The sequence below is a fragment of the Sus scrofa genome, chromosome 1 (assembly GCF_000003025.6).
Source record: "Sus scrofa isolate TJ Tabasco breed Duroc chromosome 1, Sscrofa11.1, whole genome shotgun sequence".
Lineage (NCBI taxonomy): Eukaryota > Metazoa > Chordata > Mammalia > Artiodactyla > Suidae > Sus > Sus scrofa.
Window position 1 is genome coordinate 243,213,356 of NC_010443.5, and position 288,358 is coordinate 243,501,713.

The window sequence follows — 288,358 nt, forward strand, 5'->3', positions numbered from 1 at the left end:
AAAAGGCTCTAAGAGTATTCTGAATAGCACTTACATTTTTTCATATAAATTACGATGTATAGATTGCCTTTTAATAAGAGTTAATCTATGTTCAACTCTTTATTGCCCACTTTGAGAGTCTGTCTTTCTTTACATAAATTCTTGATGTTGTTGCATTTGGAAAGGTTTGTCTCATCAACACACAATATTTGATGAGCATTACAACTGATTTCCCTCAAATACTAACTCTGAGCTTAAACAAAACGGAAGATTCTTCATGTTCTGACATCATGACCTTACAGTTCCTAGCCAGTAAGTTACAGACATGTAAACTTAAGCAAGGAAAAAGAATACTGAAGTTTTCTAGTAACCAACACAAGAGAAAACAATGTACTTATTCAGGTTTTATAAACTGTGCTATTAAATACTGAGAGCTGAGTTTCCTTAACACCTTTGGTTTGGAAGACTCCCTGTTCTAGAACAGTTGATTTTTTTGCTCAATAAAATATTCATATCAAGTTAGGCTCTCTGAATTTCCTTTTGACAGAGGCAATGAGTGGGATAGCAAATACTTTATGGCTAGTGTAAATTATTGCTGAGGTCCTAGTTTTGTCTTGAGAAGTTTGGTATCCAGCCCAGTGGCTGCCACATATGTTTCTCAATGTGGCAGACTTGGACTTCTTTTGAAGCTCTCAAATCAATAAACAGGGAGGCCATTAAACAGAGGAGGCTCTAATGCTATGGTGCCTGTATTAGCAAACCAAAATCTAAGACTGTAAATGCCTCAAGGCCACAAAATCAAAACACTAAGAACAACCAAATAGCCAATAGGTTTTAAGCTACAGCCAACAAATAATTTCCTTACTTTGCATCCATCTTTTGTCTATAAAAGTTTATTCATGAGCCCCTTTTGGTGGAGTGCTCCTAATGTTCTGACTAGGCACTGCCCAATTCCAGTCAATTTTTGCTCAAATAAACTCAAAAAAATTTTAATATACCTCAATTTCTTTTCAAAAAGTATAAGCCAAACTCTATTCGGCTTCTCTTTTGTAAGAGGAGGGAACACCTTTTAACAAGGGCAATAATGCCCTCTCTTTAAATAGCTAGGTTTCGGCTTGCTTCTCAATCTATGTTTTAAACACTTTTCATATTTATTCATATGTAAATAGCTGGTAAATTAAAACATTTGATTTAGAAAAAGGAGATGAGGAAGTGGAGACTGAAAGTGGAGACAACTAGTATTAAGTCCTATTTCTTATAAAAAGGAGTGTTACAATTTATTCCTGTAACCTGCTTATTCCATTCATCAATATAGTCTAAGTTTATTCCATCTTAAGAAATACAGCCCTGTATCACAGTTTTAATGACTATACAGAATTCTGTATTATGGATATACCATAGTATTTAGATTAATTCTAAAATTATAAATAATATTATGATAAATATTTTTTAACTTTTTAAAAGTATAGTTGATTTACAATGTTGTGCCAATTTCTGCTGTACAGCAAAGTGATCGTCATTCATATATATATATGAATAATTTATATATATGAACGTTTTCTTATATTATCTTCCATCATGGTCTATCCCAAGAGACTGGATATAGTTCCCTGTGGTGATAAACATTTCTGTATAGTCATATTTAAACAATTATTTTATTTTGTTATTTTATTTAGAATACAGATCTTCCTCAACTTAAAATGGGGTTACAGGAGTTCCTGTCGCACTGCAGTGGCAACAAATGCAACTAGGAACCATGAGGTTGTGGGGTCAATCCCTGGTCTCACTCAGTGGGTTAAGGATCTGGTGTTGCCATGAGCTGTGGTGTAGGTTGCAAACACGGTTAGGATCCTGCATTGCTGAGGGTGTGGTGTAGGCTGGCAGCTGTAGCTTTGATTTGACCCCTAGCCTGGGAACTTCCATATGCTGCAGGGGAAGCCTTAAAAATCAAAATAAATAAATAAATAAAACAGGGTTAGATCTTCATAAACGCATTGTAAGAAAATATCAGAAGTTGAAATTGGGTTGTGATGATCGTTGTACAACTATAAATGTAACAAAATCCATTAAGTAATTTAAAAAATAAATAAATAAAAAAGAAAATATCAGAAGCTGAAAATGCATCATATACTGTAACCTACTAACATCATAGCTTGGCCTCACCTACCTTAAATATGCTCAGAACACTAACATTAGTCTCCAGTTGGAAAAATTATCTAACACAAAGCTTGTTTTATAACAAAGTGTTGAATATCTTATGTAATTTATTGAATGCTATACTGAAAGCAAGAAACAATATTTGGGTACAGAAGGGTTGTAAATGTATTGGGTGTTTACCCTTGTGATCATGTGGCTGACTGGATACTGCAGGTGGCTCCAGCTGCCCAGCAACACAAAAGAATACAGTTAGTTGGCATATCACCAGGCACTTCAAAAGTGACCTTTGCTAGTTACCTGTTAAATTTGCTGGGAACACTGTAACTTGACTCTGGCTGTTCTTTGTTTTTCTTTTTGCCACTTTTGTGGCATGTGGATGTTCTAGGACCAGAGACTAACTGCAGTGACCCAGACCATGGTACTCCTCAAGCTGTTTTTCTAAGGGGATTTATGGCTCCGTAAAGTTCATCTCAGTTATTTAAAGCTATCTAGTTGTATCTGACTTTATGTACATTCTCAAACATGGCATTCCAGTCAAAGCCTTAGAAATACAACCAATGTTTCCATTTATGTTGTTATGAGGAGAAAAGATTTTTATTTAACTTATGCAAATAACTATACTGCCATTAAAATGAGCATACTCACTAAGAGTTCAACTCACTAAGAGTTCCAAATTCTGGAAGAATAAAGTAGAGAGGAAAAGACAAACGTTTTGATCTGCTTACAAAGGTATAATTTACCAAACTGCTACAAGTTATAGCTTAAGAGGAAAGTTTCCTTGTATCTTGAAACTTAAGATTAAAAGACAGTAATATTTCAGACAAAAAGTCATAAAAATTATCATTCAGCTCTACATAAATAATTCTTGCTAATTTTAATCTTCCATCTGCAGTTTACGAAGTCACAAAGTTTTTGATTTAGAGTTCTGGAATTAGAGTTCTGGAATTTCTTACCCAGTTCAGTGATATTGTCAGAAAGTTATCAGAAACTCCTACTTGTCACAAAGTCCTTTCTATTAATCTTGAAGATTTTCATCTTTGTAAAAGCATCAGAGTAAAACAGTAACTGTCTATAAATGACAAAAGACTTTAAATGGCATGGTTACAGATCTGATGATGCAATTGAAAAGGAAAATTTGCTATTTCTGTGGCATACAAAATTTTAAGGTAATAATTAGAATTATGACTGATATCATACCAGGACATATCTGAATTTTAGGAATTTCATATAACTTCCAGAACATTTACATTAATAAATTTGCCCATACAATATAATCTAAGAAGGTTTATCATCACTCTTTTGACAATGCTTCCCATGTAATTTACATATAAAGTAAGACTAATTAGCTTAATATCTCTCTTTGAGATGTTTCAGGGGTCTCTGAAAACCCAAAGTTAGCTAGAGTTCAAAATAACTTCATTTACAATTTTATTTGGGGAGGTTTGTCAAAGATATCAAAAGGTTTTAAAAGGAAACACTTGATCGTAGCCACTGTGGAACCATACTCAGTTAATCATTTAACCAAAGTGACAATAAAAATTTCAAAAGCAAACTACAGAAAGTTATTATAGGGCATTAAAAGGTAAAGAAACTTTACAGTCTATTATCAAAAGCAGATTAATACTCCAAGAAAACTCTGTCCTCGTAACAGAGAGAAAACCAAATTCTGGTTTTGAAAGCGCTTACCTTTAATATTAAAATTTATTCACTCAATTTAATTTATTCCAGTGTTAGCCAGTACTGATTACATACAAAATTCTTTTCTCAGCATTTCTTTTCCATGAACCTTCTGTAATTCCTTTTTTACTTTCACATTTTGTCCCATTCTTTCCCTTTTTCTCTATTTTTTTAACCTCTTAGAACAAAATTACTTTCTTTTCCCTTAACAAAGATGTTTCCCTTATTAATTTTAGTAGTTCCAATTACATATATTAATCAGAATTCTCAATCTTTAAAACCCCTAATTTCTAGAGAAAACCAAGAATGTCTTAGGCTTACATAGCTATAAAACCAAAATGTATTTACAAATTCAATATAAACAAAGTAAAGGGAGTTTCCGTCATGGCTCAGCGGTTAACAAATCTGACCAGTATCCCTGAGAACATGGGCTTGATCCCTGGCCTTGCTCAGTGGGTTAAGGATCAGCTATTGCCGTGAGCTGTGGTGTAGGTCACAGACACGGCTCGGGTCCTGTGTTGCTGTGGTTGTGGCAATTTGACTTCTATCCTGGGAACTTCCATATGCCATGGGTGTGGCCCTAAAAAGAAAAAAAAAAAAAGTAAAAATAAGTCCCATGAACAATATTTGATGTGACACGATGTTGTTTTGCTGAGACCCTACCTGGAATATGACTGCAGCATGAAATAGATTCTTTGGAGTTTAATGATCCATTTCACAACTCTTGACTGCCCCTTAGGGAAGATGCCTGACCTCTATCCATGTGGATTCTCTCAGGACTCCTATAAACTCCAAGGGGAGGGACTGTGCCTGGAAATCTAACTGCCCCAAATTTGTGCTCAGAGGGGTTGAACTGAATTACCCTACCTTGGACAAAATTATATACATATTTTTTGGTAAGTGCATTTAAGTTCTACTCACAGAAAATTTCAAGGATAAATATGGTTTAATTTGTTCATGAAAATGATAGTTACTATTCATATTGTCATGGTGTCTCATGTTAGCACTATAAATTTAGATATATTTTCCATTGTGAAGCTGTACCATTATTTAGCCAGCCCTTCTTGATAAACTATAAAATAACATCAAATCTTACTTGTTTTGATTCCAAAAAATACCCTTCTGGTTATCTATAAATGTAGCTTCATGCCCAGACCATTAAGAAGAAAAATTGATAATCAGAGAATGAAAATTTTCATCTTGTTGAAATAATTAGCAAAAGGACATTTTGGTTAGAAAATTATAAAGTTTGGATAATGAGCGTTTTCTTTACCTCTCACCTCTCAGGGTTGGGGGGGGTGTCCTAAAATGCTAATCAGTTTTGCGTTTGTCCCAGAATAGGAAATAAGGTGACTTCACCTACAGAATACCACCTAGGGAGGCATCTTTATGCTAACCAGTCAGCCTTAAGGGATACTTCTTGCATTGCATTTCAAGTTTTAACACTACTTTGATTCTCAGAATTGGTGCATTTCAGTGGCAAAAACTTGGGACATGACATGGAAAGTCTTAATCAAGGGATAGAATTGGGCCTTAAAAGATAGATACAAGGAGTTTCTGCTGTGGCACAATTGGATCAGGGGCAACTTGGGAGCACTGGGATACAGGTCCCATCCTTGGCCCAGCACAGTGGTTTAAGGATCCGGCATTGCCACAGATGCAGCTTGGGTCACAACTATGGCTCAGATCTGTTCCCTGGCCCAGGAGAACTCCATAGCAGGGTAGCTAAAAAAAAAAAAAAAAAAAAAAAAAAAAAAAAAGATAAATATGATATAGGTGAGTGATCCAGATGGGGCATGGTGATTAATAAATAAGGGTCATATAACACAAGCAAATTCAGCTGTTAACTTCTGCAAGATGGTATGTAAGGTGATTGGCATGGACTGACAATATATGGGGTGGGAAAATATGTGTGGTGGGAAAAATATATGAGATAGGGAATCTTTAGTGTCATCATTCTCTTCAAAATGCAATGGGATAAGAAGAGGCATAAAAGGGGTACACATATTGAAAAAGAAGTAAGAAAACTATTATTATTTGCAGTTGTATGATTGTTTTCCATCCAAAAAAAGAATCCAAAGGAATCAATAAGACAGTTTTGTAAGATAATAAGTCATAAGCAATATATACATATATATAGCACTGTCCTATATAGCATGTTTAACCAACTGAAAAATGTAATTTAAAAAGTCTTATTTTCTGAGTTCCCGTCGTGGCACAGTGATTAATGAATCCGACTAGGAACAATGAGGTTGCAGGTTCAATCCCTGGCCTTGCTCAGTGGGTTGAGGATCCAGTGTTGCCATGAGCTGTGGTGTGGGTTGCAGACTCGGCTCGGATCCCGTATCACTGTGGCTCTGGCGTAGGCCAGCGGCTACAGCTCTGATTGGACCCCTAGCCTGGGAACCTCCATATGCCGCGGGAGCAGCCCAAGAAATGGCAAAAAGACAAAAAAAAAAAAATTATTCTCAATAGCAATAAAACCTATGGATTTTCTAGATATATACTTAGTAACATCAAAGAGTTATAAAAAGAAAACCATGAAGTTTTACTGAAACATAAAGGAAGTCTTAAAAAAAATGAAGAGATAAGATAAATACCTGGTTGAGGAGACCATTTCTCCCTAAATTATTCTGTAAGTGTAACACACTATTATCAAACTCTTAATGGAATTTTGTTTGCAAAGTTTACAGGTGGTTTTGATTCCTCACTCCTACCAAAGGCCCCGTCTCCAAATACCATTACACCAGGGGTCACACATGAGTTTGATGGGGGCACAATTCAGTCCATAGCACTGGGTTATTAGAAGTGTTGGGAATGGTCTCTTCTCCCACTCTTCTCTCTATAGGAATAAAAACAGAGCCATAATTTTAGAGCAAAATGCAATCATCTCCATACAAACTATCATCTGAAAGGATCAAGGGAGTGCCTGTGTGCTAGGGGTAGGACCACTTTTCAGCAAGACTCACACTTTCTTTTGCAGAAGTGAGAGTTCCAGACCTCTGTGTCCTTAGCAAGACTCTAAAGTGACATTTGTGGGAGTTCCCGTCATGGCACAGAGGAAACGAATCCGACTAGTATCCATGAGAATGTGGGTTCGATCTCTGGCCTTGCTCAGTGGGTTAAGGATCCGGCGTTGCCATGAGCTGTGGTGTAGGTCACAGAGGTGGCTCGGATCCCCCATTGCTACGGCTGTGGAGTAGGCTGGCAGCTGTAGCTCTGATCTGACCTCTAGCCCGGGAACTTCCATATGCTGCGGGTGCAGCCCACAACTCTAAAAAAGCAAATAAATAAATAAATAAATAAGGTGACATTCATTCAACTCTCATAGCACCGGCTCTCCCTTTCCCTCTGCTCATCCAGTGAATGCTGTGGTGTGCTGGGAACATCTTACCCACCCCCTTGTAGGACTGAAGAACTTACTTTCCCCAGTTGTGGAGAAAGTTTGACATTGTTAACAGCACTGAGTTGAGTTTCCCTCCAAAGCTTGCTCTTGGGTGATGAAAAGCCACCTGGTTCAAGCTTCTGCCTGCTTCCCCAGGCGAACCAGTATCTACATCCAATGACTGATTAATGCAGGGGTATCAAAGCTGGCCTCCTTGCCTCAATTCAGGGCAATTGCGAAAGGCTTTCTCATTTCTAGAGCTACCCATGATATCAGTAGAGGCCTTCACTGTGACAGCAACATAGTCCAACTTTTCTTTATGCCCTTTCCTGCTTCTTTTACTTCTCTTAGGTATTAAATCTCTTGCACACAAATCTCTATCTCAGAGAATATTTCCTGAAGACTCCAATAAGGAACAGTCTCTTACTCCTATTTGGCTTTGCCTTTGGCCTTTATGTATCCTTCTTCCACACCTCTGCATTCTTTGAAACTCTGTCAAGTGCCTTCCTGATTTCCAGATAAATAGGTAAAAATCTTCATATGAAGGTCTGAGACAGACAGTTTTTTGTCAGTCCTCTGGATGTTTGAACAGTTAGATCTAGTTTACTCTTATGAGGAGGGATCTATAATAGGCACCCAACCTTGATTGTTCCTAGGCTTTGTCTCTTGTTCCCCTTGCCCTTCAAGGCCATGAAAGCCTATCTGCCCAGTTTGGCAAATACTGTACTGCTGAAAATGAAAATTCCATATCTTACATTTGTAATTATGCTCCGTACCCCCACCCTAATGCCTAATGCAAGCACTTCAGTCATGCTGATCTTTCTCCTCCAAGGCCAGGTGAGTTGCCAGTTACTCAGTAGTAGCAACATAAAATAGTGAATCTACCCAATGGGAGGTGAAGCTCTACCCAGCAGGGATGCTACTTTTCAAATTCGTATCCTCTAATGAGAGAGTCATAGCAAGAATAAACGCATAATGAAAATCAAAATTATAAAACTATTTGTAACCTAAACATAGAATTCACAGGTTATAAAAACATAAAAGACCATTTCTCTGACTATAACATAGACACAACATGACTTTTTAGGAGAAGTGGGGCTTTTCTGATAAGTCGTGACTAAATATCAGCTCTTCTGTTTCCATGGACCCTGTTGGGACTCCCTGTCCTCACCCTCTGAGGATGAGAGGCCTGGCTTTGGCTTCCTGGACTAAGCCAGGGATCATGGTTCCCAGAAATCACAAAATAAGAGGGCTGGGCATGGCATAGCATAATGAGCTAGATGATTTAGAGAGAAGGAGGCCGGTTGTGGACAAGGAGACAGATGTGGCAATGGTGAATGGCTATAAGATAGGGGAGGCTGAGGACAAGAGAGGGCTGGTTTCCATAGGACACCCTCAGGCAGAGCTGGATATCATAATTTAGAGGCGTGGCTTCAAACCTGCCCAGAGAGGGGGGCATACTTACAAAAGTAGGAACTTGCATTTTTACAAAGCTTTCTGCTGGTGATTCTGATTCACTCAGTCTAGAGCAGGGGCCATGGTATCTGTGTACTTCTGTTTAACAAGTGATATCATGCTATATAAAATACAACTTGTCTAAAAATAAGGATAAATAAGTGCATAAATAACCCAATCAAGAGTTCAGGGAATATTGGAATGAATGGAAATATAATAATATTACAGCAGAACATTTGCAGGGAGCATAGACAAGATGGTAAACAAAAGTCAAAAATAATTTTGTCCTCTAAAAAAGCATTAAGCTTACCCTAAGTAGGTGTTCAGGTTTCTAAGAATTAAGATATGACCAAAAGTAAGTACATTTCTCTGCAACCAAAGCTTTAGAGGAACTGGGGGTGAAAGGATGTCACCTGCTGCCACCTTGTGGCAGAATCTTATAATTAACAAAGACAGGCAGCAAGTTTGAAGACCTGGCTCCTTAGAGAAATTACTCATTAAGTTAACCCGGAAAAAATCACTTGAAATCGTTATGACTCCATTTGTTACTTTAAAAAAAGTAATATTTACTATATTACTTAAATTACAACATTGTTTATACAAGCAATTAGAACTTTTCAAAGACATGCTATAAAATAATAAATATTCTTTCTTTCTTTCTTTCTTTATTTTTGTCCTTTTGCGGGCTGCTCCCACGGCATGTGGAGGTTCCCAGGCTAGGGGTCTAATTGGAGCTGTAGCCACCGGCCTATGCCAGAGCCACAGCAGCGCAGAATCCAAACCGAGTCTGCAAATTACACCACAGCTCACGGCAATGCCAGATCCCCAACCCACTGAGCAAGGCCAGGGATCGAACCTGCAACCTCATGGTTCCTAGTCAGATTCATTAACCACCAAGCCATGATGGGAACTCCTAAATATTCTCATAGTGTAGCAAACGTTGTTCTGCCATTTAGTGGTGAGGGCCAAACTAATTTTTCCAGGGTTATTCTTTTCTTCTCCTGATTCAAATGGTGACCATGTGGTAACTGATCAGAAATTGGAAACAGGGTCAATGAAAGAGGTCTCTTCCATCCACCCTTTCATCTCTTCCATTTCCCCAATTCTGTAGGGTGAAACTAACTCTTTGGATCAGAATTGGCTACTGAGATGGTGTCAGATGATTGGCATTTTTGGAAAATATAGATCTCACCAGTAGCTGGAGAATCTGGTTATCTATATGGTAAGAACTGAAAGGTTCTATAAAGGTCTGCTTTCTTTTCAACATCTTGTCCAGCACTCTGAAGCATGGGTGGAAGTAGGGGTGTCCAACTTGAGTTGATCTGGAGCCATTTTCCTGTTAAAAAGGAGACCCAGAGACCCTAAATGGAGTCACTTGTGCTAAAATCAAGACTTAATACTTGATCTTATTGAAGTTACAACCTTCCCCAAGAATGTAATCCTAACCGGTCGATGTGGAATTCTCTGGTCAGCACCAATGAGGTAATGACCCCTAAAGGAAGATGAGGTAATCTGGCATACAGATCCTCTTCATCCTCTATAGGTAGGTTACATAAGTCTGAAATAATTTTTTTTTCTTATGACTTGTCTTACCTTTAAAAACCTCTCCCTTTCTATAGCCCTTCAGAGCTTCCCTCTACTTGCTAAATGGGATGCTGCCCAATTCACAAATTGTTCAGGAAAGCCAATTAGATCTTTAACATTTAGCTTGTTGGAGTTTTGTTATTTGACATCTTTGAGATTCTCTTGGTTCTGCCCATCTTCATGATCAAGCCAGGTAGCAAGAAGTCTCCAATAGTTTCAGGCATCACAAAAAAAATTGAGAAGATAAATAAACTGCTTCAGTTCTAGTGTTCCAAGCAATTCACCCTGATTAAACTGTCCATTGTTAAGACTACGACTTTAGCTTGGAGAATAGGATTTATTATTTAAATTAAGACAATCCTTGGAGACAGAAGTGAAGTCAGCTTCCTTCAAGACATATGGAATAAAGGGGTCTAATAGATAGAAATAATCATATGAATAAAATCTTGTTTTATTAAAAACACAAGAAAGGGGAAATGGATGCTGAGTAGGCAACCAACAAAGTTCACTTAGCACCAGGGATTGACTTAGCACAATACTACAGGTGATAATACTCAAACAAAATTCAATTAGTGTCAGAAAATCAATAATGAATACAAGGGATCCTGACAGAGAGTAATAAAGAACTACTCAGCTCTAGGTAATGTGGCCATGTAAGAATATAAACCCAGTGTTGCTAGATCATCAATATTTTCAAGAGAAGTTGGTAATCTGGATTTTTATGTAAAATATCTTATTTTAAATGTTGGCAAATAACTCAATTGTTGTTTTTAACCGAAAAAGTCAGCTAATGCTATCCAAAATAAAGCCTATCTATTGGTCAAACAAAGGCTTGTGAAACTCAAGTTTACAAACTTTGGCTTAGAATCATTGTTTGCCATTCAGAGATTCTGTAGATTAAGGTTTGCCCAGAGTAGAGCAGCCAAACAAAGGAGATAAGAGAGTATCGTTATCTAACACAGTGCTTTTCCGGATGGGTTCCCAAACAGGTTTTCAGGCTTCTGCTTCACCTAACAAAAAGTGAAGTCCATTTGGAGGACTTTTTTCCAGGCTTGGCAAAATGTTCCAGTACCAGGAACGATGAAAGCTTGTTTTTTCCTATTGTTTACCTTGTGATGTTATCTGCAAGGCATTCAGCCTTTTAACTGATAAATTAAAAAAAAAAACTTTTTAAATTAAAAATATGTTAAAAAGTTCGCTCCGTGGTGTAAAGGGTTGGGGGATCCAGCCTTGTCACTGCTTGGGTCGCCGCTGTGCTGAAAGTTGGATCCCTGGCTTGGGAGCTTCTGCATGGCACAAGTGGAGCCAAAACTTTTTAAAAAAACAAATCGATAAACTAGATTGATTACCTTCCTATTATTAAAACACAAACCTTTAGCTTAATTGAATGGGAAATAGCCGGTTCTTATTAACTAAAACAAATAAATGAATAAATTAAAAAAAATCAATCCTTAATTAGCTTAAAATAGACTAGTATTGAGACCAGAAACTACTTATTGATTTATGTTTATCTTTAACCTGGTCAATTTCTTGCTCCAAAGAAGCACAAAAGCAGTACTTGCCAATCCTGTTTGCATGTTAGAATCTCGCTGGGGTGGGGGGAGGGTCGGGAAAATGCTTTTTTAAAAAGCATCAATGCCCAAGCCCTACCCTAAAAGGACCAAAACTCCTTCAGTGGTTGTTTAGACCAAGCTGTTATATGTTATATACATCTCCCTGTAAGAAAAGTCCACAGGCTCCGAAACCCACCGAATCTCTTGGTTTTCTTCAGAACCCCTCATTTCAGCACGATGGGGTTCAGAGCAATATTTTTCCGAGGTGTCCAAAGGCTGGTTTTCCCCCCGGAGATTGACGGGACCTTCAGCCAATGTACAGTCTGACCGAGAAATAGGCAAGCGAGCAACGGGGACTTAAAATAAACAGGGACTTCATCTCAGTAGAAAAAGATTAGGTCTCAATAGCAAGAGCCAACAAGTGGGAAAAAAATCCTGGGCGCTGCCTCCAGCGTCAGCCAGGCCTGGACACAGCCAGAGTTTCTGCCGCTGCCGCCGCCGGGTCCCCAAGTATTGCTAGAGAGACGCGCTTACTTCCGGGAGCACGGCGCCCTCGCGGCGCGTCACTTCCGCCCGGCTGTGTATTAAGGTCCACCTGGCCGGGTTGAAGCGACTTCCTTTTTTCTTTCCCTTTTTCCTCTCCCTGACTCCTCCTCCCGGAAACTTCGCTGGACCTTAGCTTGTGGGTCAGGGGTGAGAGGTTGCGGGGGTGCTACGCGGACCTCGGTGAGTAACTGCCCAGAGTTCTGTTCCCTGGCGGCGCAGGTTGGAAGAACTCAGGTTAGATCTCGGCCAAGGAAGGGACCAGACTGTGCGGGCACCAGGAATCTCCACCTCCTCCCGCTCCAGAGTCTCTCTCTGGGGCCTGCCGTTGGCCTCGTCGGAGGCTGGGATCCTAGGCCCCTCTCGAGTCGGATTGAGGCCCTTGTCCTGCCCCTCTCTCTCCATGCGAGGTCCCATCCAGGTGGCTGCCTTCTCCTGGAGCTTGAATTGGAAACAGAGTTGTGTGTAGTCACGGTGCGGGTGGGGCTGCCTCTTAAAGTAGCAAAGTGCTTTAGCATCCATTCTGCCTCCTTTGAGCTGCAAATCTTGGGAAGCAGGTAGAGCAGACAGAATAAATTGTTCGTGTGCATATGGGGAACTCATACTTTCAGGGCTGCACGGCTCCGTAAGAGTTAGAACTGGGATTCGCCCCCAGGCCCGGTTTCTCTAGGGTTGCACAAATTCATGGGGAGAACGTTTGGAAATAGAGAAGAAACTGCAGATATAACAGAGCTATCCTTTCTGAGTGCATACTTCATGTTAGGCGTTATGCTAAGTTCTTTCTATACTTACTCATTCCTTATAAGGAGTATGGAAAGCATATACCTGTTGTTATTTCTGATTTAGGAAATTGAGGCTCAAAAGTGATAAATGACTTGTCCAGTATTAATAATTAATTACACATCTCCCAGGTATCTTTCAGTGCTCTGCTTCTCCCAACACTATATAATTAACTTCTTTTCTAATAAAACTGTACTTTTTGGATTTTGGTTTGGGAAATGAGAGTCCTGGAATTTTTCTTGGTCTCTGCACCCTTTGCCCATTGTTTCATTTCCAGCAGCATCTTATTTAGAAATTTGTAGTTATGTAAACTACAGCTGTGACTTTTACTCCACAACTTTCTCTTTCCAAGAGGAACTTGAGGATCATGTTGCTGAGTGTGGAATTAATGGATCTAGGTTAAATGATTGGCTGGAAAAATTGGTAGTTTTTACATTATATGTGGACTGTCTTTAGTTGTTCACCTTGTGTATCTTACTTAAATTTCTGTCTTCAGGAAAACAGCTATCATCTTGTGCCAAGATGTCAGGAATTGGAAATAAAAGGGCAGCTGGAGAGCCTGGCACATCTGTGCCTCCGGAGAAGAAGACAGCTGTTGAAGATTCAGGGACTACAGTGGAAACAATTAAGCTCGGGGGTGTCTCTTCAACGGTAAGTGGAAATATTTCTATGAGGGTGTGCTTTTCTTCTGTCAGTTGCAACCTGAATTGATTTATGGAAGCCTTCTGGAGTAACAGGAATTGGTTTGAAAAGGAAAGGGTAATAAAAGTATAAAAGCCAAAAGTAGATAAAATGTTGTGTTGCTCTGTTCTGAGAGAGAAATAAATGGACTTTTGATCTTTACTCTTAAAAGTATGTTTATATTCTTTGAAGAGTCTGGTACCTGAAATAGCATTGTTTATAGGTATTTAGCAATTGAAAGCTATGCATTGATTTTTCATTCACTGAAAACTTAGATGTCAGGCACTAAGAGGCAGTGTAGCAAAATCACCAAATGTGTGCCTCTTGTTTCTTTGTGAAATGTAATTACAGTACCTAACTCATTGGGTTTTTGAGAGGATGAAATGAAAGAATTCCTATTAAAGGTTAAAACAATACCTTTAACATGATAAGTACTCAATATATGTGAGCTCTTAGTAATTTTTATTGGCCTGATAGTGTGACTGTAATGGTGAATAAAATAGATTTTGTCTGTTCTCTTCTGGAGTTGACGATTTTATTAGACTGTTGTACACCAAATGCTTATAGTAATGTTTTATGTCCATTGGACATCAGAAGCTCACTCTAACAGTGATCTATATCTAGATCAGTAGTCTGTATTTTGGAACTCAACCACGGGAATATAGTGTAAAAATGCTTTACATTTTTATAGCTTACAAAGCCGCATCTACTTTTTAAAATTGGGGGTGAGGATCAGTGAGAATAATAGGAACATTCACAGTAAATTGTTGATGAAGTGTCATTTCTGAGGTTGTCTGGAGTTCAGTGGTCTCCTGTTGCCAGGAGGTGATTTCGTCTTGGTACTATCTCCTATCATACATCACAAGGACATATATCCATTCAGTAAATATAAATATTTGCGTAGCATCTGTTATTTGCCGGACATTGTGCTTTTCACTAAGGACAGCCCCTCGACTTCAGCTTATAGGTAGACATTGACAAGGGAACAGACTGTCACGATGGATTGGGAAATGTGTGCTTCATAGATGTAACCACATGTTCTAAGGGAAGCACAGAACACACATCCCAGTTTGTACTTTATCCAGAAGGCAGTGAGGAACCATTGGAAGGTTTTAAGCAGGGGAGTAGTGTGCTCTGACTTAGGTTTGGAGAGCAGATTGTAGGAGAGCAAGGGTTAGAAGCAGGAGTTCAGTTAGCAAAATTATTCACTCATTCCTTCTCCCTCTATTCCCTCCTGTTCTCCCTCTCTAAGGATGTGGTGCTGGGACATGTATCCACTGATTTCTGCCCCACTTGGTTGAAGGTTGTTGAAAGCAATAACTCTTCCTTTGCACTTTGAGGTTGCTGTAGTGAGCCACCTAAGATTGTGGAGCAAAAAAATTTTAGACTGCAAAGTGTGCTTGAAGTAGAAATACTGTTAATGTGACTGGAGCTGTCCACCAGAGGTGTGCTGAAGTCTGGAAGGTTGACAGATCGTGGCATAGGGTGCAAAAGTGTCTGCTACCAGAGGTTGTTGCAGTGATGTTAATGAGAGATCATGGTGGCTTGGACCACTGTGGAGGTAGAGGTAGTGTCGACAAGATTTGCTCGTGGACTGGGTGAAGTATATGAGAGAAAGGAGACAAGATAACCCCAGGATTTTGAAATAATGGCATTTTCACTAACTGAGCTAGGGAGGGGTATGAGAGCATTATGGCGATTTCCACTAACTGAGCTAGGGAGGAGTATGAGAGGAACAGATTTTGAGGAGCTGTGGATGATGAGTCATGAGCTTGCTATTGGACATGTAAGTTTGAGATATTAGACCTGTGAGTGGGTAGGTATTTGGATGTAGTGATCTGCAGTCCAGAGAGAGGCCTGGGCTAAAGTTGGACGTTGAGGAATTTTTTTTTTTTTCTTTTTTGGCTGTGCCATGGCAAATGACATTCCCGGCCAGGGATCAGATCCCTGAGTGGCAGCTGCAGACCTATGTGGCAACTATAGCAATGCCAGATCCTTTAACTCACTGTGCTGGGTGGGGAATTGAACCTGCATTCTGGCGTTGCAGATACGCCAGCGATCCTGTTGCACCACGGTGTGAACTTTGGGAATCTTTTTTTTTTTTTTTTTTTAAGATGATATTTAAATCCATGAGACTAGAGGCTCTCCCATAAGAAATGAGTATAGGTAAAGAAGTATGAGAACAGGGCCCTGGATCACTGCAATGCTTCATGTCAGGAGATGAGAAGAGACTGACCAAGGAGGGGCCATTTAAGGTAGAAGGAGAATAGGACAGAGTGGAACCCCAGAAGCCAAAAGAAGAACGTGTTTCAAGAAGAAGTTGATCAGGTGCTGTTGATGGGTTGAGTAAGGGAATGACTGAGACTTTAGATTTAACAATTGAAAGTTCACTGGAGACTTGACACAAACTATGTTGGTGGTGATGGCAGCCTAATTGTAGTGAGCAAAAGAGAATATGAGAGGAGGGGAATTAGGGAAAAGAGGGTAGAGATCTTGCTTTGGAGAAGTATTGGTGTAATGTGGGCCTTAGCCCAAGGGCAGTGTGGGTAGAGGGAAGATTTTTTTTTAATTTGTTTTTTAAAGTAGAGGTATTACAGCATTTTTAAGTTTTTTTTTTTTTTTTTTTTTTTTTTTTTTGTCTTTCTGCTATTTCTTGGGCCGCTCCCGCGGCATATGGAGGTTCCCAGGCTAGGGGCCGAATCGGAGCTGTAGCACCGGCCTACGCCAGAGCCACAGCAACGCGGGATTCGAGCCGCATCTGCAACCTACACCACAGGTCACGGCAACGCCGGATCGTTTACCCACTGAGCAAGGGCAGGGATCGAACCCGCAACCTCATGGTTCCTAGTCGGATTCGTTAACCACTGTGCCACGACGGGAACTCCAGCATTTTTAAGTATTGATGAAGTGATTTGTTAGAAAGGATATACTTGATGATGTAGCAGAAAAAGAAGACAGTTACTGGTGTAATGTCCTTGAATAAGAGGGAGAACACACTATAATGCACAAGTGAGGGGATGGGTCTTAACTGGGAGAGGGACAGTTTATCAACAGAAAGGAAGGCAGGGAATGTGGATTCAGATCTAAGTAGGTCCGTAGTTGGAGTTGTGGGAGATAGTTGTGGACATGCTCTTCTGGTTGCTTCTGTTTTTTTCAGTGAAATCAGAAGTAAGACTCATCTGAGTGAGGATGGGGAGAAAGTTTTGGAGGTGTGAAGAGACACGAGAAGGTATGCAGCAGTCATCTTGAGGAGAGAATGGACCAGAGAGATGGAGTAGGGTTGCTGGCAGCACTGAGAATCTACTTGAATCTGTGGTCCTGAGTTTAAAGTGAGGCCAGTCAGCATGGTGCTTTATTTTTTCTAGTCACATTCAGCTGGGTGGATGTAGGTGGAGATTTGGATGTTACTAGGATTGGGGTTTTTACCAGGCAAATATCATGAAGGAAGGAAGGAGAAGGTTATAAAACAGCATGATTATAAGACTGGTCATGGAATTTAAGTCTGATAAAGAAGGGAGTAAGGAAATGAGAGGAGTGAAGGACAGAGGTGTTGGATGAAGGTGTAGGACCCAGTGGATTGTAGATCCTGGAGGAGTTAAAGATTTGTTGGCGTCAGGAAGCTGGAGAGAGCTAGGGAAACGGTAATTTTGGAGAATGAGGTGTTTGAAATTGAGTTTATAGAACATCTGGGTACAGTTAGGACTAAGAATAACTGTGGGTATTTGGTGACTGAGGGAAGTAGAGGACAAGATTGTTGGAGGAGAGAAGGTTGAGGTCCAGGATGATCTGAGATACAGGAAAGATTGTCCGTATGAGAACTGAAATCAGTAAGAAGTTCGACATTAGTAGTATTGGAGAAAGTGATAATAAGCTAAGTGCTGAATCTTCAGTAACTGTGGGGAACTGCCCTGGACAATAATAGGTGAGTGCAGCAAGGCAGGGTCACAGGTGGTACAGACCAGTGGCATGAGCTGCAAAGCTAGGAGGTTTTAGGGAGCAAAGTAGATAATGACTTAGAAATGGCAATGGATAACAGGAGGAGCTCTCACCTGCCTCTTATGCCCAGGGCTTCCAAGGGTATGGGAGAGACATAGACACCACTGGAGGAGCCTGCAGGGACAGTGTTTTCCTCCAGGTTTCAGGAGGCACTTCAAGAAGGGGAAGGTGATGTTCAGAAAAGAGGTTAAAGATACAGTTTATTGGTAGTATTCATCAACTGTTACAGTTGGGAAACCGTTGTCTGCTTTGGTGTATCAAGAATGCTTAACCAAATGGAATAGAGAAAATAAAAATGAAATAAGAAATTGGTGCTCTAATGAACAGTTCTTCCTTTAAAATATTCATAATTTCTAGGTAAAGTAAAAACATAATCCCTTGGACCTGCTGTTTCTTTGTCTAAGTTACTCCCTCCCTAACCACCTCCCCCACCTCCCTCTCATTCCTCCACCAGCTTCTCCTAAGAGAGGTTAAAGATAAGGAGAGGGATACATAATTACATCTGGAGTGATGTTTTTGCAGAAACAGCAGAGAATAGGATCCTGAATACAAGTTGAGGATCTAAGAATGTAGGCATAGGTTGATAAGTTGTGACTGGGTCTAGGAGATGAGCAATGAAGAACTTCCATATGATGAATTTTATTTTCTCTTTAAAATAGGAAGCAGAGTCATCTGCTTAGCGCAAGGTGAAAAGAGACAGGGTTCAGTAGTTTGATTTTGCCTTGATATAAAATAGGAGATAGCCCTCTTGTTAAAGAGAGAAACATTTCTGGACAAATTCTGTTCAGGTTAAAATTCATTTTATAGAGGCCCCAGTCTTCCTGGTTTAATGATCTTATCTACAAGTCTCAGCATATTGGGTATAGGAATGGAATAGTAAAATATGTGGGTTAATTCAGATTGGGGTTTGTTCACAGTGGTAGAATAAAAAGATTAAAGGCAGGGAATTTGAGGAGCTGGGTAGGCAGTAGTTTGAAGAAATGTACTGTATAGTATAGTCAGGTACAGAAGACAGTAGAGATAGAGAAGAAAGAAAGTGCAAAATTGGGATATAGATGAAGACTGGTATATTGGGACAAGGGCATGAGATGTCTGGAAAGATGGTTTTATTCAGGACATGGGAAGTTGGAATTTAAGATTTTAGATGTGTATGGCATAGTTCCAGATATTGACAAATAGGACAAAAGGCTAAGATGTGGCTTATGAAATACCTAGCAAAAGCACAGCAAAGGAAATAATCATTGGAGTTGATGAATTCAAAATACTGACAGTGTAGATGCTAGAGATTTAGGTGGTTTGTCTACATGTGTACATGTCCACGTGTATGTTGAAGTCACCAGATGTATTGACAGGGACTGGGATAGAGAAGGACCTGGTTATCAAAGTCCTGAGTGAATGAAGGGGCAGCACTTAGGTGATAGATGACTGTTGATTGGGGTAGATGGTGATCTAGCTGGATGATGGAGCCTCACAGTAGCAGTGTTTTGTGGGTGTACATGTGACTCGAAGAGTGAGCCGGGTGAGGTCAAGATTCCTCCCAGCTTCATGGACCTTTATCACTTCTGCTCTTACTTCTTATCCAATTATTTGCTGTTTTTTTTTTTTTTAATAAATAGGTTTATTCATAGGAAATAACTAATGCACACATTAATCCTTGTTTAGTTAAATAGCTGATTCGTGTAATTTCTTTATGGAAATTAATAAGATTGGTTTCCTGGGGCAGGAGGAGTTAGACATTCGAACACTGCAAACCAAAAATCGCAAACTGGCAGAAATGCTGGATCAACGGCAGGCCATTGAAGATGAACTCCGTGAGCACATTGAAAAACTGGAGCGAAGACAGGCCACCGATGATGCCTCACTGTTGATTGTCAACCGGTATTGGAGTCAGGTAGGTGGCTTGTTTATTTACTCAGGTTTTTATCCAAGCGACTTTAGTTCCCCTTAGCACTGTCTTATTTCCAAAGTTATGTCTTTCTTTATTTTGATAACTATACCTCCTCTCCTCCAGTTTGATGAGAATATCCGTATCATCCTGAAACGTTATGATCTGGAGCAAGGTTTGGGAGACCTACTCACAGAAAGAAAAGCTCTTGTCGTGCCCGAGCCAGAACCAGACTCCGATAGCAATCAGGAACGGAAGGATGAGCGAGAGAGAGGTAAGTGTTTGTGGCGGATTCACCACTGCCTACTTTGTGGGTGTTTGAAATAGAGCTTTGCTTTGAGGCTCTCCATTTGAGGGGAAAAAAAGATTTTGGTATTTCCAGTTTTATAATTTTAGGGGCTTCTTTTTTCCCCCTGTGTCCTCAGGGGAAGGGCAAGAGCCAGCTTTCTCTTTCCTTGCTACTTTGGCCAGCAGTTCCAGTGAAGAGATGGAGTCTCAGCTGCAGGAGCGTGTGGAATCCTCCCGCCGAGCTGTATCCCAGATTGTGACTGTCTATGATAAACTTCAGGAAAAAGTGGAGCTCTTATCACGGAAGCTCAACAGTGGAGGTGAGGTAGAACCCAGGAGCCTGGGGGCAGAGGGACAGGAATGAAAAATCACCTTTGCTATCTTGTGGTTTTCAAGCTTACATAATCTTTTTTTTTTTTTTTTTTTGGTCTTTTTTTTTGCCATTTCTTGGGCCGCTCCCGCGGCATATGGAGGTTCCCAGGCTAGGGGTCTGATCGGAACTATAGCTGCCAGCCTCCGCCAGAGCCACAGCAACGCGGGATCCGAGCCGCGTCTGCAACCTACACCACAGCTTACGGCAACGCCGGATCGTTAACCCACTGAGCAAGGGCAGGGACCGAACCCGCAACCTCATGGTTCCTAGTCGGATTCGTTAACCACTGCGCCACGACGGGAACTCCTACATAATCATTTTTAAATTAAATTTCGTGGAATCCTGATCTCCAACATTGCCAGTAATGTCATTACTGTGGCACGTTAGTATTTTACAAGTGCTTCACATTTTAAACCAGCGGATAGTCCTATAAGCTGGGAAAAGACTATCAGATTCTTTCTGATGCACGATACATTTGACACTTCCGTAAGCAATGGAATTAATTTTATTATTTAAGAAATATGTAGTATTGGCCATTGATTTATTAGTGGTAATAAATGTTTTAACTACTGTAATTATATTTTTAAAATTTTTTCCATATATAGATGTATTTTGGGGTCATGCTCACGGCACATGGAAGTTCCTTTGCCACAACAGCAACTCAAGCCCTTGCAGTGACAATGCCAGATCCTTAACCTTCTGCGCCACAAGGGAACACCTTTTCTTTGCTTATTAGAAACTGAATGTTGACTTCAAAGAGTCAGTTTTAATATGGTTTTGGTTTTTTTTCCATTTAATATTTTCAAAAAGAGTTGGCTTAAATTTTAGTATTGTCAGATCTCAGTGTTTAAAAATCTCAGTGTTGGAAAAGTTTTTATTTGAAATGAAACTCTTATTTGATATAATTATGTTTCTATTTAGTATTGATGCAGAAACTTATATTTGTATAGCATAGTCAGGTATTTGTGTAGCTAAGTTGCATCTTCTTAAATGCCCTTTTAAATAATAATAATGGTCTAGTTGTAACATCTTAATTTCTCTGATTATCATTAAGATGTTTAACCTTTATTTTCCGAAAGAACTATGTTGACTGTAATGGAGCTTGAACCATTGGATGGGCAAATAAAATTTTTCTTACTCTGTAATTTTGTTTTTAAAGGTACTTGGGCTAAATTATCAATAGAATCAAAAGAGGAGGCATGTTAAGGACTTATGAAAACCTTGTGGGCAAAGGTTTCTTTTGCTTTTCAATTTGTGTGTGTGTATTTCTGTGTTTTATTATTTGTATAACAGACTTATTTTAAGGTAGATAAGTCAGAAATCACATAAAGTAGACTTACAAAAGTCCTCCCATCTCACTTTCCAAAGACAGCGACTGTAAACAATATTGTTTGTATCCTCCCAGGCTTTTGTGAACATATATTGTATCTACTTGTGCGTTCCCAGCTAAGCTCTGTCTCTTGGTGCCGTGCCTTGCCTCTCTCATTGTTTTTCTTTTGTCTTGCACTGTTTCTGGTATGGGCACTTACATAATGGAGAATGAATGGTTATAAATCTTCTCTGTCACCTAATGTAAAGTGATCTGTAACTTCCTTCTTCCCTTGGTTCTACTTGAATAGTTAAAAGGTACTTTTAAACACTAGTAACATGCCAAACAGATATATCATATGGATATTATACCAGATAATATGCCATATGCAGAGGCTCTGTCATTGTTAAATTTGATTTTATAAATGAATATCAGGTTTAAGAATTGTTGTGTTTAAAAAGGAACTAACAGTGCTTTAAAATTATTCTTTTTGATGGTATGCGTTTTAACGTAGGGTTTAAATTAACAAATACATTAGCTACAGGAGTTCCCTTCATGGCTCAATGGTTAATGAACCTGACTAGGATCCATGAGCATGTGGATTCGATCCCTGGCCTTGCTCAGTGGATTAAGGATCCAGTGTTGCCTTGAGCTGTGGTGTAGGTTGCAGATGTGGCTTGGATCTCATGTTGCTGTGGCTGTGGCTGGCAGCTATAGTTCTGATTCCACCTCTAACCCAGGAACTTCATATTGCTGTGGGTATGGCTCTAAAAAAAAAAAAAAAAAAAATTACAAACAGCTGATCTATTATTTACAACATAAAAGGCAGTTACCATTGATAAGCTCAACTTTCTAAAAGATAAAGATGTCTATGGTATGCATTGTAGTATCAACTATAACTTAGTGGTTTATTTTTTTCCTTGTGTTTATTTGGTTCTTGATTCAAAAGAATTGCATTTAATAGCTAGTTTATTAATTCACTAAGAATTTGTTGAGCTTTTATTGTATTCTAGGTCTTTTTCTCAATAGCTTAAGCCATTAAGAGGACTAAAATTAACCCTAGTTCTTACCTTGGGTTATGAATTCATGAATTAAAATCACTTTGAGAGTTTTCAGGGGATACTCTTTTTTGGCCCTGCCTATATGTGTTCTTATTTAGTAGGATAGGAAAGGTCCTAAGGGAGTAACTAATTTTAAAGTTTCCACAAGTGATTCTGATGAGCAGTCTTGGTTGAAAACCATGAAAACTACCACATGACCAACCTGTATTGTGTTTCTAAAGAGTGATGACAAATTTACTTCTTGATAACTGCCTCTAACGGGCAGCAAGCATATATCCTGAGAGAACCTGTTTTCATTTACCAACATTTGGATTTCAGCTATAGTATTCGTGACTTTAAATATACTAATTTGGTATGGTAAATTCTATAGATTTACTACTTTGTGAATGGTAGTGTGCGTTTTGGTTTTAGAGCCTTGGGAGTGCCTCTGGCATAGTATTCTAGATTATGGTAAGTATTTCTACGCTCTTGTCTTTATTCTTCATGATTTTATTTTTTTTTATTTATTTATTTTTATTTATTTATTTATTTTTTTATTTTATTTTCCCACTGTACAGCAAGGGGGTCAGGTTATCCTTACATGTATACATTGCAATTACAGTTTTTCCCCCACCCTTTCTTCTGTTGCAACATGAGTATCTAGACATAGTTCTCAATGCTATTCAGCGGGATCTCCTTGTAAATCTATTCTAGGTTGTGTCTGATAAGCCCAAGCTCCCGATCCCTCCCACTCCCTCCCCCTCCCATCAGGCAACCACAAGTCTCTTCTCCAAGTCCATGATTTTCTTTTCTGAGGAGATGTTCATTTGTGCTGGATATTAGATTCCAGTTATAAGTGATATCATATGGTATTTGTCTTTGTCTTTCTGGCTCATTTCACTCAGTATGAGATTCTCTAGTTCCATCCATGTTGCTGCAAATGGCATTATGTCATCCTTTTTTATGGCTGAGTAGTATTCCATTGTGTATATATACCACATCTTCCGAATCCAATCCTCTGTCGATGGACATATGGATTGTTTCCATGTCCTGGCTATTGTGAATAGTGCTGCAATGAACATGCGGGTGCAAGTGTCTCTTTTAAGTAGAGCTTTGTCTGGATAGATGCCCAAGAGTGGGATTGCAGGGTCATGTGGAAGTTCTATGTATAGATTTCTAAGGTATTTCCAAACTGTTCTCCATAGTGGCTGTACCAGTTTACATTCCCACCAGCAATGCAGGAGGGTTCCCTTTTCTCCACAGCCCCTCCAGCACTTGTTATTTGTGGATTTATTAATGATGGCCATTCTGACTGGTGTGAGGTGGTATCTCATGGTAGTTTTGATTTGCATTTCTCTTATAATCAGCGATGTTGAGCATTTTTTCATGTGTTTGCTGGCCATCTGTGTATCTTTTTGGAGAAATGTCTATTCAGGTCTTTTGCCCATTTTTCCATTGATTGATTGGTTTTTTTGCTGTTGAGTTGTATAAGTTGCTTATATATTCTAGAGATTAAGCCCTTGTCAGTTGCATCATTTGAAACTATTTTCTCCCATTCTGTAAGTTGTCTTTTTGTTTTCTTTTTGGTTTCCTTTGCTGTGCAAAAGCTTTTCAGTTTGATGAGGTCCCATGGGTTTATTTTTGCTCTAGTTTCTGTTGCTTTGGGAGACTGACCTGAGAACATATTCATGATGTTGATGTCAGAGAGTGTTTTGCCTATGTTTTCTTCTAGGAGTTTGATGGTGTCCTGTCGTATATTTAAGTCTTTCAGCCATTTGGAGTTTATTTTTGTGCATGGTGTGAGGGTGTGTTCTAGTTTCATTGCTTTGCATGCAGCTGTCCAGGTTTCCCAGCAATGCTTGCTGAATAGACTTTCCTTTTCCCATTTTATGTTCTTGCCTCCCTTGTCAAAGATTAATTGACCATAGGTGTCAGGGTTTATTTCCGGATTCTCTCTTCTGTTCCATTGGTCTGTCTGTCTGTTTTGATACCAGTACCACACTGTTTTGATGGCTGTGGCTTTGTAGTATTTCTTGAAGTCTGGGAGAGTGATGCCTCCTGCTTGGTTTTTGTTTCTCAGGATTGCTTTGGCGATTCTGGGTCTTTTGTGGTTCCATATAAATGTTTGGATGGTTTGTTCTAGTTCTGTGAAAAATGTCATGGGTAATTTGATAGGGATTGCATTGAATCTGTAGATTGCTTTGGGTAGGATGGCCATTTTCACAATATTGATTTTTCCAATCCATGAACATGGAATATCTTTCCATTTCTTTACATCTTCTTTGATTTCTTTGATTAAGGTTTTATAGTTCTCGGCATATAGGTCCTTTACCTCTTTGGTCAGGTGTATTCCGAGGTATTTGATTTTGTGTGGTACAATTTTAAAAGGTATCGTATTTTTGTATTCCTTTTCTAATGTTTCATTGCTGGTATACAGAAATGCAACTGATTTCTGAATGTTAATCTTATATCCTGCCACTTTGCTGAATTTATTAATCAGTTCAAGGAGTTTTTGGGTTGAGTCCTTAGGGTTTTCTAGGTATAGTATCATATCATCTGCATACAGTGACAGTTTGATCTCTTCTCTTCCTATATGGATGCCTTTGATTTCTTTTGTTTGTCTAATTGCTGTGGCTAAGACTTCCAAAACGATGTTGAAGAGCAGTGGTGAGAGTGGGCATCCCTGTCTTGTTCCAGATTTGAGTGAGAAGGCTTTCAGTTTTTCCCCATTGAGTATTATATTTGCTGTGGGTTTATCATAAATGGCTTTGATTATATTCAGGAATGTTCCCTCTATACCCAGTTTGGCGAGGGTCTTGATCATGAATGGATATTGAACTTTGTCAAATGCTTTTTCTGCGTCTATTGAGATGATCATATGATTTTTGACCTTTTTTTTGTTAATGTGGTGTATGATGCTGATTGATTTGCGTATGTTGAACCATCCTTTTGAACCTGGGATGAACCCAACCTGGTCATGGTGTATAATTTTTTTGGTATGTTGTTGGATTCGGTTGGCTAAGATTTTGTTGAGAATTATTCTTGATGATTTTATAGGTGCTTATTTGAACAAGGAAATTGCAGCCCCTGCCCCATCCTTCTCTCTCAGTAGAGAGATATTCATGTTAGTGTTAGTGAATAATAGGAATTTGTGATAGCCTTAGAAAATGGAATTTTATTTCTGTTAAGCTGACACTGATTAGAGATACCTCTGTCTTGTCCACAATTCTAAAATGCAGTTTTTGGGTGATTGTGCCTTATCTGAATCAAGTTATAAAACCTCTCCATTTCTTTTCTCAAGGCATTTTGATTTTATAGAAAGGTATGGATGTTAGGTGACCTTGCCTCAGTGTCTACCTCTGCAGAAGCGCAAGCTTGGCTCATTTCCTTAAGCAGGTCCTCTAATTAAGAACCAAGTCCTCTAAGGTACCTAATATGTCAAGTGAAGATAATAAAAGTCAGCCTCCCTCTTGCAATTTTCGGGATAATAAAGTGAGGTAGCATGTCATTGCTTCGTTGGGTAACATAGTGGTAAAATTTGACATTATAGATGCTAAGCTAAAGTATAGTCCTTCTTCTTCAGATAATCTGATAGTGGAGGAAGCAGTACAAGAGCTGAATTCCTTCCTCGCACAAGAGAACATGAGGCTTCAGGAATTGACAGACCTCCTTCAGGAGAAGCATCGCACCATGTCTCAGGAGGTACTTGACTAGATAGGAGGATGGCGGTTTCCACTGGTCTGTGGGGACATTGATTTGAATACTGAATGCTTTGAAGCTCGTCTTACTGTAGAAATCCAGTTTTTATATTAAGAACATATAGGGCAGGTTAAAGCAGCCAGCTCTGAGAAATCAAAAGCCAAGGAAAGGTTAAAGGAAGGAAATAACTGAATACTTTTCCTTGACTCTGTCTCTGTTTAAACAGACATTTTAGGGTCTCAGTCTTTAGGGAGAAATACGATCATGGAGTTTCATAAAACAACACAGCAAATCCCCAAATAATAAAGTACTCCAGATATAAAAAACCATGTACGGTGTTACTGAACAGTGCATTGGTAGAAACTCACCTGAGAATAGAGCAGTAGGAACTACTGCATTTATAATGACCTATGAACATGAGGAATGTGGGTTTTCAGTCCAGACCTGGACACAAATAGCACCATGATGAAACCTTGTCAAGATTTGGGTTGTTACTTATTTATGTAAAATGATTGAGACAAAGTGATGTTAAGCCTTATAGGACTCTGCTGAAATTTGACCCATTTTGTGCCCCCCAACTCTTTGTGCTTGTTATTAAGTTAATAGTTACATCTACTTAGTGCCTAGCACTTAAGCACTTTATGAATTTTATCTCTAATGGTCAAATAATGCTCATCTTACTGCCAAGGAAACAGATTCAAAGAAATTGGTAACTGGTCAGGACACAGCCAAGAAAGAGATTGAACTGTGCTTTGAATGTAGGTTCATTTAACTTCAAAGCCCACGTTCTTTATTATGCCCTGTTTCCTAAACTTCAGTGCCAAGGTACATGCTGGGCTGGTTGCATGGGAATCATCTGGGAAATTTATTTATTTTTATTTTTTATTTTTTTGTCTTTTTGCTATTTCTTTGGGCCGCTCCCTCGGCATATGGAGGTTCCCAGGATAGGGGTTGAATCAGAGCTGTAGCCACTGGCCTATGCCAGAGCCACAGCAACGCGGGATCCGAGCCGTGTCTGCAACCTACACCACAGCTCACGGCAACGCTGGATCGTTAACCCACTGAGCAAGGGCAGGGACGGAACCCGCAACCTCATGGTTCCTAGTCGGATTCCTTAACCACTGGGCCACGACGGGAACTCCCTGGGAAATTTATTAATACAAGTAAATTCTCATCAGCCTTCAAAGGGGTTAGAGTATAGTGGTGCTTATAAATAAATTGGAGTGTAGTAAAAAAAAAAAAATAGGATAAATTTCTGTCATGTTTTAAGAAATAAACTGGGTGCCACCAAGATGAAAAAGTCTTCCTATACCAGCCTTTTCCTAGATCTCTCTTGGTTAGCATCACTAAGATGGAGAGACACATTGCTTTGCTCAGCTGAGTTGATGTCCAAGATGACTGTTACGGCTGCCTGTTGATGCCACCTGTCAGCTACGAGCTTACCTTAGTTGTCCACTGAAGTGCCTACACATCGTGTTTCCAACATGGCAGTTTCACAGTAATTGGACTTTTTACATGGCTGCTGGTTTCTTCCAGGGAATGAGTGTTTTAAGAACACTGAACGGCCTTTCAGACATAGACTAGAAGTTATGTAGCTTCGTTTCTACTGATCACTAAAGTTGACCCAGATGCAAGAGGTGGGGACAGTGACACCATTTTGATGAGAGGGCTGTCAAAGAATTTGGGGACCATATTTTAAAACTAACACAAGGGATATGTATAGATTAGTGTGAATATGTAACAGTTTTGTAATTAAAGTATTAAATATCATTAGCTGTATATGGCTCCTAAATAAGCAGAGAACAACATAGGTTTTTGTGTCTTTATAACATCTGATTCTAGATTGCCCCTGGCTCAGCTTGAAAAAGAATGGAAGTTTCCCTTTCATTCTCTTTGGATTAATATGTGTGGGAATGTGGGAAGGGGAGGTTGGGGGTAAAGATAGTTGCCATGTGTGAGAGGGAGAGATACATACACATATGTATGTGTGCATATATATTTATATGTATTTGAATTTTTATCTTCTAAAATATTTGGTAAAATCAAAGATATTATCTTTTGTCTCTTAAAAAATAACATTTTCTGATGGGTTTGTGGTCTGTCTAGGGAAATGGCGCTTCTTAGAGGGTGAAAAATTATTGAATCTTAACTCAAACAAAGAAGACTTATCATATAGACTTCTGCAGTTTTCATGATTGTGACTGATCCAATACCGTTAAAAGAACCTGTGATTTCAAGTTTACACTCATGTTAGGAAGAGGATAAAGTTTCTTTTACCTAAATTTTATCTATAATGATGCATGAACAAAAGTTAATCTTGTGGCATTTAGGATATAAGGTATTCCTTTTCTGACTTAGTCTTTTTTTTCCTATATTTTTTTGAACACCTCTCTTTGGGATGTAGTTCTCCAAGTTGCAGAGTAAGGTGGAGACAGCGGAGTCAAGAGTGTCTGTCCTAGAGTCCATGATTGATGACCTGCAATGGGATATTGACAAAATTCGTAAGAGGGAACAGAGACTCAACCGACACTTAGCAGAAGTCCTAGAGCGGGCAAGTGCTGTTTTATTCACAGTTTGGAAACTAGAATTATTTTCAGGCCTCTGCTCAGAGGGGATGGACTGGAGGATATCCCCCAAGTAGTAGTATTTGGGGACAAAACAGACTTCTTTGAAATTACTTTGGTTGTTGGACTAAAATTTTAGGGTCTCTCACTAAACAATCTATGTCTTCTCCGTAGGTGAATTCGAAAGGTTATAAAGTATATGGTGCAGGCAGCAGTCTCTATGGTGGCACAATCACTATCAATGCCCGGAAGGTAAAATCTTGACTCCCTCAGGATGTGTTCTTTGGCCTGGTGTCAGGGTTCTTCTAGGTACTTAGGATTGTGTTCGCAAGAGGCTAGGTGGGGTTTTGCTAGAAGAATGGATCAGTAGAGATGGAGGCTTGGGAGAGGGGATGATTTATTCATTCATTTTCTTTATTCCTATTTTACTATTTCCTCCTTTTCTCCAGTTTGAGGAGATGAATGCGGAGCTTGAGGAGAACAAAGAGTTGGCTCAGAACCGTCACTGTGAACTGGAGAAACTTCGGCAAGACTTTGAAGAAGTCACTGCACAAAATGAAAAGCTGAAGGTAGGAGGCAAAGCTCTGAGGGGCAGTAAAACGAAACTTTTTGCTGATTAGCTCACACACATGTTGTGAACCATTATAACTTATGAGGGGAAAAAAATGTAAGATTTTGTTGCTTTATCTATTTATTTAGTTGTGTATTTACTTAATATTTGTACCCTGCCGTGAAAAGGATTTAAAGCTACCTGCAGAGATACACTGACTGAATCAAAGTGCTCTAACTTAGGAGTTATTGAGAAAAGTGAGGAGTTGGGTAAACTAGGCTGAGGATCCAAAATGTGCTGCATCCTGTGCTGCAGGTCAACGGGAGATCCTGAAAGAGGGATGGCGCAGCATATAAAACATGAAAAGTGGGGGACCAGGAGGCACTCTGTTTCTTTGAACAAAGGCCCCTAGGCTTTAGCCCATAGGGCTTTTATTAGGGAAAGTGACCTGTTGAGGTTAGTGAGCAAAAGCAGGCATAGGGAGTGTCGAAGCTATCTCTTAGTGAGATTTAGGGAGACTACTACCAATAAAAGTCAAAGGTGTATACATCTAGGATATAGTGCAGTTGCTTAAAGACCAACATAGTTAATGTATAAGCCCCTTATTTTATTTTGACAGGAGACCCTGCACTTTAGAACTCCATGTCGGCAAACATGCTTATCTGGCTTTCGCCATCACAAGCATTCCTTGGCTTATCATGCTTTTGCACTACCAAGTTTGCTTTCTGCAGAGTTCAGCAGTTCAGTGGTCTCCAATAAAAATGTATTTTAGAAACAGGGCTTGTATACCATAAATACAAGAAGCACATTCATACAGTAGGTAGGCCACTCCCATGTCAGTAATTGCCAAATGTAGGCCACAGAAATTGGCTTTGCAGTTTCTGCCAAAATAGAGAAAGAAACATGATCAGTGATCTTGTTGGTTTTCAAACCTGCCTATTAGAATTTTCTTTCCTTGGTTCTTGATTCTTGATTAGGGGGGTGGGGAGAAAATGGATTCTGAAGTCTTCCCATCCCTCTTTCAGTCAAAACCACCTGTCTTATATACTTTAATTTGTTTTGGGGTGTGTGTGTATGTGTGGGTGTGTATAAAAGATGTTTGAACCGAAAAAACAAAAAACAAAACCAGAATAACCTGAGTTGAATCAGTTAAAGTGTTTGGGTAAACAGTTGCTTAGGAGAAACTTAAGTATTTTTGATGCCATATCAAAAATATTTTTCTTTGTGACTATCAATAAAGATAACAAGTTAGTGACTGGGGTCCTCAACTATGTTCTTAAACTGTATACTGAGGAATTTCATACTGCTCTTCCTTGTCCCTAGATCTCACAGATTTTATAGGGCTCATCTAGTGTCCTTGGATTTAGGTTAATGCATGATATTAAACACATATCATTTAAAACAATTCTTGAAGGGAAGAATACAGGTACTAGGTACCACCTCTTGGAGGTCTAATTTAGTTTGAGATAGATTTTACAAAACTAAAGGCATAGGTAGATATATTTTGTAAAGCTTGTCTCAATTGCAGAAGATGTCCATGAGCTTAAGATGTTATTTCCTGGCTAGCATCCAGGGCACAGATACTAGATTCTGCTTCTGATTTTTCTTTTCTTTGGGCTCTCCTAAGGTGGAATTGCGAAGCGCAGTGGAGGAAGTGGTCAAGGAGACACCGGAATATCGCTGCATGCAATCACAGTTCTCTGTCCTATACAATGAGAGCCTGCAGTTGAAAGCACACTTGGATGAGGCTCGGACCCTGCTTCATGGCACCAGGGGGACCCACCAGCGCCAAGTTGAGCTCATTGAGGTAATGGCCGAACTTTGGTTTCTGTATATAAGCTTTCTCCCTCATAAATTTTAGAATTTTATACCCTCATGCTCAGTTAATCTTTTATTCATTCAGCAAACATTTATAGAGTGGCTGTAGTTCTTTACTCTGCTACATGGTGGGCATCCTGCCGTCAAGGATAATACAGTCTGGTGGGGAGAATAGTATCCTGTAGAATGCAGTGTGGTATAATGGAGTGCATCCAGAAGGTGCAGTGATAAAGGAGACAGAGTATCTGATATGACTATGAATTCCACCTGCGAAAAGTGAAGTATAAATCTTAAGGATAAATATAAGTTTACTGGTAGATAAAAATGGGAGAAGGTGTTCCAGCAGTGACAATAGCAGATATAGAATAGTTTAGTATGGCTGGAATCTTAGGTGCATGGAGGAGAATAGTGTATAGAAGCTGCAGCACTGCTTACAGTCCATTAGATAGTATATGTAAATAGTTTTTTTAAGGCAGAAACTTTCAATCATGTGTTCACTTCTATATTTTCCATAGCCTCTAAGGTTATGTTTATAGTAGCTGGTCTTTTACTGTGTCTGCCAAATGAATTGAATTTAATATATCTTACTTTATTATTTATATACTGTTTTATTCTTTAGTTTTCCAACTAAATTGTAATATTCCTGGTATTAGGGACCATTTCCTATATTTCTTCAGTCTCCTGCCAGCATTCAAACCAGTGTTTTGTAGCTGTCTGGTGCTGTTAAGTTTTGATTGAAATGAGACTTATAAGAGTAATTGCTCTTTTCTTGAAGTTTTCTTTCATTCTTTTTTTTTTTTTTTAGATCCTTATAGATAAAATTTAGGAAATGTCATCATAGAATATGATACATGAATAGAATATGTTGAGCAGAATAGAGTATGATGACATTTCCACATTAAGAATTGTTGATTGGCTCCTTCTCTGTATGCAGCGGGATGAGGTTAGTCTTCATAAGAAGCTGAGGACTGAAGTGATCCAGCTCGAAGATACACTGGCCCAGGTCCGCAAGGAGTATGAAATGCTGAGGATAGAATTTGAGCAGACCCTTGCTGCCAATGAACAAGCAGGTACAAGTAGTGTAGCTCTACAGTTTGTCTGCTGCACATGCCTTCCTTGAAAGACACAGTGTGGTCACCGTTAGTAGTAACTGGAGTGGAGAAAATCCTAAAAAACCTTAAATCAAATCTTATTCATTTTGGTTTACAGCCTGGGTGTTTGTTTTTCACCTCAGATTGGCCAATTTTGTTTTCATCTTCTGGGAAGGAATCTTCTTTTTGGTAATTGTCCCTGTTTCTCAGAGGTCTCTCATATGCTTTACACTTTGTTTCCTTGTGCCTTTGCCCTTGTCACAACTCTTCATAACTTTACCATTGCTGTATTTAAGGCCCCATAAACCGGGAGATGCGTCACCTCATCAGTAGCCTCCAGAATCACAATCACCAGCTGAAAGGGGAGGTTCTGAGGTATAAGCGGAAACTGAGAGAAGCCCAGTCTGACCTGAACAAGGTAACCAGGAGGAGTGGAATAAGTATTATCTGTTGTTAAGATTGCAAAGCTGTTTTAGAGTGAGAAAAGCAGTGTGGTTGTCATAAGTGTGTGTAATGCTTTCCTTCCTGCCCTCCTAGACTCGATTGCGCAGTGGCAGTGCCCTCTTGCAGTCTCAGTCCAGTACTGAGGACCCCAAAGAAGAGCCTGCAGAGCTAAAACAAGATCCTGAGGACTTACCCGCCCAGTCCGCTACCTCGAAGACATCTCAGGAGGAAGTCAATGAAATTAAGTCCAAAAGGGATGAGGAAGAGCGAGAACGAGAAAGGAGGGAGAAAGAGAGAGAACGGGAAAGAGAGCGGGAGAAGGAAAAGGAGAGAGAACGTGAGAAGCAGAAACTAAAAGAGTCAGAAAAAGAAAGAGATTCTGCTAAGGATAAAGAGAAAGGGAAACATGATGATGGAAGGAAAAAGGAAGCAGAAATTATCAAACAATTGAAGATTGAACTCAAGTAAGAGCAATGTTTAGAGTAACTGTTTCTGACTCAAAAGCTAAGGTTAGGATTTCATGCATCAACTGATTGAATGATGACATAGCTTATTTAAAGTGTAACTAAATGTACAATTAATGTGGTCTTGATTCTTCATCAAATGTACAGCTACAATGGCCTGCATGGCTATCATGTGGTCTGGTTCACTGATCAGGTCTCAGTAAACCCTCTTGCTGTAGCCTTATTCTTTATGAATCCAGATGAAAGGGAGGGGTGTCATGATTAAAGTAACACTCATGAGCATTTTTGGAAATTAACTACTGCTGTTTACTAGATTTGGGCAGATTGTTGGCATTAATTGTAATTTAAATTATAGTAGATGGAATTGTATCACTATAACTTGAACAGTGTTGATTTCATTGCCTGCTAAGTAGTTTGTGTATATATCAGATCATTTTAAGAGATTTCTAGGAGGTTTACTCCCATAGGCACTCAAACAGTAAGACAGGCCTTTAAGTCAATGAAACACTGCCATAATTTGACATCTTTCCCCTTCTCTTCCTGCACAACCAGTAACTTTTCTGATAGAACAGGTTACTTTTTGCTCCCCACTGGTCATGGTTGAGCCTTTATTGGGATTTTGTATGGATTTGAGGGGCCACTGTGCTAAAAACATTTGAACTTCTTTAGCATATAAAAGAATAGTTATGAGGTTTGCAAATTTAGTAAGTTTTAGTCTGTATCTAATGGTTAATCAATCACTCAACTATCAAATCAAGGATTAGCAGTTTATTTTTATTTTTTTGGCTGCACCTACGGCATCTGGAAGTTCCCAGACCAGGTCTTAATCCAAACTGCAGCTGCTGGCCTCTGCCACAGCTGTGGCAATGCCAGACCCCACTGTGCTGGGCAGGGGAATGACCCCATGTTTCTGTAAAGATGATGTTGGATCCTTAACCTGCTGTACCACAGTGGGAACTCCAAGTTCATTTTAAACTGATTTTTTTCCCTTTTTAAATCTCTTCCTCTTCATCTCTTTAAGGTAAAATTGCCCCCCAAAGTGTAGTAGCAGTCATCTAAGTGATTTACTTAAAATACATTCCTGAACCCGATCCCAGACCTAGAGCCTCAGTTTCTAGGAGTGGGGCCCCAGAACCTTGCTTATCTAAGAAGTACCACAAGTATTTTATAACTTTATATTGGAGAACTTGATCTGAAGGGAGAAATGATTCCTTTATACAACTTATTTTCCTATACTTTTTGAGTATATCCAGAAGTCTCTTGATAATCTGTGCAAGTTTTGTCTTTTAGATGTGTGATATAAAGTGTAAAGTAGAACTGTGGTAAAATATTTTGCACAATTCAAAATTCCCTTGCTCTGATGCCCTTTGTTTTCTCATTACACCATTCCCCTCTACCACCCTCATCATAGGAAGGCACAGGAGAGCCAAAAGGAGATGAAACTATTGCTAGATATGTACCGCTCTGCCCCAAAGGAACAGAGAGACAAAGTTCAGCTAATGGCAGCTGAGAAGAAGTCTAAGGCAGAGGTAATCTAGTCTGCCACTACCTATCATTCTGGTCAAAATCTTCATTTGTGGGATTTTCCTTCACACTTCCGAAGGCTGTAGTTTCTTTATTTTTAAAGTTAGTGTTTAAAATTCAACCTTTTCTTCCCTTTCAAAGACCATCTAAAATAGAGATTTCCAGGTTTTCCACTAGGTGGTAAGGTATATCCGAATTACGGGGTAAAGGAGTAGTCTTTTCAAACTTTTTGTTCCCCCATTTGCCATATAAATCATTATCATGATGATTTTCTTTTTCTGACTATGTTTGGGAAGAACGTTGTATTCTTTTAAAACTTAGAGGCCTAGAAAAAAAGCGTGAGATCTACCATTCCAAGGAAAGGTACATGTGCACTCCTCAAAAATGCTGCCTATGGAAGAAGCGTGTAATGTTGAAATGGAGTGATGTTAGAAGATCAAGGGTTGTGATGTGATATGCTAGCATATCATTTATCTCCTTTCATAATTCCATAAAGGTTTCTTTGGTGTTATGGGCCCTCCATCTGTGCACAGTATTAATTAATTTTTGAAATTGTATTACAGCTTTTTTGGTTTTCTTTTTGTATGATTTCTTTGCTCCTATAGTTGGAAGATTTGAGGCAAAGACTTAAGGACCTGGAGGATAAGGAGAAAAAAGAGAATAAGAAAATGGCCGATGAGGATGCCTTGAGGAAGATCCGAGCAGTAGAGGAGCAGATAGAGTACCTGCAGAAGAAGCTGGCCATGGCCAAGCAGGTGGGGATACTTTCTTTTTCAGTAGATGTTCCTTGACAGGTAAGTTATTGACAGTGAAATTTGCCCTATTATCCAAATCTTTTTTTTTTTTCTTTCAGAGTTGGGGGTAATATTTTTTTCTCCTTTTCATTTGTTTTTGCATTGAATTCTCTCATCCTTCAGTTATTTTGTTTTATATTTGTAAGGAAGGAAATTTATTTTTATTTTCAAATGGATAACCAGTGATTGAAATACTGTCTATTAAGAGAGCTTTCTGGAATCAGAGGATATAATGAATATAAAAGTTTATAAAAAGATAAATAAAATTTTATATACATTATGATTATAAATATTTGGAACTAAGATAAACGTGTCCCCCAAATAAATAACCAGTATGTTAACTGTGGTGGTTTCTGGATCATAGAACTATACGGACTTGTCCCCTTCTCATAAGGAACATGTATTTCTTCATTTTTAAGTCCCACTGAATTTTTTAACATCTGATAATAAAGATACAAAAAAATGTATGGAAAAACCATGTATGTTTACTGTTTTAATGGTAAATTGATCATTAAATATTTTGAAAAGAGGAACTTTATTAGAACCTATATACATTTCTTTTGTAAAAAGTGGAGCTTTGAATACAGATCAGTTAATGAGCATCAGACCAAAAATCAAAGCCAGTGACTTCAGATAATAGAGCTTCTTCTGATTTGAGGGCAAACCTAGTGATAAAACTAGGCTTTTTAAAACTAAGTCTCTCCTCACTATGTTAATTTATTTCTTAATGAATAGTGGGAAACTTTAGTTTCCTGTGCACATTTCTTTGGAATTAGAAGGTTCTATTAAAATGAATGTTCCATTCTTGGTGGGAATGTAATTGGTGCAGCCATCATGGAGAATAGTATGGAAGTTCTCAAAAAACTAAAAATTGAGTTGCCATATGATCTAGCAGTCCCACTCCTTGCATGTATCTGAACAAAAGTGTAATTCGAAAAGATGCATGTGCCCCTGTGTTCATAGCAGCACTGTTTACAATAACCAAGACGTGAAAGCAACCTAAATGTTCATCAAAAGAGGAATGGATAAAGATGCGGTGCATATATATAACAATGGAATTTACTCAGCCATACTAAAGTATGAAGTAATGCTGTTTGCAGCTGTGTGGATGGACCTAGGGATTATACTAAGTGAAGTGAGTCAGAAAGAGGAAAACAAATACCATATGATACCACTTATCTGTAGAATCTAAAGTGTGACACTGGAGTTCCTGTCGTGTCACAGCGGAAACGAATCAGACTAGGAACCATGTGGTTGTGGGTTCGACCCCTGGCTTCACTCAGTGGGTTAAGGATCCAGTGTTGCTGTGAGCTGTGGTGTAGGTTGTAGACGCTGCTCAGATCTTATGTTGCTATAGCTGTGGCGTAGGCTGGCAGCTGTAGGTCCGATTCGACCCCCTAGCCTGGGAACCTCCATATGCTGTGGGTTTGACCCTAAAAAGCAAAATAAAATAAATAAGTATGACACTGATGAATTTATCTATGAAACAGAAACAGGCTCACTGATGTAGCGAACAGACTTGTGGTTGCAAGGGGGAGGATTAGAGTAGGAATTTGGGACTAGCAGATGCAAACTATTAAATATAGACTGGATAAACAACAAAGTCCTATGGTATAGCACAAGGAACTATATTCAGTATACTATAATAAACCATATTGGAAAAGAAAAAAAAATAACATGATTCTTATTTTAGGAGGAAGAAGCTCTCCTCTCTGAGATGGATGTCACAGGCCAGGCCTTTGAAGACATGCAGGAGCAGAATATCCGTTTGATGCAGCAGTTGAGGGAGAAAGATGATGCAAACTTCAAGCTCATGTCAGAACGTATCAAATCCAATCAGATCCATAAACTGCTAAAAGAAGAGAAGGAAGAGCTGGCAGACCAGGTTTTGACTCTCAAGACTCAGGTGACTAGAATGAATAAAGCTTTCCAAAATTCTGTTGAAGAGGGCACTTTCTACGTGAAGATAAATGTAAAAGAATGATTATTATGGCATTTTTTGTAAAAAGGAAAAACCCTGAAGCCCTAAAAACTAAACTTACCTGATTAGGGAACTGATAAATAAATTACATATCCCTACTGTGCAGTACAATACATCTGTTTAAATAATTACGGATCTGCTAATATGGAAAATGTTTAAAATATATCATTAAGGGATTTGTTTGTTTAGCTTTTCTATGTTAAAAATGTGTGTGTCTTTGTGTGCATGTGCTGTAGTGTGTTAAAAATTTCTAGATGGCTGCATGAGAAACTGTAAGGGTGGTTTCCTGATTACTTTTGAATGTTGGAATGAAAGAATTATCACAGTCTTGCAAGTAAGTTGAAGGATTCATGGGTAAGATCAGTAATAGTTTGAGATTTCTAACAGATTTTTAGGCCTGTGGATTAACAGAACTGTCAGTGTTTTTGTTTTTTGGGTTTTTTTTCCTTCCTGTTTTTGTTAAGATGTGATTTTCTTTTTCTAAGGTTGATGCCCAGTTACAGGTGGTAAGAAAACTGGAAGAGAAGGAGCACTTGTTACAAAGCAACATTGGCACAGGGGAGAAGGAGCTGGGTCTTAGGACCCAAGCCTTAGAGATGAATAAACGTAAGGTATGATCGATTACTCTGTAGTCTAAAGCGACTGTTCATCTTTGGACAAACAAATAAGTATAGCAGTGATGCAATTATAGGTTCATTTTATTCCCTGGGCTTGGGTTAACCTGTTGTCTTACTGGAAATAAGTGGTGATAAGGAATGTAATCATACATCCCTCATAGGCAATGGAGGCAGCCCAGCTTGCAGATGACCTCAAAGCACAGTTGGAGTTGGCTCAGAAGAAGCTACATGATTTTCAGGATGAGATTGTGGAAAACAGTGTCACCAAAGAAAAAGATATGTTCAATTTCAAACGAGCCCAGGTCAATTGTTTTTTCTTTACTTTTTACCTGTTAGGTGGTTTCTGAACTGTGAAGTGACCTATGTTATGAAAGAGTGATCTTTTGTATGTCATTTCTTACTTAATTATAAGTTCCTTGAGTGAAGATAAGGAGGCTCTTTGATGAAAACATTCCCCAAATCCTGTCATGGTGCGTGCTACCTAATGGACAGGAAAGAAATATTTACTTGAATGGGTTAGTGAAATTGTAAAGAAGTAGCAGCATAAAGACATGAATTTTTCTATTTTTTGCATGCTACCTGTTTCTCACAATGCCTTTCTATCCTTGTCTATAAATCTGTGAATTTTAATCCAGTCTATCCTCAGCTTAAAACTAATTATCTTAAACTAAAGTAGTCTGTCAAGTTTTCATCTTTTTTTTTTTTTCTGCACCTGTGGTATATGGAATTTCTCATGCCGGGGATTGAATCAGCCACAGCTGTGACCTGTGCCACAGCTGTGGTGATATATTCTTAACCCACTGTGTTGGGCTGGGGATTGAACCCTCGCCGCCACTGAGTCAATGCCAGGTCCTTAAACCACTGTGCCACAGTGGGAACTCTTCTTTTTTAAAAATTTCATCCTTTTAGGAGTTCCCGTTGTTGCTCAGCAAAACAAATCTGACTAGGAACCATGAGGTTGCAGGTTACATCCCTGGCCTCGATCAGTGGGTTAAGGATCTAGTGTTGCCATGAGCTGTGGTATAGGTGATGCAGCTCAGATCTGGCGTTGCTGTGGCTCTGGTATAAGCTGGCGGCTGCAGCTCCTATTTGACCCCTAGCCTGGGAACCTCCTTATGTCGTGGGTGTGGCCCTAAAAAGCAAATAAATAAAAATTTAGTCCCTTTAAACTCTTAGATTGTATTTTCATAGAACTGATTGACAGTAGTTAGATGCAGCTGAGTTTGATGGTTTGATTACAACTGCTTGTCTGAAACAAAAGAAAATAGCTTGTCATTTGCAATTACTCTACATTCCTGTAAGATAATTAGACTTGAAAGGACTGAAAGTGCTTTCTTTCTACAACAGAAAGTTTAAGTTGGAGCAATGAATTTTTCCCCAAAATGGCAGGTCTGGGGAAGTGTGTAATGGGTATGCTGTCCCACCACAGGAGGACATCTCTAGACTGCGAAGGAAGCTGGAGACCACAAAGAAGCCAGACAACGTACCCAAATGTGATGAGATTCTGATGGAGGAGATAAAGGATTACAAGGTTAGAAAAACTGCTTTAGTAATTTGTCTCTGTTCTTTGTTTAGGCCCACAGTGGCCCACTAACAGATTAGGAGAGTAAGTACTGAACTTTTTTACATGAAGGTAACTTTCATGAGAAATGGTTTATTCTGGGAGTGGGGTGGGGATGGTGCTATTAGTGCTTAGTGGATTTTCTTGCTCTTTGCTTATATATAAGAGCCTTTTGGGTCATAAATCATTATGGTTGGTCTGACTGATTTTTTTTTTTCCCCAGGCACGTCTGACCTGTCCCTGTTGCAACATGCGTAAAAAGGATGCTGTACTTACCAAGTGTTTTCATGTTTTCTGCTTTGAGTGTGTAAAGACCCGCTATGACACCCGCCAGCGCAAATGTCCCAAGTGCAATGCTGCTTTTGGTGCCAATGATTTCCATCGCATCTACATTGGTTGATCCAAGGCCAGAGAAGACGACGAGCTGGCTAGACAGGCACTTAGTCATTAACCACCAAACCTCTACCTCTTCTCTCCTTGACTGTCACCTGCAAGGCAGTTTGTCTGTCGACTCCCTTTCCTTTGTAGACAGGTTGTCCTGTCTAATAGCTAGATGACTTTGGGGGAAAGGACTGGTAATGCAAGTCTTGGGTTTTAGAATGAATTACAAACAACTTTTATTTGTCTCCTCTACCAGCTTTGTGTATTTCCTGCTTTTAGACTTTTTAGTATCTTCTTCAGGCCCACTGTATAATCTTGGATTGTTCATTCCTCCTGAGGAAGTCAAATTGGTATTTGTGACACAGAGAAAGGAACACATGGAGACACATGGCTACTTGTGGGTGATCTTTTAGAAATAAGCTGTCTACGAGCATAAATAGTACTTGTTTGGGCAGTAAACTTTTTGTACACTTGGGTTATAAAATGGTATCATTGTGCTGCTGTTTCCTGGATGGTTTGAAGCCTTAATGAAATTTATGTCCAGGATGATTCAGTCCATTTCTTATTGACTAGCTAAGTAATTTGTTAAGGTCAGCTGGCTTCCTTGTTATTTAAGTTTTAAATGTTCTGCTCACTGATATCTTTAAATTTTGTGAGGCCAGAATAATTTCAAATACTATATCCCCTTTTATCTTATAATGAACTCACAATTGGAGAGGATGGCATGCAGGACTGAGATGGTAAAGAGATCTTCTGGGTGCTTGGGGAACTTGTTCCAGGGAGGCCTTGGTGAGCTATGAATTACTCTCATCTGCCTGTCCACAGGGGTTGTTGTGGCTCTTGTTTTCCAGAAGATTCTCTGTAATGTTTCTATTGGACTTTATACTCCACAAGCTTCAATTAAAGCAGGATTCAGTTTGCTTTTGTGTTCATGTTATCCTTTGAGATTTTTGTATTTGTCATTATTAGTTGATTTTATACCTGCTGTTTTTGAATTGAATTCTCTTGAACAGAAAAAAATCAACTTAGATTAAGAGGCTAGCAGTATTTATTTCTCTGATTAATTGAAATGCTTTTATGCCAGTTTTATTGAATTTGTTCTGGGGAGAAACCCTGCCTAAAAGATGACAATTTTTTTGACTATGTAGTTCTTTTTCATAGTTCACCAGGGGGATAAGAGATTGTGATTTGTTTTCCAAGGGGTATCAGACTGCTGGGTACTTTAGTTTTGAGAGTTATTGAATTACAAGTTTTACGGCAACTTGAATGACAAATTTTATGGTAACTAGCAAGCCAGACGACTTCCATATCTGTGCTAAAGAGTTGTATGAAATGGATCCCTTCTTGATCACCGCCTTTCTTAGAAGATGGGTAAGTAAGGGCAAATTCCATGTCCTTTGGTGGTCACTGTCTCTAATCAGCATGACTTGCCATGAGTTCCAGAGTCATGTGGTATGGGTTAAGAAACGAGTCAAATTAGGGAATCTTACAGTGTCATCAAAGAAATCACAGGTCTCTTGATCCCCGTACCCCCTCTACCCAACACACATACACATCCATGAGGGGGGTCCAGCCCTGCTCCTAGGTATATAGTGCATCTGCATTCATTAATAGGCACCTTTTCCTTGCTCTTCTCTTATAGGAGAAGCATGGGCTTAAGTTTGTAGATTGGAGCACAAATAGACTGCTTGGGCAGTGGTGGTTTAGGTTTATTAACTGTTGATGATGCTTGACTAAGAAAGCCAGCATCTCAGCACTAAGGGATAAGGGAGCCTGAAAAACACCACTGTCCCATGGGAAGCTGGATTTGGGGGAGGGGAGTTCCTTTAGCTAGAAAGATCCCCTAGTTCCAATTAGTTTGAGGCCCAGGCAACACAAGAGGAACTCTTAAAGTCATTTTTAGATAACGACCAAAACCAGTGGTGATTTGGGGCATTCTGGCTTCCTATTACAGAAGAGGCTAATGAATGGGCTTCAGGAATACCCACAAATAGTATACTAAATTTTGCTGTGTTGTGAGTACATTATTCATAGCTTTTCTTTAGATCTGCAAAAGATCCTTAAAGGATCAAAATTTCTTAAAGGAAGTTTGAATTTTAACAAATACTAAGAAAGTTAATCACTGCTCTTGATCCATAGAGATTTTCAAAAAGAGATTTTCTTGAAAGTAATGCCTATCAATGCCAGTTTTAAAGATGATTGTGGAATTACTAGAGTCCCCCCCCTTCTGTTTTTTAAAACATTTCAGGTGTTGTAGAAATGGTTTCTTACTCTTTTTTCTTTAGTTGTTACTTTGGAAATTGTCTCAGCAATCTGGACCAAGATCAGGGTTGTTGTACCCTAAGGTGTATGCCTTAACTGCATGGCTTGGCTCTTACCTTCTTAATTGCTGCTCTAGAGATCTTTTTCAAATATGTTCAGCTGTTTCTGTTGGCAGTTGCATTCTTACATGAATTTCTACTGGGATTCCTTGTTTTTTTCTTATTCTCTGTCCAGATCCACAGGCATCTTTGTTCTTCAAGGGTAGAAGTTGTGTCCACATAATCCTGTGGATGTGCCACTTGAGTGGTATGGAATGGCTTTAAATTTTGGTCCCTAAGGTTTTTCCCTGAGAACTGTTAATTCACTGATTAAACCCAAATACCAGTGGGTAAGTTATAACTAATTCTTACCGTAAAGTCTAACCTGCCTGACATAAGACAGCTATGCTGAGAGTAGGTAGAACATTGGTGGATTACATCTAAGTTGGATTTGGTTTACACAGTAGGAATCCAGGCATGGAAATAACTCAAAATTTTCCTAGATCTGCAGTTATTCCACCATAAGGAAACATTGGGCTTTACCTTCTGGGGATTTCTGCCCAATTTGGTCTCCTTTGAACATTAGTTATTAAGGTCTTATTTATAGCATACCTCACAATGACTAAAGTCAGGACATGCAAAGGACAGTGTTTTAGCAATCAAATCCCCAGTATCCAGCAGAGGGCCTGGCACATGATCCTCAGCAAAGGTTTGCATGCTTAAGTTAATTCAGCTCCTGCTTCTGCTAACAAATCTACAGAAGTCTGTTTTATTGGACCAATGAGTGAATTCAGATATTCCTTTTTTCTACCCTCTCAGTGGAAACAACCTTTCCTCATACTGAGATACACTCTTTAAATTTGGATTATCCTAAAATACATGACTGCATTTTAAATTTCATTTGTGGCAATAACAAAAGGAATTGAAATGAATTCTGAAACTAACACCACTGTTGGAGGCAACTTGTGATAGCTAGGGCTTCTCTTATTACAGATTTAGCCTTTTTTTTTTTGGAGGGAAATTGTAGACAAAATTGGAACCATAGCATGTTCATGTTAATACAATAGTGACATGCTCTGAGGAGTTCACATTACTGAAATCTGTGGAGTGTAATGGCTTGAAACCTAGAATATAAGAATTGCAAAGGGACTCAAACCATGTCCCTATTTTAGAGATGAGGAAACAGGCTCCAAGGTCATTCAGTTTAAAAGCAGAATCAAATTGTGACAATCTGACCTCCAGTTTTTTCTTTTGCCTTAAGTGGACACCTGTACCAAAGAGTTCCTGTCATCAAGGAGATAATAAATGAAAATACTTTCTGTGTCTTTTTGAAGTCTTTCTGAAGACTTCTGTAAACCTAGTATATTTATCCTCAGTTGTTCTAATTTGAGTTAGGACCTCTTTGCAAGCTCTAGATTAGGACTAAATTTTATTTCCCTGTTCATTGAGAGTTCCCATAGCACTTTGTTCTAGAGTAGAATTGAGCCAAAAGGATCTTAGATTGTTCCTTGCTCACCCAACGCATTTATGCATTTGTGGAGTGCTTTTTGTGATTTCAAGAGCTGTGCTAAACGTGTTTCCTACAAAGTTAGACTTGAGTGGGAATGGCCCTACCACTTAGTAAGTTAACTTTAGCAATGTTTCAGTTTCTTCATCTATAAAATAATAACTGTATTATAGGACTGAGGATGAAATGAGTCAATATGTACAAAATATCTAGTATAATGCCTAAAATCTAGTAAATGCTCAAAATAGCATCTTGCACATAAATTGAGAGGTCAGTGTTTCCTTCTTCATTTTCTTCCTGTTTCTAGGAAAAACAAGATTGATAATTTTTTTGGCATCTAGGCCATGTGTGTTTATCTATGTCTGTCTCTAAGTCCATGTCTCCTAGTGATGTCATGGCCAAGTAATTCCGGAATATCAAAAAGTTAACTTCATTTGGTCATTGCCCTACAAACCAACTGAATGCATGTGACAGTCAGTTCCATTGAGTGCTGAGGATGCTGATCTTTTCACATATCCATTTTCAGCTTAAAATCCTTTAGTGGTCCCTATAGTCTTGAGGATACAAATCCAGTTTAGCACAGTGATCCTGTCTCTGCTTTTCTCTTTCTTGTCCTTATTTCTTTCCACTTACCTTGTGCTTTATGTTTCTGTTATGTTGAACTCTTTGATGTTCCTAAGTACCTTGATTGCTGTAGTTTCCAGCTCCAGAACTGCACGTGCTATTTCTTTTACCTGGGATTCCTGTTACCCTCTACTCAGTGTCTTCAGTGCATGCACATGCACGCACACAGACACACACACACAGGCAAGTGTCTTCTTTGCTCCTGTAGTACCCAATGTGCGTTTATCAGCGTACATGCCCCATTGTTTTTCCAGTTTGTGTCCCCCACCCAGGCTGAACTCCACGGGATCAGAATTTGCTTTGTATCTTTCTGTAGCAAGCCCAATGGCTAGCTCAAAATAAGCATCCAAAAAATGAATGACACAGAGTTTCCTAGCGGCCAAGCAGTTAAGGATTTGGTGTTGTCACTGCCGTGACTTGGGTTGGATTCCTGGCCTGGGAACTTCTGTATGCCAAGGGTATTCTCACTCCTGCCAAAAAAGAATGACTAAGTGGTACAAAATAGACTTAGGTAGTTGGTGATTGAACCGGGCTATAGTAGGTTTATATTTTTACAAAGTTTGATTTGGGTACATGCCAAAAGATTGTATAAAGAAAGCATCTAGCTAGCAGATTCGTGGTGGAAAAGTTTGCCAGCAGCTAATTGCAAAATGCCTGAGACTGCAGACCTGCTGAGTGGTTTGCAATGGTGTTTGGACCAGTTCTTGGTTGGATTAGAAAGCAAAAAGAAATGACTGAAACACTGTTTCTGTGAGACTCAAGGACTACAGTGTTGAGTTCAATGGTCCAAGATGGGTGCAGTTACCATATCAGCTTTCTCTGGAGCTGGGGGTCAGGCTGAAATATGGATGGGAGGCAATATGGCAGAAAGACTGGAGGGAGAAGAGGAAGTTATAAGCCAGTAAGCAGTATTCTGACATTATAATATGATTGTTTTGGAATTGAACTGCTAGCTTATGAATCTCTGCCACTACTCTTATTAGCTCTGTGATTGTGGGCAACTCACATCATTCCCTGACCCTTAGTCTTTCCATCTATAAACTAGAGGTCTAGTTGATCTACTCTAGACTAAGTCTAGAGTACCTATCATGGAGTTGCAATGAAGATTAAATGAGATCACAGTTGCTAATATGGGTGCTCAGTAGATGTTAGCTATGATAGCGCTCTTGGTTTACAGGTTGTGAAAAGGACATATTATGAGAAGGTCCCTGAGGTCTGACACCATGCCCATGTTATTCACAAATGTGACTCTAGCACTTGTCACCTGTGTTGTTTAGCAAATGTTTGTTGAATTACTAAGTGAGTGTGGTCAAGGCAGAGTTTTTCAGAGATCTCTTAATATTGTGGCTTTGCCTAAAATGTCTCTCAGACGAAGCTATGTCAGTTTAACTTCATGATGCCAAGGCCCTGAGTTTGCTCAGTGTATTTTGTGCTACTTTGGACTATACCGAAGAAACAAGCTTAAGTCACAGCATCGCTGGGTGTCCTGTTAGGATCCCCAAAGACAATGAGTGCCAGCAGTACATCTGGAAGTGAAGTTTCTATCTGAACATTTATTCCACAGTCATAGAAACTGAAGATGGAAAAGACCTGAGGGCATCTAGTCCATCCACGTGATTGTACAAGAAAAGTGGCTGGAGCAAAACAGCCTGTTCACTTCATGCTCACAACACAGCATTTCAGTTCTTCCTGGAGCGGAGCGATTGCAAACACATTCAAATGAAGACACAATGCAAACACTTTACAAACCTTAAGAAAATACTTATAGGTATGTTATTGTCATAAAACAATTAGGAACTAAATTTAAAAGAATGAGGAAATCCTGGATTTGATGGGTGTGGGTAAGTGAAGAAAGGAATAAACATTGCAGAGTGAAGTGGTTTCAATGACTAGAAAGTTTCTTCTAGGGACTGGGTGGATTTTCCAGTTTACCTATCAAAATATGAGTTGGGAGGAAGAGAGACTATGAAGTGGTTTCTTTCCCCTTCAGTCTTTATGCACACAGAGGAAGGGCTTACCAGCTCCAGAGCTCTAACAGACCCAGCACCAGCCCTGGGAAGTCCGTTGCCCAGATGACATAGCTCTGTCTTGCTTGGCAGCCGCTCCACTTACCACTTAGTGGGTTGGCATGGAAGCAGCAGCTCCTCTCTAAGGTTTGTGTGACAGCAAGATCCATGAATAACAGAGAGTCATCTCCAGGCATGTTGTTAAAAACCTCAGCTGATTGGGTCCCTGTGGCTGCCTCAGTTGTCTGTCCCAGCCATTCTTCCAACTTGTCTTTAATAGAGGGATCCCCCTGCTCCTTCACCTTGGGCACCCACACTCTGGAGCCCTACTGTTATTATTTACATGAACTAGTAGCCTCATCTGTTCCAACTGGCCCATTCCTACTTTATTAGATGCTTCCTGTGCCAGAAATTCCCCCTTGGAAAACAGGGTTGGGATGTGTGACACAGCTGGCTTATTGTGTTCCCAGTTTCCAGGCATCAGAGGGCTTGGAAAAAAATGGAAGACTACCTGATCTCATGAAATAGGAGCCCACAAGAGGAGGCAAGGTAGCCTTCCTTATCTCTTTCTTCTTTACTAGAAAACCACTCTCTACCTGAAGACTTGTGATCTTTGTATTTTTTGAGCCTGAGGGGGGTTGAGAGAACAGAGGTGGAGCAGAACAGGAAGGAGGGTTTCAAAGGACCCACCATTTCATGAAATCTTTTTACAGAACACAACACACTGTTTCACAAATTGCAAAACACTGTTCAATTACTACCAATAAAAATAACCACTGCTACTTAACAGGGAGACTGCTTCATTTCACCACAAGCAATTAAGCTTTGTTTTTCTTTATCCAGAACATGGAGGCATTTCAAGCAATACTGCTGGCAGTAAGCCTGCTTTCAGCCCCTGCTGCTTCTTGCCGCATCCTGGCCACAGTTTTGGCCAAGGTAGTTCCGCAGAAGATACTGAAGGAGCCATGCCCTGGTCATCTACATTGTGGATAGGCAGAATGGTCTGGCATGTTAACCACCGCTGCTCAGAATGCCTCAGGAGAGAAGCTTAAGGTAAACCCAATGTACAAAAGTCCAAACTTACAAAACAGATACATTAAGGGATTAATTGATTGCAATACAAAAGGATTCTTTACAAAAGAATTCACCTCTGGGTTCCTTTAAATAGCTAGCTTCTCAGGTACAATCAGAATGTGCACTGAGTTATAAAAATGTCCATGTTCAACATTAGGAGCGTGGCTGTTCTGAGTTGAGGTACACCTGTACATTGGCCTTTCAGACTATGCAGAGGTTAGCGGTGCAGAGCATGATGGCAGACGCTCTAGAGCATCCTTAGCTGCTGCAGATGGGTAAGGACGGCTAAGGGCCACAGTTTTCCAAAAGCAGTTGCAAACCTGCTTCTGGGTCTAGGATGAAGACATGGGAGGATGGGCATTTCACAGCCAGTTGTCCTTTCCGTCTCCAGGGCTCACTGTTCCCTTATTGTTGAACTGTTTCATCTAAGAGGATGGTGAATAGCTTTAGAGCCTTCCCGCTTCCCTCATCAGTATCTCTGCGGCTACTCACCCCAGGACTTTCTGAGACAATTAACTAATTGCTAAAGTGTTATCCAATTGTAGCGTAAAGTGTTATCTTTCCCTGGGGGACCAGAGAGGTCTTAGAAATGCAGGGACTGCATCCAAAAGTAGGGGAAGAAACTTTGTGGATGAGGAGCCTTGCCACTGATCTGCAGCTCAGAGCACAGTGCTTCACAAGGCGAAAGACCTCACTGGGTCTTCAAGGTGACTGGGGTGGATGGAGCAAAGATGACACTAGAAGATAAAACCAGTAACTGACAGACAAGGAAGTCTAGTCCTAATGGTGCCCTGGGGTGGGGGCGGCTGTGTGGGTAGTGAATCAGCAGATGGTGTGTCCTCAAGTTTGAGAAACTCTCAGAATGGCTTTCTTCTCATTTCTCCCCATGCCTGGAGCAGCCAAACTTTTAGAACAGTGTTCCTTGAAGAGTAATTTTGAACCACATGTCATTCTCCTGGGGGTGTTGGTAACAGGAGGTTCCTAAGCCCACATCCACCTCCTTTCAGGCCCCATCTTCTGGGGAAGAGCCCTGGCAGTCAGCATTCTGAGTTCCTAGGTGATTCCTATCTATACTAATACTGGCAACTGAAGTTCTGTGGTTCCCACATTCCTTTCCCTTTCTGCACATCCAAGCCATTGCACACTGGGAAAGGGCTGCCTCGAGAGAGGGCAAAGAGCTTACTCCCATCAGTCACTTGAGGGCATTAGATGGGGCCTGGGGGAGAATCAAAGGGACCAAAGCCTGCTCAGAGCTTCTCACAGGTGAGTGGCTGTGAAGCTGGGACACTGACCTGGTAGTTATCCACACAAACATGAAAAGCACAGGGCACATTCCTCAGTGTTGAAGCATGTGATGTTTACAGGCTTGAGGATCACTTCTGAGATTCCTATAGCTAAGACTCATGTGACTGCCGATCTGGAAAGAGCATAGTATATGGTCTGCAGAACATTTTCCCTTAACCCACAGTGCCAGCTCACATGTCCTCTGCAGGCAATTAGCAGGGATGTTCCAGTTTCATCCTGAGGCCATAGCCTTGCTTTTCTTTTCTCTTTTTTCCTTTATGAAAGGCACACACTACAGTGGAGATGCTTAGATTAGAAGTATAGTTCTATTCATTCCTTAACCAAACTGCTTTTCTGGCCCAGAGCTTTTGTTTGAAAAGCATGGTGTACATTTTATTTTTTGGTGCACACAGGGGATGTGGCTGTTCCTGGGTCAGGGACTGAACCTGAGCCACAGCAGCAACCCAAGCCACTGCAGTGACACATCAGGTGCTTAACCTGATGCACCACAAGGGAACTCCTGGTGCACATTTTTAATGCCTTGTCTGCCTGTCCTCTTCTCCCACTCACCACATCCTGGGCCCCTTTCATAGTGGCACATGAACAGCTTCCTACTAAATGATAGGATGGTGTTGGAGATCCAGGACCCTTTCAAAAACATGGCTCTTGCCTGATCCAATCAGTCCTGGCCTGCTGGGAAATGAACATGTTCATTTAATTATTTTAAGTACTCACCTCTCTGTCCTAAGTTTTTCTAGCTCTTCCCTGGCTCCAGAAGAATGCAGGAACAAACCTAGACTGGGGAGTTGTAGCAAAAGCTAGCAATCCTGGATAACCTTGCTCTATACTGAGGTCAAAACCAACAACCCGGTAAGACACAGGTATGAGTATCAGTTTTATCTCCTGTTGTTGATAGTGCAGAGAAAGGGCCAAAAAACAGAAATATTACTGTGGCACCTGGTAAAAAGGTTCGCAGGAGTGGGGGCTGTCTGGTTATTCACAGATTCCTCATACAACATTTACTCCTGTCTAATTTAAGATTTTTGCTCTGATAAAGACTCCTACCCTGGACACCTAGGAGTGAGCTTGAGAAGACTGGCTGCTGCTTTGCAGGCTAGAGGGAGCAGACTTGACCTCCAAGAAGACTTGAAGTCCAAGAAGACCTAGACCTTAGCTTCCCCACACCTTGGAGAGTAGTTACAAAAGAGCCTTACAAAGTCTCAAGCGCTTAGAGGAAGGTCAGGAACTGAGAAAGGGGAGCAGCATGGCCACTTAGGGCTCACAAGTCCGATTTGTCCTTTGATATTCTTCCAGCTCCGTTTTCCGGCTCATGGCCAGCTGCAGCTCCTGCCGGATCACCTGAATCTGCTTCTCCAGCTCTGAGAGCTCCTGCATCACTGAGTTCCGAGCCCCGTTTAGGGAGGCTGCTTTCCCATTGGTGGTCAGGGAGGCAGGGAGCTCTCCTCTTTGTGGGAGAGGGATGTCATGGTGGGTCCGCAGGCCCGGCTGGTTTTGTCCTCCCTCATCACTGAAGATGTATTTTCGTCGTTGGTCATGACTCAGATTGGAAGTATTCCACACAGCGAGCTGACGGGGTCCCATGTTGGACCTAGGAAACCAAGAGACACTTTAGGTCACCCTTCTACTCTGCAGCTCTCAAAGTGCTGTTCCCATCTGTGAGCCACTTCCTGTGAACACAGGTAGAGACGGGGTCATAAAGCTGTGGTCAGCGGGTCTGCTGAAGTGTCAAGGGGACAAAAGGAGCCAATACAGTTCCTTTCAACTCAAGTTCACAATCTCAACAAGTCTCACGTTGCCCTGAAACTGGAATGGGTGTGTCACCTGGAGGGCTGATGGATCAGGGTGTGGTACATTCTTTTGTGAAGAATCTTAGATGCTTTTCTGTTACCTTCTTGTCACTGAGGCTCAGAAAGCTGCACTGCCTTGAAACACTCTATGGCTCTAAAGATTGTGCTTTGGCAGAAGTGAGGTTCAGTTGACTCAGCTGCTGGACTCTAAGCATGGGCCTGCTAATAGATACGCCAATACAACTCATCCTGAGTCCCGTAGGACAACCCTAATTCTTACCAGTTGAGTTGGAGGAGAATAAAAGTATCTAAGCAGCAGGTTTCACAAAAAGTTTCCCATTATAGGGATGATTTTGTGAATTGAGAATGACAGCTGAGGTTTGAAGCTTAAAAACAAACAAACAAACAAACAGACCCAGAAAGCCTCAAGTTCTTTCTGGAACAATGGATGTCAAATAGAAGCAGATTCGCAATCGTCTTTCAGGCTTGGTGTCATGCCACCTACCACCATCACTGAGATGGCTGTACAGAGCAAAAGAGCTGTTTTGGCACAGGTCAAGGGGTCTGGTTTCTGAAATACATTTGGACAGTCAGATGCAATGAGAAGAGTTTCTTGCTACAAGAACAGATAGAGTCCTAAGCACGGTTGCTGATTTCTTCCAGCTTCGTTGCAGGGGAAGGTAGGGGCAGGAGGACTATGACCACATTTGCAATCTACCACAGGACAAAACAAAACAGAAACACTCTATTAAGTTCTTGTGTCTTGGTTCCCATCCATGTTACTGAATCAAGACTTTATTCCTGGACTCTTACTTAGCAGGAGGTGAAGGGGAGGACCTGCAGGGGGAGGGGAAAAGGGAGGGAAAATAAAGTGTTGATTCAGTTACATGGATAAGAACAAAAACACAAGAACTTAACAGGGTGATTCTGTTTCATTTTGCCCCATGGTAGACTGCAAAAATGGTCATAATCCTTTGTTCTTCTTTTCATCCAGATTGCTCTGTAATGTGACTTTGCAGCTCATTCTTATCAAGGGGGATACAAGGAGGAAAGTCTGCTTTCCCTCCCACTTGAAATTTGTCTGGTCTCATGACTGGTTCTGGCCAACAGAGAGTGGCAGAAGTGGCAGTTCCAAGCCTGGCATACTTCCACTGCTTCTCTCAGCAACCTGCTGCTGCAGTGGGAACCAGTCCAGACTAGTCTTCTGGTTGACAATAGACCATTGGAGAGAGTCCCCAGTCTTCCTGGATGATCAGCTGAGGCCATCCTAGACCAGCCAACCCTCTGCTGCTCTCCCCTTTCCCACAAGCTGGCTGCAGACATATGCCCCAATGTGGCCATGATCAGCCATGTTCGGTCCAGATTAGAAGACTGCACAGCTGACCTACAGGTTCATAAGCAACTCCGTGTTTAAAACATTACAACTTGAAAGAATTTCTCAAACAGAAAAAACCGACTGATAAGTGTCTCAGCCTTTAAAACAAACACATTCCAGACCACCCGGCAGTTCTTTAACATCTCTCATGGTTTAAGTCTCATATGAATGAACAAGGGCACCAGAGCCCAGCTTTCATGTGTGCTGGGCTGGGTAAAAGTTCTGTAATAAACCCACTTACAGCTCCATTGGCTTTACACTGCGTCAGAGGTGTGGTTTTAATTCTCCTTCTAGCCTTTCAGTTCCCTTTAATTTTTCCTTCAAATCTTTTCCTATTGAGTTTGAATAATTTCAAAACAATCTTATTTGTGGTGTGTGTTACATGGTTTACAATTTTTGTTTATCTTGAGAGGAAAGAGAAAAAGTGGGAAGGGTGGGGGGTTTCTTGGAAACCCAGTGGCGTGAAGGACAGACCAAAATTTACATGAAATCGCATGTTGAATAAACCAAGGAGTGAATATATATATATCCTTTTACAATATCTTCTTCTTTCTTCTGCTTTAAATAAAAAAGAAGCAGTATCTACTTTTGTATTATGGCCCAAGATTTCTCCAGGCCTTTCCTCAAACACGTATGTCAATAACTCAGTAATCGTTTTATTCACTCAATAAATTTGAAGCACACAGAAAGGACGTCGAGTCATAGTAGATACAGGCATTTCCATTGATAGTCTTCCAAAATAAAAGAGGGAGAGAGTTTTCAAGCCAGTAGACCTAACTCTCAGATCAAGGAATAATTCAGAGAAGGGAAAAACCTCAGAGGTGGGCATTAACACATTTTTCTGAAATCTCCAGGCAAGTAGAAATAGCCAATCTGGTTTTCTCCATAGCTTTGTACATATATCTAGCAATATATTATAGAAGAATAAGCAAAATACGGATTCCATGACAAGTTCCGTGTGCTAGCATCACAAATACTGTGATGACTGACATGTGGCTCTGAGCCACCTATGAATGCAAGGTGACAGACGTTCCGTATCAGATCTGGTGTCTAACTGGAAGAAATGAACATGTTGTATTGCTGGCCTCTACAGTGTTTCAGCTGTGTTTTATATTAGGCTTTCCTCAGCCATACAGTGTAAGGTGACAAGTGAGTTAACTCTATTTAACACTAAAAAGCTTCCACAGGGCAATTTTGTAACATCGAGGTTCATTACTCAATTAGACTATTCAGATGAGGTGTGACAGCTGTGGGACCTCAAACACGATGTTTGAAAGGTTATAGGTGAGTGCTGGGTTGTAGGGAGGTAGCATAGGAAATAGGGGCCCAGTGAGCCATGAGGGCATGTTGCCTTAGGGCCTCCTCAAAATAAGGCATTTCAGAAGGGACTCTATCAAGAAAAATGGGTAAGATGAGTGAAAGACACATTTGGTTCTGAATTGTGGTGAGAGAGATGTGAACAGGAGTCATATCACAGTTGGAAATGGGATCACTGGCAGCTTCCTGTTTCTATTATGTCTAGAAAACAAATGCTTTGTTATTATGAGGTGGTGTCTTTGCCACTATGTCTTCTTGTGTTCCTCTTTGGTTAAAACTTTATGTCAAAAATAATTATAGAAAAAATATACATAACACATCATAGAACAGCTGTGACCTGATCAGTCTGCAGCTTGCTGCTGACGAGGTTGCAGTGTGATACAGGAATACCACAGACTGTGAGGGAGGCGGATGTGCTCACTGACTAGAAAGAGAGGCGTTAAGAGATAACGGAAATGAGTCTGTCAAGCTCCATGCAAATTGCAGAGACAGCAACTGTGGCAATCCCCAAGGAGGTACAGACAGTAAAAAGGAATCACATTTTCCAACCCCTTTTCCTTTTCCTTTATTGTGAAGGAGAAATTTGAGTGTCGGATTTCAAGATTACCCAGAAAGCCAAGCTTGGACCTGAGGGTCTGCCATAGATGACAGGGGTGGCTTGGAGTTACTGGGGCCATAAACGGAGGCCTCTGAACATAAAGAATCAGGAGGTCACTTTAGGCAGCACGCAACCGAGGCCAGCCAGGTACTAGACCCAGATAACTTCTGGCATCTTTTGCCACCATGAATGAGGCCACAGTCATCCACAGACTGGATGTGGGGAAGGTGGGAAATTTCAATTTTCAAATGTCATCTATGCATTTAATGTTTGATACTTCCTATTAATGAGATGCTCTTTTCTGGGGAGTTTGTAGTAATAGTGCCAGGAAATGGATTAAGCAGAACACGTCTGTTGCATATGTCAAATATTCCTGAGTGCTGGAAAGGAGCTGGGAGAGGAAACATGCCATAAGGGCAATATTGCATGAAATTAATTGCCTGAAGTACTTAAGAATTAAGACTTGTATTTTGTACACAGTAATAATACCTAAAATAGCGTTGTTTTCAGGGCTTTATATGTATTACTACATTTAATCCTTACAGTATCTCTAGAAAGTAGGTACTCTATCTCATTTTTACTAATGAGGAAACAGTTTCAAAAAGGTTAAATAAATGACTTGCCCAAGGCCACATATATTGTAAGTGTTGGTCAGAATTTGAACCCAAATGCTTGACTCTAGAGATCATAGCTGCACTTCAACCACAAAATATATCGCCTCTACTGAATTTCAGTGCCCATCTATGTATAGATGTTATTTTCTATTTTGTCTGTTTTATTTCTCTTTGAAACCACATATTTTTACTGAATGTGTTTATCAACAACTTGATCCTGATTTGAATTTATTATCCTAGTTTCCCTCTTAAGCATGGAGTCTCAGTCACATCTCTGGATTTTTAACAGATATAAATGACACCTGGCACTGGCCTCTTCTTACCTCTTTTCCACACGTTTAGTCTTGAAACGCTGCTGCTTTTCCTCTACAAATGATGTGTTTAGTGCTCTATGTAATCTCTGGTGAAAAGAGCAGATTCAAAACATAGAGGTTATTAGAAACACACATCCATGGGACAAAGTACCCCCTAAGATTTAATCTCATCACTACAAACCTTGGCCTCTCAATAAATTTCCAGGGATGCCCCCAAACAGATCAGTATTCAGTCCCAATTCTCAAGAGAATAAGAATTCTAATTATAAGTTATCCTACCTGGAGGGGAAAAAAGTAATTCGATAGGAGCCTAAGAAATGCTCTGAGTTGTAAAAACGTTATGTGATATAAAAAAGTTATAAAGTGTGGCAAAGGGCCTTATACAATTGCTAAAGGTGTCAAAAACTTAAGTTTCACTTCTTAGCAGTGAAAACAAGGGAAGAACTGAGAATGAAACTAACTGTGTGAACATACAATGGAAAGGATCAGTTGTAAGAGGTCCTAGGATGAAAGTAGGAAGAACGGGGTTCCACTGTAACCCAACCAATGATAGTGACCGCTCTAGAAGATAAAGTGGTGTGTTAATAGCAGAGGGCGAAACAGATGAATGGGGCAAAGATGGCACAATGGCAGCCTTACTGCTGAAAGCAGTGATGGGAGGCAAGAGGGAATCCATCTGGGAGGTCAGGCTGGCTTCCCCCGCCTCACCTCTCACCGAGCTCAGGGAGGACTGATGCCTTGGCGAGACCCCCTTCATCAGTAAGAAGCCTTCTGGGTATATTTTGGTTCTCAATGCCAGTGGCCTTTGGGTCGAGATATGCAAGGAGTGTGAATGGAGTTCTGCCCGACAGTTTCAGTTCTCCCTGTAAGTGAGTGTGCAGGTGTCTGGAATACACAAGAGGAACTTCGATGCTATGAGCTTTAGTCTTGGCACCAGTGGACTTCAAAGCTCTGGACCATTTAAAATGCAGAAAGAACAGGGGCCTGTGGGTTCATCTAAAGGAAAAGAGGGACTTCAAGCTCATTTAATGGGTTTCAATTTGGCAAGAAAAGAATCCATCGTTCACACCATCTCTTCAGATTATCGTAAATGAAGCCAGGTTCAAAACAATGCTGTTGCTTCCACTGTGAGCAACAGTGCAGGGTTGTGTGAAAGGAAGGAGCATTATGGGATAGCTTAATTTAAGGGGCAAATGAATTAAACAAGATAGTATGGTGAGAGTGTCTATACCACCCTGGTTCTCTTGGTAACTTGGCATCTGTCAGTCTGACTTGGGGCACTGGATTCTTCCCTCTCTGGGAACTCTAACATTTAAGAATATTGCAGCAGGATAATGGTGGCACTCACCTGACTGGTGTGGAGCCAGTATTGCAGCCTAGATTTATTCTTGATGCGTGGTAACAGCAGCCAGTACACTATGTGCTCACCAATGGTGGTCAAGATGGACAGACCAAATCCAATGCACAACAGCACAAAGAGTCCAGAGAAGTGTTTGATGCCCATTTGCAGAGTCTGGCAGAACAGGAAAGAAAAGGCCATGAATGTGATGCACCACCTGTTCCCACTCTTACACGCAGATTCTTTTTTATTGGACCCAAGGAAAGCTGGACACTGTCCCTCTGTGTGCTCTGTAGACTTCACTATTCTACACTGTGAAGGGAATCCAGCTAGGACTAGGTGCTTCTGCAGGGCACAATTCCCAGGGTGCTCCTCACATACAGTGCAATTGTATGACTGGTCCCTAGAGTCGTGCAGAGGCCCTGTGTCTGGACCACTCTATGGTCTCAAGAGAGACACTAAGAGATAGAGATAGAAACTGAGATTTGAAACAACTTGATATATTAAAACACTGAATAGTTACCAAGGAAAGAAAGTCTCTCAGGGACTGAGAGTAGATTTAAGGGGAAAAGATGATGAATTCAATAATTTTGACATTCAGATCTTTCAGGAAACATGGAGATCATCTAGTTCAATGTCCTCATTTTTGGGACCAGAGAAGTGAAGGAAATTGAGGCATGTCATAAAATTGGACAGCCATGGAGGATAAAGAGAAGGGACCTACTTGTTGATTGCTTTTTGTGCCCTGATATAGGTATTATAACTGCCATTCATACTTGAGGAAACTAAGGTCCCTGCAGCTTTTAAGTGACAAAGCTGGTCTATAAATCAATGTTTGTTTAGCTCCAAAGCTTGGGCTCTTTCTGCTGTACAACAAAACAGCGGCAATTATAGGAACAACCATAAATAAAATAACTTTAACATCTGTGACAGGCATTTTGCTAAGTGATTTATATGAGGTCTCTATGAAATAGGCATCATTCAGTCACTGACATCAATGACCAGTCAATCCTGAAGAAAGAAAACATTTGCTAGTGCCTACTATGTGCCAGGCACTCTTCCAAGTATCAGGGGGTAGAGGGAGGAGGGTTATGCCCCTGCCTTCAATCAGATAGAGTCTAGGAAGGAAGCAAATATTTATACCCCCTGATACATTGATCCATGCCTTCTGGCTTTTGTGGAGAAGCTGGCTCATGAGATAAGACTTGAAGAGAGGTAGAATGTTGAGGCTTGGGTTAGGCACTCTAAGCTGAGGGCAGCAGAAACAAAGAAGGAAAGACATAAGCTTCTGACACAGTGATCTGGGGGCTTGTGAAATAGAAGGCTGTGCTAAAGGGGCAGGGAGCATAAGGCCTGAAGGAGAAACAGGGCTGCACTGGGCAAGCTTAGATAAAGCATATTCCCCAAGATCAAACAAGCCAGTGCTAAGCAGCCTGGTGTCATCTCTTTGTCGGAGGCTTTTGGTGGTCGTTGTCATTGTCATCATCATCATTGATAATTATTTAGCACTTAATATGTGCAAGACATACTTCTGAGCACTATGTCAACACAGCAACTTGCTTAATCTTCCTATTGACCCATAGGAAGGTCCTATTACTACTTTTATTTTGCAGGTGAGGAAACTTAGGAACAAAGGAGTTAAGTGACTTGTCCAAGGTCTCATAACTAGAAAAGGTCAGAGCTGTGTTCACACCCAGGCAGTCTGGCTCCAGAGTCTATCCACTTAACCACCTCACTTGACTAGTCATGAGTGATCCTCCTATCCTCTTGAAGGGGTTTTCTTTTTATTCTCCCCACCCCTACCTCTACCCCCAGTCCTAAAGAAGCAGCCACCCGTCAGGATGGTTCAGGAATGGCTAGACCTCTGGGATGTGCCAGGAAGTCTATCTGGGGGCCAAGATTCAGAGGCACAGCTTGGAGATTAAAGGCTTTGGGGAAGCCTGGGCCATGGAACCTCTTTTCCTCCATGATGCTACTACAGCAGAGGCTTTGAACCAAAAATAGGTGCTAAAATCCCTGGAGAAGGAAAGACCTGAGATGAGTAGGGGGATAGAGCATGCACCAGGTCTAGGAGACTGGGACACAGGCAGGAAAACTAGCAGACCACCTGAGAATGAAGCAGGAAGCCCAGCCTTAGTGAACAAGGAAAGCCGTTTAAGAAAGGTGAGAGGTAGGAGTTCCCATCGTGGCTCAGCAGTGCCGAGCCCAACTAGTATCCGTAAGGATGCAGGTTTGATCCCTGACCTCGCTCAGTGGGTTAAGGGATCTGGCATTGCCATGAGTTGTGGTGTAGGTCACAGACACAACTCGGATCCCAAGTTGCTGTGGCTGTGGTACACGCCAGCGGCTATAGCTCCACTTCGAGCCCTAGCTAGAATTTCCATGTGTCGAGGGTGCAGCCCTAAACACACACACACACACACACACACACACACACACACACACAAAGTGAGATGTGTTTGGGGCCCTAGTGCTACTCAGGAACTAGGGCTTTTCCTGGGACATCTCTGTATAAGTGATGACCAACCTGACCACCAGAAAATATATACAGAGGTGTTTGAAAATAGACCTTGGCACGGACCTGCTGTAATGTGCACAGGATATGGCTATTACAGAGGATACAATCAGTTACTACTGCTGTGGATGAAGAACCAACCAGGGGAATTCATTTTGGATTTTAACACTAACACTATCAAACACTCAGCAAAACACTAAACAGACTGGTGCTGCTTTCTTATAAGGTGCTGCCAAGATGAAGAAGAAAAGTGTAACTTATTTGGAATCATTCTGCCTTTAGAAGCATGGTGTTCCCCTCTTGTTGCATAAAAATAATTGTCTCATTTCCTCTTATGACCCCAATAACAAATAGGCTGTATTCAGTTTATTTTATCCATTTCTTTCTTCAAGTTTCTGTTGTTTATATCACATACTTATAGACTAGCAGAAATAGTTGCTGTTTTTCTTAGATTTAATATCTGTGTGCCAGACACCGTATATGCATATTATAATCTTATAATAACATTGTAAGTTAAGTATTATTGTCCCCACTTCACACTTGAGGAAACCGAGGCTCATTAACTACTGCACCCAAGATCATACAAGGTAATAAATAGGGAAGCCTGGCTATGGATCCAGCACTGCCAAAGCCTGTACCACCTTCAAGCAAACACCATTTACAGGTATCCCTTGCTATCTGAACTCTTACTGTCTATTCCCTGTAATAACTTGCAAACATTTTATTCAAAAATCAGCATCTGAATTGAAAATCCGCTATAATCTGCCTGTGGGCACCAATGACAATGTTGACGCTGTGTCTGATGCTGAATGATAAGATGTCTGACTGCAGCTGTAATTCAGCTGTTCTTCCTGGAGGGCCACACTGCTTCAGTGTGCCATGCATTAGATATGTGCATCTGCCCCATATTATCAAGTGAAAACTTTTTATTTGATAGAGTGGAACTTGCTCAACTTGGCATTTATCTTTGGTCAGAGGAAGAAGAAGAGGAGCAATGAATATTCAGTGTCAAAGCTTTAAATCCAGTGATGCAGACAAAGTAATGATTGCAGTTGCAAGTGACGAGTAGAAACATCACACTCAGAAATGCAATCGCAGCCTGGTCTCATGTTGTCAAGAGCTGTATAAATGACAGCAAAGAAATGCAAAGAGAAATAAGTTTTTTGTTTTCTTCATCCCATTGCTTCATCTGCAGCTTTATTTGATAGCTCACAGCCCTACACTTCTGGAGTCTCAAGAGCCAAGGAGAGAAGACTGTTCCAGGATTTAACCATGGGTAAATCTCAGGCATTTATGGCTTAACTTAGTCCTGCAGACTCACCCCAGCCCACCCAATTTCACTCACTTAACTCTTCGTTTCTTTTGCTTTTTAGGACTGCACCTGTGGCATATGCAAGATCAGGCTAGGGGTCGAATTGGAGCTACAGCTGCCAGACTATGCTACAGCCACAGCCACAGACACAGCAGTGTGGGATCCAAACTGCATCTGCCACCTACACCACAGCTCAACGGCAAAGCCAGATCCTTTAACCCACACTAAGAGAGGCCAGGGATCGAACCAGCGTCCTCAAGGATGCCAGTCGGGTTCGTTACCACTGAGCCACAATGGAAATTCCCAGTTAACCAATAAGTAACATTCAAAAATCACTTTGCTTGCTTATTTTATTTTGCTAAATGTTACTTATATTTGTTATGTTTAACATTTTATTTTATTGTTCATTTACATTAGTACACATTTATTGCACTGTGGAGGAAAAGCATACTCTGCATTATGCACACATGAATACCCACTTCTTAAGCATTAAAGAACTGGTGTTTTAAATGCTTCATACTATGCAGGAATCATTGCTGGACTATCATATATAGAAATCCATTCATTGTGCATTCAATTTTAAACACTAGTGAGTGTCTAAGAATGGTTTAGTGATTTTTAGGGAAACTGGTTGGGCTTTTTGAAGTGGAAATTCTTTATTGTTTTTCTCATATAACAGAAAAGGCTCCTATTATCTGTAAATTTACTAGCCAACACATTTCCAGAAACAGACTAGCTTCAAATGGAGAGATGCTTTGACTACCAAAGGTTCTGAGTGGTCTTTGTCGCGATTGTCGGTGCTTCCAGTGACATGTAGAAGCCAAGACCACCACTTTTGTTGCTGCTAAACCCTCTTTGGCATCTTGCTCAGCTGTGGACCCTCAAAACATCTCATAGCCGATGAGATAACTGACTAGACTCTGAAACCTCCAGCAAGTAATGCAGTTAAAGTATTTCAGTCATATTTGCCTCAGATGTTACTGGTTAAATCCTATGATTTAAGCCTCCTTAGACCCCAGTCCACAGCTCTCACCACACAGCAACTAGCCCATTTCTCTGGTCCTCTAAAAAGTCTGTACTCATTGCTTTCAATTCCTCTCCTTCCATTCGCTTTTGGACGCACTCCAATTAGGCTTTTAATACCTAGCTTAGGATCCTGGCAAAGGCAACAATGACCTCCACATCACCACATCCAATAGTCGATTTTTGACTTATTCATGCATTAACTTGGACACCATTGATTATTTCATGCTCTTTGATGTATTTTCTTCAATGTTTTGGGGAAGCCTCTCTCTTTGTTTTACCTTAGTCTTCTTGCTGTTTCCGCCCCATCTTTCTGACTGTGAACACTGGCATAGCTTCAGTTCTTTAGCTCCATTTACTTTCTTAACCAGACTCATGGCTTTAAATACAATGTACTTACCAATGGCTTCCAAATTTTTATCTTTTCCAACTCCTGACTCATCCATATCTAATAGACATCTCCAGCTTGACACATTAAAATTACCTCTGAATTTCCTCCCTGAAACCTCCTCTTCACACAGTCTTTCCCATCTTAACAAATCTCCATCCTTGCAATTTCTCAGGCCAAATACCTTAGAGCAATTTTGATTCCTCTCTTTCTCTTCATCCAGTACTATTGTGTCTGCAAATGCTGTGGAGATTATTTGCAAAGTATGTCCAGAATCTGATGACTTCCCACCACCTCCACCTACCACCCTGGTCCAAGCCACCATCATCTCTCACCTAGACCACGGAAACAGCCTCCTGACCCCTTCAATCTGTTTTCTGCAAGGCTGACAATGACTCTCAAAATATGTCACTCCTGTGCTCAGTATCCAGTGATGGTTTTCAGCCTCATACAAAGAGTCTTTACACAGGACCACAGGACCTTACATGACTTAGTCCCACAACTGCTAGCTTCATATTCTTCTCTCACTCTTTTACTCTGCTTTGCTGCTTGGGCTTCCTCACACTTCCTTAAAAACCATCCAGCAGTTCCTCCTTGAGGGTTTTCATCTTCTGTTCTCTCTGTCTATAAATTCTTCCACCAGGAATCAGTATTGCTCTTTCCCTTATTTTCTTCAGGCCTCTGCTCAGACGTCATTTATCAGTGAAGTCTACCCCAAACACTATGGTTAAAAAGGCAAATCCTGGAATCCCCTGGTGTCTCAGAGAGTTAAGGTTGGATCCCTGGCTGCGGAACTTCCACATGCCAAGGATGAGGCCAAAAAAAAAAAAGGGAGGGGGGCAAACCCTTCCCCTTTCTTTCCTGGACCCCCTACCTGGTGTTAGTTTGCTCCTGACATAACATGCGTTTGTTTATTGCCTATTTTCCTCCTCGAGGAGAATGTAAGCTCCAAGAAGCCAGGGATTTTGCCCACTTTGTCCAGAGCATACCCTGACTGCCTAGAGGAGTGCCTAGCACTGACTAGGTTTTAGTATATGTGCTGCTGAAGCGAGCACTAGCACTTACTAGGTTTTTAATAACTATTTTTTGAATGAATGAATGAATCCTTATGAAAGTTAGAATCTTTTTATTTTTTTATTTTTTGAATTTTATGGCCATATCCATGGCAAATAGAAGTTCCCAGGCCAGGTACTGAATCTGAGCCATAGCTGTGATCTATGCCATAGCTGTGGCAACACTGAATCCTTTAACCCACTGTGCCAGGCCAGGGACTGAATCCATGCCTCTGCAGCGACCTAAGCCACTGCAGTCAGATTCTTAACCCACTGTACCACAGCAGGAACTCCTAGAATCTTTTTTTGGGATGATGTAAATTTATATATCCTCCCCAACCGCCAAACACTTTTGTGTATTTCAGGAGGTTTTAGAATAATTCCGTGAAGGAGAAAGATAGAGATGGATCTTCTCAATGGATGGATGAGAAAACTTGCCATCCTGACTTCCTAATGCCAGTATCCCTCAGTCTGGGGACCTAATGTGAATTGGGAGGAAAAATACAATTAATAAAGTAAAAAGTTGGAGGTAGAAGGCAGTAATTTCAGCTTGCTTGTGTTGGAAATATATTGTATTGATTTTATTTGCTTGGGATCCTTCCCCTGGGGAACTGTCCTCCTCCACTTCATGTGGTTTTGGGGTGTCTACCACTCACAGGCTCCCCAATCCTTATCACAGGAGGCCAAGCATGGGACCCAAAGTAAGCCAATTTGCATCTGAAGCAGACACATTTGACTTTGAAAGTGGTTGGAACAGAGTCATTTCCAATGTCAGTGCCTCACAGACACTACTTCCAGCCACTAACGTTCCAGAGTCCTGTGATTCCTGAGGCATCAGTTACTCTCCTTCTTACCTCAAAACATTGAGCTTATCCTTCCTTTTTTTTTTTCTTTCTTTCTTTCTTTTTTTTTTTTTTCTTTTTAGGGCCGCGCCTGTGGCATATGGACATTCCCAGGCTAGGGGCTGAATTGGAACTGCGGCTGTATCCTATGCCACCACGGCTTGTGGCAATGCTGAGCAAGGCCAGGGATCGAATGAATCCACATCCTCACAGAGACAACGTTGGGTCCTTAACCTGCTGAGCCACAACTGGAACTCCCCCAATTCCTTCGATAACCCCCTTTATCTTGCTTATATTAATCTGTTGCTTGCAACCAAAGAATCTGCACTGATCAACTGCTCCAAGATGTCGATAACCTATTTGAGACAGATGATTTTTCCTGAGAACACTGAATGAATTTATCACATGAAGTACATACCTGAAAAAACTTAGTTACAATTACTCTCAACACTTCTCGAACTTATTGGGTACTTTCCCCTAGAGCAAAAGGACTATAAGAACCAGGGGAAATCTTTTTATTTTTCACTGATCTAACGTGTTAAGCTTTGTGTGATGATTTCTCCTCCAAGTGTGTAAAGCCAAATCCTGGTGTTCCAAATGATTTTCTTTTTCTTTAGTAAGAGACCTGGGTGGGGGAGGAATAATGGTTTTAGTAAGAGGTAAAGACAAGAAACGTTGTGAAGCTTTTGAAGTATTAACTCCTAGATACTTGGAAGCAGGATGAGGAGGAAGCAGACTTGAAAGCTAGATTTCCTTTTTGTTGCCCAGAAGAGCAGGAGCTCATTAAAACTTGGCAGACTCCTTGTGCCTGTACATACAACTCTGTCCGGGTTGGGGGCAGGGACAGAAGATGGAGACCTGCACTTGCATGAGGAGTGGGCTTCGGAGGTACCAAGAACAGCCTCCAGAGGAGAGAGTTTGCCTGGCTGGAGACAGTGGGGTAAGACCATGCAGTGTAATCATTTGTGATTTATAAAAAAGTATAACAAGAGTCATGAGAAGGGAGAGAGCAGATATTCACTCAGAAAATCTGGAACTTCCTCATCAATGAAGACCATCTGAGAGAGTACGTTTAACAAAAGAAACAAAAGAGATGATTTGCAAAATCCAGGGAGACACTGTGATGAGTGGAGTTAAAATTGCTCACACATTTGGATAGGAATATAATCTAGATGGGACACTAAAATCAGGATCTGCAGGAACTTCTCATTGCTTCCCTGGTCCTGGGAGCTGTGGCACCTCTCTCTCTTCCAACCTGGAATCTGTCTAATGGCTCCTCACCAGGGCACTGCCCATGGTGCTGAGGAGGTGCCCCTTTCTGTTCCTGGTGCTCCCAGAGCCCCTCCCCTTCTCGGTTTGGGTAACCATGTTTCAGGCTTAGACCTGATGCTAAAGGTGCTACACTAGCTCCGCTGCGCAGTCTTTTGAAAAATCTTAATTTAATAGGACAACTCAAAAATATTTCTAAAAATTAACTTTGGGGTGATTAACTATTATTCTTATACTATGTAAACAATTACTTTCAATTCTTCATTTTTTTCTTCTGAACTATGACCGTATACATACATAGTTTCTAGAGTTGTAAGCTCTATGTTAATACAACAATTATGCTTCTTAAGAAACAATATATTCTAAAATTAATGGGTTTACACAGTCATTTTACTTATTAATATTAATGGCTTTATATTTTCACCTATAATTTTACTGTGATTTGACTACTACTTCCAAACTGTCAGGTGTTTAAATTTTCTTTCTTTATTATATATAATAAACATTGCTACAATAAAAAATCCTTTGCATAGAGCATTAAAAAAATCTTTTTTTTTTTGGCTGTGCCCATGGCATGCTGAGGTTCCCTGGCCAGGGATCAAACCTATGCCACAGCAGCAACCCAAGGAACAGCAGTGACAATGCTAGATTCATAACCCACTGAGCCACTGGGAACTCCTAAAAAATAATTTTTGATTCTTTCTTTGAGATAGATATTGCAATGGGTGATATTACCAGGTCAGACAATATGTGCCTCTTGATTGGTCCTCAGGCATGTGAAAACCATTCCCAATGATTCCCAAGATGCCCCAATTTATAGGATGCTCACATCCATGCCAACTTTGCTTTGCAAATAGTCATTTCTTCCTTTTTAAACTATTCCAATTTGCATTTATTCAATTAATGTGGCTACTTTTCAATATTTGTTTCTCCTATTTCTACATGTGTGAGTTACGTATTTATATATTTTGCCCAGGTAATCATTTTAGAAAAGGCAAGGAATTTTACTGAAAAAAGCCATTAACCTCTTTTCTAACATATTACATATGTTTCTGCATCTTTAAGTTTTCCTGTTAGCTTTGTCTAGTTATATTTATTATACAGATGTTTAAAATTCTACATGGCTCTATTTGCTTTGATTATTGGAAACTTGTTTCAGTTGTTGGGATGTTTTATAATCATTTGCTTTATTTTTTAGAAGTAGTTTTACTGGTTGCTTTATTTTCAAAAAAAAAAGAAAAGAAAAAGAAAACAAATACTTCAGTCCACCTTGAGCTTTTTTTACCAAAGAATGGAACACAGTGAAATGGAGCAGGACCCTCTGATCTTCCCCGACCTGTCTTCTGCCTGCCTTTTGTCTGTAGAGAAACTTCGGCCAAAGAATAAGTTAATCAGAGAAGTGAGAAGATGCAGAAGCAAAAGAAAACAGTTGAATGAGACCAAATAATACTAGTTTAGTCATTAAGCAAAGGCAAGGACCTTTAGTTCCTCCTTAGGGCCATAGATAATATTCTGAACCATATCCTGGGAGCTGCCTTGTAGATAATGAAATCCCTACTGGGTGGAAGAAGTTAACTACAGGACGACCAGACTTGCAGCCAAGACATAAGCTGCCACAATTTGAGAAATGGCCTCAAAGAAATGGGAACAAATCCACCCAGATGTACTTAAAAACAATCCAGATGACGATGTTCAGACTACTACATGACCAATTTCAGGATGACTGTCAGGTCTGACTGTGCTGTTGCTACATGTAGCTCCCTCCCTCCACCTATACATCCCTGAAACTCCCATTTAAAAGGTCTTGCCCCTCCCCTGGTTGTCTGTGGGGAGAGCATTGGCCTTTGGACAGAAGTTTGCCCTTTCTGCCCCTCCTACCCCCACTTGCTGGCCTCCAAAATAAAGCAAATTTTATTTTCCATCAAATTGACTCTTTTTTTAAAACATTCTTTAGCTCATATTATCCTCCATTATGTTCCATCACCAGAGACTGTATATAGTTCCCTGTGCTATACAGTAGGACCTCACTGCTTATCCATTCTAAATGTAATAATTTGCACAATCTTGCCTCTTTACTGCCTGTAGAGCAGGAAGCAGCCAGACCTTACCTTCTGTAGCAACATCACTTCCTCTTTATTGAGACTTCTGATTTCAGTCCCATTTGCAGAGGTACTTTAGCCAATAAAAAGCTAGTCCCATCCTGGGGTTGTGTGCATTCCTTTATGTTAATTTTGATTTTTACTGAGAATCTTCCTTTTAAAAATATTGTCAATACACACACACACACACACACACACACACACACACACACATGAACATACACAAAACACTGAGAGAACAAATATTATGTAAAACTAACAACAAAACTATTAGTGGGTCAGATTTTGCCTAACAGCTGTCAGGCTGTATCCTTTATCTACATAGCTTTTATTGATGCTCCTGTCCCTTCAGTATTAGGGTTTTTCATGATGAATCAGCTAATGCTTTAAAGCTGACACATGGTTTGTTGCTATTCACATAGTCACCAGGCAGTAGTATGGCTTTGGCAGGCAATATGAAAGAAGAGGGGTCCAGTTCTGATTCTCAGCTTAGCAACCTGACTCCTTTATCATGATGTCGCTTTGTTTTAAAAAACATCCAATCCTCTCCCTTTTCAAGTCATACAAAGTAGATAAAACACAGTAGCCAGACTCACAACCCACTTTAACCCAACAGAGAGACTCAACAGCATAAATGAAGAATGGAATTTGTAATAAAACAAATTCCTGAAGGCTTTTCCTTAGGAATTCATCTGAAGCATGATTGACTTAGGAAATAAACCAACTGTGCTAAGGCCATATTTTCTCCAACGCTAAAAAAGGAAGTGGTTTGGGGATTGCAACATATGGTACAAAGCGACACAATCCATAAATACAGGATTCATAACAACATATTGTTACTGATGTCTAGAGCTGAAAAGCATATTGGTTGCTGTTATCAGTTTAATTTAAATACTGTCACTTAATTTTTTCAAGATGAGATGAAGGTGGAAGATGATCTAAGACTGCCTTGCCTAGTCTTTTTTATTTTTTGCAATGCACAGAACTAAAGAGGTAGGAGCTGCTTGCTCCTTGACAAGCAATTCACCTCTTTTGTAAAAACAGAGGATTTGATTACATTAAAAAGACTCTCAGGGATAATTTGAGGCAGGTAAACACAGAAATCATAAAAATAGGAGGCAATTCAGTGAGATGAAAATAGCACAGCACTTGCAGTCCTTGCTTTGCCACTTACCAACTGGGATACCTTGGAGAAGATTCTAGATCTGTCTATAGCATCACCTGTGAGATGATCAAAAGTGAGATAATGGTGCCCACCTCACAGTGTTGTTATGAAGATTAAATGTTTAACAAATGTAACAGGACCTGGAACAGCTGTTCAGTACATGTTAACTACTATTATCACCCCAAGAAGCTATGCAGAACTAGATTTGTTGGCAATTGGCAATTAACGAAGAGAAAAATAAAAGCATTTTAAATTGGAAGTAAATGTGATCTTTATTATCCTCAAATATCCATATAGGAGTTCCTGTTGTGGCTCAGTGGAAACAAACCCAACTAGTATCCATGAGGATGCGGGTTGGATCCCTGGCCCTGCTCAGTGAGTTAAGGATCTGGCATTGCTGTGAGCTGTGGTGTAGGTCAGCAGTTGTAGTTCTGATCTGACCCCTAGCCTGGGAACGTCCATGTGCTGCAGCCCTGAAAAGCAAACAAAAAAAAAAAAAGGAAAAAAAAACATACAGTCAGATCTTTCTAAAGCAAGAAACAGGCTCACAATTCAAGGTCATGGTCACAATGCCTTGCCTTGGAGCTATGTCAGGTAGACTAATCAAGCTATTAGCTTGTAAATTCTAGCCATTCAACTTGTTAAATTTAATCAAGCATTTCAAACCCTTGGTCACAATTTCAAATTTCCAGGTTTTTTTTTTTTTTTTTTTTTTTTTTTTTTTTTTTTTTGCTTTTTAGGGCTATAACCACAGCATATGGAAGCTCCCAGCCTAGGGGTTCAACTGGAGCTACAGTCACAGCAATATGGGATCTGAGCCGCCTCTGTGACCTACACCACAGATTGTAGTGCCAAATCCTTAACCCAGAGCGAAGCCAGGGATGGAACCCGCATCCTCATGGGTATTAGTTGGGTTTGTAACCCGCTGGGCCACAAGAGGAACTCTCAAAAGTCTTTCTCTTTTAAACTTCCTCCAGTCAAGAAGTCTGCTGTCCCCTCTGTAAATGAGGGGGTGAGAAGGACCTTGACATTGTTTCCACTGTCTCCTTTCTGGATTAGAATCACACAAATGTTCAGCTATCCTTAGATCAGATGTGGCTAAGTATTAAGAAAGGGTTCAAAAGGAACCCGCAGGTCTCCTGTCTTCCTTATACACTGATCTCATAGAAGAAGAGGAGAGGGGGAAGGAAGGACATTAGTGGAATGAATGGGTTGTGTTCTAACACTTTACATGCTTTACCTTTTTGAATCCTCAAAGCAACCCAGGGATGAATCCTCATTTTAATTAGGAGAAATGACGCAAAGAGGTGAAGTAACTTGCTCATGCAGCTAATGAGAAGTGACTGTGGTAAAGACCCTGTTGTAACTGAATCCAAACCCAGGTGTGTCAGAACCTTTGAACTATATGTTACCCTGAAATAGGGGTAAGACTCATGTAACTACAGGATTGGGAGCATTTACTGATTATTAATACCTTTTTTAAAGTACTGCACAGGGAATAAAGGGGCAGGGATACCTGTTCTCTGTAGTTCATAAATAGTTTATGAAATAAAGGTATGGCAGGAGCCTTAGTATATGGGTGCTCTGATAGTAACTCACTTGTCCTACTTTTCTGTGGGGTGGGCAAGACTAGCTACCTTTTCAAACTATAAGGATAATACATCTTGAAACGGATCTTCCTTGCCCTGAGAAAAATCACCTGGGTTTTGTCCCTTGGCTAAGTACTTGTAGGGAGAGTACATCTCATTGTCCTGGCATTTCGAAAGCCTTAAGCACCTTCCACAGGGAGTGGTCCATTGTGAGAACCATGCCTGATGTGAAGTGGAAGATACTGAGACTAGACCTGTCCCAGATCTCCAGCAGACAGCTTGTTCTCTGGGAAATGAGAGTAGAAGGTGGGACCACAGAAAGCTGGTAACATCTAGGGTACAGGCAACTGTGCACTTATTGGTATACTGGCTCTCCAAAACAAACAGAACCAAAGAAGTAAAATTTTTTGCTCTTTTCCATAATGTATTATTCCCACCATACTGATTTTAGGCTACTGACATGAGGTCACTGAACATGGAGCTGGGGAAGTGGATCCATACTTTGGATCTCCTCCAGTGTGAATAGGTTCCAGCACACTCCTTGGCTGCAGGTTTATTTTCGTATGAGGGATTCTGGGCTGTTACATTAGGAAAAAGACTTCCCAGGATGAGAGCGCTCTCAGCTTCCCTGTCAGGTCTGACTTTGAAACTAAGTTTTGTTAGTGTAGACAGCATCCATCTCTGCTGCAGAGGTGTACCTGCCCATCTCTGTATCTCTTGAGTACTAGGAGCAACACCACTTCAGCATCCTGGAGAGAGTCCACTGCAGCTGGAATCATCACTGCCTCCGCCCATGGGAGGGATGATTCTAAATCTGTGCCATTCTGTCCAATTGTGCAGTCGGGCTGAGAATCGGAGGTGAGAGAGCATCCCAGGAAGTTCTCACCCCTGACTGAGTGGAAGCCCCATTAACTGAACTTAATACTGAATGGGCAACCAACCCTGAGAACCTATCTCCACTGAGACTGAGAGCTAAGCTGGGATTTAGTCCAGTCTTAGCTGTTCTTTCAAGAGTCCTGAGTTTCTGTCTGAAACAGAAACTTCAGGAGCAGAAGCAATGAGACAGGAGGAGCCAGGCTGGATTCCTAACCCTCAAGACATGCTTGGAGATTTCTGGATGTACCATGGGAGTGGGATGTGACTTTGGAAAGGGAAAGATGGGTTTCCATTACCCAAAGAAAAGTGATTAAAAGATGCTCAGACAAGAGAAATATATTCATCCCTGTTGCTACAAGAGGTAGTTAATCTATCAAGACCCTTGAAAACCACTAGTAAATGAAAATAGTTCACCTAACACCTGATTGGAATTATATAACTTTCCCCATATATAAAATCATGAGATGTAAAGGAAAAGATGCATATTTTCTTATTTTTGAACTTTAAAAGTTCTTCTTGACTCCTTACAGTTTGGTCTCTGAGTCAAAACAAAGAAAAAATATGTTCATAAAAGCCATTTAATTTCTTTCTCCCCTTGCTCTTTCATCATGTTCTCCTGAACTCAGGGCATTACCCTGAATCATTAAAAGCAAAGTAATAAATAATACTTAGGTGGTCAAGAGGCTGGTGTTAGACAATGTTGCTTCACAAAGAGAAGTACTTTCCAGTAGGTCAGAGAGATTGTTGCAGGGCCTCTTGAGCTGATGTTTAAAGATACAGAGAAGAAAGAAAAAGTTGTTGTTGGGTGGTGCTCTTATAGACGGTCACACAATTACCCCCAATTTCTCGTGGACCTTCAGGTTTCTGGCCACAGCGCAGAATTCGTGGAAGGATATTTTCCCATCTCCATCCTTGTCCAGGGCGATGATGGTTTTGTCCACCAGCTGCTGTAACTGCCAGTCTTTCAGGTTGTCTCCCACCATCATGTTTAGCACCTGGAAGAGCTCCCCGTTGGAAATGTAGCCGTCTTTGTCCATGTCATAGATGCTGAAAGCAAACCTCAGCTTCTGCTCCTTGTCGCCCTTGACACTGAACTGGGAGGTCCCCACGAGGAATTCCTTGAAGTCCACTTCTCCGTTGCCGTCTGTGTCGAAAATGTCGAACACTCGCTGCACCAACGGGTTCACCTGCAGCCCCGGCAGGGACATGAGCTCCTTCATAGTCAGAGTGCCCGAACTGTCCAAGTCCACCTTCTTAAACCGCTTGCTCAGCTGTTTAATTTCGTTTTGGTCAAACTGGGAGCACATCTCCATTGGGTTACTGGGCTCATTTCCCATGGTGGAGCCAGCTGTCTCACAGGCAGTTCGCAGGGTGGGAAGAGGAAGAAGGGTGGCGGGTGCGCGTGCGCGTGAAGCTTGAGAGGGCCGGTTGCGCTGCCTGGAAGGGTGGGGTGGGGTGAGGTGTGGCGGCGCAGGCGCTGGGGGGAGCTGGGTGGGACAGGCTCGCGGGATCCTCGCGCCTCCAGACAAGCAAATAGGCAGCTCTGGGGGTCAGGCGTGAGAGTGGGTGGGAGGAGGGCTGGGGGACAAGTGGGAGCTTGGAAGGAGGAGCCTGGATGGGTAAGGTCAGAAGAGAGGGGAAAGGGGAGGGGGGAGAAAGAGGGGAGTTGGGGGGCGGGAGGATGCCCAGAGAGGCTAAGAGCCAGGATATCCCCCTTTCTTCCTTCTCTCAGTACCTTAACCCTTCTCTCTTGCCTTATTTTATCTTCTCACGTCCTCATTTTTCCTTTTACCCTGGGAAAGTAAACTCTAAGGGAGCTGGGCCGCATCTGTATTATCACCAGAGTACCCCCAGCACAGTATCTGACATGCAGTATATGCTTAATATATGTCGAATGACTGTGGAACTGCAAGCAGAGCTCCTGATGCTTATTTGCAGGCAGCGTTAGGACTAGATGAGATATTGCATCAAAGCATTGATCTCATATATACATTAACAGCTGACCCTTGAACACTATGTGTTTGTGCTGTATAGTTCCACTTTTCAACAGTAAATACTACAGTACTACGAGGTATTAGGGTGTAGATACTTTTCAACAGTAAATACTACAGTACTACGAGATATGAGGGTGGCTGAATCCTTTGAGGCAGAACTGTGGATACTGAGGACTATAAATTATGCAAGGATTTTCCACTGAGCAGAGGCTTGGTGCCCCTAACCACCTCCCCCTCCTGCTCCCTTGCATTGTTCAAGGATCAACTGTTTTTCCTAAATTCTCTTGGAGGGGAAGCCAGGAATGACATCCTTCTGGTACAGTGGCCACTGTCTTTTTCAGAACATGAGGCTCAGGGGCTTTGTAAATGACACCCAGATATTATACAAAATTTCTCACATGGATCATCTACAGGCAGTAACACATGCCTGAGGAATACACACAATGCTGAGTTCAGGTCAGTGTTCAAGCAGACACAGGTCTCAAGACTATAGCCTCTGTCACCCTGTTACTTCAAGTCCCTCATCTCATGCCCAGTCCATATCTTTGTTGGGCTACTGCCTGGCAGCTGTCCTGCAGACCACTTCGGGGAATGACTGTAATATATCCTGAGAAGCCTTTTACATACTTTGAGAGTAAAAATGGGCCCCACCCTGTTTCTCTTTTTCCTCCTTTGCTTCAGCTGGATTTGTCCTTTTTTTGTTGAAGATGAATCTCACCTTGCTCCCATAGTCCTTCTTCCTTTAGGAACACATCAGTTACTCCAAATGCATAAGAAGTACCTTTGGTTCAAGAACAATACAGTTCAAAGAGACCTGGGGGAGCCCCAGGCCACTAAACCAAACTGAAGGGGGCAAACACTCTCTGGTTTAAAAAATGTGGGCCCCTTACCTGTGCTTTATTTAGTTCAGCCAAAATGTTGGTCTAAAGATAAACATGCTGAAACCGGCACAACAAAGCCACGGAATACCTTACCATTAGATCTACACAGTTTAAAAGAGAAGAAAACGTTTAGAGGCTAAAATATTTGAGGACTGACTGACTGAACTCATCTTCTCTGAAAGAAGCAGGATTTGGTGGAAAGAATTTAGAATAGGACAATCAAATCTTATCTGACCACTCAGTAGCAGTAAGCAACTTGGACAAGTCACTTAACATCAGTTCTCCCCATCTGGAAAATGGGGCTAATAACATATTTTGTACAGTTGTATGAGGATTAGTGCCATTGCTAGCCAAGATGATAAATCATTGTTATTATACTTATTATAACTAATTTTATTACTATTTACCCTGCCGATGGAGATGAAGTCTTAAAGAAAAAATGGTTGGCAGCCTGGACACTGAAGTGTACGGACGTACATTTAATGAACACTCCACATGTACCGTGTACACTATACCACGCACTGCTCTAAGACTTTCCATTGCAGGCTAGAGGACTGCAGAGGCAGACCTCACTCATAGTCTTATAGACTCCTCTCTGCCTTTCTCCTGAATAATGCCTTAATGGTTGTCCTTTGAAAAGAGTCATCAGTGTGGAAACTCCTAAACGTCTCCCTATTTGCAACATATTATTAGGAGGCAGTGAATAGTAGTGGAGAGGGCGCAGGAATTAAATAGACCAGATTTCAGTCCCTGCTCTGCCCTATTAGCAGTGAGCTCTTAGAGGAGCTGCTACTGTCGAAGCCTCAGTGTCTTTATCTGTAAAGTGGTGATAAGAATCGTCTGCTTTTTTGGTCTGAGAGTAAGATGAAGGATTGCATATAGAAATATTATGTGAGAAAAAAAATATTGCTTCGGAGTTACTTCGTGGCTTAGTGGGTTAAGGATTTGGCATTGGCACTGCTGTGGCTCTTGTTACAGCTATGGCATGGGTTTGATCCCTGGCCTGTGAACATGCTGTGGGTATGGCCAAAAAAATTTACTGTCCCAAGAGTTAACTGAATGGTCAAACAGACAATACTGGGAAGATGGTTCCCTTTCATTGAAATAATTCAGTGTGCAATCAGAATTGCTTTACTCCTGCCTTGTAGAGGAGGCAATGTGATGCCAGATCTGAAATTTTAGTCAATGTGAAGTCGAGTTCCCCAGTCAATGTGAAGGTGAGTTCCCCATTGTTCTACATTTCATAAACTTTGTAGTTCAGCATTATTATGGAACTTAGTGCCATTGTTTCAGTTTTCTCTGCCGTTACTCTTCGTCATTTCCATGGAAGACACTATGTGTTACTGTGGAGGGATTATTCGCTTATCCCTGTGGAGGGATTTGGGTTGTTAGACATTCACTGCAGGAAGTACATTAAAAGGACTGGCTGACTAGTTTGGAAGAAATCGGGATCCTGGCATCACTTCCATTTCCCTAAGCTGTTTTTTTTTTTTTTTTTTTTTTTTTTTTTCCCCTCAAGGCTTTTTGGAAAAAGGACCATGAAGGGTTACATGTCAATATAATTAACACTGGAAAAAAAAAAAAAAGACAGAAATGGAAGTGTTGCGAATTGAGGCTCATTATATAAAGCGCCATCTTCCAAGTGAGGCAGGAGAATGAGTTTCTGAGTAATTCACAAAGTCATTCTGGAAGCTTTAGAGTGGAAGCCCTCAACTTTCTGTGATGTTGCTGCTCACCATCTTTAACCTCTATTTGTATTTAGGTTAGCCACCATGTAGACTGGGGGACCACGCAGCCCTGAATATCAGAATTCTCACCTGCAATGCAATAATAACACAATAGTGTCATAATGTCATTGTAGGTTTTGGTGAGATAACATCTAAAATCCTAAAAAGCATGTAAAATAGCACACAAGCACACAGTAAGTGCTCAAGACAGTTTTTACCCTGCTTCCTTACTTTTCCACTTCTTACTCCTTTATTTGCTTTCTTCAAAGAGGACATTTGGAGAAATTCTGGCTATGTGTTTTATCTTCTCTGGATGTGACAAAACTTGTTTGAAGTTTAAATCCATTTAACAAATACTGCAACAACATGGATGGACCTGGAGGGTATTATGCTAAGGGAAATAAGTCAGATAGAGTAAGGCAAATACTGTATGTTTTCACTTATATGTGGGATCTAAAAAATAAAACAAATGAGCAAATATTACAATATGGAAACTGATCACAGATACAGAGAACAAACTAGTGTTTCCCACTAAGAGGGTTGGGGCAGGGGCAAGAGAGGGGAAGGGGATTAAGAGGTATAGGCTATTAAGTATAAAATAAATAAGGAGTTCTCATGGTGGCTCAGCAGAAATGAACTCAACTAGCATTCATGAGGATGCAGTTTTGATGCCTGGCCCCACTCAGTGGGTTAAGGATCTGGTGTTGTGGTGAGCTGTGGTGTAGGTCTCAGACACAGCTCAGATCCCACATTGCTATGGCTGTGGCTGTGGTTGTGGCTGTGGCTGGCAGCTGTAGCTCTGATTTGACCCCTAGCCCCTGGGAACTTCCATATGCCTCATGTGCAACCCTAAAAAAGCAAAAATAAAAAATACAATATCACTGATATTTTATAACTTTAAATGAAGTATAATTTATAAAAATATTGAATTCCTATGTTGTACACCTGAAACTAATGCTGTAAGTCAACTCTACTTCAATAGTAAAAAAAATATCCAGCACTAGCTACCATATGAGATCCCTTAAACTCCAACCTTAGTCCCCAAAAAGGCCACATTTATGCTCCAAAAAGATCAAAGACGCTATTATGAACCAGGAGAAACCCGCTAAACTGCAAGCACAAGTGCGTTCTGGTGGGAACGGAATGGCTCGCAGAAAGAAGAAAGTGGTTCACAGAACTGCCACAGCAGATGACAAAAATCTTCAGTTCTCAGGATGTAATGTACAACACAGGATTAATATTGTAATAGTATAATAACTTGGTATGGTACATAATCTATAATGATAATGACTACATTGTACATCTGAACCCATTACAATATTGTAAGTCAACTATATACTTCAATAAAAAATCTAATATAAAAAATTCATTTAACAAATATATACTAAGCACCTACTATGTGCCGGGCCTTGTGCCAGGTAAAGGACTCTTCTGTAGTGAACAAGACACAGTTCCTTTAGAAATCTACACTTTCGTAAGTGGTATGGCTTTAAGGATGTAGCACTATTTTCTCAGTCTTTCACATAAACACTGTATATCAGGTATATGCAGAAGAATCAAGAGTAATATGCTTGATTTTCTTTTGTAATTCTGGGTTGGTATTTCATATGAGCTTTGAAGTACATGGTTTTCAATCATAATTTTGCTATTTAACAATTCTGTGATCTTGGTCAGAATTACTTATCTGAGTCATTATTTGCTCATATGTAAAATAAGGATACAATTGCTACCTTATAGCATCATTTTAGGATTGAATGAGACAGAATACATGCTAGGCATGTAGTAGGTACACATATGGTAGATATTATAATTATTGCTTACTGGAGACTCGCCTAGGAAATTCTAGTTCTAATAGACTGTTTGCATATTATATTTACACATGCAGATAAACTTAACTACTCATTTGTTTTCTATGCAATTATTTACTGAGCATCTACAATATGTAGGCATACAATAGTGACCTATGGCAAAGACTCTGCCAGCTGTCTTTGTCTTATGGAGTGTACCGTTAGTAGGGGAGATGTACGTGAATCAAATTATCATGCTCCAATGTACAGGTGCACCCGTGGTGAGTGTTATCGAGAAGTAACACAAAAGGAATTTGATCTAGTCAGAAAGATTAGCAAAACCTTTATTGGGAAGTGATGACTGAGCTGAAATCTCAAGGGGAAGTTAACTGGATGTTTGGGCAGGGAATGCATGTTTCAGGAAGAAGGAGCCTCACACGCAGAGGAACTGGGGCAGAAGGAGCATATCAAGTAGGACAGACTTAAAGGCCACTGTGGCCAGAAGGAGAAGTCAAAGGAGAGCAAGGAATTAGATGAAGTGAAGAGATGGTCTGACCATGCCCTAGACATGGAAGAAAAGCCAATGTTTATTCAATCATTCCTTTACATGGCATCATTTATTCAGTTATGTTTTGACATATAAAGCACTGAGGGCATTCAGAGATGGTCTCCACTCAGAAATCTCATCAGGAGTTCCCTTCGTGGCACAGTGGTTAACGAATCCGACTAGGAACCATGAGGTTGCGGGTTCGATCCCTGCCCTTGCTCAGTGGGTTAATGATCCGGCGTTGCTGTGAGCTGTGGTGTAGGTGGCAGACGCAGCTCAGATCCCGCATTGCTGTGGCTCTGGCGTAGGCTGGCAGCTATAGGTCTGATTCGACCCCTAACCTGGGAACCTTCAAATGCCGCTGGAGCTGCCCCAAGAAATGGCAAAAAGGCAAAAAAAAAAAAAAAAAAAAAAAAAAAAAAAAAAGAAATCTCATCCACAGCTGAGTGAATTGAGACATTGGAGCTTGTGATTAATCACAGCACAAGATGGAAAAGGAAAGATGCAATCAGAGAGGGCAAAGAGCTATAAGAATTCAGAGAACTGAGAAAGTGTTGAGAACTTCCTAGAATCCTTGCTGGGAACAAATGGAGGAAGATTTGTTTTTCCTCAAAAGTACTGTTTGGTCCTGATGAAGACAAAGGGGACAAATACCATAATCACAGAAGCGAGAAGAGGAGTTGGCACAGATATCAGCAGCTGGTTTAATGTGGCTGAAGCACTTAAGCAAAATATCAGAAGGTGAGCTGGAAGGAATCAGATCAAGGAGAGTTTTGAAATGTCTGGCTAAAGATATTTAGTTTTAAATGGCAGGGGAAACACAGAAAAGTTACCTAATCAGAATTATATTCTAAAAAGATCAATCTGGTCTTGCGAAGGGTGAATTGAAATGGAGGAGAGACTGGCAGATGGGAGAGCAGCCAGCAAACAATGACAACGACACAGGTTTGTCAGGAGAGCCTGAGCTGAGATGAAATTGGCACGAGAGGTGAAAGGCAAGGGGTATTAGTGTGCTGGGGTTGCCATCACCAAGCGCCACAAGCTGGGTGGTGCTTTCAACAGAAATTTATGGTCTCCTGGTTCTGGAGACTAGAAATTTGAAATCAGGGGGTTCCTGTCGTGGCTCAGCAGTAACAAACCCAACTAGCATACATGAGGACACAGGTTCAATCCCTGGCCTCACTCATTTGGGTTAAGGATCTGGTGTCGCCATGAGTTGTGATCACAGACCTGGTTTGGATCTGGTGTTCCTGTGGCTGTGGTGCAGGCTGGCGCTACAGCTCCAATTCCACCCCTAGCCTGGGAACTTCCATACGCCACAGGTGGGGCTCTAAAAAGCAAAAAGACAAAAAAAGAAAGAGAAAGAGAGAAAGGAAGGAAGAAAGAAAGAAATTTGAAATCATGATGTCAGTAGGGCATGTTCCCTCTGAATCCTATAAAGAAATCCTTCCTTGCTTATTCCTAACTTCTGAGAGTTTGCTGGCAATCTTTGGTATTCCTGAGCCTGTAGCTGCATAAATCCACCCTTTACCTTCGTGGTTGCATGGTGTTCTCCCGTATCTCTGCCTTTGCATGCCAGTTGTCTTCATAGAGACACCAGTAGTGTTGGATTACGGACCCTCACTACTATAGTGTGGCTACATTTCAATTTAACTAATCTCGTGTGCAATGACCCTGTTTTCAAACCAGGCCCTGGTATTTTGAGGTACCAGGGGGTAGCTCTTTAGGAATTTATTTTTTATTTATTTATTTTTTTACCACATCCACAGCATGTGGAAGTTCCAGGGCCAGTTCTCTGGCAGTGACCTGAGCCACAGCAGTGACAATGCTGGATCCTTAACCCGCTGAGCCATGAGGGGACTCTCTACCCCTCGAAGGGGTGGGGACACAATTCAACCCATCACACTAGGTCTCATAGACAGCGGGATAGAGGGAGGAGGCAAAGGTGACACTCCAAATGTGATTGCACTGGCTTCCCTGGCTGACCAGCCCTGTGCTTGGATGTTGTAGGAAGCACCCCTATTGTGTGAGGAGATGGGTATCCTTCACTCTCTCCCTGCTCCCCTCCTTGATGATGCTGGCATCTCATCCAGCATGTTTTGAAATTCCACCAACTTCCAGAGCTGCCTGGGAGGAAATGTCTTCAGAGAAAAGGGCTGGGCAATTTCTCACATTCTTAGACTTGGTTAATACCGTCTGTGAGAAATAAAAAAGATGGTTTTCTCACGTTTTGTGACACTTTACATCATCACCACTAGATGGCAATCTTCACACATTACCGAGCTTTGTTTTTTTTCCACTCAGAATCTTCAGAGCCTGGAGATAGCTACTTAGCACTGGGAATGTTTAGGGAGGAGTCCTCTTTCCTGATTCCCTTCCTAGATTTCAGCAGTATGCATATCTGTAAAAGTGGAAGGAAGACTGTCTCTCACAGTTGTCCTAATCAGTTTAAGCACTGTTCACACCTTTTAGTTGCATAGTAAATGACATTCATAAATATTCATGAGTTCATTGAATTTAACCAGGGGAAAAGCAAGGATGATTTACTAATATGGGGTCATGGGTAAAACTGATGCCCAAGCAGTTCTGGTATATAAAAGAGGAAACCCTTATTCCATGAGATCTGTTAACTTGATCATCAGAAAGGGTGAAGGGCGGCATTGGCTGGAATTAGTTTTCATTGTTATCTGAATTCAAACTTCTGTCATTTACAGTAACCAGAGAATGAAAGAAAAGCAGCCAGCCCTAGCTTTGTGATGATATGGGGTGAGGAAAACACAACAATGCTAGAGAATTATAGGTCTCCAGCCTGTCCACCCAGCAACTGGACTCTGGAATACTATTGACCACATTTAAACAAAATAGTTAATGTTGTTTCTTTAAAGATCTATTTTAAGTGTAGGCTGATGATTTGTATAAGCCATCTTCATGTTTTCCTACTCAAACCTAGAAGCTGAGTTGGAAAAAACAAATAACATGATTCTGGAAAAGCTAGTTAATCCAGCACAATTGCAAAAAAGAAAATTCCAGAATCATGTATTTCTCAAGTTCAGTCCTCCCCCCCCCAAAAAAAATCTTCAGTTCCATAACATGTAAGTAATAAATAAAAGAGCATTTATGTTGGAATTACAAAATGCTTCTGCTTTTTTGAGGGGAGGGCCTCTCATACCGCATATGGAAGTTCTCAGGCTAGGGGCTGAATCAGAGCTGCAGCTGCCTGCTTATGCCACAGCCACAGCAATACCAGATCTGAGCTGAATCTGTGAACTACACCACAGCTCACAGCAACGCCGGATCCTTAACCCACTGAGCGAGGCCAGGGATCAAACCCACATCCTCATGGATACTAGTTGGGTTCGTTACCACTAAGCCACAATGGGAACTCAGCTTCTGCTTTTTTGGAGATGGGTTCAGGAGCAATTCCTGTAATTTCTTGCATGTGCTTATTATTTACCAGTTTTTTCCCCCCCTAGGGCAGCTCCCACGGCATATGGAGGTTCCCAGGCTAGGGGTCTAATCAGAGCTGCAGCCTCTGCCCTACGTCAGAGCCACAGCAACTCGGGATCTGAGCTGCATCTGCGACCTACACCACAGCTCACAGCAGCGCTGGATCCTTAACCCACTGAGCAAGGCCAGGGATTGGACCCACAATCTCATGGTTCCTAGTGGGATTCATTAACTGCTAAACCACAACGGGAACTCCATTTTTTTTTTTTTTTGTCTATATGCATAGCTCTATACTCAGGGAAGGAGGACGGGATGTTTATTAAACTAGATGTTGTCCATAAACTCTCTCATCAAATATATTTTATTACTTAAAAGCAGACTATTATTGTCCTTAGTTTGGAGGGTGAGGATATAACGTTTTAGAAATTTCACAGCTTAGTTCGACACAGTGATGAAGCCAGGAGTCAGACTCTACTGTAACATTCACCTTCAGAGCTGAAATGCTTTCTGCTTTTCCAGATGGAGGTGGGCACCACTAAAATGACATGGAGTCTCTCCATCCAGCATGGTGAGTTGTGGTAGCTCTGGAGGGTGGGGCCAAACTGCATGGCTTTTATATAATTTCAGGTGTCTTGCTCATGCTCTGATGGGAGGGTTGGTCCCTCTCTAGGGGGTTCCCTCCTCCAGAGAACCTTCTCATATTTCTTCTTGCTCTTCCATGACTGAATCACAGGCTTGCCTGTGCCACTGTTCTAACCTTGCATCTTCTAGTGCTGCCCCTGTGGGGGTGTGGTCTAGGGGTTCCTCACAAGTCAGTCGCTACCTGCCTGCGATCTTGGTATTCATGTCTGCACTGGCTGCACCTGGCATGGGGCTGGCACGCAGGGGTTCCAAACACATTTGCTGACAGATAAATGAATGAGAGAATGAATACATGAGTGAATCTGTTCTGGCAGCAAAGTAAAAGGTGAGGCCCTTCTGAGACTGGTCTTCCTTTCTTCATGTGCAATCCCATTCCACATCAGGAAAGGACACATGTGCAGCTGTGTGTTTCTTCAGGTTTCCAGAAAGTGCTACCTGGATGGGTTCCATCTGACCTTACGCTTGGCTTAAATATTACGCTTAATTAATTAGGCTATTCCATGGGAAGCACTCAGCTGTCAAGGTTGTTCCTGACTTAACACAGGTTTTCAATTTAAAGCGATCTATAGTCATTAACTCTCCTTGCCTCGCCGTAACTTTCATCAGGCTGAATAAGCAGACAGTGACGTTTTAAACAGAAAAAGGAAGGAGGTGAGAGAGGGGCAGAAGGCTGTCCAGGTGTGACCCAGTTGTCAAGAGAAGAAAAGACTGCATTAAAACTTACCCCTTCCCCAATCCTATACCATTCCATGTGGGTCTTTAAAGATAAAAGGCAAAGAAAATTGATAAACACTGAAGGTTCTTGATGTAAATTGTGCGATCTCCTTGGCTTTCAATGTATAGTTGACTAACCTGTTCCTCTTCCCCACAAAAAAATTAATAGAGGGAAGAATGGATGTACCATGAGAAAGCTCCATTTACAGTGAATGAATCGTAATAGGTTTCACACCAGATGCATGTTTTGGTGGTCTGGGGCAGTGGTCAGGGATGGAGTGCCCATACTGGAGGCCAGTCAGTTCATTGTCCTCCCCTATGTCCCAAGATCCAGACCTTCTTCTAGTTAGGCCAGGATTCCTCTAAATGCACCTCCTTGAGGATCCCAGAATTCTCTAAGCCAGACATGCTGCATGGCTCAATCTTAAGGGCAGGAAGCAGGATTAACAGAATTTAAGAGATTTGCTGAAGGTCACTCGGTTGGTTCATGGCAGAGTCAGGATGAATATGCTAAGTACCATCCATTCAGCATCTACCACATGTCAGGCACTTTTATGTGCATTATCTCTACTCCTTATGCCAAGCCGAAAAATCAAATATTCTCTCCATTTTGCAGAGGAGGAGATTCAGTGAGGCTAAGTAGTTTGTGTTCATGATGTTCTCAAGCACCTTTTACAGGTGGATAATTTGACACCACGGTAACTTTTCCATCTCCATCTCTACAGTGCTCCTAAAGTCACACCATTTAAACTTCGGCTTTAAAAAATGATCTAATAATGAGCTTCACAAATGTCTTCACTCCATCCCTGCTCCATGGCCCCATCCCTTATTGGATGAAGTTCAGGAATGGGGGGGGGTGCCAAGTATGGGTAAGATCAAGAGAGAATTAAAGGTCAGGTTGGGGTTGGGGGCCAGGAATGGGGTGAGGTCAGGGGTTGAATAAGTTCAGGGGTGGCGGTGAGGGTCAAGTTGAAAGTGAGGTCATGGATGGAATTGGGCAGTTTCCTAACATGTACTTTCCTTAATAATCATAATAAAATACCAAAAAGCATTCATTATTGATTTTTAGACTGTTTCAAAATTACCTTTTCCCTACCCTACATAACTGAGGTCACTGGGTTCCTAAGATAGAGCTCTCTTCACTGCAATGTTTATAATTCCCTAAACCCTCAATAAAAACACAAGGAAACCCATGAATTCTGAGGCAGAAAACCATGTAAAAACTCATCAAGATATAGACTCAGCTGTGGTTCACAGAGATTCAGACACTTTCCCAAGGACATAAAACTGCCTCGTCACAGTAATGGAAGAGCAAGGGTGTTCTGATTCCCAAGACCAAGGTCCTTCCAGTTGCTTGGCTGTCCTTCTCTCTCCTTCCTGACCAGTGCAAGACATGATCTCTCTCCCTGCTGCCTGGACCTCTGTCTGCAGGTACAGAAGTCGCACCTTCCAAATGGTCAGGCTGTAGGCACTTTCCTTTAGCTGGCCCCATCCCCACTTCCCTTGCCACAAGGGGCTGTTCTGGATCTTCTTTTACCCTTCCAGATCCACTCTCCACCTCTCCCCACCCCGCTTTGTGCCCTGAGGAGATTCTCGATGGACTGCATTGACAGGCTTCGTTGACCTAAAGCAGTGGTGGAAGACAGAAGGGCAAGAGGAGATTAAGGTTAAGTATTAACTTCCTGGCTCTCACCAGGTCACTGTGGGAAGGCTCTGTCCTTAGCCAACGGTTACAGCTCCTATTAGAATGCCCTCCCCTGTGCCTCTCTGGGTTCCAGGAGTGGAGCCCTCTATTTTTCCTCCTGAGCTAAGGTGCAGTAATGGTTCCTTCACTTTACCTGCCTGGGAGACTGCGCTGTATCCGCTGATTTCTGAAAACCATACCTCTGCAGAGAGTTTCTTGAAAACTCTTCTCAGACTGAGTGCAGTATCCATTCCCCTCCCAAATGGTTCCCTCTTCCTTCTTGACTATTTCTAGTTGGTTAAAAGGCAGCTTATTCAACTCATTATTTAAAAAGACTTTCAAAAAGAGGTATCATATCATGTACCTTAATAATTCCTTGAAGAATTTTGGGAGTTTGCTAAGCTCTGATCTATTACCTTTTCCTGGTTTGTAACTAACAGATTTCATAAAACTGTTGCCCTGGAACTTTTAAATTCAGTCAGTGACTCAAAAATAATTACTTTTTTTTTTTTTTTTTTTTTGCTGAGTCAAAGGAAAATGAAGCAAATTTAAAGCTTGCTATACGTTTCCCCCTGTGGAACTGATCGACAATGAGTCTACTGTGAGCAGAGGCACAGCTGTGCTAGGAGGATTGTGAAGAAATATCTGAGGTCAATTTAAAATTCCTCTCTGAAAACTGTTGGAGTCTGGTCTGCAGAATTGGACCTGCAATTTCCCAGGTGACTCTGGGAAGCAGACAGAGCCCTAGATTTCCAAAAAATGAGTTTATCTTCCAGAGAGACTGCAGCTACATAGCTCTGGGGTTGCCAAGAGAGGGGAGGTGAATAGATCAAGGTTCTCACAGGGGATCAAGCATTAATGACCAACTTGGGAAACTGGTGGGAACTAGGTATATCAGTCATTAGCCAAACAAGGATTTTGTTTCGTTTTGTTTTTCGGCCTGAAAAAGTGTTTAATTACTGTGCGGCAACATGCATAAACTAGGACTGTACCTGGGAAATGGCAGGTCAGAGGAATATCTTCCTCAAGAGGATCTGCTTCTGCTGTCCTGTGCTCTGCACCCCTCCCTCTGGGGGGGGGGGAAGGAGGAAGGATGTGTTCATTAAACTGCCCTTTTATTAACTCCTCACAAGAAGCAACTGAAGATATGAAAAAGCTGAGACTGAAGTGGTTAGTGATTTTCCCAAGGCAAGCAGGTGGTAGAGAGAAGCTTCAAACATGGCTTGTCTGATTTCAAATCCAGTTCCAGTTTGTCTGTACCCATAGCCCAGCAGTTTACGACAAAGGCAAAAGGGATGGCCAGCAAAGCACTCACAAGCATTCTTTCTTCTTCTGAACTTTTCTGGGAGAAAGTTAAAAAAAAAAAAAACCCAAATACATGTCAAGACTCATGGATTGAGGGGAAAGGAAATCCAGCAGGCAGAGGGCCTTCAAAGAGGAGACCAAACTCAGCCAATGAATGAAAGATGGGTTTCATTTAATTATATCACGCCTTTAGGTTGAGAGAGTGACATCCTGAAAGTCTCTCAGGTTTTTCAAGACAAACATGCCAGTCAGTGCGCTGCTGTTTAAATGCACAGAGGTGAGCATCACTACAAAGCAGTTTGTTGTTGCACAGACCAGAATATGCTGTAGGGCAGACCACCACCCCTGAGAAAGAAGAGCTTTATGAGGCTAGGGTGCCCCCTTATGTCTATACACACATACAGATGTTATCAGAATTTTCCTTTATTTCTGTTTCTGAAGTCCTAATTAAGGGTACACCTATCTTCCATTCTCCTTATTTCTACCCTTTGCCCCCTTCTGAATTCAGGTGACCTGGAAAGTGGGCCCAGCGTTGTCTTAAGAACAATCACTTGATCCTGATGTCAGCCTCTTATTCAGCTGCCTCATGACATTCAGAATTTCCCAAATGCTTTTTCTCTGAATTTGTCCCATTAAACACCATGGGTTGTTGTATTTTGCACGGATTATCTGAATAGTGCATGGCTTTTTCTGATGTTCTGTTTGTTTTTCAAAATCTGTCTTCTTTTTTGTTCATACCTAACTTGGTTTTGTTTGAAATTACTGATAAATCCACAGAGCCCTGGAATAGTATTGGTGAACCCTCTTCATCCGTGAGGATATAAGTGACTGTGGTTATCATATGTGGGTATAAGTTCAACATTTTACAAGCATTATCAGACTTAATTTGCACCATAATCCTATAAAGTATATATTATCACCCCAGTTGCAGAAGCTGAGGCTCAGAATGGCTAACATGTCATATTATACAGATAGTGGTGTTCAAACCTAGAACTGTCTCTCCATTATGCTAATCTGTATACATATTAAATATTCTTATCTCAGGATGACAAAAAGATGATAATCACAGCCTCAAAGCTGGGGGTGGGGGGGCTCATGTAGATGATTAGATGCAAATACCTCATTGTACAGATAACTGGAAGTGGGTAGGATGAAAGTGGGTACAGAAGAAATGGTTGGCTGACTATTCAAGCATCCATTCTCCTGTCTCCTCCTTCCTAAGGAAATCTGGCTTTCATTTAGGTCTTTCTCTATGGGATCATGTATTTCAAGGAAAGCCACCCTATCCTCAGTCCTGGGGAATGAGTCATGAATGGCGTAATCTGTCATGGTGATCTCATTCCCCTCACCACTGATTGGATTAGGCATGGGCAGATAATGCAATTTTGGCCCTTGAATATGAGGAACTCTACTGAGCTTCTAGGAGGGTTTCCTCACTTCTAAAAAAGAGCTATAGGAAGATACCTGAGGATATCTATGAATGCAGGAAATTCTCCTGAAGGAGGGAGAGGAAGTATTAATAATTCATTTTTTCTTTTTCTTTTTAGGGTTGCACCTGTGGCATATGGAGGTTCCCATACGAGGGGTCCAATTGTAGCTGCAGCTTCTGGCCTATGCTATAGCCACAGCAACACCAGATCCATGTTACTGGGACCTATGCTGTAGCTCATGGCAATGCCAGATCCTTAACCCATTGAGTGAGGCCAGGGATTGAACCTGCATCCCCATGGATACTAATCAGGTTCTTAACTCACTGGGCCACAACTGGAACTCCCTCTATTAATATTTCTATTATTTACTATGCCAGTTTTTTTTTTAACAAGTTCTTTCTGTAAATGATCTTATTCTCAGAACAAAATGACAAGGCAGGTTTTATCATATCCATTCATGGATGAAGAAACTCAGACTTAAGAGTGGTTAAGTCATTTGGTTGTTAACCAGTGGGAGCCAGAATGCAAGTCCAGAAATGTAAGTCTTCAAATTGTTCACATTTTCTGTTGGATATTTTCAGACTGGAATAAACAGATTTTTGTTAGTGGTTGTTAATCTCCAAAAGTATGTTTTCCTCTATGTGCCCAGGCAGAGTTAGGTTCTGAGGCTGAACAGCACTCCACCCTCAGAGGCTTGTCCTGGGAGCCAGATGGTCACTCCGGCTGGTGTCTTGGTCTGATGGTCCTCTGAAATGGCACAGCCTGGAGGTGTGCCTGTGATCGGGAGGTGAACATCCTTCCCCATTGCTGGCTTTGGGGACATGATGGGGAGGCTCCTTTCATCTTGTCTAATGTCTTGCTGTCAACTTTGAATCACTCGGAGATTTTGGTTTGAGTTAACCATGGTCACAACAAATGGTAGGAAACACCAAATGCTTGTTGCTTAGCACACTTTAAGCAATTTGTTTACTTTCTTAGCTGAATTAATCCAGCTAATCAGGTAAGCCCAATTTTATTTTAGGAAAAGTCACACAAATATCTCCAAATAAAAATAAAAATGCTTGCCTTAAGAGTTGTAGTGAGAACCAGTGAGTTAATGCCCCTAATATAGTTTTTGCCATATGGTAGGAAACAGCGTGAGAGTTCCCCAATCCCTGATTTTCTTCTTTGCTTCCTTTAAATCTTTGCTCAATGACTATCTTCTCAAGAAGATATGAGGTTATAAAGGGATGGCACTCCCATTGTGGCTCAGTGGGTTAAGAACCCAACGCTGTGTCTCTGAGGATGCAGGTTTGATCCTGGTCTTGCTCAGTGGGTTAAGGATCCAGTGTTGCCGTGGCTGTGGCACAGGCCTGCAGCTGTGGCTCTGATTCAGCCTCTAGCCTGGGAACTTCCTTATGCTGCAGGTGTAGCCATAAAATAAATAAATAAATAAATAAAAGGCATTTCTGTCGTGACTCAGTGGTTAACAAATCCAACTAGGAACCATGAGGTTGCAGGTTCGATCCCTGGCCTCGCTCAGTGGGTTAAGGATCCGGCATTGCTGTGAGCTGTGGTGTAGGTAGCAGATGCAGCTTGGATCCCGCATTGCTGTAGCTCTGGTGTAGGCCAGCAGCTTCAGCTCCGATTAGATCCCTAGCCTGAAACCTCCATATGCCATGGGAGTGACCCTAGAAAAGGCAAAAAGACAAAAATAAATAAATAAATACATAAATAAAGGAAGATATAATACAGATTGTATCAGGGGCTATGGGCAGACTCTGAAGAAGGGAAATTTCAGCTGGGAGTTTATAATGAGAAATCATTAACTGGGGAAATGTCAGGGGCAAGAGTAACTGGGAGGGATGGTGCAACAGTATGTGCCAAGACCTCAAGGCAGGAGAGCCACCGGGTATCTCCATCTGAAATGAGCATTGTGGTGAGGCTGTAACAAGCCAGGAGGAAAAGTGGCAAGAGATAAGGCTGAGCAAGTAGGCAGGGTCAAGTCCCGCAGGGCAATGCAGGCCATGTTTAGCAATTTAGATTGTTCCCTAATTAACATGGGAAGCCACTTCAGGCTTCTAAGTAGGAGACTGATCTGCCATGTGGAAAACAAATTGGAGAAAGGCAGACATGGAAACAGAGAGACCAGTTAGAAGACCTGCAGTGGTCCAGGTGAGGGATGATGGTTTGGACTACAGTGATGACAGGGGAGATGGAAATGAATGGGCATTTGAGACATATTTTAAAGAAGGAAAAAATATGGCTTGTTGATGGATGCAGAGGTGAGATGTAGGAGGCATTAAGGGTCCTGCCAGTTTCTGGAATGAGAAACGCGATGGACAGAGGTGTCATTACCCAAGATGTGAAGCACAGGAAGAAAAGCAGATTTAGGAGAGAAGATCAAGGGTTCCATTTTGACAAGTTAAATGTGAGATGCCTATAAGATATTCAAGCAGAGATGTCAAGTACAAAGGTAGATGGTTTTGGAACTCAGAAGAAGAGTTGGTGTTGAAATATGAATTTGAAAGTTGTTGAAGAGAGGCTATTTGAAGTCATTATTGTTGGCTTTAGTCTTTGCTTTTTTTTTTTTTTTTTTTAATGTCAGGCTGACCTTGTATTTCTTTATTTGGCTTCTCTTTTAAATACAGGAGCCCGTGGCTCTTGTTCCACCTTTCAGTCTCCTATCTTAATCATCCAATTTCTGGCTCACTTTGCAGGTTTTTTTCTAATTACATCATAAAAGCAGAACATTGCAAAGGAAGAGATGTAGATTCTGAGAATATGTGTGCCTTGTGCAAGTCACTTAGGATCCCTGGATATTAGTTTCCCATCTGTAAAAAAAGGGAATTGGTTGTTTTCAGTTTAAAAAATCTAGAATGTGTCATCTAAGAGTTATCAGTTTTAAGTTAATGTCTACTTCTCCAAACCCACAAAAGATTCATCTCTGAACTACTGGAAACTTCACTTCAATTAGATCTTGAGGATATTTTGAGGCCCACATCATGACCAGCAATTAATACTTAAACCAAACACTGTTAGAGTCAATCTCAGATACGACTGCTATAATTAAGAACAGCCATTTCTCCTGCACTAGTGGATCTAGCATATATGGAAAAAGAAGAAATTCAGACATTTACTCATTAAAAACCAGTGAGTTAATGCCCCTAATATAGTTTTTGTCATATGGTAGGAAATAGCATCCAAGTTCCCCGATTCCTGATTTTCCTCTTTGCTTCCTTTGCTTCATCAAAACAGCATCACAGTTAAATTCAAGACAAACTTGTGGTGTTACTGAAAATTCCTATAGGACAGGCATCCTCCAAGCGAAATTCAGAGTAATCTGGGACATGTAATAGCCTGGATTATTGGCCACAAGACACATTTCCAGCATTCAAGGTGCAGCTATACAAAGCGTCAACATTATCGGCAGTTTTTCCTTACCTCAGTGACAGCGAAACTTCTCTTGCCACAGGGAACCACCTTGTACCACTTATCATGTAGCACATCCATAAACCCATGTGACTTGTATTGACTAATTAGCTCAGATATATTGGAGGTCAAAGGAGAGTTGGGAGGGAGACCAATGCCATATCCTAGGAGAAAAGAGAATCTCAGATGAGTTTTCCACCTGAGAGGTACCTAAGAGCAAGTTGACACCATGCTTGCGTGATACTGCTAACAGAACTGGTAAAAAGGGTGTCCGTTGTGAGCCTAGTAAGCTCTCACCATCTTTCCTTCAAAGGACTCAAAAAATGCCCAAGGCATGCTTACCGTGGATCTGCTAAGATGAGACTGAGCAAGTAGTCAGGGTCAAGGAATGAGTCCAGCAAGGAGAGGAATGAGCTGTGTATTGCGTGCTAGGGGCACATTTTATTCCAAGGCTTTCTGCCCTTGTGGCAAAAATACTTTTCAGAAGCTATTTTTGAGGTCTTTACCAGGGCAAAGACACCCTATACACTCCTCCTAAATCCCTCCCCTGGACCTTAAATACAAAATTAATTGCAATCCCTGGTTTACAAAATACTCTCATCATTGGACATGCATGACCCTCTTTTTTAATAATAGAATGAGACCATGTAGATGTATAATATAGCATAAGAACTAAAAACCCAACAAAAACTTGTCAGAAAAAAGGAGTTTGGTAAAACCAAGTGTTGGAGCAAATGCAGATCAGTAAGATGACTGATTCATTGTTTGTGGGAATGCAAATTGATGTACACACTTCAGAAAACAGTTTGCCATTACTTTGTATAGTTGAAGATTTATGCGCTCTAAGACAAGCAATTCTAAGTACATTCCTAAAGAACTCGTCCACAACCACACCAGGAGATATGTACAAAAATACTCTTATGAGTTCCCATTGTGGCTTAGCGCGTTAAGAACCCAAGTCTCTATGAGGATGTGGGTTTGATCCCTGGCCTTGCTCAGTGGGTTAAGGATCTGGTATTGCTGCAAGCTGTGGTGTAGGTCCCAGATGTGGCTCAGATCTGGTGTTGCCGTGGCTGTGGTGCAGGCCTGCAGCTCTATAGCTCAGATTCGACCCTGGCCTAGGAACTTCCATATGCCGCATGTGTGGCTGTAAAAAGGAAAAAAAAAAAAAAATTCTTAGAGGCACTGTTCATAACAGCAAAAGCTGGAAACAACTCCAATATTGACAAGAGAAGGGGTAAACTATGAAATATTTACACAATTTGAATATTATATAGTGTGAAACATATATATAATGGAATAACATGGATGACTCTTAACAACACTGAGAGACAAAGATCAGTCCTGAAAGTTTACAGCATGAATCCACTGCGTAAATGTAACAACATTAAAAATAAAATGGCATATTTTTAGGAATTCATATGTATGTGATAAAAGTATATTTAGAAAAAAATCAGGGAAATGATAAACCAAATATCTGGGACAATGGTTATTCAAGGCAAAAGAGCCAGAAGAAAGGAGGAAGAGGAGCATGAAGATGTAATTTGTTGTCAAGGGTTTATTAATCAGCTTGGACTCTGTATCCTCACTTGGTGTGGGGCTTTATTGCTTTTCCAACTGTTACTTCACCGTTCATCTCTTTGATGAGCCATGTAAAAGCGCTATTTAACTACATTTTGTCTTTAGCTATTGGATACCATAGTTGAAAAAAAGATGTATTGCTCTCAAGACGATTGAGGAAGACAAACTGTAACTAGTTGTGAAGAATCCAAAGATATTTTATGCAAACAAATATTTGCTATAACATTTCCATCGTACAATTTATTTCCAAGGACATTAGTTTTTGTTCTGTTTTTAAATTACAGACACTCAGATCCTTTTGTAAAAAAATAGAGGCTTGAGATGTGTGTGTAACTAATAAATGAGAAGAAATAAATAACACAGAAAAAAATTTTTGCGTTTTCAAGAGTGGCGTGTTTTTCCTCCCCTGAGAATTTTGTTTGTTCCTTAACAATGGCGACTCAAGGAAATGATGACAACGTCATGAGCATGATTAGAATTTTCCTTTCAAAGAGCTATTTTGAGTGCCTATTCTGTGCCTAGTAGTTTTGGTTTGAAAAGTGCGACTGACAATAAAAGACTTTACACAGGCAGCCTGTTCTGCTGATGTTATCATTAAATACCATTTTTTAAAGTAATGGGTAACTATAGGGAAGTAACCACTTTTCTTTAGGAACTTTCATTATAACAAATGTTATTGACAATTCAGTTGCACAGACATTCATTCAGTATCTATTTGCATGTCAGGCACAATACTAGTCATGTGTATGATAATATTCACTGAGTAGCTCACACATTTATTCATTCACTCATTCATCCTTTCAACAAATATTTACTGAGTGAAGAGGCACTGTGTTACCTGGCTGGGATTTAGCAATGAGCAAGGTAAATATGGTTCTTGCTGTCATGGAGCCTACACTCTCTTAGGGAGACAGATATTAAACAATGTACTGCATAATGATTGTTTCATTACAACTGAGATAAGTGCTTGAGGGAGATGAACTGGGACAGATACAAACATTAAGTAGGAGGACTTGGAACTCTCTGGAGGGTGTGCATTTATGGTCAGGATAATTAGGCCAGGTTTGCTGAATATTATTATATTTTTCTCCCCTAGGCCAATAATTTTCAACAACAAACAACACTTCCTTCCTTCCTTTCATTCTTTCTTTCTTCTTGGTCTTTTTAAGGCTGCACCTGCAGCATGTGGAAGTTCCCAGGCTAGGGGTTGAAACAGAGCTGCAGCTGCTGGCCTACACCACAGTCACAGCAACACAGGATCTGAGTGGCAACAGAGCTGCATTCTTAACCTTCTGAGTGGAGCCAGGGATCAAACCAGTATTCTCATGGATACTGGTTGGATTTGTTACCACTGAGCCACGACAGGAACTCCAACAATTTCTAATGTTTATGGAGGGCTTACTATACACCAAGTATCACTTTTATGTGCCTTACCCCATTTAATAGGTCATGCACTAGTCAAGACTACATGCAGGATTGTGGCATACTGTTCAGTTAAATAACTCTGGGACTCTAGTAATGATGACTAGAACTTACCGAACCCTACTGTGTGACAGATACCATTCCACGTGTGTCTAACTCCTATAAGAACCCATGCAGAATATGTATTACTTAGAGACTTAATAAGGAAACAGCCCAAGGCCACACAGCTCATAGTTGGCAAAGCTAGCATTTGAAATTAGGTCTGTTTGAGTCTAAAACCAATGCTCTTTCCACTATATCCATTATAGCATGTGACCAAGGCAAAAGAACATCTGACCTATTCCTCCCCTTCAAACAGGCCCTATCACTACAATCATACTGATGCAATCTCCCCACACCAGGCAATGCAGTAAAAAAAACCCCCACAATTCTCTAAACTGGTGGTTTGATTTCAACAAACATAAATATATATATAACTCATAGGTAGATTTTGTTTATAAAATTTTCAATGAGTTGTGTAATTATAGTGTAAGTATAGCCCTAACTGGTATATGATTATACATAGATGAGTAAATTAACTAGCAAGAATCCTCTTTGACTATATTGGTTCCCCTAAAAAAATCCTCTTAAAGCCAACAAGTCCGGCCCAGGTTAGCGTAATCACAGCAGAATGGTTTTTGTTTTTCATTTGATAAACATTTCACTGCACACCTATTCATCCATTCATTAGTTCCACCAATTTGTATTGAATGCTATTCTGTCCCAGACACTCTGCCAGGAGCTAGGGAGGTTACCAAGTTAAATCAGATGCTGATTCTATCTATATAAAGCTCCTAGTGGCACAGGGGAGATGAGGCATACATAAGTACTACACAGCATGGTAGGATGTTCCAGGGATTTGCTTGATAAAAAAGACTGGTGAGTCATAAATTCAACAAATATAAAGTATAATGATTAGGATGCAACAAGGAGGATGAATAAAACTCTGTGGAGTTCGGAGGAGAGATTGCTACCAGATGAGAGAAGGCATCTTAGAGTGATTCTTGATAGTGGTATTTTGGAAAGACCAAAATACACAATAAGAAAGTTTAAAAATCTGAAATTAATATTTACAACAAATTTACATAGTCTAAGAAAAGAACTTTGGCACTGCAGCAAAAGCATAAAAATTGCCTTAGGGAAAACACTATGTTGAAGTTGCAGAGACGTTTATGAAAAATTGCTACGTAGGAAATAATAAATATTAAATCACTCCACTCCATCATGTCAAGGTTAATTTGTGATTGGCCGCTAAATATAACTGTTCTTTAAAATTTTCTATTTTAATATATATATTAAGTATTGATATTTTAATGATTATGGCATTACTAATAACAATAATGAGCAAGTTAAAACAAACTACACATATGGAACAAGGGGAGAAATAGGAAAAGAAGTTATGTGGCAATTAGAAGAGGTATTTGTTAAAAGACACAAAAATCAATTTTACTCAGAAACATAAAAGTAAAACCTTGAAGGTTTCATTTCTGTCCTCTTTATCATGCTTTTCAAATGTGATTGTGTTCATTGGTCAAAGAATTCTTATTTTTAAATTGCTAACTCAGCAGCCTGACTTGCTTTCATTATCATTAAAAACGTGGCTTTGCAATAGAGATGAGGTTGACTATTTTGTGGTTGATGGATGAAGCAAAATGGAATCCTTCAACCCTAGAAGGCTTCAGGCACCCTGGAAATTAGATACAGCTTAATGGCCCAAGAGAACAATTTTCAGAATAGAATTCTGATCTCTTCCCCATGGATAAATCAGCTTTACTCAGCTAAGAGTGGTGAACATATATTTTGGCTAGCAAATGTATAGTTAGAAATTCGGACTACAAGAATCTTCCCGAAATGTGGTTGGAAAATAGGTGTTTGAAAGTAAGATCTTAGATGGGATTTGAGTGGCTTCAAGAAGAAAGATTAATTCAGTTTTTTGATCTGTCATTGGAATCTCCTAATTCGCTACTCTGGGGCAATGGTTGAGACCATATTGAAATAGTCCAGACCATAAAGAAGACTTTAAAAATGGGTTTCCTGTACCCGCAGCACATCAAAGTGGAAAGAGAAGTATGTGGGAGAAGCTGAGATATATGAAAGCTATCCATTCTGGGGTAATTTTATAGTGAATTGGTCTCAACCTATTAATTCAATATATTGAATAATAATAATTTATTGGGCCCTTACTATGTGCTTATGTATGCTTTAAATGTATTATTTTACTTAATCTTCACGACTCTGTTGTAGATGTACTCTTCATAAGAGCGTGATGCAGATGAGGAACCTGAGGAACAGATTAAGTGGCTTGCCCAATGTAGCACAGTTAGTAACAGTGACTCCATTCTAACACAAGCACTCAGAGCTAGTGCGCTAAGTACTGTATTAAATAATTAGTGGAGAGCAAGTAAAAAAACAAACTCAAAAATGGACAAAGGTCTTTGGCAGAAAGGTCGCAAATCATTACTGTGCAGTTCCATTACTCTTTCTTCTCTTTGACCTTTACTGTCAACCAACTCCAATGCATACATTTGGAACATGCATTCATTTATCTCAACACTTTCTTTTTTTCCAAAGCACACAGCACGTCTTTGTGTCCCTGGTGTATGGTATTTAATAGGACTTTCTATATGCTCTTGAATTTTTAGTAGTTTTGGTTTGCTGCTTTGAGGATTCACAAAAAGGTTTTAAACTCAAGGTGGACTACTGTCTCTTTTACCTCACCTTTACCTTTTAAACCTTAAATAAATGCAGAATAAATGAAGGTGGGAGGGGTATTGAGCAGTCACACTGAGTTGGTATAATGTCATTACTGTATAGATTGAATGTACACTTAGTATGAAGGAATCAATGGCCCCTGTTTTCCCTCCTAAGTTCCAGAGGTCATTTAAGCACTTTGGAAAGTGTAAGCAAACTTTCAGGGTGCTTTTGATTACATCAGTAAGTGAATTAGGTACTTATTTCAAATACAACCTAATGAGTTATAGAATAGGCAATACATCACTTAGTATACGACTACTACATGCCTTGCATTGTACTATCCTGTGAAAGGACACAGTTAGACATATGAAACAACCCTGTAAGCTAAATGGGTAAAAATTGTTCATAAATTGCTTATTTGATATTTTTATGCCCATAAAGTCTTATTCATTAATAATAAAGTCCGTATTTTCATAAGTTCAAAAACACCTACATGTTGGTAGAGGAACGCATATTTTTTAAACTTTTATGGAGAAATATTCCCTAAAAATCTATGAGATTAACTTTTTTTTCAAAAGCTGTAATCAAAACTTTTTCTAGTATTTCTGTCACATTGTTGTTTATAACTTGTAAGTATCCTCCCTTTGTGTTTTTACCAAGTTCTGTTTTTAGGCTACACATTTGTTTGCAGAGGTAGTAGTGAATTAAATTTTCTGATTTGCACCTCACCCAGAAAAAACCAGCAATAGTTTTTGTAGAAGAAGCCCACAAAGATGAGAATGTTCTCTGTATTCACATCTGTGGTCTGTCTGTTCTCTCTCGGAGAGTGCTGGCCTGCACCATCTTGCATTTATCTTCTTTGAAAACAAAGTGGTATCTGGAGATGATGGGAAATGCAAGATACCAAGTCTCATGAGCACAGATGGAAATATAAACAGGAAGTCAGTGGGGAGTTAATTGTGTGGCATCTGGCACTGGGGTCTAGCAGTGGCAAACAAGCCATCTCACCACTGCCTTTCGACAAGCTAAGGTTGCCCCCCTGAAGACAAGGTGGAAAATAGAGTCCCTCAGTCTTTTGCCCACTACAAATGTTTCATTGTTAACAGCTGCTAATGGCAAAAGGGACTTCAATTACCCAGTGCATCTAGGACAGACAGAAAAAAGTGTAAGATCCCCAGATGCCACAAAAATGGGATTTTTCCATGGTTATATCAAAATGAGGTTACATAATGAACGTTCCTTTGGTATTCTAGTTTTTCTCTGGCTTTTCTTTTTGTGCCCTGCTATCTTAGACTGTCATCTATCTTAGACTATCTTAGACTATCTTAGACTGTCATCTATTAGACTGTCTTCTATTAAAGAAGACCACCACCACTAAATCTCTTCCTGAGTTCTAGTCCTGGTTCAGGTGGAGGTTGCTTTACTTGGAGAGGAGACTGATGTCTCTTAGGAGAAGGTGCAAAGAAACAGCATCAGCTGTTATACTCTCATTCATCGCAAAAATTAAGACTAAAAGAGAAAAAAATGCTGCTGTTTTTAGGAGAGACAGAGACCAACTGTGGTTGGGGAACTGAAATCTGAATAGTCTTTATATACTAGTTAACATACAGGAAAGTATAATTTTCTGGAAACAGGACTTAGGCGCACCCTTGGGATTGTTTCAAGTCAAAGAGTTTTCTGACAAGTAAGCAAGGCTCTCTTGAGAGCCAGCATATATACTGTCAGAAGAGGGAAACTGGGAATTGGGAGATGTGAAATTTGCTGGTTCAAACTATCAGCTCCATATATCAACTGTTGTCCAGAATGAAAGGAGCTACAGACAAAGCAATTTTTCTTTGGTCCTGAAGTCTGATTGATTGGTTGACCAAGTTAGAAGCGAAAATTTGCTGCCAGCGGGGAGAAAGACAAACCTGAGGTCCCAAAGAAGGTTCTGTTTAGGACTCTTAGAGGTTACCAAACTGCGGAAGCTCATTTTTTTCTACCTATTGTTCAACTATTGGAAAAACATTTACTTAAGGACCATGAGATATAGATTCTAATTCCACTATTACCATCTAATTGTGTAATTAGGAGAAAGTGATACAATGTCCCTAGGTTTTCCTATGGATAAAAGTGACTAATTCCACACTGGGGTCCTTCCAGCTTTAACACAATCATTCTGGTTTTTAGCATCACATTCATTACAGAATTTGGCCATTAGAAAATACAGATTAAATTAAAACTAGACTCCCTATTTATTACATTGTGTCACCACTCCCAGATATCTAAAGCAACATTGTTTGGACAACAATGATGTTTTGGTGGTTGTTTTTCTAACAATTGGATAAAAATATGTTTTTGGAGTAGGTGAAAAATAAATACCTAGCTTCAGCAACTTAACAGCTAAGTGCTTATGAGCTGAAAATGAAAACAGGGGAAGATAAATAGCTCTTTGCCTCTGATGCTGGCATCTGTGACTTGCTAGGCTGGCAAACTGAGCACATCCCAAGAAAAAGTGAATCAAGAATGACTGATTAATACCTTCTATGGCAAATGGCTTCCCCACGGTTAGAAGTTTGCAGTCAGCATCTACTGACACTTCATAATCCAGAAGGGCTTTGTCCATGATGAAGGCATCTAGTTTCTCTGGATCATTCCTATGTTTAAGACCAAGAGAAGAAAGATGAAAAATGATTCATTAATAGAGAGGAAACACTAAGGCTGAAAGCTGGCTTTTGTTTAGGGCACAGAAACCTGAACAGTTAAGGGCAGCACAAGCTGACTAGCTGCTGGCTGACTTGACATTTCAGTGACCTTCAGAGAAGAGACTAGGGGAAAGAGACACTCTTACAAGGGAGCATGACATCTTTCCAATGGATTAATCTACCAGTTTCTTTCAGTACTTCTAAATCCAACAACAAAACCAGAGCCACTCTGAATTGAATGGGAAGATAAGTAGCAAAAGTTCATTTCTCTTAAATTAACAGAACAGACTTCTTGTGTAGGTGTTATATTTATCGTCCTCCATACATTTTTATCCCTCGTAATGACCCTGAGGTGGGTGGTATTATCTAATGTTAATAGATGAAGAAACTGAGGCTCAGAGAGTTGAAGTAACTTAAGCCAGGTGACATAGCTAGTAAGAGTTGGACCTCAGGGGTCTCTTTTATCAGTTATGTGAAAATTCTTAATTCTTTCTTTCATGATCACTATCATATTCTTTAGAGATCAGGCATTATTTCATACTTGGGAGTACATGTTAAGGAGCAAATAAGAGACCTACCCACTCCTGGGGAAAAGGAAGTCAAGGTCTCTTTAAGGTCTGTAGGCTGGCGTTCAAAAAATGGAAAGGGTAACATGTAATAAATCCTAGTGGTCGGATTTATTTATTTATTATTATTTTCATTTTTAGGGCTGCACCTGTGGCTTATGGAAGTTCCCAGGCTTGGGGTTAAATCAGAGCTGCAGCTGAGGCCTACCCTGTAGCTTGCAGCGATGCCAGATCCTTAACCCACTGAGCAAGGCCAGGGATTGAACCCATATCCTCAGAGAAATGACATTGGGTCCTTAACTTGCTGAGTCACAATGAGAACTCCCAGTGGTCTGATTTATTAATATATCTCCAGAGAGTCATATTTCACTCCCATCCCAGAAGGCAGTTCAAGCAAAAATCACTTAAGGCAGGTGTTTCTGGATCGTCTCAGTGAGTTGTCTGTGGGCTGGGCTCAAGATGCCAACAGATGCCTTTTTCATCCTTCACGTGTTCTCCCTAGTTTTTAAACAAAGGTGCAGAGGCCATCCAGAGGAAGGCTATCAGCACTGGCTTAAGCTCCCACTTACAAAGGAGGCCAGGGTGGAGGAGTTTTTTTTTTTTTATTTATATAATTTTTTATTTTCCCACTGTACAGCAAGGGGGTCAGGTTATCCTTACATGTATACATTACAATTACATTTTTGGGTGGAGGAGTTTTAAAGAGAACTGTTTAAGGCGTATGCAATGACTCTGGCTTTCAGTCACCTCAAATTCTTTTTTGGAAAGGTGTAAGACATATATCCATTTAATAAAGGCTTTCTGAAACCTCAGCACTGTCCAAATAGCTTGACAAAGAGAACAACTCTTCTCTATGCCATCTGGGTTCAGTCATCCTTCTTTTAGAGCCAAAAATGAGGCTGCTGTAATTCAAGACAGAGGAGTAGCTTTCAAACTCAGAGGAGAACATGGTTAGGGCCTATCAAAAATCTGAAAGAGAACAGCAACCCTAGACATGTCTAAGATTCATCACTGCACAGGAAGCACCTTTTTGATGCTTTTGTCTGAGTCACACATGGATGTGTATTAAGCAGGTCAACTTCCCCTCTGGGTGCCAATGACCATTGCTTCCCCTTTCTTTCTATTCTTCCAGGAAGTGAAATAGCCAATTCAAAATGCATCCCCTTTTCCAGGGGTATTTGATTTAAGTTACAACGAGGCCTATGTTTAACTTCAACCAAAATGAAAAACACACTACCCATCTCCACAGCTGGGGGAGCTTCTGAAAGGGTTGTGGATGCAAATTTTCTTCTAGAAGCTGTGGATGAGGAATCTGAATGGAAACCTGGCAGTAAAATAAAAATCAAGCTGAAAGATGTTTCTCCAAGCAAAGGTTTACTCTCACAGTACCAGAATGCACCTTGGGAGCCAATGGCAACAAGTTACCATTTACCAATACTCCCTAAATATTTGTGGTAGCAATAACAATAGAAAAAAGAAGGGATTTAGTTTTTCTAACTAGTAATTCCTGAGGTTCATCTTGGTGGTATCCTTAAATAACCACTCAGGATTTGAACTGCAAAGTGAAGTTAGCTATGACAGGTCTCTGTTGCATAGGAAAACAAGAAGCAATTAGCTCACAGACTCCCCTGGGACCCTGAGTCACTAGTGAGGAACTGGTGGGGTGTGATCCAGGTATAAGGAGTTTCTAGAGTGGCTAAATCATCCTTATAGGTGTCAGGGCCTTCAGTTGTTTCTCCCATTATAGAATCATGCTCTGCCTTTTTGAGCATTCATTTAATAATAGATGTATACCACAAAACCAATCATATACAACCACATGAAAAGGAATTAATGCTTTAATAGGAATTCATTTATTGGAATACTGTCACCTCAGAGAGCAGGGCCCTAAGGGGGTCGGCCTAAGCCCAGAAGAATTGTGATGAGAGAGGGGAGGGACTGGTTTAACACAGCAACTTCAAGGGTTGTGCCCTGAAGGTCAGGTTCTGGGATGTCAAGGGTAACTTGAGGACTGTGGTTGTTTGTAATGGTGGCTAAGACCAAACATAGGCTGAGCCAACAGTGGAGAGAGAAGCCCAGACATGGGAAGGGAAAGGGCATTAATGATAAGCTCTGCCTATATTCCAATTTGACCTTAATCAATGAGTCACCTGGACAGCTTGGTAAAATTCCAGCATAAGCCCAAGGATCTGCACGTCTCACCACACTCCTAGATGCTGCTGGAACATGTACTGACCTTTGAACATCAAGGACCTACTTTCCAGTTATGTTTTTAGACTAGTCGGCAGCCATGCTTGGAATCTAGAGACCCTGTTCTAGTTCTGACACTGCCACTTGCAAGTTGTATTTCCATGGGCAAGTTGCTTTTTTTGGGCCTCAGCTCCTTCATCTGTGCCCATTTTCCTAACAATTTCTGCTCTCCAAGGCTAAAGTGAGGCCAACTCTGAAGCCTCCAGAATACCTTTAATGAATACCTTTATTTATTTAAGCAGTGGCTTATCTGACCCTTTCACACTGCCATTAGGGCCTGGTTTGTCGGCCATGATTCTCTAGCCCTTGCTATCTCTCTGATATCTTATTCTTTCCCTCAGCTATGAATCTGCCTAAAGGAGAGACTAAAGAACAGGAGCTTGGAGGCACTAAACTCTGTGTCAGAGAGGGACTCTAATGTTTTAATGTTCTTGCGCAATTGAAAGTGCCATTTCATAGTGCTTCCACACCATATATAACTTAGCAAATCTGAGAGCACAAGGCTTCCTCTCTAGACTCTAGATAAAGCCATAAAATTGTTTTAGGGGCTGATTACAAAAGCTCTGGAAAAACAAAGAGCCCTTGTGTCCCATAAAATTATTTATTTCCCTTCTTTCTCAAAAAAGATTTTGAGGTACCAAGTCCTGCTGTCCACTGGGGAGATTGTTGTGTTTGGCAATACAGAAACCAGTTTCCTGGTGCGGCACGATTCCAGGGACTGAGTTTGAATGTGTGTCATTGTCCCGAGACCATCAGGAAGGAGGGAGAGGGCTGTTCACCCACATGCTGTGCTGCTTATCAGGAGCCATTCATCCCCTTCTCCCAGGCAAAGGAGATGAGCAAATCCAGAACCACACCATCCTCCTTTGCATTCAGCTTCACTGAATTATAGGCTCTGATAATCTGCTGTGCAATGTGATTGCTCTTGATTGCTTCTCATAAATTCTGATGAGAAGGATACAGACATGGGAATCATTGCCTTTTATCTCATTCCTTTCCACAGGAAATCTCTAAGATAAATTTCATTTCCTTGGGGCAAGAGGAGACAGTCCACGGGCTTAGAGATTCACTGTGAAGGAAAGAATTGCTTTGGGACATTTTATCCTCTGGCTACATTCCCTGTGTGTTTGATCATTTCAGCACCATTGTTTTCTCAAGTGATGTCAAGCCAACATTTACTTTCCCACCATCTGCTACACTAATGATGCCACTGGCACTTGGATCAAAGCTACTGCCAACTTGGGACTGTGCAGGTAACTAGTAAACTAGGTCATATAATTAAACAGGCACTTATTTTATAGTGCCTCCTGAATCTCACACTGTGTGAGGTATTACCGAACACACGACAGGTATATTTAGTTATCATTAAAAAAAAAAAAAAAAGCCAGCAAACACTTTACGAATAGCTAAGACTTATTTTTCATTGAGAACTTTGTGGACCCAGGAGGTTGACACTCACTTCAGATACTCCACTCCGTCAAGGGTGGCTGGTACATTGTACCTTCTCATATACTCATGCATCTCTGGGAAGCTTTGCCTCACATAATCTTCAGCACTGCTTTCCCGGACAGTTCCAAAGCGGAAGCCTTGGGAGGGATGATGTAGCTTTGAGGTAGAAAAAGAAATGTCTTTAATACAAGTTATTCTTACGGTTGTTTTCAAAATTTTCTTTTTCCATTATTCTTTGAAATCTAGTAATGATAGAATTTTTCAAACACGCACAGTCATACACACAAATTTCCATGTTTTGACATAGATACATGCTCTTTCATCCATTTCACATGAGTAATTGCTCTACATTCAGAAGCAAACAGGTGGAAACGATGAACCAAAAATACAAAACAACTTTCTTCTTTATATCGAGAACATGTCAGAATTCTTTAGAGACTATAAATTGGTATATAGAATCAACCTTGGTATTATAAATTGCTTATCATATAAAGCATAAAGTTAAGATAACAAAGACTGCACCCTTCTTTGGTTAGAACTACACGAAGGCCTGTTTAACACCTTTCATCCTGAGATTGAAATAGACATGGCTCCAAACAGTGAATACATCTATTATATGTTTATTGGTCTTTACGCCATAGCATTTTTAAAGTGTGTTGAATTTATTTTTGGTGTAATTATGAAATGATCTCTTTCTTTTCAATAACTGTATTATCTAGTCATGTTGTATATTTGCTCAAGTAGAATGGCATGTAAGACAATTAAGCAACAGAGGAGAAGGGTAGCAGGAGGGGACCCAGTAATGCCACAGTTCTCCAGGATGCAAAACCTCACAGCAAGGACAGGCAGGACACTGGGAGTCCTGCAGAGGCTTTTTGCACTAAGGATAACAAAGATACAGCACACCAAATGGTATAATTCACGGAAGTTGTACAGAACTGGTAATATAGAATCTAGACTTATTTAAAATAAAATAGTGAACTGGGATTGGGCTGTATTATGAAAATAGTCTAATATGCTGTAGTCAGTGGTATCTTGGAGACTATACTTCTCCACATTTGTTTAAAGTTTTTGCATTTTTTTGTTCTGCTTCATGTTAACATATTTGATATCACTGGTTCCTACCTGAAGCCCTGAGGAATGGGATTCATGGAGTTTATAAAGCTGCTAAAATTGTAAGAATATTTTATGTAAAGATGTGTTTGTAATTTTATCCTATAAGGTAGATAGTATAGAATTGCATTTTTTAATAATTAGGTTTTCAAATTGTTTACAACCTCCATAGGTTGGATCTGGAATTTCCACAGGTTAAGAAATCACTAAATATGGTAACAAATAACTTTCATTTGAAAAATTAATTAGTTTGACACATACTAAAGGTCTAACAGTATAATAATAGTTAAGCAAATTATACACCATATCCTTAGAGAATGTTATCTAATGATAAATCATATTTGTGAAGCACATTTAATAAAACAAAGCATTTAATCATATGACACATGGAGAAAAAGCTTATGTATGATATGATCAAAATTAAATATGTATATAGTTATTTTAAGTGCTATGATTCTTCCCTCCCGACATATGTCATTCATACATACATACACAACACACACACACACACACACACACACACACACCTTGGAAGAAAATATATCAATATTTTAACAATGGTTGTCCATTTGTGGTGAAACGAGGTGTATTTATTTGTTTATAGATCATCTACAGAAACATGCCTCATATCTGTAAGCGGAAAAAAAAAATCCTTAGGGAGTTCCCTCCGTGGCTCAGTGGTTAATGAACCAACTAGGATCCATGAGGATGTGGGTTTGATCCTTGGCCTCGCTCAGTGGGTTAAGGATCTGGTGTCACCATGAGCTGTGGTGTAGGTCACAGACACTGCTCGGGTCCCGAGTTGCTGTGGCTGTGGCCTAGGCCAGCGCTGTAGCTCCAATTTGACCCCTAGCCTGGGAACTTCCATATGCCACAGATGCGGCCCTAAAAAAGCCAAAATAGAAACCCACCCTTTATTTTACAACTGGTGAAATAAATTACTCATTAGTTTACTCAATATTTTTGGAGGCCTACTCTGTACAGTTTTTAAAGTACTGAGGCCCCATGAGTAGATACCAGCTTTGCCACATAGGGACTCACTGCCTGGTTTGTGGTATTTCTTTGGCTACACCACTGTTGAGGAGGTGATATGGCCAACCCATGTGTTTAATTGCTCTATACACTGAACAAATTCTAATGTTTTATGCCAGCACAATATTAATGAGGCATAAATAATACCAACAGATAACACTTTATTGAATATTATGTGCCAAACATGATGTTTACCTGCATTATCTTGATTAATCCTCATAATAACTTTGTGAAGAGGGCACTTTGATACTTCCTTTTTAAAGATTAATCAACTGAAGTGCAGAGAAATGTAGTCGGTAATAAGTAATAGCAAGTAATAAAAGTAATAAAATCATACAGCTAGGAGTAGTAGGGACTGGATTAGAACCAAAGTCTGCCTGATTTCAAAGCCCAAGCAATTTCCCACCACATCACTCTGCCTTCCAGCGCATGGCAGCAAATGAATGGAGAGAAGATGTTTATAAGAATGAACTCATTAGTCTTTTAAAATAGTCTCCTTAAGTCTTAGGCCTCCTTGCTGTTCTCACAGTAGCAAATTGCAGCCTTATGGCTTGAGCAAGGCAATGTTATCAGCATTCTGTTTGTTCAACACCTATCCATTTTCTGAGGCCTAGATCAAGACTTCCATATGAAGTGTTTGGCCTTATCTAGCTTCACTCTCCTATCCAGAAAAACAAAGACAATTTGCTGCTTACTTATCTATGCTGATACAGCATCTTGTACCCATATGTAGGCTAGGTACTTATTTAACCATCTTTCACACTTTTTACGCATATCTCCTTTGATCCAAGAAATTTAGGAGGTATTTCTATTATCTTCCTTTTATAGATAAAGAAACTAAAGATTAGAAAATTTGTTATTTGCCTAAAGTCATAGAGCTAGTAAATGTTGGATCTGGAATTTGATCCCAGATAGTCTAATGGAAAATAGTGAAGTTCCCATTGTGGCTCAGTAGGTTAAGAACCTGACTAGTCTTCACGAGGATGCAGGTTCAATCCCTGGCCTTGCTCAGTGGGTTAAGGATCCAATGTTGTGGATGTGGCTCAGATCCGACATTGCTGTGGCTGTAGCATTGGCCTGCAGTTGCAGCTCCGATTCAATCCTAGTCTGGGAATTTCCACATGCTGCAGCTGCGGCTATTAAAAAAAAAAACAAAAAAGAAAAGAAAAAAGAAAACAGTGATCTTTGAACACCATGAACAGGGCTTCTAATGCTATGTTCTACTGACGCTGGGCCTGGTCATTACAAAACTTGTTACTCATGTGCCAGGTAGTATGCTAAGTACTTTGCACATTTTAAATTCTCACAATAATCTCGTTAAGATAGATGTTATTTTCTTCTTTTACAGATTGAGATGCTGAGGTTTGGGTAAAATAATCATCAAATTCTCGTGGCTAGCCATTAGCAAGATTCAGCCTGTGTTCTTTTCCCTAATACGCAGATTGGTTTTCATTCATTTTTGCACCACAGTTAATCTGTTATTACACTTGGCACCTGACGTGGGCTCTATACATGTTTATTAAATCAATTTATTTTTCCACCATTCTTCTATCCTCTCTTCACCCATTTAACTTCTATCCATCCATCTACTCTCAGTTTAATCATCATTTCCCTAATTTGCTAAGTTAGTTCCTTTCTTAAGCCCTCCTAGCACACACACCTTTCTTTTGTCAAACTTCTCACAGTTGCACCTTTTAAGTTTTAAATTTTATTGGAGTATAGTTGACTTATGATGTTGTATTGGTTCAAGGTATATAGCAAAGAGAATCAGTTATACATATATCCATTCTTTTTTCCCACATAGGTTATTACAGAATATGGAGTAGATTTCCCCTACCACTCAATAGGGAAATATACAGTAGGTCCACAGTTGTACTTTCAAACTTATTTGTGTAATAGCCTAATGTCTAGATTTTCAGTTTCCTCACTGGACTGGACGCTCTTTGTCAAACATTTAATTAACTCTTGTATTCCAATGCCTTTCATCATGTAGTTGCTCAATAAAATGCTTGATGAATGACTGACAGATTCTTTCAACCCTAGGGAAATGAGAGCACTAAAGGAGTTAACATAATAGCTTACAACTCAAGCTCTTGAAATGAACTCTCCTTTTAAGGTAAAAGGGTCTTAGGTCAGGAATTAAAATACTTTTGTCTGATACATGAAAAGAATCTCTTTCAAAGGTCCATTTTCTCACATTAATGCTGTGGCAATATGTTTATGGCCTATGAACTACTTCTTGGCAAACTCTGGACCTCTTTCCTTTGCTGAGTACATCAATTCAGGACTCCTTCCCGAGACACTGGAGGGAGCTGGGAAATAGCAGATAAGGTTTGGAATTCCAGTGGAGGAGGCCCTTTCTGCTTTCTCCTTTTCAGGCTTTCCTGCTGCGTTCGGCTCACAGGCTCTCACATCTCCCAGGCATGGCTCTCATGCCTGTGAAGGGAGCAGATGAGGTTTTGAGAATGGAAAGTTCCTTCACCATTAGCATAAATAACCAGATTCTATGAGAGGCAGCACTGTATCAGCCTGATGGGGACCCCACTCTAACGTGAAGAAGCGTTACAAATGCTGCCACTTTACCAGTGTGAGCCACCATCATGTCTACCCTCCCCACTTTCCTTCTCTTCCCTCCAATCCAGTCAGAGTAATCCTAGAGCCCCAGACTGATCATTTCCCTCACTTGCTTAACACCTATCAACGGCTCCCCATGGCCCTTGGGATGAAGGTGAAACTTCTAATGTGGCCTCTAAGGTCCCACGTGACCTTGCTCCTGCTTTCTTCTCTCCAGCCTCATCTCTTCACTTTCCCCCTGGGGCCCTCTGCTTTAGCCAGTTTTCTTCGTTCCTCCAGTGCACAGCTTCTGCTTGCTAAGACCTCTTGCCTATAGCCTCCACTCTACCTGGGGTACTCTATTTCCTCCACTCCACCTTCCCTTTGTGTAGCTAACTCTTAAATGTCACTTCCTCAGAGAGGCCTTCACTGACCCCTAGACAGATTAGGTCACCAGTGACACCCTCCCATTGTACCCTGTAATTTCACATAGTATGAATAACACTTGGGATTATCTGTTCAATGCCTATTTCCCCAGCTAGATTGTAAATTTCCACAAGGGTGGGGCCCATGCCCATCTCATTTGCATAGTCATAAATCCTCAACACATGCTAGCTGCTATAACTATTACCATCATCTTCATCATGAAGCAAACACAGGGCTTGGTTCAGAGCAGATGCTTAATAAGTATTAGTGTAATAAGTTATTATCATTAACACAAGATTCTTAGTTTAGATACATTACAAATTTGATACTTTTGTTACACTGCATGTTATCTTTCTTTCCTTTTAAACACTGAATTTTTTCCTATCATTCTTATCTTAATTCTTTCTAAGCAATAAATTATTTTTTAAATTTCTGTGTGTTAGATTCTAATTTTAAAAAAGCAGGCTACTCAGCAGTCACAGATTAATAGAATCAGGAAAGGGATCTAAGAAGCTATTGATGCAACCGGGTGGACTGCCATCCTGTGTGTCCATGTGCTGTGAAATTCAAACATCCAGGGACGTCAGAAAGCCTGCATCCAGGAGGGAGGATAAAAGTATACAAAGAGCTGAAGCAGTTGCGCTGCATTTCAACCATCACCAGGAAGCCCCAGAGAAAGAAAAATTTCTTTAAAGTTCCAGCTGAATATTTCACCAGCTCTTCCAATTCTGTTTATATTTGTGTCAGCCTCTTCAGGCCTTGGGGAAATACCTAAGATTAAACTACCTATTTGTGTGTGAATTGTTCAGTATTAATGGAATACTGAACTCTACCCAGAGCACCTGCGTGGAGAATAATCAGACATTTTGCAGAAAGCAGAGGAATGGCTCAAATAAAATGGAAGCAAACTCAAGAAATAATCAAGCTGCTTTGTCCACAGTAGATGTGATGATTTAGATTAAAAAACAATCTCAGTGTTGAATATTTTCATATGAGGTCTCCATTTGCATTTAACTGAGACTGTTACTTAAATATGAGTAGAATGTAGTCACCAGTCTACTTTGGAGTTGGGTGGAAAGGGCCATTCTTAACTTTACCAATGGAATGGGGTACACTAGGTATTGGGACCATAGCTTCTCTCCATGACAGTATTTTATCTACTTATAACCTACAGGCTCTACAATATGGGGTGGTCTCAAAGTTTGAAGGGGCTTTAAAAGTCATCTACCCTAACTGTCCACTGATGCTTGAATCCTTTATAGCAAAGCTAAACGGAGTTTCTTCAAAATGTAGATTGATTTATTAGATGCAGGTTTGGGGTCTGAGAGTCTGCATTTCTAGCAAACCCCCAGTTGATGCTGATACCTTGGTTTGTGGACCAGACTTTATGTATAAAGGCTTTATTTATAATATCACTATCAAGTGCCTATTAAGTCTCTGCTTGAATGTCTCCGGTGACGAGGAAATCACTCCCCTTGAAGTACATTTTCTGTATAGGAAGGGAGACTTAGTGGACCACCCAACCAATTTATCTATTTGAACATGTAATAATAATGATAAGAATAGCCAATATTTTCAAATATTTTCTACAACACATTTAAACCAAACAAGATGGCTACTTTTATTATTTATTAATACATATGAACAACTGAGATTCAGCATGTTGTCTAAGACAAAGAGAAAGATAAAATAATATCTGAATTGGACTCTGTCTTGAATCCCTTACCCTTTTCTGGCACTACATTCTGCCTTTATAGATTTGGGTTATTGTCCAAGTTGTGGTGATAACTTTGAATAATATCTACCTGTCTGTGCTACAGTTTCAAAATCAGGTAGGTTATTATAGATGTGAATGTATAATTTGTATTGCAAACTAGGACACTTCTTTGAAACACTCTTATTACAGGAGAGACAGCAGATGCACTAGGGCAGCTCCCAGCAAACAGGGATGCATGCTCACAGAGTTATTACTCTTTCTTCGAACATTAGGAAACAGAAAAATGAGGTTGGAAATAATGTGCCTGAGCCCTACCCAGATTTCTCTAATGTGAATTACTGAGTAAACTTTATGTCATAATATTTTTTCCCCATGTTATTCCATTTTCTTCTACAGAAGCTAGGTTCTCCATTTTTGAATTAAAAATTTTTTTAAAGTATAGTTGACATATTACATAAATTATAGGTGTACAAGTTCTTACTGCTTTTCTTCATTTTCAGTCTGAGGTCCTCTACATCGGGTCAGCTAATCTCTAGTCAACAACCTTCTTCAACATTATGTTTGATTTATATGAGCTGCAGCCCAGGTCCATCTGACAACCTGAGTCATCGCATCAAATCCTTTGTACACACTAGGGGTTAGCAAACTATGCCCCATGGGCCAAAGCCAACTTGCCACCTGTTTTTGTAAATCAAGTTTTACTTGGAACATAGCCATGCAATTATTTATACATCGTCTATGGCTGCTTTTGTTCTATAATGATAAGAATTGAATAGGTGTGAAAGAAACTAAATGGTTTTACAAAGCCTAAAATATTTACTCTTTTGCTCAAACAGAAAATGTCTGCTGGCCTTTGATGTAGACAGTAACTGATCTAATTAGCTCTTTGACTCCTTCGAATTTTCCTTTATATTCTAAAATCCCCACGGTCACTCAAGAGGTACCACTTTTGGGGGTGTATAAACAGAGGTATAGATTTGATAAATCTCAGCAGGTTTCTTGGCACTGACCAAATTTAGGCTTCAGTTTGACGGCACATCTCAGTCCTAGCTGCATGGAGTATTAATCCCCCAGCAGGAGGTCCTTACTACTGCAGTCCTTTGCTTCTTTCTAGGACCAGTAATAGGAAGGTTCTGGTCACAAAATTCCCGAGGGAAGCATTTGTATGACGTTAGACTAATTTTGAATTTATTTTCTATTATTATTATTTTTTATTACTCAACCTACGTAAAGAGACAAAAGGCCTGTAATTTTGAATTTAAAGTCACAGAGGCAGGTGCAATTGGAACAGCCTCCACAGGCCTGAAGTTATGACAACTGGCCAGTGACACACCTGTTCGCTCTGATTTATTCATTTCATCCTCTTCTTTACCATTTTCCTCCATTCCTCATGTTTTTGATGCAGACTCTGTGTCTGCCATCTTATCAAAGCTGGAATTAATAATTATTTCTATATTATTTCTTCCATTATTTTAATAATGGTGATAGCTAACCCTTATTGGATGTCTCCTCTATTCCAGGCACTGTGCCAAGATCTTAAATTCACCACTTCATTTAATCTTCACAGCGTCTTTTTGTGGTATATATAATCATTATTCCCATTTCAAAGATGAAATAGGGAGGGTGGAGCTGAATCTTGAAGCAGCTTCCCTAAGGCTGTACAACCAGAAAATGGCAGATCAAGGAACTGAACCCAGAAACTGGAGAACTTGTACTATTAATCTCTAGTTTATACGGCCTTTGGGAAAGATTCTTCTTCTTTAAACTATAGATAAGATAGGCATTCTTCAAGTTTAATGGTCAATTTAATCCAAGCAACTAGTGCCAGTTTAAAGAAAGAAGACAGAGAACCCATTCCCTCAGGGTTTTTAAAACAAGGTGTTTATCACAGTTACAGCAACAATAGCAAAACCAGCAACTTTTGAACTGCGCTGTTTACAAAATGCATTCATGCATATTATTCCATTCACAAGGCACAAGCACTCTGTTTGTTTCTGTGTTCTATTCATAAAAAACAAGTTAGATGGTTCAGCCAAGCTCCCTAAAACAAGCACATTCATTCTGAATCCCCTAGTGGTCAAACGCTTATGTTCCATATCTAGCAGTCTTGGTAGGAGCTAAAGACCTTTACTCTCCCTGTTCCATCCCCTCTTGCCAGCATCACCACATCTCTACTCTCATCTCTGCTGCCACACTGGCCATCTTAATGCTTCTTTTTTCCATTCTCTTAGGTTAACAGATGGGGGCTAACTTGAAGAGAGATAGCAAAGTTGGGGAGGCTGTAAAAAATGAGTCCAGGATATAGGAAAGATAAGTAGCTGGAGGACATGTTAGAGATCATGCAGTCCATTCATTTATTTTTATAGATAATAATACAAGTAGCTTCCACTTCCACTGATTATGAACTTCCCATGTGTCAAGCACTCTGCCAAAATCTTACCATGGACTACATATATGTGTGTGTGTGTGTGTGTGTGTGTGTGTGTGTGTGTGTGTGTGTGTGTGTGTGTATGTATGTATTTTAGGGCCACACCTGCAGTAGATGGAAGTTCCCAGGCTAGGGGTAGAATTGGAGCTACAGCTGCCAGCCTATGGTACAGTCACAGCAACACCAGATCTGAGCTGTGCCTGTGACCTATGCTGTAGCTTGTAGCAACACTGGATCCTTAACCCACTGAGCAAGGCCAGAGATCGAACCCGCATCCTCATGGATACTAATCAGATTCTTAACCTGCTGAGCCACAATGGGAGCTCCCAATGGATATATTTTAAGCCTCATAGCAACCACACGAGGAATGTTTTATTATCTCCAACTTTCACACAAGAAATAAGGTTTGCATTTACATAATCTGCCTAAGATCATTCAGCCTATAAACTGGAGCGTTCTCAACTTAGTTAGACTCCAGAGTCTTTTTATATAAACATTCTACTATACTACTTCCTGATCTATATAGTAAGGAGACTTAAGCTCACAATGAAAAAAATAAAGAAGAGACTGGGTTAAGGTCACACAAATAATGCAAAGGTGAACTTGAAAAACCCTAACTGAGGCCCAAGTACAACCTTGTTGAATGTATAATCCTCCCCAAATGAATATGACTGATAAAAATAATTGTTCTTTATTTCTTCTTTATATTAAGCTCTGTTCAACAACAGTTGCCCATCTACTATTTGTGAAACTGTAAGTTTCCAGTCTTTATGTCCTTCTCTAAAAAATAATTTCCTGAATTAAATTTTTTGAGTATCATCTGGCATTGTGGTACCCATTTATTAGGCCTCTGGAAGTCCTTGGTAGCCCTCTGTCTCATGTACAGTTATAAAAGCACAGGGCTTATTATTATTATTGCATTTATAATGGATGGACATTGTAGAATTTCTATAGGGGAATTATTGCTAATCTGTTAACAAATGCTCTCTCTATGCCTTTATTGATTGTTCTTTTCTTTCATTCAAATTATTTTGTTTTGCTTCTTCTCTGACCTTGGTCTCAAGGCATTATTCTATTCATTTGGAATAGCCTATCCTTTTCAGTTCTCTGAAACCATTCCAATTGTCTTCTTCAAAATCCTCTTCAAATCCCATTTTATGCTGTGTGATCTTGTGGAGCTAAGTCCATTTCTCCCTTATATGCCAGACTATTTATTTGCTACTTGTACCACCAACAGTACCAGCATTTCCAAATAGAGAGGCATGGAATAATAATAATAATAATATAATAAAATAATAATAATAATCACAACCATGTACCAGGCATTGTTTAAATTCTTTGGGTGCATAACTTCTTAAATTCTTGCAACAATCCTTTGAGGTTAATCCTATCATTATACACATTTTATAGATGAGCAACCTGAGGCACAGAGCAACTAACTTGTCTAAGCTTGTGGAGCCAATAAATGACAGAACCTGGCAGTCTGTGTGGCTCCATTATTTATGCTCTTGACTGCCATAATACACAGTACAAAAGTTCTGGGCTTTACCAGCTCTTCCTTTAACCTCTGTGAGACTCAGTTTCCTTCTATGCAAAATGGCTAATTGAAGGAATTCAGTCATTGTCCACATAGCCCAAGGGCCAACTGGGGGAGCTTAATCAGTTGCTACAGTCTTTTAGAACTAGAAACTATCTATTGTGTGGATTATAGGCCTGGCCCTCCACACTCAGCATCTCATTTCAGCCTCTCTAGAAAGTTCTATTAATAGCTCTAGTTCATAGTTGGGGAAAATGAAGCTCAGAGACATGAAATAACCTTCCCCAGGCTCTTTAGCCCATGCTGTTGTTATACTTATCCTCAGCTGACTCTAGAACCAAACTACAGGTAAAATATTGTCTTAATGGAACTTTCAAAGGTAATTATGATTACAATTCAATTACTTTAGAACCACCATCCTTCTAAAGATGTGACTCCACAGTAAGTGACAAAACTGGGGCTTGAATCAGGTCAGCTGAGGCCAGAATTGGTGTCTCTTAGAAAAAATAGGAGGATTCCTTTAAGCTCATGGCATCAGAATACCCCCCCTTTTTTAAAAAAAATATAATTGACTTGTTTTCCAGCCAAACTTCAAGATGAAAAATGTCTATAGATGGGGAACTCAAACTTCTCAATTGAGTCCCTGCCCATCACCGTCAGTACAGTACACTGAAGACTGAGCAGGCAAGTAAGGTCCTTAGTGAATCTAGACTCAGCAATTCTGGGCTGATTAAATGCAAATGAATGAAAACAGCTATAAATTTACCTGCAGTCTAGTGATGTAAGCTTTTTGGCACAACTCTACTTAAATCTTTATGGCATAGGAACTTGTTTTACTACCAGTTTTTACTTAGTTATATAACAGAAGCATTAAATATTAAAGCATGTCCAATTTGGTCTTCATTCAGGGTGGGTTGACTGCCAAAGGACACAGAAGGTTTAGCCTTAAGGTCAATATCCCATAGTATAGACCCCAGGAAACCAACCTCTTAGAGATCTGCTAAAGCAAAATATCAAACAAAGATAAAGTACTGAATAACATTAAGAAGAGAGATTATTTCTTCTTCTTGCTTTAATTTTCCCTTAGGCTAGCCCTTGGTGGTGATGTGGGCTGTGTCTAATAATTTAATTTTCCATGGCTGAAGAGTCAATCTGTCTTTGCTCTAGAGAGCTCAGTGATTGAGCTGTTATGATGGAGAGGCCCTCAAAGATTTAAGCATCTATTCTAAACTAATGCATCCCGAGGAAGATGTCTCCCCTCTCCCCCTCCTCCAGGGCAGCCTGCCTGGAGCACTGTTGCCAGCTTTTCCATTTGAGACCATCTCTCAGTTTATGATGGAGCTGGTGTTTGCTTATCTTTCTCTTCTGTTCAGCACATTTGCTCCTGTTAAATGAATCATGAGAGCAGCACAACTAAGGCAGCATTTTTGCTTTGTGAGCCAAGCATCTGAGGGTAGCAGTCAGCTGAGTTAAAGATGCATTTTCTTTCTTCCTCTTTTGGAAATATCAGAAAATTTTCATGTGGTAATAAAAAAGACACAATGATTCATAAAGTTTGCAGTTGAGAAAAGTAAGAATCAGCAATTTGACCAAGATTACACAGCTAACTGGAACTATGTCACATACACATTTAACAGACTAAATTTGTGTGCTGCCTCTGGAATTTAACCTGAATGGAAGTTCTCATTCCACTGTCTTGAGTAATCCTCACAAACAAACTAGGAGCATGAAATAAAGAGTTTAAAATTCACATGCAGAAACTGTCTTGATACTAACTGGAAAAGAAGATCCAGGAACTTTCTCTACTGACTACATAGCATCGGTAAATGCTTAGTGTTAGATGAAGGAATACACCTGGAGTGTAAAGAAAAACAAAAACTGGCTCAAAACCTAAATATTCATGATATTAATTAATCTACACTGAGTTTAAAAAGACAAGTTAAAAGTATCTCATCAGTTTAGAAAAGTAATTCTAAGTGGAAGTTATTTGATGGTTTTAAGATCATCATCTGTTATACTGGTATACATTAAAAAATAATAAAATATTGCAAGTTCTCGTTGTGGCTCAGGACTAATGAGCCCAACTAGTATCCATGAGGATGTGGGTTTGATCCCTGGCCTTGCTCAGGACCCAGCGTTGCCATGAGCTGTGGTGTAGTTTGCAGACACAGCTTGGATCCTGTGTTGCTGTGGCTGTGGCGTAAGCTGGCAGCTGTAGCTCTGATTTGACCCCTAGCCAGGGAACTTCCATATGCCGCAGGTGCAGTCCTAAAAAGCAAAATAAAATAAAATACAAAATAAAATATTTTAAACTAAAATATTTAAAAATTTGGTCACTTATTAAACTCTAATTCTTTTTTTGGCTCATATTCTGAAGGGTAATTTTCAGATAAATGGGCTCATTTGTAAATAGATCATTTCTTCTGAAAACTATAGAAAGTTAGACCTAAGGTGACTTGAGAGCCATTTAATTCATAATCCTTAATTACCAGATGAAGAAAAAGGGTTGACCAGGGTTAAACGACTTGCTCAAGGTCAAAGACTTAATTATGGCAATGTCAGGACCAGAACTTAGTTCCTTCGACTTTTGAGATTATATGAGTCATATATGTATGACAACAGAGGTAATATTTAAGGATGAAATTGAACAGACACATTCTGAATATCCAGATCAATGTTTAAGCTGTTGAAATGGAAATCATGGAAAAACTTAACAAGTTTCATTTTATGAAAAAATTTCAAAAACATTCATTTACTTAATGCCACAAGTAAAACATGGACCTATTCCCACTCTAAGATGCAAACAGAAGCTTTATGGCATAAAGCATTATAGTATTTTTTTTTTCTTTCTGATTCTACTGCCTTCTCCAGAAGTCACCATTGCTGATATTTAGTCATCATCATAAGTATTCTTGAGCTTACCTCTCTCTCTAAGGGGCTGAGTTTGGTATTTAGATGTACTTTTTTGATTACAGCCTGGAAAATGTACTAATCTTGTTTGAGACTACTGTTTTGTTTAATGAACATGAAATAAGAATATAAGCTTAAATCTGGGGCTAGCTGGTGTGCAAGCTACAGAGTGACACCAATGTCTTGGATTTTCATAGTACCTTTTTTTAAAAAAATATACTTGTCTACTTTCAGCTAAAGAACTGCAAAAACACCTTCCATACATTTCCTCTCAACAAACCTGGGTGTCAGGAGGAAGGAATTATTGTGTTCTCCATTTATAGAGTAGGAAATCGAACTCTGGAGAGATTAAGAGGGTGCAGTCTATTGATTATATTAATGTCTCTGATTTTTCTCTCCTCTTTGATTTCATTCCTTGCCATGTCACCATGAGTACCTTTCCTCTTTGGCTCTGGACCCAGGCAGGTGACTTACTTTGGTCAGTGAAATGTTAGCAGACATGATGTGAGAACAGTCTAGGAAAGTGCTTGTACCATTCTACTACAGACCTCTGCTATCACCATAAGAAAGACATGCCTGGATTAGCCTGCTGGAGAATGAGACATGTGAAGCAGGGCCAGGTCACCCCAGCAAATATGAAAGCCACTCCAGGTTAGCCAATAGCTGGCTTCCCTCATATACATAAGTGAGACCCTAACAGGTAAGCCACACCTGGCACGCTTGTGAGCTTTGTAAATGTTTTGGTTGTATGCTACTGACGTTTTGTGGTTGTTTGTTAGGCAATATTATTGCAGTAACTGTTCACTGGTACAGTGGTAACAATTATAAATGAGGAACCAGAAATTTAACTTAGCCTGTCTAAGCCTAGTGCTTATTTGGCCCAATTTTGCCTTTTTACATTTTCACATGCTACTATATTTGCCTGGAATTCCCATTTTCATTCCTCCTATTCTTCCTTTAAAAGCCAGATTAGATATCATCTCCTTTTAGAAGCTTTCTCTGATCTTCTCAAGAAAGAGTTAACTATCCTTGCAGGTGCCACCTCTCCCTTTTAAAAAAATTTAATATTTCATTAAATATAATATTTTCATTATTTTTATTATTTCATATTTTTATGATTCATTAATTGCACTGTGGTGTAATTAGTTGTTTATTTGAATATATTTCTGAAGGGTATATGAGTTTCTCTAAACTCTTTTAGAAATCATCACAGTGCCTCATTAAGATTTTTGGAATTATATTAATTGATAGAAAGAAGAACATGAAAGAAAAAAGGAATAATGTCTTGCTGAATGATTTCAAGCATGTTTCTGATTTGGTTTTGCCAGCCACCTAAGTTAGGGTCCTCAGGTCAGGTGAAGGTTAAAGAACAAAGAATCCCTTAATGTATTAATTTAATACATATATATCATATATACTGTGTACTAGCTGCTAATTATTATGAGTAACATAGAAAAGGTCTCTATTCCAATGGAGAAAAATGATTAACAGAAGGCAAACCAGATAATTACAGATGGTGATACATCAAAGAAAGGAAGAAAAAAATGTTATCATGAGACAGAAAGTCAGGTGTGGCAACAGGAATATTGACATTCTCACTTGATACTTAATGATGAACACAATTCCTTTCCTAGTTTTACGGCAGGATTTAGTCTTAATTTGATTATACATTTCTGAGAACAAAAACTGGGTGTCCTGTTCTTTACATCTTACACAGACTCTAGGCACAAAGAAGAGTTTGCTGGCTGAATTAGTAAATTCAGTTATGTGTGTTTGGGTGTGTGTGTCTTCCCTTCAGATTCTGAAATTTATGCTACTTGCTTGGAGGGTTATTATAGTCTGTAAATTCTACAAATAAATTTCATATTCCTTGCTAATACTTTTGGGCTTCTTTTGAGATTTCCCATTTGGAAATGGTCATAGGTTTTATTCTGAAGATGTATGTCAAAGCATAAATCCTGAATGCCATGAATGTTGGCTGTAATATTTCCTGGAGAAGTCAAGGATGCAGTTGGTGTTAGCCTAAAGTTAAGAGGTATGAGAAAAAACTAGAGTAGATTCTTAGCCCTTATATTAGATATAATCTCTCCTTCATTTATCTGGAGTTCTGGGATTGTGATCATCTACAACTCTGGAGAATTTAGATTTAACAAATAACAAATGTAACAAATTACAGAGCATTGATACTGGCTGGCCACAGTGCCTAGGTATTTTGTATACATTATCTTGCATATGGGTAAAGGTAGTGTTATGAGTAGGTATTCTTTTTAAACCTATTTCTAAGGTGAGGAATCAGACTTGTTCGAATAACTTCCCCAGGATCACAAGCCCAGTTATGCTGCAGAGACAAGATTCAAATACAAGTTTTTGGACTTGAAACAGGATTTGGAGATCTTTCATTTTTGTCAACAAATGTTTATCAAGTACCAGGCTCTGTACTGGGTCCTGGCAATAAAAAGATATCAAATGGCCCAGGGCTGTTCTCATGAGATGCTCTCATGGCACCCCACGAACCTCCTGATAAAAGAGGGAAAAGAGAAAAGGAAAGAATGTAGCAGTCTGTAGAATAACTCTAACACTGAATCCCCCAAGAGCAGTGTTCTCAACATTCTGTTACCACTGAAGACACTATCCCTTTGGGATGGAATTGACCGCTGATGGGTTGATCACAGGTCCTGGGCAGTAAGCCCTGTGCAGCTATGGTTTACATACTTTTCCTGACCTCCTTGGACCAAGGACTCCTGGGACTAGTTCGCTTTCGTACTTTTCTCCAAAGCAAAAGGGTAGAGTAAACTTGTCTTTTATGAAGCTTGGTTTTCTATCAGCATTTAGTTTTTATGTATTCAAACTTTGCTCTAATATGCATAATTGCTGAAAGAAAAAGGCTGTAGAACAGCTATGAATTATGGCTTTTAGGGGAATGAACATTGCAGTTAATGTTGCAAGACAGCTTCCATTATAATCCTGTTTTCACATCCTTATAATTTTTTTAGGGGGGAATGAAGGGGAGGTAGAATTTTTCTTTGAGCCAAAAATTTCCATGGTTTGACTCACCCAAGGTGATTTTATGAAATGAAACATTTGCACAAATGTCTCCATTTATTTTTTGAGTTATTGTATTGGGAAAATGCTGTTCATTTTTACTCCAAGTATTAATGCATAAACTATTCCAAGTATAAATGTCTATTAAAGCTTCAGTCATCACATGCCACTTGTTTCAGAAATGACATGTGAGTAAGACTGTAAAGGAATTATAATTCCTAAAGGCTAGATTTTTTTATATAACTATATTACAGCATTTAGTACAAAAATGGTTAAAATATTTCATTATTTTAAGAATTTCATTGTAATTCTTGGTTAGCACATAGCTTTTCAGAGTAGAAATAAATATTTGGGTTACTTTTACTACTTTTGAATTTATGATGAACTCTAAAGTGATACCAGACATTTAAAAATAACTTCTATACTTTTTGAACTATATTAATCACAGTTTTAATTCTTCAGCTTATGTCTGTTTTAAGTGATTCTCTTGTAAAGACACACTGTTGAGATTTAAAAAAATGAAACCAACTTTCAGGGATCAGAATTACTAATTATTACCATAAAACCGAAACCAGTTCTTCCTATATCTGAGGATCTTTGTTTAGAACTTGGGACACATCTGTAATAAGTGTTTTGTTTCTATTGATTTGTGTCTCTAATTTGCTTTTCCCTTCCACCCATTATTGATATAGTTTGATGCTCTGAAACATCATCTTTCTTGTGGCTATTTATTTTCTATGTCTGACTTTAGATAATTTATTTATATTTAACTTTTGCTAAAAGTCTACTGTCAATATACCTTGTCATTAAGATGAGAAAATAGGAGTTCCCATCGGAGCACAGTGGTTAACGAATCCGACTAGGAGCCATGAGGTTGCGGGTTTGATCCCTGCCCTTGCTCAGTGGGTTAACGATCCGGCGTTGTCGTGAGCTGTGGTGTAGGTCTCAGACGCGGCTCGGATCCCGCGTTGCTGTGGCTCTGGCATAGGCCGGTGGCTACAGCTCCGACTGGACCTCTAGCCTGGGAACCTCCATATGCCGCCGCAGCGGCCCAAGAAATAGAAAAAGACAAAAAAAAAAGGATGAGAAAATAATATGTATACTGTAAATTTTGATACAAATGAAAATTATATTATTACTGAACATAATAATACAATTATTTGAAATGATAGTGAAATATTGTTGAGAATGGTCATGTGTGGTCAGTAACTCTGGGCTTTTCCACTTGGTGGCGATCTTTACATTCTCCAAAGTGAAAGCCATATTCATTAAATGTTTCACACTGAATAACCTCCTGGTCTCTTTTAGAATCTTGTACCTATTATTCTATTCAGTACAATATTTTATGAGCTTATTCTAATTAGGTACCTTTTGAACATTATCTCTATAATCTTTAAATCTTATTCTTTTTTTGACTGGAGATAAAAAACGACAGTGTTTTCTCACTGCAAATTCTGCTCTAGTGTACACACATACACGCATCCATATAGACACATATAAAATATACATATATTATAGACTGTACTATATATACAGTTCCTCATTATACATACATTTACATTATATGCATATATTATACCCAGCATATTATGCTATACATACATATAACATACAAGCATATGAAATATGTATGTTATAAATGTATGAGACCTATTTATCATATGAATACATATGAAGTATAAATATACAAAAGAATTACATATACACACAAATATGTTATATATGCATATTTCTTGTTAGTGTCTAGGCTACATTATTTTCTGATTCTTTTCCACATTGTCCTGTAGCATATCCACACAGCTGTTCTCGTCATTTGGAGAGAGGTTAGATCTCTGTGTTCTCCTTTCAAGGTCTCTTTTTTTCAGTCTCATTATCTGCTTAAGATGAGCCTTCCTCTCCTCTTATCCTTCATAATTCTGATTCATCATTCAGAGTTCATTCAGCTCTATGTTTACTGCCTCAAGGAGGCCTTCTCTGATCATGTCCACCCACTCCCACCAAGTTGATGAGTTTCCTGTTAATACACTAGCATCATCATAATACTTATCTCATACTTATGATTACTTAATGTCTGATTCCCCTGCTAGAATGAACGTTCTCCAAGGAGAGGCTTTAGGATCCGACTTGTCCATTGTTGTAACCCCAGCCAGCCCTTTTCATAGCAGATGCAGGGTGACTTATACATATTTATGGAAAGGACAGATGAACGAGTTGCCTGCCTGCTATTCTCATTTGAAAAATAATTTCTATATTTAAAGTCATTAGTCAATATGACTAGGAATTTAATATGGTTTTTCCTATAATTGCTATAGAGGACAGGCTAGTTATGGTACTCAATGGCTGAAAGCATTTCAACAACTTTTGCCTATGGGGAGCTATAATTTCACCTTATGATATCATAAACCACTCAAGGATTTCATGTAGTTACCAGAACCTTGGGCTAAAATTATAACCCTGAAAGCCCTTGCTGCGTATTAGTCATTTGGTACATGACACAAAGCAAAATATATTCTGCATTCTTGGACTTCAGTTTGGCTCTTAGTATATTGGCTGCTGGATTTTATATCTGACCTGCAAACTATTCAGCTCCCTGAAAGTTTAATTCAGCCAAAAACCTAAGGTAATTCACAAGTACCAGATGTACAAGGAGCAGTAATTAAATGAACATAGTATGATTTTCTTATTTTTTCTGATAATTATCTTTCTTAAATTACATTCCTGAAATTCAGAGCAAATCTTTGGAAACTATGAGCATTCCTACCCTTGCATGTTTAAAAAGTTTTGAACATAGTTTAATATGAGGCAGCAGACTGTACTGAAAATAATGATGGATCTGAAATGAGGAAGCTTGGGTTCAAGTAGCAGCTTGAACTTTTGAAAAATCACTAAATTCTTCTAAGCCTCAGTCTTCTCTCCTACTTAAATGTCTTTTCTGCCTCACAAAGACAAAGAGGCTAAACTGAGGTATTAGAGTGAAAGCACTTGGGAAGCCACGGAGAGCTTTACAAACCATTTGTGCCATTATTATTTGTCATAGTAGTGAAGCAAAAGTCATTTTCTAAAAGCATGTAAAAATGAAAAGAAAATAGCTGCATCAGGCTAAAAGCTTACATTTCCCATATGTAATACTTTCTCTTCTTTCAGCAGTCAATTGCAGATAAGAACCAATGCAAGCCTGTGCCGATGGCAACGTTTTGTGAGTAAAGGGGCATCGCCTTTCACTCCTTTGGAAGAGCTGGAAACAATGATTTGCCAAGTGACTTACAAGATGTGAGGGGCAGGGTGAGAAATGGGTTAACAATGGTTCAAAGCAGCAGCTGATAAGTTGATTGCTATCTCCACAGAGGAAAGAACAAGAGTAAAAAGGCTCACAAAGCAACCCAAGGAAGAACTTTTTTGCAGTGAGGGTCAACCAGAAACTGAGACCAGGGGTTCTTTTCTTCACTGGAACCTTAAACTTGTTAATAGGGCATGACACCACTTATAAGATGAAGGTCAAGTTTAGTCCTGGAACATGCCATAGATTCAAAGGCAAAGGGCCAGCAGCAAAGTGACCTGATGTTGGTGCACATGGAAACTAACCTCCAGAGATACTTGTTCAATCTTTTAAAATTTATTTACCCAATTTTTTCCTTCCTGTGTTTTTCAGATATAACTAACACAGAGCACGGTATAAGTTTAAGGTGTGCAGCATGATGATTTGACTTACCTGTGTCATGAAAGGATTACCACAGTAAGTTTAGTGAACATCCATCATTTCATGTAGACACAACACTAAATCCTTCTCCAATTTTATGGTACAAATGAAACACACAGGGATCTTGCTACAAATGCAGATTTTGACTTAGTAGGTATGGAGCAGAGCCTGACATTCTACATTTCTCTTTCTTTTTTTTTTTTGGCCATGCCCCCATGGCAGGTAGAAGTTCCCAGGCCAGGTATCAAACCCATACCATAGCAGCGACCCAAGCTGCTGTAGTGACAATGCCGGATCCTTTACCCGCTGTGCCACAAGAGAACTCCCAGATTCTGTTTCTAACAAGCTCCTGGAGATGCCAAAATCATTGGTCCTTGGACCTCCCTTCTGAGGAAAAATGATTTAGATAGTGCTTTTTAAATTCTCCATGAATGAGAATGGGATTGGCTTACACCACAGCCACAGCAAAGTGGGATCCGAGCCACATCTGCGACCTACACCACAGCTCAGGGCAATGCTGGAACCTTAACCCACTGAGTGAGACCAGGGATCGAACCTGCATCATCATGGATACTAGTCAGATTTGTTACTGCTGAACCATGACAGGAACTCCCTGAAGGAAATTTTTTTAATACAAAGAAATGGCTGATGGGAGAATTTCAGGATCTGTGGCTGGAAGAAAGATTGGGGAGCCTCTGATATTATTTCTAGGGGTGAGCAACCCTTCTACATGAGTGTTAACTCAGTAAAACAAAATATTCATAGAATGTTTTTACTTAGTATTTTATTTTATAAACATATTTTATATATCAACTTTTTAATTTGAAAATATACATCTAGCTCATTTTTTTCCCCTAAAAGCAACATTATGTACCAGTGAAGGAATGCACACTACTTCAACCAATCTCCTCTTAATGACTATGGATCGTTTCTAGGCTTTCAATAGTACAAACAATACCTACTGATTTAGTCTCTGTCCTCATTGAACAAAATTTATGTGAGCTGAGCGGTGCTGAAGGTGGAGTGGAATATCATTTTGAGGGATTTAGTAGAGGAAGATTAATTAGCACCAGAGCTCATAGTCAGACACTTATGGCTTCATCTGGAGCTTTCTAACCACAGGCCAGAAGAAGTTAGGTGGCCAGTTCATAGGCAGTGGTGGAGGGGGAGCAGGGCAGCAACTGACTGTTAAGCTTCCTGGCTTGCCACTAGATACACTGCTGGTTAGATGTGGTGACTGTTGTACAGTGTAGGTAAAGAGCTCCTTTTTCTTAGTTTGCGAAGTACCTAGGAGGGCAGAGTCTTGTCCGGATAGGTTAGTAGTGATATAACTCTTCCCTGGGTAGGTTAGTAGTGATGCTGGTGGTGAGGGTGGGGTGAGAGTTAATCCGTTCTAGATCTGTATCTTTCTCATTTCATCATTGCACACTGAATCATAGACTATGTGTGCACAAAGTCAAATGGCACAGCTTCAGCCACTGTCTGTGCCCTTGAATCATCTTTGCACGTGAGCAGCTTTCCCAGACTAAGACCCGGGGTGGGGAGAGGGCTGGTTGGAATAAATCAGGTTGAGGATGACATTCTTACGACGCGTATAAATGAAACACTGAGTAGGAATAATTTATAGTCAGATACTGTTGGATATGAGTCCTGCCTCACCGTTTATTAGCTATATGGCCTTAGATAAGTTACCTAATTTCTTTTAGCCCCATTTCCTCCTCTGTATGGATGCAGTAATGTAAATGAGAAAAGTTCATGTAAAACAATTAGCATAGTCCCTAGAACATAGCAGGTGTCCAGTACATATTACTATATTATTTACTGATGATATTTTCAGTTCCTATTCCTGAAATTATATCTATGATCCTATTATGAAGCTAAATACTTCATGTAAGACCCTCAGTATGCTGACTGGTCATAATTTTAAACATAAATCATAGAAGATGCACATATTTATATACATACCATCACATTCTTATTTGCGGTAAGAGTCACCTCCATTAATTCTATATCTTCAGGTCATGCATGAGAAAAAAGCCTCATTTTGAACCTAAGCTATGAGTAGCATCATCTGTATTTTATATATGGGTGTGTATATATATCTACATATATATGTGTATATATATGTTGTACAATATGTATACTGTATATTGAATTGGCCGAAGCAGGTTTGCAATTGGGAAAACTAAGCCCTAAGTGGCTGAATTTCCCAGATGGAGTTAATAATCAAAGTGAACTCACAGTTAAGCTTCTTGGCTTCCACTAGACACACTGGTGGTTAGATCACTCTAGCTTCTGATCTGATGAAGAACCAAAATGTCAAGTTGAGACTAAATCATAAAAATCCAACATCCACCTTAGTGCACTGTTAGGGCAATTAAATGTATATATTTTAGACATAAAAGGAGTCCCTTCAGGGGTTGCCTGCAACATCTTCACAGACATATAGATATTTAATGAGCATGAAAATGAGATTCTTCACAGGGTAAAGCATCAAACTTGGCAACAAACGTCTCTCTCTCAAACCTCAGGACTTTGCCTTTTGTATCTCAGCACATCGCCCCCTCCTGGGGCTCTCCTTCTATCCATTCTACAGCATTGAGTATGGAATGCTTTTGAAGGTTTTGAATGGTTTGAATGATGTGAGACCAAGCGGTGAGGTGTGGCCAAGATGAGCCCAGTAGGACAGAGGAGCATGGGGAGTACCTCTTACGTGATTTCCACATTCTAAGAGTGACCTAGAGTAATAATTCTCTCTAATATAAATGCATGTGTCCATTTAACCTGCATGAACTTTTATTTATTTATTTATTTCATTTTTATTTTTTATTTTTTGTCTTTTTAGGGCTACACCTGCAGCATATAGAGGTTCCCAGGCTAGGGGTCTAGTTGAAGCTGTAGCCATCGGCCTATGCCAGAGCCACAGCAATGCAGGATCCGAGCCACATCTGTGACCTACACCACAGCTCACAGCAATGCTGGATCCAATGCTGGACCCACTGAGCAAGGCCATGGATTGAATCCGCAACCTCATGGTTCCTGGTTGGATTCGTTAACCACTGAGTCATGACAGGAACTCCTGCATGAACTTTTAAAATAATATAAATACACATGTGTGAACATACAGTCCATAGACATGTACACAGATAATTGTTTATAATTATGTAATATATGTGAATATTTATAAATATCCTGTGATATATTGATATAGAAAGTACCTATATATAAAGGTACTGCTTGCTAAGTAGGTTAATAATGTAAAAAAAGTTAAAGGCCAATTTTCCCCTGATTTAAGGGAAGGGTTTGCAAAAATGTAGTATATTTTCTGTTTGTATTCAAATGAAGGAAATGATCTTAGACATTCATTAAAGGAAACCCAGCAGGGTGCCTAATTGAAAACATTCTGCTGCAGTTAGTATGAATTACTGTATCTATTTGAAAGTAATAAAGCTGCAGTTATTTAAAAAATTCTATAAAGATGCCATCTCAAAATTATTTTGGAAGTAGGTAAGGAAATAAACAGATTGCATGCTCATTTGTTTAGTTTTCCATTTATCAACTTGAATTAGCAAAGTCTTGACGGTTTTCTTAAAGTTCTTTGAGGAATGTTCAGGAAGGGAAAAGACATAATCATTTTTTAAATGAGTCCTTACTGGATCATTAAATGTTCCTGACCTAACTCCACAATCTGCTCTCAGAGACTCAGAACCACCTTGGCTGTGGCAGCATCATCTGTCTTGTGTTCCCATTCAAGGATCCTACATCTCTCACCCTTGTCTACACTATGGGTATCATGCTCTTAAGTTTTCTTTTGCTTTGGTGATGTGCTTATATCAATCCCATGGCTCAAACACTCCAGGTCACTCTTGGAGATAATTTGAAACTCACTTGGCACACTCTCCAAATGCAAATCAAAGGTGCTCCTGCCCTCTGCTTCTTTCCTACTGAACATATGCTGGGCACCTCTGCTTGACCTTGGGGACAAGTACATTATTTACCCATTATTTACTTATCTGAATGAGTGGTTGCCAAATGCTTAGGCTCTAGGGGTACAGGTGCATAAGCTAGATCTGGTCTCTACTTTCATGGAATTTATAATCTACTGCTAGATGGTATCAGAACTTCAACTAGATATATTTCAGAATATCTCCTGTATTCCTTTCAAACTAGGACACAGAGGCCATAGCAAGTAACCTGCCAAACGTCACACAAATATACATCGAACACCAGGACTCTGCTCTTTGGGCCATATATATTGTCCTTACTGGAGGGGTTTCCTTCTATTCATTCCACTACATCTGGTAGGAGAATGGCTTTGAATGGTCTTATCAAAAGCATAAACTTCAAAGTAATCCCTGCATAATGCTATAGCCCTATTCTATGGATGTTTCCATTTTTCATTCATTTATTTTATTTTATTTTTTGGCTGCACCTGCAGCATGTAGAAGTTCCCAGGATAGGGATCGAACCCATGCCACACAAGTGACCCAACCTGCTACAGTGACAATGCTGGATCCTCAATCTACTGCATCACAAGAGAACTCCTCATTTATTTATTAATTGAAGAACATTTGTTAAATATTTATGGTTCACCCAACACTGAGGATCCAGGGATGTGCAAGACATAGCAGTTTAACAACAAATAGACAGCACGACAATTTTGGATTGTGTTAAGTTCCAAGAAGGAGATAATTTGGATTGGAATGAAATATGCTCCCCAAAGTCTCTGTGGAAAGCATAGCATCTTCAAGATGTAAAGATTTTGCTATGGAGGTCCTACTCACTGAATAACTCGCTCTACCTGGACTTGAAAGGCTGCAGACAGCAGGAGTGTGTGTGGAGCAAATACTGTCTTATGTCTGCATTATTCTCATTCTTACTTGGCTTATTATGTGCTTTCTCATAACAAACAACACACTAACATTGTAGATAATATAAAGCAGAAATAATAAAATAAATATTTTCTGTAACAACGCTGCTCAAAGACCATGCTATTGATATTGTATTATATTTCCTTCTAGTCACTTCTCTTTATTGCTTGTACATACGCATATTACAAAATTGGAAATATAGTATACGGTGTTGTAACCCAGCTTTTCATTTAACATATTTTGAATTTTTGACATTTTAAAAACTCTTCAAAACCATCTCTACTAGTTGCATTTTTACAGCACACCAAGACACTGTAATGTATTAATTGTACTATCATTGGACATTTATGTGGTTTCCAAGTTTTGCTATTTTGAGTAGGACTGCAGTGCATCTTTGCAATATATTGTTGTCCACATATTAAGTTATTTCCTTTGGACAGATTCCTAGAAGTGAAAGTCAAGGGTGAAAGGGCATGAACCCTTTTAAAGATCTTTATATTAACAGCCAAAGTGATTTATGAACATACTGTAACAACCTTCCCTCCCAATAGCAGTCTATACTGGTGCAAGTCCTAATGTGCTTCCACCAAGACTGAGAACTATCAATAAAAATTCCTATTTTGATAGTAAAAATATCATCTCATTACTATTTCAATTAGCTTTTCTTTGATTACAAGTAAGATTTAACATTTAAAAATTACTGATAAATTTTATTTTCTGAATTGTTAAAATTTATTATTACTTGATTTTAATATTACTTTAATGTATACCTTGCTCTCTTCCTGAAAAGATTTAATGCAGTTTAAAGGTCACATAAAATATAAGATAGCATGAATTAAAATAGGGTGAGGTAGAAAAAGAAATGACATGAAACTAGGAATGATGTTTAAAATGCATACCACGATGACAATAAATATGCTATTAGTGCACAAGAATTTTGTCTCCAAGCTCTCTAAAAGTTAGCTCAAAAAGAGAATCCTGTCTTTTACCCAAATCACACTGGCAATAAAAAAGAGAAAGAGACAGGCAGATAATCAGAGAACTAACTGTTCAAGATGATTATAATTAATACTGGTATTAAAATCTGATAAGACTTTTAACTATTTTTTATTATGATTTTGTGCCCCTAGTTGTCAGATACTATGCAAGTTGATTTATTTGGATTATTTTAATTTCTAGGACTATTTAATGGGGGCAGGTACTATATTAAGGTCATTTACATCAGTGCCCAGCATATGGGAATGGCCAATGAGTATTAGCTTTTTCTATTATTATTACTAATATTATTGCAATATTTAGAACAAAAAAAAATCCCTTGAATTTTTTTTAAGAATATATATAATTTTTTAAAGAAGATTCAGTAACAATCAAGAAAACTAACAAAAAATCCTTTGGGATTTTGACTGAAATTGCTCTACACTCTAAACTAAGCAAGGAAAAATTTCACATCTTTAAATACTTAGTCTTCCAGTTTGGTACTATGGCTGTTTCCTTGCTTGTCATTTGTTAAAAAAGCTTTATTGGAGTTCCCGTTGTGGCACAGCAGAAATGAATCCAACTAGTATCCATGAGGATACTGGTTCGATCCCTGGCCCCACTCAGTGGGTTAGGAATTCAGCATCGCTGTGAGCTGTGGTGTAGGTCTCAGATGCAGCTCGGATCCCACATTGCTGTGGCTGTGGCTGTGGCGTAGGCCAGCAGCTGTAGCTTTGATTTGACTCCTAGCCTGGGAGCTTCCATACAATGCAGGTGTGGCCCTAAAAAGCAAACAAACAAACTAACAATAAAAACCCCAAAAAACCAACCAACCAAACAAAAAACTTATTATTAAGATATAATTTACATGCTATTCAATTCACCCATTTAATGTGTGTGATTCAATGGTTTTTAGTATATTCACAAGATATATGCAACAATCAGTACATTTTATTTATCTAAACCATCTTTTATGTTTTATACATTAAAAAATTTATTTTCTTTTAATGTAATTTTTACAGAGGACATTTCCCTCATTTATCACGAATTTTTGTTGCCAGAGTGACTGGGATATTTCTCCTATTCTACTTCCTACCTAAAAGTACATGGAGCCCAGGGGATGTGCTGCTCTGCTCAAACCCTAGCATTCCTTAGAGTCTTCTTTTGAGAAATTTTCTCTCTAGACTGTCTGGTAATAAAACCCTTCTACTTTATTACTTGTCCTATTCTTTTTCGCTTTTTCCTGGATTTCCAATCTTATAGCTCATGATGGGGGTCAGGACTGTACCTCTCTCCCTCCAGTCTTTGGGGCTTCTGCACATGCTGCCATGTCACCCTGAGACGGATGCTCTTCTCCTAAGATGCTCTGACACCACACCTAACTCTTCTTTTGCTCATCTGCCTCCCTGAGGTCTCCTCCTTCAGATCTCAGCCAGACTTTCTTTCCTCAGGGTGGGGCTTCGCTGTTTTCCATTCAGATCAGGTCTCCGGCCCAGCTCTCAGATTCTGCTGTGTTTTCATTCACAGTAACTAACCACGATTTAAATCATTACTTGATTTATGTGTTCCCTTGATTAATGTCTTTCTTCTCCACTAAACTCCACATTGCAAGGATAGTGTTTGCTTTGCTGACTATTAAATTCCCAGCCATCTACTGTGGAGACTGAAACAAAAGTTGCTGTTATTGGATGAACTGAAGAAAGAATATATGAAAGGTCTGGTGTAGTTCAGTTTTCTTTCCTCTCACTTCAAACACCATTTTCAGTGTCTTGGTTGCCTTGGTGTTCTGGCGCCCTTCCTCCTTCAAGGCCAGCTTTTATTATATGAATTCATATGCTTCATTGGGCAGCTACATGCTGTTATGTGAAGATCAGTGAAGGTAGTTTTTATTATTTGGGGAAATGCTTATCATTTCCTACTAGGGCTATGTGAGTGTCCTTTACTTTAACATTTCTGGTTAAAGTTTGCTCTTGCCTTCACAGCAGGACTATTTAATTTTTAATATTTACTTCAATGTTTACCAGGATTGTTTTTCTAAAGCAGCACTATCATTTGCCAGTACAAAAAAAAAAAAAAAAGACACTAATCTCCTAAGAAGATGACTTTTTTGGTATTAGAGACACAGGGCTAAAGTGGGCATTTTATACGAGAAGCTGGAAAAAGAACTTAAAAGTACATTAAAATCAGCAAATACCTCATTTTGAATGCTCCTGTATCCTTTCAACTGGTCAATGCAACTCTATGAGGGGAGATAGGGCTTTTAAAAAATGTTTTAGTGCACTTTATGATTTATGAAGTGATTTCCTCATCTTCTCTTATACCTCAGCAGATTGGATGTCAATGGCTGGAATGTTTTAAGAATGAGCAAGTCTACTCCTTAGACCAGAGACCCAGATCAAGACATCTCTGGATAAAAATAATACTGTGTTTTTTATCCATCTGTCAATCATCCCAAAAGGCTAAGAGGAATGACTTTGGATGATGAGACAATGGGTGCTTGCTTCCATCTGTCTACATTACTCTGTTTTCTGCACTGCCTATAAGGAATAGTGCTAGTTTTATGTCAGAGAAAATATCCATATAAGCTCTAATAAATACATTGCTCACAAATCCTTGCTTCATGGTCTCGTGCTTAAAGAGCCATCTTGCTTTGACGCATGGAGCCTGCTTCCCAGAAGAGTCAGTGGGAGGCTGTGAGAAGCTACATATATTACTTTTAGTGTAAAATAAATTATTCTGGCAAAAATAGTTTGGTTAAGTGAAGCCAGAACCATCCTCCTGAATTTCATTTTCACAGCAGGGAAGTACCTCTCCCTTAGGGTTATCTGTAGGAGCAGCCAGCAACAAGATTATTTCTTCCCTCCGACCCCCATCAGAAAAAAAAAAAAGGCATTCCAACTTGCCTTGGCTGCTGTAACATGTTGTGAATCATAAATTGGTCTATCCTGCACAGCCTTTTGCATTTAATTTTATTCCTGATTCAAACTAGTTGGTAAAGCCACTGAATCTCAACTCTGAAATGGTGATAAAATGTTCACACTCTTTACAGTTTTATTAATTGTGTTAAATGGATAGCCAGCATGCTAAACAATTATGATCAAGAAGAAAAATGGAGTTATAACAATCATTGTAAGTTATCTGATATCATGGTTATAGATGCTTATGCAGCCAGGACTCAATCTACTGATGGACTGGGTATAGAAACAGATCACAAATCTTACTTTTTAAGTCCACAGATTTTCATACAAACACATTTCCCACTGGAATATTTCCTAAGTGTTCTTTAGATTCCAAGACTGATATCAAAAAAACTACAGCCAAAATTTTGGGTTAGAGATAGAAACTATTTACACAAAAATAAGAAAACACTATTATTATTATTATTCAAAAATATTTTATGTACCAGAAAAGAAGTTTTAAAGAAGGAGTAGATGGAGCCACTGGCAATCTCTGTTTTAGATTGGGTTGCTTAGATGGCCTCTAAGAGCTGAAGACATCAATTCCTAGGGCACATTTCTTAATAAAATGGTTCTAGGAAGCCTGGGAGTTGGTATTCTCAAAGATATCAGGCTCACAATTATAATAGGGAGAATGTGGAGATCATTCCAAGATAACTAAAGAAGAGTTAAGGAAGGGAAGGAGGCAGGGTTCAAGAGCATTAAAGTGGAGGCAGAGGGAAATTTCTCCAAAGTGAATTAACCGAGCTGTTAAGTAGGGAAAATGGGATCAAAACTGAGCACAGTACAATGGGAACTGTCCTGATATCCAGTAGGTGAGGGGGATGAAAAGATATTAAAGGGGCAATCCTTATCAAATACCCATGACATTTTTCAGAGAACTACAGCAAACAATCCAAAAATTTATATGGAACCATAAAAAACCCGGAATTGCCAAAGCAATCCAGAGGAACAAAAAGCAGAAGGCCTAACTTGCCCAGACTTCAGACAATACTACAAAGCTACAGTAGTCAAGACAGTGTGGTGCTGGTACAAAACAGACATACAGACCGATGGAACAGAATAGAGAACCCAGAAATAAACCCAGACACCTATGGTCAATTAATCTTTGACAAAGAAGGCAAGAAGTATAAAATGGGAAAAACATAGACAGTCTCTTCAGCAAGTGGTGCAGGGAAAACTGGACAGCTGCATGTAAATCAATGACACTAGAACACACCCTTACACCATACACAAAAATAAACTCAAAATGGCTTAAAGATTTAAACATAAGACCCAACACCATAAAACTCCTAGAAGAGAACATAGGCAAAACATTTTCTGACATCAAACATACAAATATTTTCTTAGGTCAGTCTCCCAAAGCAATAGAAATAGAAACAAAAAAAATAAACCAATAGGACCTAATCAAACTTACAAGTTTTTGCACAACATAGGAAACCATAAAAAAAAAAGAAAAAGACAACCTACAGAAATGGGAGAAAATAGTTGCAAACGATACAAACAAGGGCTTAATTTCCAAAATATACAAACAACTCACACACTCAACAACAAAAAACAAACAAACAAAAAACCAAAACCAACAACCCACTTGAAAAATGGGCCGAAGACCTGAATAGACATTTCTCCAAAGAAGATCTATAGATGGCCAACAGCCCATGAAAAAATGCTCAACATCACTAATTATCAGAGAAATGCAAATCAAAACTACAATGAGGTATCACCTCACACCTGTTAGAATGGCCATCATTAGTAGGTCTACAAATAACAAGTGCTGGAGAGGGTGTGGAGAAAAGGGTACCCTCATTCACTGCTGGTGGGACTGTAAATTGGTACAACCACAATGGAAAACAGTACAGAGGTACTTCAGAAAACTAAATACAGAACTACCATACGACCCAGCAATCCCACTCTTGGGCGTATATCCAGAAAAAACTTTCAGTGAAAAAGATAAATGCATCTGTATGTTCATTGCAGCACTATTCACAACAGCCAAGACATGGAAACAACCTAAATGTCCATTGACAGATGAATGGATTAGGAAGATGTGCCTATACACAATGGAATACTACTCAGCCATAAAAAGAACAAAATAATGCCCTTTGCAGCAACATGGATGGAACTAGAGACTCTCATATTAAGTGAAGTGAGTCAGAAAGAGAAAGACAAATACCATATGATACCACTTATATCTGGAATCTAATGTAACCTATCTACAGAAAAAAAATGAACTCATGCACATGGAGAAGAGACTTGTGGTTGCGAGGGGGAGGGAGCAGGATGGGAGTTAGGGGTTAGTACTACTGCATTTGGAGTGGGTAAGCAATTATAGCTAAGCACTTGTGACAGTACATGATGGAGGATTATGTGAAAAAAATGTATGTATATGTATAACTGGGTCACTTTGCTGTAGGGCAGAAATCAACAGAACATTGCAAATCAACTATAAAATTTTTTTTAAAAAAAAGATATGAAAGGGAATAAGACAGACCATGAGTCAGGGGTAGAAAAATCTTCAGAGTGTAACTAATACCCCATATAGATCACCTCTCAATTCAGATTTAGGAGATTTTTTACCTTACAGCAGAAAAGCAAATGTCCCAATAGAACCACAGGAGATCTGTGACATTTATATAAATGATACCTTTTCATTCCTTAGAACTAAAATGCTATCAACTGATTTTGAAAAACAGTAACATAATCCTAAAAAATGCTGGAACAAAGCAAACCACAAAAACCCAGCTTCATCAGACATTAAAACACACACACACACACACACACACACACACACACGCACACATGCTAATTCTCATGGTATGGACTGGGTGCTATTCATCCTCTGTCCTCTCTGATAACCACTGGTAAGAAACTAGACTGGGCAGGTGGAACAATATCAATCTTCATCCTAAAAAGTTAATATCAGTCTACAGGGAGGCATTCAAGGGTCTGCATGACTTGGATACATGGCACTTTTAGCTCCTTATCTTCCACCTCATCTTTCCACAAATCCCATACTCTAACACCTTGGGACTTTCTTTATGCTTGTTGCTTCTCATCAAATGGCAATTATTCTCCCTACCACCTTCTCCCTTGGGGACTTCATACTCCTCTGGGGCGTTACTACCCAGTATCACCTCTTTGCTTAGGATTCCTACCAGCTTCCATTTCACTCCTGAACTCTAGCTCCATTATTTCCAAATGCCTGCTGGATCTCACCCAGATGTCTAACATAGATTTAATATCTTTTTTTTTTGTCTTTTTAGGGCTGCACCCTCCGCATATGGAGGTTTCCAGGCTAGGGGTCGAATCAGAGCTGTAGCTGCCAGCTTATGCCACAGCCACAGCAATGCCAGATCTGAGCCAAGTCTGTGACCTACACCACAGCTCACACTATCACGAGATCCTTAACCCAGTGAGTGAGGCCAGGGATTGAACCTGCGTCCTCATGGATGCTAGTCAGATTCATTTCCACTGAGCCATGATAGGAATTCCCCAGCACAGATTTTAAAATGTCAAATTTGAAACTGAACAGATCACCGTATGTTCTAGATCATAAACTGCCTTTTCTGCTTCCTTGAATGGCACCATCATCTCATTCACTTGGGTGTACAACTTTGAAGGTATGACTCTTGCCTCTCACACTCAATTAATTGCCAAGTCCTACTGACCTGGTCACCACAAAGCTTTTTGCTCCTTTCTTCTTTCTATCAGTAACAACAGCTGTAACTTCAAGTCTGTCCACTGTCTTTCTCATTGAGTTTACATGCTGCTGCTGAAACAACCATCCTAAGTGGATTCTGCTCTTCTATGCTATTCCATTGTTCAAAAATGTCAGTGGCTCTCTATTGTCAAATGTTCACTTAGCCTGATGTTAAAGATCCTCTGATATCTCAATGGAGCTTACTTTTTCAGATTTGGATTTTCTCCTTCCTCTCACGTGGCATGCTGTGGCTAAAGTGAAGTCCTCAAGAATAGCCTGACTGAGCCTTATACTTTCCACCTCCAAGTAGTTCATTCTGTTCCTCACCTTGGAATGGTCACTCTAACTCCCTCAACACATACGTTCAATTTCCAAATCTTCTCCAAGAATAAGCACATATTTTATCTTATTAATGTGGAAAGTAACATAATGTCTTTTCTAGCAAAGGAAATCTTGGTTACTCCATGTTGCTCTGATTTCGGCTGAAACGCCTTCCTGCGACCCCCCTCCTCTTTCCCTCTTCTCCCAGTAACAATTTGTTTCAAATTAGCCAGTGAGAAGAATATGCACCCTGACTTGACCAATGGGAAGTGGACAGGTACATCACCTGCATTAGGGATAAATAGGGAGGGTCTTTTCTTCTTTGCACCTGCTTTTTGAGCACCTGTGTCCTTCCGCAGAAGTAAAGAGCCTTGTCACGATCTCCCAGTGTTCATGCGTCTCATTTTTTGACAGTGACGATTTGAGCCATGTCACCAACACTAATTAAGCCTTCCCTTAAAGGTGATCACCTTTTCCTTGAACTCTGATTTATTTCATTTATTTCTAAACTTTGGCATGCTAATAACTTTCTAAGTTATTTCTCCTTGTGTTTTTATCTTTTTATGTTTTCTCCCTTACTTTACTTTTGAATTTCTCCTCTTCATTTAGTATAAAAAAAAAGGATGCACTGATAAGAGAAAAAAAGAACTCATGTGAGTGATTAGAATATACTTAAGAATGAATGCTGACTGAAAGAGGAGGGATATTATTTTGATCATACCTCTCTATGGGAAGGTGAGGGCATTATGTCATCTGCATAATACCATATATCTGGATGAAAAACCAAACAATTCTGGAACCAATATTATTTGCCAAAGTCCAGATGTTGAGTACTGCTTAGTTAAATTATCTGGGTATCTTTAAATGAGAAACACAAATGAGAGACCTGAATGTTAAAACAACATTAGAAAAGAAATATACACTTTTAGGAACCTTAGTGGAAACTCATTTATTATCTAAAATTGAAATGTTGGGAGTTCCTGTCGTGGTGCAGTGGAAATGAATCTGACTAGGAACCGTGAGGTTGCAGGTTCAGTCCCTGGCCTCGCTCAGTGGGTTAAGGATCCGGCATTGCCGTGAGCTGTGCTGTAGATCGCAGATGTGGCTTGGACCCTGAATTGCTGTGGCTGTGGTGTAGGCTGGCAGCAACAGCTCTGGTTAGACCCCCTAGCCTGGGAACCCCCATATGCTGCAGGTGTACCATAAAAAGACAAAAGACAAAAAAATAATAAAATAAAATAGAAAATGTTTTAGATTTAAAATTGTCCCACTTCATTAAGACATTACTACTTGATGTGGTTCATTTTCCTTTTTTCTTTTAGGCTGGGTTAGAGTTATAAAAAATGCTACCTTTTTATTCTGGTGGAGGTGGGGATGAAATGATTGTTTAAAAAATGTTCTACTGCTGTGTATGGTTTAATCTTTATGCTTTTCTTTTGAATTCCCTAAATAATCACTGCTTCCAGTTTCTCATGTGTAACAACCATGACTTAATTTTGGCAATCCTTGGTTCTGATTAATGAAGCCCTAGTTGCAATGTGTTCACTTTTTTTTACATATTATAATGGTCCGGAATCTTTATAACAACAAGCCTATATTATATTAGATTGTTTCTGTTCTTTTTTTTGGCTTATATTTATTAAAAAGTTTTTATTCAAGTTAGTTGATTTATGTTATTTTCTACTATACACCAAAGTGATTCAAATAGACATATATATACTTTTTCATATTCTTTTCCATTATGAATTACAGAATATTGAATACAGTGCCCTGTGCTATACAGCAGGAACTTATTAATCTAGATTGTTTCTTATACTTGAATGAATGGTTTCCACATTGAGTTGGTAATTTAAGCGTCACACTGGCAAGACTATTGCAAGAAAATCTGAGTAAGCCCCTATTAAGATGGTGAACCTTTCAAGATCTACAGGCCTTTTACGGCAGAGAATAAATAGGCTGCTAATATTAGTGCAAAGTATGAATGCTGAAGTATCACCAAAATCTCTCTTTAGGGTGACATGTGTATTTATACCATAGAACTTACTTGTATTCACTAAATTCCAGTCGAGAAATTACAGTGCTGAGTGCACATTAACAGGCAACATAATTTGTTGCCTAGTCAGTGACCCACTGTTAAATCTTTTCATGAGGTTCACATCTCTTACCAGCAGGTTTTCAGTACATGGGTCAAGTTTCTCACATGCATTTATTTGCAGAACAGATCATATATCCTAATCCAAACCATTTATGAGCCTTCTTTAAAGCTGCCACCAGCCCTCCGGGCCATTCCATCATTTAACAAAAGACAATAGTAAATGTCTCTGTTTTTTTTTTTTTTTTTTTTGCCATAGCATGCAACAGATTCATGTGGGACCTCAGTTCTCAAACCAAGGACTGAACCTAGACTCCAATGGTGAAAGGGCTAAGTCCTAACCATTAGAAACAAGGCAACTCCCATAAATGTCCTATGTGTTGGTGCTCTGTGCAATTAATCCTAAATGTTTGATAGAAATAGGTAACAAATGACTCAGTACCATGAGATTAAGTGTGAAAAGGAATATTTGAAAAGGCATGAAGAGTTTTGAAACCCTCAGCTTAGTACAAGCTGCTTTAAACATGGTGTGTCCTGTGTATGCCCACTGAATTGCAGCTTTCTCTAATCATTTCCAGATGTGTCCTAGGCATCAGAATACACTTCTGCTCTGGACCTGCATTAGGTTTCCCACTGGGACTACAATAGCCCCTTGAGCTCTATTCCAATTGCTTGACAACAACCTCCTTTCTACACCCAGCAAGTTGGACCAAGTTCTCCATATTCCCAGTCACTCAAAGAGGTCTTGTTTCAGCCCAGAGAGAACATGGATGTGACTGTCCTTACCTGAGTATCACCGCTGCTTTACCTGCTTACCTGAACTCCACCCCCCCTCCTCCCTTGTACCCTTAGGGTCAGACATCTAGGGTATCGAAGGCAGCCTGGAATAGATGTAACCTTCTTGAATGTTCTTGGATATTGTAATGTGACTGTTGGCACCTTCTTCCAAACCCAAGGTGATCGTCCTTCCTTACTCTATAAGGACACCCTGTTCCTAGTTAATCTTGCCACCCCAGTTAGTTTACTACTCCTTGTCTACACCTATTGAGTTTTCTAGCATCTGACTTTGCATGCTTATGATAAAATTTTAGTTCTTTTCATTTTGCTATTTATTTTTGGCCATGCCCACAGCATGTGGAAATTCTCAGGCCAAGGATCAAACCTGTGTCACAGTAGTGGACAAAGCTGCTGCAATGATGACACTGGATCCTTCACCCACTGCACCACAAGAGAAATTCTATTTTACTTTTTTTCTTTTTCTTTTTTTTTTTTTTTTTTTTTTTTGCTTTTTAGGGCTACATCTGCAACATATGAAGTTCCCAGACTAGGGGTCTAATTGGAGCTGCAGCTGCTGGCCTACGCCACAGGCATAGCAGTATCAGATCTGAGCTGCATGTGCAACACACACTGCAGCTCACGGCAATGCCAGACCTTTAACCCACTGAGTGAGGCCAGGGATTGAACTGCATCCTCATGGGTACTAATTGGGTTCGTTACCACTAAGCCATGATGAGAGCTCCTATTTTTCTATTTTTTAATGGTGAGAAAAAAGATTCTTTACTATTTAAAACATAAACCATACTGTTTATTTCAATTAATTCCCAAGAGAAATAATTAATCAGTAGGTGAAGTTTGCTTTGAGGGAAAACACTTTGTAAGATTACTTCCTGAGAGCCATTCTGTCAGATGGTTAACTAACACAACACAAAAATGGCACTAATAGATGTTTCTACCAGAAAGACTTACTTTGGAACACATATCTCCTAAAACCCCTCAGTCTTTTTGTTTCATTTAATAAAACAATGAAATATTAAGTTCAAATATTTAGTTCTAGTTTCTATGGATGGTTGAGAGAATATGAAATGTGTTAAAGAATATAGACATACTACAGCATAAGACACAATAATATATGAAATCATAATAGATAATAAGGAAATTCAGAGTAAAAAGAAGTATTACCTTAGGATCATGTATTCCAGAAAGCTCTTCGTAGATCTTCTCACCTACCATGACAGCAGCCAAATTCGCTGTGTACGTAGAAAGGCAAAACATACAGAAAATGGCCCAAAGGTTCATCAGAAACCTTCCAGTCCAGCATTTTGGGGGTTTGATGGCTGCTGTTCTACCAAATAAGAGGGCATAACAGACATTCAAGGCTGAAGAGAAGGAAAACACTTTATTTCTATTCCGCCCCTTGGGAGTCATACCAAAGGGACTCTTCCATTCATACAGAGTGAGGAAGATGGCAGTGATGTGCAGCGCCACAAAAATCCCCAGCCACATTGTCCAGTGGAGTGGCCACATGAAGGCTCCAATGGGAGCTGCTGTGTCTCGGGTCCTCACTAAGATGCCCAAGCTGGTGGAGAAGAAAGGACTGGTGAAATCTATCACCTGGCTTCGTGCAGTATTGATGCTGAAGGAAGTGACTGCCATGTGGGCTGACCCACTCAGGAGATCACCAACCAGTCCAGTCCAGTGCCCATTTTTCCAGGCTCCATATTTGCCATCCCCAACAATATAGAGATCAAAGTCAAAGTTCATGTCTTCTGATAGCTTTTCTAGCAGATCAATACAATATCCATAGCAGCACTTCTTGAATTTGATGGGCACTGTATCATTACCACTATGGAGGCTGTTAAAAAGGCTGTCCAACATGGAAGAATCATTAGTCATGGGGTCTAGACAGAGCTGGCCAGCAGGGCACAAGCCTTCATCGTCTACCTCCCGTGTGAAGACAAATGGATGCTCGATCAGTGTAACCACTCGCAAGTGTAGCTTGCTTGGGTGCTGAAAGTGGGTTCTGTGCCTCTGGGCCTGCTCTGGCCATATTCCATAGTCCATGACAATCTTCCCCCCTTGCCAGCTGCCCAAGCGTGTCCACATTGGCTTTCCCATAGGGTCATGTTGCAGATTCCAGATGAAAAAGTTATTCTCTGAGCTGATGATAGTGGAACCTTTTACTCTGATGGAGCCACTGAGGCCTCTGAAAGTGGTGTTGGCTAGAAACCTGGCAAAGAGGAACAAAGGCAAAAAGTAAGGAAGAGATGTGAGGCCAAAGTCTGGAGACAGTGCTCATCTTTGCTTCTCTGTCTTAATAAAAATAAACTCTCTTTTTTTTTTCGTGGTCTTTTTAAGGCTGCACCCACAGCACATGGAGGTTCCCAGGCTAGGGGTCTAATCAGAGCTGTAGCCACCAGCCTACACCACAGCCACAGCAATGCGAGATATGAGCTGCGTCTGCAACCTACCATAGCTCACCACAATGCCGGATCCTTAACGCACTGAGCAAGGCCAGGGATCGAACCCGCCTCCCCATGGATGCTAGTCAGGTTCGTTAGCCACTGAGCCACAACAGGAGCTCCTATAAAGTCTATTTTTTAAAAAGGCATTGTCTACAGTTACTACAGGAGTTAATAAGCTGGACTCTTTCTAGGAGGAGAGTCCTATTTCATTGAACAAAAGAGATCTCACTCTTAGGTTCTAACACCTGGGCTGGGTGCTAGACTCTTAGTCTTACTCCTAATCTCTCTATTCCTAGTTAAGGGATGTGTTAATTGTCTTCTATCATAAACAGTTTATACACGCTCACGAACTTCCAAGCTTTGGAGAGTCTCAGCATCTTTAGTATGTCTCATTTCTACTGTTCACCACCTTCAATTGCAAATAAATCAGCTTAATAAATATATTATTTTGGATGCAAGGAATGAATTTTAATAAGTATGCACATACTTTTATAATTGCTTACAAACTGCATTCGTAATTCTAGAAAATAGCCAAATCTTGTTATAAGTGTTTCTCTTTTTAGAGAGGAAACAATCCACATGTCTGTCCCCACGAGGCCATTCAAAGCTGCATGTTGGATACCATCCATGGAATAAAGAAAAAGATGATAAATAGACTTGCAGTTCCCAGGATAGCCTCAGGCTAACCTCCCTCTAAGTCATTAGAGAAAAACAATTGGCTCTGGCTCTAGAGAGAGCTTCTGCCAGAAGTCGAAGAAAGGAAAATTACCAACTGAATGATATACTGATTCTTAACCCTGTGAACCAGGGCCCTGTCAGTATCTGTTCTGGTATAAACCAAGGAGAGAAATGCTTGGTCAGAGTCTCTGTCTTTTTTGAGTCTGGGAAGATAAGACAATACAAGGCAGCATACAACCCCATGGCACCTCTGTACTCTTAACTCTGGCTTTGTGTCAGAATAAAAGCCCACACTTTGATATCAGACACAACTGTGTTTGAATATTGGTCCAACCACTTTTGAGCAAAATTGGGGAAATAATTCCATTTTTATTTTTAAATTACTTCCAATGCAAGGGTTAGAAGTAATTCATGTGAAGTATATACCACACCTTTTGACACAGAACAAATGTTCCAGATATGATAATATTTGATGTCATTCAAATTTTTTCAATCAAGACTGTCCCCAGATCACTTTTCCTAGTCTTTTCATAGAAATTTTTTAGCTGGAGAGACAAAGTATAGCATTATGATAAACTCATAAAGGGTACTCAAGACACATTTGAAATTAAAAGAAATTAAATTGAAATGTGAACTGTATCACAGAAGATTTTTTTGAGGAGTCGGATAATAAAATTCCAGGTTCTTAGCAAAACACATTCATCCACTGCTTGTCACAAACATTACTCCATAATTTATAAATGCAAATGCAAGTAGTAAGAAGCTATGCTGCCATAGAAGGAACACAGAAAAGCCAGAAAGTGTGGAGAATGTACTAATTTTCATTAGCGATATAAACGTAAATCACTTTTGACGATGCTACTATCACTAAATGCAATGAAATTGCTCATTTTGGTAGATTGCATATAATGGTAATCATTCATATTAGCACTCCCCAGTGGGACTCTACCACTTAGAATGAATTCTATTTTGCAACAAGTAATGAAGTCTCAGTTATCTTAGACTTTACAACAGTTTTCTGATTCTTTAGGGAAGTAGAAAAACAAATCATTAAAATATACAGATTAATTAATTGATAACTACCTAGGTACTATAAAAGGGTGACTATAACTGTGTTTCTGATGAGCAATCTACTATTAGATTTGTTAACACATACACACACACACTGATATAACCTAGGGAATAAAATAAAATAACTAGTAAACAGGTTAATTTTATTTGGTTAGTGTAGTGATCGGGAAAGTAAAGCTGGAGAAAGAGAAACTCTTCTTTATTTTAACAATATGTGGGGCTGGGTGATTACAGACTTTTAACTGGATGGACCTACAGAGACCACCACTGGGTACATATGTATTTGAATCATCTCAGAAATGATGTCTTCAAGAATCTTTCAGAGATTATATGTCCCTCATTCTAGTAAAACCAATTCCTCATTATTGATGTTAAACAACACTCAACATGGCTATAACTAAAGGACAATGCTCAGTTGTCTTTGAGGCATTCGTCTGTCACAGAAAGACATAACAATCAGTATCTAGATGTTTTCAATTTCCCCAGAGTAGGAAATCCAGTGTTTGTTGCACTATGCAATTGGTACCAATAAATTGGGTCTTAGAGAGTCCCCATTTATGACAGATTATTTCTATTTTATTTTCAGTTTTACAGAGAGGGAAAATTGAATTATTTTACTGATAGCTTTAGTTATCGTCACCTTCACTATGTATTCTTTGTAATGGAATGACAATGAATAGCAAAGTTTGAATACTCACTATATTAGCTAAAGATTAAAATGTTGAAATCTTGCTTTTATTAAATGGATTTCTACCGTGTTCCTTTTTATCTTGCCTTGGACTTTTCTTGGATGAACAAGAAAAAGGAAAATCAGGAATAATTTTATTGGCAAGATAAATCGATAAAAATACCAGGCACTGTTCTTAGTATGAGTTATAGAGATGAAAGACACACTCACTGTTCCCAAGAAGCTCTAAGTCTAGTGATGCAGAGAAAGAAAGGCAACAGGCAGTATAATAAGCAACATGATGGAGGTAAACCTGGGTACCTTTAAGACAGAAAGCAAAAGCACCTGTGCATTCCACTCAAGGGGTGATAAAGAAAGCTTCTTAGAGGAGGAGGTGCCAGAGCTGAATCTTGGAGAAGGAATTACAGTTAATGAGGAAGAGAAGCTGGGGACTGCAGCTGTCAACACAGGGAAATGCATGTACAAATGCCAGAGACACAGAAAGCAAGATGCATGATGATAAGCAGTGAGAAATAAGGCTGGAGATGAAGGTGGGAAATAAATTACAAAAGGACTGAGGTCACAATGAAGGTAATGGAGATCTATCAAGAGAACTGTGTCTGAGGAGGGACGGGATTATTAATCTTGATTTTAGAAAGATTTTGTGGAGTTCCCATGTGGCTCAGCATGTTAAGGATCTGGTGGTGTCATTACAGTGGCTGGGATTGCTGCTGTGGTGCAGGTTCTATATCCCTGGCCCGGAACTTTGCATGCTGTGGGCATGGCCCCGCAAAACAAGAAAGATTTTGTTTTTCTGCTAGCTATATAGGAAATTTTGGAAGGAGAAAGGAACTGAGTACAATGTCAGATATAATGAATAACACTCTTTTCATCCCCTTACTTCCTCTCTTCCTCTCTGTTTCACAAGGAGCTCAAGATGACAAGAGCCAAGGAAATAACAGAAATGGAGAAGAAGGCACAATCAAAAGATACATAGTTTCAAAAAGAAAAGTAGTAATTTTAAGATGGTCAAATGCACAAGGCTACATTTAGTTCACAAACGATACTAAGAATGTATAAAGCTCGGCTTGATGAAAGGTCATCTAAATAAGATCTGGAGTATTTAGTTGAATATCAGCTAAATGTAAGCCTACAGAGCACTGTAGATATTAAAAAAAAAGAAAAAGAAAAATAATTTCTAATTCTTTTAACAGTAATTTAGAGCCTGGGTCACAGGGACCAACAATACCACCATGTTCTGTTCTGACTGCAGTAGTGCTCCAGCCTAACTATGAATTCTCAATAAATCTTTCAGTTCAAGAGTATGATGAGGAAAGGTAAGGAGGTTGAAAATTTAACAGGGAGTGGTAAGTATAACAGTTTGATTGGAGAGCAGAGAGAAAAATATGTAGGTTGCAAGTGCACTACTGAGGCTTTGCATGTCCACTTTATGAGACTGGATTTTATTTAATAGTTAAAGGGTAGCCATGAGGATTTCGGAGCAGAGTAATGCTATAACCAATATTACATTGGCAATACTGAGCTGGGAATAGGTAAAATGTGTACGTGGGAAGGAGGAGATGGTGACCAGGAGACCACTTGGAAGACTATTACAATGGCTTTGTCATGGCATGATAAACGCTTGGATTTCACTCCGTGAGTGAGAATCTGGTTCAGCATTGTGCAGAGTGTTTAACAAAGCAGCTCAGGTATACATTGCTTTTATTAGCAAACCTCCCAAGATACCATTCTGCTTGAAAGAGTGAAGCTCATTAGTTAATCTGCATGGAGGTAACTTATTATTTTAGTAAAAGCTTCCAATTATGTCACTAAGAATATGTGTTGATTTGTATAGGAGCTGAGATAAAATCTGCACTTTTCAAATTATGTAAAAAATGTTTTTGAGACAGTTCACAAACAGAAGCAAGATCAGTGTTTGTTTTTAATATGTGTTTTAGAAGCCCCATTTGCACATGAAACTTAAATACTGATTAGAAGATTTTCTTGTTCATCAAAACAAATAAACAAAGATGTTAAAACCACATTTTACCCATCCAATCATTTGTTCATTTACAAATACTTTGGCCAGGCACTGTTCTAGGTTCTAGGAGATACAGTAGTAAATAAAAGAGACAAAAATCTCCATAGCTTCTATTCTATTGAAGAAGACAGAGTAAACATGATAAAGAGGGACTATGTATGGGATATTAGAGAGTGCTAAGTGCAATGGAGAAAAAAAATGAGCAGAGTAAGGAGATAGGATGTGTCAGGTTTGGCAATGGTAGGGTGGAGTTGCAGCTCTTGGAGAAGTTAATATCTGAGTAAAGGGCTGAAGAAGTTAGGAGCCCATCAGAAGGATATCTGGGAAGAGCATTCCTTGAATAGGGAACTAGTCTGATGTCCTAGAGTGGGACTGTGTCTGGTCAGCAAAAGGAGTGAGGGGCAGGGACTTGAAGATGACATAAGAGAAAACTTACAGAGAGTGGGAGTTGGGGAAAATACGATTTTGTGGGTCACTGTAAAGTCTTTGCTTCTTCTCTATGTGAGCTAGGAGGCCACTTGTGGGTTTGAGCAGAGAAGGGATATGATATGACTTAAACTTTAAAATCCTTCATCACAGTGCCAAGTTGAGAATGGACTATGAAGAGACAAGAGCAAAAGCAGAAAGATCAGTCAGGAGGCTGTTTCAAACATCCAGACAAAAGGTGATAATGGATTAAGACCTAGGTGGTAGCACTGGAGGTGGAAAGAATTAGTAGATCTTGATAGATTCTGAAGCTGAAACTGACAAGATTTGCAGGTGGCTCAAATATATTTGCTAGGAAAAGGACAGGTAAGGATGACACCAAAGTTTTTGCCCTGAGCAGGTAGAAGGATGGAGTTGCCATTAGTTAAGATAAAGAAAACTACAGAAGAATCAGGTTGTGAGGTGGGTGGGAACCCCCCCAGGAGTTCAATTTTGCTAATGTTAAGTTTGAGATAATTTATAGGTATCCAAACGAAGCTGCCAAGTAGGTAGTAGGAGGTGGTCTAGAGTTCAGGAAGGAAGGAGGACTGGAGATACAATTTGGGAACCATAACTCCATATATGGTGTTTAAGGAGACCAAATAAAATCACAATGATGAGCAAGTGTAGATGAGAAGAAGTCCAAGGAGTAAGTGGGGGGTCACTTCAACATTTGGAGATGATGCAGGTAAGGAAGAACTAGAAAGGAAACAGAAGTAACCAGAGTCATGGGAGAAAAGGCTATGTTGTGTTCTAGAAGCCAAGTAAAAAAGACGTTTGGGAGTTCCCGTTGTGGCTCAGTGGTTAACGAATCCGACTAGGAACCGTGAGGTTGCAGGTTCAGTCCCTGGCCTCGCTCAGTGGGTTAAGGATCCGGCGTTGCAGTGAGCTGTGGTGTAGGTCGCAGATGCGGCTTGGATCTTGAGTTGCTGTGGCTCTGGCGTAGGCCGGAGGCTACAGCTCTGATTGGACCCCTAGCCTGGGAACCTCCATATGCCGCAGGTGCAGCCTGAGAAAAGACAAAACAAATAATTAAAAAAAAAGATGTTTGAAGAAGGGGACAGTGATAAACAGTGTCAAATGCTTCTAACAGATCAAATACAATGAGGACTGAAAATTGACCATTGGCGTTAGAAACTCATAGGCCACTGGTGACTTCATGAGAGTAAGTTCAGTGAAGTGTTGGCGCTTCTTGTTTCAAGAGAAAGAGAGAAACTGGAGATAACTCTTTAGAGGGTTAGGTGGTAAAGAAAAGAAATATGGAATAGCAGTGAACTAGAAAAATCAAGAGAAAAAAGTGTATACGTATTTGAAATAAGCTCAGGTTTTTATGCTAATGAGTAAACACAGAAAAACTGTTGGTATAGTTTTGAAAGAAGAGAGAGAATTCCTGGGACAATGCCCTTGAGAGGCAAAGGGATTGCGCTCTAAGTCGCAAGTGGGATGATGCTCTCTGCTCTGACAAAAGATCACTGACATGAGAGAAATGGAGAGAATACAGCGCCCAGAGGTAAGGAGTGGGTGGATGTGGACAAGAGAGCTTGTGGAAGTTCCCTTTCGGCTACTTTAACTTATTTCAGGCATTTGGAAAGTAAATTGCAGAGCTTATTATACACTCCTCTTATAAGTCATTTGAGAGAAGTTTCATTGTACTATTTTCAAAGTGCAACCAAAGGTACTCTTAAAAGTACAGAAAGCAAAGAACTTTCATGACAAATGTATTAGATCAATTTCAACTAAAAAGCTTATTGTTTTGTTTTCCCACTTGAGTTTTTGAGAGTTGGTTGTAAAGCTAGCTGGGCCTGGTGATTTCTAAAAAATTGTAATTTTTCAATCATTCTTTCAATCTCTTCTATTAAGCTGTACATTTCTCTGGATCCATTTTGGCAAATTATATTTTCCTAAGAATTTGTTGCTATAGAATTACATATAATATCACTTATACTAGCTTTAGAACTTCTCAATTAATTTGGCTTTTGTTTTATTTTATTAATTCCTTCTTTTAGACCTCCTCCCACTTCTTCCTTCTCTAGTTTTTTGGTCTTTGTGTATTCTTTAATAATAGAATGTTAATGGCAGTTATTTTAATTTTTATGATTATTTACATATTCATGTATTATTTTTACTTTTTAAAAACTTGCTCTAAACATACTAAAGTTAAATAAAAATATCCAACTATAAATAATGTTCCCATATTCCTAGAGATTTTAAGAGTTCTTAGAGATTTTACTGCCCCCTGATTTTCTTCTATCTTATTCAGCATATAGTTTTACTAATATTATGTTTTTATGTGTATTATAAATTTGTATCTTTTCTTGTTTTGAAGTTGTTCTATCATAGTCACATTATTTCCAGTCTTCATTTTGGAGACATGGAAATCTACCTTTGTGTTGTTTAAATGCATTAGCATCTTCATGTGTCTTCTTCCATGCCTAGTTGGTTATAAGTCATATATTTATTTCTGCTTTGATTTTTTTCACTCAACTTGTCTCTTCACATAGCTATTTCTCTCATTTGTTTTTTATTTCTTTTAAAATTACCCTCTTATCTTTGCTTTTTTCCCCCTCCTATTATAGTTGCCTTCCATCAATCATAGCTGTATCTGGGAATATCAATTTTGCTCTATTAAACCTTAAAATTTATTTTTCCCCTTTGGGAACTTTGTATCATTAAAATCTCTGTATCCTTATTCTCTTTTATCTTGAAAAATGAGCTGGATTTCTTTTCCCATGATTATCTCATCATGTTTAATATTTTCCCCTAGAGGAATGTGAGATTTGTTCGTCCTCCATAAAGCTCTATAAAATGTTTTAGCCTACAAGAACTTAATTTTGATATTTTGCCATTGCCTGATTAGAAATCCTTGGTTATGTTACTGCTAGTGACAGTCTCCCAAACTTTTAATTTAGCTCTAGATCTACTGACCAAAGCAGAAAACTCAATAAAGCTCTTTTAGTATGAGACAAAGGAATAGTCTTTAATTTTCCTCCTTTTTCTGGAAGAAGAGTTGGGAAGAGATCTATTGATATTCAGCTATCTCATCTTTGGGAGCTCCCTCTATGGCACAGCAGAAACTAATCTGACTAGTATCCATGAGGATGCTGGTTTGTTCCCTGGCCTTTATCAGTGGGTTAAGGATCCAAAGTTGCCATGAGCTGTGGTGTAAGTTGCAGACACAGCTCAGATCCTGCGTTGCTGTGGCTGTGGCACAGGCTACAGCTCCAATTTGACCCCTGGCCTGGGAACCTTCATATGCTGTGGGTATGGCCCTAAAAAATAAAGAAATTTCATCTTTTGTTCATATGATCCGTATCTACAGTCATGAAATAAGTCTTCTAATCAAAAAATTCTCCTAAATTCTACACTTTTGCATTGTCACAAGCTCACACTTATATAGTTTTCCCCCTGCTCTTTATCACTAAAGAGTCTCCAGACTATTCTTTCTTTGGCTAGTCTTCTGTTTTTTAGAAAACTTACACCCAATTCTGATTTTTCAGAACTTCCACAGACCTGCAGTTCTCTACATTATTAACTATTTATGTATGCTATGTTTGTATTTTAATCCATGTGTATGCTTTTTCTTAATTTTTTAAGACTTTCCCCTAAGCCTTCTTATTCTCTAAATTATTCTCATTTGCATCTCTTCCTCAAGCTCTAGATTTTTTCCCCTTCCTCCAGTATTCACACAGTTTCTGGCATGTAGGTTGGTCTATGGTTCTCTCATTATTCCTTTAATGGTCTCTATTTTATTTTCTCTGAATTTTGTCTTTCCTTCTTTTTCTCTCCCTCTCGCTCTTCCTTTTGGTGGACTTTATATAAAGGAAATAGCAATATTCCATTGTGTGAGGAAGAGATCTTGGTTTACATCAACTACCCTCTGAAATTCATCTATTTATTTCCATTTGTTTTTTAACCATCTCTTCCCCTTTTTTATAGCCCTGGAGAACATCTATTTGTATAGTCAGCTGTTTGTAGTACAGCTTTCATTTTGCGACCTCTTTCACCAGAGCAGACCCCTGTGGTATCTGCCTCCCCTACATAATAACATGAATTTGCCATCTTACCCACAGAGCTTACCCTTGGTCCAATTCAGTGAGAGAACATTTCTTTGCTTTTGTTCTCCACAGATGAGATGACTCTCCAAATGTGACATTAAATGTAGATGATTTCTTGAGCTCTCTACAAAATGCTTCCTTAACTGTCCTCTCAAATCCTCCTTAGCACCGTAAAGTATAAGTTATTTACAGCTGATTAACCCCATCTTTTTTAGACCATGAGACCCTCAAAGGCATGGACATTCCAACAGAATGTCCAACAGAATCTTTTCTACAGAGATGCTGTGAGGAATGAACAAACCCTCCCTTCCCACGTCATCACTCAAATCATACATGTATCCCTTTCTTAATCCCTAACTGTGGAATGAATTTTCCACAGTTTAAAACCTGCTAGAAGATAGTATTCACCAAAACCAGATCCTGAGGGAATATACATTTTTGAATACATCTTATTTGATAGCCCCATGACTAAGAGAAAATTTTAGACTCAGCCCTTGGCATGACTTAAGTGACACAGAGGGAGGGACAAATTCAAAGAATTTAGCTAAAATAGTCCAGTGACAGAGGTTCCTATTGGAAACTCTGGGAACAGAGATGTTAACTGTTGGTCCCTTAGATTCATGACTCCAAAGCATGTGTTGTCCAGAAGTATGGACTCCTTGTTAGCCTTGCAGAAAAAGATAATGGAGGAAGAGCAAGTGGACACACTAGGTCACCCCACAGCAAAAGGTTCTCCTTGTGTATCCCAGGAACCAGTGTTGACATGATCCAACCCCTGGCTTCCATGTTCAATGCAACTGCATTTCTTTTGAGAACATTTTGAAATATAACAGGCTAGCTCATTTGGCTTGGTAGAGGTCTTTAGAATAAGAACATTTATACATGGGTAATCATGTCTCTTGATTTAAATAGTTTTTGGCTGCAAGAATATGAATTACAAAGTCATAGAATCCCAATTAAGGAATGTTTATATTAATTCTGAAGGAGCATGGAACTTGGATTTAGATAGTTTAAATCTTCCCCTGTAAAGTACTAACTGAATGACCTCAGGCATACCACTTAACTTTTTAAGGCAGGAATGAATCCCTTATAATCAAGGAAATTAAAACTTCCAGAGATTAAATAATTTTGCCAGGGTCACAATGCCAGTAAATTGTTGTAAAGGCAAATGGGAATATCTGAAATTAGAATTATATCATGCCACCTCAAGTTCTTCTGGCACTCTTTTAATATGCATGAACTAGGAACAATCATCAATTGATACCATAGGACTTGTGAATGGGTATTTGTTTTAGTCTTTTTTTTTCTTTTCACCTAAAATTATTTTTAAAAATTTTATTAAAGTATGTTGATTTATAATATTGTGCCAATTTCTGCTATACAGCAAAGTGATACATACACACACACACACATTCCCTTTACTTTTTTTTTTTGGGCCGCACCCGCGGCATATGGAGGTTCCCAGGCTAGGGGTCCAATTGGAACTACAGTTACTGGCCTATGCCACCGCCACAGCAATGCAAGATCCAAGCTGCGTCTGTGACCTACACCACAGCTCACAGCAATGCTAGATCCTTAACCCACTGAGCAAGGTCAGGGATTGAACCCGCAACCTCATCGTTCCTAGTCAGATTTGTTTCTGTTGCACCACGACAGGAACTCCAATATTCCCTTTCTTATATTGTCTTTCATCATGTTCTATCCCAAGAGACTGGATATAGTTTCCTATGCTATAGAGTAGGACCTCAATGCTTATCCATTCTAAATATAATAGTTTGCATCTTGTTTTAGTCTTTTTTTCTAAAGCTTCCCAGTGCCTCATAATACCTGGCATGTAACAGATTCTAAACAGTACATGCAGCATCAATAAGTAAAGCAACATTTACTATTAATGAAAAACCAGTGAATCTTGGTATTGCTTGACTATGTAAGAGTGAAGATGACTGGAGCTTGAAAACTCCTATTTAGGAGAGGAAAGAGTCTCCAGCTCACTGTACCATTCTTTAAAGACAACAGTAGAGGGGGCTTAATAATGCCAGCTAATGCCAGAAGATAATCACTAGTAGAATGGATGTTGTCTCAATGATGAATGATAAACAAATAGCTAGGTTAGAGAAAATGGATAAAAAATAATCAGAGGAGCACACGAACAAAAGAAAGGGCATTGTAAGATTCCTGGGAAAAAGGACCCCTGTTTTCTATTCTTTGTGTCTCCAGAAAGAGCCAAGGGCCTAGCCTAATATTAGTAAGCTTCAACATATGTTTGTGGATGAATAAGTGAATTAATCACTGTCTAATTGATACAGAAATGAACTGCAGAAGCTATTCAGAGAAGAAATTCCATAGCCTGCTGAGAAGCTAGAGTAACAATTATTATCAGGACTATGATTAAACAGCTAAAGGATCAGGGACTTCCTAGGCCAAAGGGAACAAGGTGTCAATCATTGTCTATACTCTTGGAATTCTTTTTTTTTCTTTTTTCTTTTTTTTTTAAGGGCCACACTTACAGCATGTGGAAGTTTCCAGGCTAGGGGTTGAATTGGAGCTGCAGCTGTCAGCCACGGCCTCAGCCACACCAGATCTGAGCCACATATGCTACCTGCATCACAGTTCAAGGCAATGCCAGATCCTTAACCCACCAAGGAGGGGCTAGGGATCAAACCTGCATCCTCATGGATACTAGTTGGGTTTGTTACCGACTAGCATTAAATGGGAACTCCTACTCTTGGAGTTCTTAAAAGAAGGATAACTGCCTTTGACCAGGCAATGGGTAACTCAGGAGCTCAGGGAAAATAGATTCATTACCACCCAGGGCCTTAGATAAGCATGGGCAAATGCTTATCCTAAGAACAGCAAGCAAGTCCTTAAACCCCACATTCATTTTCACAAGAGTCTGGTGGTTAGAATGAGATAAGGGAGTAAATGTGGGCAAAGCTCAGACCAGTTTTGAGAAATAACAATTTTTATATCTTAATAGTTTAAAAAATTACTTGCAAGAATTTTAGCTATATTACTTTACTTAGTTAATTTGTTATAGGATTATGATTTTATAAATATGTCATAGCTGATGTTCTGCCATTCAAGTGACATGCAATATGCGTATAAATTGCAAACTCCTTAGCCTAGCATAAAAGCCCTGTGTGGCATGCTATCAAATTAATAACTTTTTCAGAATCATGTCAGATCCTCTTCATAGGCAACCTGAGTGCCAACTGTACTAAATTTCTCTTTCAGATCTTGGCGAATGTGCATATGCTATTTCCTGCTTCAAACCTGAAAACTCCTATTCATTGATCAAGATCCAATTCCAGTGTTTCTCCCTCATCATCAACTCTCCAAGAAGAGTTTGTTATTTCCTCCCCTGTGTTTGAGGAATCACATATCCCTTTGTTTTAAAACTATTGACTTATTTTTCAACCTCATGCACTAAGGCTGCCAGCTCCAAAATGGCAGGATGCAACTCTTTATCAGCTCTACCTCAGCCAAGTTCAAGAAATAGACACAGACTGCACAGAAACACCCTTGAACGTATATTTGTGAAGTTATCGCCAAATGCTAGATTAGATATCATTGCTTTAAGCAATTAACATTTAATAAAACATCTCGCAGATATACTGTTGATGGTCATGGTCTGAACTTGGCCCCCAAGTGGCTCTGTCTACATTTAGTTATGATAGATGTTTGCTCTAACATGTTGAAGCCCAGGAAGAATAAAATCCTGTTTACCTGTAAGTATGTCTATATAGTCTGCCATGAGAAATGATTTTCTAGTCTAAAGGCTTATGCTGAAAGAGCCATGTTTTGGGGGATTTCATTAACATTTTAAAATGTTAACAATTCTGTCAGCCTAAACTGAAAATGACTGTGTGAGAAATGAAAGCTTGCATAACTCTGACACTTGCTATTCATGGCTCATTATCCTCATGACTTTCATTCTGCAGTGAGGAAGTAGGGTCAGGGCCACAAAATTTAGGAACAATTAAGAAAATTACTATATGCAGATGTGACTTATGGACTGAGAATAATGACCTTGCTAAAAGACTGTATTCAACAAAATAAATAAGTATGATGAAAACCCCACAGATGTTTTATAGCTTAAGGCAGCTTTTCAGTTATTTATTATAAAGAATCTTTCCAGGGTTTTGCCTACTTCCCTTGACCTTTTCCTGAACACTTTGAAACTTTCTCTTTGACTGTATTCCTCAGGGAGTTTAAGAAGTCCTAGGCATATTTCCTGAAAGTTCTTTGAGTTCATTCTCAAACACATCCATGGAGATGAAAATATTGTTACTGACCTCTACACATTGTGAGTTGCTGCCAGGCTCCAAACCACATACTCTTCTTTTACAACTATCAAAGTCTGAGGAATAAACTTGTGGAAAGAGCCACAAGGGCAAAGGTTATCCACTAACCTAACATTCCATCCAAAAAAAAATTGTATCTAGGTTACGTTAAAAAAACTTGTTTTTAATTTAGACCAAATTTTATTTCTCTACCAACCATGTATTATTCTTCTAGAGTCATAGCTGGTATAGGACATAAATATAAAATGTCCTTGTCTCCTTTCTATATTAATTTCAATAAATGTCTATTATAGTAGCAGCTATCTGCTAGGCATTAAACTAGGCTGAATAATAGTGTCTCCACTTAGCAGAATTTATGTTTTAGTTCAGAAGTCAGATGCATAGACAAATAATGATGATGGAACAGGCTAAGTACCATCATATAATTTCATGTACAAAGGGCCATGGGATTTTTATAGAAGGAGGCACATATCTTTAACATATATTAAATTCTGAGGAGCCAGAAAAATCAGCTTGGTCTTGAAAAAATGAACCCCTAAAGTATATACAATCCAAGTCAACAAATATTTCTCCCTGTAGTTTCTAAACATTTTTAGGATTCAAACAGAATTATTTTTTGTGTGCTCTCCATTTTATATGGACAGAAAGACATCAAATAATATAGTTTTTTTTTTTTTTTTTTTAATTTTATTTTCCCACTGTTTTCACAAGTGGTTTTTTCCTGTGTGCTGTTTAAGATTGCCCTTCTAAAATAATGACTATTCAAAATGATAACTTAAGGCTTTGTTTATATTTTTGATTTGAAGGAGAATGTTTTCTATCTCAGATTAAAATCCTGAGCTTCAATTTTGTGCTAGTTCAAAAACAGATAGTGGCTATAGCATAAAGCATGCATAGGCTTTAATCCTGAGGAAATTCAAATACAATGTAGGAAAAAATGTTGAAAGTACAATATAGGAAAATTAGATGATAGAATATCTAATTTTACCATTAATATATTAATAAATGAATTTTGAATTATTTTATTAACAACATTCTGTAAGGAATGTGTAGCCTGTGCTTCAACTCTGCCATACATATGGCATTTAGCATGTTGCCTTGCACGTTGTAGGTGCTCAATCCATATATGTGAAATTAATGCTCTGGACCTTCTGACTTTTCCTCAAATGTTCATGTCTTTTTAAAAGGCAAGACACCATGAGGTTGCCCTGTGTTCCCCTTGTTCTAAGAGCACATCCTGAAAATGGGGCCAGACTGTAGCCCTCACTTCTGAAACAGCAATAATTCTCTGGTTTGGCCTCTCTAACTATAGGTGGTCCTTTTTAGAAAAAAAAATCTTAGTCCCAGTAAAATATTCTTTAAGGATATTCTCCTTTCTCCAGGGATCATGAAAATGATATCTATAGGATGGATTATTCTTTAACTTAAATAAGCTTTTTCATTCCAGCTTCTGAACCAGATTGAGAAGGTGGAAAGGTAACTAAATGAAAAAAACATATATATTACATTATTTATATAAAATGTATAAAATATATATTACATGTATATACACACAAAATGTATAAAATATCTATCATCTTCTATCTATCAATTGATCTATATTTCTATCACAACTCTTCCATGCATAGTAGGAACCACTATTATATCCTTTCTACATAAATGGGTATAGGACATAGGAAACTAAGGTTCAGAGAAGTTAAATCACTTGACCAAGTGATGCAAATAGCAGGTTACAAGAGCTAAAATTCAAGTTCAGAGAGTCTGGCTCCAGGGTCTATGTCTTCAACCACTGCTCTATACTGCCTTAAGCATCATTGTCTGGAAGGAGAGAGAAAGTCTATCTCCTGCTTGACTAATTTTTTTTCTCCACATAGATTTAGAGAGATTTGTTCGAATCTGCTGATATGGGAAAGAGTGGGAAGGAACAGAAACCTTTGTTGTATATTTTTTATAAGCTGAGCACAGTGTTAGGTACTTTTCATATAAAATTTTGTGGTCACTTTGTTAATAATATATTAAGCTATCTGGAGTTCCTGTCGTGGCACAGTGGAAATGAATCCAACTAGGAACCATGAGGTTGCAGGTTTGATCCCTGGCCTTGCTCAGTGGGTTAACAATCTGGCGTTGCCATGAGCTATGGTGTAGGTTGCAGATGTGGCTTGGATCCTGAGTTGCTGTGGGCTCTGGTGTAGGCTGGCAGCAACAGCTCCAGTTAGACCCCTAGCCTGGGAACCTCCATATGCTGTGAGTGTGGCCCTAAAAAAGACAAAAAAGACCCCCCCCAAAATTATATATATATATTTGATACCATCCTAGTTTACTAATTAGAAAACTGAGGCTCAGAGTTTTTAAATAACTTGCCAAGAACACACAGCTAGTATGGGACTATGGGTTTAAAATCAGGACTGAGTGTTCCCCACTATACACCATGTGCTTCCTGCAAAGGGAATAGACAGGGCAATTTTACTTCCTGTCCCAGTCCAATGTATGGGGATATAACTTGGGCTTTGCATCCTACCTTGACAAATATTGTCCCGAAGTAAGATTTTCAGTCTCCACATCCATGCAGTTCATCGTGCTGGGAATGAGAGCAAGTTCTGGCTGGATCATGGTGGCTGTGGCTACAGCTCTTGCAACCAGTTCCATGGCATCTTGTACATAGTACTCAAAGACAGACTGTGTTGTTTTTCCATGAGCAATGAGCCCTAAGGGCAGACCTTCTGTCCTCAGTTCCTCGACATTCTGGGAATCCCCTAGCACCCAATGAAGCTCAGAGGGCGTAACTCCAAACTGGGTGGTAATTTTGAAAATCTGCCGGATACTTTCCATGTCACAGCCAAACATCACCATGGTGGGCGTGCTGTTCTTAATGCTCTCAAGCTGGGCTTGCAGGAAGCTCAAGAGGTCCTCAGTAGAGGAGAAATTGGTGGTGATGTTGATGATCGAGCCCAGGTGGAACTTGGAATTATTCTGGGTAAGGAAGAGGAAGTCGGTGATGTTCCAGTCTTCGTGGCACAGCAACAAGCTAAAATTGTACCAGTTGTTCATGGTCAGGATTGAGACAGTGACATCAGCATCAGAACTTAATGAATTTTCTAAACTCAGTTGGAGGTGAAGGGGATTCTGTATTTAAAGATATGAAAAAGAAGAATTAGAATGTATTGGCCAAAGATTATAACATAGGGTACTTTTGCTTTCTTATGAGGTTTACTCGTTTATTGTTCCCTGTAATATTCAAATGCCTCTGGGAAAAAATTCCCATGACTTGGAAAACTATGTTTCCTGTCTAATGGAATTGATTCCTTACAACAGATTTCTTTATAATTTTTGCTCAAAGTACCAGAAGGCAGATGGTTCTTGGTATAAATGTCAGGGGTGACACAACCATACATTTAGTCTTAAATTGTTAGGCTTGTCTACTTCCTCACAGACAGTCCCCCTCGAGGCATCCCATTTCTAACTATCCCTGTTCTTAACTCATTTGTTAAATTTTCCTGTCAGGTGAAATAATTGGAAGAAATTTCTTTCACTTTCCTTTAAAATGAATAGCAGAGAAATCATATAACAGTGCAAGAGCTTGCATAAGGATAGTGAGGAAAAAGGACGCATCATAGTTTCCCAAGCCTCCAGCCTGTAAGGAAGGCACTTCTCATAATATATATGGTGCTATGGTCTAAATGTTTATGTCAAAACACGTATAGTGAAACCCTAATTCCCAGAGGAGGGGGGTCTTTGGGAAGTAATTAGGTCATGAGGGCAGAACCCTCATGAATGAGATTAATGCCCTAGAGGCTCAAGAGAATTCCCTTGTCTCTTCCACTATGTGAGAATCCAGTGAGAAGCTGGCAGGCTGCAACCTCAGAGAGGACCCCGACCATGCTGGGACCTTAATCTCAAACTTCCAGCCTCGGAACTGTGGGAAATGGAATTCCGTTGTTAAAGCTCCCTAATCTGTGTCATAGCAGTCTACATACACTAAGACATATGGAATCATTAACAATATACTCATCAAAATTTAATACATAGTCTGATACTGAAGGTTGATTGCATTTCTATATTGACTGTGATAGGATTCCTGCTGTGAAATGTGAAATCTGCGCCATTTAAACACATCTATGTAATTTCCACCAATATTGCATCTATAGATAGAAACTCACCAACACAGTGAAAGAAGAACAACGTGTTTGAAAACTCACAAGTTATTAATCATAAAGTAGAAATAGGCCTCTAATAAATAAAACTCTTAACTGCTCTCCTGAGAGAAGGTATTTGACATATCTATCCTTTAATATTGATATTTGGAAGACGGTTAGCACTCTGATTCACATGTTAGGTATACAATAGATACGGGCCAAAGTGAACTAAATGTTCCCGTTTTGAAGCTGTCCGACTACTAGACAATTTTTGAGAACTTGCCAAACATTCAGTTCAATAACACACGTAGAGAAATGAAGAAGGCTTTCTCAGTAAAGTTTCATGCTATTGTACAAAAGGAAAGAAGTATGGCCTTTCCTTACCAACTAAAAAACAAACAAACAAACAAAAAAAAAGTGTAACAAGAAATGGGGTTTGAGCTGAACTTTGAATTCTTTGAAGGGTTAAAAGCCTTCTGATACGTGTAGCATAAGGAATGAGGATTCAAAAGGGATTTATGGGAGAAAAACTATGACCAAAAGCAGTGAGTGAGAGTAATCATGGTGGTAGGAAGGATGGAATCTTAACATTTGTTCTGAGAATGTGACTTCTGTCCTTCCAAAGCAAGCTTTTGAGCAGAACTTGCAATAATATAAGCAAAACTTCAGGAGGATCATCTATAAGTGGCATTCAAAAGGGAGAGGGAAAATAAGCCCTCCAGGATTTTGATTAGGTGCTAAAGGTTTAAACTGGAACCAGTGTTAGTAATGATAGGGAAGAGCGATGAAAAGATTTTCATTAAAATTAAAATTTAGTGACAAGATCAGATGTAAGAGGCAAAGAGATAAAGATGTCAAAAAACCAGGAGCCAGGTATCCCGTCCTTGTTCCTCAGGCTTGAGATGCCATGCAAGATAGGAGGAATGGAATCTCCATTTTTTCACTCCTACTATACTGATGAATATAACTTGCTCAGAGAGTTCTTTCTGCCCTCTTTTGCCTTTCTTCCTTTCCTTCTTCCTTTTTATTTCCACCTCTGCCTTAACCCTCTTCCAGAAGCAAAGACCAATGGAAGGCAAACTTTACATTTTGCTGGCAGGAACACATTATTCCCAACTGTTTTCTTGGCCTCAGCTCCCTATTCTGTTGCCAGTTTTCTCTCTAAAACAGAAACATGACCGTATCATTCTTCTGCACCACAACCTCTGAATCATTCGTAGGACAAATTTCAAAAATCAAGAGTATGGCTTAAGAGTATCCCTAGTCTTTTACTATACCTCCAACACTCCAAACATGCACACCAAGACGAGTCACAGTGGACAATTTATCTTCCTTCTATCAGAGCAAGCTATTCCCACCTACACCTATTTGATATGCTGATCTCTCCACCTGGGAATGTATTTGCCTGCATTCATATTCATCCTTCAGAACTCAGATCTTCCATGCAGATTTCCAGAATTCTGTTTATGTTCTATTTACTAATATTTTCTGTTGCTGTTTTTTTTTTTTTCTCTCACATTATTTTTACCCCATTGATTTCCTGCAGTGGTGAGCTGGTTTTTGTTTGTTTGACTGCTCCTCTGACTGTTGCCCGAGTAGCATTAATCATCTCATGCCTGTGTCATGGTGTCATGTTGTTCATCCCTATAGCACTCTGCACACTGTAAGTTAGCTATTTAGTTAGGTGTTTATCTCTCACACTAGATTGGAATCTTCTTTAGGATAAGGACCATATCTCAACCATCTCTTCTAGCACAGTTCTTAGTTAACCAGAGGTAGTATTTTTTCCTCATTTGTTTACTTTTTAAATTTAATTTTATTGGAGCATAGTTGACTTGCAATGTTGCCATTAGTTTCAAATGTACAGCAAAGTGAGTCAGTCATACATAGAAATATATCCATTCTTTTTTCCCCATATCAGAGATAGTATTTATCAACTGGGATTTTACTTTTGTTTACCTCAACAAACAGGCTATGATCCAGGCTATGATCATAAGCTTGTCAAGGAAAAACAGAAGACCATTTCCAGCAGAGGTTTAAGAAACAATATTTTGCCCCTAGTTGGAACAAAGGCCCTTCTGTGCCCTTGGCACATAGGGATTCATTAAACCCAGATATGAGGATCAGGCTCTAATGGAGGCAGGGATGAAAATGTTTTCATCTTGCTGAACAGGGAAGTAAAGTTAGCTAATCATATTGAGCATTCAGCACCTTAGAAATGAAGGCATTGGCATGAAAGAGTGACAGAGTAGTAAAACAAAGACCTCTCTTCATGGATAATGATAATCACACTCATCCCTGCAAACAATTCTTTTTTTCCCAATTAATTAGTTGTTTATTTTTAGCTGTGCCCGCAGCATGCAGAAATTCCCCAGCCCTACAAACGATTCTACCGAGAAATTCCAGATGTGGCACTTAATTGTTATATAAACTTAAAGGACACAATTCTTCATATAAATATTTATTAAATAATAGTTTAGAAACATGTAGTGATACTGCATTTATCTAGCAGCCTCAGATGCAGCATCTCCTAACTTCTTTCCATACAATAATAAGGGGAAAGGCGTGCATGCACACACACACCCACAGACATATGAAAACGTGTAACAATACAATTCAAGCCTAATTGTAAAACTTTCATTGAAACCTGGGACAAAAATTAAGCAATGAAATTGAGAGTCAAAATCTATAGCTTAGCTATAGATTGCTGTTGGCAAAACAATAACCCATGGCCTGAAAGAAGGTATAATTTAGAAAAAAAATTCCAAATTCTTTATTTCCTAAATCAGAGCTCCAATAACAAAACAATCTAAGAATCAGGAAAGTTCTCCACCATGCTGAAAGATAGTGAAGACTGCCTCATAAATTGCCTCACCGTTTATATAAATTAAAATATACAGGCTCAGTAGAAGGAGGTAGAGGGAGAAAAAAAAATGAATTAAAACAGTAAGTACTAACAAAAAGATTAACAGGTAAATAAATTGAACAGATGTTAATATATGTTAAGAAGTACACTGATTTAATATACTATATTAATATGGTATACACTGAGATTAAAAAGGAATATAGAAGAAACACATATGAAGTTAGGAGCTGATAAAATAGATTTTTTTAAAGTAAATACCATTTAAAGACCTAATTCCACCAAATATTAAAAATAAATTCCAGACCATTTAAGAGTTAAAAGTACAATGTCAAATCATTAAAAGACCAAATAGGTAAATACATCTCAGAGATCACCATGTGCAAGACAAAGATATTAAGCAAAAATACTACAGTATACTTTATTTTTAGCATTAAACACCTCTCATAAACAAAAAAAAAACAAAATTTAAAGGAACATGAGAAAGAAGAGAATATTTACAACAAAATCAGGAAATAGACATTGACTGGGCATTCATTCAATCAAGAAAATTCATTTTAAGCTCTTGAGCCAGAGTACTATGAGCCATACTCTCTGCAAAAAATTTCTGTTGACTATATTGCTGATGAGAGACAATATACAGATAAGCAGATAAATAAACACTTGATATAATTATAAATTATGGAAATAGGGTGTGGCAAGACTAGGGAAAGAGTGTTCCAGGAAAACTGTTAATAATAATGATTAGTACGGTAGGCGGATACAAGTATTTGCACTGTATAAGCATTCTCTAATTGGAACTTCAGAAAAAAATAAACGGTGTACAGAAAAATGATTAATCACTACATATAGGTAAACATATATAATGACTTTAAAAAACACACATTTAACTAAAAATGGGGTCTCATTCTGACCATCCATTTTCTGACTAGGTACCATCTTCCTAGCCCCACCCAGGTAAACAGGTGGAGCCACTACCTGCTTTGATATTCCCATTTGATTCTTTACTTTCCTTTTCTGCAGTGTCTACAACGGTTTGCTACAGGAGATATCTTTTACAAATACCAATTATACCAACTCCTTAGCAGGAAAAGAGCAACTCTATCTCAGGATGGGAGAGGCTATTTATTTGGAAGACATCACATTCACAGCAGAGCACACCCTTCCCTGCTCCAACCACCCTACTTCCAAAAACAAACAAACAAAAAAATTTCTTTCTTTGGTAACTAGCTCCAAAGTCACTTCACAAGTTAGGAAACTTATGGTGCCAGCTGCTGGAGATCCCCTGTCAATCTTTGTTCTTCCTAGGAGCAGAGATTCACCTATTTTAGAGATCAGTAAAAGTTTCAAAAACACAATAGGCTGCAGTAAAGAGCTTGCCAAGGGCTTTGAGATACTCCCTCAGAAGAATAGAGGTAACAAAGCCAGGTTTGCTTTAAGGGTAGAGAAAAGATGAAATTCCTTTAGCTCTTTCTTGGGCAAACCTATTTAGTTCTGCCTTGTAGGCCAAAGCTTAGAAAGCTCAAGTAAGCATAATATTTCCCCCACTTTTAAGAAAGATGAAATTCTGTTCCATTCCTAAGTCTGCTGATTGCTAAAGGTGTTCAAGGGCTCAGAACTGCTTCACGCTGCTATCGCTGCTCCTCAGCCAAAGAGGCTGCGGGAGACTTGCTGTTTCTCATTACCTCACACCTCATTTGACCCATATCATACAGAAGTCTTTTTCCTTCTGAAAATTAAAGTTTATTCCCTTGGAAGCCCAGGCTTTTAAATAAATTAAAATAAATTAACTATTTTTACGGCTGCATTAGGGATTCAGGCAAACATAAGGCATAGTCCCTGCCCAGAAAGTGTACTCTAATAATAATAATTATACAAATGAAAAGCTAATACCTAACAATGCTCCTAGTGCTTTTCGCATATTATTTTATTTTCAAAATGGCCTCATGAAGTGATTCCAATGATTAGCCTCCTTTAAAAGATGACAAAAATCAGGCTCAGAAAGAGTGAGTAATTTTCCCAAAGTTGCACAGCTACTAAGAAATAGAGCCTCGATCCAAAATCCAAGTTTGGAAGACTTGAAAGTCTTATGCTTTTAGCCAGGACTTTATACTGTTCCCTCCACTTAATAAGAACAAATGTGCAGTAGAGACTTGACATTTGTAGGATCAATATTTATAGCTCCCATTATTTGCAAGTAATCCTAAAGGCCCATGGAATCAAGTCACTTTTAAGACAGGTCATGGTATGGGTTAGAATGACATGCCCTGTGTGGATGGCACATGGGAGTCAGTGAGGGGGCTGAGCCTGCTGCCCAGCATGCACACGCCTCAGCCATTCTCTTCACTCACCCTCCTATTTGTAGCAACTCCTGTGAAATGAGAAGACTTGTGTTGTTTCATAAATAGCAATTTAACAAAGAAAGCCAGTGGCATAATTAATGATGTCAGTTTTACGTTTGGTAAAATAAAAAAGTTTGGAAAATGTCACTTAAATTTTTCACTTAGACTCTGCTGAATCTCATGGATGAAACTATAATCTACAATGGTGTTCAACTAGTATGTATGGGAGTTTCACCAAGGATCTTAGGACATATCCTTTGGGATTTTTGAGCCATATACAAGCAGTATATAAGAGGAGTAAAAAACAATGAGCGCTTCAGAAGACAGGGTTATGGATACATGGTGCAGTTGGCATAATGTTGTCAGTCACGTTGGATGTCATGCATTTCATTGCAGCAGTTAGAGGAAAGTTGGTCTTCCCTCATGGAAACAGAACAGATGCTGGTAGACTGGCTCAGTCTTATGAGGAAGTGCTGGCACACATACACAGTCTTCACAAACAACTGGCTGATTGATCCAACAAAAACAAGTGTTGAAAGCCATGGATACGGTGATGTATGCCTTCAGGCAGGGGGAAGAGCAGACATATACATACAGCAGGTACTCTTTGAACCAGTTCAATCCTTTTTCACCATAGGCCACTTTGCAGAAAGGGGTCAGAGGCATAGTAGGTCAGCTTGTGGCAGTCACTCAAGCTGCCTGTGGTAGGCTTCTGATCATGTGTTTTTCCCCATTCTAGTGCCATCTAGATGATACTCAACTCTAGTGCCATCTCTTGATACTCAACTCTTTCATCTAGAGTCCACCCACTTTCACTTTTGTTGTGGGTGGTTATACTTTCTCTCACCCGACTCCTGGTAATCTTGAGAGCCTTTAGCTGCCACTCACTCTCTCATACAAGATAGACCTTGCCCAGGTACAATTTTTAGGGCTTAAAACGGTTACCAGTATACTTGGGGGAGGGGGGACTTTGGTTAAAAGGATATGGCTACAGAAAATATGTAGTCATAAGATGCTCAAGAGAGCAACTGGCTCAGGCAAAATGTCCCAAAGCAGGAAAAGGTGAACCAGGGACAGGGAGTCATTGGAAATGTGGGCATTCAATGTCAGGAAAGCTAGTAGGTGGCAATAAGGTCCAAAACCCTGGTCTGGGGTCCGGAAGGTCACTGCAGCTCCCAGGGGAGCCTGGAGGAGAGAGCCCTTTGGCTCTACTTGGAGTAACTCATAACTTTGTTTGAATTGGGGCTCTGTCATTTACCAGTTGTGCATGACAGACTTCGTGAAAATCATTTAGCCTATGGAGCTTAATTTTACTTTTATGTACAATGAAAATGATACCACTTACCTTGCAAGGTTTGTAAGGATTAAAAAAAAGAAAATATATATATATAAAGCATCAGGACACAGCAGATAGCTCAGAATGCTGCTGCTGCTGCTGCTGAGATTAGGAATATTATACTAGGAGAACTGAAGTATAAGAGGTAGACTGGTGGTATGCTCATTTTATTTAACAAACAGTTGAGTATCTGTTTTAAGCATCTATTTTGCATCTGCTATTGGGAACTGACACTAGGACTATAGTAACGAATAGGCCAATACTGTCTTTTCTTTGATGAACTTTAAAGTCTAGAGGGTGCTGTTATCAGCATCAAGACACAAACTCAAGAATAGTTTAGAAGTATACCAACAGACCAGTAGCAAGAAAGAGTGCCCAATGTTTGAGCCAGACTGAAAGGAATAATGATTTGGTTTTTTGGTTTTAGATTATGAGGCAAATACCTTGACACCCTCTTTCCTGCATTTCAGACAAACCCTGGGCACTGAGGTAAGATCAAATCTACAGACAAAGGTCATGGATGAAAGAGAAGGGAGGAAGAGGCTAGAAGAGGCAGAATCTTCATCACATGCCCAACATGTATAAGTGTTTCATAAATATTAGCCTTATTACTATTATCATCATTGGTATTGTTAACAAAATCAGCCCACCTCCTTGGGCTGGTGTAACTGATCTTCCTTCACGACTCAGAGCATTCTGATGTCAACATCAGTCACTGTGCCTGACTGCAGCACCATGATGTACTCAGGGGCCATGGAGCCAGCTGGTTTCCATTTGACTGCACCAAGAAAGGATGAGCATATGGCAATACCAGAGCTCTTGAATATCTCTAGAAAGTGGATTTTCTCTTTCCTGCAATGGTGTTGGGTTACCTACTTTCCCTTTTGTTGTGTTAGTGTGCCCACATTTCTGGCCTCCTTGCAGCCTCTTTAAATATACTTTGAGCTAAAAAAGAGTATAACTCTCATGTCACAATTTTGTCTAAAGTAAGAATAAAATACAGGGAGTTCCCATCGTGGCTCAGTGGAAAGGAATCTGACAAGGAACCATGAGGCTGCAGGTTCAATCCCTGGCCTTGCTCAGTGGGTTAATGATCCGGCATTGCCGAGAACTGTGGTGTAGGTTGCAGATGCAGTTTGGATCTCGCATTGCTGTGGCTCTGGCATAGGCCGGCGGCTACAGCTCCTATTTGACTCCTAGCCTGAGAACCTCCATATGCCTTGGGTGTGGCCCTAGAAAAATAGACAAAAAGACAAAAAAATAAAAAAATAAGGAATAAAATACAGAAAGACCATGTTACAAGCAAATACTGAGGAGGCTGTGTGCTGGATTTGAGATCAGGACTGTTCTGGGGAAACTGACTTCCACTTTCTTCAACTGTAGCAAGAGAATAATGGTCATCGAACTACCTCAGGACAAGGTGGAGAGGACACGATGGCATGCATGGGGAAGTGACTTATGAAGTAGAAAGCACTATAAAACAGAATACATAATGCATTTGCCTATCTGTTTTGTAGACAGTAGGAGGCTGGTGGGAACCATAAGCTGGAGAGAGGTAAAGGAGGCATTTGTAGAGTAGAATATTCAAGTTAGATAAAATTTTCATATTCTATACCAACTTTTTCATCTTCATATTACAAAGGACAAGATTATTTGTCACATTTCAAGAACTTTTGGAATAAAGACTTTGGTTTAAGGCTGATTTTGGAGTTCCCGTCATGGCGCAGCAGAAACGAATCCGACTAGAAACCATGAGGTTTTGGGTTCGATTCCTGGCCTCACTCAGTAGGTTACAGATCTGTCGTTGCTGTACGCTGTGGTGTAGATTTCTTACGAGGCTCAGATCTGGCATTGCTGTGGCTACGGCATAGGCTGGTGGCTAGAGCTCCGATTAGACCCCTAGCCTGGGAGCCTCCGTATGCACTCAAAGTATATGGAGGTTCCCAGGGTAGGGGTTGAATCACAGCTACAGTTGCCAGTCACAGCCATAGCCACATCCCCTTGGGACCTGAGACACGTCTGCAACCTACCCAACAGCTCACGGCAACGCCGGATCCTTAACCCACTGAGTGAGGCTAGGGATCGAACCTGGGTCCTCATGGATACTAGTCAGATTTGTTCCCACTGAGCCATGACAGGAACCCCACATTTGAATGAACCTCCACATTTATACATACCAGCAGGCAGATGATCCACAAGATAATTAAAATTTATCAAAGTATTCAAACTATTGCTATAGATACTCTCTTGGTGGCAAACTGCAGCATGTTTTCTTATAATAGGAACTATTGAAAAATGCACCAGATAATTACACTGTCTAGCATGCAAGCTAAATTTCCTATGGGAATTTTATTATTTTATGTCAATGCAGCTTGAAACTATTAATAAGAAAGAGATCACTTATGTCAGATGCTAATTTGCTTTATTATACTAAGAATGAAAACTCAGCTAAATGCAAATTATTTCTGTTTTTAAATACCCTCCAGAACTGACACTACAGTAGACATAAACTTTTTTTCTCAATTCCATTTGCCGTTTTTTTTTTTATTAATACATGTTTTGTATACGTAAACCATGGTTCAACTGTGATGTAATGTGACTTTTGTATATACTGGTTTAGCATTCCAGATTAATTTGATAGTATCATACATTTATAAAATCAATTTAATTGCATAATGGCTTATTTGATTTGGAGATTTTTAAAAATTACATGGACTCATATTCATTGTTTACTACCTGGCCGTGACCAGTTTAACACTAGAAATAATATCAGCATGCCATTAAGCAGCATCTAAGTAAATTTTCACTTTAGCACTTTTTAAAACTTGTGGTCTACTAATTATGATAAGTTTTGCTGCAATACATTTTATTTCACCTGCATTATTAGGACTGCATTAGTTTAATCAATGCTTTGTACCTTTCAAATTCTGGTTCAAAGTAAGAAGACACTGGAAATACTGAATTTAGTTCTCAAAGTCTCTGGTCACAGAGGCAATACTTTCTCATGAATGAGTAATTTAATTCTTAATGGTTCTTTAAGCAGTTTTGGCAATCTCAGGCCCAGAATGGTGAATCCTGAGTGAACTGGCTTATGTTCATTCACAATGGTCTAGGTGAGCATTGTCACCAATTCTGAAATGAAAAATGACCTAGTTGGTTAATTTTCAAATTTAAGGTTTGAATTGCATCTGGCTCTGTTGTGAACTCACTGGTCACATCATTACCCATATCTATTAAAGCCCAGTAATAATCAGAGAAGGCAGAAATATTAAGTTTGAATGATCTACCAAAAGCCAGCTGGTGTAATTACGATTTTGTTATTTTGTTTATAAGGGACTTTAAAAGCTCCCTTTACCCCAACTCCTGTACAATTTATGGAATGCCATGAATTAAGGGGTAAGAGTGAGTTATAGGTCTTTCTCTTTCTATTGGGAAAGTTAATAATTTAATTGAGGTGGTCTGTCTTCATGACAGTCTTCTGTAAATATGACTAAATTTTAATATTTATGAATAGCTACTTGTGTTTAATTTTACTTCCTGATTTTTAAAGGAAAGATTCAACCTTCACACTCTCTCTGCAGTCCTTAAACCACAAATAATTACTCTTTAGAAGACAGGTATAGTGAACTGATTTATTAATTCCCTAATTTTTCTTCTCCACTGTGACAAACACAAACAATCACATCCTATCTTGAAACAGAAACATTAATTACTAACATATCTAGTGCTAAAACAAATCAAATCAATAAAATGGATTTTCTGGGTTTCTATCCAACTTACTGTAGAAGCCCTGGAATGATCTCTTTCTGGAATTACTTACTGTTCTCTGTCTGTGTCCTGGATGATCCTGGAGGGTTCTGTTATCCTGTCCCTCTCCTCCCTTTCCAGATCATTCAAGCTCCATCAGAGCCCACTGTTACATCTCTGTTTTCTAGCTCTCATCCGTACTTCCTCTGAAGGGCAACTGTGGTGTCATCTTGTCCTATTTATTAAGTTATCTAAATATATCTTAGTTTCCTTTTATCTTGGAAGCCATTTCAAAAATCTTGGGATTCCCTGAGTGCTCCAGCTCTCTTGTCTATTCATCCAAGGGTAGATCATTTTTTCTGCCCAGAACACTCTTTATCTCTCTTTCTGCATCACTAAGTCCTAGTCATCTTTCAAGGTTGTGCTCAGGCTCTATTTTCTCCACTTAAACATTCCTGACTTGCCTTGCCCTCAAGTTGTACAACCTGCCTCTCTTTTACCTGCAAGCCCCACCATACACTGCACATCTGCCATTCATTTATCACATGGCACAGTCATTAGTTTACTCATCTCTCTCCTTCCTGGACTATTTGGAGGCTAGAGATGTTGCCTTGCAGAGTGAAATCCTGAGTAACATTGCCTAGAAAATAAGAGACTTACAGAGAAGAAGTGGTGGTGGAATGAATAAATGGTGATGTATAGTTTGGATTTAGACAGAGAAGTCTGACCTTTACCTGAGATGCGCGTCTATTTTTTATGAGTCATTTTCCTTCCTATTGGACTAATATGGTACCTCTTGAGAGCCAGGAATGATTATTAGCTGCTTTCCCATAAAATCTTATCCTCCCAGATGACACAAATCTTCTCTGATGTCAATCAGAAAAGTGGCACCTGAATACCCAGAGGATTGACAGAATTGCTCAAGTGCACATACACCCCAGGCACTGTTTAGAAATACATGGCCAGATTCAAACTGTGTCAGTCTTTTTCTTTACACAAAAGATGGTTGGGAGGAAATATTTATTGTGCTTTATAATTTATTTGTATTTGAATTTGTTTAAATGCTCAACAGTGATGCATTTAGAACATACTTCAATGCACAAACGTATCACTAGTGAGGCAACCTCTCAGTGACTCTTCTGCTATCTATAGTGAGGTACTGCTACAGAAGTGGCAAAATGACTTTGAAATCTCTGTGACCAATCTTGAATGGGATTATAACAAGGTAACTAGAAATGATAATAAATAAAGACGATGATGTTAAGGGAAAGAAGAGGACAAAGGAAGATGACAGAGATCTTATCAGGATTTTAAACTTTAAAATAACAACCTATCATTACTGTGTGTAACAGAAAGTATCTTGACATTTTCATAAAAGAGAAAGTAATTAGGCTTCTGTTTACTTGAATTCAGACACACAACTACACATGGCTTGGAGGATGGGGAGAAGGGAATACAGACAACTACACTAGTCTGAATTGTCCCCCTCCTTGCCCTGAATTGGTCTAGTTTGCCACGTTGTATGTATGACAGAAGAGTGAAGATGCTTATTTCTTCCTCAAGGAAATAAAGTGAGCTAGAGTAAGGGGGTCCAGAATTAGTTCCTGAAATGTCTTGCAATTTTCAACTAGGGAAATGACAGAGAGATTTTTCCTTCCTCTCTCTCACCTCCAGGCCTTGTTCTGGAATTCGCTCCAGCTGTTTTTCTCTCTCCCTCGAGCTTACAAATATCCTCGACATCATCCACTTCACTCCTTTCCTGCAGCCCAAGTCTAAAGATGCATTGATGCTTAAAATTTCTACTTCCTCATTTTCTATTTTTCTCATCCAATCGAGCTTTTGAATTCACCATAACAAACTTTAATTTTTTTATTTTATGGCTGTACCCGCAGCATATGGAAGTTCCTAGGCCAGGGACTGAATCCAAGCCACAACTACAACCTACACTGCAGCTGTGGCAATGCCAGATTCATTAACCCACTGCACCGGACTGGGACTGAACCTGCACCTCTGCCATGATGGGAGCTGCTACAGTCGGATTCTTAACCTGCTGTGCCACAGCAGGAACTCCCTAACAACCTTTATTCAAGCAGACAATGACCAAATACTGCTGAAGTGAAAGGCTGATTTTCATTCTACAGGTGATTCACCTCTAAATACCATTCAACACAGTTGTTCACTTCCTCTTGAATTCCATAGGCTTTGTTTTCTTCTTATCCCACCAGTTTATCAGTCTATCATTTTTCTAAATTTGATGCACCTCCAGCCTCTCTCCTTGCCTCCTGTTTTCTTACCCACGCTCCTACTAAATTTAAGTACCACTTATACCCTTCGATCTCTAACCTAGACCTTGTTTATTCAACTGTCTTCTTGATATCTCTTTTTGGATTCCTGTTGGGCATCTGAAACCTAAGAAGTCCAAAGAGATACACTGTGTTCTTTCCTCTTACCCTGACTCTACCACCACCCCTGCCAAATCCATTCCCCTTAAAGCATTCCCCAGGTCACCAGGATTGCACCGTCATCTACACCAACTGCTCAGGCCAAAAACTAAGAAATCTTCACATCAGTAAGTCTCACTTGCTCCAAAATGTACTTTGAATTCAATCACTTTCATCATCTCATCGCTTCTAAAGCAAGCTTCCATCTGTCACTTAGACTAATGGGACAGCCCCTTCACTGAGTCTCCCTGCCTCCACCACTGTTGGTCTGACAATCAGTTCCATACCTAGCAGGTGAAGTGGTCTTTTAAAGAAACCTAAATTCACATGATTCCTTTGCTTAGAACACTTTAATAATTTCCCACTGCAATTAAACCAAAATGTGACCTCTGCACTCAATGCCCTAACTGATCTGGCTCTGCCTGTTCTTCTAAGCTCCCCACCCCATCTGCGAGGTCTCAAAGCTCTGCTGCTCAACCCTTGTATTTGGTGTTCCTTCTTTTTCATGAAAAGTGACAACACTCTTCCCCCATGTGGATGGTTCTTTCTCAACATTCAGGCCTCAGCTCAAATTTCTGGGCTTTTCTATCTCTTGTGAGCAGCTTCCCCCTGGATCACCCATCAAATCCATCATATGCTTCACAGAACATGACTTTATCTTCTTTACAGCACTGGTCAATAACAGAAGTTACCTTACTCATTCATTGATGAACTTGTTGAATGTTTTCTCGCTACTAAGATGAAAGTGTCTAGAAGGGCCCAGACACTTGATCCTCCTTATCTCCCCCAGGCCTAGAATAATGCTGCCTGGTGCATGTTGACTGATGGACCCAAGATGTCTTTTTCACATATAAAGTTTAACTTTCTACCCCAAACTTCACAAGCTCATTTTTTGACCTATGAGACGTATCCCAGAAACTGCCCCAGTAAAATTATTTTGGGGTGGTTGACCAATAGAAATGTGTCTTCTTTACTACCTCTGTCTCCATCCATGAGTGCCCGGTACTCCCTTTGCATCTTGATCTTGAACTCTTTCTTGATTTCTAAATGTTTATCTAAGCATTTGCCTTCTTTGTGGCCCTATTTCTAGCTTTCTCTTTTGTTTAAACATAAGGCAAAGGGCTTCCTTTAAAAAGAACATCATAATGGCAAGTGACTGTATCTACTAAGCATTAGAAACCATTATCATCATATTTAAACAGCTTGCTGTTTTGGCTATTGTCTCAAAAAGATGAGACATTTTAGCTATTATTTAAAAACTTCATTATGGCACAGCTCTTTACTGCAAAATCGGTTATCTCTGGATCAAATCATGTTTCCTAAAATATTCTCATAAAGGATTTCTCGACAGAATAGGGCTAGTGAGTGCATTAAATATCTTAATGTAATGTTGCAGAGAGGCTCATTTTAACTCTTTGGTGTTTCAGGCCATATTCACCTTCAGAGTAACTCATGATTCTAGACAATTTATTTTAGATATATTTTTATTCAGAAAATATTGGTTGAATCACTACTACACATCAGACACTAACACATATTGGAAATGTGATTGAAATGAACAAAACAGATATATCCTCTGCCTTTATGGTGCTTTGAATCTTAGGGGGAGGCAGATATTAATAAAATAATACATAATAAAATAAAAAATGAGTAACACTGATTAAATGAATGCTCACTGTGTGCCAGTCAATGTTTTAAGTGCCTTACAATTATGAATTCATTTCATCATTACAAGAACATGGAGGAACTACTTACATGGCTATTATTATAAAGAGGAAGGAACTAAGCTCACATAACTGGTAAGAAACTAAGATGAGGTTCAAAATCACTCTCTGGAAGCCATACCTTCTTTTTTTTTTTTTTTTTTTTTTGTCTTTTTAGGGCCGCACCCGCATCATATGGAGGTTCCCAGGCCAGGGGTCTAATCAGAGCTGTAGCTGCCAGTCTACGCCACAGCCACAGCAACACCAGACCCAAGCCAAGTCTGCGACCTACACCACAGCTCACAGCAATGCTGGATCCTTAACCCCTGAGCAAGGCCAGGGATCTAACCTGCAACCTCATTCATGGTTTCTAGTTGGATTTGTTTCTGCTGTGCGACGACAGGAACCTAAGCCATACTTTTAATCACTACATTTTCCTATCTGGTGAAGCTTGCTGAAAAAAGTGAAAGGCAAGAATTATTCCAAGTACATTCATAATTATAACAGTAAGCTCTATGAACCTAAAGTGAAGAGTATAAAGAGAGCACATTCCATTATCGCTCAGTCATAAAAAGGAAGGAAAAAATGCTATTTGGATGGGCCTAGAGATTATCATACAAGTGAAGGAAGGCAAAGACAAATACATAATATTGCTTATATGTGGAATCTAAAAAAATGATACAAATGAACTTATTTATAAAACAGAAATGGACTCACAGACATAGAAAACAAACTTATAGTTAAGAAAGGGGAACGAGGGGGGAGGATAAATTAGGAGTTTGGGATTAAAATACAGATAGATATATAAGTAGATAGATAACCAACAAGGACCTACTGTATAGCACAAGGAACTAAACTCAGTATCTTATAATAACCTGTAATGGAAGAGAATCATGTCGCTGTGCATATGAAACGAGCACATTATAAATCAACTATATTTCAATAATTTTTTTTTTTTAAAGAGAGTATATTCCAGAGTGACCTAATCTGGGGAATCAAGGAAGATCTTCTTGGGGAAGAGATGGGAAGGTTTTAATTAATTTAGATTTCATTCTCTCCAGCCCTACACTGCCCTATTAATACTACAAGAACCTTCTTTTCAAAGCAATACAGAAGCTCCTCAGTGACAATTTGGTAGTTAATTCATGCTCTGACCTTTCCACTTCCTGCAATGTAATCAATCTCTGCTGTTGCTTAACATGGTGCAAAGTCAGAACAAATGAATATGGGTTGGACGCTCATAAAAACTCCCTGGGTGGCCATGGTCTGTCCTGAGATGAATGTAGCACATTCAATAATATCCCTAACAAGTGAACAATATTAAGTCTGATTCTTTGGTGACCCATTCTAGCTACCTGTAGATAAAGCTAAAATTTGGAAAGGAATTATTTAAGAGGATTATAATCAGGTTATGTAATTAAGGCCCTGGAAGGACTGACACCATTGCATTTAATTTATGACACACTATACAGTAAATCATTTCAGGGAAATGGTGCCTCTCCTTTTAACGCAGGTCATTAGGAAAACACTCCTCACTGTCTATGTGACAGAGCACTAGAATGTGCTGCCAGAGGAGGTCATCATAGTTCTTTTTAAGCAACAGCTCATTTAATTCCCACATGAGCCAGGATGCTTCAATTTGTTCCTTGGATACAGATTTCATTCCTCACCCCAGTACTTATCTAAAAATGTAGAACGCTGCACACAAGGGAGACCAAGAGAAAGGAGAATGAATGTATTGCCAAATGACCAAGTTTTATAGCCTCTCAAATCCAAGAGGATTGATCTTCCTTTTTTTTAATTCACTTGCAGATGAAACTTACAGATTTTAGAAAAGAAACCATAGACTTGTAATGAGGCAGAGAGACTAAATCAGCAAATGAGAAGCAAGAAACATCCCAACAGCAATTATTCAACAGCCACTGAAATTTGCAAAAGATGCCAGTATCTCACAGGAGAGTAAACAATCATGATGTTAAAATGTCAACTGTGGAAAGAGTATGTTCAAAATGCAATGCAAAATTTCCCAGCAGTATATTTTGTCTTATGGAGTGTAGCATTATGCACAACACTCCCTGTGTAGCCCCAGGGTTGTAGCTGCATCAGCAGAAATTTCTTTACTTCTCTGTCCATGGCAATCACTAATGAACTCAACTGGGGACACACTAGCTAGCTTAATTTATTATCACCACTAATTGTTTAAGTCTAGTAAGGTTAAAAGCTGAAATTCAAACCCAAATCCTATTTACACCCATTTGACTGTTGTTCTTCAAGGTTAGTTTATTGTCTGATCCTGCATATCTCTGGAACAGGCAAGAAAGGCCTCCCTTTTGGTTGCCCTGGTGATGCCTTCTTTATATGTCTTTTAAAATATCCCAGATAGGCAGTTCCTTGGAAATAAGAAATGGCTATTGATGGGAGTCATATTACTTAAAAAGCAAACTGATTATTGATACACCTAGCTCTCCAGTTTAAGTGAGCACCGTTTTTGTTTTGATTTAGCTTTTCACAATCACTCTCAATATTAAGAGACATCTCTAACATTATATGATATGCCTAGAGTTTTCAGGTTAATATCAAGGTAATTTTTTAAAATTCTTAACTGTGGCAAACAACCCATCCTAAGAATTTAGGATAAGTAGATAGAGAATTTTGACTCCCTTCCTGGAAAGCTAGTGTAATGTTCTACTCTCTCTCTTTTTTTTTTTTTTTTTTTTTTTTTTTAGGACCATACCCATGGCATATGGAAATTCCCAGGCTAGGGGTAGAATCAGAGCTATAGCTGCCAGCCTACACCACAGCCACAGCAACACCAGATCTGAGCTGCTTCTGCAACCTACACCACAGCTCACAACAATGCTGGGTCCTTAACCCACTGAGCAAGGCCAGGGATCGAACCTGCATCCTCATGGATACTAGTTGGGTTCATTACTGCTGAGCCACAATGGGAATTCCCTACTCTTTTTTCATGCTTAATGTTTCTGCTGAAGAGGACAATGAAAGGGAGCATGAAGTAGAAGTTGCTCAGTATGCTTCTGATAGCTCTTTGGCAAGGCTTTCCCTTTAATGTTAACCAACTGCATTCTGCTGATTATCTGGTGAGAAAAAGATGGAGTTCTTCAATGTAAAAGGTTAGGATGGGGGTGGTGGTCAGAGGTGCTAAATGTGTTAAAGATAGAGAATGAGAACAGTCCCACCATTTGGATGAAGAGCCTAAAACAGTTAGCTGATGAGAGTAAAATATTTGTCATTCCAAAGGGTCCCAAGGCCATGTCAGTGATTGAGTGCTAATAGTAGTGGAAAGATCACTAAGTGATAATGCAATCCCATTTTAGGACTTGAATAGCTAATTGGATTTTATGATTTTCAGGGATTTAACATTATTTACTATGGGCAATGGGGTTGTCCAGTGGTGGGAAGATCGGCATCATGTGCCTTTTAAATATCTTTTCAAACAAGATGATGTGGTTTTTGTGATGGCTTTGTAGATAGAGCCAATTAAAGCATATTTTGCCCCAGTGGCACAAGGGGACTATGTGACAGTACTGCTAAACTAAAGGGGAAGTAGAATGCCCTGTAGGAAAGGAGAGATGGGTTACTGTGGCTCAGTCCCCAATGAGCTCAAGGTTATAGAATTAATGTGGCCTGGGAGTTCCCATCGTGGCACAGTGGTTAACAAATCCCTAGGAACCATGAGGTTGTGGGTTCGATCCCTGCCCTTGCTAGTGGGTTAACTATCCGGCGTTGCCGTGAACTGTGGTGTAGGTTGCAGACGTAGCTCAGATCCCGCGTTGCTGTGGCTCTGGCCTAGGCCAGCGGCTACAGCTCCGATTTGACCCCTATCCTGGGACCCTCCATATGCTGTGAGAGCTGCCCAAGAAATAGCAAAAAAACAAAAAAAAAAAAAAGAAAAAAAAAAAAGAATTAATGTGGCCTGGCAGTAATCCATATGACACTTACCATGACAAGGTTCTATTTATATAATTGTAATTAATCATGAATGAGTCATTTTGGTTTAGAGATCTAGAATTAAATTTATCATCTGTTCAAGGCATAAATCAAATAATGAGATAATAATTTGTCTTATGCATTTCTATGGCTGGCCTGAGATTTTTATAACAGATGAGTGAGCATTTAGCTCCAAAATTATAAAGTCTACACTAGTCTCTCAGATGTTTATTAAAAGTCCTCAAAGTAACTTTGCAGACTCTCACATAAAAATTTGCAGCAAATTCCCCAATATATGAATATGTCACAGGATATATTTTATGAATCCCACATAATAGTAGAAAGCTCAGAGTTAAAATTTTAACTGTTATGAATGTTTTCAAAAAGCTCTGGAAAGGATTTGAAATGATCACAACACAAAGGCAATTTCAAAATGCCCCAGTGACCCTTGGCAGGGACTTACTCTTTTAACAGCATGCTTATATTTTCCCAGCCATAACCTTTATCTCGATTCTTTAAGTTTTTTTTTTTCTCTTTTGAAATGATTTCTCCTAGGAAGATGAGATGCTTAATATATCTACAGGTTGGACATGAGTAAGGAAAGTCAATGGTAAATACATCAATGTGTATTTAAGGTCAAATAGATCTCAGAAAATTCAAACAATCTTTGCTAGCAAGAAATAAGAGTCATTATGTGTCCATCTCAACAGCTTCAGATGATAATAAGTAACATTTTAAGATGACAAAGGCACCATCTAAAGGAAATTTTAAATAAAATACCATTTACTGAAACAGTACAACTTTCTGTTTATGGGATCTTTGGTAGAGTATCTCTGGTCTTTTTGAGGCAGCAGAAGCTGGGGATTAAAGTCTCAAGAGAGGAGTTGGGATCTTGGATTTGGATGTTGGTGCCAGAGCAGCTCATACACTCACTATCCGAGCTCTCAGAAGGAGCATCTCTGAATTGGCAGCGATTTAGAAAACAGAGGACTGAACCTAAAAAACCCAAAAAATTAATTTTAATACTTGCTTGGAAAAATTGTCCACCTGAGGCTCAGTTTCTCTATAATTTCATTTGTAATCTGATGGATTTACACTTTCCCCCCAGCGCTGTAGTATGCTATGTGAACTAACATTATTTTGTAAATTGTAAAATCTCCATCAAAGTGATTATTTTTATTATACAGATACCAAAAAAAGGCTCATATCCTATCCCCAAGACCTAAAGCAACTGAGACACTCTATCATAACTTCACACTGTACTCATTCCTTCTTCAGTCATTAAAAAAGTCTACTGGAGGAGTTCCCATCATGGCGCAGTGGTTAACAAATCCGACTAGGAACCATGAGGTTGTGGGTTCGGTCCCTGCCCTTGCTCAGTGAGTTAACGATCCAGCGGTGCCGTGAGCTGTGGTGTAGGTTGCAGACGTGGCTTGGATCCTGTATTGCTGTGGCTCTGGAGTAGGCCGGCAGCTACAGCTTCGATTCGACCCCTAGCCTGGGAACCTCCATATGCCCAGGGAGCGGCCCAATAAATAGCAAAAAAAAAAAGTCTACTGGAGAAAGTAGGAATGGTATTTTTATGGTCTATCACTATGACAGGGTAAAAGGCCTTTGAGGAAGTGTTTGAATATTCCAAAGAAACTTATTTTATATGCAACCTGTCTTTTTTTATTTGCTATTAGTCATCGACATTCTTTTTCATGGAAATCTTTTGTTTTACAGTACTCCTGAGTGAAGCTCAGTAATCTGGAAAGCTGGAAGGAACTATAAAGAGATTACATTTGAAACACTGGTGGTACAATCCAGTCTTTTAAAAACTAAAGAGCTATCTGTAGGTAAATGATAATTGAGACTCTGGGCAGAGCAGGAGTGGGTGAGTGGAAACAACAGAGCTAAGATCATTAAGGATATAAGTTTTGATTATCAAAAAGTCTCAAATGACAGATAATAGCGATTTTGTGTTTAACCAAATTCTCTATGGCAGAGAATTCTTGTTTTTTTTTTTTTTTGAGCATCAAGAATACAAATTAAGACAAAAATTCATTTATTGTTGCATTGAAAATGTCAAAATATGTGCAAATATTAGTGATCTTTTGCAGATGTCAGGGAATATTAAGTCTTGCAGATGACTGATGTCCCAAGTCTAATCTCAACAGCAAGAATGTATTACCTAAAAAGAGATTTCTACTAGTCTAGAGATCTGTCGTGGGTGGATACTTTCCAATTTCTACCTTGTCCCATAGGTCTGTATCATAACTCAGATACTTCTACTTACGTCAAAATTGTATAGTCAGTTTAATCAGATTGCTTTCCCAATGGAGAGGCTACTAAAGACAGTCAACCTCTGGTGATGAGGAACCCAAGGGAGGAAATCTGCCAAACAATTACAGTGACATTACGTGGCACAGAGTCAGCTGGCAACGAGGCGCTGTTCTGGGCAATCTGAAAGACAAACTAAATGGCCAAAGCAAATAATTCACATTAATGTATTTTTTTTCTAAACTTCATATTATCTGATTCAACTATCTGTTTAGTTCAGATGAACTGGAAAATTGCCCAGTCTCCATAGCTCTCAGCACTTAGGCACATATGCCTAACATACTAAGTTAAATGTTGTGAAAAAAAATTTAATTGAGAATAAAACAATATCAAACAATATTGAGCAAAGAGACATTAATTACTCCCAAATGCATCTCAGAGTTAGAAGAAACCAGAGCATCCATGGCATCCACCATAGGCCTAGGCAGAGCTGTGCAGAGGCTTTGGAGCTACAAGAATGAACATGATTCCTGGCTATGCCTCTTACTAGTTGAGTTACCCTAAGCAAGTAAGGTCCTTAAGTAAGTAATCCCTCATCTCTTTGCCAATTATGTAAGGAGAAAAATGTTAGCTATGTGAGTAGTTTCATGAGAATGAAATATGACAATAGCACATGATAATGGTGCATTGCATGCTAGCAATCACTTCTACTATTTCTTTGAGTGACCACTGTGTCTGTGACTCACAGCTCCAAACCACCTTTCTCTTCTCTGCTTTGGGGTATTAGAGCTAGTGCACCACAAAACACATTTCTGCTCTGCCTGAGGATCCTGGGAGACTCTAGAGGGAGACTACAGGGCTGGAGGAAGAGAAGGGAGTTGTTTCTTTCTATGGGTGGGTTTTCTGCCTGCACCTGGTTCCCTTAAGCACTGCTTCAGCAATGGTTCTTCACTCTTTCAACAGTTCCTTTCCAGGTCAGCAGCTAAATCCAGTGCAGCCTCTCCAACATTTGCAGAACCACTTTATCCTGCACATTCACAACCAGACAGAGGCCTGGATCTCAGCCCAGATGGACCAGCACCATCAGAGACACCACCACCAGATGAGCAGCACTACCTGTTCTCAGACGTTTAAGTTTCAGCTTCACAGGGCTCTTCCTCTAAGTTTCTAAGAGTTAATATTTCCAGCCTCTTCCTATTGTCTCTTCAGCTCCAGGGATGGTAACTGCTTTCAGGATTTGCTATCTCCACACCACTGAGTTCTCTTATGATTCTTCCAGTTACCAGACTGACAACGTTGTACCTAATGACTCATTAAATTTCCTGTCTTCAAATAAGCGGTGTGGTTTCTATTTCCTGAGGCGCCCTCACTGATACACTCACTATCTGACAGTTTATTTAATCATTTGGACAGCTTAGAAAGATCTTGATTTTGAGAAGAGGGGCCTTTTGAGCCACACAAAACAACTTGCTTCCTGACTTTTACCAGTTTATCCAGTATTGACATGTTTCAAACAAGGCTACTGCTTCAAAGTCATAGAACTGGGTAAGAGTTACAAGGTAGACAAGGCAGCCAGCAGGAAATGGCATAAAGGCATGGGTAGAAATGAAATGACTGATTGCTTGTTCAAACCAAAATCACAGTGATGGATCATCATTCTAGTATGTATCCATAAAATTCCAATAAAATTCAGGAACCGATTTGATGCAATACTCAACTCCCTATTAAAATATCAAATAAGACATAAAAATATGAGAACTCACAAGTCTAAAGACTTCTATTAACAACAACCAACTCATTGCTAGCATGGAAAGATGTTGCACAAACAGAAAGCTAGTGAAACCAGAAGAAAAAAATATGAAATAAGACACTGCCTCTGAAAATAATAATAGCTAATATATTGGATACTTAATACCAGGCATTTCTTTATACTTCTTATAAGTTATTTCATTTAATCTTCCTTAAAACTCAATGAAATAGTTTCTACTATCTCTATTTTATAAATGAGTAAATAAAAGGCACAGAAAGGTTGTACTTACCTAGTTGCCTTTAGCTAGTCAATGACAGAGATAGGATTAAAACTCAGGTAATCTGGGTCCTCTGCCTTTTAACTCCTTAAAATGATTTTCAGCTCTATCACTTAGCTCAGTTAGAAGAGTCACCACGGCCCCTCTACTGCATGGGGTGTGCTTTTTGAGGGAGTTAGAATGACATTCAATCACTTCTCTCCTCTGATTAGTATTTTTATTCCTAAATCTAGATAAAAGAGAAATTGCATCTTCAAGAGGCGTGTGTATGGGAAAAGTTTCATTCCTACAAGCAAAGCACCATACAAAGTAGCAGGATCAGAAATTACTCCAGAAAAGATGCAAAACCAACTGCTCTGGTGGGTTTTTTAGTTTTCATATCCTTCTTGATTCAGATCAGTGATTCTCAACCAAGAGGGGACATCAGAAGCATCTGGGAAATTTTTTACATAGGCAAGCCTTTGTTTCCCAAGATTTTGAGCCAAGAGGTCTAGAATGGAGCCTGGGTGTGTATTTTGTAAAGGCTGCCTAGTTAAGGAACGGATAAGAGCATTAGAAAGTGACTCAGCTTGGAGAAGTGGATTCCAGGCTGGTTCAGCAGAGTCACACCACCTGCTTAACGACTGGTTTAAGCAATGGGCACAGCAACTTCGTGTCTAGCTTTATTTATTGGAAGCGGATTCAGCCAGAACATAAGTGAATTTAAAGTAAGGCAATTAGCAATCTATGTAGCCTGTTTGTTGGCAGAGGGTATAGACAGATTTCTTACTGTTCTAGAGTAAGAACTCCTCCTCCCACCCAATTAAAAAAGCAAAACAATATGGGCCCTATAAAAATACTGTAGGACAGACAAAGGAAAGGAAAAACATATTATGAAAATGATTTTAAAAGCCAAGGGAAAATTAGAAATTTAAAAAAACTCACAAAACCCTGACATTTAAACAATAAACAGGATAACATGACTTTTATGAAACATGAGTAGTTCACAAAAGGAGAAAGGGTGAGATGAACAGTAACAGGATGGAATGAAAAAAGAATACTGTTAAATGGAAAGAAACAGGGAAATTAAAATCCGATAACATATTTCAAATATGCTGTGGAAGCATAAAGGGCAAGACAGATATTGCAAAGCACTGAATTAATGACATGGAAGAAAAAAATTTAGGAAACCTTTCAGGATACAGAACAAAAGGATCAAGAACTGTAAATAATGAAAAAGGATGAAGAAGGTGATTATGTATCTCAGTTTGTACTCATTCACTTCCTGTTTTATGCCTATTGTCCTATGTAATTATTAACCACTCCTCCTTTTCACTTTCATAATTGTCCTGGTTTGAATATAAACTATTTGGTCACCTAACTATAGATGATAAGCCTAAGAATTATGGTGTACCTAAGAAAGAAACCATAAACACAGCAATAAAAGGACTAAGCAAAGACATATCTGGAGGAAAATGTTTTGTTTTGTTCTTTTTTTTTTTTTTTTTCTGGTTTTTTTTTTTTTTTTTAACTCTCAATTCAATGGACCCATCTCATTCTTCACAAAATCAATAAAAACAAGCTGTACCTAGACCTATCTGGCAAAAATGTTTGAATAAAACTGTTAAGGAAGGAAGAAAGAAAAGGAAGTAAGTAACCTTCAAAGGGATAAATATAAGTACCATGGGTTTCTCATTACTGATATACTAAAAGCACAAAGACAATAAAGTGATACAAAACTGAATTTGGGAAAGAATTTTATGCCTTGTCAGTTGTCCTCTATTTGTAAGAAAAAATGAAAAACATGTGCTGGGATAAATATGGTATAGAAAATAGGCCATTCACATACCCCCTGTGAAAAACATCCTTGGAAATATTCCAATTAACTAGCACTTAATTTCCCTTTCCAGGAATTTATGCTAAGGCAAAAATCTACAAAGTGGACAGAGTCTATGAACAAAGATCATTATTGTGGAACATTTTATGCCACAAAAATTGTCAATTTTTGTGACAAAAAAATGCAAAAACTTACATGTCAACATTCCAGGCATATCTGAAAGCTTGGGATCATATGCGGTTAATAAAATAATGGTGGCTATGGGTTTCCCATGACAGGAAAACATCAGCAACATCACATCAAATGAAAGAATCTGAATAAAAATTCTCTATGCTTTTAAAGAAAAAATTTTATGTAACAAATATTAAGAGAAATACCTCAGCAAGTTAAGAGTGATTGTTTTTGGATAGTGAGAAGAACTTTTTGCCAGGCTTCTGTATTTTTCTGATTTTATAATTAGAAAAAGGTAGACAAAACAGAAATATGATTTGTTCAAAGTCTGTGGTGACTTATAAACATGATGGAAGTGAGCAAAGCAGAACACAAAGTTGACTACATTTATAATTTCAGAAGTTCATGTATTCATACTTTAACCAAATATCTGAATGACTACTATGTGTAAAGCACTATAAGAGGCCCTTGGATATAATGTCAAGTAAAGCAGAAAACACTGACCTCAGAGAGATAAAAACTCATATCAAGAGGACAAATGCTGAAGGGAAAGTACCTTAAAATGGTGAAGTCATTACTCTTTTAAACTGTAAAGACATTTTTCAACACCGTCATTGCATTGTTTTTCATATAAAATGATTATTTTTGAGTCAATGAATAAAAGTGCAATAAATATGTGTATATAAATAAGTAGATATATATAAATGCTTGTGAAATATACATAATATGTACATATTAGACACATATATCATCTATTATGTAAATATATATATTTATATACTTACATAAATATAAGTAAATACGTACACATAATAAAATAAAAGCAACTTTCTTAGATCACTCTGACCCAGAGTTCCATCAGCTTTTTCAGAATTATACAGACAAATTCTCCAGACCATTTGCTTAGCAACTTCCTTTGTAAAGAATTTAGAATCATTGAACCCACAGTAAAGAACGCCAGTGATTTGATGCAAGTGTGCTTTTGTATTTTGAAATGACATTTCTTATGAGGGACTTGAATCACTCTGTCATCACTATCTTGTCAATTGCCTCATCATAGAAAAGTTATCAGTTTTCTTTTTAAAAAAAAACCCCACAAAATCAAGAGAGTTTGTCAGATTTTTGCCGTAAGCTTGCTTTTCTGTAATGCCCACTGAATTTTAGTGTTAAGAAACAGGCTTAGGGAAAAGGAAAACAATGGAACTAGCACACTTTTTTTTAAAAAATTGAGTACCTACTATAGATCAGAGGACGTTGCTAATCCACTTGAGATAAATTATTCTACTTATTTAATCAGACCTCTAACACTGTGAGTAGTTACCATCATCTCATTATCTCTGTTTTATGAGTAAGGTTTCTAAGATTCATTTATGGGTACACCTGGAATGGATTACATTCATTATCTTTTAGCACCTTTTTTCCCATCTTGTTCTCTTGCTTTCAAATGAGGTGGCCACTTCTCCTTTACAGTTGGTACATATTCTAGTTTTTCTAACTGCTCCTTAAAGCTACTGTACTTATTATGGTTACAGGCCTATGTCACCTCCTCCTGCTTAGCCAGTCCTGGAGGCATTTCTGGTTAATACCCACCTACTCAGATATGTTGACATTTCCAATCCAGAAGGCTAACCCTCAAGCTTCAGCAAGCCTGCAGATTATCTTTTAAAACATGAGTTACTTGGTTCACTTGATGTACATGTATACCAAGTCATCATGTTCCATGCTTTAAATATCTTAACAATTTTGTTAACTATACCTCAGTAAAGCTAAAAAAATAAGTGAGTTAGTTGTCAACAATTAAGCACAATTTTACATTAAAAAAATACGAACAATCTGGCTTCCTTTGAAAATTCAGAATATTTGGCCACATCCCCATGAGTAACAGCTGGTTGGAGGTAAAGTGGTGGCTAGCTGCCTCCTTCAGAAAGATTAGGCACTTTTCAGTTACCTAAAATTTTTACTACTCCCTACTGTAGTATTTGGGATTGTTTGTCATACTTCCATTACCTTCCCGGCTCCTACATGGCATCTGAGTTTGAGACCTCTGCCCCTGGTGACTGATTCTCACATGATCCTGTACTCTGTACTTAGATAAAAATCACCTGGGGGAGTTTCTTCAAAAAAAAAAAAAAAAAAGTAGATATCAGACCACAGCATGTAACTTGTGGAATTCAGGGTGTCTGAGAATCTACACTTAAAAAAAAAAATCACCTACAAAGATTTTGTTTCAAGTGGTACCCAGTCATAGTTTGAAAATCACATGAGGGCAGACTCTTAAGATAATATGGTTCCCAAAATATGATACGCAGAATCACCTGCAAAGTTGTTTGATTTTTAGATAGATTTCTAAGCTCCAACCCTAGGGATTCTGATTTGATAAGTCTGAGAATCTATATTTTGAAAAATTATCTGGATGTGCTAACAACACAGATGGGCACCACTCGGGGGGAGGCGGGGGCTGAAAGCCTAAGGAATTACACTTACTGACAGAAAAGCAGTGGGTACAATGGGAAGCTAAGAATAGAACTGGCCAATCTTAGCCAGATCTGAACTCTTCTCTGATTCCCTGAGATTTTGTTTGACAAGAAATGACAGGATAAAATACAATTCCAGGCTTATCTTTTTCACTGATTATTTCCAGGAACTTTACTTTTCATCAACTCTGACTTTCTTTCTACTTTTACATGTCAAGAATCTCTGACTACACAATAGAGAGACATTGGCTAATGGATGGGGGTGAGAACTTGGGAAAGCAATGACGCAAAGGCATGGGGACAGCATCACTTTTCTGTCCCTTGTGGTCTCCAGGAAACTGAAAACCAATCTGGGGACATATGAAAAGTTTAATAGGGTATTAGAAACACTTTATTCTATTTCTTACAAAATCAATTTTCTCAAGGACTTCCTCTTCCAGTTTCGTTCTATGTAACACAGTAAATTCTGGGTGGTCGTGAACTCTATCCACTCAATGAATGAGAACACTTTTTCATAAAGTGAACTCTATCCACTCAGTGACTGAGAACTCTTTTTCATAAACTGGGATACTTTAAGTTCATATCACTCCACCCTGACATACGGTGGGTTTCTCACAGGTGTTACTTAATTCTGTTACACTGGAAAGGATAGAAGTGGACCACTGATTGATCAATAGTGCTGAGCATCTATTACGAGACACTCACGGTGTTAGGAGTTTAGGATTCAATTTAGTGGAGGAGGGAGACATGTATGTCATAATTAGTCACATGGTACGCAACAGCTCTAGAAAAGAATGTTCAAGGTAGAAATGTCACCCAGAAGTGAAAGTGATTAACTGCTGTAAGGAGAAGGTGGGCATCGGACTGTGCACAGGTAATAGCTGAGCAGCATTTTGAAGGAAGAATAGGAGTTTCAGGCAGATTTGAGGTGAAAGGGCATTCTAAGCAATGAGAGCAGCATTGTGCACATAGGCATGGCCGAGCAGAGTGCAAGGGATAAGGGTCAGTATCTAGAAGAAATATGGAGAGTTAGGCCAGACAGATGATGAAATGTCTTGAATGCCACTGAAAGCTGCTTAGAATTCATCCTATAGGTTAGAGCTTGGCAGAGTGTACAAGTGGTTCCTGAGAGGATTTTAGGTTGCTCAGGGGCTTGACATTAAAAAAACTCTGAACTGCATAGTGAGAAAGTTAATCCCTTTTCAATTAAACATTTTATCCTTCTGTTAAATCAAGGAGAAAGCCTCGGTTTGGTGTCAGTATGTCTGTAACACTTCTCTAGCACCTGGAAATGCTCCCTTTTAAAAAAGGGCTCAGGCAATTCCACCTAGCTAGAATTGTTTTGTTTTTGCTGTGTATTTATTTTCATAGCTAACAACTATTTATGGCAAGGGGTACTGGTTTTTCATTAAGTGTCATGAGGAAAAGATTTTTAAAATAAATTTAAGTAAAACTGTACAATAACTTTAAAAATTAATAGCAATAGATTATGGAGAGACATAGCAAAATGATGAGGGCAGTACATTAATGTCTCAAGTTTGGAAACAATGCTGCTGTTTTTAGGAAGTAGGGATGGGGTTTAAACAGAATAGTGAACTATTTCTCTTCTGACAGCAGCTTGCGGAATGTAATGGAGGAGCCAAGGCTAGAGGTGAGAAGTCAATTTGAAGGTCATTGAAGTACGATGGGCAGAGGTGGTGTAGCCAATATTAAGCCTGTCTATTTATTCCTGATCTTCCCACGTGAAGGGAATCCCTAAGCATTCTCCTGGCCTGGGCTGCGGTTAATTCTTGATGAAGATGCAAAGATCTTTAAGTGGCTGCTGCCCAGCAAATGTTAAAGGCATACTTGGAACCAAGGTCAGAATGAGATTGAATTATCTTCCAGTATTCCAATCCCTGCTGGAGTATTATTTAGAAACTGATGTAATCTCAGAATTCTTAACTAATGTGTTTTTATGAATATAAGCGGGCAACCTTAGCTTTAGTATTTGATTTCCAAAGTGCCTTTCATGTTAAGCTGTGTCCTGGCTGTGGGTCTCTTTTTCTGTCAGCTCCTTAACTCCCTTCTCTTCCCCCACCTCCAGGTCTTTGCTTTGAGGACAGGCAGCTGACTCTGGGGGCAGTTGAATAAGCACTTTTTAGTTCTCTATTTAGGAAGAGGGAAACCCTGCTTTCTTTCCTCCCTTTCCAGCTGCTGCTGACCATTTAGGGGTAACAACACCACCCCTCCACTTCAATGCAAGGTGACAGAACATGGGTAGGCTGGTCCTACTGCCAAATGAGTACCCAGGAAGATGGGTCCTGGCTTTCTCAAACTGAAATTAGGTGTGTTTTCCCAAAGAAAAAGATGTTTCAATAAAAATGCTTCTCATCTGTTTTTTAAATTTGAATGTACAAGGTGTTTTTTATGTATATTACCTCACTGAAACCCCTATCGATTCTTTTAAATTGCAAGCAAGACACTCATTAGATACCTGTTTAATGACCGACTATGGATACTTTATAACGAATAAAAATTGAGGCTCAGAAAGGTTTCCAAGGCCATACAGGTGATTCCAGTGCTGTAACTTGAAGACAGGTTTTCTGGTTCTCATCTTCACTTAGCATCCTCTTGATCTCAAACAAAAGCCTGTTACAGATAATGTTTAGTGTCGGAGCATTAAAATCAGAGTTCTGCTATATTACGGATCAAACAGGCTTTTGTGGCCTGGCCCGAGGTCTTAACAGCCACAGATAAGATTGTTTCCATGGAAAAATCAATTCTCAATTGGAGATTAATTCATCTGCAAATTACAGCAACATGAGATATATCTGTCTTTCTATATAGATATATAACAGAGAAAGGTTTTTTAATATAATGATTTACATTCATTGATTTAAAAAATTATACAGACACATTTCAGTTCCTAAAGTGCTTACGCTTTCTGGGCACCTGCATCTTAACGGACTGTCATACACTGGAAAGAATTATCTGTACATGTTTGTGGAAGGCCTTGAAAACCAGGTTCTGTAAGACTGCTGATGGTAAGTGACCTGTGTTTCTCTGGCTCTAGGGGAAGCATGTCAGAATCTTGGGAGTTGGGGATGGAATGCTTTTTTGACCTGTAGTCACAAAATCTAGAGAATATAATATAATCCTCACAAGCGTGGTGGACCTTGCCCTCACTTCATGAATCATTCTTAGAGTAATTGTCATTAAGGTGTGGGTTTCATCCATCAGGAATGTTGGGGAGTGGACAAAGAATGGTAATATTGTCATAATAAAGTGTCTTTTAAGCAGTAGGGAGGCATTAGACTCGGTTCATTACACCTGGTGTTTGTTGAAGGAATGAACGAATAAATGGAAGCAGCTTTGCTTTGAGAGATTTATCTAGCAGCAATGTGCAGAATGGTTTGGAGGAAAGGAACTAGAGACTTCAGGAGCTATTCAAGAGTATTGGTGGGAGAAGCTAATGCCTTGTGAAAATAAGGAAGAATAAGGATAAATAAAACATACTGAGGAAGGGAACACAACCTGATAACAAGAAAAGGGAGAAGTCAAAGAAGTTATGAGAAATCTTCTTATAGGTGGGAAAGGACACCATCTTAGGATGTTTCTAATCATCGAGTTTAAGGTGAAAATGAAAGATATAACTGGAGGAGTTCCTGTTGTGGTTCAGCAATAATGAACCTGACTAGTAACCATGAGGATGTGGGTTTGATCCCTGGACTCGCTTAGTAAGTTAAGGACTCAGCATTGCTGTGATTTGTGTTGTAGGTCACAGATGTGTCTCGGATCTGGCATGGCTGTAGCCAGCAGCTGCAGCTCTGATTAGAGCCCTAGCCTGGGAACTTCCATATGCCACAGGTATGGCCCTAAAAAGCAAAAAAAAAAAAAAAGATAACTGGAGATTCCAGTTAGACATTCATGGTATTGCCACATGCAAAGAGATAAATTCAGCAATCTAAACCTTGGGCAATGCCCATACACAGTTGTGTAGCAGTGTACCAGACCTGGGTATTGTCTCACTATTTATACCTCTTTCTTTGAAATTGTGTGAACTTGTTAGCAAATAGGATTATGGATGGTACTAAGGACAATCCATTTATTTGACAAATACTTACTGCTATGCTTCTCACTACCTAAGGGCCTTTGCATTTTTCTTCTCTTTGCTTGTAATGCTTCCCCCTCAGAAATTTGCATGGTTCATTCCTTATTTCAATCTCTGCTCAAAACCGTCACTTCTTCAGACAGGTCTTGGTGACTAAACATAGTCATTCTCTAATCCTTTACCCTGATTTATTTTCCTCCATTGTGCTTGACTTTACTTAATAATGCTATATCATATATTTATGTTTGTATGTCTTATTGTCTGCCTACTCCAGTAGAATGTAAGTTCTTTGAGAGCAGGGCCTTTGCTATTTTATTTCCTGCTGTCTGGCCACTGCTATTTGGAGTAAGAGAGGACTATATAATGTGGAATGGAGGGGAAACCAATCCATATGGGTTGAGCCAATCAAAAATCTGGGGAAGGTGGGCTAAGAGATTTAAGGAACCAGTCAAATGATTAGAGTTATAAAGTCTATGGAGTCCAGGCTAAGTCCTGTCCTGGTAAATCAGAACCACAGCCATGCAGAAGTTACAGCAGAGCTGAGGAAGAAGCTGGTATCCAGAAAGAAGGATGGAACAGATGGGAAGTGACAGCCAAGAGAAGAGCTTTTGGGCCCCAGAGGAAGGAAAGAAGAAAGCTGCTCAAGCACTTCCCAGCAGTGCAGCCCAGATGCACCTTGAGCAATTCAACTCCTTGTCATTTTCCTGTGCTTTTTCATCACAAACTCCTTGTTTCTGGGCTCATGGGAGTAATATTTCTGTTCCTTGAAATTACAAAGCCCTCAGACAGTAATAGAACTTGTGTGAAGACTGAAAAATATGGCATATCTGTGCTGTCAAATACAGGAGCTCCTACCCACATGTGGCCATTATTGAGCACTTGAAATGTGTTTAGAGTGCCTGACAAACTGACTTCTAAATTTTACGTTGTTTTAATTTAAACTTAAGCATTCAAATAGGGCTAGCAGCTATCAATATTGGACAGCAGAGTATTATGGTTATTACTACAAAGGGTTAAATACAAGACTCACCATCAGTAAAAGACAATGAAAGAGCCAAAAAGAAAAAAAAACAAAAAAACCACAACACCATGATGATTTCATAGAACTCAAGTAGAGGTTGTTCCACAACATCAAAAACTGTAAGAATATCAAAGAGGATGAGTCTGGTAAAGTTCCATTACTAGTGGTATTATTTATCATTTTATGGGAAAAACCTGGTCCAAACTATAGGAGTTGGTGAAATAATCCACTCAAAGGCAAACTATCTGGCCATTAAAAAAATGGAAAAATATTGATGATATGGGAAAAATGTTTATAAGTTAAACAATTTCATAAAATAGCATGATCCCAGTTTTATAGCACATACATATGTCTAGATCTCTGGGTTGTGGGCTAATGGGTGATTTTTATTCTTTTGGCATTTTTATTAACTTTCACAATTATCCACAAAGAACATATATTTTTTAAAATCATAAAGAAACAAATTACAAGCGTAACACAATAAAATGGCTAAAGCAATAATAAATACAGCTACTAAAATAATTAACCATCTTACATTTCTAAAGAGATATCTTACTATCAGGTTTATAACTGCCATTATGGTTGCAGAACAGCCAAGACTGTTGGATTTTCTCAGAAGGCAGAAAAATATATTTTCTTAGATGGATTAACCTACATTTCCCATAGTCAAAAGACCAGGAAATGGACTAAAAGCTGCTTGGATTCCTTTTTTTTTTTTGCCTTAAAAGGCTGGATTCTTAGGATGTTTTAACTTAAAGCTATTGTTTAGAGACCAGTAGGTGGCGCTTTGTGCCTGCAACCAGGTGACGGCATACTGGATTAACTCAGGCTTGGATTTATCACTCATTTTCAGCTATACACTGAAGCGTTTCCTTATGTGTATAACACATTGTGTGATGTGACTCAAATTAATTTCCTGGATATCATCAAAAGCATAGCAGCTCTGTATTTGGACCTATTAAATTTACAACATACAGAAGCAAATTCTTTGTTTAACAGAATCCCTGTTTAAGTACCTCTGGTTGGGACTGAACAAGTACAGTTCCACAACTGAGCCAGAATGTAATTCTATTAGATAAAAACACGCTGAGCATCTAACTTGGATTATGGAAATAAGCTGTTTTTACTTTTCAAGCTGAAGAGTACTCACCCAATTTTTGTTTGGCTTTGGGTTGAGGCTTTCAGTACCAAAAAAACACCAATAGTTTGTATGCAGGCTGTGCAGCCATCAAAGCACTTGATACTGAAAGTTCAGCTAATGATCACCCCTAACTGAGAAGAGAGTAGTGACAACCCATGTCTAAGTCATCCCTAAGAATGCTACTGAAAGATCCAGACGGAGCCATTGTCTGGAACTGTATAGACTCAGCACCTGCAGAGTGATGAAAATATAAAGCTAGACTGCAAATACAAAGGAAAATACCACCTTTTAATACAGAAATACCATCAACTCAGAATGCCTATGCTTCGAAAATCATGCCAGCTCTGACTTTTCAGAAAGTTTTTTAAAAAAAGAATTCCTTTCTTCTATTCTTTGATGACAATGCCCATTTGGAGTGACAATAAAGCTTTCTCCACTTGTACCCAAGTATTTCTACAAATTTTAAACCAGTATCCTTGACAGAATAGCATAACATCAAAATGTTATGTAAGGTTATTGGAGGACACCCGGGGGTAGCAGGGCATATGAATTACTTTTATAATCAGAAAAGCAATACACATTTTAAAAGTCCCTGTACATTGTATGCATCAATTTTGATATAGTGATGATTCAATCAAACACCAAATTTGCCATATGGATATCCTTTTTTACAATTCTTAGTATATAACAGTGCTACTGTTCCCAAACTTTGAGCTAATAGATGCACAAGTCAGTCCAATTGGTATGGATAAAGCCTGCATGAGAAAAGGGAAACTTCTGAACCTTTAATCCACATCAAGTTAGACTCTGCCCTTTCTAAAATCCCTCTTCTCCCAGTCTCCCCCAAGAAGCCTAAACCAAAAACTGGGTCATGTTTCTACTGTTCCTTAATTTTAGTTTCTGGGAGCCTCCTATGAGAAATTGGGGTAGTAGATAAGGCAAGACTTGTGAACTCCTCACTAATACTGACAAATAGAAACAGAACATTATTTTTTACCTCTGATTTAACTGTTCCAAAGATCCAGGCATTCAGAACCCACTAAAAAAAGCAACTGGTTGAAACTGGACCTCAAAGTTCATTTCATTGCTGACCAAATTTACACATGCCTAACTTGAGGGTGCAACTCAGTGAATCAGACCTCTAAGGGGAGTTTCAAAACAGCAGAATCTTATTTTTTCTTAGGGTTGATCTACTGGAATCAGATCTCTTAAGTCTTAATATCAAATGCATATGGAAAATGCATGTATAAAGAGTCTGGAGAGCAAGCTAGAATATTTGAGTTCTCGTTCTTATTATTTCAGTTTTTAATTAAGCCATGTCAACACTATGTACTAAAAGAATGATCATTAGCATAAGGATACACAGTGCTCCAGGGACAGTTCTTAGAACTTCGCATACATGCTATCACCCTCACCGTAACTTTATAAGGTAGTCACATTTTGTGGATCAAAATTTGAGGCATGGAGACATTCTCAAGGTAAAATGTCTAGACAGTGGTAGAGCTAAGATTCAAACACAGATGTGTGCTTCTCAAAAACCTATTCTCTTCACTCCTACCTGTATTTCTTCCATCTATATGTTACCATTGTCTCATTTGCAGAATACAAGTATACTAATTATCCTAACTTCACGAAGTAACTGTGAGGATCAAACTGAAAATATGGATGTGAAAGGATAAATTTAAACATACTCTACAGTTTGTTCCTGAAATCTATACTTTATAATGAAGAACTGAAAGCACGGGTGAGAAAACGTGAAGGCAACTTGTGTTTTCCTCCCTTATTTTTAATTTTGTAGGTAATACATACTTGAGAAAAATGGAAACACAGGATAAAATATGGACTTCTATAATTTACTTACAATCACATTTAACTTTTTTTTCCTTAACAGCCACACCTGCAGCATATGGAAGTTCCTGGGGGCTAGGGGCTGAATCAGAGCTGCAGCTGAGGCCTGTGCTAGAGCCACAGCAACACCGGATCCTTAATCCCCTGAGCAAGGCCAGGGATACAATCACCTCCTCACAGAGACAACATCAGGTTCTTAACCCACTGAGCCACAACAGGAACTCCCACATTTAACACTGGTATAAACATAGTTCTAGATTTTATATTTTACAAAAGATCACACATTATATACACTGTATACATTTTTTATCTCTGTGTCAGTAAATATATTTTCATTTTGAATGGGTACATGGTATTCCATTGTAAAGATAGACCATGATTCATTTAATTAAATTTCTATTATTTGATATTTAGTGTGAAATATTTTACTTATCAAACCTGTAAGTAGATATCGCTTTTATCTTTTTTTCCTGCAATAATTCAAAAACGGTGATGGATCCAGTCTGTTGTTGGATTGTAGGTTGACAAATACACTAAATTCAGAAGGAGTTGTTAATTTTTTCCCCTCTTGGTGACTTCTCACTTTCTACAATGCATAGCTCTTTTACTACTTTGTGTGTTGTCTACACACTGTTATTTACCTCACAGGACTGTTAAAGCGATACTACGAGCACATTTGTGAAGAAGCCCTGAAGAGCATAAATACTACAAAAATATGCATGACTTAGTTTTTTCTTAAATTTATGTCTTGAATGAATAACAATGAGGGATAATTCAGCTTGCTTAATTCTCTACCACTTGAACCCCTGAAGGCTCATCTCCACAGACTAGATACTAGCCTTCTAGTGTCAGGGTTTATTCCAGCTGATACAGTACCAACTCAGTTCAGTACGACCATCCTGCTCCCTTAGTGCAGGAGATCAAACTCTATTTCCCCTGAAAGTGTCTGAATCTTCAGATTCAGGAGATCTGAAAGTCTAGCTGAGGTGTTAGAATGGGGGATGGGAGTAGACAGCTGGTTTACTCCTTGCCTACCTTCCCCTCATTGCTCTCTTCTCCCACCATCCCATATAAGAAAGATCAGAGAAAGAAATGAGTGGCTAAAGACTTCCATCAGTTTGTTATCCATGCATTCGCTCAAAAAGCTATGCGGCAGATTCTGAGATGCTCTTTCTTCTTGCCTACTTTTATAGATTCCACATCTCATTTCTAGTGCTGTACTGCTTCTCTACTCTTTTGTGTATGTGAGTGGTGGAAGCTAGAGAAGGCAGGAGAAAAGACAATGAGATTCTCATCTCTACACTTAGTATGGCCACTCAAGTGTACAATGTCTTGGTATGAGAGCCCTGCATAGTTGCCTAGGCACTGATACTCACAGTAGCTGGTCTGCAAACTCTTATCTTTCCAAGATAAGGATCTTGGGCCAGTATGAATCGACACACTGCTTTCTTCATCAAGAAAGACTTGACAGTGAAAATAACGTCAGATAAGCCAGTGTGCTTAGTGGTGTGGTAGGTGGAGCTGGGGTAGAGGGGTTAGACTGTGTGACGGGAGTCTCATGAGGGATCTAAAGTTTGCCTATAGGAGAAACTTAAAACCAATGTGAGAAACCAACATTTCTGAAAAACCTTACACATCTTATTGAAGCTTCTATGGCAATACTGAAGGCTCTAGAAACTGTATTGATCATGTGCATTGATAAAAATTTGCTATTGGAAATTCCTGCTGTGGTGCAGTGGGTTAAGATTCCAGCTGCAGCAGCCTGGGTCACTTTTGAGCTGTACACTGTGGGTTAAAGGATCCAGCATTGCCCAGCTGTGGTGTAGGCTGCAGCTGCAGCTCAGATGCAATCCCTAGCCTGGGAACATATGCCACAGGTGCAGTCACAAAAAAGGAAAAAAACTTTGCCATTGGTATAGCAACAGTGGCATATCTTCTAATCCTAAGCAAGGGTACAAGCTACTTAGGAACATAAGTCTTTTGGGGGTGGTGGTGTTAAACCTACTTTCCTTTTTTTTTTTAAGAGAAAGAAAATGAAGGATTGGATAATGAGTAAGGTGGAAGATGAAGGCAAGTTATACTGTGAATCACATCCTACTTTGATTAGTAACAACCAATGAAGAGTTAATGGTGAATTAGGACTTGGATGATTCTTATCTGATCAAAACCAGCACCTCTCTACAAGTTATTTGGCTATCAATTTTTCCAAAGAACTTCACTTTCTTATTTGATTCACACAACAACTCTGTCAAATTGGTAAAATAACTTTCCTTTGACCGACAAGCATAGATGCTCAGAGATAGAGGAACTTCCCTAAAATTCCATGGCCAGTGAGAGGTAGAGGTATATTGTCTTTTGAGTACAATTTAATATGCCTTCTATTATATTCTGCTTGTTTAACCGACATGATTGGAATTTGACAGGAGGTATTCAGGAAATAAAATCGAATGGTATTCCCAGGTGAAACCATTGGGGGAGGGAGCTTTTGGGAGGGTAGGAATAACATATACACCCTCCTGTATAAAATAGATGATCAACAAGAAACTACTGTATAGCACAGGAAAATATGGAAAAAAAGAATGGATATATTTATATGTACAACTGATTCACTTTCCTGTACACCTAAAACTAATACATAAGTCAACTATACTCCAAAAAAATGTTTTTAAAAATGATCAACATAGTAAAAAAAACCAAAAACCAAAAAACAAAAAAACCCAAAAACTAATGGTACAAAACCCAAAGTCCTTCTGCCACACCAGAAGATAAAACACTAAGGAATTAGACAGTGAAACTCATCTTCAAATGATTCCATCATAAGTTAACTCCAAGATGTAAGAGCCATGATCAAGATCCAAGATTCTCTATGACTGCTCTACAGCAGACACATAGAAAGAGGGGTGAAACTGATTAACTGCCCCATGAATGGTGTCTCTTAGTCTCTTCTATTCTATTTATCTAGAAAAGTAAGGGCTGTTACAACAAAATCCCTGAATTAAAAATAAAAACTTCCAACTTAATCCCAGGTCCCTGTTCTTCCAGAGAAACCTATAAAAGATCACTGCTAAGGAAAGCTTTGCATCACTTGACATTTAATTTGAAATAATTTACCTTCAAGTCAGCCACAATTAGGTGCTACTACCAGCCATTCATTATGAACTGAAGAAGAATACATTTCCCCTAGAGAAGAGAGAATGGTGCCTTGCATGGAGTAAGTCAAGGAAAACTAACACAGTTGAGAGCAGATGTTTTAGAAACAAGTGTCCTTTACTTGTTCCCTCATGAGGCACGTAAGTTATGTATGACATTGTTTTGCCCCCCTGGACCATGCAAAAGTGGCACCATGCTAGCCAAATTCTAATAAACAGAATTCAGTACTTAGCCCTATATTATAAAAATGGACCATCTAAAACACAATTCCAAGGAAATAAACATCTATTAATTAGGTAGCATATATGGCTCACGAGACAGGCAAACTGTGGATGGTACATTCAACAAGAGATGAAAATAGTAGTGCAGTTTTTAATTGCATAGGTTTGATTCTAAGCCAATTATATTACTCCATTAATTCTGCCTAATGAAATGGATATGGAATTAACATGAGATATATATTTTAAAAAGAAATATATATCTGTCATTACCTCAGCAGGTAAATTTTGAGGTGCTAAAATTGAAAAAGTAGTATGTGAAGAGAAACAAAGAGCTGTAAGAACTTATTGTAACTTAAATGTAACTAATTCCATGTGCAGCATCATTATTTGAAGATCATGGGAAAAGAATTTAGAACTATGAAGGGATCATTTTGATAAAATGAGTTGGCCTCAAGTGTGGGGGTTTGGGTGTGATAAAGTCAGAATTGTGGGGGTGGAAGCATGCTTTGACCTTTTCCTATGTGTTATGTGGCATTAAGCATTTATTAGGTAGTGATAATACACATATGGTTTCCAAAAGTAGGTAGCTAACTCTTACTTTTAACGCATCTCCCTGTTTTAAGGAAGCTGGTTTCTTCCAAGCTGATGAACCTATGTGCTTATGTTTAGAATAAATAGTATCCTGAAATAAAGCTATGCTATTCTCAGGAATGAATAGTATCCTGAAATAAAGCTATGCTATTCTCAGGAATAAATAGTATCCTGAAATAAAGCTATGCTATTCTCAGGAATAAATAGTATCCTGAAATAAAGCTATGCTATTCTCAGGGGTTTGGCCATTTCACTGGTATTTCTTTCCATTCAGGAGTTGTAGCAGAGTGCTATCAAAACCATTCTTTAGATATTAAAGGTTTCATATGAAAGAAATCAGTCGCCCAAAAGAAAGTGGGAGAAAACATTATTGCTGCTCCTTCTCTAAAATTAATTTTGATTTGTCTGATTGTGTGGACAAGTTCACTCTCTTCTAGAATCCTTTATTCAGGCACTGGTGCAATCAACAAATTAGGTCACTGGGCAGTAGACTCCAATGAGGACAGTGGCTAAATGAAGTCAATTTTACTTAATGTGTAAAACGACTTTGTCATTCTTTTATATTTAGAAAGTTAAAAAAAAATCACATCATTGTATTAGATAAAGGTCCACTTTTCAGGGGGAAGCCAGGGAAAGATCAGTTATTATTTTTGCTGAAAGTAGAGGGTGGTTATATGCTAAAATTACATTACAGTGACTTGGCATTGAGCTGGACATTTTTAATAAAGAACATTATAGAATGACATTTAAATTATATACTAAAGCAAAGACAGGTTAGATGTGTTTGAATTTAAAATATGAAGATAAATGAAAGAAAATGTCCTCAGGTGGCCAAACCAGACCTGAGTTAATAATCTCTTCCTTTCAAGATGTGTGCCATGAAAGTAGTATTGACAACGATGATTTAAAATACACTTCTGAGAGTTCCCTGGTGGCCTAGCAGCTAAGGCTCTGGCATTGTCATTGCTATGCCTGGGGTCACTGCTGTGGCTTGGATTTGATCCATGACTCGGGAACTTCTTTGTGCAGTGGGCGTGGACAAAAATAAAGTAAAATAACTTCTGAATGAAATATAGAAGTAACTATGCTTGGTAGAGTATTTTATTGTCAGCTTGCACGGGTTGTCCCTAGAGAACTCTTTTCCCTCCAGGGGTCCTAAAACTATGAGGTCCACTGATTCTTTATGCTACTTCATGGCTTCTCTGGTCCCCTTGTTGTAATGTGCTGTATACAACAAAAATTCATCATGGAACATAGACAATTTCACTTCTAACTAAGGTCACTAATGGGGGAGGGGGGTGGATTCTTGCTAATTCTCTTGCCAAACAATCTACAAATGGAAAGGAGTCTGGAGACTGTGAACACTATTGGCAGGTATGAAGTATTAGGTAATAAGGAAGCAATGATGAGAAACAAGTGATGCTGACTCTTGCATTTGTTAGATCCAATTCTGCATAGATATTAATAATGATGCACCCTATGGATGCAATTTCATGTTTATAACACCCTGGCCACTGGCAGTATTGTGCACCTGTGTTTTCCATGCCTTCCCATCTGCTGCCTGCAGTCATTCAGATTCAGGTGACGGAAATATTTTAGATAAAAGTTAATTAGCCTGCACTCTGCAGATCAAATCTCTACAGTTCAGAATTAAATAGGAATCTTCTGGGAAACTGGTGGAAGTGGCCTGAGTCTGCCCTTCCTAAGATTAAAAATGTAAGATTTTTTTTTTTCTAGAAAAAGAAGCCTTTAGTACTCTCTTCATATGCATAGATTTGATCAAACTTTTCTCATGTATTTGCTCTTACTCATTTTATTTTTATCTCTATTTGTACTAAAATTGCAATAAGAGATTAGAAGTATTTTTTTCCAGCTGAAGTGATAGTGAAAGTAATATAGAGTTAGAAATTCTTTGGACTCTTCTACAAGTATACAGACCAATGTTGACCAAACCCCAGAACTTCCCTTAGTTTCTCAGCTCTAAAATGAGAGCAATACCAGTTACCTATTTGTTTCATAAATACTTTGTAGAAAGCTTAATTAAGCTTGATATTTTGATAAAAAATAATGTACAAAATGCAGAAAACCCATATTCCTAAAAGGATCCCGCCCTCTTAAATATTTATCATTACATACATATACATAAAATACATACATTTTTTTAACCCATAGGAAGCTAAATCATTAGTCTTTTTTCTTTATTCCTGTACAGTTGGAGCAGAAATGGGCTGACTCAACTAAATATAGCCAGTCTCTGAACCCACATCACATAGAGAAAGTAGGGACAAAGAAAAATCCCGAGTCCTCCCATCCATTTATAAGGTATCAGATAAAATTTCTAAGGCATTCCAATATCCAAGACTAATTAACCACTCTACCTATTACTTCTGTTCTAACTGCACATTGCCTGTTTACTCAAAGGAATTCAAAGAGAATTATTTTCTTTCTTATGCTATCGCCTAAAGCTCAGGGACACCTTCTAAATAAGTCAGAGAGGTCAGGTGCTCTTTCCAACAGGTGTTTTGAGAGCTCCTCACTGCAAAGACTCCAATAATCTGGGACCTTCTTTGCCCATCCCCCGCGCTAGTCATTAGAACCTCCTGCAGACTTCTACTTCCGTCGGGTAACCAATAGGTTTCTCTCTGCTGGTCAAAACGTGAAGAGTTTTTTCGCTTATTCTCCCCACTTCCTTCCTTCCATCTGATACCTCTACCTCTCATTTTATTTCCATCTGCTCTTTAAATTGTTTTATTTCATTTCTACTGAGATCCTTCTACCTATCACCAACGGATGTGGCCCGATCCGATCCTTATACAATACCTAAGTTGTGATGTCCAGAGTCCTTCAAGTCTTCACCGATGCTCGCCCTCCCTCGCTCTACCCTCCCCGCCCCCAGCGGCGCCCAGCTCCCCTCTGCGCGCCAGACTCCTCTCACCTGACTCTCCCGCGGAAACTCCTGGCGCACGATGCTTATAACTGGAATGTGTAGAACGGAGCTGACCAAGTCGAGCTCCATCATCTCGCCCAGGCTCTGAGGGAAGGCGAGCAGCGCGGATACCCCTTGCACCACCACGGTGTGGCACACGCTCTGCAGAAAGGAGAAAGGGTCACTGCTCCACGGCGAGCTAGGGGAAGAGAAGGGCAAGAGCGGCAAATCGCCCAGGCCCGCCTCGATGGCCATCACTACTTCCAAAGACAGGTTGTAGGGCAGGAGCCCTTCCACTCGGTTGAGGTTGTCCACAGCGAAGAGGAGGGCGTCCCGAGGCCACAGGGTCTCGGCCCCGGCGCCCCCTCCGAGCTTTCGGGCGCCCGGTGGCCCCCGACTATGCAGGGCGCTCCCCAACCAGCGTGCGCCCGGCGAGGGCGCTGGGGGCCGCCAAGTCCCTGGCTGGGGTTCATCTCTCTGGGCGCCTGTCCGGCTACTGTCGGGGATGCGTCTGGCTGCGCGGGGGGCCGTGGTCCAGGGCTGCAAGTGCACCGCGCCCACCCTTACCGCGTGTCCGATGCGCTTGAGGATCTGGCAGGGTTGTGGGTGCGAGGAGGAGCCGGGCACCCCGGCCAGCACCAGTGCGCAGGGCGGCGGCAGCAGCAGACAGACCCTGCTCAGCAACCACCACAAACTCAGTCTCCTCATTACTGAGACCCGCAGGGAGAAAGCGCGCCCCCTCCTGCGCCTGGCTCGCCCCCCTGCAGCAGCTGCCTAAGGTCTCCGCCCCCAGGTCCCGCGTGCAGCTCACTCCGCGCGGCGAAGCGGTCCCAAGAGCTAGAGCTTACTCAGGGCCATCCAAGTTGGAGCCTAGCGCGCCCTCGGCAGTCTCGGAACCCAGTCCCACGTCCCTCCGCCTCGCATCCCCTGCCCGCCCGGTCCCCTTGCGGAGCAGGGCGGGCGGGCGGCGGTGGTCACCCGCGGCTTGGGCGCCCGTTCCCTTTCCGCCCCATACGCAGGGCTGGCTGCTCGGGCACTGCGTCCGGCTCCTCTGGGAGGTTGGGCAGAGAAGCAGCTGGGATTTCTAGGGGGCAACAATGACCGAGGAGGCAAGGCGCTCACTTGGATTCTTGTCTCTTTCTTTTTCACCCACTTCTTTCTTTGGGGTCGCTCAGGAGAAAGCGTTCACGCCAGGGGTGCGGAAAAGCAGCCAAATCCTTGTTCCACCGTCGGCCACCTTCTCGCGGGCTCCCCCAGCGCTGTCTTCATTTTTCTTCTTCCTTCGCTACTTCCTCTCTTCCTTTCTTTCATCCTCTTTCCACCCAGTCGCCGCCGCTGGCTTCCTCAGAGGAGCGACGCGACTGGCCAGCAAAGGGTGGTTCTGCTCCGAGCGCAAAGTTCCCCCCGCCTCAGCTGGCGCCTCCCTGTTGCTGAGCCCTGGCGCCAGGCTGTCGCTTGGCTGCGCTAAACGCCCACTGATGGAGAGATTCCCGGGTGGCGCTTCTCGAGCCCCTGGCAAGTCCTCTCCCCTCAAAGGCTAGGAGTGGTAGTTGGCAAAATTTCTTGCGACCTAAGAGGGCCATCACTCTGAGCCGCAGAGAATTCTCAATTCGGAGTTGCGCCTGAGGAATCTGAAATCCGGCGGCTCACTGGGATAGGTTCAAAGAGGCTGTGACTTTAAGGAAGCTTCCCTTCTATGTCTTTAAAGGTTTTTCTAGTTGAGAGCAATAAAGCAAGAATCGTTGACACGTTTAATCTCCTTAGCTACCTGCTCTCTGGCACGTGGGCCATTGGTTTTTTGTTTTGTTTTTTAAGCATCCCTATTTTGGGATTCTCAAAATTAAAACAGTGATTTCGAAGCAATTATTTCATCAAGAAATGAAAGAGATTTAAAATGCTTTGAAAGTATACTTTCAAGCACAGTCAACAGCGGTTTTTAGTTTAGACCAGGAGTGCCCAGATGACAGTTGCTAGCAAGTTCTTTCATTTGTATGGTAATACAGTGAGGTCAGTGGGTTCTGATTTGATCCTTTTCTCCATGATCTGAACAATCTGAAGTTGGAAGAAGGGGGTGAAGAGTAGGATTGTGGTTTCCAGGCATACAGTAGATTTATTTTCTTTTATGCATAGTATCAATTAGAAGGAGAATAGAAGAGATATCCATGGGGCAGAGCACACACCAGATCAGGGGTTCTGAATTTCAATAACACTTCCAGAGAACCATGACCTTGGCAATTTTATCTGACCTTGCCATGCTGTTTGGATCTGCTAAATCATTATGCAAATACAGCTAGCTTTTAACTCTGGGGAGTTGTTTTGATTCAGAAGCTAAAGTTTCCATCTTGCTTTAAATCCTTGGGAAGAAGAGTCTCTAGCTAAAGAAAATTCCCAAGAAGTTTGCAAATCAAATGCTGTTTCCCTCAGCATAGATCTTGAAAGTCATCTCAGAGCTAACTTTAACCTGCCATTCAAAATAATTTTTGCAAAACTGGGGTGCCAGAGACTTTTCTCCCATGAGGGAAAAGTGGAAATTATAGTAGAGTCTGAACCAGAAGGGAAGGATTCTTCCTGAGGCCCTAAAGAGTCTTCCTTGCATGGGATGTTGGAACTTTCCTCTTGCTCCAGATGTTTCCATTGATTGGGATCTGAATAAGAAACATTACATAATTTTGGGGTCATTGCCTTACAGGAAGACCGGGAATCAATTAACTGTGTAGTACGGAGGTGTGTTTGTCTTTGGAAGAGTGTTTATGCCCTGAGGGGTATAACATTCCAGATTATGACTATGCCCTAGAGTGATTATCTTAGTACTTGGCATCACAGATATGTTCAAACCAGTTTTCCAAGAAAGAGTAGGTGATGAAGAACAGCTGGATTTAATCTAATTGCTAATGGCACCCTAGAGTCTCTGTGTTGCTGACCCTTTCCACTCAGGCCCCAGGAAGGGTCCTACTGCCCTGTGTCCTTGAAGCCAATAGAACAGACCAAGTTCAGCTTAGAAGCAAAGTAAATTTTATTCTTTGAAGAGAGAATGGAGAAATGCAAGGTCATGCCGCTCTAGCATTTTCACTTTCCCAACAGGCTACAGGTGGGGCTGCTTTATAAGGCGCTCATCAATGGGGAGGGGGTGGAATCCTTGCAGAGCTGGTGCAGCTGTGCTGCTCCCACTCCATTTCTAGGGCTCAGAGTCTGTGCATGACCCGCTCCCACCATTTTGAATTGCATGTCCTGCGCGGCTTCTGCACAGCCATTTCTTACCAGAAACTCTGCTCTGAAGTGTTGGATTTGAGGCCTCTGCACGGGACACTTTGTGAGCAAGTGAAACTGAACTAATTCGAAGGGAAAAAAAGGTTAGACTTTATTATCCAGATTCTATTTTTATTTCCTGGGAGTTGTTAATGGGAATTGCCAGTAATAGCTATGTGTGCTTTAGGCCTCTCAGGCCAGGACTACTTGAGGGAATGGCTGAACTGGTTATTCATAGGACAGATGATGATGTTTCCCACGGTTCTGAGGACACTGCTGACCTGGCTTTTGAGAAAACTGTAGCTAAATCTTGTGAACACTGATTGAATGTGAAGACCAGCCCTTCCTTGCTGTCCTTCCTTTTGTTTCTTTCCTGGGTTTTTCAGTTATGCCACACTGATTTCCTTTCTGTTTTCTCCTGTTGCTTGGTCCTCTTTTTCCATATCACTCTAATCTGAGCATCTCTGAATGATTCTTTTCTGTCTTTCCCTTAGCTCTTCCTTTTTCTTTTCCCTTGCTTTGGTGGTCATAAATTTGAAAGATTTTAAAATATTCAGCCATCAGTTTAACAACCATTTATTAAATTCCTACTATGTGCAGGCATTGCTATAGGATTGTCTTGGGAAGAGAGAAATAAGCTCTACTTCAGAGAAGTTGAAGATATATATATATATATACTTTTTTTTTTTTGTACAAGAGTCATGTAGTTAATGAGAGAACAAAATGCTAACATTGATCTTATATTTTGGTGGGAGAGACAGACAATAAAACACACAAGTAAGTGTAGGTTGTGTGGCTGTATTAGTTGGTGCTAAGGAGAAAAATAGAGCAGGATAAAGCGAGTATTACAGGTGTGAATGGGTAGTAATTTTAGGTAGAGGAGCCAGGGTAAACCCCTCAGATTACATTTGAATGAAGACCTAAAGGGAGGAGAGGGAGTTATTCTTAAAATACTTAAAGCAAGAATTTCCAAGCAGAAGAAACAGCAAATGCAAAGGCCCTGATTCAGAAGTGTTTCCAATATGTTTGAAGAATAGTGAGTTGCTGGAGAAACATGATCAAGTGGAAGAGTGGTGGCTGGTGAGGTCAGAGAGGCAAGGAGGAGGTGGCAGATAAAATGTCAGTCACTCAATAACTTTGAAAGGAATGAGAAGGCATTGGGCAGAAAAGAGTTAAGCAGGAAGGATGACTTAACGAACTTATTTTTTACTAGGACCACTTTATCTGCTCTATTGATAATTAGAGGAAAGGTAGGCAAGCCTGGAAGTTGGGAGACCAAGTATGAGGCTTCTGCAGTAATCCACAAGAGATAAAATTGCTGTCAAATCATGAAACAACTCTATCACATTAGTGTTTATTATTCCCATTCTTAGAGAAGGGACAATCATATCTGAGTAAAGCTGAGTTGTCTGCATGAAGTCATCACATGGTGAGTGGCAGTGTGAATTCAAAATTTTAAGTTCATTGTAGCTACATTGTTGGTAATAAGAACCGGCCAAATTCACAATTGGCTCACCAAAAGAAGATGAAGCTCTTTTGTATTACGGGGTTTGAAATGAGAACTACTAATCCAAGAACCCATGTTGGAGAGTCAAATAAAGAAAAACAAGTCTAAATGCTCACAATTTAAAATGTGCTTTTGTGCACATCTGTGCTTTCTGGTACCAGGAAGGGGGTAGCCTGAAAGTTGAGATATACTGGAGGTAGCCTAGGAAAGGCTGCAGTAAAGGGTTCTGTGTGACTCAGGAGCTTGGGTGCAATTCTATACCATTTCCCTATGGGTGTCACATTTAACCTCTGGGAGCTGAAGCTTTCACCTTTGTAATAGGGTTGTGGTGACAGTTCTTGGCAGTAGTCTGCATGACATGAAATGGACCCTGGTGAACCTTTTCAAATTCCACAGGATGGGGAGACTCTTAGGGCTATCAGTTTAGTCACATTATTTATAAAGGTTTAGAAAACTATCTTTAATTTTTTTGCTTGTACCCTGACATATCTCAAGTTCTACCCATATCTAGCTTTGTTTTTATATATGGCAACAATTTTAAAAAGCATGTTTCTATCTCTGGGTCAGTCTTTTATGCAATAGTAGTAATGTGGTTTTTAAAATCAATCTTCAGATGAAAAATGTTCTCACCTGTAACCAATAATACCCACAAGCCCAATTGTGCCCTCTTCCACATTAATTTTTTGTCTCTATTGCCAGAGACCCTGTTGTCATAAGAAGCTTTCTGGGTAAAAATAAAGCAAAAAAATATGTGGCATTGTTAAAGTTATGGTAGCCAAATTTGATGAGGGAGTGAATCTAGGAAAGATGAAGTTAGTTTAGAGGAGCAGACCCTGAGAGTTATCCATTGGAAGCCTAATTTTTCTTTACTCATTTCCCCAATTAAAAAAAAAAAAAAAAAAAGCGTTCCTGTTGTGGCTTAGAGCTTTATGAACCCAACTAGTATCCATGAGGATCCAGGTAAAATTCCTGGCCTCCCTCACTGGGTTAAGGATCTAGCATTGTGGTGAGCTGTAGTGTAGGTAGCAGATGCAGCTCAGATCCCATGTTGCTGTGGTGCAGACTGGCAGTTGCAGCTCAGATTCTGATTTGACCTCTAGCCTGGGAACTTCCATATGCCACAGGTGTGGCCTAAAAAGTAAGGAAAAAAAAAATCCTGAGTTCTCACTGTGGCACAGTGGGTTAAGAACCTGACTGCAGCTGTTTGGGTTGCTGAGAAGGAGCAGATTCAATCCCTGGCCCAGGAACTTCCATATGCCACAGGTGAGGCCATTTAAAAAAAAAAAAAAAAGCCTTTATCGACTTGATATCTTGTAACAGAGTCCTATATTCTACTAATTATGCATTAATGTTGGCAATAGTTTTCATCCTCCTTTAAAAATGCAAATAACAATGATTATGGGTCTATCCTTCACACTTTAATATAAATTATTTTACCCTGATGGTTATAAAATGAATATCCTATTGGGATTTTTTTTTCAGAGGGAGAAGGAATTCATTTTGTATTATAAAATAATTGGGATTTGGAAAAGAACCAGTGGGCTCTCGCTTAAAAACTTCTGGGCAATTTGAGGGACTGGAAAATGGAGAAAAAGAGCATTAGGAACCAAGAAAATGGGGTAATGAAAATATTAGTCCATCTCGTCTATTTGAAATAGTGCTTAAGCCTTCCCCTTCTGCTGGAAATACAAAGAAACATGGCTTCTCTGTTGTACCACATGATCACCTACCACCAAAAGACCAAATTTGGTGCAAGGCAATTACTGATCTATAAATTAGGAACTGCCAATCGTTTGTTTTTCAGCTATGAAAAAGAACACTGTGGTATCCTCAGACTAATTTTTGACAGGGGAGTAAGTTATCAGATGTGACAAGTGCATGGCTTTTTCAACATGCACCAGGATTATTAGCTGAGTGTCTGGATTTCCCAATTCTTGTCCTAATCCATGCACTACAGGGAACTCAAATAGGTCTTGGAGAGGCCAATATAATCATTCCAATTTAATATTTATCCAAATGAATAAAACTTGGCCCATCACATACTGAGACATTTTTAAGGATTTTTTTCCCCCAGTTTGTAGCATGAATTTTATAATTGTGGCCAAAAGACTGGGAATTTTCTAAAGGCAATTTACCTTGATAGAGTACAGTCTTATATCTGTAAAAAGTATTTTGGTGAAAAATAGTTTTTGTTTCCTTAGAGAGATTGTAATAACCTAAATGGGAAAAGAATCTGAAAAACAGTGGATAAATGTATAACTGAATTGGTTTGCTATAGAGCAGAAATTAACACATGGTAAATCTACTACAATAAAATTTTTAAAAATGAAGAAAAAATTTACTGATGCCTGTTTTAGAATTTCTGTCCAAAATTAAACAAAACAGTGCCTGAAAAAGTTTTCAGAACATGTACAAGAATTATTAAATCTTCATTATTTTAGAGTTTATTATCTTGAATGACTTTTCCATGCCAGACACTACATCTCTTAATATTTTATAGATGATGAAAGTGGTGCTTGGTCAGGCTGAGTCATTTGCTAAGGACTGGGAGGCAAACCTGGATTTGATTCTCTGATTCTAAAGTCCATGCTCTTTTAATTTCCACTTCAGGCCTGGCTGACTCTGAACCATTGTATAACTAATGTACAGGGATGAATGTAATTGCAGAGTTAGTTGACTATTACTAGTCAGAATATATAAATGAAAACGCTACAAGTTCAACATTTAAGGAAGTCTTCGGGGATGGTTTTTTTTACTACTTATTTCTACATGTAAATAGGAATGAAACATTGCAATCTTCCACTCTCTTATGGGGCCACAAAATGTCTAGTAGATATCTTTTGTCTATTTCAGCTCTGAAATGACTGTACCTTGGCTGCAGTTTTAAGTATTGTTGGAAATATTACAACTCATTATCTCCCTTAGGGTCACTGTTTAGCAACCACATACTCAGGATATCAAGAAATATTTCAATATGTGAAAATTTAGGTGATTTGGGATGGAGATTTTGGAATGTTCTTGCTGGTATAAGTTCAATTCAAGGGGAACCTTTATTCTCCATAAGGCAGACCAGAGTCTTTTCTTCATTAACTGTAATTCACAAGACTCCTATCTTTTTTTTTTTTTCTTTTTGCCTTTTTCTTGGGCCGCTCCCTTGGCATATGGAGGTTCCCAGGCTAGGGGTTGAATCGGAGCTGTAGCCGCCGGCCTACAACAAAGCCACAGCAACGCAGGATCTGAGCCACGTCTGCGACCTACACCACAGCTCACGGCAACACCAGATCCTTAACCCACTGAGCAAGGCCAGGGATAGATCTCGCAACCTCCTGGTTCCTAGTCGGATTCATTAACCACTGAGCCACGACGGGAACTCCACAAGACTTCTATCTTGATAAAAAGATGTAAGTGGTTGTGATGGAAGTGGTTGTGTGGTATAAGCTAGCTCACTCAAAAATGAGTTCGGATATACTTCCTATTGTGATACATGAGTTTTGGCTAAACAGAGTTATCCTCTGTGCCATTTACAAGTCTTATAATTGATTAAAGCAGGAAAATTAATTGTGCTGAAGCAGAACCTACTTGAAACTGAATCTCTCTTTGAAATGAGAGGTAGTCATCTAGAAATTATTATAAAATAATAATTTCCCTGAATTCAGAATCCCCCCCAAAACACTTTTTCTTTTGGGGTGCCATCACTGGGTTAAAAAAAATCAGTTGCTTCCCTCTTCCAACAGTTCTGTCAGTGCAGTATACACTATGGAGAGCAGACTGAGGAAGACCGAGACAGTAACAGCAGTGATTAGATTATGATCACATGAAACTCCACCAAGAGCTCAATGGGAACAATTTTGTCCATTAAAAATACTGGAATAATGAGACCAATTAGAATGATGCAGGATGAAAATAATAAATACTGCATTCTGGAATGGAATGACCCCTCCTTTTTTCAAGAGCTTAATGCATTTTTGCAGAATTTTAAATTCTAAAGAAGGTAGACATTAATATATTTATATAGTTTTAAATCAATTATAAATGGCTAATACTGGAAGCAGAAAGTCAGCAAATGAATAGCCCATGCATGGTTCCACAGCCGAATTAAAATCTCATTTCTATTATAGCAGTAAAAATGGGAGGCAGCATTTACTACTATGACCACAGATGGGGGAGCTCATGCTGTGTAGGCTGGTGTTTCTCCTCTGATCTGCTCCCAGGGAGAGACTTCTATTTGGTTCTGTTACTTGATGCCACTAAGGTGAGGGCTGAGCTTTTCTGGTAATGAAAACTCTTGCAGCCCATTTGTTTATAATGGCTGTATCTGCCTTAATCTTCATTTATATTTTTTAACTGAGAGATTTGCAGTTTCCTCTAGCCTTAGGATGGCTTTCTCCTGAAGTCCATCTGGCTGGCAGCATAGTCATGTTTCTGTGGAGTTTTGAAAATGGTCTTCAGCAAAAGCAATCTTCCTTTGCTGTTGCACAAGCTATTCAATCTTCCTCTTTAAGACTTCATACTAGCTCCTTGTTGCTTTCTAAATCAGGCTGTTATTTTCCTGGTTTATCAACCTCTCCATCATGGAGATATATATTTTTTTACTGGTATCGTCTCCAATGCCAAAATATATCATCTTCACTCCCAAAGTGGGTGGCCTGGCAGTGTCCATAGTTAGTGGTGCAGGCGTGTGTCTGTGTGTGGGATGGGTAGGGGGGATGGTGGATGCAAAAGCAAAAAAGTGATACACAATTTCCAAGTGACTACAGTGTCTTTAGGTTGCCTGTATATTTTTGGTCTGATCCTGTAATGCCAGCAAGTTTTATTTGTCTATATAGGCAGAGGCTATGGTTTAAAGAAATGAAACTAGCCAATGCAATCTTTGATTATATTTTTAACAATATCACAATAAAGATGATAAATCACACTGAATCCTATGTATATTAGGAAAGGCTTTAGTAATATCTTCATATGTAATGTAAAGTATATAATTTAGCAATAGGTGCAATTTGAATTAATATCAATTCTACATCCCTTGTAGTAGTAAAATGGCCTCATCTTAGGTGGAGTATGCATGCCTAGCCCTTGACTTGGTGCTTGGCTAACCCACTGCTTTGAAAAAATGGAATTTTAGTGGACATGATGCAAACAAGTTCTTGACATGTGCTTGCACGGTTGGACTCGTTTTCTTGAGCTTCCACTTTTCACCCAAAGAACATTCTTGGAATATCTACTGTTCCAAAAACCATGAGAGGTATGGAAAAAACAGATCTGGAACCAACTGCAGCTTAGAGCCATCTCCAAGTGATGTAGATCAGTTGAATTCCAGTGAAAAACAATCTGGTGAGTGAGAAATAAATGTGGTGTTTTATGCAGATTTTTTCTTTTTTGTTAACTCTTATGCAGGAAAGTGATTGATACACATGTATAAATCTGTGGGGAAAATTAATTGGATGCATCTCCTTCACTTTTAGGATAAGCATGCCAAAGATAAGCCAGAGATTAATGGGTTAAGAAAAAAAACCTTCAAACATCTCCATAGTCTACCTTGCAGTTAGCTTATATTCAGTCCAAGCTCTTACATTTACTTCTTCAACCTCACACAGTGAATATTCACGCTCTTTGCATGACCCAACACAATAAAGATACTGAACCATCATGAAATTGAAGATATTCAGCATGTCCTTAGGGAAAACAACTACATAAATTCATATAGTGGCTAGAATGAGTGGTGTGAAGGTTAAAATCAACATATCCAGTCACAAAATAATCTTAAAATAATTTATTTACACTTTTCAAATAGCATGGAAAGGGATACATACACTGTAGTAATATTTTAAAAAATGTCTTATCTTTCCTGTTCATTTCCTTTATTCATTCAACTGCTTCATGGAAACTGTTTCCACATTTCCTTCATCCTAAATTGTCCCTAAAACCTTGAAACCTTTTCCTATTTGAAAATTTTCTCAGCCACAGCCTGTTTTTTCTTTCTCTGCCTCTAGCTTTCTTCCTGGTTCTGCCTAACAAACCCTGCGAGAACTGAGCCCAATCCAGCTGTCAGGAGATTGAGGACTTCAAGCCAGAATCTTTTTTAATGCCCAGAGTTTGGATAAAGGCTGGGAACACTCATAATTTAATAACTGTTGACACATCACTTGTGGAAATAAAATCAGCTCCGTGTTAGGAACATGATAGATGTTGGTATAGAATGCAGACGCAAATAAAATGTCCCTGCTTCGAGATCTCACTACTACTGGAGAATTTTGTCATTCCAACGAAACATTTAAAAGATGGAGTAAAGCTTGAAATGGAAGGTATTTCCTGAATTACAACTGGGTCCTTTATAAGGATATCAAACATAAAGGAATCAACATAAAAATGTTATACAACAGAAAATATATGCCAGAAATCAGAAAGTGGAGCTAATATGATAAAATGAAGTTTTAATATATGTAGGTACACACATATGCACATATATATGTATTATAGTAAATACAGGGGTTTCCCATTGATGGTCTCCAAATCAATGTCATTTTAGGTTGTAAAAATGTCACTTACCGATTCTATAATGAAAATTTAATTTAGCTTTTACATTTCCATTTCTACTACTGGTGAAAACTCGTTTAACATAATCCCTTAGAGATTTTTCCCTCCCATTCCCATTTGTTCGCTTTCCTGGTGTGGAAGTGGGCTCATGAACTGTTCCTGGTGTTCGACAAGGGGCATTAGCACTGTGGGCCCTGTTCTCTCTGTTCAGACTTCTACTGGGCTCTCCTGATAAGGGCTGCATCTTCTGTTTTAGCCTCAAGGGACGTGCCCTTTTGTGTCTTCCTTGTTCTAACTCCAGGATTCTGTGAGCCATTTGCTTTTTCAGCCACTTAGGAACCTCTCTTGAGCAGCTGTGAGAATTTTCTGACACTTGTCTGTACTACACTGCAAAATGGGGAATGTGGGGAGGCTACTCTGAGGCCTCCATCTAGGTACTCCCCTTAGCTACTACTTCAATGCTGAGGGGCTTCTCTACAAGGCTTCCAGCCTCCCAAGTTGCTAGAGAATAGATCCTTCCTCTCTGGGATCTTCTTAACCTATTCGGGTTTCAAATCCTTGAGGATTTCAACCCTGTGTTGGTTTTTTGTTGGTGGTAATAACAAATGATCATACATTTAAGTACTTAAATTAGCACATATGTCAAAGTTTCTGTGGGTCAGGAGGCCAGGCCTGGGTCAGCTGGGTCCTCTTATCAAAGTTTCACCAGATGGCAAACAAGGTGCTGGCCAGGCTATGTTATCTGAAGATGCAACTGGGGAAGACTCTATTTCCATCCTTGTTCAGGTTGCTGGCAGAATTCCGTTCTTTGATGTTGTAGGACTGAGAACCATGGCATTAGACTGCCTGTTGGTTGTTGGCTGCCCTCAGATCCTAGAGAACACCACAAATTCTTAGAAGTTGCTTGCAGTTCCTTTCAATGTGGGCTTCTCCAACATGGCAATTTACTAAGGATGTGGACACAAGGAGGTGGGATTACCAGGGCCACCCTGAGATCTGCTCATCACAGACCCCATGATGATGTGGAGAGTTAGGCACCTTCAGAGGCTCAGTACAGAGAAGTTCTAGTCACATCCCTTCTACTTTTTCCTGTCAGCTGGTAACATTTTAGTTTTCCTCAACTCTTACATCATCATGTACCGTTTTCTAATCAATTTATGACCTATCAATTGGTCTTTAGGTCTCTCAAGTTTTTAGAATTCCAAAACAATTTTATCTCTCAAGCCTTGAAATGTGAGCTTCAAAAATGATCATCTGTGCTATAATTTTGCAAAATCTACTCAGGATCTGAAAAGGCAAAATAAGATTCTTATATTTTCTGTTCTCCCTTAAATTATGCAGTAAACCTATTTTCTCCATCTGGCTTAAATGATGGGATAGATCCAAAATTAAAAATAATTATCAAGCAGAGATGGATCAGGTGATATTTCAAAACAAAATTCTTGTCCATAGGCATAAAAATAGTGGTGAATGCTATTATTAAATGATCGCTTGGAAGCTTGCATATCAACGCTGAGAAAACTCACTTTTTACCTAATGTAATTCAGTTGGATTAAAGAGTTAAGTATAACCACATTGGAAAATTAAACATATAGGTCAAAGTACTTTAGGCTACATTGTCAATGCTTTGAAGAAATAGGAGTAGTCTGATTATAAAATCAAGCTATCAAAATATATGGAGGGCTGCACACATTTTTTTATAAAATTATCTGATTAATGGAGATATAATCAAAAAAAGGGAGAAAGGAGGAAAAATTGAAAAGTATATATAGAAAGGTATTTTGCAGTATGATTGAAACATTGTGGAAAACTAGAAAACAAAATAAATATTTAACAATAGAGGAGTGATTAAGTTATTTATAGTGTATTCTGTTACTTCAGTCAGTAAAAACACTGAACATGGAAATTAGAGCTTTTGATAAATCACAAATATGAAAGGAGAATTGAGTATGGGTTGCATATGGTCTGCCTACAAGTTTATACACAAAACCTTCATTTACACATTGATAAAAATTGGAGAATATCAGAAATATTGTATAAAATAGTGGCTATTTTACATTAGTAGTGCCTCGTTTACACATTTTAAAGTGAAAAAGTAATATGCAAAATAGAGTTATAATTAACCTAGCAAGTCATTACCCAGTTACCTCTCATATTTAAAGCATATTTAGGAACCAGAAAATAAGCAAAAACATATCCAAGGAGCCAAAAAATTGGAGTGCTGATGCTCTAAATTTCATAATTTTGACAGAAAAATACTTCCAGCTGTTACTCAGAGCATTTAAACCAGCCTGATTCCCATATTACAACAATTTGAAGAGATAGTCAGAAGATAGGGAACAAACTTCAGAAAATTAGTGATAATAAAATCCACCCAATATCCTGAACTACTTATAAAATGCATCCACATATATTGCATTTGATTCACACAAAACCTTTGTGATATTATTTTCTCATTGGGTCCATATTACAGAAGAGGACATTGAGACTTAAATAATGTGTTTGCCCAAGATGGTGCTGTTTAAACTTAGGTGTTCTAAATTCAAATTCTTTTCTAAATTTAGAATCTCTTTATCCTCGCTGCATCCTCTGTCTTGCAATTGTGAAACATGACATCTGACTGTCTGCCAGCTTGTTAGCATGTGGGTTTTGGATCAGTCAGACTTGTTTTTGCCACCTGGCTTACCAGCTTTGTGACAATCCTTAGCCTCGGTTTCTTGATTTATAAAAGAGAAAATATTTGTAGTGCTGTTATAAGTAAATGAAAAAATGCAAGTAAATGAGAAAATGCAGGTAAAGTGCTTGGCGTAGAGTCTACCTAGTAATGCGGCAAGTTTTAAATCACTCCAGTAAATGTGTATGTCAAGTTAAAACAAGTGGAAGAAATTGAATAGACTACTATCCACTCTTTTTGGAATTTGACATTTTCAGGCAAAATAGCTTCGGTGGCCACATTTGTGTAGAGGTTGGTTTCTTTTATTTTTTATTTATTTTTATTTTTTGTCTTTCTGCCTTTTCTAGGGTCGCTCCTGCGGCACATGGAGGTTCCCAGCCTAGGGGTCTAATCGGAGCTGTAGCCACCTGCCTATGCCAGAGCCACAGCAACATGGGATCTGAGCCACGTCTGCAACCTACATCACAGCTCAAGGCAATGCTGGATCCTTAACCCACTGAGTAAGGCCAGGGTTCGAACCCGCAACCTCATGGTTCCTATTTGGATTTGTTAACCACTGAGCCACGACGGGAACTCCAAGTTTGGTTTCTTTTAGAGTACCCTTGTCACTTGCAATCTTCACAGTTGTCTTGCTTCCATGCTTTTCATTCTAATCATGAAATTAAAAAAACTTAGGAACGCTGCACTTGTTCAAATGTAGGTGACAGTTTTGATTCCAGAGCATCTTAATGACTGGAGATCAGTAGAATTCTACTTGATGCTACTTTACATAGTGGATTTTCAGAAAGAAGACAAGGCCCTGAAAAAATGGACATCAAAAGCTTCCATTGTGAGCAAAGACTTCTGTGATCTATAGAAATCTGAGTCAATGGTACTTCTTTGAAATGAGCTTGAGGTATCATGTTACTCTTTCTCATGCTGTCCTTCAGTCTCATGCAATACTTAATATTTTTTTAAGTCCTCTGGCCAGCTTAATTGGTGATTCCTCGATTGTCTTGGATCCTTAAAAGGATTGACAGGAAAATAGTTTTGGTGCTAGTTATTTTTTCAATACACACACCCCCACCACAGATTCTTGGCATTGACTGTCTTAAATGCACTGTATTGCATTTCTGTCATATCTTTGTTTTAATAAGTAAACCTTTGAACCCAGGGAAGCAGTCCAAATTGTGTGTGTAAAAAGATAATGGAATTCACTCTTCCTTGGGTGATGTATATGTGCTAACTCTTAGGTACTTTTCCAAATTTGCTTATGGTACCAAATAAATGTGCAGTAACTAGTGGTAAATTCAGACTTTCCTACTTCCAGCTGAGCAGAATGCTAGCTGAATTAACCATACTTTACTTGCCTCCTAGCAATCAGAAGAATAGATATAGCATATACTTAGACTGATGAATAAATAAGTGGTAAGGACACTGGAGGTTTCAGCTCTGGCCCTCCTTCCCACCCTCCACCCTTAGTCTGCAAGAATTTAAAGGTGATTGATTCATAAACGCTTTTGAAATACAAAACAGTAAAAAAAAAACCCTAAAAATCCTCACCCACAAACAACTAAAACAGAGAAGCATCTGGTAGAAGCTACTGAGATCAGGGGCTACAGATGGAGACAGTCTCTCTAAAATGCCCATCTGTGTCTTCCTTTTTGGGATAAATTTGAGCTTACAACTATGCCCAGATAGACTAAGACACAGTTGGGACCTGATCTTAGATTGAAATGTTCTAATACACATTGACAAGGTTGGGGAGTGTTACTGGTGATTTTGGAAAATTCAGGAAAAAGTTAACTGAAGTGTGTGGAAAGAAAGGAATGGGTTGAATATCAGCAAGAGGACCTAGCATCTGAGGAGGAATGAAGGGTCAGATTTTGAATGGAGAAATCTTCCTGGACTTCTGAATTGTCACATTGGCACATAATGTGAACTCAGTATTAACTATTATTCTTATTGACTGAAAACAAACTCTAGAAAACCCCAACAAGAACAACTGAAAAACATAGGGCTTTAGTATATAGGCAAACTGTGTTAGTCTTTGAGAGCTTTGCTGCATTTCAGTACAGTGCTGTAAACAGCAGGTCAGTTTAGTCTCCCTTTCAACTAGATTGAATCTTCACAAACCTGTACACTGGGATTTCACTAGTTTATTCCTTTGAAGAACTGCATATAATACATATTATTTAATATTATGCACTTTTAATTGCTATGTCAAGATTTGCTAAAGCATTTGATTGAAAGAAGATTGAAGATTTTCTCTTACTACCTGATTTAGTTAGGCTTACATAAAATTCTCACTGAGCAATTCCTTTAAAAATAATTTACAGAAAAAGCTTTATTTCCCTTTAAGAACTGTGATACGTCTTAGAAATATAATGTGTTCTAATTACCTTTTTCACTGTCTTTACCAGGAAGCTTAGTTGTACCATCTTATAAATTTAGGTAAAGCAAGTACGTTGACATTTTTTGGCCCTTTTTTAATATACCATGTATATTCTACTACTACATTTTCATGCTTTTTTTTCCTGTTGTCTCAAATCCTTCATGGAAAATAGATCAGAATTAATCATGCACTCAATCAATTCCATTGTGTTTTGTTTGAATTAATGACAGAAGTGTTCAAATGACACACACATTTAAAAATGGCACATTATTAATTTTTCTAAATTTATTAAATTTAATGAGGGAAATACTCAAAATGCAAACAAAGAACTTCTAGATGTTAGACCTTTAGGACTGAAAGGACTTTGGGGTCACCTTGTTACACTTTTCATCTCTTAGCTTTTGCATTTTCATTGACATTTTCTGAAGATTTTGTAAAGATTGGTGTACATTTCTTTCATTTTTTAATTGTGTGATAAGTAAACGTGTTAAAAATGCACTCATTTAAATTAAAGTAGGACTGCTCAATAATGTATATTACAGCGTATTAAATAATTTTAACTAAAAGTGAAAATATTTTCATCCGTTTTATTTGTATCATAATTTATACATTTATAAATGTCCTAAGGCTCATTCAAACCACTTATTTCTGAATTATTATATACATTCACCTAAATACTGGTAGGTTAGGAGTTACCTTCCATCTAAAAATAAAATCTAATTTGTGCTTTTGTAATTTTTTCTAAGCTCTGAAAAACTTTTATTTTGTTATTTAAATTGGGGCCTGAGCTCAAAATGTTCTAAGTTTAAAAAACGTAGAAACTTGGTAAATAGTTAATCCCAAACATGGGGACCTATATACCTTAAGCTGTAATGAATAACCAAAGTTTCAATCAGTATTGTTCATCCCACCCCCACCAAACTTCTGTATGTTGCAGAATATATGGAAAGGTTGTTTAGGAACCCTGGAAAATTTAACTGAGGAACTGGGGACATCTGAATCATAAATGAGCAGCCAATGAAAATAAAACTGCTATCCATGGTTGGTTCTGTGTGGGAATGGGTAGTCACAGCTACGGATGCTGGACTGTGTTGAGAGAAGGGTTTCCCATTAGTTACCATGGTAGAGTTCTGCCCTGAGAATCATCGCTTATCCTGATTCAATGAGCCTCTTCAGAGGCACTGTCTGGGGGAAATATTTCCTTCTAAGAAAACTTGAGTCGTGTGCAAACCATTGTGACATCCCTTTTCCCTAACAGCGAAAAGGAGAGAAGCTCCACTTCTTTACTTGGGGTAAACTTAAAGTATACCCTCTGTGGGGTAGAGTAGCTGGGGGTGACTGGACAACATTTCTTTTGATGTGAGAATGCTGTCTTAGTGCATACAGGCTCCCATAATAAAATACCACAGGCTGAGTAGCTTATAAACAACAGAAACATTCCTCACATTTCTAGACTGAAAGTCCAATTTCAGGGTGCCAACATGGTATTCTGGGTTCAGACTTATATCCTCACAAAGCAATGGGGCTCGGGAGCCCTGTGGAGGTCTCTTTTGCAAGAATACTAATCTCATTTATGAGGGCTCTACCTTCATGACCTGATCACCTCCCAAAGCCCCCTCCTACTGATAGCATTACCTTTGAGGCCTGGGATTTAAACATATGCATATGGATGGGGACACATTCAGACCATAGCAAACCTTTTTGCAAAAGACCCTGTGTCCTTCAATTTAAATTTATACCAGTACTAAAAATAGGCTGAGGGCTTTTCTTTTTTGTTTTTGCTTTTTAAGACCATACCTGTGGCATGTGGAAGTTTCCAGGCTAGGGGCAGAATCAGAGCTATAGCTGCCAGCCTACGCCACAGCCACAGCAACGCTAGTTATGAGACCAGGAACTGAACCCACATCTTCCTGGATACTAGTTGGATTCATTACCACTGAGCCACAATGGGAACTTCCAGGCTGAGGGCTTTGCAAATGGAAAACTGTGGACATTTCTTCATGGGCAAATTCTGCGTTTCCTCCTCTGAGGTTTGCAGTCTTGGGATGACAGCTTGTGTTTGCTCTTTTCTTTCTCTGATGTTTGTGCTTTGTTAGTATCATTTTAGCACATCACATGTTCGGTTAGCCAATTAGTGTAAAATTATTGTCATATGTGGAAGTGTTTGGATATGGATAAAAACACACAGGCTTTTTGTTTTCAAAATAATGTCAATGCAGGGCCACTCAAATATTAATATTCCAGTCAGACTTGATCAACTGTCAGAAGTAATTACTAGTCATGAGAAACAGACCTCACCATGAAGCATTTTAGTGTTTTTCTAAATAAGAGGAGATGTAAGAATTGGGCTCATAAAATCTTCCCCTAAAAATATCTAACTATCTGAAGACCTGTTCTTCCAGTTTTCCCAGAGCACAGAGTGCCTCCCTCCTGGTCTCCACCCTTAGCTCAGCTCCGGGGGAGCTGAGGATCTGCAGCTGCAGTGGCTCATGTTTTATTTCATGTACAAGCAAATGGCAAGTGACAAACTCCAGTTCACACCATTAACCTATATATAATTCTTTGCATACAGAAACGATGATCAGAGAAGCTCAACCCAGGAAACCCAGTGTAAATAAAATTGCAGCCTTACTTGGATTCCATCAGGGAGTAATCTGAGATGGAGATTTTGTTTTTACAATAAAATTTAGGGAAGTTGTAAGATTACTATCAACTTTCTGTTAATAACTTGAATTTTTAAGTTACAGACATAAGAGCTAATCATTTGTGAATAGGTCAAATCAGGATTATGTCGAGGATGACACTCCAGTCTAGGCACCCAAATTAGGACGTTTTAAATTGGATACAATTTTAGATGTCCTTGGCAACTCTAATTTTGGCGTCTTGTAATGTTTTTGTTTATTTTCATTGTAGCAGATGAATTGACCCCATTCTTGTTAAGTAATTTATCACTGGGTTTTCAATTTAAAAAGAATGACAGACTCAGTGTGGAAATAGGAAGGTAGTGAAAGATATGTATCAAGAAAAGTGTTTCCGTAGGAATGTAACAGTCCAAATGATGATGCCAGAAAGAGTGGGTCCATCATGGTAGAGTCCATTGTTTATTATCTCTAGGCCAGGCCCTCTTCAACATGAAGAGTTGAGTGTTGATTGGAGAATGTGCTTGGGAACAGCCTCTGTAGGGAGTGAGGGATTGGGAAGAGGGAGAAGGTGATGCAGTTGGCAACAGAGTCCTCAACAGACCCACAGGGAGTCCTGGAGCAGGGCTGGCCTCTGAGCTGTCCCAAATGGAGGCAAGAGGGCAGGGCTCTTGCTCTGTCTCCTCCAACTTTCCTTTATCAACCAGGTGTTGGAAGAGGGCTGCCTTAAGAGGGAATGAACCTTGGGTGAGGTGGTTCTCTTTTTATTGGGCATTTCCCAAATAGTGTCTTGATAATGAGTTATCAATTATCAATACTCCTGGTAGCTGGGATAATGTCTCTCTTGTGAAGGGCGATTAGGGTGAGCACAGCATTCTTTATGGTTACCAGGCCCTGTTGAATGTAAAGCCTGCAATAATTACATTATTATTGTTATTGATCAGAACTAACATTTATTGAGACTTCTTTTTGCATTGGGCACTGTGCTTAGTGAGGCTGGTCACTTTCAGTGTAACCATGTTGTAAAGCTATATAAAGCACTTGTTGCTCAAGCTTTGCAGTTCAAAGTGTGAGTAAAATGCTAGCTTAGTTTTCTGCTTTTTCAGCTGTGCAACCCAGAGTAAGATCCTTAAAATTATAGATGCTATCTCAGAGCACTTTGAAATATTAAAGGAGCTTAATTGTATGATGTATTTAAGAGAGTGCTGTTATATAATTAAGAAATTTTAGTTATTTTTTAAAATGATTTTTATTCTTTTCCATTATAGTTGGTTTACAGTGTTCTGTCAATTATTTACTGTACAGCAAGGTGACCCAGTCACACATACATTATACATTGTTTTTCCTCACATTATCATGCTCCATCATAAGTAACTAGATATAGTTCCCAGTGCTTTACAGCAGTATCTCATTGGTTATCCACTCCAAAGGCAATAGTTTGCAACTATTAACCACAAATTCCCAGTCCATCCCACTCCCTCCCCTTCTCCCTTGGCAACCACAAATCTGTTCTCCATGGCCATGATTTTCTTTTCTTTTCTTTTTTTTTGGAAACGTTCATTTGTGCCATATATTAGATTCCAGATATGTGATATCATGGTATTTGTCTTTCTCCTTCTGTCTTACTTAGTATGATAATCTCTAGTTCCATCCATGTTGCTGCAAATGGCATTGTTTTGTTCTTTTTTTAGAAATTTTAGGTATAATTACTGTTTTTCCCATTTTACAGATGATGAAACGGAGCCTTGGTGTGGTTAGATAAATGCTAAGGCACATGAACTCAGGCAATTTGACTACTGAGTCCATTTTCCTCTATATTGAACATTTTTTGCAATAAAATACTAAGCCAGGGTGATATGTTTAGGTGCAGGAAGTCTAATAGATTATGTTTTGCATGCCTTTTGGATAAGAGGGTCAAACTGCATGAAGATGAACTCCATAAAATAGTATGGGTCCTTCTGACATGGGTCTTCCTTGCAGCAAGATAAGATAGTCATTTATTTGTTTATTCATTCATTATTCAAAAAAGTTGTTTTGAGTTGGGCCATTGTGTTCCAGCTATTGTGCTGAACTCTGGGATTAAAGTGGTTAGCAGGACTGCCATTGTTCCTCCCTTCGAGGATTTTTGTCAAATAATAGTGTGCTAAATTTTATAAAAGATAAGTTACATGGATATGAAAGGAAGAGAGACCTTCATGTTTTGTTAATACTTAAGGATTTCCTACAGTTAGGCAAAAACTGCCACTCTCATACCCATAACTTAAACAAATCACTTGTGATCACCCTATTTTCCCCTGACCCTTGATGTGGCCTCACAGCAGGCAGTAGAAGCACATTACATGTGCTCAAAAGGAAAATAAAAAAGTGAAATTTTAGTAGTACTGGTGAGTCATTTCATTCAACAGCTATATGCCCTGGAGAGAGCACGAAATGGGAAACATTATTTTGCTATTCAGTCAGTTGGTTTGTTTCCATTTATATCCTATAATATGAACACTTTATCAAGCTGGGCATGATTCTTATGTTAAAGACACTTTTCAAAAACATGGCCTCTAAACATAAACTATTTCATCTGTGCTGAATTGAAGAAATAGCAATCTGTTCCAATCCTGCAGGAAAAATTTCTGGTGTTGAACTAACTGATCTCCAACATAATATAAAATGTGCCCATGTATGGTAGTTGGTCTGTGATTAAAGGAATTTTCAGAGGTAGTTTTGATTATATGCAACTTGCCCCTTATATACTGACTTTAGAACTTAATCCCTGAATTTGACGTGACTCCATCTAGTATTGTGTTTAAGTAAATGAATCCTCCAACCAGGTAAACTTGGGTTCAAATCACAGTTCCCACATAACATTTGTGATGTTGGGGAATTCAATTAACTTCTTAAGCTTCATTTTCCTCCTCTTTAAATAGGAATCATCTTAGGTTTTGGATTGTTCTGAGGATTAAATGAGAACGTGTGAAATCCTTATCACAGTATTGTATTGAGCAGTGAGAGGCATATTAAAAAATCCTTGTGAAACGTAGAACCCTAGAAAGTTGGAGTTGGCACAACAGTGAAAAGTTACTTTGTGCTAATATGTGTATTAGGAGCCAATAAAACATGGAAGAAAGCAGTGTATAAAACAGTAATTAATTTTGGAGTGAGTGCTGAGCTTGAAACCCCACTTACTACACTTAAAATTTTAGTAACTTTGGGCAAATTATATGACTTCTCTAAGCTGTTCATCTGTAAAATGATGCAACTAATAATTCCTAACTGACAGTGTTGTTGTGAGAATTAAATGAAATGATCCATATGAGACAGCTGAGTTCCTGGCACATAGTATGCAGTCAAATGTGTTAGCTATTATTATGGAAAGTTTTCATACACATTAGCTTTTTAACTCCCAGTTATTTATTTTACAAATACAAGAAAGGAAGTGATACGTCTAGCTGTTGAGTGGTGATATTTGTCTCAGTTATGGATCCTTTAAAAATTTTTTTATTAAGTACAGTTGATTTACAATGTTCTGTCAATTTCTGCTGCACAGAAATGTGACCCAGTTATACATATATATATACACACACACATTGTTTTTGTCATATTCTATCGTATTCTATCACAAGTGATTAGATACAGTTCCATGTGCTATACAGTAGGACCTCATTGCTTATTCCTTCTAAATGTAATAGTTTGACTCTACTAACCCCAAACTTCCAGTCTTTCCCACTCCCTTCCCCTTTCCTTGGCAACTACAAGACTTTTCTCCATGTCTGTGAGTCTGTTTCTCTTCTGTAGATAGGTTCATCTGTGCCTATCTGTAGATAGGTTCTCATTCTGAGGCAATTTTAGATTCCATGTATAAGTGATAACATAGTATTTGTGTTTCTCTCTCTGATTTCACTTAGTATGAGAATCTGTAGTTGCATCCATGTTGCTGCAAAATGGCTTATTTTCTTAATTTTATGGCTGAGTAGTATTCCATTGTATATATGTACCACATCTTAATCCATTCATTTGTCCACCAATCATGGATCTTTTGACAACCAAGTTCAGAGTTTTTTCCACAAGCTGTTTCCCGTTGTCCATACTCCCTTTCCTTCCCCATATTCCTGTTCCCCCTCACCCCATCTCTTGTCTCTACCCTTCCCCCAAAAAATATGGGGAGATGCTATTGTATTTTATGCTTCTGATGTAACTGTATAATAGCATAAAACCAATACTCAAAATTAATCCTATACCTAAAACTGATAGAAAATCACAGCAAGGTTTCAAGAGCATAGGACTAGGTTGAACTGTAGAAGGCTGCAATACCAGATGAATGTCCAGAAATAATTGAGAGGTTTTGTCAAGCCTAATCATCAGATAGAATTTTAGAAAGAAAATTAAAGATAACATTCTGTGAATGAAAAGCATAAGCTGGAAGTGGCAGGGGAAGAGCAAGGAAATAAACTTTTCATTGTGGTTGTTTTAGTTTAGGAAGAATTCATGATAATTGCACTTCATGGTTGGTACTTCATGGTTTAGAAAAACAAATATAGTCTCTTGTTGCCTCATTAAAGTCTGTTTTTTTTTGTTGCAGAAGGCTCTTAATATTTATATCTTAAATACAACACTTTATGTCTTGATTTTAATCAAGTGAGAGTGGAGCATTTGCATGAACAGAAAGAAAGTAGATGTTGGATGTCCATTGGTTCAATACCAAAAAAAACCTGATCTATGTCTTTGAATCCTGGAATCCAATATAATGAGCAGATCCTTAGCATCATATTCAGGGACATTAGGTCACTGGATTCATAGTTCCTGCTGCATATCATATCTGTGGCATGAAGGAATGGTGTACAAATTCAAGGCCTAGTCAATCTGAACCACAGTGGTTCCCCACTTGGCTTAGGTGTTGAATTCTTCTATCCTTTGCATTTAAGCCTGCCTAACATCTGCTGACTCACTACAGTGAGGCCTATGGTTTCAACAAAACTGATACAATTTTCTTGTTTATTCCTCTTCTTCTATTGGTCTTACTGTTGTCTGTTCTCATTCTGATGCAACTTCTGTGCAATTCCTGGCACTGGGCTGAGTCTCTCCAACTCTTTACATGGTGTCTGAGGAGCTCTTAACTTTCATGGCACCCTCAGATTTAAAAAAATAAATTAAAGTATAGTTGATTCACAATGTTGTAGCAATTTCTGCTGTACAGCAAAGTGACCTAGTCATACATATGTATACATACCCTTTCTTCTTTTCCATCATGGTATATTCTAAGAGACTGGATATAGCTCCCTGCACCATACAGTAGGACCTCATTGCTGCCCTTGGAGATTTCGACTTATATGTTTTACTGCTTTAAATGTCCTCTAGTAGGATACTCTGCTCTAGTTTGCTTTCTTGTCCCCAATTCATTCACCTACCTACACTCTAGGAAGATAATACAACCCAAAAGGCTGGTTGGCAGCATCATGCAGACTTCTTCAGATACTTGTTCCACCCCATCACCCAACTCGCATGATAAATTCATCCATGCATATATTTATTTATACACATACACAATTCTTAAATTGCTTTGTAAATCACCATTTTTTGTATAAACTCTGCTCAACTGCACATATATAGTGAGTTACATTCACACTTTTCCTCCTGGAAATGATGATAATAATTAACACTTTCATAGCACGTACTATGTTCCAGGTACTATTCCAAGCACTTTATATACATTAAACTCATTTAATTCTCAAACAACTCTGTTGCGTAGGTAATATTATTTGTTTTACAGATGAGATAACTGAGCTGTGGAGAAGGTAAGTAATTCATCAAAGGCTAGCTGAAATACTACTCAATGAAACTTAAACATTCTATCTTATGTTGTACGTTAAATCTATTTGATTACTGACAGTATTGACTCTTTATCCCTAAGGGGTTCTGGGTTATACTATTCAGTAACAGTGTAAGATACATTTTTCTATGGTGTTTTTCATTTACCTTTTAAAGTATGATCCTTCCCCTCAAAGCCTCTCATTCTTTTAATTGTCTTATTAGGAGAAAAGCAACCATAATAGAGGAGGTATAGTAAAAAGTAATGTGACTCAGAAGAAGAAGAAATGTACATCCTCAATAAACAGGAAAAAGAGGTTCAATCTTACTAATACTTTGGAAAATGCTAATAAAAACACTAATACTTTGGAAAATGCTAATAAAAAAGTATTTTTACCTAACGCATTGGCAAAATTTTAACCATGATAATCACAAAGTCATGCGAAGTCCCAGGTATACCTTGCTGATGGATGTATAGATTGGTATACCTTTTTTTGGATGGCAAGTTGGCAGCATCTGATGAAGACTTAACTATGTGAGATCTTCAAGATACCAATTCTACTTCTAGGTATCTCTCTTAGAAATCTCTTCAGATGTGGACATAATAAGAGGAAAGATATATACCACAGAATTATTAATAAAAGCAAAATCCATAAGCTAATAATTGGTTAAATAACTTGTGGTACTTTCATTCATACAGCACCATATATGTAGCAGTTCCAAAAAGTCAGGTAAATATATGTAATGACATTTGAAAACCTCCAAGATCTGTTACTATACAAAAAGCAGCTTTTAGAAAAATAAAGGTACCAACTAACCTAAAAAAGAAAAAATTACACACCTCTATATGAACATGTATGCCAAATGCATATAAACCAAATAGAGTCAAGGCTATCTTCAGAACAGCATTTGGAAAGTGGAGGCACTATTGTTTGAAGTTTATATAAAGATGCACATACATTCATTCATGGCTTTCTTTTTGTGTGTTCACTTAAAAAATGTATGTCTTTTTTACAGAGTTTTTGTCTTCCATACAATTCCTTCCTATTTTGCTTTTTTGAAGAGGACTGCAGAAGAGGGCTATTCTTTGATCATTTTCTATCTCTTCATAGGAGGATACTCTATAATAAAGGCAGGTTAACATCAAAGGTTTCCTAGTATTTGTATATTACCTTCAAGGCAAAGTGCACTTAAATGACAGGGGGATAGCAACCATTTAGCACAATTCATTTGAATTTCCCAAGCCTTAGACCCTACTGTTCCTGCCTATATTCCTCGGTTGCCCAACATTGCAGCTTAGCTTGGCCCTCTAAATGTTGGGGCTACTCTTTTCTCTTTAGGTGTCTACCTCACCTGGATGCCGTATAGACTTAACCCTTGGGTTTCAACTGTTTCTGTGATATGTTTGGCTCTCAATACATTTTCTAATGAGCCCTTATAGTCCTTCTGAGGGCCTGTGATATTGCCTCAGGCCAAACCATGATCCTAAAATGGCCTAGGCAGGCTTCTGAGTTCTGTGGACTTCCAATGGCTGTTATGAAGGACTTTAGCTGCTTGAAATGAAGAGACCTGGGAAGTCATTACGTAAGAAGCAACCATTGCACTTGATCCCCTGTCCTAGAGGCAAACTTAGAATGTGAGTTGTGCTTCCCAGGCCACAGGCCAGAAGTTTCCTGGGGAAAAGCAATTAGGACTTTGGTAAGGGTGATGGCAAAGACTGGATGAGGGAAACACAAGAAACATGTATGGTGATTAGCAACTGTATCCCATATTCCTATTTTTAAAGTCCCTAATTCTGCTAAATGACACGCATGTTTCTCAAACCAGGTGTGGTTGTGGTGCATTACTTAGAGACATTGCCTAGAATCTTCCATTGCTGCTCCATTAAGTTCTCCATTATATGCTCTCCCCTGCCCCCTGCCTTATTTCACAAAGATGGGTGATGTTTGGCTTTGGTGAGAGCAGGGTTGTTGTGCTGGAGGAATTGTAAACCAATAATCCAGGTCTTCAGTTCTGTCAACACTGTAATCTGCCCATGTGCTCCTAGGGCTCTAGCATTTTGAGGCCAAGTGATGGAAACATCTTGTTGAGCTTGGTGTAAAATGAGCAGGAAGAGTACTGGCTCTAACAGGAGCCAAACTGCAGCCTCTATAGACTCTATGCTTTTCTCTTTATACTTGGGGTATTTTGAAATCTCTCAGCCTCCTTAACTATTACAAAGAAATGGAAGAGAAGGGTTATCCTCTATTCCTGAGCCAGAGCCTTAATGAGAGAATAGTACAGCTTGTAAAGACTGATGTCAGGGTGGATGCAACAAAGTCCATGGGTGAAATTCAAGAAGGAGAACATAGTTGTCATCTCCTGGTCTTATTTGGAGGTATATTTTAAGGTTCTGGGCTTATTAGTTCAGGAAAGGATTTTGATTATCTTTAGCAGTAGTAATTTCCTTGCCATTAGGGATGCTCAGATAGGTAGGATGACTGCTCCTCTAGATAGTGTTTCTATCGGGTCATTTTTTGGCTATCAAGAAGATCAGGAAAGCAGGCAACATAGAAACCCTAGATGATAGATACCACAGGGCATTTGAAATCTTAGAATGTAGAATTCCTGAATTCTTGGTGTTGGCCAAACATCATATGGAGTCATCAAATGGTTTATATTGGACTTGTGGAAAAAGAAATGCAGTAGGTAGACTAATTTTGTAGTGGGTCTTAGGATAATCATTTATTTGGAAAAAGAAATGCAGTAGGTAGACTAATTTTGTAGTGGGTCTTAGGATAATCATTTATTTGGCTAAACAATACCCTAAAAACAAAGTCAGTAGAGGCAAGCATTTATTCAGATGGTATTTACTTAATTGTGAAGATCTTGTTTTTATAGGAGTTTTTTAATCAACATACTTGCAGAAATCCAATGAAGACATTATTTGTAACTTCCAGATTAGTAATGTAAGAACAAATGTAGAAAATATTTTCACTTTTTCTGTCTATATGATCTTTAGAATAATCAGAAGTATTTAAATCCAGGGCATTCACAATACTTGTTTTTCTATCTACAGTCATTTGAACTTTGTTAAAAAAATTTTCCTCATTTAGATTTCTAAGGTTTGGCCCAACACCTAAGTCTCTGAGTGCACATGTTAACACAATTTAGAAGCAATAGCGTGCTTAGAAACCATCGTGATGTATGTCGTTAAAACAGATTTTTAAATAATAACTCTTGAACTTAAGCTCCACTCTGGCAAAAGCTTGATTAAAAAGAAAGCATTTGCAGTTTGAAAATCAGCTTATTGTTTGCGCTCTAAGAACAATGAAAAGAAATACTCAGCATAACCAACCAACAATCTTCTAAACCTAATGAATGCAATGGTAGTGAAACAACAGTTATGCAATATATCACATTCCTAGAAATTTGAACACAATGAGCATTCATTGTTCTCACAAAATATAATTCCTTTTAAAATTCCCTCTTTGTCCTTATTGTTTCTATCATACATTTACAGGGTCATTTTCAAAGACAATCAAAGAAATAAAAATGATTTTGGAGGCCTCACTAGGAGACACTTGCTTTTAGCACTGATTTGATTGTAACACGAGTCAAATAATTTACTCTTTGTGTGTAATGTATGTGCAGATTTTTAATACAGTGTATAAAGCCTCTAAATTCTTGGCTTGGTTCTTCACTATAATGGCATATTTTCCATCCAGAGACAATAGTAGTAGTAATAGTAATAACAACAACAATAATAATAGCAGCTAGCATTTATTGAGTGCTTACTATATGATTTTAATCCCATTTATAGCATATACATTATATATATAAAAAAGACATATTTCAGCAACTGATGCTTTGGTAGTATCCTCTCTTGGTAGGCTTTGTAGTAGTTGGCAAAGGTTTTCTTCCTGAGAATTGCTTCCCTTATTTCCAAATTGGAACATATCTTCTTCCTGGGTTCAGTAAAGTTGAACTCATTAAATATGTAGTCAGCCTCTGGTAGATGATAGGCCTTACAATATTCATTGAGAAGCATGATAGTAACAAATACACATTCTGATTTATAATAGAATTATATATTTAGTCTTCGTCTCCTTTTGCTGGCACAGTGCTCCTAAAATCCTTGTAATTTCCTATACAATGTGAGTAAAAAGTTGTCTTGTTAGATGAGTTCCAAAAATTGCCTCATAACTTAAGGATGGGGGCTAGTTGCTAGGAGAACTAACTCTATGACTGGAGGGCTAAAGCTTTCGATTGTACATCTCTGGTCTCCAGGGAGGGGAGAAGGGCTGGAGGCTGAATCACTCTTCAGTGGCCAATGATTTAATCAGTCTTGTCCATGTAATGAAGCCTCCATTCAAACCCAAAAGGATGGGTTCACAGTACTTACATATTGCTGGAGATCTTGGGAGAATGGTGCCCTTTCCCCATATCTTGCCCTTGCTTCTCTTCCATCCAGCTTTTCCTGAGTTATATCCTTTTATAATAAACCAGTGATCTAGTAAGTAAAATAGTTCCCTGAGTTCTGAGTCATTGTAGCAAATGAATCAAACCCAATGAAAGAGGGGGTTGTGGCAATCTCTTGTTTACAGCCAGTTGGTCAGAAGTACAGATAACAGCCTGGACTTATGGTTGATGTTGGAAAGTTTGAGGAGCAAGTCATGGGAACCACCCATCTACAGCTGGTCCATCAGAAGCACAGGTGATAAACTGGGCTTAAAACTGGCCTCTGAAGTTGGCAGGGGAGCGGGGGTCCATCTTCTGGAGCTGAACCCTTAACTATGGAATCTGGTGCTATCTTCTAGTAGATGATGTCAAAATTGAGTCGAATTGCTGGACACACAACTTGTGTCCAGAAAATGGCTTTTTCATGTGTATAACTACCACCCCCAAAATGGGATTGGGTCCCAGAAACTAAAGACACATGGTCACTACCTTCCACAAATACTTATAGGTTCTGTAACATTAAGGAGGACATAAAAAGCTGTTTGTTATATGCTTAATACTGCTTAGAGGTATGGCTTTTTAGTTGAATGTCTTTCTGGTTAAACAATAACCTCCTTGATAGAGAGCAATCTATGTTGTCTTGTATTGCATATCCAATTCCTAGCATGGTACCTGGCTCAAAAAATGTTTGCTGAGTTAATGGTCTAGTGGAGGAGTTAGAGGTAGATAAAAATATTACAATAAATGATACAGAAACAAGAAATGAGGTAGTGTTGAAAGCAGAGACTGAAGATAACAAATATTATACTTCAACATATTAGAGCAATATGGTGGAATTCTATTATATCTTTAATTTGATAATGAAAATAATAGTGTTTTAGTTATAAGAATATCTACAGTTCAAATGTTTTTAGGTGACACCCCAAGAAAACATATTTTCTCCCATTCTATAGGTTTGCCTTTTCATTTTGTTGATTGTTTGTTTTACTATGGAAAGTATTTTAGTTTGATGTAGTCTCACATAATCAATGTAATTGGAACATATTTTTGGTGTGAAAAGTGTTATTGCCCTCATTTTGTGAATGAGGATTTTGAGGTAAAAAGTTTTAACTAATGCTCTGTTTTCTAAGCAGCTCTGCTACAGGTGTAATCTATACTGAATAGACAACCCCCATGGAAGTCATATTTCAAACTATTAATTTTTCCAGCTTTTTAAGATGTAATTGACATATAACATTGTGCAACTTCAAAGTGTACATACAGCGTGTTGATCTGATATACTGTGCATTGTGAAATGATTAGTATCTTTTGTTAACACCTCCATCATCTCATAGTTACTATTTCTTTTTTATGCTTAGGACATAAATTTTCTACCTAGAAACTTTAAAATATATAACACAATATTGTTAACTATAATCACCATGTTATACTTTAGATTCCAGAACTTACTCGTCTAATATCTAGAAGTTTGTATCCCTTTGACCAACGTCTGCCCATTTTCCCCATCTCTCAGCCTATAGAAACCAACATTCTAGTGTCTGTCTCTGAGTTTGGCTTTTTTAGATTCCACATATAAGTGAGATCATATAGTATTTGTTTTTATTCGATGTATTTCACTTAGCATAATGCCCTCAAGGTCAATCTATATTGTCTGTATTGCTGCAGATGACAGGGTTTCCTTCTTTCTTATGGCTACATAATATTTCATTATGTATATATCACATTTTCTTTATCCATTCATCCACTGATGGACAGTTGTGTGTTTCCATATCTTGGCTATTGTAAATAATGCTGCAATGAACATGGGGGTGCAGAGTATTCTCTTTTTGATATAGTGATTTCATTTTCTTCATATAAATAACCAGAAATGGGAATGCTGGTTTTCTGTTTTATGGTAAATTTTGTTTTTAAGTTTTTGAGAGACTTCTACACTTTTTTTTTTGTGGTAGCTGTATCAATGTACATTCACACCAACAGTCCAAAAGGATTCCCTTTTTTCTTTTTACATCCTCACTAACACCTATTTCTTAACCTTCTTGATGATAATCATTCTAACAGGTGTGAGTTTATTGCACTATGGTTTTCATTTGCATTTTCCTGATGCCTAGTGTTGTTTAACATTTTCTTTCTTGTACCTGTTGGACATTTGCATGCCTTTTTATGAAAAATATCTGTTTAGGTCATCTTCCCCCCCCCATTTTTGGCTGTGCCTGTGGCATGATCGAAAGTGTGCCACAGTGGTGATCCAAGTCACAGCAGTGAGAACACTGGATCCTTAACTACTAGGCTACCAGGGAACTCCAGCTCTGCCCATTTTCAAATGCATTTTTTTTTTTTTTTACTATTGAGTGTATGAATTTCTTATATATTTCAGATATTAAGCCCTTATTAGATAGATGATTTGCAAATATTTTCTCTGATTCTGTAGATCTTTCATTTTGCTGATAGTTTATTCTGCCATGCAGAGATTTTTTTTTTGGCCGGGGGGGGGGATCTTTTTAGGGCCACACCCACAGCATATGGAAGTTCCCAGGCTGGGGGTTGAATCAGAGCCATAGTTGCCAGCCTACACCACAGCCACAGCAATGCCAGCTCTGAGCTGCATCGGCTACCTATGCTGCAGCTTGCAGCAATGCTGGATTCTTAACCTACTGAGTGAGGCCAGAGATAGAACCCTCATCCTCATGGATACTAGTTAGGTTCTTAATCCACCAAGCCACAATAGGAACTCTGTGCAGAGCTTTTTAGTTGGATGAAGTTCCACTTACTAATTTTTCCCTTTATTGATTGTGTTTTTGGTGTCATATCCAGAAAACTGTTGCCAAGACCAATGTCAAGGAATTTTTCCTTATAGTTTCTTCTAGGAGTTTGTGGTTTCAGGTCTTATTTTAGTAATTTCAATCCATTTCAAGTTAATTTATGTGAATGGTGTAAGATAGGAGTCCAATTTCATTCTTTAAGGTACTCCCCTTATCCACAGCTTTGTTTTTCAGGCTTTTAATTACCTATAGTCAGAAAACATTAAATGGAAAATTCTAAACAATTCATAAGTTTTAAATTTCACATCCTTCTGAGTAATGTGATTAAATCTCATGCCATCCCACTCCATCCTGTCCAGGATGTGAATTATTCCTTTGTCCAATGTATCTTGCCAGTTACTCACTTAGTAGTCCTCTCAGCTAATAGATCAACTGTCTAGTATCAGAGTTTTTATATTCAAGTGACCTTATCTTACTTCATAATGGCCCAGAAGTGCAAGAGTAATCAAGTGGGCAATTCAAATAATTTCTTACTGTGCCTAATTTATAAATTAAACTTTATCATAGGCATGTATATGTAGGAAAAAACAATACATATATGTAGGAAAAAACATAGATGTAATGGTTTCAGGCATTCACTGGAGGTCTTGGAATGTATAATTCATGGATAGGAGGGGACTACTGGATTTTAATGCTAATACCATACAGTTTTAGTTACTATAGCTGTGTAGTATAATTAGAAATGTTGAGGGACAGCAGTGTTTTTTGATATCAGTCTCTCTGCCCTTTGGATGTAGCTGATGGAATTAAGGGATGACAGTGATTCAAGGTCAATCGATCTGTAAGCCAGTATGATTGAGAAAGACAGACTGAGCCTATCTGAGTCTGTCTCTGGAAAATACTGAGAGAAAATGTAAAGCCAGAGTTAGGGTATAGAATTACTGGTCAGAGGGTAATAGATAAAAGATGTGTGACAAAGCTGGTAGAGAAGGAGGGACATGTGTAGGAAAACAATAGCTGAGTCACGTAAATGGATGAGATTTTGAGGCAAGAGAAGTGAGATACCTAGAGCTGCAATGAACCCAAAATAAGTCTCCAGTTTATGCTGTTCCTGAAGCCTGAATGTTGAGGTTTTCATATGTCACTCCCATAGCTTGCAGGAAGTTGAATGAATTACTGTTTTCATAAGCTTAGAGCATAGGAGAATAGTGTTAAACTATGGTGCCAGGGTTTGATCAGGTCATAGGTATTGCCAGTACCAGGCTGACCCCAGACAGCAGAACTGGGTACCTTGATGGGAGTCCAGCGTAAGACTCAGGTGGGGAGTAAAATGTCAGTGGCCCATTGTTCAGACTGGGATGTAAGTTTGGAGTTGCAACCATAGGCATGTGAGCAGAGGGAGTATAGCGGAAAAGTCAAACCACCAGTCAGTGAATCTCTGCTTTGAGGCCTCCAGGATAAGAACAACAATGGCTTCTAACCCTAGGCCAGGATGGAGATAATTGCTGGGATCTACACAGATCCAGACTCTTCAGTCTCATCCTTCTCTGTCCTTACTCATTAAACTTTCTAGCCACATTGGCCTTGTTTTTCTTACGTGTTGCAATTTTTTCCCCTGAAGACCTTACTGTCTCCTCATTAGTAATGTCTACTCAATTCCTTTAGTTTGGGGTTAAATGTCTCTTCCTCTGAAATGCCTTCCTTGACTAATAAGTCTAAATATTCTGAAGTAATTGTATATTATCCCTCTTCTTTATCTCAGAACAACTTGTACTTTTTTCCCAAGGCCCTCAATAAAATTTATAATTACATATTGACTTGCAGGTTTATATGTTACATGTATATTCCCTATATTAGATCTATATTTCACAAGGGCAGGGCCTATGCTTGCCTTAGTAGCTTCTTTATATCTAATACATGACACAGATTTAATAACATCTGATAAATGAATAAGTAAATACAATGAGAATTAAAGCAGTGTAGAGTTGGGGAGTTGGGAGATCCATTATTGAACCAAGTGTTTACTTTCCTTCAATACAAGATCATTCTGGTTACCTAATGATAATGTTGTTCTTGCTGCAAAAAACTGTATTGCAGTTTTAGTGACTTCAGTCTCTCTGAATGCATTTTTTAAAAAATAATCTAATCAATGAAATTTCCTGGGTGAATTTCTTAGTGTTATATGACAGACATATGTTGAGTAATACTATTAATGACAGCCTTAAATAGTTGCCTTTTAAAGAATTTTTAAAAAATCTTTCCAAAAGAAAGTCACAGAACACACATTGTCATTTGTAAGTGATGTCACCCTTTCCTTGAAAAATTCTGCATTTTTAAATTTCAATTGTAAGTCTGAATATCATGACATTTTTCTTCTTTTAGAGAGAGTTTAACCCTGATAGCCTAGTTTATGATGGCCCTGTAGAATTTCACATGTAGAAAACAATTTTATCTGTTTTTCATATCGGATTCTAAAGCAAATTCATAGTTGGATCTAGTAGAAGGGAAAGCAGAGATGTCAAAGAAACAGATGTTGGCATTGTAAAAGCAGATGCTTTATGCTTAATTTTACATGCCAAAAAATTCTATTATTAAAATTCAACATCTGTCGTCTTAGAGGAATGACTCACTCTCAACCAGGTTGAAAGTAAGCTCTAGTATTCAATTATAGGAATTTTGTGACTCAGAATGGTACATGTTTGAAAATCAGGTTAATAAACCAGACGAATACCTCTTCCAATATTATAAGGACTTCCCAGTGATGTATGCAGGTAGCTTCCAATATGAAGTTTCTTACATGAATTGTATCTAGTTTCTGCCTACTGAACATACCTGTCTCCCTTGAAGGACCTGGCAATGATAGGACGCTGGTGTAAGACTACCAGAAGGAAGACGAAAAGGCAGCTTTGGTATCGAAGAAACTGAAGTCTGAGCCCAGGAGTGTTACTGGGGGGCCTTTTGATCAGTAATGAAGGGAGACCTATCTAAGCCTAGTCTTTGAAATCCTGCATCCTTGATAAGGTCAAAGATACAGAGCTGGCTGCCCTAGGAACCTAATTAAAACCCTGCCTCTCTGAGAGAAATTAAACATTGGCAGGAAGGAAGGCACCAGCAGCTGTCAGGAAGCCATTTCTTCAAGGACAGCTGCACCTTGACAGCACTTTAAAAGTGTTTTCCTCATGTGCTCTGTGAACTCCTAAAAATCAGTACTTTCATCTCTGATTTGACAGTTGGCCCCAAACAACTCAGTGAGTCAATGCCATTTTTCCCATGCAGGAAGCTGCATTCGTGCAAAGGCCTTCTTGTTTTTAGCAACTCAAAGTTACAATGATTGGACAAAAAGGCTATAGATGGCCCATTCATTAGGAGGGAAGTGAAGGGGAAGCATCATATTAATCAAGGAACCTGAGTTTCCAGGGTCATGCATTTCTAAATTAGACAGTTAGAGTTTCAGTGCAGCTTTTCACTTGAGTTTTAAGAGAGGGTTGCAGAATCTCTTTAACCCCACAGAAACTGGATGGCAGAAGGGGCACTTAGGCACTTACCATGTGTTGATCTGTTTTCAGACATTCCAAAGACTTGGAGAAAATGGTGTAATGCCCTGTAAGTTTCCATAATATTTCCCAGTGTGGGTTCCTGTAAGTCCACTGCAATTCCCAGCAGGAAACTTCAGGAGGAAATTACTTTTCAGCTGTGGATTTGGCATCTAGATAGTGATGACTGTAAGAAGGATTAAGGTTTGACAATGACTAGGAGATGAGAAAATCACCAAGAGTTTTCTGGAAACAAAAAAGAAAAATAAACTTGTTAGGAAAGGCAGAAAAAATATTTCTACTGCAAGAAACCATCAAATATATACTTCACTTCTGACTAATATTGAAAGCTGGGAAGCAAACTTTATAAATGGGCAAGATTCTGATGAAAGAAATCTGTTTGGTAATTAGAGTAGTGGGGAAGCATTTCTCTCAGGACCATTGGGAGGGTCTAATAAGAAATCTGCAACTGTCCTAGACAGTGTCTGTTACATGCTGAGATCATCATTAAAAGCAACAACAAAAAATAAACAAAGTATTATTACATAGCCATTTCTTGTAGCACTTGATATTTTAAAGCTCTCCTTTTGATTTCTATGTGCTAAGTGTTAGGAGAAGTTTGCTCTAGGTTACTGGCTTGATGTAGAAATGACTATGACCTCTTTAAAAGTGCAACTAATTTCATCCCCGCTTCAGCTTGAGGAGCTGAAGTAAATTGAGACAAAGTAACAGTACCAGTATTTTCTCCAATACAGAAAGAACAATAACACAGACAAAGAAATGTAAATTGTTCTCTGATCCTTCCAAAGGATTGTGGACTGTGACAGTTCGCTCTGATCTCCTCTGATGCAATGGGATGCTGGAGAAAGAGCACTCAGATCTTCCTGGGTGAATGAGGGAAATCTTCACAGAACTCCTATTTTGGCTGAGATCTAAAGGATGAAGAAAAGTTTGCTGAAGGTATAAAATAGAAAGAGGCAGGCAATATGCTCAGATACCTACAAATTTTGCTCCTTTCTTTGTTCTTTGTAATTCACTTTTTACCAAAAAAGTAAAAACATAGCCAAAGTGTTCCTTTTAAAACATAAAAAATCCACTGACATCACTCCCTTGCCTGGTACCCTCCTTCCGTTCACAATGAGAAAGCTCTTATTTCTCCTGGCCCATTCTCCTCCTGCTCATGACTCTTCAGACACACTGGTTTTCTTTGTTTCTTGAACTTTCCAACTTCCTTTCTCCTCAGTTTTTACCCTTGTTCCCTTTGTTAGGAAAGTTGTCCCTCCAGATTTTCAAAAGTCAGCTTCTTCTTATTTAAGCCTGTCCTGGACACCTTCCCAATCTTGTCGCTCCAATAACATTTTTCTGATTTATGCATAACATTTATCCCTCTCTGACTTTATTAATTTTTCTACCTACTGTCTCACTGAAGAGGACATAATCACCATGAGATTAGGGACATCATCATTTAGCTTTGCTAAATTTCTTGCTGTTAGGACAGAATTGTCACACACGTGGTAGGTGCTCTACAAATGCTTATTGAATAGATGGGTGAAGAATGAAAGAATGAATATTTTTGTAAAGTTGAAAAATCAAGTCACAGACAATTAATCTTGAAAGGTAGATAGACACCAGATGATAAAGGCTGTATGCTGTGTTAGGAACTTTAAACTTTATTCTGGAAGAGTGTAAAGGGCATTGAATAATTTTGAGAAGGTGGGTAGCATTCATAATTCCTACTTAAAAATGGCATTTGGCTTCTTGTGGAAGGATAGATGAATGAAGTTAGAAGTAAGGACGAGGTATATGTATGTTCTAGATACCCTTCGAAGTAGGGGTGCTAGAGGAAGGAAGCATTGCATGGTAATCAGGTGTGTGAGTTGTGACATCACCTGCAGGGGTTTGAATAATGGATTTCTTTTTTTGTTTGTTTTTCTTCTGTGAAATTGTGGCAAATTACTCATACATTGTCTAAAGCACTTAAGAAAACGAGCCTTTCAGATCTTCCACTGTAGGGACAGTAATGGCACCGGCTGCTGTGCTCCGAAATCTTATCACTGTGTTTCCACCAAGGCCACATTTCCCTGGTTTGCTGCTGGCTGGACACTGAGCATGGTGGGGATGCTAAGGCGGGTCCATTCCTGGGAGATGTGGGACTCCTCTGAACAGTGCGTATATGTTGAGGGCTCTCTGCTTTTCAAAAGATTTTTAGGACTGCACTATAGTCGAAGCATTTCCTGCTCAACCTTTCTTCCTTCCCTTCCTCCCTCACATAGATTAGACCTGCATCTAGGTCAGAGCCCTTCCCCAACCTTCTCTGGTTTCAACCCCCGTTTTCCCCAATAAATCGTGGCTAATCCTGTCTTGATGCCTACTTCTTGGGGATCTGAATTGACACACTTTAGTCCTAATCCCCTTTTGTTCTTTTTCATTATTTGAAAGGCAATTTTAGAGAGAATTAGATAGAATTTTGTGATTGCCTGGCTGTCTGTAATAAAACAGAAGGAAGGATGTATGTAGTCCTAGGTTTTTGATCACCCAGTCTTAAGTAACCAAGGCAAGGGTGCTACCTTCCACAGACAAAAGAACACAGGAGAAGGCTCTGTTTGAAGAAAAAGGGAAGAAGAATGGGTTTTGTTTGGACATACTTTTGAGACCCCTCTAAGACATCTTGAATAAATACCTTGTTGGTCATTTGATCCCTGGATCTGGAGATCAGAAAATGTGAGGTAGGTGTCATCAAATTCTGAGTGCAAGCCATGGGAATGGATGAAAATGCACAAGAAGAGCAGGAGAATGGAGAGAGCTGCAGAGAAGAGTAATTTTTAGGGTGCAGTGGAGGAGGAGTAAGCAAAGGATAGAACAGATTAGAGATCATTGATTGGAAAGCTATAATAAATTCAAGAAGAGAAATGTAGATCCATGCAATAACATAGAAAACTCAGGAAATGGCCTTGGTTTGTACAATTTTTCTTTTTTTTGTGTGATATTACAGTGGAGTTGGGAAAATTGTAGGAATCTAGGAAAATATAATTTAATTTCATATCTAACATCATAAGTATTTGTGTAAGTAAATAGATTAAATAAGTATAAAAGTCAAACAAAAATACCTCTATTATACACCTAGTTTTAACATTGAGTAGAATTACTAAGTTTTGGAGAGTTGATACTTTGCTATATATTACATGAAAAAATATATTCAATTAGATATTTCAACTATTTGTAAAATGAAAATAAACCAAAGCAAAAATGAAAGTCAACAAATTGATAAATATATAGAAAATTTAAATATTTAAGAATGTTTACATTTTAAAAATATTGACACATTTAGAAACATTAGTAAAATGAGAGATAAAGGACTCAAATCAAAATGACTCAAATCAACATTCTTCTATAAAATATGAAAAGTTTAATAAATAAATTGGCAAATGACAAAAGTGGGGGAAAAAATGCCACTACAAGTAAGCATATGGAAGATTTCTTCCTCATTAGTGATGAAACATATTCAAGGGTGTTCAATCTGTTTATCCAGGTATAAAGTTAAAATAAAAATGTTTGGAGTTACAATTTTACACCTATGAAAATAATAAAATGAAAAATAATAAAATGAAAAACTATCTTGCCAATCATAATAGAGTCCTTCGATTATTTCATTTCTCATATTTCTCGTATGTAGTCAATTGTGAAATTTATTAACTAATTTAGAAAATATTCATTAAATATATACTGTGAGATAGATGCTACTCTAGGAACTAAGGACAAATGGTGGAAAAGATACACAAGGTCTTCCTTAATCCCACTCATTAGAACATTCTATTTTCTCTCATTAGTATTACCTTAAGAATTTCTTGCTTATGGCTGTAACATTCTGAATCTATTGATTTCCACCTTTTTTACAATCAGTTCTTCACCTTGTTACTAGAGTGATTTTTTTTTAAATAAGTTTTTGTGAACTTCATTATACATATCATGGTGTATATAAAATATGAAGCTTAAATTTAATTTGAATTTTAAAATTACCAATGAAGAAAAGCATCTTTTCTTATAATTAGAAGCTGTTTGTGTTTTCTTTTCCATGAAATGTTTGCTCAAGTCTCCCCCCCTCTTTTTTGGTCAGTTTAGTTGTGTTTTCCATAATGATCTGAATATTTTTATAGTCTATACTGACTAACCCTTTGATTCTTGTATGCATGTGTGTAAACTTCTCCCCTCAAAGCACATAAATAAATACATGTGTTTCCTCTGATTAGAAGTTCTTAATTTATTCCATTTTATATATTTCTTTTATATTGGAGTGCAGTTGATGTATAATGTTGCATTAGTTTCAGGTGTACAGCAAAGCGATTCAGTTATAGATATACATATATCTATTCTTTTTCAGATTCTTCTCCCACATAGGTTATGAGAGAATATTGAATAGAATTTCCTGTGTTATATAGTAGGCCCTTGTGGATTATCAGTTTTATAAATAGTAGTGTGTATATGTTAATCCCAATCTCCTAATTTATCCCTCACTTCACCTTTCCCCGTTGGTAACCATAAATTTGATGTCTAAGTCTGTGAGTCTGTTTCTATTTTGTAAATAGGTTCATTCATATCATATTTTTAGATTCCACATATAATGATATAATATGATATTTGTCTTGGTCTAACGTCACTTAGTGTGATAATCACTAGGTCCGTCCATGTTGCTGCAATGGCATTAGTTCATTCTTTTTTATGGCAGAGTAATATTCCATTGTATACAAGTACTACATCTTTTTTTTTTTTTTTTTTTTTTTTTTTTTTTTTTGGTTGGAACTGGAAGCATTTTATTTTGTATTTTTTTGTGGGAAACCCATTTTATTTATTTTTAATTTTTATTTATTTGTATTTAATTTTTTTCTCTGCTGTACAGCATGGGGGCCAAGTTACACTTACATGTATGCATTTTTTCCCCACCCTTTGTTCTGTTGCAATGTAAGTATCTAGACATAGTTCTCAATGCTACTCAGCAGGATCTCATTGTAAATCCTTTCCAAGTTGTATCCCATAACCCAAAGCTCCCAATCCCTCCCACTTCCTCCCTCTCCCGCCCAGGCAACCACAAGTCTATTCTCCAAGTCCATGATTTTCTTTTCTGTGGAAATGTTCATTTGTGCTCTATATTAGATTCCAGTTATAAGTGATATGGTATTTGTCTTTGTCTGACTTATTTCACTCAGTAAGAGAGTCTCTAGTTCCATCCATGTTGCTGCAAATGGCATTATGTCATTCTTTTTACGGCTGAGTAGTATTCCCTTGTGTATATATACCACCTCTTCCTAATCCAATCATCTGTTGATGGACATTTGGGTTGTTTCCATGTCTTGGCGATTTTGAATAGTGCTGCAATGAACATGTGGGTGAATGTGTTTTTTTTCAAGGAAACTCTTATCTGGATATATGCCCAAGAGTGGGATTTCTGGGTCATATGGTAGTTCTATGTATAGATTTCTAAGGTATCTCCAAACTGTTGTCCATAGTGGCTGTACCAGTTTACATTCCCACCAGCAGTGCAGGAGGGTTCCCTTTTCTCCACAACCCCTCCAGCACTTGTTATTTGTGGACTTATTAATGATGGCCATTCTGACTGGTGTGAGGTGATTATCTCATGGTAGTTTTGATTTGTATTTCTCTTATAATCAGGGATGTTGAGCATTTTTTCATGTGTTTGCTGGCCATCTGTATATCTTCTTTGGAGAAATGTCTATTCAGGTCTTTTGCCTATTTTTCCATTGGGTGATTGGCTTTTTTGTTGTTGAGTTATATAAGTTGTTTATATATTCTAGAGATTAAGCCCTTATCCATTGTATCATTTGAAACTATTTTCTCCCATTCTGTAAGTTCTCTTTTTGTTTTCTTTTGGGTTTCCTTTGCCATGCAAAAGCTTTTCAGTTTGATTAGGTCCTATTGGTTTATTTTTGCTTTTATTTCTGTTGCCTTGGGAGACTGATCTGAGAAAATATTCATAAGATTGATGTCAGAGAGTGTTTTGCCTATGTTCTAGGAGTTTGATGGTGTCTTGTATATTTAAGTCTTTCAGCCATTTTGAGTTTATTTTTGTGCATGGTGTGAGGGTGTGTTCTAATTTCATTGCTTTGCATGCAGCTGTCCAGGTTTCCCAGCAATGTTTGCTGAATAGACTGTCTTTTTCCCATTTTATGTTCTTGCCTCCCTTGTCAAAGATTAACTGACCATAGGTGTCAGGGTTTATTTCTGGGTTCTCTATTCTGTTCCATTGGTCTGTCTGTTTTGATACCAGTACCACACTTTCTTGATGACTGTGTCTTTGTAATATTGCCTGAAGTCTGGGAGAGTTGCGCCCCCTGCTTGGTTTTTGTTCCTCAGGATTGCTTTGGCAGTTCTGGGTCTTTTGTGGTTCCATATAAATCTTTGGATTGTTCTTTGAAAAAGGTCCTGGGTAATTCGATAGGGATTGCTTTGAATCTGTGGATTGCTTTGGGGAGCATGGCTATTTTTACAATATTGATTTTTCCAATCCGTGAACATGGAATATCTTTCCTTTTCTTTATATCTTCTTTAATTTCTTTGATTAAAGTTTAACAGTTCCCGGCGTATAAGTCCTTTACCTCCTTGGTCAGGTGTATTCCGAAGTATTTGATTTTTCGATGTGCAAATTTAAAAGGTATTGTATTTTTGTATTCCTTTTCTAATATCTCATTGTTGGTATACAGAAATGCGACTGATTTCTGAATGTTAATCTTATAGCCTGCTACTTTGCTGAATTTATTAATCAGTTCAAGTAGTTTTTGGGTTGAGTCCTTAGAGTTTTCTCTGTATAGTACCATGTCATCTGCGTACAGTGACAGTTTTATCTCTTCTTTTCCTGTTTGGATGCCTTTAGTTTCTTTTGTTTGTCTAATGGCTGTGGCTAGGACTTCCAAAACTATGTTGAATAGCAGTGGTGACAGTGGGCATCCCTGTCTTCTTCCAGAATAGAGTGAGGAGGCTTTCAGTTTTTCTCCATTCAGTCTTATATTTGCTGCGGGTTTGTCATAAATGGCTTTGATTATGTTAAGGTATGTTCTTCTTGTACCCACTTTGGCAAGAGTTTTGATCATGAATGGATGTTAGACTTTGTCAAATGCTTTTTCTGCATTTATTCAGATGATCATATGGTTACCACATTTGCTTTATCCATTCCTCTGTTGATATTTAGGTTGTTTCTATGTCTTGGCTATTGTAAATATTGCTGCATTGAACATTGGGGTGTGTGTATTTTTTAGAATTAGGTTTTTTTTTTTTTTCCAGATACATGCCCAGGTGTGGGAATGCTGGATCATATGGTAGCTATATTTTTTAGTTTGTCAAGGAAACTCCATACTATTTTCCACAGTTGCTGTACCAGTTTACATTCCCACTAACAGATTAAGAGGGTTCCCTTTTCTCTATACACTCTCCAGTATTTATTATTTATAGACTTTTTGATGATGGCCATTCTGAAGGGCTATCTCATTGTAGATCTGATTTGCATTGCTCTAATAATTAACGATGTTGAGCATATTTTCATGTGCTTGTGGCCATCTGTCATCTTTGGAAAAGTGTCTATTTAGGTCTTCTGCCCATTTTTTGATTTTTTTTTTTTTGGTAATTATCTGTGCGAGTTGTTTGTATATGTTGGCTATTAATCCCTTATTAGTCATAATGTTTACAAATATTTTCTCCCATTCTGGGATATTGTCTTTTCATTTTGTTTATAGTTTTCTTTGCTGTGAAAAAGCTTTTAGTATTGAATAGGTCCTGTTAATTTAATGTTGTTTTTAATTTTATTACTCTAGGAGGTGGATCCAAAAAGATACTGTTGTGATTTATATCTAAGAGTATTGTGCCTGTGTTTTCCTAGTGGGCATGGCTGTGTCAATAGTTGTGTTTAGAAGTGGCTGTGGGCTCAGAAAGACTTTAGGCAGCCTGTATATTGATGGATGGGTCTGTAGTCCCATTTTGTTGATTGTTTGACCTGAGGCATCCCAGCACTGGAGTCTATAGGCTGTTGGGTTGAGCCAGGTTTTAGTGTCAAAATGGTGGGCTTCAAGAGAGCTCATGCCAATGAAAACTCCCTGGTATATCTACCACCAGTGTCCTTGTCCCCACAGTGAGCCACAGCAGCCCCCCTCCTCCCTAGGAGACCCTCCAAGACCAGCAGTAAGGGGTAGGCCAGGTTCCTATGAAGTCACTGCTTTTCCCCTGGGTCCCAGTGTATACGAGACTTTATTTTAGTTCTTTAATTTTAGTGTTAATGTTGTCAGATTTACCCATCTTTTCCTTAATGGTTGTGTGCTTTTCGAGTTTTTTGTTTGTTTGTTTGTCTTTTTAGGGCTGCACCTGCAGCATATGGAGGTTCCCAGGCTAGGGGTCTAATCAGAGCTGCTGTTGCCAGCCTACGCCAGAGCCATAGCAATGCCAGATCTGAGCCACGTCTGTGAACTACACCACAGCTTATGGCAATGCTGGATCCTTAACCCACTGAGTTAGGCTAGGGATCAAACCCGCAACCTCATGGTGTTCCTAGTTGGATTCATTTCCACTGTGTGATGATGGGAACTCCTTCGTGTTTTTTTTTTAATGAAATGTTTCCCTGTTATACATTTATAAATATAGTCTCCTAGATTGTTTCTAAATATTTTATGAATTTATTTTTCACCTTTATTTTTAATTATCTATGAATTGATTTTTATATATGGAGTGTGGTAGAGATCCATTTTTATTTTTTTTCTTATGAATAAGCAATTGTACTAGCACTATTTGATACATATTCTATCCTTTCCACACTGCTCTTTAATGCTATCTTTGCGATAAATCACTTTCCATTGTACACGTGGGTCTGTTTTGGGGCTCCATAGTCCATAGGTTCATTTTACTAGTCCAAACTGATGTCATACCTTTACCTTTAAAATAAAGTATTGGTAGTCAGTAGGGCAAATCCTCCAACCTTGTTTTCTTATATAGTAATACTTTGTGTAATCGGCTCTTTGACTTTTCACATGAATTTTAGAATAAGCTTGTCAAGTACCATGATTAAAAACAAAATCGGAGTTCCCTGTTGGGGCACAGTGGAAACAAATCCAACTAGTAACCATGAGGTTGTGGGTTCAATCCCTGGCCTTGCTCAGTGAGTTAAGGATCTGGCGTTCCTGTGAGCTGTGGTGTAGATCATGGATGCAGCTCGGATCCTGTGTTGCTGTGCCTGTGGTATATGTTGGCTGCTGTAGCTCCGATTGGACCACTAGCCTGAGAAAACTCCACATGCCACAGGTGTGGCCCTAAAAAGCAAAAAAAAAAAAAAAAAAAAAAAAAAAAAAAAAAAAAAAAAAAAGGGTCCTGTTGGGATTCTGATTGGAATTGCATTGAATCTATAGGCCAAGTTGGGAGAATTGACAGCTTTATGATTTTGAATCTTTCTATCCAAGAACATGGCTTACCACTCTATTTGGGTTGTATTTAATAGCTTTCAATAAAGCTTTAGAGTTTTATGTATAAAGGTCCTGCACATCTTTTGTTAGATTTTTTCCTAGATACCTTACATTTTTTTTTTGCTATGATAAATGGTTATATTTTTAAAGCTACATTTTCAAATTGTCACTGATGTCCTGAAATGCCGTTATTTTTTGTGTATTGATTTCACATGCAGCAACATTGTTAAGCTCTGAGAATTTCCAAACATCTGTCTTGAGTTGCTTTTTAGGGTTTCTACAGAGCCAATTATAGTATTCCAAATGTTAGCATTTTGGTTTATTAATTTCTTATCCTTATACTTTTGTTTATTCCCTTTAAGCCTTACGTCGCAGAATTTCTAATACAGTGCTGCATAGAATTAGTAATAGTAGATATTGTTTTAATTTTATAATTTAAGGAATGCTTTCAACCTTTCACCATTATGTTTGCTGTTCATGGTAGATTTTTGGCAACTGTCCTTGATCAGGTTAAGGAATATTATTTCTAGCCTTGTCTTCTGGGGTGTTTTTTTTTTTTTTTCATATAATGAAAGGATAATACATGTTATAAAATGATTTTCTCATCTTTTGAAATTATCATTTTCTGCTTTAATTAATTCATGAAGCATTGTTTTTTATTTCTAACTTAAAACTAACTTGCAGTCTTGAATATAATACAATTTAACACTTTTAAAACATTATTGGGTTTGGCTTACTAAAGTTGAAAATTATTTGCCTATGTACATGCATAAAATTCACTGTTTTTTAATCTTCTGGTTCTGTCTTCATTAGATTATAATTACCTCATTAAGTGAATTGAGGATTTTCTTTGTTTTCTCTGGATTAATTTTTAGAAGATTGGAATTCCTGTCTTTGAATGTTTGGGAAAATTTATCTAAATTTCTATCTGAACTTCCTGTTTTCCTGATAAGATTTAAGCTGGTTCAGTTTCTTTAATGGATGTAGGTCTGTTGGGATGTTCTGCTTCTTCTGAGATCAGTCTTGATATGTTTTTTAGGAATTTGTTCATTTTACATATTTTGAAAACAATTGTTCATAATATCTAATCTATTTAGTCTCTGCTACATGTGATTTATCTCCCTTTTCATTACTAGTAATATATTCACTGCATTTTCTCTGACTTGCTCTCATTTTCTCTTTATTAATCTTGCTTCTCTCTTTATCTTTTAAAAAACAAACTTTTTTTTCTGTTGATCTCTTTATTCATGTTTGGTTGCCATTTCATTATTTTCTGCTCTAAACTTTATTTCTTTTTCTCTGCTTGCTTTGGCTTTATTCTGATGATTTTTTTTCTAATGTGTTATTTTGCATGTTAGATAATTAATTTGATTTTTTCCAAATGAAAGTAGTTAAGCCTTCATATTTCTAAGTCCTACTTAGTTGCATTCTACAAACTGTAATATGTCATATTTTCATTATTCAATTACAAATATTTTCAGATTTCCATTGTGATTTTATTTAACCTATTAGTCATTTAGAGGAATGCTTTTAAATTTCTATGACTGTGTAAGATTGCATAGTCATATTTTTCTAATTAATTAAAAAATTTTATTGCATTGGAGTGGGATGGGCCTGGAGTTTGGGATTAGTAGGTGCAAACTATTGCATTTGGAGTGGCTAAACAATGAGATCCTGCTGTACAGCACAAGGAACTATATCCAATCATGTGCAATGAAACATGATGGAGGATTAATGTGAGGAAGAGAATGTATATATATAATTGGGTCACTTTGCTGTACAGCAGTAATTGACAGAACATTGTAAATGAACTATAATAAAACATTTTAAATACTTTATTGCATTGGGTTCAGCAAATATGTCTGATACAAATATCTGAATTTTATTGAAGCTGTACATGTGGTGTAGTAGTTGATAAAGCAGTAGTTGTGAAGGCTACAGTTGTTGGTTGCAATCTTGTATATATGTCATTCTGAACAAGCTCCTTCATTTTACCATTCATATCTTCTGTATTCTTACTAATTTTTGTATTTCTTTTCTATTGTTGATAGACATAATAAAGTTTCCCACCATGCTTAGATACATGGCTGGGACAAGGAAAATACTGCACAAACATGGAACATCTTAGTGCCAGAGAGTAAGGAAGTTCTTAAAAAAAAAAAAAACCCAAAAAACAAACAGGAGGATGGAGGTATGTTAATGGGGTACAGGAATCCACCCAAAAGAGATCCCAAGGGCCCAAACCAGAACATTTTTAGCAAAAAAAAATTCAGTGAAAGAAAAGTTAAAGCATGAACTAATACAAATAAGTGACCAGTTTTTCCTACACTGCTTACTTATTTCAATCTTATGGTGTGCTAAGCACATGGGCATTGGGGATGTGTCAGAAAAAATCAGCAAAAATTCTTGCCTTCATTGTGTTTTTATCCTGGTACAAGGAAAAACACAGTTTTAAAAATAAGTAAATTTCATAGACTTTTGCAAGGTGAAAGATTCTAAGTTTATAAGTAAAACTGGGAAGAGGGAAAGGAGTACTATTGCAGTTTTAAATACATCAGACATCATGCAAAAGTAACTTTTTAGCAGACACAGGGAAGGAGTGGAAGAGTTATGCAAACATCTAGGGTAAGGGTGTTCCAGGGGGAAAAAAAAATAGAAAATCAAAAGGATTTGAAGCAGGACCATGCCTAGTTATTCAAAGACTAGCAAGTATGTTGTAGCTTGGGTAGAATGAACAAAGGAAATAGTAGAAGGAGATAAGATTAAAGAATATTAATTTCCTAGGGCTGCTGTATAAAAGTACCACAAAGTTTTTTTCATCCAGCTTTTATTGAGATATAATTGACATATAGCACTAAGTTTAAGGTGTACATCATAATGAGTTCACTTACAGCATGAAATTATTATAAAAATAAATTTAGTGTTCATTATCTCATATGGATACAAAATTAAAGAAATAAGAAAATTTTTTTTGTGTGATGAGAACTTGTAGACCTTTTAATGCTTTTCAGATATAACATATAGGAGTGTTAACTGTTGATCATGTTGTTGTATATTACATACCTAGTACTTATTTATCTTATAACTAAAAATTTGTATCTTTTGACTGCCTTCATCCAATTTCCTCTTGCCTCTTCTCTTGTCTCTGGTAACCACATACCTGATTGTCTTTTTTTCTATGAGTTTATTTGCTTTTAAAGTATAATTGACCTACAACACCAAGTTAGTTCCTGTTATACAATACAGTGAGTTTTTTTTCCTATACATTTAAAAATGATCAGTAAGTCTTGTGATACGACACCATACAAAGATTTTAATTATTGACTTTATTCTCCACACTGTACATTTCATACTCATAACTTATTTTGCAACTGAAAATACCTCTTAATCTCCATAATGTATTTCTCCCCCCCCCAACACCCCCCTCCTTTGGCAACCACTTGTTTGTTCTCTTTGTTTTGTTAGGTTTATTCATTTAAAAAAAAATCTAGATATAAATGAAATCATGCAGCATTTGTCTTTTTCTGTCTTAATTCACTTAGCATAATATTACGTGGGTCTATGTATGTTATCACAAATATTAAGATATTTCTTTTTATGCCTTAGTAATACTCCATTATTATAATAATACATGTATAATAGAATATATATAATACACATATACACATGTATATATATCTAATATATATAAATAGAATATATAATATATATACACAGGCATATATATTTATATATCTAAAAATAGCAAGATACCATTTTTTATGCCTGAGTAATATTCCATTATATGTCTAGGTAAATATTTACCTAGATATACATATATAATGTCTATATATATAATACATATATATAATAGAATATATATAATGCATACATACACATGTGTATATATATATCATATTTTCCTTATATATAATACATCTAAAAATAGCAAGATATCACATTTTCTTTATATATATAATACATCTAAAATAGCATATAATACATCTAAAAATATGTATATATATCATTTTCTTTATATATACGATACATCTAAAAATAGCAAGATATCATATTTTCTTTATATGTATATAATACATATATAAATAGATATTTTTATGCCTGAGTAATATTCCATTATATATCCAGGTAAATATTTACCTATATATATATATAATATCTATGTATATAATACATATATATAATAGAATATATATAATACATATATACACATGTATGTATATATATATATTTTCTTTATCTATTCATCTATCAATAGGCTCTTAGTTGCTTCCATATCTTGAATGTCTATTTCTTGGATTAGGGAAGTTTTAAGCTATTATGTCTTCAAATATATTCTCTGCCCCTTTCTCTCTTCTTCTCCTAGGGCCCTTACATTGTGAACATTAGCATGCTTGACACTGTCCTAGAGGTCTTTTAAACTGTCCTCACTTCCTTTTACTTTTCTGCTCAGCTTCAGTGATGTCCAATACTCTGTTTTTCAGCTCTTTGATCTGTTCCTCTGTATCATTGAATCTACTGTTGATTCCATCTAATATAGTTTTATTTCAATTATTGTATTTTCAGCTGTTTGGTTCTTCTTTATGTTTTTTTAACTCTAATCACTTCTCATTGTGTTCATCTATTCTTCTCCCATGTTCTTTGATCACTACTTTGAACTCTTTATCAGGTAGATTGTCTATTTCCACTTTACTCATTTGTTCTCCTGGGGTTTTACCTTATTCTGTTGCCCCATTTTACCCAATTTGCTCTTTTTATTTCTCTTTTGCCTCTGTTGCCCAAGCCACAATATACTCCTGTGTTGCCCTATTTTACCCAATTTGATCTTTTTATTTCTCGTTTTTTCTTTTAGGGCCGCACCTGTGGCATATGGAAGTTCCCGGGTTAGGGGTTGAATCAGAGCTACAGCTGCTGGCCTACACCACAGCCACAGCAATGCCAGATCCAAGCCGAGTCTGCGACCTGCACCACAGCTCACCACATTGTCTGATTGTTAAACCACTGAGGGAGGCCAGGGGTTGAACCTGCATCCTCATGGCTACTAACTAGTCAGAGTCATTTCCACTGAGCCACAGTAGGAAATCTCATGTATTTTTTTTCCCTATGTATTTGATAATTTGTTTACATTTTCCAACCTTGGAAAAGTGGTCTTATGCAGGAGGTGTCCTATGTGTCTCATCAGTGCACTCCCCTCTTGTCCCTAGAGCTATATGCTCTAGGGATACACCCTATTTGGGCTGTGTGAGTACTTCTGTGTGACAGTCTGACTACAATGGACTGTCTGGTAGGTGTGGTTGCCCCCCCCTGTTTTGTTAGATGGTTGCCAGGCCCTGTCTTGTGTGAAGGCAACCAGCTTCTAGTGGGTGGGGCCAGGTCATGAGGCTTCTGGCAGAGGTCATCTGGGCACCCAGGGCTTTCAGGGCTAGTACTGGCCTGCTGGTGGGCAGAGCCAAATTCTGCAGTAGGAGATTGCTAGGCTGGGAGTCCCAGGGCTGACGATCCCAAATCTAATGTTGCATTGTTGGTGGGTGTGGCAAGTTCTTAACACAGCTGACTATAGGATCTGGGGTGTTCCAGGGCTGGTGTTGCCCTGCTGGTGTATCGGGCCAGCCCTAGGAGGTCCTGGGACTAGTGCTGGCTCACTGGTGAGGTGAACCAGGTTCTTGGGTCTTTAGCTAAGTTTCCTTGGGATCCTGGATCTTGTGTTGACCTGCTAACAGGTGGGGCTGAATCCCAGATTGATGCTAAGGGGCTGGTACCCACACACTGGTAGGTGAGGTCAGGTCCTGGGACTAGTGCCAGCCTACTGGAGGATGTGTCTGGCTCCCAGGACCTCTGGCTGCAGGGCCCTGGTGGTCCTGTGTTGGTATTTTGGGCTACTGGTAAGTTGGCCAGGACACAGGGGACCCTGGTGCTGGTACCTACCCACTACTGCTAGTTGAAACTGGTCCTGGGCTTATATCAGCCCACTGGACATTGGAGCTGGGTTCCATGGTCTCTGGCTGCAGGGCCCTGGATGTCTCAGTGTTAGTGCCAGTATACTGATACTTGGGGCTGGGTCTTGGGCCCTCTGGTGGGCAGAACTCAGTCCTGGGGCATCTGTGGGCTCAGGCCTGCTGGTGGGTGGGCTTGGGTGTCTGCTTTGCTCGATGTGTCCCAGTACTAGTGCTGATAGGCTAATGGGCAGAACTAGATTCCTGTGCTAATAAGCTAGAGCAAGGATTCCAAAATGGTATTTGCCAGCACCTGTGTCAACATGGTAGAAGGACCTCCCCCAGGTGGCTCTCACTAGTGTATGTATCCCCAGGGCCAGCCCCTGTTGCCTTCTGTCTCCCTGGGAGGCACTTCTAGATGAGAAGCTGGGAGTTTACTTTGTGGCTCAGTGGGTTAAAAACCTGATACAGTGTCCATAAGGACTGAGATTCACTCTCTGGCCTCACTTAGTGGTTTATGTATCCACAAGTTGCATTGTGGCTTGGATCAATGTTGCCATGGTTTAGGACTGCAGTTGCAGCTCTGATTCCACCCCTAGCCCAGGAATTTCCATATGCTACAGGTGCAGCTATAAAAGGAAAAAGAAAAAAAAAAATGGTGAGCAGTGGGTTTGACTTAGGCTCCTTTCAAATTATTGCTTCTGTCTGGACCCCAGAGTGTTTTGTGTGTGCCATTTAAGAGCATGGTCTCTATTTCTCACAGCCCTCTAGGCCTCCCCAGTTTAAACCGTGCTGGCTTTCAAAGCCAAACCTTCTAGGGGATCCTCTTCCCAGTGCATGACCTCCAGGCTGGGAAGCCCATATGGGGCTTGGACCACTTGCTTCTTGGGGAGAGCCTGTTGTAGTTATAATTATCCTTCCCTTTGTGGGTCACCCATCCAGAGTTTGAGCCTTTTTTTTTTTTTTTTTTTTGTCTTTTTGTCTTTTTGCTTTTTCTAGGGCCCCTTCCCACGGCATGTGGAGATTCCCAGGCTAGAGGTCTAATCGGACTGTAGCCGCTCGGCCTATGCCAGAGCCACAGCAACGCAGGATCTGAGCCACGTCTTTGACCTACACCACAGCTGAGTCTTGACTATACCGCTTCTCCACCCCTCCTACCTGCCTGCTTGTGTTTCCATCTTCATATCTTCAGTTGTAGATCTTTCCTGCTGTCTTCAAGTTTTTTCTCATCAGTCGTTTCTCTGTAAATATTTGTGATGTTGATGGGAGGAAGTGAGCTCAGAGTCTTCCTACTTCACCATCTTGGTTACTCCCCATGGCAGAGTTATTTTAAGGGTGACTTAAAATATATTTACTCTCTCATAGTTCTGAGGTTAGAAGTCTAAAATACTGGTGTTGCCAGGTTGTTTGCTTCTGGTGGTCTGAGGGAAAATTTGTTTTTTGCCCTCCTAGGTTCTGGTGGTTGCTGACAGTTCTTGGCATTCCTTAGTTTGGAGATGGGTCACCCCATTTTCTGCCTCCACTGTGTTCTCTTGTGTGTCTGCTTCTTCCCCACCCCCACCTCTTGTGTGTTGGTGTCTCTGTTTTCTTTTTCTATTTTTGAAAGGATATCAGTCTTCAATTAAGGCCCACCCTAATGCAGTATGATCTCATCGTAACTAATCACATTTGCAAAGACTGTATTTCCAAACAAAGTCAGATTCTGAGGTTCTAGGTGGACATGATTTGGGAGGGGTATACTACAAAACCCACTAGAAGAAATAACAAGGGCCAAAATCATTTAGGTCTCTGTAAGCTATAGTAGCATGTTTGGCTTTTACTCCAAGGGAAAGGGAAAAGAATTTTGAGCCCAGAAGTGATAGGATCTGTTTTAAAAGGATAACTCTGGCTGCTGCAGTTAAAATAGACTATAGTGGGCAGAGCTGGAAGAGGGGAGACTAGTTGGGAAGCTATTGAGTCTCATTATTACCAAAATAATTCAGATGCCAGAATACCATGTTTTGGATGGCATGAGATCAAGGGAATGGAAAGTGGTTATGTTCTGTATGTTTTGAAAGTAGAGCCAACAGGATATTCTGATGGATTGGAGACAGAGGAGTAAAGACTACTCAAGATTTCTTACCTCAGCCACTGAAAGAAAGGAGCTTCCATTGAACAACGATGAGAAGGCTATGAGGCAGGACAAGTTTAGGGAAAATCCTGCATGATCCATTTTTGATGTAATTTCAGATGCCAAAGAAATAAGGAAATTAGGCAATTGATTATTATGTTTCAGTGCTGTGAAGAAAACTAAGACATAAAACTGAGAGTTATCAATATATAGATGGTATTTAAATCTATGAGATTGGATGAACTCACCCAAGGAGTGAATATAGAAAAGAGGCCCAAAGACTGAATCTTAGGCCACTTCAACAAGATCAGAGATCAGAAAGAATACAAAAAGGAGCAGCTAGCGAGGGAAGATATAAATCAGAAGAGTGGTGTCCTGTTATACAGTGAAGAAAGTGTTTCAAGTGTTTCGAGAGTTTATCTATCCTGTCGAATGCTGGGAGGAACACGAAGGAGACCAAACACTGGGTTAGCAATGGGGATGCCATCGGTGACTTCAATAAAATCAGATTTAGTTGAGAGGTGGGAGTGAATGCCAGATAGGAAAGCCATGAGAAAACAGGATAAGAGGAATTGAATGGAATGGGGAATTTGGTATGAAATTTTGAAATAAAGCAATGGTTAACAATTGAGGCTGTTACTCTTAGAGGACATTTGGTCATATCTGGAGATGTTTTAAATAATCAAAACTGGGGGATTTCCCTTAATGGCTCAGCGGTTAATGAACCAACCAGGATCTATGAAGGATGCGGGTTTGATCCCTGGTCTTAGTGAGTGGGTTAAGGATCCAGGATTGTTGTGAGCTGTTGTGTAGATGGCTGGCGCGGGTCGGATCCTGTATGGCTGTGGCTGTGGTGTAGCAAAACAACAACAACAACGAAAGAAAAAAAAAAAAAAACCCACAACTGGGGCCAAGTAGTGCTACTGGCAACTAGGTGACAGGGGACAGGAATGCTGGTAAACATCTTACAATGCATAGGGCATCCTTCACTGATGCATACATTGTTCCTCACTAGAACATAGCTTTGAAACTATTGTCAGCTCTCAAACCCACTCTCTTTTTGCTGTAGTTACCTAATATCCTCTAGGTCACTACCTTTCATTTTAGAAAATTTTAACTTTGTTCACTCTTGCTCTACTGAACAGTTCCCATCTAAATTCTTTGTGTGTTTTAATTGCCCAGGTAATTTTAATTTTTTAAAAAATGTTTATTATAGTCGATTTACAAAGTTTTGTCAATTTCTGCTGTACAGCAAAGTGAGCCAGTTACACATGTATATGTTTTTTTTTTTCCGCATTATCCTCCATCATATTCCAACACAAGTGACTAGGTATAGTTCCCAGGCTATACAGCAGGATCTCATTACTTACCACTCCAAATGAAATACTTTGCATCTATCAACCTCAAACTCCTGGTCCATCCCAGGCCCTCCCCCTCCCCTTGGCAACCACAAGTCTGTTCTCCATGTCCATGAATCTGTTTCTTTTCTGTAGATAGGTACATTTGTGCCATCTAAATTCTTTACGATTTCAACATCTACGGAGGAAATTCTTGCAACAGTCTTGACCTCTTGGATCTTTGAATCCTCCTTTGAGTGTGCTTGTTGTTTAGCTCATCACTTCACAGTCCTCTCCTCAAAGGTCTTTGTTGCTCCCATCACCACAAGTCCTTATAAACTGTTGTGGGCCGGCTACACTCTGACGACTGCCTTCCATCTTCCCAGGCAATTTACTCTCTTGTGCTGATTGCATTTATGTAATTCCATGGAGTCCTAAGTTATTTTCTATCATATTTTTTTTTAATTTATTGGAGTATAGTTGATGTACACTGTTGTATTAATTTCAGGTGCTGTCTATCGTGTCTTATTTCTCACCCAATTCATGTTCTAACTTTTTACTGAGCCAAATCACTGTCACCCCTTTCCATACAACTTTGTCTTCCTTATTTTTATCTGATTATTTTTTTTCCCATTTGGTTAAAACCCAGACTTCTCTGCCTATTATATTCCTGTCATTCTGAATTGTCTCACTTAAATTTCATGACCACAAACCTCAAGAAGACAATGAATGTTTCTAGCAGTCATTCTGTCTTTTCCTACTTCATTTACTCTTCTATAAATTATTTGATACTTTCTCAAATTCCCAAATTTTCCCACCAATTTCCACCTTACTTTCACTTGATGACCTTGCTGTTCTATTTCATGGAGAATAAGTTCTTCAAGCTTACTTTACCACATCTGCTCACTTGTCAACATTTATACTCATATACTTGGCTTTCTTCTCTGGTACAAAAACTGAATTTTCCGAACCCCTCAAAATAAGTCCAGCCTTTCTAGTTGCACATTCCATTGATTGCCCATTTCTAATTGTTTTATAGTTTCTCTTTTAGAGGAGTTTTCATTTTTTGTCTATTTGTGGATTAAAAAATTTATCTTCAGATTTCTTTTCCTTGTATTGGGTCTATAGATGACATCTTTCAGTAAATCCTGGGAAAATACTTCTGTTATCTCTTGGATCCATAGAAAATATCCATTATCCAGACAGCATGGAACTTTGTTTGGGTGATTACTACAATTTATCCTTTTTTCCTTCACTCATTTAGTGATAATTCAACACTTTTCTTTTTGTCTATGTACAACATTCTAGGCAAAATCTGTCTTATGGTTCACAAATTCTTTGCCTGTTTTCTAATCTGCTGCTTAATTCTTTACTTAGTTTTACATTTCAATTTGTTAAAAATTTTATTTCTTTTTGAAAAGTACAATGCCCTCCAGCCCAGGAGTCTGTATTTTTTTTCCCCAGGGTATCCTTGTGACTTTGTGGCTTGCTTTTCCATCATATGTGTTCACACTGTTCCTAACTTCATCAGATTCCCTCACTTTCTTGTAGGCTTATTTCACTATTTGAAACACTTCTTCCCTCCCACCCCACCCTTTTTCAAATTTTGGCAAGCATTTTCATATGTTAGTGTCTGAATGTTTCATCATTCTACTCTGCCCTATTGATAGCAATGGAAGTCCCATAAATTCTTCACAACCATTAATTCTTCGCAAAAATCTCCCAAATTTAATAATAGAAAAGAAATACTAATACTGTAAGACTAAGGTTCTGCAAGATATGGCCCTTGGGCCAAATTAAGTCCACTGACTCTTTTTGTACAGCCTATGAACTAAGTTTAACATTTTAAAACGGTGAAAAATAAGGAAGAATAGTATTTTGTGACATGAAATTTACATGAAATTCAGATTTCGGTTTCCATAAAGTTTTACTGGAGTACATTTAAGCCCGTTTAACACTACAGTGGTAGAGCTGGTTTGTGGCAGACACAGTATGGCCCTGAAAGCCTAAAATATTTACTGTTTGGCCTTTTACAGAAAAAATTTGATAGACCTCTGCTGTAAAGCAACACCTTTCATGTTTACCCAATACAGGGAGCTGAGAGAGAAAATTGCTATGAAGGGGATAGTTCTTTGTAATTCATGAGGGTAGGTGTTTATTTACTCCAAGTTGTTTCTTGTTCAAACACTCCTCAGGTTCTCTTTGACACTTTGGCACTGATGATCAATAATTTCATGATATAAAACACATTATTTTTAATGCTCTGCTCTCCTCGATATGTGTTACTGAGATTACCTTTGCCATACAGCAACGAATAGAGCTCTGAAATTTCTATGTTGCTTCTTCCACTTACATTTGCTGTTTTTAAAAACAGAAAATGTTCACGTTCCCTATAGTGTAGGAGTTCTCCATTTACTCTGCAGAAGCATGTTACAGGAGGAGGAAATAAAATCTACAGCTGATATACATTAAAGTAGCTTCCTTTATTTCTGGGAGCTAAAAGCATTTTGTCAAATAACTTAAAATAAGCTTACTTCTTTGGCAGAAATTGGACTTCCCACAGCTGATGGTAAAGCTGTTATCTGGAGGAGGGAATGATCTGTACATTTATTGGAAAACATTCACGATCATCAGTCCTGTTATAAATGTGCCTGAAATCACCTTCCATAGTATGTTTTTATATCTTTTACTTAGCCTAGGAAGATTTTTAAGTCATTTGGTGTGGAGAAACTTAGAGAAATTAAATAACCTCTTTTATCCCCCCCCCACATTTTGAGTTTTTATTAAACAATAATAGTAGTAGTTTAATAAGCTATTTCTTATATAAAGAAGAGACCCTGGAAAGACTGTGATCCACGAATATTTAATAGGACTCCAACATTCTTCCATACATAGGGTCACATGAGAAAATTTAGCTAGAAGAGGCTCGTGTCAGGGATGAGTTGGAGGTAATTAAACAATGGGCCAAAGAGAGCCTCAGAAGGAAGAGTCAAGGACAGGATGAATTTTCAAGGAAAATAGCAACCTTGTAGAGCCAACTTAAGAGAGATAAACAAAGACATTTCAGGGACCAAAAAAAATGGCAGTTCACAGAAAGGATTGTGGGTAAAATCTCTATATCGGGTGCTATTGATAGTGAATATTTTTTGTAGGGCCAAGGTCAGTGTTCTGCTTTTGCTTTTTGAGTGGCTAATTTAAAAGTTTTCTTCCTATTAGGGAATTTTCTGAAACAGTATGCTTAGTAACAGGGAGTTCCCATTGTGGCTTAGTGGTAATGAACCTGACTAGTATCCATAAGGACATGGGTGTGATCCCTGGCCCTGCTCAGTGGTTTAAGGATCCGGCATTGCTGTGAGCCACGGTATAGGTCACAGACACAGCTTGGATCTGGCATTGCTTATGGCTGTGGCGTAGGCCAGCAACTGCAGCTCTGATTCAACCCCTAGCCCAGGAAATTCCATATGCCACAGGTGTGGCCCTGAAAAGAAAAGAAAATGCCCTAACAAAAAGTGAATTCTTATGAGATCTCTGGTAAAAGTTAGGACTCTCTTGGCACAACTGAAAGGGTAGAGAGAGGGCAGGAATCCCTCTGGCAAAATTCTAGGAAGGATCTCCTCTCATTTAAAAACTATCTCATCCATTTCTTTACTTATCTTCATCTAGACCAGTGGTTCACAATTCTAGTCATGCAGGAACTTAAGAGTCACCTATAATATATATAAATAATACATAACAAGGTCTATCTCAGACCAATTAGGTCTGAACTAGGTGCAGGGGGGATTCAAGCAGCATTTCCAATTTTAAAAGCTCCCTGGGAAATTCTAATGTGTGGCCAATGTTGAGTAATGTTGATCCAGACAAGTGTTTGTTCAACTCCATTCTAGCTACATTTTGTGTAGGTCATTCTTGTTGTGGGACTGTCCCGTGCATCATAGGATGTTTAGTAGCATCCCTGGCCTCCCCACTAGGTGCCAGTAGCACTCTCTTTCCCTTTAAATTGTGGCAATTAAAAGTTTCTTCAGGAGTCTGAGTGACCTTAGGGCAAACCCAACAAAGCTGTATGAGCTCATCGTGGAGACAAGTCACCTCAAATAAAACTCCAAACCTGCCCCCGAAAAAAAAAAAAAAAGCCAATACTATATTACATATTTGAAAGTTCTAAGATAATGGATTTTACGTATTCTCACTACACACACCCACACACATACAAATGGAAACTATATCAGGTGACAGATGTGTTAACTAGTCTCATAGGGATAATCATCTCACAATGTATTATGTGCATCAAATCATTACATTGTACACCTTAGATTACACAATGTTACATGCCAATTCTACCTCAATAAAGCTGGAAACATATCCAGGTACATTGAATAGTATGGATAACATAGACTGCACATTTTTTCTCATACTTTTATATTAATCTGTATTAATCCACAAATATGGTTCTTTCACTCGAAGATAATCCAAATAGGCTTGGCTCATTTGAAGTAACAGAGTATCCTAGGATATGTATGTATGTATTTAGGAAAAATTAATATTAAAATTTACATCATGCATTCTATTTTCCTTAGTGTTATATGTGTATGTATAACTAATACAGAACAAGAATTCCTAGTTATCTAACCCATGAATCAAGTGATCAACTGATAACCTTAATTAGAGAGTTCAGCAGAGAATGACTGATAAATGGGGATGGAAGATAGAATCCCACACTTCACAAGGGTTTTAGGAAGCAAAATGGGACATGGTAATAATGTTGAAAAGTATGTGTCGAGTGCTGACCTAAACTCTTCATTTTTTTTTTTAAACATTCACAAACAGTTCTATGTAGATTAATACCATCTCTTGATAAGAACTATGTCTAGGAGTTCCCCTCATGGCGCAGTGGTTAACGAATCCGACTAGGAACCATGAGGTTGCGGGTTTGGTCCCTGCCCTTGCTCAGTGGGTTAACGATCCGGCGTTGCTGTGAGCTGTGGTGTAGGTTGCAGACGCGGCTCAGATCCCGCGTTGCTGTGGCTCTGGCATAGGCCGGTGGCTACAGCTCCGATTTGACCCCTAGCCTGGGAACCTCCATATGCCGCGGGAGTGGCCCAAAGAAATAGAAAAAAAGATAAAAAAAAAAAAAAAAAAAGAACTATGTCTATATTTATAACCACTTTCCCCTGTTTGGGAGACATATGGTATAAAGAAAACTTTTAAGTTAGACCTGGATTTGAATCCTAATTACATCAATTGTTAAATGTTTGTTCTTGGTCAGGTATTCATTTTGAGCTTCTGTTTCCTAATATTTGAGATGAAAACATCATGGCTATTATATGTGATAGTTAGAAATCACACATATAAGAAACATAAAAATATTTTATTTTTATGTCTGGCACTAGTTGACATAAATACCAGATTCTTCCCTTTCTCTTTTTCCTTTTTATGAAGTACTAACTGTTCTAGGTTACATTTTTTTCTCCTTTAATCCACACAATGGTTGTGTGAGTTTTGTATTATTACCTTATTTTTACACCTGAGGAAACTAAAACTTAGAGGAAGAAAGTTACTTGTCTGAAGATAAGGACTAAGTCACAAGGTCAGATATTGAACTTATGCAACCACTTGGGTGAGAAACTGAGATACTAGGTAATATCTTTAAGTTTTCAGTAAAAAGGCACATGAACACTTTTTTTTTTCATTTAAAAGATTTTATTGAAGTATAGATAGTTTACAATGTTGTGTTAATTTCTACTGTATAGCAGTGATTCAATTTTAAGTGTACACTTATTCTTTTCAGATTTTTTTTCCCCATATAGGTTATAGCAGAATACTGAGTAGAGTTTCCTGTCCTACACAGCAGTTCCTCATTGACCATCCATTCCTTATACAATATGTGCAAATGTCAATCCCAAACTCCCTACTCATCCCTCCCTTCCCATTTGGTAACCATAAGCTTGTTTTCAAAGCCTATGAGTTTGTTTATGTTTTGTAAATAAATTCATTTTTATCATATTTTTAAGATTCCACATATAAATGATATCATATAATTATCTTTCTCTGACTTACTTCATTTAGTATGATAATCTCTAGGTCCATCCATGTTGCTAAAGTGGTATTATTTCATTTTTTATGGCTAAGTAATATTCCATTGCATATATGTAAGACATCTTTATCCATTCTTCTGTTGATGGACATTTAGGTTGGTTCTGTGTCTTAGCTATTGTAAATATTATCGGTTGGGGTGCTGTGTATCTTTTCCAATTATGGTTCTCTCTGATTGTATGCCCAGGAGTGAGATTGCTGGATCATATGGTAACTCTGTTACTAGTTTGGTAACAAACCTCCATACTCTTCTCCATAGTGGTTGCACCAATTTACATTCCCATGAACAGTGTAGGATTCCCTTTTCTCCACACCCTCTCTGGCATTTATTATTTGTAGACTTTTTGATGATGGCCATTCTGACCAGTGTGAGGTGATACTTTACTGTAGTTTTGATTTATATTTCTCAGTAATTAGCAATATTGAGCATCTTTTGATGGCTTTTTAGCCATCTATCTGTCTTCTTAGGAGAAATGTTTATTTAGACGTGCTGATTTTTTTGATTTTTTTTTTTTTTTTTTTTTTTTTTTTTGCTATTGAGCTGCATGAGTTGTTTGTATGTGTTGGAAACTAATCCCTTGTTGATGCCTTCATCTGCAAACATTTTATCCCATTCTGTAGGTTGTCTTTCCATTTTGTTTATGGTTTCCTTTTCTGTGTGAAAGCTTTTAAGTTTGATTAGGTCCCATTTGTTTATTTTTGGTTTTAATTTTATTACTCTAGGAGGTGGGTCCAAAAAGATACTGCTGCAGTTTATGTCAGAGAGAGTTCTGCATATATTTCCCTCTATGAGTTTTATTGTATCTAGTCTTACATATAGGTCTTTAATCCATTTTGATTTTATTTTTGTGTATGGTGTTAGAAAATATACTAATTTCATGCTTTTACATGTAGGTGTCCTGTTTTCCCACACCAGTTATTGAACAGGCTGTTTTTTTCTCCATTGTATATCTTGTCTTCTTTGTCATGGATTATTTGACCATATGTGTATGGCTTTATTTCTGGGGCTTTCTATCCTGTTCCATTAATATGTTTGTTTTTATGCCAGTACCATATTGTTTTGATGACTGTAGCTTTGTAGAATAGTTTGAAGTCAGGGATCCTGATGCTCCAGCTCCATTTTTCTTTCTCAGATTGCTATGGTTATTCAGGATCTTTTGTGTTCCGCTACAAATTTAAAATGTTTTTGTTGTAGTTCTGTGAAAAATGACGTTTAATTTAATAGGCACTGCACTGAATCTGTAGATTGCCTTGAGCAGTATAGTCATTTTGACAATATTAATTCTTGCAATCCAAGAGCATGATACATCTTTCCATTTGTTTGTGTCATCTTTGATTTCTTTCATCATCATCTTTCAGTTTTCAGAGTATAGGTCTTTTGCCTCCTTACATAAGTTGATTCTTGGGTATTTTACTCTTTCTGATATGATGGCAAATGGGATTTTTTTCCTTAATTTCTCTTTGTGATCTCTCCTTGTTATTACATAGAAATGCAGGAGATTTCTGGGTATTAATTTTTTATCCTGCAACTTTACCAAATTCATTTATGAACACTAGTAGTTTTCTGAGAGCATCTTCTAGGATTTTCTATGTGTGATATCATGTGATCTGTGAACAGTGACAGTTTTACTTCTTCATTTCTATTTTGGATTCCTTACATTACTTTTCTCTGATTGCAGTGGCTAGGACCTCCAAACTGTATTGAAAAGAAGTGGTGAGGGTGGACATCCTTGTCTTATTCTTTGATCTTAGAAGAAATGTTTTCAGCTTTTCACCATTGAGAATCATGTTAGCTATGGGTTTGTAATATATGGTCTTTATTATGTTGAAGTTTATTGCCTCTATGCCCACTTTTTAGAGTTTTTTTTTAATATCATAAATGGTTATTTAATTTTTTAAAAGTTTTTTGTGATCTATTGAGATCATATGTTTTTTATTTTTGTTTGTTAATGTGATGTGTCACACTAATAGATTTGCAGATACTGAAGAATCCTTGCATCTTTGGGTTAAATCCAATGTATTGTTGGATTCCAGTAGCTAGTATTTTGTTGAGGAGTTCTGTGTCATCAGTGACAATGTCATCAGTGACATTGGTCTATAATTTTCTTCTTTCGTGGTATCTTTGACTTTTGTATCAGAATGATGGTGGCCTCATAGATTGAGTTTGGGAGTGTCCCTCCCTCTTTAATTTTTTGGAAAAGTTTCAGAATATTAGGTGTTTATCACATCTAAATGTTTGATAGAATTTTCATGTGAAGCCATCTGGTCCTTAACTTTTATTTGTTGGAAGTGTTTTAATCACAGTTTCAATTTCAGTAACTGCAATTTAGTTTGTTCATATTTTCTATTTCTTGCTGGTTCAATCTTAGAAGATTGTACCTTTCTAAGAACTTGTCCATTTCTTCTTCTTGTCCATTTTATTGGCATATAGTTGTTTGTAGTAGTCTCTTAAGATCCTCATTATATTTCTGTAATGTCAGTTGTAACTTAGCCTTTTTAATTTCTAATTTTATTCATTTGAACCTCCCCCCTCTTTTTTTTCTTGATGAGTCTAAAGGTTTATCTTTTCAAAAAAACAGCTATTAGTGTCATTCTTCTTTTCTGTTTTCTTCATCTCTATTTCATTTATTTCTGCTCTGCTGTTGATCATTTCTTCTACTAATTTTGGGTTTTGTTCTTTCTCTAATTGCCTTAGGTATAAAATTAGATTGAGATTTTTTATTTCCTGAGTTAAGATTGTGTGGCTATTAACTTCCCTCTTAGTATTGCTTTTGTAGTGTCCAATAGGTTTTGGATTGTTGTATTTTTGTTTCATTTGTCTCTAGGCATCTTTTGATTTACTCTTTGTAATACTACATCACTGAAGAAATCATTTTCTAGCCTCCATGTAATTTGGAGTTGTTTTTCTTATAATCGAGTTCTAATTTAAGAGTGTTGTGATCAGAAAAGGTGTTTGATGAGATTTCAGTTTTCTTCAATTTACAGAGGCTTGCTTTGTTACCCAACATGTGATCTATCCTAGAGGATGTTACATGTGCCCTTAAGAATGTGTAGTCTGCTGCTCTGATAGAATGTTCTATAAATATCAATTAAAATGATCTGGTCTAATGTGTCCTTTAAGGCCTGTGTTTTTGTAGTGATTTTCCATCTAGATGATCTGTCAATTTATGTAAGTGGGGTGTTAAAGTCTCCCACTATCATTGTGTTATTATTGTTTTTCCTTTTATGACTGTTAGCATTTGCCTTGTCTATTGAGGTACTCTTTTATTGGATACATATGTATTTACAATAGTTATATCTCCTTGGATTGATGTGTTGATAATTATGGAATGTCCTTCCTTGTCTCTTGTAATAGTCTTTACATTAAAATCTATTTTGTCTCATGAATATTGCTACTCCAGCTTTCTTTGGATTTACATTTGCATGGAATACATTTTTACATGAATACTGTTTATTTGGATTTTCTACTGCTGATCACTGTAGGCTAGTATACTGGAAAAAATGGAAATGAATATGGGAATCAAAGACATTTCAAAATTACATTCTTAATAAGTTATAGACTCCAAATATTACTGGGACCAAGTTTTTCTAGAATTTTTCTTGACTTATTTTTTAGATAATTCAGCAGAAATCTTTGACATCCACTTTCTTACAATATTATTCTTAAGAAAGTTAGAGCTCTTCCATCATTTTTCCTTTCTCTCCACAAAATATTATTCTCAAAGGGAAAGAATATTTATGAAATTATGACAATTAAACCCATGTCCAATCAAAGTTCCACTTTTTCCTAATTTTTGCAAATGTTAGAATTAGTTCAGGTAGGTTTATAAGTTTAATATCTGTAATCAAATTAATCTAAGTCTTGAGAGTAAGTCAAGATGACTAAAAGGTGATTGCCAAGTAGATAATTATATCTCATTATGATTATAGTTCATTAATTGGATGTCACAAAACAAAGGAAAGACAGTAATAGTCTCACAAAAATCCCCAAGCCAACCCCAAATGAAAGAAACTTGGCAGAAACCACAGAGAAACAAGCTGATAAGAATAAAAAAAGATAAGATTCCAAATTTTCATAGATTATCTCTTTACTCTTTTAGTAACATAATCAGGAAAACTGGTAAGATGGTGCTTTTTAAAAATGATTTGAACAGTGCATGTAAATACCACAGAGCTTCTCTATGCCTCCTTCACTAGGTCCAGCTGTAGTGATTACCACTGAACCCATGTGCAGCATCCATTATCATACTTTTACCAGCAGTTTAAATTTTAGTGTAAGCTCAGATATTTGTATTTGGCTTCCAGAGCTGATACACATTGCCTGCACATCCTGGAAATATTATCATGGCAAAAAATTGAAATAGATTAAATTAGTGGTAGAATTAGAACATATGTGGTGATATCTTTTCAAAAATGTCTTAAAATAATGAAAGTAATTTTAATAGATTTTAAGAAAAATATATTAGAAAGTGAAGACAAAAAACTATAATTACTGTTAGGGGGACATACTGAAGGGGTAGATAAATGTTTTTGGATGAGAAAAATAGAGGAAATGTTTAAATTTCTTTCAACATTTATTGATAAATATTTTTTTCCAAATTTATGGGTTAATTTTTTTAAGTTAAGGGCATTAGAAATCTGGGGGCCTCTTTAAACTTTTCTTTACCAATAAATATTAAGTATTATATTGATATTCTTTCAGGGTTAAACATAGGCTTTAGAAATCTTACATTTGCTGGGAGTTCCCGTTGTGCCGCAGTGGCTAATGAATCCACCTAAGAACCATGAGGTTGCGGGTTCGATCCCTGCCCTTGCTCAGCAGGTTAAGGATCTGGCGTTGCCTTGAGCTGTGGTGTAGGTTGCAGAAGCGGCTCGGATCCTGCATTGCTGTGGCTCTGGCATAGGCCGGCGTCTATAGCTCCAATTAGACCCCCTAGCCTGGGAACCTCCATATGTTGAGGGTGTGGCCCAAGAAATGGCAAAAAGACAAAAAAAAAAGAAATCTTATATTTGCATGTGACAAAATCTGTCTGAACTTATATAAATGCATAGAATATATTAAGTTTAATTTTTTTTTACAGTGTATCTGTGGAAACAATGGAATATTTTACAGCAACTACTATATCAACTGTAGAAACATCCAAACATCCAGTTATTTGGCACAATAATTGAATACATGGCCCTTGCCCCTTAGTCCTAATCTTATTTTGTTGCAGTTAACTGACAACTTCATTAAATCATTCTTGTTACCTTTGTTTTGCTCTACTGAAGCTTGAACTGGAGTCATCCTTTGTAGTGTTAACAGTCTTATCAGCAAATCTGCTTTTCTCTGAGAAGAGTAAACATCATTATTAAATTTGTTATTTGCCCATGTGTCAGAACTTCAGGCTTAAGAACATCACTCTGAGGAGTTCTCCTGTGATGAAATGGGTTAAGGATCCAGCCTTGTCATGGTAGTGGCTTGGGTTGCTGCTGTGGTGTGGGTTCAGTCTCTGGCCTGGGAACTTCTGCCTTCTGTATGCTTGTGGGCACAGACAAAAAAAAAAAAAAAGTACACACCATTTTAAAGTTAAATACCATTATAACAGGGAAATGACTTTCTGATATTCATAGTTAGAAAAACCTATGATAACACTAAGCTTTTTTTTTTGCTTTGTTAGGGCCACACCCATGGCATATGGAAGTTCCCAGGCTAGGAGTCCAGTTGGAGCTACAGCTGCTGACCTATGCCACAGCTGCCCCAATGCCAGATCCGAGCCTCATCTGTGAACTACACCACAGCTCACAGCAACGCCGGAGTCCTAACCCACTGAGTGAGGCCAGGGATTGAACCCACATCCTCTTGGACCCTAGTTGGGTTTGTTAACCTCTGAGCCATGATGGGAACTCCTAAGCTGATTTTATTAAATTCTTTTCAACAGTCTTTGAGGCTATAAAGAATGTTTTTATAGTTGCTTAGAAGTGATCTGGCAGTGATACATGAAGGTTAAGAGATTGGGCTTTCAGGTTTGACTGACCTTGGATGTTCTGTTTACCACTTGGTAGCCTCTTAACCTTGAAAAATCTATTTAACCTTTGTGAACCTCAGATTCCTCATCTATAAAATGCAGATAATATTACCTTATTTTATAGTGTTGAACTGAAATTAAATGGACAATTAATTTAAGGCACTCAGCACTTAATTATTACTACTATTAATTTTTTTGCTTCATACTTTCCTCATATTTATGAAACAATTCATATAATAAGGAAGTTAGACTAAAAATATAATCTAAATAATTAAAACTCTAATAATAATAATAATAGCTAACATTCATTGAACTCTGTTTCCATGCACTTTTTTGTCACTTTATTAATTAGATTTTTCACAGCATTGGACTTCTTCTGGCCAAGATAGAATCACAATGATGAGATTTAGACTTATGTCTGAAGTAACTAAATAAACCCAGATGTAGTATAAAGCAGTTTTGAAGGCATTGTACATGAGGAGGAGAGATAACCATAAGAGATAGGAAACAGTTGAGCCGAGCCTAGCTTACTAACTTGGCAGCATCTCCATGCCATGCTTCAGGGAAAGGGAAGTCCAGGTGTATCCTAAGAGATGTCCTGAGCTGAGAAAACAAAGATGAGAGTCTGTTGAAATCAAGGTGGCTGGAGTTCACGGGGCAAAGTATCACAAAGGAGGAAGATGTATGGGGAATGCTGGAGATCTGCAGCAAATCCCCAATAAGATCTTAACAGAATACTGATTAGCACACGCATGAAAGAAACTACTGACACATGGGGACAAAGAACAACCTGAAAGAATTAGAGGGAATGGTAGTTGGCACTTACCCAAAGCATCAAGTGTACCCATTTCCACTAGTTGGACCTCATTCATGAGGCATTCGATAGAGCACTCAGAAAGGTCCTGCTCCAGTAGTGAGAAATTGTTAACCCTAGTTTAAATGCTGCTTTGGTTCTCTTTGACAAATGTTAAAAGCATGCTCCTAAATGCACTGTTTCCAAGTGCATTCTGGAAAAAGTACAAGAATATTTATTTACATAAAAAAATCTAGCAGCAGACAAGATAAAATTCACAGACAGATGTAGAAAATATCCAAATGAGACACAGGGGAAAAAGGAAAAAATAATTAAAATAATAATAATTTAGGAGTGTGTTAGTGAGCTGTGTGACTGCTTTAAATATGCGTAATTGGAGTTCCTGAAAGAGGAGGGGCAGAAAAATATTTGAAGATAGAATGAAAATCTTCCAATTGTGTAAAACCACAAATGGAAGAAGCTCGATATGAAGAAATGAGAAAATCTTAAATGCTGCCAAATAAGGATACATTACATATAGAGTAACAGTTAAGGGTTACAGTAGATTTGTCTCTGCAAATGATGAAAGTGAGAAGATAGTGGAGTAATATCTTTAATATACTGAAAGAAAAGATCTTCCTGTTGTAGCTCAGTGAGTTAAGAACCTGATTAGTATGCATGATGATGTGGGTTCAATCCCTGGCCTTGTTCAGTAGATTAAGGATCGGCATTGGCACAAGCTGTGGTGTAGGTCACAAATGTGGCTCAGATCCTGTGTTGCTCTGGCTGTGGTGTAGGCTGGCAGCTGCAGCTGTGATTCAACCCTGTAGCCTGGGAACTTCCATCTGCCACAGGTGTGGCCCTAAAAAGAAAAAAAAAAGTCTGCCTACCTAGAATTCTATACCCAGTGCAAATATCTTTTAAGAATAAAGATGGTGGAAAATGGACTATTGTATTACAAGAATATTAAAGAAAGTCCTTCAGGCATAAGAAAAATCTCACCGTATATAAATATAGAGGAATATTTTAAACACTCCAGTCAAGAGCAGAAATTGTCAAACTAAATGAAAAGGCAGGATCCAACTATATGTTACCTGCATAAAATGTACTTTAAAGACACAAATGGATTAAAAATGGTGGAAAATCTGATAACAATAATCACAAGAAAGCTCAAGTGGATGTATTAATGTTAGTCAAAGTAGATTTCAGAGCAAAGAGGCTGACAATGCTCCTATGAGGGTAATATATTAGTTTCGCTAGCAGGAGAGATGGAGGGAGATTTTAAGGAAGTGGGGGTTGGCAATTACACAATGTACAGGGCAGGCTGGCAGGCTATAGACCCAAGAGTTGATGTACTCTTGAATCTGAAGGCAGTCTGGAGGCAGAATTTCTTTTCAGGGGGATGTGTCTTTTCTCGTAAGGTTTTCAACTGAACAGATGAAGTTCACACCCATAATAAAGGGTAATCTGTCATATCTAAAAAAATACCTCACAGCAATATCTAGACTGATGTTTAACCAGACAACTGATTACCACAGCCTAGTCAAGTTTACACATGAAATTAACTATCAGAGGTAGGTCACATTTTAGCCTAATTTTTTAGATGAAATAAGCTAAGGCTTAGAATGATTAGATAACTTGCTCATGGACACATGACTAGTAAATAGCAGAACTGAGATTCAAATTCATGGAGGCTGGAGTTCCTGTTGTCACACAACGGTAATGAACCCAACTGGTAGCCGTGAGGATGTGGGTTCAATTCCTGGCCTCTCTTCAGTGGGTTAAGGATCTGGCATTGTCATGAGCTGTGGTGCAGGTTGTGGGCATGACTTGGATCCCACATGGCTATGGTCTAGGCTGGCAGCTGCAACTCCAATTCAACCCCTAGTCTAAGAATTTCCATATGCCACAGGTGTGGCCATAAAAAGCAAAAAAAAAAAAAAAAAAAAAAAATCAGAGGCTGCCTCTGGAAAATATCCTCTTAATATATTAAACTGCTAAATGTAAATATTGCATGTTGCTATATAGAATTATCTCCTCCTTCGATATAGACTCTATTTGACCAAAATCCTCTTTTAGATAATATGTAGACCCCTTCATTGAATGTCTGTATATTACACATTTGAGGGCTAACTGGTATACCTTAGATTAAATTTGTTAAGAGCTCAGATTATTCTACTCTGAGGTTTACTTGAGTATGAGTCTTTGTTTAGCCCATGGATAAGTGCAGCATAATGGTGAATTCATTATGATAAAAGTATTGTACACTCATTATGCCTCTGTTATGAACAGACACATTTTGCATATATTATTTAATCTTAGAAAATAGTAGATGCTCTATAAACTTTATTTCCATTATAACATTATGTATTAGAATAAATGTTTATGAGTAAATGGTCATATTATTTAGGAAAAATATTTTTTGACATTGTACTGAAAGATTTATTCTATCAGTAAAAATTGCACATATTTAAGGTGTACAATATGGTGATTATATGTGTGTGTGTATACACACATACAAATTTAAATGAAAACTATGGGCAAGCTTCCTTTTTTTTTTTTTTTTTTTTTTTTTGGTGATGAGAGCGTCTGAAAACTATTCCATAGCCAAATTTCCAGTATTTAAGAAATTATGATTAACTATAGTCATCATTCTGTAAATTGGATCTTTGTTTATCCTATATTAGATCATATTTGTCCTACAAAACTAAGTTTCTACACTTTGCCCAACATGTCTCTAATTCCCTCACCTCCATGCCACCAGTAACCCACCATTACATTCTCTGTTTTCATGTATTTGACTTTTTTAGACAGGATATATAAGTGAGATGATTCAGTTTTTCACTTTTTGTGTCTGGGTAGTTTCACTTAGTACAATATCCTCTAGGTTCATCCATGTTGCAAATGACAGACTCACCTTTTTTAAGGATAATAATACTTCATCGTGTATACATATATACATCTCACAATTTCTTTATTAATTTGTCTGTTGATGGACTCTTTATTTTGTTTTGTTTGATTTTTTCTTTGTATTTATTTGAATAAAGTAAATACTAAAAGATTTTCAAATTTATTTCATAGAAATATGAATTATAAGACTGTAATTTTGTTTTTCTGTCACCCACCCATAGTTGATCAGGTTTTCATATGTGCTTTGGAATTTGTGGAGCTTAATCAATATAATGTCATTATCTTTTAAGGAATTTGGCCCCGAATAGCCAAACAGAAAAATTCCTGAGCTAATTTATGCAAAGAAAATGTTTAATAGTGAGTTATACAGGAGGAATAGTGGTGACCTCATTTCTTCTCAGTATGTTACCCTTCTTCAACTCACCGCCAAACTTGAAGTCCCTCTTCCTGCCAAAAAGAAGTGGGATAACCCCTGTGCATCATATCACAATGCAGAATACTGATTCTGTAGAATACGGGCAGCTAGCCAGAGAATAAAGAAACTGAAAAGAACCTATTCAGCCATACAAGAGAAAAAGCAGAAATAACTCCTGTGGAAAAAGAAATTGGTTTCAGGCATTTATTAGATAATTTTGGAAGGTTTATAAGGACTCTTATACTTAAAGTTATCAGATAGGGAATGAGGCTGAGGATTTTCTGCAATTAGTAATAGGTATTTGATGCAAGGAAGCAATTATCCCATTACAGACTAGGATGATGGGTCAGTAATGGGATAGGACACAAAGGTCAGAATGAGCTGAAAGTGAATAAAGACATGATCTAGAGTAGACAGAATAGAAAACATTGTCTTAGCCAGACCAGGTGAAGAGTTTTTTGAGTTCATTAGGTAAAATGTACAAGTTAATCCTCTTCATTTATTTAATCATTCAACAAATATTTTCTGAGCATCTATTCTGTGCCAGTCTCAGGACTGACTGCTGGAGAGACAATAGAGCAAAGGAGATATGGTTCTTCTGTTTTTGGAGATGGCAGTCTCATGAAGAGGGCAGATAAATAAAACATCCAAAGTGTAAGTGTGAAATCAGAACTGTGTAATGTCCTCCCATCCTAGGGCTCTCTGTCATGCTGTCTGTCCTCTCGTCTCTGCCTGGGAACACGTTTGTCTGAGCTGTCTATTTCCCTTGCTCTTTCCAGGTCGTTGCTTAAATGTTTTCCCAATGAAGGCTACCTTGATTATCCTATTAATATTGGATCCAACCCAGCTCCCTTTATTGGCCCTTTGCCCTAGACTTTCTCCCCCTAGAATTTATCATCTCTTAACATATGATGGGATTTACTACTTGACATGTTTCTTGGTACTACGTCTGTGCTGCTTGAATGTAAGTTTCTTAAAGGCAGGGACTTCTGGTTTTTCTTGATAATTGTGTTCATATCCCAGGTACCTGAAACAGTACCTGACACATCAGAGGTGCTCAGTATTTGTTAAATAAGGGAATAAATGGGGCTATGAGAATCTATCGAAACATCTTAACAGTGGTCAAAACAGTGATAAATTACTATACTTGACAACTCCATTGTAAAACGTATGTTTTCATAAAATTCAAGTTTTTTAGGTTTCTCAACTGATTTGTTCATTAAGTCCTAAGAATTATTAAAAAAGAAACCCACAAAAAACAAGCAAGCCCTCTTACTCTCCATTTCAATTCTGATACTTGGCTTCTGCTGATCAGGAAAGCGGTTTCTCTGTACAATGTTGCTTTAATGAAATTGATTATTATCTGATTTATACACATTTAACATCATATACCTAGACACGTGCAACATGGGTTAGTATGCATTGTGTTCATGATGTATTGAAGTAGTTCCTTGGCCTCTGACTTCTCAAATCTTTTTCGGTTCTTAGTCTTTTAATGTGCGTAATTTCCTTGCAGTGCTTAATTGATCTTCTCCATGACTGTTTTAATAAAAATTGGAACTTATTAGTAGAATTTTTCTGCAGTTTACAGAGAACCATTGACATCATATTTGTCCTGGAGAAAGAAGTTAGATTGCATGGGCACAACTCCTGTGAGAGATCCTCAGCATATAGTTAAATATTGATGTACCAGTGTGTGGGAATTTATTTATTTATTTATTTATTTATTTTTTGTCTTTTTGCTATTTCTTGGGCCGCTCTCGCGGCATATGGAGGTTCCCAGGCTAGGGGTCTAATTGGAGCTGTAGCCACCGGTCTACGCCAGAGCCACAGCAACGCGGGATCCGAGCCGAGTCTGCGACCTACACCACAGCTCAGGGCAACGCCGGATCGTTAACCCACTGAGCAAGGGCAGGGACCGAACCCGCAACCTCATGGTTTCTAGTCGGATTCGTTAACCACTGCGCCACGACGGGAACTCCAGTGTGTGGGAATTTAAAAATAAGAGGACACAGGATCTTCAAGGAGTTAGTTGCTTGGCTCTATTATCCTTGGAATTGAGCTATTAGAGATGGTTCACTGTAGCCTAAATTCTGGGCCAAACATGTCTAAATATTGTTATAATTTAAGGAGACTGGTGGAGCTAACGTTTTCTGTTAATACGTCCCCCTCCCCGTGCCTCTCTAGTGACCCCTTTAGGATTTACCAGAAGTCTCTGTGGAAATCAAATCTATGTGTAACTGTTTATCTTTATTCACAGATCTGGGGTTTGCTGACATGGGTTTCATTAGACATAATAAGGATGTCTTCTAGTCTTAGAGGCAAGTAGAATTTTGATGGTTCAAAAAAACTTGTTAATGTTGCCTCATCCTGAAGCATGGCACCCAAGAGGTTCAGCATTGTGAGAAAAATGAAACTACAGAAGGAGAGCAATGCAGGATGAGGCTGGAGAGTTAGGAGGAGCCAGCTTAAAAGAGAATATTATTCTACACTGGGGATTTTAAACATCATCCTGAAGGCAGAAGTGTTCTATTTAAATATTTTATTTTTAAGACGGAGGAATAATATAACCAGCATTACGTATTTGGAAGATCACTATGGCTGCACTGTGAAGAGTGTATTGGTAGGGTGGCAGGATGACAGGCAGGATAATCTACTTGAGGGATGGTGATGACTTGAATTAGAAAAATGACAATGGAAAAGGAAGAAGCATAGAGATTGCCTTGAGGTGGGTGTGCAGAGGAACCAGAGAGGGAACAGAAGATGAAACCTATATATCTGGTTTTAATATTTAGGGTTCACTCTCAGGACAAGTAGTTCTTTTGGGTAACAGATGCTCAATTCATCTATGAGCTTACAGACTTGAGCTATTTGTCGGCAATCAAAAATATCATCTATTTAGGCCATTAGGTTTGTGTCTCTGGAGCTCAAGAGAGATACTTGGATGGATGTCAATATTTGGTATTTATTAGTACATAGATGTTACTTGAAGATGTAGTTGTAGATGAGATTTACCAGGAAAAGGGTGTGGAGGGAGAAGAAGAGAAACCAGCACTGTGATTACTAGTACAGGGACATATACAGAAGAGAATTCTGTAAATAATACTGAGATGGAGTTGTCAAAGAGAAAGAAGGACATCATACTCATAAGCAGTGGACCCATTATAGCTTTCATCATCTAAATGGATCTTGAAGTTCCCAAGGACAGGAAAAGAGTGGAGTGGAAGAGAGTTATTGCCAGGGTCTTTAATGCAGGAGGAGAATGATTAGATGGTACTTAGTGACGGTGACTGATGGTGACTAGGTGAGAGAGTGTGACTGGATGACTAGATGTCACAGGCCTCCCAGGGATTGCAAATAGTTGGGGATGTGAGAGAATGAGAAATCTTCCTTAGCGAAGTTTGCAGGAAAAACAAGATTTTTAGAGGAGTGTTAAAAGACTGAGTGTTTATGTCCCCCCAATTCATGTTGACTCCTAATCCCCAATGTGATGGTACTGGGAAGTGATTGGGTCGTGAGGGTGAAGCCCTCTTGAATGACATTAGCACTCATAAAAGGCACAAGACAGTTCCCCCCGCTCTTGTGTTATGTGAGACTCAGTGAGAAAAGGTGTGTCTGTGAACCAACATCTTGATCTTGGACTTCATAGCTTCTGGAATTGGGAGAGATAAGTTTCTGTTGTTAATTAACTACCTTGTTTATGATATTCTGTTATATCAGCTCAAAATGACCGAGGCCAGCTTGACTTAAGGCATGAAAAGGATAAAGGAAACAATTTTACAGGACTGCACATAGAGGGATTTGTATGTAATTCAGGACTTAGGATTCTTGAACGTACAGTGAAAAGGTTTGGGTAGAGATGGGCAATAGATGGTGTGTTAAGGGGAAAGCAGCACAGAGCATTTTATGGTGGTGATATGGCAGATGATAGCCAACATGAAGCTAAAGATTGCAGGGATTTGAGGGGGGCGGGTTTAACTCTCAATAAAATTGCTAATCACCTATATGTGGTAGAGTTCTTAGGTATCTTAGGAGTCATGTTTGGCCATTAGAATCCTGATTTTTGGTAGATGAGTAAGTGACCAAAGAATAAGTGACCAAAGCCTGGATTAATGGCATGTGCTATGTGAATGAGTCACTTGTCTGCAGGTTGGCCAAGCATGTTGAGTTCTATCTGCCAACATTGGTACTGTGTGGGACACCCCTACTCTCTTTTTCCGATCACAGTATGAGATCTGAAGACTTCTTTGTGCTCTGAGTCATAGTTAGGAGCTCCCTTTTAAATGCTCCTATAACGTTATATAATTTCCCTATCAGAGTAGTGGCCAAAACATATTGCTGCCAGTTTATATAGCTATATCCCCTATTAAGCTATGCTCCTTAAAGGAAGACATTTCTGATCTACTGATCTGGTTCCAGAAACTGGCATAGTGTGTGAAGTATTCCCTAAACACCCCCCTGACACACACATAGGCATACACAACACATGAAGATATAGTGAGTGGGGCTAATACGTCCTTCCATCTGAGGAGCTAGTATCTGTTTGTGCTCAGGGGAGGCATTTTACATTATGGTGGAGTTTTTCCGGCCTTCAGCATCTAGGGGAATGTGTGGAACAGAGGGGTTGAGTGGCTTGCCATCAGCTCACATTGATTACGGCCAAAAGAGGGCAGCAGAGAGTCATAGACCAGAGACAATTTGTGGTGCAGACTGGGTGTAAGATAATACAAAGTCAGGAGGGAGAGCTTCAGATTCCAGAGATAGGGTGGCACTTTTTACAGAAGCTAGTGCTAGAGGCATAGGTTTGGCAAGGATAGAGTTGGGAAATCACTAGGTCTAAAGAGGTTCTTTGAAGGAAAACTAAAATCTTAACACCAGGAAATGAAGCAGAAAGTAGTAAAGTATTTGCTTCTTTATTAGGTAATTTGTAATAATTATGTTTTTACTGATAACTACATCCTTTGAAGACCAAGTCAAGCCTACACTCTTTCTATTGTGACACATAAAGGAATTTGACGCTGAGAATGTGGCCTGTCAGTCATAGGAAGGAAGGGTGAAGGGGTGAGGAAGCTTAGCCAAGTGAAGGGAAGCTGCAGATGTACAAGAGAGACTCTTCAAGGAAACACCAGAAGGGCAGAGCAGGTCCATCTGTTCTGAATGGCTCAAAGCGAGAAAAACTGGGACTTGTGGAGTGGCAATGATGGGGAGAGTGATTTCAATTCAAAACTAGATCTGTGCCTCCTCTGATGCCACTTTCCCCTAGCCTTCCATGCCAGAACCACCCTAGCTTCCTTTGAGTTTATCGCAGGTACCAAGAGCCTTCCTACTGCTTCACGACTGGCATGGCTGGGCTTTCATTATCCCTCATATCTCAGTTTAAGTCTCACTTCCTCAGAGAGTCTTTTCCTGACTATCCTCTGCTCTTCTCTATCACACCCCCTTCCTTTTGAACATCCGTAACTATTCATAGTTATGCATTCCTTTATTTCTCTCTTGTTTATTGTCTGCCTTTCCCTAGGGACAAGGACCCTGTGTGTTTTACTCACCGTTGTATCCCAGCATAGAGTATAATACCTTGTGGTAAGTGGCTTAATAGGCATTTGCTGGACCAATATACTTAAAATGTTGCCTTTTGAGGGATGGAATTGCCCATCATGGAAGGTACTTAATATGGACTGGATGTATGCTTGGCCAAGACTGTCTAAAAGATTGAGGAGTCAGATGGATTTTTACATAAAGCGGCATTTGAAGTTCCTTTCTGTCATTCGATTCTATTATTCCAAGAAATGAAGAGTGTAAAATGGATGACTCTAAAATGGGAGCAATGAGGAGTCCATTGCTCATCAGTAGGGGAGAAAAAAAAAGAAAAGTGGCTGATTAAAGAGTAATGAAGATCTTGCCAAGCCATTAATAGAAGTAGAAAATGTAATTTGTAGGAAATCTGGACCTTAAATAAGTCACTAGATTGATTAAGATGCTAGGAAAATATTTAGAGACAAATACAAAAACAGGTCTGAAAATAAGTACTTAGTCTCTGTTTATGTTTAATAACTAGCACAATATCTGGCACATAGTAAATGAACAATAAATATTTACTGAATAAATAAGGGAAGTTTTAGGAACCACACCACTATACCTTGTCATACATTTATCCATCTGTAGAGTCTGCATAGGCTCATCCCCTTTGCTTGATAGTATTTGCCCATTTACAGTTTAACACCTTCCTGCATGTGATATACTTAACAGAGACAAAATAATGCCTCCATGAAGATAATCATTCTCCTGACTGCTGAGTGGTGATGAAAAACAAAATCATTGCTGAAAATATTTTCACTTTTTTGAAATTACCTGTGAGTTTCTGTCATGTTTTTGTCAAAATTAACATTTAAGTAAATGCAATAATAACTAATGCTCAATAAGCTGGTAGCATTAGTTTTTCTTCAAGATTTTTTTTAAACCATGCTTACATCATTGAATATCAAATATTAATACTAATTAAGTATATATTTCTTTTGCTATTAACTATCATGGTGAATAGACTTTAAGTTAGCCACCATGACCCCCAACTCTTGGGGTTCATATACTTTTCACAATCTCTGCCCCTTGAGTGTGGGCGGAATCTGTGCCTTGCTTCTAGCTAATAGAATATGGCAAAGGTAATGGGATGTTGTGCCTGTGATTGTTATATTCTATAAGATGCTACCTTCCTAGTACACTTGTTCCAGAGCCTATTAACATCAGATTGCTTAATAAACAGAACTATTTATTTTGAAACAGTTGTTTCTATTGGCTTAGGGAGTGCTGTTTTTTCACAAGATACTAAGGGTGTTGTGAACAGAAAAATATTGGAAACTTCACACAAAGTGTTGAGATACCAATTCTCCACAATGACGCTTTGCATCTCTACTAACATACTTCATAAACAATCTTCTGGTCATTTGAAGATTATAAGGCTTGTTGTTGACTAGGTGGTCTAGCTATACTTTTTTAAATTTAAATTTTTTTTAAGATGTAAAGCAAATATAAATGTTAACATCCGCTGCTTCTAGATGATAAAGATGTAATTAATCGACACTATTTTGATGTTTTCATATGTTTCTGAAATACTTAAAATGAGAAAGCCTGTCATTAGATAGTGGCTAGGTGTTTGATGAGACAGGTATTTGGCCTTTGCTTCTTTGGCCCATACTCCATGATGCTGTCACTATGCTGAAAAACAAAAGCAAAAAGAGACAAACAGGGCTGTATCTGCTTAAAAACTTTTGTGTATGAAAGGGCATATTATCAGATTAATAAGGCAATGCATAATAATGGGAGGAAATATTTGCAAATTATATATCTGATAAGGAGTTAATACCTAAAGAATTCCTAGAACTTAATCATCTCATATCCATTAGGATGGCTCCTATCAAAAAAAACAGAAAATGTGCTACAATTTGAAATGAATAAAAGCTTATACATTTTCCCTACAAATTAAAACCTATCTATGTGGGAAATTTAAAAAAGTCATTCTCCAATAAGACATGGTCCAGAATTAAAAGCAAACACTGGCTAAAGACTACTTAAAATAAGAATAATTGCAAATTCTTTAAATGACATAGAAAACAATAACTTAAAGTGTAGGATAAAGTCTGAATGTAATTAGATAGGACAAGAGATCCAAATAAAGTCTAGGTACAGACCTTAGAATATGTAAAATATGTGTGACAGAAAATGTAAGAGGCACCCAATAACATGTTGAATGGATGAATAACTAGCTTTTCAAATCAGTGGGATTATTAAATATTTTAACAACTGATAAACTTTTTGAAATAAAAAGCTAGTTCTCTAGCCCAGATTTCATTTCAGAATTTTTTTTTCCTCTTGTCTTTTTATCTTTTTAGGGCCACCCATGGTATATGGAGGTTCCCAGGCTAAGGGTCTAATTGGAACTGTAGCCGTCAGCCTATGCCACAGCCACGGCAATGCCAGAATCTTAACCCACTGAGCGAGGCCAGGGATCAAACCCACAACTTCATGGTTCCTAGTTAGATTCGTTTCTGCTGCACCACCATGGGAACTCCTAGAATTAATTCATAATGAATACTGCCAAAAGTAAAATGTAAAACTATCGCATGTTTCTGATCTTAGGATGGGAAAATATTTTTCCAAACATAAAGTCAAAGAAAAAGACATATAAGTAAATAATGAGATTTTACTAAAAACATCTGAGCAATAAAAAAATACATATACCTACTAAAGGGCATATGGCAACTGATATAAGTATCTTGAACATTTTGTGAAAGTTTAATATCTTTAATAAAAAACAGTTCCAGCAATCAATATAAGAAATACAAATATCCCAGTAGAGAAATAGGTCAAGAACACGAACAAATAACTCACAAGAAAAAAATAGCTGATAAAATATGGAAAAGCTATTCAGCCCCAAGAAATACCAAAATGAAATAAATAGAAACATGTTACTAGTTTGAAATTTTCAAATGTGATTGCTTTGAAAAATTGGGTGCATTATTGCTTGGGTGCAATTATTACTACTCTAGAAGGAAATTTTGCAATGTGTTAGAGGAAATTTACAATCTTTGCACTTTTTTACTGAATAATTTCTCCTCTCGGAGTATATTCCTGGAACATCTAAAGAGATCTACCAAATAATTTATGTACAGGAATCTTTGTTGAAGCATGATTTATAATGTTGAAATATTCAAAACAAACTAAATGTCTGACCATAAAGAATTTAATGAAGTATTATACAATTATTAAAATCATATTTAATAGTAATATTTAATGACATTTAAATGCTTAGGATATATTATGTTGAAAGCATAAGTTAAAGAATATTTATGGAATGTCCAAATTTAGATAGAAGTTATTTACTTTTTTTTATGTAGCAAAAGACTGAAAGATGCTATTACTGAATATTTTTGATCATCTGAGAAATTGCAAATTAATTTTTTTTGCTGTATTTTCTAAATTAAAAAAGCAAATATTAATTGCATATGTAGAAACAAAGAAATGGTGTATTTACTAAAAAAAAGGCCTTTCAGATAAAACTTTGAGATTAACAAAGTTATGAAAGCTATAATGAGGGTAATTCATGAAGATGCTAGTGAAAACACTGTTTGAATTCTACTAAAACATAACATATGAATTGAGAAAGTTACCGGCCATAATTACATGATAGCTTTCCAATATGTTGTTGTTTGGAGGAAACTATGGTTTATAAAAATAAACAGAAACCTAAATTAAATAGAGTCAGAGACCAAAAGGGGGAGCTCTCATGCCCTAGATGATAGCCCCAACAGGCAAAAGAAAGACTCCTTCTTGCCTAGCAAGGGCTCATCCAATGAGAGACAGTCATAACCCTGCCAATGACAAACCATGCACTGTTTACTATAGCCCTTCCTTTCCCCTGGATAAAAGGCTCCTCCTCTCCGCCCTGCTGGGGACTTGGACATTGCTTGCCATGGTTGCAGATCCCAAGTTGTAGTTCTTTGTTGATCCAAATAAACCCATTTTTGCTGCAGCCTATTTGTTTTAGGCCAATAGGTTATTCTTCAAGTACTCCTCAAAACCTCCCAATTTCAGGATCTTAGAAGACCTGACAAAGTAGGAAGGAAACTTGCATTATTTGGTTTTGATTATTTTTGTTCCCTTGTAAAATCTCCTCACTGAAACAAAGCCAGAGGGTAATGGTAATCTCTTCTCTTCCTTTACAGTGCGCTATGAATTTATACCTGAAGATGATTATGCAGACCTGTCTAATAGCTTTTAAGTTGAATTATTTTTAGATAGGGAGTTAATTTCCCATGCTTAGAAAGGAACATTAAACATATTTTTGCCTAACGATGTATGTGGAAATTCTAAGTGTATAACATGGCATACCCACTTATTCAGGACCTCTACACAAGATGAGCTGTTCTAGCTGAGCATAGGTCTTTTTGGATTCCTGGACAACCTTCAACATGTGTGTTGGGAGGATTCGCCATACCAAAAAGTGGTTTTCTGATATCACTTAGGTGTCCTACAATTCATCTCCTGGGAGGTAGCCTCAGATCCCACAGGTTAACAGTTCAGTCTAATAAGACTGCTTCCATTCTCCCAATTTCAGTTTCCAGTTGCAAGCCCAGATTGTTAACTGTACTGTTGACTCACTGTAAATCAGAGGTTCCCAGACTCTATTCTTGGGTTTAATTAATTTGCTAGAGAGGCTCACAAAACTCACATAAATAGTTTACTCACTAAATTACTGGTTTATTTTAAAAGAAAAAATTCAGAAATAGCCAGGAGGAAGAGATACATGGGGCAAGGAATGAGGTAAGGGATGTGGAGCTTCTACCCCGTCTTGGAGCATGCCATTCTCTCCAAATCTCCACACAGTGTTCACCAACCCAGTGTTCACCAACCCAAAGCCTGTCCTTTGGGGTTTTTATTACATAGACAATTGATTAAATCATTGGCCATTGGCAATTAATCCAACCTTCAACCCCTCTTTTCTCCCCATTCAGAGGGATAGTACTGAAAATTCCCACCCTCTAATCACAAGGTTGATTTTTCTGGCTAGTAGCCTACTTCTTTAGGGGCTTTCCAAAAGTCACTTCATTAGCCTAACAAAAACACCTTTACAGCTCTCCTCTATTAGCAATTTCCAAGGGTTTTGGAGCTCTGCCAGAAAAGGGAAGGAAGACCAAATATCTATTTTTTACATAAGTCGCAATATCACAATAGGCATTTTTGGGAAGGTGGGTGTTTAGATCTTTGCTATTGTACTAATTGCAGAAAATGTCCAGTCTCTAGTTATAACTTTTCAGCTATAAGATTTGTTTTTGGCTATGCCCTTGGAATGCAGAAATTCCTGGACCAGGGATCCAAGCCACAGTGGAGATGACAACATTCCTAACTGCTAGGCTGTCAGAGAACTCCCCAACTATAAGATTTTAAGTGATATCTTCATCAATTCTTTAAGTCCTTAGCTCTTTTAATTAGAAATTAACTTGTTACAGCCGCTGTGCAGCAGCCCTGTGGCTGCAGTGTATAAGCTCCAGAAGCAGCCCTGTGGCCACACTGTATCAGCTCCAGCAGCTCTTTTACCTGGCGAGAAACCAAGTGAGCACTTGGAGAGTTGGAGAACTCAGGTTTATTATGCCAGTGGGCTCAGAGGAGACGGCTCTCCAGAGTCTGACCCCTGAGGAAGGATTTCTCAAGGCTTTTATGGGCTGGTTCTTCTGGGTCCATGCTTGGGGGCAGACCAGAGTAAGGACAGGCAAGGCAATAATAGATGCTGAAGCAAGTTTATAGAAGCAGATGTGTGGGGGAGGGATGGTTAGGGGCAGTTGGCTGGACTTTGCTTAGTCATCATGGCCAGGGTATCTCCTTTCTACCTTTTTAATGGGACATTTTTCTCATACAACTAGGGACTTCCCATTGTAGCTTAATGGTAACAAATTTGACTAGTATCCATGAGGATGTGGGTTCAATCCCAAGCCTGGTACAATGGGTTAAGGATCTGGCATTTCTGCGAGCTTTGGTGTAGGTTGCAGATGTGGCTCGGATCTCTCACTGCTTTGGTGTAGGCTGGCAGCTCTGATTCAACCCCTAGCCTGGGAACTTCCATATGCCCCAGGTGCTACTCTTAAAAACAAACAAAAAAAAAAAATCAAGTTTCCTGAGATAATAAACTTTGAAAAGCCCTTGCAGTAATTATCTGTGATTCAGAATGGTTTCTGTCTCTCCTGTTGTAACATAAAGATAGGGATGGAGTAGGCACAGGTAGTTGTACAGGTCCCAATAAGGGACCACAGATAAAGAGGGAAACCTGGGGGACATTGGGAGACCACTGTAAGTTCAAGAAAGCTTTCAGAACAAGGCAGCCTTGCTTGATGAGTGGAGGTGTGAGAATTGCCTCAGGTCATTGGGTGGGGAATGGGATGAAGCTGCATTCAGATTCAGACCAAGGGCAGGAGTTTGAGGACTGCCCTTTGGCTGATTTGAATACATACCTTATTGAATACTAAGGATGAGCTACTACTCCTAGAAAGGAAGAGTTGGGCTTTTCCAACCCCCATTCCCTTTGGATGATAAAACTGCAGCCCACCAGATCTTTGGGGCAGAGCTTTCATGCCTGCCCTCTTGCATCTCTCACAAGTGTCCTATCTTAATAAATCTTTCTTGCCTATCACTTTCTTGCTGAATTCCTTCTGTGCAGAGGCATGAAGAACCTAAAGTGAGTCCAGACACTGGGTGAGTGATTATAATTTAAAACCATGGGTTCAAGTCCCAATCTGGGTTTAGGCTGGGTTTGAGTCCTGGTACGTGGGATTCAAGTCCCAATCTGTGTTCTGGGTAGGTTCAGGCCGTTAATGCTGTCAATTTCAATTAACAGGACTTCATAGACTGTTAGCTTTTGATTAAATGAAAATGACTTCTAGGTTGAGTAATGGAAAATGTTTTGCATCTAATGCAACAAGCATTGGTTCCCTATTCCTTTCTTTTTTATGTTATTAAATCTCACCCTCAACTTTAGAAATACTTGGAATTTAAATTATACATGCATGTAAGTTACTCTTTTACTTAAACTATTCACTAGTCATAAACTACATATGTCCCCTAATTGCTAATGTGGTAAATACCTTTTAGTAAATACATTAAATGAAAATATTAAGAAAACAAATTGATAAAAATTCAGTAAGCAAGGTGTGTTGATTTCCTAGGTTTACAATGTTGCTTTGTACACTAGGGACCCTGGCTATAGTTGAGGAGAGCCATTTAGGGATATAGTCCAGTGGTTGATTTATCACCTTCCAGGGTTTTTTCTTCAGCTTTGCAAGGCCAGACATTTGGTCTTGTCAGAACTCTGAGATAATTAGATCCTAGAAAATGGTTTCATTTCAATAAAAGAGATGTATAAACTAGAATATCAATTTACTCACTTGTAATGAGAAATATAACTGTAGCTAGCAGTGAATTACTCTTGTTAGCAGATCAGCATATTCTTTCCCTGTAGGCAATAGACAAAGGCTAGAACATTAGTCAGAAGGCTCATTTGATGAAAATAGATTTGTTTAATTTTAGGGAGTGCATTTCCTAAATTAAGGATAGACTAAATTAAGACTACAAGAGTACTTTTACGCTCCAGAGGATAGATACCTTTGGAATCTTTTGGTCTATAGTCTCCATCCTCTGCATACGCACTTAACTGTATTTGGTAACTTTTTTCTTTTCTTAGCCAATTGCTTTCTCTAGGCCATTGAGTCTACCTCCATTATTCCATACCATATTTATTATTATTATTACTATTATTTTTGCTTTTTAGGGCTGCACCTGTGACATATGGATGTTCCCAGGCTAAGGGCCCAATTGGAGCTATAGCTGCCGGCCACAGCCACAGCAACGCAGGATCCGAGCTGCATCTGCCACCTACACCACAGTTCATGGCAACTCTGGATCCTTAACCCATGGAGCGAGGCCAGGGATCGAATCTGCAATCTCATGGTTCCTAGTAGGATTTGTTTCCACTGCACCAAGATGGGAACTCTGTATTTTAAAAATATTTGTCAATATTTCTCATGTTATTTTGATGGCCTCTACTCTTAACACTAGATACACAATCTCATTTCTTCATTATTTACAATTGTACAAGTTATTGCCTAAGTAGATGTTTTGAGCTCAATCTTCTGAAATATTTCACTATATATTTTATATGAACATGCTAAGAGACTTAAAGTATGTTTTCCAGATCAAATCAGTTTAAGGGTCAAACGAGATTCCCAAATAACCACATTTTTTTCATTTACTTGCACTCACTATCTGTTTTCCCTTCTTAAGTCACCTTGTAGCTATTTCCTGAAGTCCCTGGAGGACATTGCACTTCTAAGCAGGCTGATGCTCAGGAAGGAAATGCTGCAATCTGGAGATGACCAGCAATGTGGATAGTGTAGCTGCCCCTGTTTGATATCACTGGCACTGGTTCCTGCCCTGAGAATGTAATCTTCTGGTTGCTGCATGTGACACCCTTCACCAAAGGCAGATCTGCACCCTGCTGATGCAGGAGCTGTGGCTCATAAGACATGTTGCAACAGAAGTAGAAGTGAAAATAAAGAGATTAAGGTTTATCATGATAATGGTCAACACCAAAATAGGAAACTTGTAGTTAAAGTCAGACCCTGAGGAAATAGGTCAGCAAAGGTCAAGAAAATAGGTGACAAACAAGACAGTTTTCATTAGAAGAGGATTTTGGAGGTAGACAGAAAGAAAAAGAGAATTGTGGTTTAGGTGTCATTGTAGGAGGGCAGAGCACATCTGATGTTAATCCACAGGATATCTGTACATGAATCAACAACAGTTTCCCCTCTTTCCTGGCAGAGACAGCCCCTCACCAGGGAGCATGACTTGAAGAGGTCAGGGCTGGATTTTTCGGTGTTTTTACATTCCCTTGCCTAAGTTCATTTATGCAGGGCACAGATCGCACAACTTTTTGAAGACTTGAGGACATGTAAAAAGAATATTGAAAAAAAGACACAATAAAGGAAATGATATTTTTGAGAATACAATTTTTTTTTGATGTTTATCACTAAGATATATATCTTACAGAAAGAATTTCTTCTTAATCGCCAGTAAATGGATGGGAAGAAGGTTTAACACTAAATAGAAAATAGTTTAGTGTTGGTTATCTAGCTTAAGTTGAATTAATCTAATGATTCTTGCTTCCAAGTGCTTTTTAGATTCAAACTGGGAACATTTTCATTTGACGTTAAATCTGGAGTTAACTTTCAGCATTGCGTGCTAAAGGTATGATACAATGCAGAGGTCCCTAAAGGGAACATGGCAATGAAAGGATTTTAATATATATTAATTTCATATCCTGCAATTTTACCAGATTCATTGATAAACTGTAGTAGTTTCCTGGTGGTATCTTCAGGATTTTCTATGTATAGTAACATGTCATCTGCAAACAGTGACAGATTTACTCCTTTGCCATTTTGAGTTCCTTTAATTTCTTTTTCTTTTCTGATTGCCATGGCTTGAACTTCCAAAACTCTGTTGAACAAAATTGGTGAGAGTGAACATCCTTGTTATTCCTGATCTTGTTGGAAATGCCTTCAGCTTTTCACCATTGAGAATGATGTTTGCTGTAGGTTTGCCATGTACGGCCCTTGTTATGTTGAGATAGGTTCCTTCTATGCCTACTTTCCAAAGAGGGTTTTTTTTTTATTTTTTTTTAATCATAAATGGGTGTTAAATTTTGCCTAAAGCTTTTTCTGCATCCATCTGTTGAGATGATCACATGGTTTGTTTTCTTCAGTTTGATCATGTGGTGTAAGGAATTTTTTTTTAATGTAGATGAATGTAAATAATAGAATTGTAAACCTTGACAGAAAAACAACTACTTCACTTTTCTAGTGAAGTGATTTTCTGGACTCATCTCAAATCAGTTTCTAAAATTGTTATGGCTTCTCAAATTCCTTGCCTATCCCGTTCCCTCAACTTTCCTCCAGCTAAATCCTGTTTTGCAGGTTTGAACCTATATACCATTTTCTTCCTTGCAGTTAGCCTGTCATCCTTTCTACCCCTTGGGTATCTGCTTTGCTAGAATTAGCCATGAAGTGAAACTGTCTCCCTAGCCTTCCCAGTAGTTCTCTCCACTCACGTTATTTTCTTGTCATACCATCTGTCAAAAGTTACTGGTTTGCGTATCTTAGCTGCTTGCTGATCATACAGAAAAATAACATGTGAAGAAGACATGCAGTTCTGAAATCTTAAGTTCCTACTGGCATAATCCTTTATCAAGAGATGGCATATGATGAATTAGGCGAACACCTGATACCATATTCTGAACATAAGACTGCTAATAGCACCCTACTTTCCTGCTACAGCGATAATAATATTTTGGTGAACTCTCCCCTTAGGATGATAATCATCATCAATATCAAAAAAGGATAGAAACCATTTTTTCACTGTAATCAAATGAATTTTATTTCTGATAAATTGGTATATCATTTATTCAGACTTAGACAAAAATAGATATTCTTTTCCACATATTGATTTGTTCTTATTCCTTCTTTTCTTCGTACTTTTGGAAATAGACTTAAGGTATAGTGACTTGTTTTCAATGGAACAGGTAAGACACCTGAGCTCCTGGATCTGAAACCCCCAGGAAACAGCTTTTAAGATCATGAGCTGAAGTGCTGAGCTTGCGATTTCCTCTTTGATCCTATTTTCAGTCTTCCAACACATTTTTTAAAATAAGATATTACAAATTTGAGTTCTAAACTGCTTATTTCTGTAGTACTGAACTGCCCAAATTCTACAGACCACATTGAAATAAGTTAAAATATTGAAATAAAATATTGAACATTTTCCTGACTCTTGGTTAGAATATCAAATTTCATTCTTCTAAGCTTGTGCTAATCTATATCATTCACTAATAGTTTATGAAAGTAATACTTTGTGACATAATCTTTAGAAATAACATATAACTTGAAAAATATTTTAATATTTCATCATTAATAAGGATAATCTGTCTTTGTCAGAAAAAAAGTCATATAAAAATCACAATCATTATATAGCAACATTTGAAATATGAAATGTACTTTTTCTATTGCTCTCCTCCAATGAATTAAAATGAGTGCTAGAGACTTAAAAAAATACATGATCATTGCAAATCAAATAGGAAGTAATATTCTCTAACTTAGGAAAATTAGCATAAAGAATAAATTAAAGCATAATGAAAATTAAACAAGGTTATAACAAGGTCCACTGTATGTTTTCCCAAAATCCATAGAGAGGAAGTTTAATAAGTCCCAATGGCAGAAGGGATTTAGGGATCATATAATCCAAGCACCCACTGTGCTGGAGAGAAAACAGTGGCAAAAGAGTTTATTTTCCCAACATATGTCAGCGGCATATAGGGGATGCAGCACCCATTTTTTCTAACTTCCTGTCTTAAAACAGTC

The 288,358-nt window shown here is 38.8% G+C and overlaps 3 protein-coding genes and 1 long non-coding RNA gene across 6 annotated transcripts; 1 reads left to right on the forward strand and 3 right to left on the reverse strand.

Moving 5' to 3' along the window:
• Window positions 2,707-12,315, reverse strand: LOC102167599. The gene is made up of 3 exons (XR_301384.3): window positions 11,987-12,315; window positions 9,846-9,989; window positions 2,707-6,655 (listed from the first exon to the last, which is right to left on the reverse strand). It is a non-coding gene; the product is annotated as an uncharacterized LOC102167599 (long non-coding RNA).
• RNF20 (ring finger protein 20) lies at window positions 12,356-41,110 on the forward strand. The gene is made up of 20 exons (XM_001926594.6): window positions 12,356-12,516; window positions 13,610-13,764; window positions 19,514-19,681; window positions 19,802-19,949; window positions 20,101-20,283; window positions 26,269-26,387; window positions 28,789-28,935; window positions 29,123-29,200; window positions 29,398-29,517; window positions 31,126-31,305; window positions 32,251-32,386; window positions 32,704-32,825; window positions 32,945-33,315; window positions 34,727-34,844; window positions 35,445-35,594; window positions 37,327-37,539; window positions 38,100-38,225; window positions 38,393-38,533; window positions 39,661-39,762; window positions 40,016-41,110. Exons 2-20 carry the CDS (start codon window positions 13,636-13,638, stop codon window positions 40,190-40,192), a joined length of 2,928 nt encoding a protein of 975 aa, XP_001926629.2. The 5' UTR covers window positions 12,356-12,516; window positions 13,610-13,635; the 3' UTR covers window positions 40,193-41,110.
• GRIN3A (glutamate ionotropic receptor NMDA type subunit 3A) lies at window positions 49,847-203,384 on the reverse strand. Of its 3 annotated transcripts, XM_021066903.1 has the most exons (10): window positions 201,433-203,380; window positions 200,875-201,027; window positions 157,130-157,734; window positions 140,048-141,095; window positions 102,728-102,873; window positions 98,289-98,404; window positions 90,045-90,196; window positions 56,343-56,507; window positions 55,004-55,080; window positions 49,847-50,577 (listed from the first exon to the last, which is right to left on the reverse strand). In XM_021066903.1, the coding sequence occupies exons 1-10, from the start codon at window positions 201,571-201,573 to the stop codon at window positions 50,241-50,243; spliced, it is 2,940 nt and encodes a 979-aa protein (XP_020922562.1). In that variant the 5' UTR covers window positions 201,574-203,380; the 3' UTR covers window positions 49,847-50,240. The 3 variants fall into 3 exon arrangements, with proteins under 3 accessions (XP_020922562.1, XP_020922555.1, XP_020922572.1); XM_021066896.1 differs by having other exon boundaries at window positions 200,875-203,384; XM_021066913.1 differs by lacking the exons at window positions 49,847-50,577; window positions 55,004-55,080; window positions 56,343-56,507 and adding an exon at window positions 89,183-89,434 and having other exon boundaries at window positions 200,875-203,384.
• On the reverse strand, window positions 71,028-72,003 carry PPP3R2 (protein phosphatase 3 regulatory subunit B, beta). The gene has a single exon (XM_003360804.3). It carries the CDS (start codon window positions 71,798-71,800, stop codon window positions 71,288-71,290), a length of 513 nt encoding a protein of 170 aa, XP_003360852.1. The 5' UTR covers window positions 71,801-72,003; the 3' UTR covers window positions 71,028-71,287.

Excerpts from the sequence above, each read along its gene's own strand:
- RNF20 (XM_001926594.6), top strand. The coding sequence starts at position 13,636 with ATGTCAGGAATTGGAAATAAAAGGGCAGCTGGAGAGCCTGGCACATCT. Across the intron at positions 29,518-31,125 it reads CACAAAATGAAAAGCTGAAG|GTGGAATTGCGAAGCGCAGT; the intron begins GTAGGAGGCAAA and ends GGCTCTCCTAAG. Across the intron at positions 32,387-32,703 it reads TGCTGCCAATGAACAAGCAG|GCCCCATAAACCGGGAGATG; the intron begins GTACAAGTAGTG and ends GCTGTATTTAAG.
- PPP3R2 (XM_003360804.3), bottom strand. The coding sequence starts at position 71,800 with ATGGGAAATGAGCCCAGTAACCCAATGGAGATGTGCTCCCAGTTTGAC.
- GRIN3A (XM_021066896.1), bottom strand. The coding sequence starts at position 201,573 with ATGAGGAGACTGAGTTTGTGGTGGTTGCTGAGCAGGGTCTGTCTGCTG. Across the intron at positions 90,197-98,288 it reads GAAGCCATTTGCCATAGAAG|GATATGGCATTGGTCTCCCT; the intron begins GTATTAATCAGT and ends CTTTTCTCCTAG. Across the intron at positions 50,578-55,003 it reads ACTAAACGTGTGGAAAAGAG|GTCCAACATGGGACCCCGTC; the intron begins GTAAGAAGAGGC and ends TTGGTTTCCTAG.